At 38.4% G+C, this 288,358-nt stretch overlaps 7 protein-coding genes and 1 non-coding gene across 13 annotated transcripts in view; 4 read left to right on the plus strand and 4 right to left on the minus strand.

Annotated features, from left to right (window-relative positions):
- The first annotated feature begins 36,657 nt into the window (after window positions 1–36,657).
- Window positions 36,658–110,756, plus strand: LOC128534421 (xylosyl- and glucuronyltransferase LARGE1). The gene is made up of 15 exons (XM_053508846.1): window positions 36,658–36,841; window positions 44,392–44,597; window positions 65,830–66,116; window positions 70,135–70,217; window positions 75,900–76,023; window positions 76,148–76,319; window positions 86,806–86,910; window positions 89,611–89,723; window positions 93,879–94,004; window positions 95,189–95,344; window positions 100,485–100,648; window positions 106,172–106,450; window positions 107,397–107,543; window positions 107,660–107,855; window positions 108,708–110,756. The coding sequence occupies exons 2-15, from the start codon at window positions 44,492–44,494 to the stop codon at window positions 108,903–108,905; spliced, it is 2,256 nt and encodes a 751-aa protein (XP_053364821.1). The 5' UTR covers window positions 36,658–36,841; window positions 44,392–44,491; the 3' UTR covers window positions 108,906–110,756.
- Window positions 110,757–111,023: 267 nt separating this feature from the next.
- On the minus strand, window positions 111,024–124,044 carry LOC128534422 (stimulated by retinoic acid gene 8 protein-like). Of its 2 annotated transcripts, none has more exons than XM_053508847.1 (8): window positions 123,832–124,044; window positions 123,629–123,704; window positions 123,461–123,542; window positions 122,153–122,314; window positions 119,032–119,281; window positions 118,266–118,327; window positions 113,903–114,023; window positions 111,024–111,532 (listed from the first exon to the last, which is right to left on the minus strand). In XM_053508847.1, the coding sequence occupies exons 1-8, from the start codon at window positions 124,015–124,017 to the stop codon at window positions 111,461–111,463; spliced, it is 1,011 nt and encodes a 336-aa protein (XP_053364822.1). In that variant the 5' UTR covers window positions 124,018–124,044; the 3' UTR covers window positions 111,024–111,460. The 2 variants fall into 2 exon arrangements, with proteins under 2 accessions (XP_053364822.1, XP_053364823.1); XM_053508848.1 differs by having other exon boundaries at window positions 111,027–111,532; window positions 113,918–114,023.
- A 3,350-nt stretch (window positions 124,045–127,394) lies between these two features.
- On the plus strand, window positions 127,395–127,467 carry trnar-ccg (transfer RNA arginine (anticodon CCG)). Its single transcript has one exon. It is a non-coding gene; the product is annotated as a tRNA-Arg (tRNA).
- Window positions 127,468–129,839: 2,372 nt separating this feature from the next.
- Window positions 129,840–167,404, plus strand: kiaa0930. Of its 2 annotated transcripts, XM_053508440.1 has the most exons (10): window positions 129,840–130,205; window positions 148,036–148,184; window positions 156,839–156,943; window positions 158,391–158,468; window positions 160,130–160,231; window positions 163,050–163,190; window positions 163,276–163,464; window positions 163,634–163,793; window positions 164,321–164,476; window positions 164,575–167,404. In XM_053508440.1, the coding sequence occupies exons 1-10, from the start codon at window positions 130,061–130,063 to the stop codon at window positions 164,613–164,615; spliced, it is 1,266 nt and encodes a 421-aa protein (XP_053364415.1). In that variant the 5' UTR covers window positions 129,840–130,060; the 3' UTR covers window positions 164,616–167,404. The 2 variants fall into 2 exon arrangements, with proteins under 2 accessions (XP_053364415.1, XP_053364416.1); XM_053508441.1 differs by lacking the exon at window positions 164,575–167,404 and having other exon boundaries at window positions 163,634–163,817; window positions 164,321–164,459.
- LOC128534144 (microfibril-associated glycoprotein 4-like) lies at window positions 148,195–153,383 on the minus strand. Its single transcript, XM_053508442.1, has 5 exons — window positions 151,225–153,383; window positions 150,885–151,073; window positions 150,026–150,122; window positions 149,714–149,896; window positions 148,195–149,604 (listed from the first exon to the last, which is right to left on the minus strand). Exons 1-5 carry the CDS (start codon window positions 151,228–151,230, stop codon window positions 149,357–149,359), a joined length of 723 nt encoding a protein of 240 aa, XP_053364417.1. The 5' UTR covers window positions 151,231–153,383; the 3' UTR covers window positions 148,195–149,356.
- Window positions 167,405–175,480: 8,076 nt separating the features above from the next.
- nup50 (nucleoporin 50) lies at window positions 175,481–185,319 on the minus strand. Its single transcript, XM_053508949.1, has 8 exons — window positions 185,187–185,319; window positions 184,288–184,365; window positions 182,250–182,333; window positions 181,623–181,821; window positions 180,224–180,856; window positions 178,732–178,819; window positions 178,503–178,621; window positions 175,481–176,405 (listed from the first exon to the last, which is right to left on the minus strand). The coding sequence occupies exons 2-8, from the start codon at window positions 184,354–184,356 to the stop codon at window positions 176,206–176,208; spliced, it is 1,392 nt and encodes a 463-aa protein (XP_053364924.1). The 5' UTR covers window positions 184,357–184,365; window positions 185,187–185,319; the 3' UTR covers window positions 175,481–176,205.
- Window positions 185,320–199,539: 14,220 nt separating this feature from the next.
- On the plus strand, window positions 199,540–277,843 carry phf21b (PHD finger protein 21B). Of its 4 annotated transcripts, XM_053508129.1 has the most exons (14): window positions 199,540–200,017; window positions 200,822–200,887; window positions 252,220–252,453; window positions 263,212–263,304; window positions 265,556–265,882; window positions 266,830–266,964; window positions 267,296–267,347; window positions 267,441–267,514; window positions 268,990–269,044; window positions 271,210–271,232; window positions 273,065–273,223; window positions 273,363–273,429; window positions 273,519–273,622; window positions 274,906–277,843. In XM_053508129.1, the coding sequence occupies exons 1-14, from the start codon at window positions 199,964–199,966 to the stop codon at window positions 275,179–275,181; spliced, it is 1,719 nt and encodes a 572-aa protein (XP_053364104.1). In that variant the 5' UTR covers window positions 199,540–199,963; the 3' UTR covers window positions 275,182–277,843. The 4 variants fall into 4 exon arrangements, with proteins under 4 accessions (XP_053364104.1, XP_053364105.1, XP_053364106.1 ...); XM_053508130.1 differs by lacking the exon at window positions 200,822–200,887; XM_053508131.1 differs by lacking the exon at window positions 200,822–200,887 and having other exon boundaries at window positions 252,223–252,453.
- Window positions 277,844–277,938: 95 nt separating this feature from the next.
- LOC128533906 (rho GTPase-activating protein 8-like) overlaps window positions 277,939–288,358 on the minus strand; it is a 19,376-nt gene continuing 8,956 nt past the window's right edge. The window contains exons 4-13 of the mRNA XM_053508136.1: window positions 287,688–287,775; window positions 287,448–287,579; window positions 287,122–287,208; window positions 286,937–287,035; window positions 285,184–285,294; window positions 284,893–284,966; window positions 284,579–284,656; window positions 282,147–282,275; window positions 281,788–281,891; window positions 277,939–279,274 (exon numbers count right to left, since the gene is read on the minus strand). Of these exons, the coding sequence (XP_053364111.1) occupies window positions 279,077–279,274; window positions 281,788–281,891; window positions 282,147–282,275; window positions 284,579–284,656; window positions 284,893–284,966; window positions 285,184–285,294; window positions 286,937–287,035; window positions 287,122–287,208; window positions 287,448–287,579; window positions 287,688–287,775 (1,100 nt within the window). The 3' untranslated portion in view covers window positions 277,939–279,076. The remainder of the gene's footprint in view (window positions 279,275–281,787; window positions 281,892–282,146; window positions 282,276–284,578; window positions 284,657–284,892; window positions 284,967–285,183; window positions 285,295–286,936; window positions 287,036–287,121; window positions 287,209–287,447; window positions 287,580–287,687; window positions 287,776–288,358) is intronic.

A 288,358-nucleotide genomic window follows, 5' to 3' on the forward strand; every position in this document is an offset into this window, starting at 1 on the left:
AAATGTAATACTCAGTTGAACTTGATTTTTTGAAAAAGTTAAACATTTTAAACTAAAACACCAACATTTTCATTCCTAAAATACCCTACATACACACATTCTCAAATATTTCATTTAATATTGTTTGATTACTTTCTGTAGCAAACATTTTCTGTACCATTAATGTATTAGGACTGTCACTCTAATGTTAGACAAAAACACAATTAAAGAGTACCATTTTAAATTAAATCTATTATATATGCACATTTCATGCATTTATTTCATAATACAACTTCAGACAAACAACAAGACATAACGTTGTTGTTGTTGTTGTTGTTTTTTTACCGTGCCATTATTTATTTAACAAAAAGCAGAAGTTTTGGCAGTTTGCTGGTCTAGAGCATTCAGGTGTGTGTTATCACAATGCCAAGAGGGAAGGACAAAAGCAATAGTTTCAAAAGAGCAATTGTTGCTCTACAGCAATCTGGAAATGGTTATAAAACTATTTCCAAATAATTTGGAGTTCAACATGCTACAGTAAGAAATATTATACCAAGGTCAGACAATACAATGCTCAGAGCAATATGAAAAACACAAGAGTTACATCTTAGACTCTACAGCCTTCACTGAGCATTTTAGAGACTGAAAAGAGAAAGAGACTTTCAGTGAAGACTGAAGAAGTGCAGTTTGTTTGGAAGGGTGCCAGAAAAAAGCCTCTTCTGTCTATAACAGAGGTTCGAAAAAACTGTATCTGATATGCTTTGGAGATATCCTGAGCCCCTAGTCAGTACAGTACAGTCAGTACAGTATGTATCCATCTATCTATCTATCTATCTATCTATTTATCTATCTATTTATCTATCTATCTATATAGATGGATGGATGGATGGATGGATGGATGGATGGATGGATAGATAGATAGATAGATAGATAGATAGATAGATAGATAGATAGATAGATAGATAGATAGATAGAGTAGATATAAAACGCTTTATATTGATATATATATAAAACAGTTGATATTGGCATGTGTCTGCCACTTATGATCTGGAAAGCCTTCATAGCGGCTTTAATCTGAAGTCCTGTTAATTTGTGAGGCTGGTGACTCTAAATTAACTTCTTCTCTGCGTCAGAGGTAACAGTAAGGTCTTGTGTTCCTGGGAAGGTCTTCATAAGAGCCAGTTTCATTATGGTGCATGATGGGTTTTGCAAATACACTTGACAATATGCTTGGAGGGTTTCCTCCAGGGTACTCCGGTTTCCTCCCACCGTCCAAAGATGTGCAGTTTAGGCAAATTATCATTCCCAAATTGCCCTTAGTGTGTAAGTGTGTGTACTGTATAAGTGTGTGTGTCCTGTGATGATCAGCACCCTGTCCAGGGTGTACCCAAGTCTCTTGGGATAGGCTCCAGGCCCCGCGACCCTGTTTACAGAATTAAGCGGTATAGACAATGAGTGAGCGAGTGCGCAAGTGTTGTTGTTGTTGTATGCTAATGTTATGCAGCATGTGTTATTTAATTTTTTTTTTAATCTTGCCTTGTTTTAGAGTGTAGAAAATAAATCCAACCTTTTTATTTTGGAATTCAAACAAAGTTTTTGTCCAAACTTTTACCTAGTACTTTATAAATACTTGATATTTTCTACTCTACCCTCAAGGCCATTGTTATTTGTTCTTTTTAGCTGCAATGGCATTTATTTTATCTTCGGTTGTTACTGTAAGATGACTAACCTTATCTTTGGTATTTTCTTTCATCACTCTGTATGGCAACCAAGGTGTATTTTTACCATGGTGAGTAATTTTAACGCTGCTCAATGGTTTTTCTTTATCCAAAGGCCAGATTTTTTTTTTTTATTTACATAAAAATAAATCTTGCTTTCTTATCATATTGTTTAACTTAATGCCAATACACTCTACAAAGGGCATTCTGCTCACTGTTGATTATCCTATATCTTTTCTTTTTTTTCTAATTCCGTGTTATCTCTGGTAGTGAGTGGATGCTTGCAGCTTTTGCCTTCTAATTAACATTAGAGTCACCAATTGACGAATTCCCCAGTTAAACAGCCATAAAATTTGGACTGGTATTGCAGGTGACCATTTTTAATTTTAGAACATGGCCAGGCTGAATGGTGTTATCTAATCTTATTTCAGGTGACTTTTGAAATATATTACGTTCACTATAATTGGTATCAAGTCATTAAATGCACAACACTACATTTCCCTTTACTTCTCAGAGACTCATCCCATTGATGCTTTGCTTCCATTTATCTGCAGTGAGGTCTGTGACTATTTACTTTCAGCTATTCAATACTATGCCGTTCTAAAGATGAATATGGAGAGAAAAATAAATTTTTAGGTGATGATTAAATATCTATATAAATAAAATAAAAGGTTTTGTCTGTATTCGCTCTTTCAATGAAATCTTTACGTTTCATACATTAGAGCACCCGAAACCACTCTCAGAAAAATTTCTGTCTGTATCTCTATCTGTCTGTATATCTGTATGTCTGTCCAGCCAGATTATATTACAGTATCTAGCGTTTTTTTTTAACTGCATTTGCCTTGAGATGGGCGTGGCTACAGTATATGCATCGCTCAACAGAGCCAGTCAACACAATAGTTTACTGTATATACACAAATTATGCAAACCACACCGGAAAGATGATAATGCACCTACAAGGCGGCAAAATCCTTCATACGCACACAATAGTGTGACTCATCACGGCTTACTCCAAATTAAAATGTTGAGTAGCAGGTATGTACAGTATGTTATAAGCAGTTTTGTGCCAGATTATAAACCCCAACTATTAGCGGTGTACTGCACACTGCGTCACACTGGGTGGGTGCATCTTAAATCGACTGCTGAACAGAATTTAATCTCCTGTAACTTGGGCAGTACTTAGATATCTGCATGAAATTAAAATTAAAATGGTCAGCAAAAGTCGTGTTATCAAAAGTTATGTGTTGGATTTAATGATCTACTTTGAAGTAAGCTACTAATAAGCTACTCGCTTAAAGTAAACAAACACCTGCACCAATAGATATTAATTAGACAAGCTAAAATTAATATTTTTAATGGGGTAAATTTATATTTTTACCACTGAAATAGCAGCGCTGAAGTGGTGAATTTTAACGCACTGGAGTCGTTTTATTTTTATCTGATATACTTTTTTCAATTTCTCATCTGTGATTTACTCTCCAATTACTCAACAGGGAGGGGATTTGGCTGACCATGAAAGAAGTACAATTTAGCATAAATAAGTCGTAAGATACTCAACTACAAAATTGTATTTCTTTGCATTAATGAGTGAGGCAGAGAGTTTTACCGTACAGAAAGACAGGCAGACATGTACGTGGGCTTCAACCTGACCTTTTTCTCTTTTCCTGTCAACGCTAGTGATAAATAAAATTAAAGCCTGATCTGTAAAGTTGTTGTATATTTATAAAAGCGATACACTCGTGTACATGACCATGTACAGTAGAGGTCCATTTCTGTCAAGCAAGAATAGAAAGCTGAGATGGCTGTGGACACAGGCTCACCATAACTGGACAGGTGGAGGCACCCGTGAGGCACACAGATGGTAAGGTTAGGATTTGTCACCAACAGCATGACTCCATGGACCCAACCTGCCTTGTGTCAATCCGGGATGGGGAAGGTGGTGTAATGGTGTGGTTTTCTTGGCCCATTTCTGGTCTACTAATGTACAATGAATCATACTGTAGATTAAGCTTTATAAGCTATGTGACTTTCGCTTTTCACCATTGTTGAATTTTCATGGTGGAAGGTTGAAGCAACTGGCTATTTCAGGCATGAAAATGCACCGTGCCACAAAGCAAAAGTCGAAACTAATTTCATGAACATGACAATGAGTTCATTGTTCTTGAGGGGCCTGAAAAAGATCTGAATAGAATAGAACACATATGGGATGTGGCAGAACAGGAGAGTCACAGCATAAAAGTGCCCTTGAAAAATCTGCAGGAATTGTCTGATGCAATCACGTCAACATCGACCCTAATCCCAAAGGAATGTTTCCAACATTTTTGGCTGTTTCAAAAGCTAAAGGAAGCCTCTCTGCTCAGTGTTTGATAAATGTATAATAGTCAAATGTTAAAGCAAGCACATTATGTTCTCTTTTTACCAGGTAAAGTGATCTTGGCTGAAGAATAAGTTTGGAAAATTGGTTTTGGAGTGGAATGAAATAACAGGGCTCCGTATTCATCCAGTGTTTACAGTACCACTGAACTGAGTTTATCTGGTTTCAATACTCACACTGTGTACGGAGGAAAGTAATGTGTGGGGCTTCACCAACACTATGGACGTTATGTGGCAGCCTTTCTCTTTTGCAGACTCCTTCTAAAGGGCTACAACAATGCATTTTATCTACATAAAAGGAAAGAAAACCAGTCCAAATGAGTATCAGCTTAGAGAAAGAATATTTCCATTTCACAGATAATTTATAGCACTATTTCCCAAAAGCATAACAAACTTAAAAGAGCATATTTATCCATCACTGGGAGCTATGCACTCTGTTCTTGAGAGATTTTTTTTTTTTTTTGCACAGCTGCTGTCTGTCTATTTCTGATGATGCGCGGTTTGTTGGGGACCTCCTCTTCCTCCTCCTCGTCTTCCTCCTCCTCCTCGTCTTCCTCCTGCTCCTCGTCTTCCTCCTCCTCGTCTTCCTCCTCCTCGTCTTCCTCCTCCTCCTCCTCGTCTTCCTCCTCCTCCTCGTCTTCCTCCTCCTCCTCCTCCATAGCTAAATGTGAAGACTGAGCCAGTCCATTAGAGCTATGCAGACCCAATCTGCTCATAAAGACAACCATTTAATTAGAGCTTTTGTCTCAGCCATGTTGGACAGAGTTGGGCATCAGGGAATCCAGGCACCTGAGGCATGCATCGTAGCACTTTTAGCACTTTTATTTCTGTGAGACAGACACAATGAAATTGGCTGGATTGAGAACCCGTTTTTGTTTTTTTGAAATTGTATCTATGTACGTATATAACATAACCATATTTCCTGCTAAGAATTTTTTATCTAGTTATGTCTGTGTTCCAGGTCGTAATGTGCAAATGATTTTACTTCGAACACTATTTTTGTGTGCATATGTTCAGAAGTACACAAACACGCAAGAATTAAATAGACACCCATAGTTTTATGGGAAAAAATGCACCATTTAACAAGTAGGCTTTAACTGTTTATATATTATTAATACTTTCCCTTTTCTTCAGTGACTTTAAGAGAAACAACCCATCTGCTGTAGTTATAGAATAAGAGGATTGGTCTGTACAGGTCTTAAAAACATCACAAAGACATCTTTCAGAAACAGCATGTCGACCTGGTCATGACTCTTCTGATATTTCGCCCTTTTCTTTAAACCCACCTTTAATTCTGTTAACAGTAGATATATGTATTTTAAGATTCCTACTGTAGCTACTTGTCTCTGGGATGTTGCACCTCTAGACTTTACAACAAGCCGGCCATAGCCATAGCCTTAATTTATGATTCAATTATTTTTAATTAGTAAAGATAAAAAATAATAAATTAATATTTAAATATGTTAAAATGAAATGTTACACATTGCCATTTAATATGCTTGTCTCTGAAAGTTGATATACAGTTTTGGAATAAAAAGTTAAGACAAATTAATTAAGTACATTTCAATTAGAATGTTGTAAAGGTGGAAAGGCTGCAACTGCAAATAGCTGTGAGGGTGAAAAAAATCATTCTATAATACTGTCTAATATCCTTGGGTCTTAAAGCCAAAACTAAAGAAAAATTAAAAGCAATCCATCCATACAGTTTGCAAATCCATTTAAAGTTCTGCAAATGCACGTGCAAAAGACCCATGACCTCAAGTACAGTATGTAGTCCAGTTTTGTAAGGACAAAATAAACTTCAGCTAAACAAAGTGAAGTCTGCACTTTGTGTCTTACCTACACATGAGCATTAAAAACTGTTATTTAACTTATTCTATTCATGTCCTAGTTTGTATAAAAATCACAGATTAGTTTTTATTATTTTATTTATAAATAAGCAAAATATGAAGAAATGAGGGGTGGCTCAAGACTGCTCAATACTGTATACATGTTTGAAGCATTTGATCATTAATAAATTGTTAATAACTAATAGTGAAGTAGGCGGAGAGATAAAAGATTCTCTTTGAACCCTTTTTCACTGAATTCCTAAAGCTTTTAAAGCGTCTGTTCGATGTCAATAGATGCAGAATGCAAGACCTGCATCCTAATTGTGCAATTCAATAAACTGATATTTCATGTGCAGACAAATACTTAATAAAAACCTATTATTTATATATATTATTATCTTTTTAAATATTCTTTACTCACCTCTGATTAACGTTTACCCACTTCTGACTAACGTTGATGCAGCTCTAAAATTTGTTAAAGTTTCCAGAACAGCCCCTCAACAGCGTCGGTTATTTATATTGTTTTGACAGATCAAACCGTACTGTATTCTATATTACCTTGCTAAATCAGCATTTATGATACATCAGCTGTCTGCTGTGACCAATCACATTGTCTCTTGCATCAGCTAGATAATCAGTTAAAGTTCAAAAATATATACAGTATGACAAATATACCACAATAATCTGAAAGCAACCCTCGTTCTGCCAATTCAGGCAAAAGACCTCAACAAAGTGAACTGTGTGGTAAATATTCTTTAAACTGTGATTTATATTATTTAGCTTTTTTTTGCATTAAAATGCATGATGGGTTGTTCAGTTCTGTTGCTGATATAAAAAAATGTTTATGGTATTCAGCTGGTATGTTTATTTCTTTCATTATTTTGTTTCGCAATAAATCTTAGCTTCAATCCATTTTTTTTTTTAAATAAATATTCTAATAAAAATATTAGGTTTTATTTTACCAGTATGTTGTCATCTGCCTTACCTTGGGAAGTTTATCATTTACAGTACCTATCATTTTATTTACTTGAACACTACAACTGTGCAATAAATCATATACTATATCAGACTAAACTGTACTGTACTTTACTGTACTATATAGTGTAGTATACTATAATAAATGCATTAAAGTTGCAAACAAAAAGTGTAATCTCTGGGACACTCAGCTACTGCGAACATTTAGTACACAAAAAAAAACGTCTCTCTACTTTGCATGTAATGTGATTTTTTATATTTTTTTAAGTAACACAAGGTTCCTTAGTAGTCCAGTAATTATGCAAGACATAACCATGAACATGAAGCCTAATTAAAAGAATGTGTTCTGCTTCAGTAATAATGAATGAACACACACACAAAAAAAAAATTGGTTTCCACAGTTTAATTGTATAATTCGATGTAATTACATCATGGGGCACCGAAGTAAGGTGCAAACTGAGGCACACAATGCTACTTGTACTTGGTTCATACAGAAAAGAACAGGCACTGAAACATTGTGAATGTCAATAACTGATTGTTTAGTTTAAAGTATTCAGACCTAAGCCAAGATTTCATAAAAGTTTGCAAGTAAACTGATAATGCTTTTTATTAGCATACTGTATTGTGCTGTATTGTGTTACAACTACTTAGCATTTAACATCACCAGCATTCTAACTACCAGCCTGTCATCATTTCCATCTGTTTCTTACTGGTTTGTGCCTTAATAATAAGTTGTTGTTGTTTTTTAAGTTTAAATAATTTATAAGTCACTGTGGTTTAACAAGCCAAACATTTATCTAAAACTTCCAAGGAATAGCCTGAAAATGAGAGCCAAAAACTTGCCAAAATACTAGAGCCAGTAAAGTCCTTTAAGATGCCTGCAGAATTATTTCTTAAAACTTCATTTAAAAAATCAGGAAGTTTTGGCCTTTTGGAAGTGTAGGAAGAAACAAGGGAAGGCTCAAGCCTATTGCATGGTACTATACATATAGATACAATATTTTTCGTAAATACAGTTGTATTTATTACAAACATTTTATAATCTACAACTACACACAAAAGCCAAAAAAATCCTTCGAAAAGCCTGGAGAGCTATTACTCAAGACTATATTAAAATACAAAAAAAGGAAGCAAAATATAAGGAAATGAGGGGTGGTTCAAGACTGCACAATACTGTATACATGGTTTCTAACTGATACTAAGGTAGGCGGCATGGTGGTGTAGTGGTTAGCACTGTCGCCTTGCACCTCCAGGGTCCGAGTTCGATTCCCAGCCAGGCTTGATTCCCGTCTCTGCATGGAGTTTGCATGTTCTCCCCGTGCTTGGTGGGTTTCCTCCTGGTACTCTGGTTTCCTCCCACAGTCCAAAGATATGCAGGTTAGGCTAATTGGTGTTCCCAAATTGCCTGTAGTGTGTGAGTGTGTGTATGTGTGTGTGCCCTGCGATGGATTGGCCCCCTGTCCAGGGTGTTTCCTGGCTTGTGCCCTAAGCCTCCTGGGATATGCTCCAGGTCCCTGTGACCCTGAAAACAGGATAAAGTGGTATAGAAGATGAGTGAGTGAGTGAGTTAGTAAGTGAGTAATACTGTACTGTCATTCATGTGATTGTTGATGCATGTATTGACTGTAAACCACTATTTGACAGCCTATTTATGCATAAGCATAAATCTAAGCATATTTATGAGCTTTTCAAAATTTGTTAATGTTTGTTATTTAATATTTGTTATTAAATTAAATAGCCTTTTTTTTAAGTTTTACAAATTTCAAGTCACCCCTATTTTTTTTTTGTTTACTTCCTTGAAAAGCAGAAAATAAAGATGTACAGTATATACAGTATAATTAAGATTTTGGTTGGGATTTTTAGATTTTCTCAAACAGGGCCAACATTTTTATTCTGTCCAGTAAATTTTCCTATTTAAAGGGTTGAAGGCTTTAGTCTTGCCTCGGGGGAAGACACATATAATGTTTGGTGTTGCACTAGAAATCCATGAAGGGAAATGATGCTGAATCATTAACACCTCCATTACTGTGAAAATGATATTTTTTTTTTAAATGACTGCAGTATATTTTTTCAGTCCTTCCTGAATGCCTACTCAATCTCATGAAAGCAGGATGAATTATGCATCAAATAAATGAGATGAATGATTGTTGTTTGAAAATGTATGTAAGGTCTTACAAAAACAATGGCTGTCTCTGAAAATCATGACTTACCTGACTTGGTATTGTTGCTTAATTACATGGTTCAGTGAAGTATGCTTTTAATCAATGCATTTTTCACCTTCATACAGTACAGTACAATTTAATAATAGGAATAGAAAATTTGAGCAGCGTCATTCAGCTAAAATCTGTCCTATGAGCAGGCCATTATAGACATGCCACAAGCTCCAATTTCTGAGATCTCCAATTTCTCCTGCCCACTTCAAAGAGGTTCATGGGAATAGGCAAAAGGTCTTTAGAAGCAGCATCAAGAGCAAAACAGAGAGAGAGAGAGAGAGAGAGAGAGAGAGAGATAAAAGACATACATATTCAGAAAGATGTTGCCCAAAGAGAGGGAGATATGAGAGATAAAAGATTCTCTTTGAACCCTTTTTCACTGAATTCCTACAGCTTTTAAAGCGTCTGTTCGATGTCAATAGATGCAGAATGCAAGACCTGCAGCCTAATAGTGCAATTCAATAAACTGATATTTCATGTGCAGACAAATACATGACCATGCTTAGATATGAATATTTGTGTTTATACACTTTTTTCCAGGTAGCCTTTAGGCAATTTAATTTACTAGACCAGTAGATGTAGGTTTGCAAAGGTGAAGATGAACTGAAAAATTAGCAAATGTTTAAATATAATAAAGACTTGATTTTACTGATTATATCGCATGTATTATAACATACAAGATGTAACTGGGTTAGGTGGTATATAAATTTGGTCTTAAAAGCAGGTGTACGACCTTAAAGTGTTACTCACAAACATTAAATGAGACAATTTAAAAATCATTATTTAGAAATAATTTTGTATTTTTTGTATTTTACTGTTTAGAAAATAAAATACCAGCTAAAACTGCTTTATAATTGTATTTCTTAAACACACAGGCTGTTTATTTTGTTCAAGTTTTTTTTTTCTTCAAAATTGTAATGTACAAGAGTTGTTCTTGAGTTCTTGAGCCACTGATTGTGTGGAATAACAGAACACAGTTATGAAAGGAAAAACTCTTCTATATAATCCCCTGCTACACTAATGCACTTATCCCAGTGTTTAACCAGTGCTTGGATACATCAAGGAGAAACCAAAGTTTGCTTAGTAGAGCTATGATCAGACTGCTTGCTTCTTGTTTGAAATGCTGGCCTCCCGGGAACTCCTTTAATGCCTCAAACTGGGGAAATCACTTGTAGTGAGGTCAGGGTTGTATGAAAAGCAAGTGGTGTTCATGAATGATTGTGTGTACAGTTCCCACAGACAGATGCATCTCTTCCACAAGTTGGCGACAAGATATCCGTCACTTTTCAAGGGGTTCCACTTGCTGACTGTTCACCAGATTGACTGCACTGGGCTCTGGGCCACCTCAGCCAGGATCGTCATTCACGGATGTACAGCCTTCTTTAAAATGTTTGCACCATTCAAATCTTTCGTTTGTGGCTAAGAGTCTCATTACCATACTTTTGCTTAAAGTCCTCTGCCTGTCTCCTGTTGGCTTAACTTCATTCAGGAGAAATTTCATCACAAGTCAAGTCATCATTTAGAAAGTGACATACAGAACTAGCTAAAACTCCCCAAACTCCTTAACTCCTTGAACACACATACTTATTGGGTGGACTTTGATATACTGTACTCTGATTGTTGTAGGCATGGGCAACTGGGCCTCTTCATTTTCGTTACCATATACCCTGCTGGCTCCCCAACTGTCTGGCAGATGCCTCTTTCTGCTTTTAACAGCAACAGCAGCAGCACTTAAATGGCCCAGTCACACACTTCATCTTGCCTGCACTCTGCTGATAAGTTTTCTAAATCCATCCATTACTCCATCAAATGACACTGTCCCAGATGGCTTGTGAGAAAAGATATTACTTATTGTTTACCATGTGGTGGGCTGCAGGGAAGCCATTTTTCACTTGCATTAAAATGAAAGCTGCTAATAGCAGCATGTTATAGCGTTAGCATCGGGGTTTTAGCAGATGAGCTTTGCTATGCTAGTTTAAATCCTTAGAGTCAGTATGAGAATGAGCTGCACTTTTCTGTAAAGCATGTTTTATGGGTCAGTAAATACACAAAATGAACACCATCTTCCTTTCAGAAAAATAAAACTCAGAAAACTCTTTTAATGATGATGGTAATATTGCTAAGTAGCAAGACATTAATGGAAGGTAACTGCATTTTTATGTCCTTTGAATGTTTTAGTCCGGAACTATAAAAGGTATTTTGTTTTCTGTGTCTGTGCCAAACACTAATAAGAAAATCAATACCTCAAGGTTTTAAAACACCCCTGCTTTGATACACTCTTTGCCTGGCTATTGTTGCCAACGTGAGTGAACCAGGTGGCTCTGTTGGCCTTACACTTGGTCATAGGACATATGTAACCACTGTTCTATCACTACGTCTGAGACTACAAATGTTTAGTTTTTTTTGTTTGTTTTTTTGGCTAAAAAAATGCTCCCTCTATGCCTAACATCACATCTCCATCTGGCCATGCTCGTCAACGAAACCAACCCAGATGACCGTTCTACGTTCTTTTGTTCAGTTCTGTAGGGATGCTTTCTTTAGAACTAGTAAGGGCAATATATCAAAGTAGGATCTATAACATCCTAATGCCATGGTTTGTCTAACAATGACAGGTATTGTGCATATTAAGTTAAAGTTCCATATTATTATAAATTTTCCTATTGAAGAGGAGAATAAGACCATTAATTAAATCACCGACAGAGACCATAAAGTTTCCAAGGCATCCTAAAAATATTGAGGAACGCCGAACATCAATCATGCTGTCACGGATTTCCTATCACACGCTTACCAGCTCCAATAAGATTGAACCAAGTTATTTCTATGACCAATCAGATCGTACGATGCACTTACAAGATGCTTATCATGCACTTAATATGTTGTCAATAGTCCAGCAGGTTGGTATTAATACCACAACCCTTACAATTATTGTAATCAGAATATAATGGTATGATGGATTCTAAACAGCATTTATATTAAATTCTCTGAACATGACAGAGACATGCTAATAATCTGCTGCATGCTTGCCATAAACATGGTAAGCAAAAAAAGAATGGACCTACCATAGTCATAGCAAAGGCCTGAAGAGGTCGTCATTAATGAAGCAAAAAATGCAATGACATCTCAACAAAAATATCAGTCAGAACACCATGCAATCTTTCCTGTCTGTGTTATGCTCGTAGTACGTTTAGAAAGTAGGTGTTACTTACATTGTTATCTGGTCAATAGATTTACATTACAGTACATTAAAATTTTGGCATTTGGCAGACGCTCTTATAAAGAGCGACTTACATTTTTATCTCATTACACATCTGAGCAGTTGAGGGTTAAGGGCCTTGCTCAAGGGCCCAACAGTGGCAACTTGGTGGTTGTGGGGTTTGAACCTGGGATCTTTCGAACCGTAGTACATCTGTATTAGGTTTGTGTGGTGTCACATTTTGACCATGTCCTCACCAGGCGTTTTTTGAATATGTCCAAAAACGTGTGGCAGGTCCCCGTTAAGGGAGACAATACTATATTCTTAGCAGTTTATTCCGCATTCCTGCCAAGTTGTACAAGTTTTTACTGCGTTCCCCCAATTTTTTGTGCAAGTAGTGGCGATGTGGCTTTTTGTGACTTGGGTAACATTGTAAAGCCAAGCCTTGTTTTTTTCATATGTCTCCACACTTGCTGCGAGGTATGTTTCATTAGATTAATATTTTTTGCAAGGGAAAAAAGAAAACTGAACTAGCGCTTCAGGGTGCACTTCAGGGCCTAGTTTGTTTTGGACAGAACATGGCGATGATCTAGAGGCTCATAAACCTGTGCACCAGAGACCTGCCAGATAATAGCAGCAGGTGGTATAGTCTGTTTGGATCAGGCTTCTGGCAATGGCATCTGAGCCAGCAAGTCTTCCTTCTTATCTTGCTTCCTTATTGCATATCTCCCAGCAAGAAATTATCATCTGGTAGCAGAGTATCTCAAGAGAGCTAAACATAATACGAGATTAAGTCATTAAGTCTATGGGCAAACAAAACAGTTTCCTCCTCGGTTGCTCTGAGGTCAGCTGCAAACTAACCATGCTGAAATTAGTAGTATGTGGGATCTTCTACATTCTGCCACTAAATTGTAAAGGTGTTGCTACATTGAATTTAACAATAGAAGAGACAATATGATTTGTACCAGTGCTTATACATACATAAGATAATTGGTAGGCATAGAGGACCATACTGAAATAGTTATGATTGAGAGTGGATTATATTTTAATTGTTCAGTTGAATTATTGAAGTCGCAACAAATATTTAAAAAATAATAATAAATAAAAGCGAGCATATTGAGTAGAAATCTATTCAATTATTCAATGCATACTTGTGATTCAAGTGGAGTGCATGTTCAGAAAATACAGTGATTTTCTTTTGTATGCCCTAACCTGTTAGATAAATGAAAAGATAACTGTTTTTATTTGAAGTAGTCCACTAAAGCCATGGAATCAAGACATGGAAGCTCTAAGTGACACTCACAGTGTGTCATAAGAACCACTTTTGATGGCCGGCGATTACAAGGCATGAAGCAAAAAGTGCAATTAGAGAGGATAATACATAATCTCTTTCCAAATCGGGAAGCATTTACACAATTAGCCCACTGACCCAGCCAATTCCTTATTTACAGTCTTTCTGTAATGCAAATTCCTATTAACACAGAAACAAGAACTCCAGTCCCTGAGCACAGAGGGGAAAAATAGAGAATGAGATCCTTAATTTTTATATAGTACTGTAAGTATACAGATAAGAGAATATTTGTTTGGATCCAGGCAGTCGTGTATTCTAAAAAATGTGTGGGATTATATTGATTGTGATTTCAGTCCAACATAAAAGGGAATTGCTTGGACAGGTAGAGAAACATTAAACTGCCTTCTAAAAAAATCGAAATCCAAGGTAAGCTTACTGTGGTCAGAGGGACTCTCCTGCTGCTCTTATGTCTTTGAGAGTTGTCTTCCAGCTTCAGGATGTGCTTTCTATTGAGTCTGGTTGCACTTAATGTGTACTAAAATTTTACAGAATAGCAAAACTAGAATTACGAAGTATAATATACATAAAAAGTGATCTGGACAAGAAATAAAAGCTTCAGCTTTGTTACTGTGTGTAATGTCATAAGAAATCCATTGCAATGTGGTGAGAAAATATTTATAGATGGGATATCCTGGACATTTTATTGCTCATTGCCCATCTACCTCCTTGTTCTCAAGAGGCTAAGACAAAATAAGAATTTCATTGTGCTTAGGTATATACTGTATGACAATGAACATCTTGAATCTTAAATATCTTGAATTCAGTATATTAAGGTACCCAGATGACAGACTTTTTGTTGCCAGGGTGACAATTTATGTAACTGATCCTACAGAGGTAAGGGTAAGGGTGCTCGGGGGTGCTATTGCAGGACACAAATACTATTACATTCTTGTTCTCAATATACATGCTTCCCTTGGGTAACATCATTAGAAAACATGAGATTAGTTTTCATTGTTATGCTGATGATACCCAATTATATATCTCAACAAAACCAAACGAAATACCCAAGTTGTCTAGACTAGCTGAGTGTGTCCAGGATATAAAAGATTGGATGACCGATAACTTTCTTTTACTAAATTCAAATAAAACTTATTGGCCCAAAACCCAGAACACAACAGCTCTCACAATTCAGTCTGCGTTTAGAAGGATGTACTGTTACTACCAGCTCGTCAGTAAAAGACCTGGGCGTAAAATTAGACAGTAACTTGTCCTTTGAAAACCATATCTCCAATATCACAAAAACAGCCTTTTTCTATGTACCTTAGAAATATTGCCAAACTTAGGAGCATCTTATCCGTATCTGACGCAGAAAAGCTAGTTCATGCATTTATGACCTACAGACTGGACTATTGTAATGCATTACTAGGTGGTTGTCCTGCATCCTCAATAAACAAGCTACAGTTAGTCCAAAATGCAGCCGCCAGGGTTCTCACTAGATCACGAAAATATGATCATATAACACCTATATTATCATCCCTGCACTGGCTACCTGTTCAGTTTAGAATTAATTACCAGTCTTCTGATACGCTACAATCCACCACGTTCCATAAGATCACAAAATTCTGGACTTCTAGTACTTCCCAAAATTTCAAAATCTACAAAAGGGGGTAGGGCTTCTTCATATTTAGCTCCAAAGCTTTGGAATAGCCTTCCAGAAGTGTTCGCAGTTTCCCAGTTTAAAAGTAGACTCAAGGCGCATCTTTTTAATCTGGCATACGCGTAACTCATCTCATAACCTCATACTCCAGTACATCTACTGTATCCTGAATGGCAACTACGCTAATTCTCTCCATCTGTTCTGTACTTTTCTACCCATCCCGAGGCATCTGAAGATTGTACCAGCTTCAGTAGACAAAGGCTAACCCTGCAAGGATCCTGAGGCATCCAGAGAAGAACCAGCTGAATTCTGCTTTATGATGGTTGGAGCTACACATGCTGCTCCTGAGCTCCCAGTGATCCAGACCCCATCTGCCCTCTGCACCTACTGACTCCCTGTGCTGAACTGGACTTCGTGTTCATTTAAATAACTTCGGTTATATTAAACTTTCACCTGCACAACACACATGATGTTATTTTTATTCGTTTTCACCCTAATGAGGATGGGTTCCTGATTGAGTCTGGTTCCTCTCAAGGTTTCTTCCTATTGCCATCTCAGGGAGTTTTTCCTTGCCACTGTTGCCTTCACCCTTGGCTTGCTCATCAGAGACAATCTCATTATTATCTGGACACATTTTTCTCCCACATACACACTTCTGTAAATTTTATTTTTTAAATTTTCCTTACATTTTAGTAAAGCTGCTTTGAGACAATGGGCATTGTTAAAGCGCTATATAAATAAAATTTAATTTAATTTTATTCACCCACCCAGTCATACACTCAGGGCAATTTGGAAACACCAGTCGGCCAACAAAGCATTTCTTTGGACTGTGGGGGGAAACCAAGTTATCTGAAAGAAACCACAAAAGTACAATTAGAACTTGTAAACCCAACGCACACAGGTATATATTTTTAAATGTACAGTTAATTTATTTAGGTTGAATAGTTTAAACTCAAAAGTCAAGTTGCAATTCACACTACCCTCACACACAGTACCCTTTTAACTTGGACAAAAAAGTTTACCAGAGGAGTAGATGGAAGTGACTTATCCATGATTGTTTTTATTGAATATTCTACCCAGTGTGAGAGCTGGGCATAAGAGCTGGTATCAAGTTCATTCTGCATGCTGAGACAAGGAAATAAACAGCAAATAGATTTGGCCTAAAGTGCACATCAATGTAGTCATTTATCATGGGCAGTGTTTATTCGTTTATAGCATATTGCCCTGGGTCTCTCATCTCTGGTGCCTCCAAAATAATTGGAGAACTCTATTAATCTTTTTTTTTTTTTTGGGCTGATATAAGAGGAGCTAAACATTTCCCCATCTTCTGAATTTGACCTCCTGTCAGGCTAACATGTAGATAAATTACCTAGCACACAATTAAATTAGTAATTAGCCATAAATCAATGTCAATTTGTTTATCTGTACTTTTACAACATTTATTGATAAATTTAAAAGAAAATGTTTAAACAGACTTAGCCTATATTTCATAAAAGTACCAAAACTTACTCAAACTAGTTCAGAAGTAATATTTGCTTTATAGGAAATATAATAAACCCTCAAATTAAAATGAACAAACATCTATTTCTCTATACAAAACAATACAATACAATATGATACAAAACAATACAATACAATATGATACAATACAATACAAAACAATACAATACGATACAATACAATACAATACAATACAATACAAAACAATACAATACGATACAATACGATACAATACGGTACAATACAATACGATACAATACAATACAATACAATACAATACAATACAATACAATACAATACAATACAATACAAAACAATACAATACGATACAATACGATACAATACGGTACAATACAATACGATACAATACAATACAATACAATACAATACAATACAGTACAATTTTGGGTTGTTTGATGCCTGCGTGTGTTCATGGACATTCCTAAATGCAGACTTCCACAAGCTCCTCCACATGATTTGTCTCCTTCCTGCCTAAGTTAATTAGTTCACTAAACATTTGGAAAATTACCAGTTACACGTACATATTATTCTGGAATTAAGCATCTGCTGCGTAGGTAGGTGTTCTTATTCATTTTCTAATCTTGTCATGCTATTAATAAAAAATAAATTAATTAAACCTGATTGAAACTCATTTAAAAGAATCGAATGGCATAAAATCATTCCACAGGACTGTCCATCTCCATCAGAGCAAAATGCAATGCAACAAAAATGCAAATATTCTCACATCGATGCAGGTAATAAATGATTAATTAATTGATGCATTCCTTTTTAGTATGTGGTATGTCAAGTAAGAGTAATGTACATCCGTCTCTACACACCCTCATCACTCTGCCTCCCTGGAGTTCTGAATCCATGTTCCTCTTTTTCATTTTGTTTCTGCTCCACTTCCATTGTATCCTTATCATCTATGTCTAGTGATTGCTTGTGTTATTATTCATGCTTTTCATCAAATTTATTTGGCTTGCTTTCTCTTTTTTTGTCTCGTCTCTTTCTGTCATTTTAATCCTTTGTGTGCCTGTACTGTATATGTTGTATTCTGTCTTCTGATGTTTCATTCGTGAAATCTTGACATATCTGTATTGTCTGTTGTTTCCCCCTTTGGTTTATTGATCCAGTTAAAATAGAAGCCACTTATGCTGACAAGCGTCAGGACTCATTCTTCACAAAATCCTGCACCTACTAAACAGAGTCAATTGATCTGTTATTGTCCAACTTTCATTAACATGCTGTGGGAGAGTTCAGCCATTTGACACATCCTGCTCCCAAAGTGGACTTAAAGGAGTTGCTGATTGAACTGTTTTAAAATGCACTTGTGTAATACATTATAGAGATTGACACATCATTGTAATGAGCAATTACTTGGGTAGAGTGATGAATTAGCAGGGCAACAATAGTCTAAACAGTGACTGAGGGGGCCTACTGTATGGACATGACTGACTAGTCCAGCTGTGGAGGTAAAGTGAATGCATTGTGATTATTCTGATAATTACAAATAGAGTGCATAAAGGGTCAAAATTAGGAGTTAAATCTAAAAAGAGAAGCAGGTAGGGCAAACTTGATAGAGGAATAGCCGTTATAATATAGACATCTGACCACTGATGTGTTTTCTGCTGCTCATCTCAGTACCTGGTTTCTCGGCGTGTTTTATTCTGCCTGTCACATATAATAATGCTTTAATAATTACCTTGTTTAAAGCCTTACAGTGACAGATAGCGTACCTGTACATTTCATGTCTGTGTGAAAGCAAGACCTGCTGCCTTACTTTGTCTTGTTCTTTTTTTTTTTTTTTTTTTTTAAATAAACCAAGAAACATTTATATTCACAAGGCTGGCTTCTTCTGGAACACAGTGGAAGCCTGAAGAGAAAACATGGTATTCGTCTGGCTGATCATTCCATGGTGGTGGAAAAATAGTACAAATGTGAAACTCCAAGATAAGTGATTCACAGGCTGATGTTCCAGCATAAATGTGACACTGGGATAATGTGAAAGCCGTATGAGAAATGAGGTGACGCAGACGCCCGAGCTACCTCATCTATCTTTATTAGCTACGTACTTATCACACAGATACGTGATAAGCAACACCGGAGCTCTTCTTCGTGCACACAAACAGATCATGAAAACAAATTCCATGTAAGATATTTAATGTATATTAAAGATGCTGAAATGTGCTGTGAAATGATGTTGATTTCTTAGGGGTATTACATCATTTTTAAACTAACACATTCCAAGGGCGTGCTTGGGATGCTGGGATGTCTGCCACTGCTGTTGGTGTGCTACCCACACAAGTAAGTGTTGTGTTGTGCTTAGTGTTACTAGTGTTCTCTTAATCCAAAAGTGTTTGTTGGAGTTTAAATGTTAGAATCTGGCGAAAAATGTTCCAAGGCAGAGATTTGCTGCAGATACCGGCGGTTATTACCGTTCAATTTACTACACGATTATACACTAGATGACTAAAACTGTCATCAAATGTTAAAAGTTATGTTAAAAGTATAAAAAGGAAATGGCATCAGTATCATATTTAATTAATCTGGTTGGGTTAAAAGATTATCATTGCATAGTTTCAAATAATGAAATAACAACAAATGGTGATACATGCACAGGAAGAACACGCAAACTCCACACACACACAGTGCACACACACACAGTGCACACACACGTGGTCACAGTGCTAACTACTGATTATAAGTATAATTATTATTCTATATTATATATTGTATAGTAACAATAATTATAATAATAAAAATAATTTTAAAAAGTATAATAATTATTATTTATTTATTTATTTATTTATTTATTTATTTTTAAGACTGGTCATTTTAACAGATTTCCCCAATTTTTTTCACCTGATCAAAATCACCTGTAATGATAATAATATTAATAAGAAGAAGAAGAAGAACCAAAAATTGCTTTCATCTTCCCTTAGTAAATCTTTCAAACATTTTCATTACATTTTAAGATCACTTCTTGCTAAACGCACACACACACACACACACACACACACACACACACACACACACACACACACACACACACACACACACAGAATGTGGGTTGAATTTGTTTAATTAACTCCAGTGAAATGATGTTTTTGTCTGTCATACTGTCGCTGTTGAGCACAATGGAACCAGACATCTATGCTTTCTCTATTGTCCCCGCTTGTCTTTCAGCAGTCATTCAAAGTAAGACTAGATAAAGCGTGTAAATATCCAAGGAGTTTATCTTCCATTATAATACAAACCAGTAGGAAAAAACGTCTCTTTTCAGGAACACACATAGTATTTACACATTTACACCTCAAGTAGTTACACTCCTATTGCACCCTATACAGCCAGGCATTCAGCTTTGGGGGGGAAATAAAATAATACAACCATCCCACCCCTCACCAACCCAACCCCTCAGGGGAAGTATTGGATTATTTAATATCTTGAAAGCACTACACAATAGTCAGTCAGTGGTGGTGGGATGAAGGAGTGAGTTGATGAAACCCATTCTTTGCAGTGTATGTTAATACATACTGTACTGTATCTACTAATTCTTTTAGATTCATTAGCTCTTTTCTCCTCTTTTAAATATATTAATAAGAATAGTATTAAGGAATAACTAATCTGAATTAGTTATGAAAAATAACAGGACAAATAGACGAAACAAAACTGGGAAAATAACTGGGCTTTACATTAGAAAAAAAATAAAGTTGTTAAATTAAAGATGGCATTCAAATAGCTTTTATTTTCATTTTATGCACAAACTGTACAGCTGGTACGGTAAATGGTGAAGCAAAACAACCTTCCCACAGGAACATAGTACAACAGAAACTACACAGAATTAGAGTAAAATAGACCACAGCACAGGACTATATAAAGCGCAAGACAATACATCTATATAAATAAAGCTAAGGTTAGGTAGCCAGGCTTTTTTGTTAAGATGCTACACCCGGTGAACAACAAGTAATTGGGTACTCTTAATGATCTTCAGAAATGAAAGGATTTAGAAAGCAAATATAGCTAATTATAGCAAGTAGTGTATTTAGGAAACAAATAATCACAAGGTCATATGCTCTGGCTCCAGCTTCATAGAACAACACATCTATCCTCATTTAGAATGAGATTGAACACAACACACACACACACACACACACACACACACACATGAGAGGGAATGAATTTTCAGTTCAAATGAGTGCCGCTATTCCTGGTTGTTTTCCCCAGTACAGCATATTCCCTAGGAGGAGGTCATGTTGAATGCTTTCCACACTCGGATCTGGAGCAGAGATCCAAAAGCACAACAAAATTGTCTCATTCTATGGTTACATCCAGACTGCATTATAAACAAAAGAAAACCTTTTTAATACTGTATGGAGAACGAGAACTAAAACAGAACAAATATTTATACTTTCATCCAAAGTTTTTTTCTTAACATTCTTCCAACTACTGTATATGTCCCTGGAAATATACAATTTAATAACACTGGAGTCTGCAAAGTCACATAGAGCGCCGACAAGGTTTTGGAGCAAAAGATAAAGGGTAAAAATACGGGGCCATGAATTTTTGTGTGATGCAGAGGTCTCTGAACTCTATTACTCTTAGACAGCATTCCAATTATAGTATCCTACTGTATATGGAGGAACCTTACATTATTTCTTCATATCATGGTTTCTCTGTATTCTCTATACTAGTTGGTTTGTTGATTAAAATTTTTAATTGAAGCCACATAGGACCTGAAGGTTGTTGTTATTCATGTTTCATGAGAAATGTGTATGATTTAAATTGAGTGAGAGTGTGTGTTATTAGTGTGAGTATATATATATATTGCCAGAGGTATTCAACCACCCATTCAAATCATTAAATTCAGAGGTGGTTACAGGTGTATAAAATCAAGCACTACTTCTGCAAACATTTGGGAAAAAAATGGGTCGCTCTTAGGAGCTCAGTAAATTCCAGTGTGAAGTTAGTGGTATTATAACAAAGTGGAAGCGATTGGGAATGACAGCAACTCCGCCTCGAAGTTGTAGGCCATGTAAAATCACATAGCGGGGTCAGCGGATGCTAACATCCATAGTGCACAGAGGTCACATACTTTCTGCAGCGTCAATAGCTATAGACCTTGAAACTTTATGTGGCTTCAGATCCAGATGATCAAGAACAGTCCGTAGAGAGCTTCATGAAATGGGTTTCCATGGCTGAACAGCTGCATTCAAGCCATACATCAGCAAGTGTAATGCAAAGCATCAATGCAGTGATGTAAAGCCGCCACTGGACCCTAGAGCAGTAAAGACGTGTTCTCTGTGGGGTGAGGAATACTGGTCTGTCTGGTAATCCCATGGACAAGTCTGGGTTTGGCGGTTGCCAGGAGAGCGATACAGTACTTGTCTGACTGCATTGTGCCAAGTGTGAAATTTGGTGGAGGGGTGATTATGATGTGGGCTTGTTTTTCAGCAGTTTGGCTCGGCCACCTACTGTAGTTTCAGTAAAAAACACTCTTAATGCTTCAGCATAGCAAGTCATTTAAGATGATTTCATGCTCCCAAAGACATGAATGAGTGAGTTTGGTGTGGAACAACTTGACTGGGCTGCACAGAGTCCTGACCCTAAACCCATAATTTGGGATCATTTAGAGTGGAGACAGCGAGCCAGGCCTTCTCATCCAACATCAGTGTCTAATTTTCCAAAAACACACTTTAAAACCCTGTGAAAAGCCTTTCGAGAAGAGGCCAACACACACACACACACACACACACACACACACACACACACACACACACATACACACACATATATACTGTATATAAACTAATGATTTTCTAATTATTTTGTCATTAGTAAAGTACACATAATTTATCAGTTTACATAAATCTGCAAAGATGCAGATGGCATAGGTTTAACAATCTGTTTTAATGCATGAAATTGCAATAAAAAGCATACTCATTATAGAAAATATGATATTTAGAGGAGTACAAATAGTCAATCCCTTGGGTCAAATATAGGCTTGTATGACATTAGCTTAAATTAGAGTGCAAGCTTGTTTGAAATGAGATCAGACACATTAAAAATAATAATAAGTTTTACACACATGGGATTTTGGAAATTTTACATTGTTCAGTGTAAATGTCTTTAAATGCAGATGTTTTTTTGTCACATGACTTAAACATGATTTAATGTTTCACACATGTCATCTATTAGTCATATATATTTTTAACCCTGTAAGACCCAAATATAGAAAAACACGAGCAAAATTTTTTTTGACCTCTCAGATATTGTTTTAGGAGGCCTCTGATGTAGGAATTAAAGATTTTTTTTTTACATTTTTTACATTTTAGTAAGTTTTTAAGGGAATGTTGTAATATTGCAACGTTGGGCCTAGTAGTAAACAGAGTTTCTGTATTTGTTCTCTAAACAGCTACTGTATACAGAACATTTAGGCATTCATTTGCAGGTGACATTTGCATTAGGCTCATGTTCAGGTACATGCCAAGCATCTTCAATTTCCTTATTATTGGTGTTTACAGATGTTTAATTACTTTCGGAAGTACGCCAGTGGGGTGAGAAGGGAGGTAGCATCACTGGTGATTTCTGAACCAGAAAAGTCAGAAACCTGTCACAGGCCACGGTGTGTTTTTTTTTTTTTTTGGTTGGGGCTTGATGTCCACATCATCATTGGTTGAGCAGTCAGTGGGTTGGTGGTTTTGTTTGACCATTTGATCTTTTTTTGACCATTACCAGACCTATAAACACTTTTTCTATCCAGTAAGCATCGTGAGGACAAACAATAAGACCCATTTAATATGTATTATTTGCCGGCCTTTTTTTAGAATTATTAAAAGTGATGTTGTAATTCTGCAACAGTGGCCGTCACAGGGTTAAATGTGGTTACATTTACATACACATATGATTTTTGTTTAGGCCTGTATTTTACACATAATGAACGGATTTGCAAATGCAATTTATTCCTTTTTACCTGTGATTTCTTACACATTTCATTTACACACATGAGAAAAATTACACAGGACATAAACTCCATATACACATAATATAAAAAAAGCATGTGTTTCATCAGACAGGTCAATACTTTCTCGATTATCCTTAGAAGCACTATAAACATCGGTAAATAACTTCAGCTCAACAAATACCTGGATCTCTCAGCAGATGGGCTTGTGTATAAAGGAATTAGTGTGTAATTGGGAAGAAACGTGTTGTGCAGACAGATGCATTCAGCAGAGGAAAGAAGTGAAGGATGCAGTGAGGACAGATGTGTGTGGTTTATTGCCATTAATGGTGTTTCACAGACCATTTGCGTGGTGCATAGTAACATGAAAAGGTGTCTAAAATTCCCAAACTTTCAGCTCATTATGCAGTTTGCCAGTGTAATTACGGTGCCTATCAGACTCTGTTAGGGCTTTATTTGCCTTTGAGTGTAGTGGATTTCTGCGCTAAAAAATAGTGTGAACAATTTGGTCACTTAGACTCATTATACCAAATGTCTTATGGAGATTAGCTGAGTTTTGAAGACCCTACCTTCAGTGAAGATATGCAGCTTACTTACTATAATCCCTCGCACAGGGTTGGAAAACCGGCTTGTGCGAGAAAATGTCAGTTGTTTAACAGGAGAAAGTCTTTTTTTAATGCATACCTATAATACAGTATATATTTAATATAATAATCAGGAACTTACTGCTTAAGAGCATGTACTGTAAATAAACCCATCCTGGTGCAGGTTCTAATAATATGTGGATGTGTATTCGTTCCAAGCACTCCAAGCTAGAGTTCCACTGACCTGGTGTGGGTTTTTGTTCTTGTTGGTTCAGTTATCACAGACAAAGTTAATAAAACTCAAGCGACAAAGATCTGTGCCAGCAACACATAATACTGTAGGTTAACGGCGATTAAAAAAATACAAAACCTCAACCAGATAAAACACCTTCATTTAACATCAGTCATGTCTGACCTCACAAATGCGTTTCTGGAAGAATGGTAAAAAAAAAATTCCTTGACCTTGTGGAAAGCTCTCCAAGAAAAGTTGAAGCTGTTACAGCTACAAAGGGTGAACAAACATCATATTAAACCCTACGGATTAAGAATGGCATCTTAATCAATATATATTACTATATATTACAGTATATACACTATAGAGTTTTTATGCAACTGTTTTAAACAAGTGAGGAGCTCTAGATAGACTGCAGAAGATCTTTTAAAAGAGCTTAAATAAATTGAATGTAGATCTGAAATACCTATATTAACTCTTACTGTCCTTTCCCTGCTATCATTAAGATGTTCAAGCTCAGACACAAAGAGGGCAAGTGTTATTTATTTTGCAGTTATTGGTCATTTTACTATAGAATCTATACCGACATTTTAGGAACACAATTGTCTAGAAATCTTTGCTGAAGCATTAAGATTTGGCCTTTACAGGGAAAAGGGATCAATGGCAAACATGTTGCAGCACACCAGTGCCCCTGTGCACGAAGCAAGGCCCATAAAGATATGGTCATAAAGACCTCAACCCCACTGATGAATTGGAACGCTTACTGCATGCTTGCCCTCCCCATCCATCATCAGTGCCTGACCTCAATAACGCTTTTGTGGCTGAGTAGACACAAGTGCCCATAGTTTCTTCTAGTGGAATTTTTTTTTCTTCCCAAAATTGGACTAGAATTAGTGCAAAAAGGGTGACATTGTTTGATACTGTTTTAACATAACCACTGACGTCACACCTGCTCATATAATAATATATACTGTAATAGTCTATATATTATTAGTATACTGTAAATAGTCCCCATTGTTTTAGAATTACAGATATTACAAATATGAAGTCATACCTGCTCAAGCAATAGATACACAAGAAAGATAGATACACAAGTGAAATCATTGTTGAACTAGATATTTTTTGCATGTCAGTACAAAGTGTCTCCCACTGACAGGTTAGCCTTTGTTTTAGGCCTGACACATTATGTAAACCTGTAGTGGCTTTTTCTAAAGCTGCATATAGTGGGTACATGTAATAAAAAATAGTAACACTACAATGGTGATAAAAAAAAAAAAATGCAGCTGAACTTTTCGAAGTTGCTTACATGTCACCCACAGCACCATATTACGCAACATCAACCTTTTTGTTCTTTTTCCTGTTCTGAATTTTGTGGCTCTAATACTAACCCCCAAAACCTTCCATATTTCCATATTTAAGTTGATGAGGGCACATGACCTACTGAGTCAAATAATTGCCTTGCATCCATTTGCCTGTATCTAAAGCACCAGAATCCTTTGAAACATGACCTCAGGGCCAAACTTGAGCTTTAATCATAATCAACAAAGTAGCTGCTAAAGAATTTCAATCTTCATAGAGTAGTTAAAGACTTCAATTAAAACCATTGAACTAAATCATCTTGAGGAAGTAATCAGCTTCTGATAGACCTGTGTACCTAATTAACACAGTGACACGCAGAGGAGAAAATCTTTTGGATTTCAGACATGAGCGATCCCTTTGTTGCAGATGCTGAATTCTCTTTCTACTTTGTCTTTCAACTGGCCTTCAGTGTCTCTGTTAAAATATTACAAATATGAGTGGATAAACTATTGGGACAAGGGGAAATCGACAGTATTGACCTTGGTACTTGTCTACTATTGAATCATGAGCACCTGAAGTGAGACCAGGACCAACTGAAGACCAGCTGATGTGATGTTCAGACTCGGGGTACACCATAGTCCATTTCACTTCCACAGTCTTTGCAATATATTTTATAATAAAAAAGGCTTAATACCTCATAGACAAAATGTTGGCACTTATACTTTGTCTTTGTTTGGGTCAGTGTAATTTTTTTTATTTAGATCTCAGTATGACCTCTCCATGAAGCCACTAATAAAGTGACAGTATGGTGGACGTACAGTACTGTATGTAAATCTCACATAACATGCTAATGAACAAAAAGTATTTTTCAAGCATGTTACTGCAACCATATCTTCTGTACGAGCCAAAGTTGCAAACAAGTATTTAAAAGCTAAACCAAAAGTTGATACATTTACAAAAGTTCAAGGTACATGTGTTTGTGAACCTTACAGTACAGTATGTCTATCTTGAGGTCAGAAGCTTCTAGCTTTTTCCCCCCAAACCATTCCCTGAATCATTTTGTGCTGTTGTTAGAAATTATGGTTAGCCCAAAAGAAACTTTACCCACTGAGTCACAAGAATATCAGCAGCAAGGCTAGAAAAAAGGGCATAAATGCATCTTATTGCCCCTTTCACAGAAACCTGTGATTACTGGATTATTATTATGCAAGTTTAAGGTTCCACATTTTTCTAGCCTGCTTTCTAAACTGAAATAGGCAGCACTTAACCAATGAAGCTGTATTGATCTCTGTGTGTTTTTGTTTTCTAATCAAGGTATAGGGATGTAAATCAGCTACAAAAGCCACAAGAACAAAGATAGACATTCCCTTTCAAATGATTTGTAGGGTTTTCTAAAGTAATCCCGGATTTTTTATATTCATTGTCCAACCTCAGCAGGTTTTCTATAAACAACGGGATAAAAGACCTCATCCATTAATCATTTTTATTCATCAGCATGTTCTTCAAAGCTTTAACACGAGGTACATAAACTTAGCAAAGAGTAAGATGACAGATGGACATTTTATTAAGATTCTTCATGAAAGTCGTAGATCTTTAATAAGCCTAATCTTCTATAAAAGGTTATAATATACTACAAGTACAAAAGAACTTTTATCAAAATTTAATTACATCAAAAGAGAAATAAATGCATATAATTATATTTGGCATTATTATATTTGTTTTTAAGTTATTAAGCCGTTCATGATTTCAATTACAATTGTAGTGACTTTTATAGTAGTTACAGATGATCAACATCAACACAATGTTGCATTTTTTAAATAATAATAAAAATAATATTGTAATAATAATACTATTAAGAATCCATGATTTCATTATTATAATAATGTTTTCTAAATAAAAATAATAATAATAATAATAAATAATAATAAATTATTATTATTATTATTATTATTATTATTATTATTATTATTATTATTATTATTATCTGATAGGATTTAGGATGTGCTTATAGCATCAGGATTTCTGGTTCAGTCTTTGGTTATTGAGAGAATTCTGGAGGTTTTGTGAATGTAGTTTTCATGTCCTCATAAATTTCCTTCAGGTTTTCCTATTCTCCCAAGAACATTACTTTAAGTGGATTGTTTACATTAAATAGCACCTTGATGAGCATAAGTGTATGAATGTGTGTATGTACTTGCTGCTTCGCAACAGTCTGCCTCCTATCCAGGGTGTATTTTTGTCTCGTACACAGTGTTCTTGGGATTGGCTTTAGATCCATCACAATACTCAGCAATATAAAGCACTTAATGAAGATGAATGAGCGTATCTACAGAGAATCATTTTGTTCTTTGCTATTTTTTAAATAGGGTTCATGTTTTTAAGGGCGATGCATATACAGCATAGTGATGTGTTTGATTTCAGTTTATTATTTCCTATGACAAGCCAGAATTTTAAATATTGTGAGGTTGCATCTGGTTTATAAATTTGTCTTCCTTTATTATACCATGTCTACAGTGTAACACACTACATTAAACCAAACTGCACAAACCTTTTCCTGCAAAGCACAGGCCATATAAAACAAATGAATTGCAAGTGAGGACCTTTGTGCGTTTATTGAAGTGGCTGTAAAGATGGTGCATTGATTTGCTGTAATAAATAGATGTGCAGGAACTGGCACTCAAGCTGAGCTAAGGTGAAGAAATAAAAAAAACATGCATTTCTATAGCACTTATGATGACTTCTTGTCGGGCAATGATATTCTTAAGGGAAATTTTGTTTACAGAAATATGAGTATTACATCACTGAATGAAAATGAGGGAAACAAAATACAGTAGTAGATACAATTAATAACAGATGCAGTAAAATCTTTTACATTTAAAGAACAAAAAAATATACATAATTTTATTTGTAATTAAATATTTCGGTTTAATTAGGACTAGCTTATTTTTAAAACAGCTTATTTTTATAGTCCAAATAAAAAATATAATATCCCCAAGAATAACCGAAACATTAGTCCTGAGATCTTTCTGTGGCTTTGTACTGTGTGAGTAGACGTTTTGGTTATATATATATTTTTTTTTATTTCTTTAATATTTTTAGCTCTCCTAAACATCTAAAACATTTTTGTTAGCACGGATTGTGATTTTATTATTGATTCTACTTATTATTGATTTTATTGATTTTATTAACAGAAATGTTTTATAATGGTTCTAAAATGTCTTATGTATCTTGTTTGTTTTATTTGTCATGAGGAAATTTTACATGTGCACAGCCTCCCTTTTTATGTAAAGCAAACAGTAGCACTTCTGCCAACTGCTAGTAATGTTTTTTAAGCATAACAATTTATTGATTTACCTAAAATGTCAGTAAGAATGATTTTTAGCTTGCTGATTTCAAAATTATACTTTACAACAGCCAACCACACATCAAATGTTAGCAAAATGCCAGGTATAAACAGTACCCATATACTTTTTTAAGTTATTCATCAAGTGATCTTTTATATTATTTACTTGCTATATTAATATCGCTGGACTATCTATTTCGATTTCAGAAAAATGCATTGTGAGAACATAACATATAAGGGGTTAGATCAAAACTTGGGTTTCTACAAAAACAAAACGTTGAGAAGAACCAATAGCTTCATTTTATTCTATATTATATTCAATTCAATTCAATTCAATTTTATTTGTATAGCGCTTTTAGCAATTTTCATTGCCGCAAAGCAGCTTTACATAGTCAAAAGAATTATGAAATGTGAATTTGTATGAATCAAAATGGTCAGTTTGTCCCTGGTGAGCAAGCCGAGGGCGACAGTGGCAAGGAAAAACTCCCTGAGATGGTAAGAGGAAGAAACCTTGAGAGGAACCAGACTCAACAGGGAACCCATCCTCATTTGGGTGAAACAAAAAGCAGTAAATGATCTGCATTTATACAGTGTGTAGGGTGGGAGGCAGTTCAGCTATAATAGCTGATGTTAATTGATGTTAATATGGAGTCCAGGTAGTTATTGAAGACCCAGGTAGACTTGTAAGAAGTTCCAGTCATGAACTATCGAACTGTCAAGTCCCCAGAGAAACAGTTGCCAACACCAGTCAAGGCCAGAACCATTTTCTAGGTAGAGAGAATCATTCCCAGACACTAGACGCATCCCAGAGAGACACACGGGGCATCCATGTGACGAGATCTTCAGCCAGAAGCGGGGCACCAGGATGGGTCAGACAGGTCCGGAGGGCAGAGGGAGTCTGGATCACTGCCAGCTCAGGAACGACATGTGTAGCTCGACAGAGAGAGAGAGAAAGAGTGAAAAGGGGGGGGACAGGAGGAGAGAGGAAAAAGAAAGAGGGGGGGAAAGAGAAGAAGAGGAGAGATGGCAGTTAGGTATGGTGAGTGAGGAAGACAGCATCCAAACATACCAGTTTACCATAATACTCTACGTCCATGAGTCCCCCAGATCTGCTCCTTTACCTATGGCAAATCTATTTATAAAAATGCTCGGCTAAATAAATAGGTTTTTAGCCTGGACTTAAACACTGAGACTGTGTCTGAGTCCCGAACACTATTTGGAAGACTATTCCATAACTTTGGGGCTTTGTAAGAAAAAGCTCTGCCCCCAGCTGTATTTTTCATAATACGCGGTACTGACAAGCAGCCTGCATCCTTTGATCGAAGTAGGCGTGGCGGATCGTAAGACACTAGCAGTTCGCTCAGGTACTGCGGCGCGAGACCATTTAATGCTTTATATGTCAAGAGTAGTATTTTAAAATCAATGCGAAATTTCACAGGGAGCCAATGGAGTGAAGATAAGATAGGGGTGATGTGCTCATATCTTCTGGTTCTGGTGAGGACTCTCGCTGCTGCGTTTTGGACTAGCTGAAGCTTATTTATGCATCTAGCTGAACAACCAGACAGTAAGGCATTACAATAGTCCAACCTAGAGGTGATAAAAGCATGAACTAGTTTTTCTGCGTCGTTTAGCGACAATAAATTTCTTATTCTGGCAATATTTCTGAGGTGAAAGAATGCTATCCTGGTAATATTATCTACATGTGCTTCAAATGAAAGGCTGGAATCAATAATCACACCAAGGTCTTTCACTGTTGCATTTGATGGAACAGAAAGGCCATCTAAAGTTACGGTATGATCTAAAATTTTACTCCTAGCTGTATGCGGTCCTATGACTAGAACTTCTGTCTTATCCGGATTTAGCAGAAGGAAGTTAGTTAGCATCCAATTTCTTATGTCCTGCACACATTGCTCAATTTTAGTAAGCTGTTTTTTCTCATCAGGTTTTGCTGAGACATATAACTGTGTATCATCAGCATAACAGTGAAAACTAATACCATGCTTACGGATTATGTTGCCCAGAGGAAGCATGTAAAGGGAAAAAAGCAGTGGACCTAAAACTGAACCCTGCGGAACGCCAAACTCCACTAGAGAACATGCAGAATAATCACCATTTAAGTCTACATACTGATAACGATGGGTCAGATAGGATCTGAGCCAGGAGAGGGCTGTACCCTTAATTCCCACTACATTTTCTAATCTGTGAAGAAGAATAGCGTGATCAACAGTGTCAAAAGCTGCACTGAGGTCAAGTAATACAAGCATAGTTACACAACCCTGATCAGAGGCCAATAGAATATCATTTACTACTTTAACGAGCGCCGTCTCTGTACTGTGATGAGGCCTAAATCCTGACTGATACAGTTCATGTATGCCATTCCTATGTATATATGAGCATAGCTGCTCCGCTACTATCTTTTCCAGGATCTTAGAGATAAAGGGGAGGTTTGATATTGGTCTGTAACTGGACAGCTGACAGGGGTCGAGGTCAGGTTTCTTAATTATTGGTTTGATAACTGCTAATTTAAAAGATTTTGGAACATATCCAATGCTGAGTGAAGAATTAATTATTCTCAACAGGGGTTCTATTATTGCTGGTACTATCTGTTTAAGAAAATGTGTCGGTACAGGATCTAATATACAGGTTGATGAATTTGAAGAAGAGATGAGTGAAATTAGTTCATTCTCTTCAAGGGGAGTAAAGTATTCTAGGTTCTGGTCTGACATGGCTAGATTAACATCTGCATCAATTACATTGTTCGGTTTCAAAACCTCAATTTTATGCCTAATATTTACAATTTTATTATTAAAAAAGTTCATGAAGTCCTCACTATTGCATGATGTTGTTGTGGAGATTTCTGCAGTGGTCTTATTTCTGGTTAATTTGGCTACAGCATTAAATAAGAATCTAGGATTATTTTTATTTTCTTCTATAAGAGTGGAGAGATATGTTGATCTAGCTATACTAAGAGCTTTTCTATAGTTCAGGATGCTCTCCTTCCATGCTATTCGAAATACTAGTAATTTAGTTTGACGCCATTTACGTTCTAACTTCCGAGCGGTCTGTTTTAAAGTGCGCGTGTGATCGTTATACCAGGGAGCAAGTTTTTTATCTCTAATAATTTTTCTTTTGACTGGAGCTACATTATCTAGGGTATAGCGAAATGTCGACTCTAAATATTCAGTCGCCTGATCGAGTTCTGTGGGGTCAGACGGTGATCTAATCGAAGTTGGGAACTCTGGGAGATTACTGATAAAGCTCTGTTTGGTAGTTGATGTGAATGTACGTTTCATACGGTAGCGCGGCGCTGTGTGTACATTATTATTGTGACACACTCGCAATGAGACAAGATAGTGATCTGAGATAACTTCAGATAGTGGTATTGTGAATAAATTTCTTATACTTAATCCAAATAATATTATTAAATCTAAAGTGTGACCTGCTTTTATATTATATAACACCTTATTAAATATGTATAGAAACATTTCTTTTTTTTTTCTTTCATTTCATTTTTTTTTGGTTTAGTTTAGTTTTTAGTTAAGTTTAGTGCAGTAAGTTTGTTTTTGGTAATTTACTACCAACGTTTTTACAATGCCTTGCACAGTGTTGTTATTATTATTATTATTATTATTATTATTATTATTATATTGTTTTATATATATAATAAATATTATATTAGGTTAAGGCTTATAAATTCTTTTATACATCAATAAGCATCACTTTCACATGCTACAGGAACAGATACAGTAGTTCTTAAATTCCTGACTAAATGTTTGCAGTCAGTGGCATTCAAAGGAGTCAACATAGTGAATATTAGTAAGGCTGTTTGTATACCTTTGAAACAGTTATTAAAATGTCATTATTTAAAGCGGATCATGCAGAAATAGAGAGATTATGTGTGTACAGGATGTTTCTGTTGTAGATAGGAGTTTAAATAAAAGCCTACAGATGGTGAGGCATCTGTGATACCTATTACACTAAACTCTGTGAAGGGTTTTAAATTATGCCCATGTTATGTTTATAGAAAGTAGGTGTGCAAACCTAACCTGCATTATTATTTTTTTTAATGTAATAAAATGGTATCCAGGGGCAAGGCCTAATCACTGGGACGCTTTAACAAAATGATGTTTGACAGTGAGTGCTGGGATGAAAAGCCAACAAATAGAAATCAATAATCATAAATCCAAAAGAGAGTCTGGGATTATAACAAGTAATGACTACAGTGGATCCACATGAAGTATTGAGACACTAAAGGGAAAACAAGAGAGAAAAAATGAGAAGCCACAGTCAGAACAATCAGAAACAACAGCGAACAGGATTATAAATGTACAGGCTAATAAGACAAAATAAGGCTAATGATGACGAACGGGTACAAGCCCAAATCAGTTAGTATGTGCTTAGAGCAGAGCTGGGCTATCACTCAGTGTCAAAGATGAATTTTGTATCATTATATTTTACAACATCCAGTACTGTATACATGAAGTGCAGAAATGCAGGGGACAAGAAAAAAAATCATCTGATCATTGTGGGTCTTAGTGCAAATGCAACTGCACACAAAAAACATGCAAACATAAAAAACTTTTTTTTTTTACCATGCAATTATTTATTTAACAAATAAAAAATGGTCAATGCAAAAATACCCGCATAATTCAATAGCTTGATCCATCTTTAGCAGCAATATCTCAAAGTAATTATTTCCTGGCCCTCTCCAATCACTGGCTCATTCTTCTTTACAACATTGCTTCAGTTCATTAAGGGTTTTGCGCATTCGCTAATGCACAGCCCTCTCTTAAGGTCCCACCACAGCATTTCAGTTGGTTTGAGGTCCTGTAGATTTCCTGGTGTGCCTCGGTTCAATGTCCTGTTGCATGACCCAATTGTGAGCAATATTTAGCTGTGGGACAGATGGCCACTCATTTGTCTCTAGAATATTCTGGTATACATAGAAGTTCATGGTTAATTCAATGACTGCAGGATGCCCAGGTCCTATGGCTGTAAAACAAGCCCAAACCATCACTTCTCCACCACTATGCTTGACACTGGGTATCAGGTGTTTCTGCTTACATACTATTTGTTTTTTTCCAAACATGGTGCTGGGCATTAAGGCCAAATAACTCCATTTTGATCTCACCTGTCCATAGAAAATTTATTCAGATGCAGTTTAACCTCTTCTGTATAAAAAAAACACAAAACCTTAATCATGCTTTCTTCTAGCAACCCCTTCTTCTCTGTAACTCATACACACATGTACGTGGATTTTCACTGACTGTAACAAAACAGGACATTAATACTTATCTGTATTAATAATATGATAAGTGCAATACTACTTCCTAATAAAATATGTAATACAAGATTACATATGATTTGGGTTTTTTTATGTAATTCTCTGAGCATTAGATTGATGTGCAGCAACAGTTGCTTTTCTAAGACCATTGCTTATGTCTTCTCTATGTCTATCTCTTGGCATTGTGTAACATACATCCGAATGCTCCAGCAGAGGTCTACACACCTGCTGATGATCAATTAATCAAGGCCTGATTAGCAGCATCTGGCTGCAACTTGTCTTCTTAAATCCTGTGTAAGCAGTAAGGTGTACTTACTACATTCAACATTTTCATTATGACTTTCATCATGCACAGTTTCTGCTTTGGTATTTCTTATAACCAAGAGGCTAGGATCTGCCACTCACTGATGTCACACACTGATGTCACACACTGTTGCATGCCCTCATGCTGCTGAGGACAAGGCTGATAAGGAGATTTTATACATCAGAAGCATTAGTGCTGTCTACCCAACCTGGCCAACTGTTGTTAAGTGTTAATAGTCAGACACTGACAGTCAGACATTGAGACAAAACTCCTTTATAACAGCAGACTGATAACATTAGATTTGGGTGCACTACTGCGAAAGCATTTAAAAGTCATGTTACAGGAGAGGTCTGTAAATCTTTTTATTATAAATGACTGCCAGCAGGACCATGTTTTTGATTAAGCTGTAGAAGAGGATTTTGAGTAAGATGCTCCTTATATTGCTCAATCTGTACATTTAAAATGCCTTCAGATTTAGTTGTTCTGTCTTGCACTAGGTAGCACAGTGGTGCAATGGTCGGGTTTATTCTAGCTATGGAGTCCTCAGTTTGATCCTCCACTTCAGTTAGTGTCTGTATGATTTTTTTACAGCCTCTCCCCCTGTCCACATGGGTGTTCTTGAGATTGGTTCAGATAAATTGCCCCTAGCTGGGATCCACCCTCTGTGATCCTGCCCAAGATGAAGTGGTGACAATCAGTGCGTAAGTAAAGGTGTTTGAGCACTTTCTGACTTTTTTTTTGTTGCTGAAACTGCATTGCTCTGACATTTTTAGATAAAAAAAAAAGCCTGTTGTTATCAATGTAAATGAATCCACTAAAAAATATAGGAGTTTGTTAAAGTGCAATTTTTAGACTTTAATGGAGGATGTGCTCCAGTAAAAGGGATCTAGCAGTACCCATGTCAGGGGGCATCTTATTTTAGATATATGCTACTGAAAAAAAAAGTTACTTTTTTTAGCAGTAGTAGGCAAAAGTGTTGATTAATTATTTACAAATATATATCTATCGATATACTCTCAAAATTTTAATTTGTAATTACAGTCTTATGGCAAGCTTGTACTGCTGCTGTCATACCTACATGCCATATCTTGAAAGTGATTTAACCACAATTCCAATAATAAAAAAAAAGAGATAAAAAAAAGTGTCGCCTTGCACCTACAGGGTCTGAATTTGATTCCCGCCTCGGGACTGTGTGCATGGAGTTTGCATGTTCTCCCCGTGCTTGGTGGGTTTCCTTCTGGTACTCCGGTTTCCTCCCACAGCCGAAAGACATGCAGAATAGACTAATTAGCATTCCCAAATTGCACATAGTGTGTGAATGAGCGTTTGTGTGTGTCTCTGTCTGTGTTTGTGCCTTGAGATGGATTGGCACACTGTCCGGGGTGTCTTAACCTCCTGGGATAGGCGCTAGGGTCCCCCGTGACTCTGTATAAAAGATAAAGCAGTGTAGACAATGAGTGAGTAAGTGTAACTTTATATTTTAAGATTTTACATTCTTTTTCTATTGCAATTTGTCTTTTCTTGCCTTTTTATTCTATTTAATATTTTTCTTTTAATGTTACAAAAAGTCATAAAATGTATAGTTGTATATGTGACAAATAAAACTTGAATTTGAAATCAATTTTTAATTTGAGATTTGAGTCAAATTAGATACACTGAGCATTAAAATAGTGTGAATCCGAAAGGCCTGAATGATGAGATATTAAAAAAAGAAAGAAAGAAAGAAAGAAAGAAACCCACATAAAATGTCTAATTTTGTGCCAGGTGCAGATGGGCTTCCTCAGAGAACAGTAAGTGTGTATGAGGACACAGGGATGTGCATGTGCAGAGCCTGATCCCAGTGTTTTTCCAGGTTTTGGAGGAAGCAGCCTGGAGGGAGGGGAAGGGGGAGAAGGGATGCGGATTGTGATGTGGCTATTGGACAGTTCAGTTAGCAGAATTGGACCAATCTACCTAGTAGTAAAGGATCTGTGGAAGTACAACGCAAAATTACCGCAATCGAGGATTTTATTATTTGTTTTGCACGCGGATCGTGGATGATGAGCGCTGCTCTTCCCCAAGGCTGCGTTTTATACCAAACTCGAAGGTAGCGCAGTGTTTACAACGGTAAGCAAAACATTAGAGCAGACAATGGCTCTGATAGCTTTTGACAGCTGAGCAAAACACATTTCAGAAATTGTCCTGATGGGTTTTCTTTTTCCCGCTCTGTGTAGCGATCAGAGGAGTCACACATGCCGGAAGCATGAGATACCATCAAATCCTTTCTTTATTCTGTTAGCTTGTTATGCTAGCTGAGCAAGGCAACAGTAACACGCTGTCGTGGTGTTGCACAAAGAATATCGCATTTGTTTAATTGGTCGGTTTGCTTTAATAATACGCGTGGAAAGGTAAAATATGGAAAGCTAATAGTGTCAAAAGAGTCAGAACGAAACACAGTGACTGCAAATGAAGCGTGGGATTTTTTGACTATGCGCTCAACGACGTCACTTCCGGTCGCGTTAAAAACTGCAGCGCGTGAACGAGGAAGGTTCATGGTTTACTCCAACAACATACATCTTGTTTATTGTCACATTTCTTATTCTATTCTTTTTTTTTCTGGGATAATGACTTCAAATAGGCATTATGTATTGATTTATTTTATTGTTTTTGTGAGCCTTGCCCATTTGTGTAGAATAAGTGACAACAAATCTTTACCAGTTTAGTGAAAAGAGTGAGCCTTTATTTCCTGACAGGACGTACAGTGTATAGACACAAGTATTTGGCAAAACCTGCATTGACATTGTATCCAAATTCCCATACTCCATCAACATGGAGTTGGTCCCTCTTTTGCAGCTATAACAGCTTCCACTCTTCCACAAGAAGTGTTTCTGTAGGAACTCGTGCTCATTCACTCTGTAGAGCATTTATGAGGTCAGGCGCTGATGTTGGACGAGAAGGCCTGGCATCATCCAACTCTGTCCCAGTTCACCCCAAAGGTGATTAATGAGGTTAAGGTCAGAGATCCGTGCCACACCAAACTCATTAAACTATGTCTTTAGTCCTTGCTTTGTGCACTGGGGCACAGTCATGTTGGAATAGAAAAGGCATTCCCCAAACTGTTGCCACAAAGTTGGAAGCATAGCATTGTCCAAGATGTCTTGTTAGGCTGAAGCATTAAGATTGCCCTTCACTGGGGGTAAAGGGCCTGATTTGCAATTTCCAGTGCAAATCAGGCCCTTTGAATTATTCAAAGATTTAAAGCAAGCAAAATGCTTCAAGCATCCTGCTTGACTTCTGTTCTTCTTTTGTAAATGACTAAATAAAAAGAGGATATGTGGCATCCTCTTATGTCCCCACTAAAAATAAGTTGACTATAAACATAATATTGTATCTGGAGCTGCCATGTTGGCTTATTCAGCCTGTTACTTTGATATACAGTACATATATCCATCTATCTAGGAACCTCTGTAATCCAATTATGGACCGTGGAGGCCAATGATGATTACCGTTGTATTTATTTCCATGTTTACAACCGTGGTAAGACCTACAGTATGGTCAAAATTCACACACTACGGGAAATTTGGGAACGGCAATTAGCCTAATCTGCATGTCTTGGGTCTGTGAGAGGAAACCAGAGGTTTGGAGAAAACCCACCAAACTCCAGAGGACATGCGACCCACATAGACCCCAAGAAGGGGAAGGGCAAGGCCACAGTGATAACCATTAAGCCACTGTTCTGCCGATATACATTATGTGTATACATGTCTGTAATATTGGCACTGGCATGATGGCTTTTAATCAAATATGAGTTAACAGTCCTAAATAATATTATATAATTTCAAGGTTACCTATTCTAAAAAAGTAGATTTTTAGTCATTTTCAGATATACAATGTGGTGAAAAAGTGAGAAAAAAAACATTCCCTGCTTCTTTTTCTTTTTTTTCTCTGTTTGTATTGGTAAGGGCTTAAACAACCCAATTAGATTTTTTTTCTCTAATGTGACCTCATATCAGGGAACCCCCCCCCCCCCCCCCCCCAGCTTGCATCTCATGTCTGCTGCTCTCTGGCTGAGAGTGGCTCTGCAATAGCTAATTTTACTTAGACACTAAAATATCACACTCAGAGGAGGAGTGAAACTCAAATAAAGAAACTCAAATATAGTAAGGTGTAACATGAGTACTGTATATAGATTTTTTTGACCATTAAGATTGTATAAAAGTTGTATAAAACCTGCAGCTTCCATATTTACTCCTTACGGTTTACAGGCCAGTCTTACAATTACCAATACATTGGCAAAGTTGATGTATTGTCCAGAGGCCAGTGTGGCATCTACATACAGTACCAGTTACTATCTAAGTTTGGACCCACCTTCTAATTCAATGTTTTTGTTTAGTGATTCATTCAATACATTTTCGAACAATACTGGAGATTACAAAGTTATGTGCTGTTTTTAAGACACGAAAGTCAGTTGTTCTGGAAAAGTTCTTGCAAGAACAATATTGCCAAGAGCATTTGCAAAACCCATCAAGGACCATGATGAAACTGGCTCTCGTAAACAAATTTTCAGGAAAACAAGACCAAAACTTACCTCTGCTACAGAAAAGAAGTTCATTTAGAGTAACCAGCCTCAGAAATCACCTATTAACAAACAGCACCTTGGATCAGAGCAGTTATGAAGTCTTTACAGAGCATGAGTAGCGGGCAAATCTCAACATTAACTGTTCAAAAGAAATTATTGCATATTTTGGACGCCTTAAGCCATACTAGGTAAGACCATTGAATCTAACAGTGTGTCTAAACTTTTAAGTGGCAGTGTATATAGTCTATGGAAATGATGCCTCACAGTGTTATGACCCGTAAATTCTGAACCCCAGCTTTAATGTATCTGGATCCATGGAGACTGAAGTATGTTTATATGAAAATTTTTATAACTTATCTCCTTATGGGTCATTGATGGATAAGACTTTTTAATAGGCCAATTTTAAAATACTAAAAATATGGATATGTTTGGCCATTTTCTAAACATTTGGAATGTAGTGTACACATGCCTTTATAAAGAAAAGTAAAAAAATTGTCATTTTAGTGTTTTTACACCTAAGTTAATAAAACAAAGCCTTAAAAAAGTCATCTGGGGCGACCGTAATATATCTCAGAATTCACATTTTTATGTATCATTAAGACTAGTTGAACTCATATCAGTAAGTAGATAAACTGATGAAGAAAGATAAACTTTAGTGCCCTTTCATTTTATGAAAACATTATTTCACAAGTTTATTCTATAATATCAGAGTCTCCTTCATTATCCAGTTAAAATAAATGTTTATCCCTATAAAAGGAATGGAAAATGGCTGAATTTAGAAAAAAAAAGATAAAATATACAAATAATTATACTTAAACAATTAACTCTATATATATAATTGATGTATAGAATATAAAAACTACAAATAAAGGACATATATCTATCATTTAAAACATTTAGCAGTGGTCGCCCCACATGATACTCGGTCGCCCCATATGATGTTTTCAAGTTTACTCAAGTATAACAGGCTAACAGTTAGCCTCAGAAACCAAACAAGCTTCTTCTAGTGACAAAGCACTATCAAATTAGTCATCAAAATATAGATTTGTGGAAAAAAATTATAATTTACAGTTTTGGGGTGGTCGCCCCACATGATGACCAAAAGTAACTACGACATCACAGCCGTTAAAAAACAGCTTTTTCTTACTATATGAGAGAGACTGATTTACCTTACAGTTGTTTCCAGGGGGTCTTCACTTGTGTCTGGCTGATGCAGTATCCCATCCTTGAGATGTTTTTTAAAATAAAGGTCCCAAAATTGTGGTTTGTTGATGGTCGCCCCGGATGAAATGGATAGAATCAACATAATTCGGACAACATTCGTTTGTATATCATGATAGAAATATATAAGCAAATGCTTTATAGTTTTGTCAATGGATATAAAACATGTTTAAAATTATGCCAACTAGGAAAAGAGATATATTTAAGTTCATTTAAAGTGTTTTTAAAACAGTTGTCCTAACTAAAGTCAAGGCCGGACGGTCGCCCCATATGGTGTTTTGGCACTTCGGATAGCAGAAAAATGATGAAAAACTTTAAAATTCGGAGAAGTTAGAGTGGTTTAGTAGGTAAAGAAGGTATAACAAGTAGATGAGAAATTTTTATGTATTATTTAGTTTTTTCTGCAAAATAAAATTAACCTGGACAGAAAAAGGGGGCGTCACGTTACTGACCCTTATACACCATCTAGGCATGTATCCTATGGCAAGACATATCAGGTCAGAACAGCAAAAGCTGAGGAGAATTACATAATTCCACAGGTGATATACCCAGTAGCAGTCTACTGCTTTGTGCTTTCGGAAGGATGTCTAACATCAAACATGTTTACAGTATTTATTCATACTATAATGCGCACAGCAGGCCTGATTTCAGGCACAAACAGAATCGAAGTTGCAAAGCTCTGTGTTCAGAATATTCCTATGTTCGTGTCAGTGTCTCTGTCTGTTTCCCAATTCTTTGTGAACAGCAGACATTTTTATCCAGATAGATTTAAATGTAAAGAAAAAGACCAGTGATCTGTAAAACAAACTGAGTTAATAATACAAGTACTGCAAGAAGCAAGAACGAGACAGTTGTTGGAAGAATTCTTACTATAGAAGGCTGACACCACACGCATGCAGAACACAACTTAATAAATAGTATGAATAAGTAGAAGTACCCAGACACTTGTTACAAAGTTGAACAAAGCTGAATACGAGTCAATTGAGACTGACTTAGACACTTCCACTCCGAGCAAGTGATCCAGAGAGATAAGAACCTGCATATTTACCAAGGTATTTCTTGAATGTAATAAAGGAATTTCTTTTGTATATAGCTCTGTCGTGGAATAACACAAGAGTGTTGACTGTATTACAAGGGAACTTTCCTAGGATTCATTTAATGTTTCAAAGTTCCTGCAACACAATGAGGTAGTGTCAGGTGAGCCCCAGCTGATGTGATACACGGGTCAGTGAACTCATAGTGCCAGTCCCAAGCCTGGATAAAATGGGGGGGGGGGGCGGTTCTGTTAGGAAGGGCACCTGGTGTATAAGTGAAAAACTGTGAATTAATATAATTAACATACAGACAATCCTTGAAAACACAATTGACAACTGAAATCATGTGGTCAAGTGCTAAAACCAAATAACTGGATTTTCCTAGGAGCCGTTTGATGACATTAGTCATTACATGCGTTAAGCTCCTATTTAGGCACGTTTGGCTCAGTGCGTATACATTGTATACAGTACGATGTGTATTTAAAAAAGCTCATGCTTGCACTCATGTAGGAGGTCGCTGTTTCTGCTTGCAAAAGTTATAGATGCTATTATCTTTCCCAAGGCTTGCTTTAAACGATCCGAGATGTCGCCATAAACAAGCAGACTAATGTATTGATTTTCCTGTAGAAGTCATTTGATGTTATCAGTTTGCAATCTTGCAACAATAATCCAGGCATGATGTCTTTATTGCCAATGGATTTTTGTGTGAAATGGCACTTAATTGCCTGGTGCTCAATGATTGACTGTAAATGGAGACTGACTCCTGACCTTTGAGAGAGATTTTCTCAGATGAAAGCGGCACTTTAAAATAATCCTTTGACAATTTTGCTACCGGTGTATGCGGTGACGTGGCAGTAGAAGGATTGTTAGCAAAAGTGCTTCTTTATCAATATTGGACCAATATATGGGCGAGCATAACCATCAAAAACAGACGTTGAATTGCCTTGAAGATTTGCTTGACAGGCTTGATGTATTAAACTGCTCGTTTTTGCCTTAGTTCACATGGTGGCTTGGGTCCCTTTACCTAGTGCAAGTGAATATACACCTGTTGTTCAATGTTGTTCTAATTACAATGTAATTCCTGAGATCCTGTTTACCCATAAACCCTCCTTCTTTGTGCTACTATGCGGATACGCGACATGCATCTACTGTATGTAGTACTGTATAAACTAGCTTTATGCCATTTAGTAAATATGAGGTAAATAGGTAAGTTAGTTTAACTGTTTGTTCAAAATGGTGACTTTAAGATACAGAATAGTTATCTAGACCTATTGGTCCTGTAGCAGCACAGCAAGAAAGACAGAGCTGGTCACAGTTTCTCACTTACACTGACACTATTTTAGTTTGCCAAGCAGTAAGACTTTTCAGGTAAAATAAGGACTGGTGATGTTGCCATGGTGACAGACTGTCACACTATCTAAAAAGAATGTGACAGTTTTATAGATCTAAGGAACTTAGAATGTAGAATGCAAGGGTGAAGCAAAACTAAACGCATTCACAAATACACAGATTTATATTCAATATTTTCTATATAAGGTATTATATATTGCATAATGATATACTGTGATAAGCAAATATAAAATAGTTAGACCAACAGCTTTATCTAGGCTATTTTCACGCGTTTGTACTTTAAATGAAGTCACACTGAATATTCTGATTATATACAAGTGAGAATGATCACTATTCAGACAACATCTGATAGGAGTCTAGGGTACTGTCAGTATATTGCTGCGTAAACAGACTGTTGTACTGCTGCACTCAGCCTCTTTTGGAAGTCACAATTTACCAGTTCGAATTGCAACGTGGTTGAAGTCGCCGCTTCCGACAGAAGAAGAAAAATAAAAGAATGCCTTAGTGGAAATCTTTTGCCAGCAACAAGGAAGCCTGGTAGCTATGATGAGTGATGTATTGTATATTTCCCATATACACGTATATGTATGTTTCCATAGACAATAAACTTTTAAACATTTGTCTTTTGAACATTTGGTTAATCTAGTTTAGGCCATTGGCTGGTAAATTAACCCAGGCTTTTTGCATGGCAGGTGAGAAGCCTGCCCTAATAACATGAATATTATGAATAATACATTTTGATTAAATATAATGCATTTTAAAAGTCCAATTATAATTCACCTATAAGTCCCCCGAGTGGCGGAGTGGTAAAGTGCTCGCCCTATTATTTTCGGAGATCACTTCGATTCCCAGGTGATGCTGTAGCCTGTTGCAGCCGGAAGCCTAAAGAGAGCTGATTGGCCGAGCTTCCTCGGCCAATTAGTTTATTAAAAAAATAATAAACTAAAATCACATATATACAGTAATCATCACTCTAATAGCACACAGAATTTAAAAAAAGAAATAACCTTAGTATTGGTCCATTATTTACTCTCATTTCTTTCCCTCATTTCTTTCTTTCTTTTAAAGCCACACATTCATTTTCTTTAATTCCTTTTCTTCTCTTCCATCATTTCAATGGCCTTGGTGTTAGTCACCCTTCAAAACCAGAGTACAACACAGAAGACAGATTGTGCTTGTAAAGCCCGTTTACCTGCAGTTAAACTCAGCCAGGATATTGTACTCTGACAGTAATATGGATCACTTATTCGCATTGAAAGACCCATCTCACAGATGTATGGAACAGCTGAGTCAAGCCCCAAATAATTTCTTTTACCTTTATATGCTGCCTACACTCGTGCTTTCTGTGTTGTTCCCCACAAGTCAAATGAATTGCTCACAAAGAGAGAAAATTAGCGTATGTGCATCATATTCAAAAAGACATGCCTGTTGGCAAAAAATGTCAGATTGACATTCATCAGGTTTTTTTCTGTGTTTCCTTTATTTCTTTGTAGACAATGCAATGTGCAACCTGGTGAACATTTACGGCCTACACAGAGGTCTTTCAGCCTCCTGAACGCCCATCGACCCCCCCCCCCTTTCTGGCACCGGAGGATGCTGGGAATGTGTCGTGGGCGCAGGAAGTTCCTGGCTGCATCTGTCGCCTTGCTTTTTATTCCAGCGCTCACCTGGTTATATCTTTCTGCTGCAAACTTCACAGGTAGGAAACTAAACTAATACTAATACTAAGCATGGTTTTGCCACAAAAAAAATTTATTCCAACAAAGGAAGACTGCAGAGAATGTAGTCACTAGAAGGAAAATGAAATGGATGATTTAGTGGACGTTTGGTGTAATGGGTTTATCCTAGCAAAACTGGAGGGAATCGACAGAAATAGAGCAGTGTTTGAGATCATTATAAAGAAAATGACAAAATATGGCCATCCAAAAGTAAGAGCCAAGTAAGTTTAAGGAGGCAAAACGTAAGCAAGGACAAAGTGATATACTCAAGAGTGCAGTTTCAGAGGACAGACACGCCAGACATTAGAGTCAGATTAAAGTCAATTATTGTAATCATGAACGTGGACTGCCGTAACATGCGAATCCGATCTGAGCAAAAACATTGAAACTAAACAATGTGGCTTGTAATGTGAAGATGGCCTAATACTAATTCTCCTCAAATGCAAGGCAGGGGAAGTCGAGAGGGGGTCTCAGCATGACAACAGCAGAGAAGCAGCAGAAATCATTTTCATTCACTTTCATTAATTGCAATTTGCTTCGGAGTTAAATTTCTTTTAGAAAAATTTTACGTTGCGTCATTTGCTTCACAAGCCATTAATTAGGTATATAATTGGCTTTACCTGCTGCTAGGTAAAAGTAGCCCAGTATTGATTTACTCTCAGTACTGTCAATAAAAAGGCGTCCGAGAGAGGAAACATCGTTTTGAGTCATTTATTTTCCGGCCCACAGTGGTAATGAAACAACGGCTATCATGTTTTTTTTTTTTTTATATAAAATAAGTGTAACCATAGGATTGCATGACAATAATAATAGCAGAAAATTATGCAGAATGATGCATTTGAAGAATAATAGTTTAAAGGTTTTTAAAGCCTGGATTATTTTTGCCTCTGCCTAAAATGCAAAAATGTGCTTTTGTCATATTGATTGCTATAAACACAAGACGCCGCAGAAATAATCCAGTAAATCACATTATAGGGACGCTTCAGTTGTCTAAGCGATTTTTTTTCTCTTTTACTCGTGCACAAACTCTTCTGCGGTCCTTGAAACACCGCTGTGTCCTCTGTCTTAATGTAGCTCTTTCACCTCATTGGGAAAGGACATGAAAGTTCATCACAGACTCATTTCGGCTGTTTATTTTCCCGCTATGATGAATTGAGTCACTGCACCCTGGTTCAAATTGATTACTTCCTCCAAATGATTTAGTCCAGTAGGTTTTAATGACTTTGTGGCCCAAAGAGAAATTTCTCTGCCACTACATTATTAGTTATGTGAATTATTTATTAAGCACCTGATTTTGGTTCAGTGAACTTGAACGTCTTAAATAGTGCTCTGTGTAATGGCCACAACTTCAGACTTGTGAAATGACTTTCACAGCATCCCACTATTGGCGTGGGAGTTTTAAATGTCTTTAGAATTTATTTTAAGTGAAATGGACAATGATTTAAAGTTAAAATGCACTGAAACACTTTTAATTACTAGAATGATTCTCATCAGAGGTTCTATAAGTCTCTGGGATGACTTCTTAAAGATATTCCTTCAGGTGGTGTTTTGATGTTGGAGGTCAGGAGCAGGGTTTAATCCAAAGTGTTGATCTAAAGTCCAAAAATATCCCTTGTATAAGAAGTTTGAGCAATATCACACGGGAGCGAGTGCTGTTGTACCGAATATCAGCATAGCTTTGATGTGGTCGTAGGCGCTGCCTGAGTGATAAGGATTTCATAGCCGTGCTAATATTCAGCACAGCAGCACAACCTTGAGTGACATAATATTGCAACCGACAGTTAGCATATTTAGCGTAATGTTAGAACACCTGGCACATGGACTGATACATATGGTTAAATGTCCCAGTGGTGTTACTGTACACTCTATATCACCACTCGGAACGCCTCTCGCCTAATCAGATTACTCAGTGGAATCTAACTGTTGTGCGATAGAAGCATAATTTTATGTTCAACCAACAATTAGTTTATGTTGTTATGTATTGATTTAACCATTCAGTGAGCACTTGCGCCCTGTTTATGGGGCAGAGACATCCCTGAAAAGTCCACACTCATTAAGATAGAAATGTTTCATCATAGGACTAAGGGGATCAGTCAGAATACCTAAAGCAGCAAAAAAGCCAAGAGCACAACAAGGATATCACTGTCTAAAACGTGCAGCAATTTTGTGATTCTAATCATTAAACCAATTTTTTTTTTAATTACATCAAAACGTCAGTTAAAACAAGTTACAAGGTTTCCGAAAGTATATAGCATAATGAGAGAACATTCATTGGTCATTGCTAATATTTGACAAATTCCTTAGAAACTTTGTCATAAGAATTGGCATTGGGACTAAATTGATACACATCATCAGTGTAATGCTGCAGTAATTACACCATGTTCTGGATCAACTTCATGTCTGAGCTTATTAGTTTTCATAAAATCAAATGTTGAGGCACATTGCAGTAATTGTTTATTATCACAAACGTGTGTGTGCGTGTGTAAAGCAAAAGAAAGTCTTATTAGAGAGGTTAAAGATCTATTTTTTCTCTCCTTCTCTCACCTTCACACACACACACACACACACACTCTCTTTCTCTTTAATGGAAACACTGCTCTGTTGCGATTCTTTTCAAAGTGCAGATTAACTTGTTGTATTTTTACTTTACAGCAGTGATTCTGTTAGTGTGCGCTGACGCAAGTGTCATTAGAGATGTTCCTTGTTAATTTTTTTCAATAAAACAGTCTTTCTGTTAGTGTGTGTGTGTGTCTGTTGGAAGCCTCAAATAAGAGAGGAAGAAGCATTACTGTGTAAGACGAGAAGAGGAAGAGGGGAGGGTCTGATTCCTCCTCTTCTCTTACTTTAGCTTCACATACATACACACACACACAACACACACACACACGCACAGTGCCTGCGCGCATAAACGGAAAGACTTCTATCGGGATTTATTTTTACTTTTTTTATGTCTTTATTTAAATTTATTTTTATGTATTTATTTTTTGGTTTACGAGTGTTTTAAAATATGTGCTCACTTCTGGAACAAATTATGTTCATAATCCAAGGTTTTACTGTATGTAAGGATTTCTGGATCCACATTCAAAAGTGGCATAGGCAGTCATACAAGTTTTGGTTTCTGTAAGCTTTTCTTTTATCACAGCAACATTGTGTTCTTAAAAATGCATGTTTATAAATGAATGAACTCCCAGCAATCAATGTCTAAGAACAAAACATCACATAACCTGCCTTATTTCATAAATTCCTGTTATAATACCGTCTCAGTGCTTTCTAAATTATTTTCAGGTGATGGTGAGAAATCGAGTCTTTGTGAAACACACTGGAAATGCTCCATTTGCTCAGTCTAGTGTAAATGCATTCTCAATGACTCTTGACTACAGCTTTGCAAAGTTAATTGATGTCAAGTAAGACAAATGTAGTGTACTCCTATGCCATTCAAGCACACACATCTGCATTTGCAGGAAGCCTTTTTTTGTATGTAGATATCCTGCATATTTTTCAGAATCTTTTATCAGGCTTTTACTTTAAATGTTTTTTTTTTTTTTTTGTAATTTATTAAGTATCGGAAAGAACTCAAGAAGAACTCAATAGTGGAGGTAGAGCCGTCAATAGTCAGACCCTTAAACTACTGATAGTCAGACCGTTAAGCCACCACTAGTCAGACACTTAAACTACCACAAGTTAGACCCTTAAGCCACCGCTAATCAGACCCCTTAAACTACCGCTAGTCAGACCCTTAAACTAACGCTAGTCAGACCCTCAAGCCACCGCTAATCAGATCCTTAAGCCACCACTAGTCAGACCCATAAGCCACCAAAAGTCAGACCCTTAAGCCACCGTTAATCAGACCCTTAAGCTACCGCTGGCCAGCCCTTTAAGCTACCGCTAGTCAGACCCTTAAGCTACCGCTAGTCAGACCCTTAAGCTACCGCTAGTCAGACCCTTAAGCTACTGCTAGTCAGACCCTTAAGCTACTGCTAGTCAGCCCATTAAGCAACTGCTGGTCAGCTCCTTAAGCTTTTGCTAGTTAGACCCTTGAGTCATTGTTATTCAGTCCCTGAAGCCGCCACTAGACAGACCCTTAAGCAACCGTTAAGCCACCATTAATTAGACCCTTAAGCCGCCAATAGTAAGAGCCTTAAGCTACCAATAGTGAGACCATTGAGCCATCGTTATTCAGACCCTGTACTTTTTAGCCTAGTGCTATCACGGCACCATCAGCTATTTTTTTTTATTTTTTTATAGTTTTTGTCCTAAAAGCAAATTGCAGTTTGTCACATCACATGCTAAGGCTGGGCTACTTTTTCTTCCATGGCCAGGGACTTTTCTTATCTTTTCTTGTGTGACTCTATGATTATAGTGCAATTTTTATGCGCAACACAACAACCGATATGTATGTCTCAAATAAGTAACTCACAACCTAAAGCTTTACAGAAACACAGAGTAAGAAGCATTTCTGCCGTCTCCATCAAAACTACATGGTAGCTTAATACTGTAGTTATAATCAATTAAATACTTTTAATGTTATTATTTATAATCATTTGTAATTTTTTTTTTTTCATTTGCACATGCAAATTTCTATTGTTTACATGGTTTTCTATAATTAATTTTTTTTAAGAAGTAGTTGGAATATTTCAAACTTTGCAGCCTTAGCCATAATCTTGGATTATTTATTTTTTCCAAAGATAATAATAAGAGGAAAATTAAGCTATCTCATTTTGTTTTGCATTTTCATGAAGATTTGCCTGTTCCTAAACAACTTACATTAGCACTTTATTATGAAAACCATTTAGTGTTGTCTGTGTGCTTGTATCACTAAATTCCCTTTACAACTAAGATTTTTATGCTGATAGTACTCTTCATCCATGGCTTATTAAACCAGTATGAGGATGTAGTAATTGATTCAGACTTCAAGGGCACTTCTGTAAGTGGACGAGTACATTTGCCAAATTTTGTAAATTTCCTTTTCTAATGATATTCTGGTCTTAAATGATAAGGTCACTTTGAAATTTTAAATACAGGAACATTTTAAGTAATTAAATGAATACCCTGTTTGTCCTGATGCTGTTATTTTAGATTCTAGGTAAGCACAAATTGTTTCTATTTGTAAATAAAAATTCACACGCATGTAAAGTATTTTACATTACCCTGTTCCTCTTGTAAGAATATAATTCTCAAATTGCACAACCTTAGCTTGTTATCCCAGATTAAAAGAGTTTATTTGTAAATTGTTTAATTTGCAACAAAACCAATCATTTACGATATACATAGAGGAGACAGTGGTTATCACTGTCACAGTATATATACACAAAGTACCAATTTTGTTATATATGTTTATATATATATTATGTACAAAATCATTTAGTATTTTCATATATAATAAAAAATTAATAAATAAATATTACAGGAGAATATATGCATGGCTGTAAAGAAAAAAAAAAGTACAAGACAGACCAGTTTTCAGATGGAAACAAAAAACCTAATGTACACTCCTAGGATTTGCATAAAAATTGAAAGGAGCAAGTGTGACAAAGTGCTACCAAAGACTTTGACTACCTTTAAACGACGACTCAAGACGCATCTGTTTCTCCAGTACTTGGACTAACCCCCCCCCAAAAAAAAAAACACGTCCAAGTGCCATTGGACTAATGGCACTTAGTTATCAACCTAGTTAACCCAGTGTAAGTATGTATCCAATGATGTAAACATTAGAGCACTTTTTGTAAGTCGCTCTGGATAAGAGCGTCTGCCAAGAGCGTCTAGGTTTTTTGTTTCCATCTGAAAACTGGTCTGTCTTGTACTATATATTTTTTCTCTTTACAGCCATGCATATATTCACCTGTAATGTTATTTATTTATTAATTTTTAGGTTATATATAAAAATACTGAATGATTTCATATATATATATATATATATATATATATATATATATATATATAGTAGTGGAAGTGGAATTCAGCATTACTGTTCTAACTCATCTGCCTCAGGGTTTGATGTGCTCTTTGTCCTGATATGCCTTTCTCCTCAGCATCAGGCTATAAAGACAGGTCACTATTAGCTTCCTGTCAGCTCAAAGCAATCTGGCCAATCTCCATGACCATAATGACCATTCTGTCTCATCAACAAGGTGTTTCGATGAGTGGTTTTGATGCAGGTAAATTAAAATGTCAATCATAACAGCAGCTACGAAAAAGTGATAAGCGTGTTTATGCACTAATATTCAAGCACACTTTGAACAGTTGAGTCTTCCTGAAAGGCTACAGTTTTTACAAAAATATTTTTTTTTCTACTAGCTTACAGAAAAAAGATTAATTTATTTCCTCTGTGGGCACAGACAAAAACCTTTGACCTGTTTGAGTCAAATCAGCCTTATTATAGCCGACTGTGACAACAGAGAACTCTCCCCTCTCATTTGCATTCATCTCATGAATATGTACTACTTTGGCCAGAGGCAAATCAAGGCCGAATCTCTGCTTCCTTCGTTTGAGACTGTACTCTGTTTTGCTGTTTCCATAGCGATGCACTGTCGTTATATTTTTCCGTATCTTCGAATAGAGAGAACATGAAGGTGTTGGAGTGATTGATTGGACGTTGCAAACTGACACAGTAGGACCTTGGCTGATTCAATGGATCTGACTGTTCAAATGCGTTGCAGCAGTATCGTATGCTAATAGCTTACTCTTGGCTCCACGGCTGATCTCATTAATGCCGTGCATTCTTTTAGATATTCACTGCTGAGTCTGTCACGCTGCTCACTGACTGCTGGGCCACTAGCAATCGCAGACCCTGGAGAGGCCTTTCAAAATATGACTGACTAAAAACGTGCCTTACTTCTTTGTGAAATACCTGAGGATTTTTTTTTCCTTAACTTTTGAATTCAGAAGAGTGTACTTAAGAAGAATTAAAAATTTTAAAAAAATGTTGTTTTTAGACGAGTTCTTTATCTTTTTTTTTTTAAGTATTGTGAATGCTGACAATCTAAAGGTGTTTTGTAATTGATTGTAATGACAAGACTGATATGTGAGCATAAAGGATTCGTATGATGTCTGCAGGGCATTCAAGCTCATGCTTGCAGTTGTCTGGGATTTCAGTTAATATAGTAGCGACCATGTCCTATTTTAATGAATATTAATTTCTGGTCAATTACTTAACTGCTGGTAAGTGCAAAAGAGCCAGACATGCTCATGGTAATGTAAAAACATTATTGATCAGATATTCTGCATATTATAACAATTTACGAGTCGAAAAAATTATCTGCACTCATTACATTAAAATTTCTGTTGGCCACAGTGTCTTATCAGCACTTTCCGTTTAAAGCTACTCTCTGTCCAGTCACTGCTGTGCATGCTCTGCTAACTGCGGTGCGAGCAAAAATGGATGCCTTCTTGTGGTTTGCACGAAAGAAGAGCAGCGTGCTGTTGTTCGTTTTAGACTGAGGGTGTATGTGGTGCCGAAACAACTTACAGAAGAACAACAGAAGCGTTTGGATATCTGCAAACAAATTTGGAACAATACTCTAAGAAAACTGAAAGTTTTTATTTAAAGAGAATCATCACTGGTAACGAGATTTCGACGAAAGAGTATCAGCGGGAATGAAAGGAAAGGTGTCCAGGACAGAGGTGAGACCAGCGATGCTCTACGGCTTAGAGACAGTGGCGCTGGAGAACAGACAGGAGGTAGAGCTGAAGATGTTAAGGTTCTCTTTTAGGAGTGACAAGGTTAGATAGGATCAAGAACGAGTTCATCAGAGAGACAACCCATGTTAGATGTTTTGGAGATAAAGTCAGAGAGGCCAGATTGAGGTGGTTTGGACATGTTCAGAGGAGAGATTGTGAATATATCGGTAGAGGGATCCTGAGGTTGGAACTGCCAGGCAGGAGGACTAATATTAGTCTTATATCAAAAAAGCGTTCCTAAAGCTGTATTGCTCTTGCTCTTGAAACTGATGAAGATGCCTACAATCATATTTTGTCCACCTTCTTCCAACACTAAACTATTTCAGCTGACAGACAGAAACAGTACATCTGGCAGTAGGCTTTATCGTATATTTAAGATGATCCAGGGAGATTATTTTGAAAGTCTGCGTCGATGCACCAAGCACTCAGCTCTTGTAGATAAAATATACCACTTACATATGTGTGTGTGTGTGTGTATGTTTGTGAACATAACTGGCAATGAGCCAAAACTCAAATGCTTCAGTGCCCCTAAAATTCCAGTTTCATGGGTGTAATCAGACACAACAAGGACATATTTAACGCAGGTTCTGGTCCTACAGATTTGAAATAAATTGAGTTTTTCATACACCATTGATTACTGAGGCTGCTATCTGCTCTGTAGTGGAGCTATCTTCCTGCCTGTTTACATTCGGAAATTCGTGAAGAGATGAAGCATACGAAATCCCTAAGCACTATATTGTGACAAGACTATCATGTGTTGCCATAAGGCTGCCTTTACTAAACCTGCTCGAATGAATAAAATCTTTGGTTTGTATTTTAAATGTCTTAACCCTATAGTGAAGTGATTTTTGCAAAGGCTCCAGCCACTATGAAAATGTTTTACTGAACATGACGCCTGCCAGTTCCAGGTTTAAGCCCACAATCCCTTTGGCAGCTAAAGTAAAGCCGCTTTGTCATGCTCCACATTGTGTTTTAGACAACCGACAGCTTTGTCCTACCACCTGCTTTGATTTGTTATTTTAGAAATTGTCCATAAACCAACTGTCCTTGCAAATAATAATAAAGATCTTTTAGAACCTGTCCCGTAGTGTAATGGACACACATATAATTGCCACAGGCGGTATAAGAACTGGACAAACCCTCGGCTGGTTTTCTGGAGGACCGTTCTGTGGGAGATCTGCTCGTCGACCATCTTGGCAGTAGTTCACTTCACCTAATCCCAGTTAATCCATGGATGGGCAGAGCGAAAAGCACCTTGCTGTTGATTGGAACGTGCCTACAGTATGTACCTAAGTTACCACAATCTAGCTATCTTAGCTTTAGCTCAGCTAAAACGCTACAGTGGCTAATGTCAATTTTTGACCTTTGTTATTCATATCCAACATGTTTTCCTGTGTCAGCTCATACATTTCCTGTGGTAAATTACAGCCGGTTAGTTAAACTGATGCATAGCAGACAGCTAGTGGGTTGACACCTGCAATACAGCTGTGTGAGGAGAATAAATAATGAAGGTGGTGGACAGTCTTATAAATCACAAGTTTCTCTTTATATTTATACTTATTTTGCTTTAGAATATCAGCTACGTTGATTTTCTGTGTTTCAGAGTTAAATTTTACCTATCATTAAGTGCAAAGCTAGTACGCTAAACAGCGTCAGGAGAAAACAACCTTTTCAGCCTTAAATAAAAAAACGATGAGATTTAGAATGACTTGGAAGCAATTATTAAAGAGTCAATGTGTTTTTTAAGATGACATAACATTACCAGATGTATTTTCTTGTTGAAAGTGCTTCTGTGACTGGTTTTGAATGTTGGTTCTGGCAGAGTAGCTTCTCTCTCCTCAGCACTGCTGACCGTACCGACCTACATTCACCAATGCTGCAACTGACTGTTAGGGTAATTAATGGGTTATTAGAGGACCACTGGGACATGGTCAGATTCATATAGCTAAACGTCACAGTAGGGTTCATTGTCACCACTTGTGAAATATCTCTTATTCAGTCAGATTGCTTGCTCAGAACTGATTGTTGTTTGAAACTAACAATGTAAATTTAGCTTTGAAGACCAAAAACGGTTTTGTATCAAGCTGTAACCATGTTTATTTCAGTTATAAAGTTTTTAACATTTATCACAACATTTAGCATTTTAACATAGGGTTTACGGGGTTTTACTCACTTTTGGACTTAGTGGTCATTTGAGGAACTGCACGCTTTGGCACTTGCGCGTTGGACTCATTCCAGAACCGGAGTTGCCCCCTTGATGATTGCATACGTACCTGGAAAAAAATGGTTTGGTGGTAATCTTGTGTAAGTTTTATACTGTAGCTTGTTCTTCCGTAGAACCTTTCTTTCTAAACCGGATTTGTGTTTATATAATTAAATGCTCTCTAGAATGCAAATATCCTGCCTCAGGAGAGAGTATTCCTCTACTGCAGCAGCTCATTAGCAACAAATGTGGTTGATCGGTTCATTTTTAGTTATGCATCTTTGTACAAGTGTTTCCCCTTGCCAATCATCACTTTTTTAAAGAAAAATAAAACATTTATTTGGAAATGGTGGAAGGTTAAGGTCATGCGACAGGAGCGTTTACCAACTTGGGGTCCCTAAATGCCAGAATATCTTGCTATCTCAGTCTGATTGAGAACATAAGTCTGTTTTCTCAATGAAAAATATTTTATTTATTATTATTATTATTTTATTAATAATATTTTAAATGAATCATGAGCAATTAAATTGAGAAAATCACTGAATGATAAAGATATCATCATAAATCTTTTTACAATGGCACCATTCAGACCCAGGTGAGTCATAGAGGTGACCCTGTGGCACTCCCTCTCCATCTGTGCTAATAACGGTCAACCTCAACTCAAAGATGTACTCCATAAAACATGTTGTCTAGGACGTTATCTTCATTGGCAGGCATGAGTGCAGGCAACAATTTATAGTTAAAGAAAAGACTCAATGTTGGGTTTCAAATATAGTTAATTCACTAAACAACTCGGATTATTACAACTATATCTATTAATCTATTATTTAGTTAGGTGTGGCGTATCACATATGATACTGGCCTTTGAAATGCAATAGGGTTATCATGGGTTTTGTTGTATCGGCAACATGGGTTTTACGCTACACAAGAAATTTCACCCCCGGGTTTGACTTAAATGCCTCTCATACAAAAATTCGCCTTTGTTTTTCCTGATCCTATTGCACACAGAAGGGAGATAAGGATGCTGGGCTGTTCAGTCTGTCCAGTAGAATACATATGACACAGTTATGGCACTCACATGCAGTAGAGCTCCTCACTATCTTAGAGAGCTGTCTTTTTTTTGTCCACTTTTCTTATTTATTTATTTTTTCCTCTGGTCTTTATAGCTTGTTTTTTTTCCAGCAGTAAGGGAATAGCATTTGTGTTGCTCAAGGCAGGCAGTACATTACCACGCTGCCTTGACTGCTAATTGGAAATCCCACTACAGCCACGCTGCACTCTGCTAACTTTCAGCCTTGCACATTAGAAGGCGACCACTTGTTTATGTTGCCCCCAGCAGGCCACTTTGGCCACATGTGGGTATGAAGTGTCCAAGTTCCTAACAAAAATGTTTAATCTATTTTTATGTAGCTTATCCCAAACATGATTATGTTTAAGAGGAAAATATTAAACATATCTATCTACTAATTCTGAATCATATTTCATCTTGCTTGGCTTTTGCTGCGCTTTATCTGTACTGAACGAGCAGTATTTATTAGTCCTGCTCAATATGTGGTCCACTGGAATCAACTAGAGGTAGGGTGTAACACATGAAATTAGAAACTAGGGCTCTCACCTAATCTTTGTCACATTGCATTTGCACTGTTTTGCCTCTGACAGTTGGTGAACTTCAAGGCTTTAATGCTTGACCCTTTTGTTTCTATACTTAGATGTAACAATGTAATATTCAAAGATAACATCATGGGCTCCTGCACAGCACAGTGTTCTGATGATGTCACTGCTTATAAAATATAATAATATATATTATCTCACTCACTCTCATCGTCTAGACCGCTTTGTCCAGTATACAGAGTTGCGGGGGGCTGGGAGCCCATTCCAGGAGACTTGGGGCACGAGGTGGGGTCCACCCTGGACAGGGTGTCAATCCATCGCAAGGCAAATACATTTTATATTATAAAAATATAATAATATTATAAAATATAAAATATAATCTATAAGATAATATATGTAATAAAGCAGTATTGCAAACATAACATTTACTTGGAGATGCCTTTTTATTTAAAAGGTAAAGTAAAATATAAATAAATAATAAGCATGTTTCAAAATTTCTGGTAAGCAAAATACTTAAGTTAAAAATGAGAGAAAATCCAAACCACAAACACTGGTTACTTGGTGGTCTTTTGTTGCCGTCATTGAGACTCTATAAATGTAACGCATCCCAGAAGACCTTCAGAAGTGGTCTGAGTGATTGGATCACAGGATGCATGCGACACCGTTCACACTCATATCCACTTTGTGATCCGATCACCCGAGACAGATGTTAGTGCCAAGTCTAAGGAGGGCTTCGGGTATCCAGACTGCTGATTATATTCAGCGTGAATGGCTCATGTATCTTTAAAGTGCATGCTCATGCTCGTGTCTTGGCCTTATGGCTCCTTCGGGAGTTTGCTGCTTACTTGTGCACAAAATCACGATGTAGTGTTAAATGATGAGTTATCGTTCTTGGCACATGTTGCAAACCTACTCATCCGTGTCGGCTTCTCCGGTGCAACAGCAGGACAGTATAATTATTCACTACAGGGAGGCTGCACGGCCTTGTCATGTCTTGACCACTGTTGTCTAGCCAGCGAGTTTAGTAACACTGTGCTTGGCTGTGCTCATGAGCCTGCTCGTGCCTGCTGGGACCGAATCAATTGATAGCAATTATTCAGTATTAATTGTTGTTGGGACAAGCAGCGCGGCACGGTGGTGTAATGGTTAGCAGGCTAGTGGTCCCCGGCCAGGCTCGATTATACTCTGTGTGCATGGAGTTTGCATGTTCTCCCCGTGCTTGGTGGGTTTCCTCCAAGTACTCCAGTTTCCTCCCACAGTCCAAAGAAAAGCAGTTTAGGCTAATTGACATTTCCAAATTGCCCGTAGTGTGTGAATGAGTGTGAGAGTGTGTGTCTGTGTGTGTGTCATGTGATGGATTGGCACCCTGTCCAGGGTGTACCCTGCCTCGTGCCCTAAGCCTCCTGGGATAGGCTCCAGGCCCCCCATGACCCTGAATATAGGATAAAGCGGTATAGATGAGTGAGTGAGTGAGTGAGGGACAAGCAGCGAACTACCATGAAAGTATGTATTTTAATGAAATTTTTGAAATAGTAAGAAGAACAGGAGAGCCTTAGTATTCTGTTTGAATGTTTTATTACAGTAAATCATTATTGTTTATCATCGGAATACCAAATGCAAATTATTATATACTTAGCAAAAAAAGAAACGTCCTCTGACTTTCAACTGTTTTTACTTTCAGTAAACTTAATGTGTAAATATTTGTATGAACACTAAAAGAGTCAACACCATAAGACATAAACTAAAAATGTTTCACAATGTGTCCCTGAATGAAGGGAGGCTCAAAATCAAAAGTACCAGTCAGTATCTGGTGTGGCCACCAGCTGCTTGAAGTACTGCAGTGCATCTCCTCCTCATGGACTGCCTATTGCGGACAGTCTGAGCACTGATGGAGGGATTGTGTGTTCCTGGTGTGACTCGGGCAGTTGTTGTGGCCATCCTGTACCTGTCACGCAGGTGTGATATTCGGATGTACCCATCCTGTGCAGGTGTTGTTACACGTGGTCTTCCACTGCGAGGATGATAAGCTGTCCTTCCTGTCTCCCTGTAGCGCCGTCCTAGGCGTCTCACAGTGCGGACATGGCAATTTATTGCCCTAGCCACATCAGCAGTCCTCATGCCTCCCTGCAGCATGCCTAATGCACGTTCACGCAGATAAGCAGGGACCCTGGGCATCTTTCTTTGGGTGTTTTTCACAGTCGGTAGACAAGTCTCTTCAGTGTCCTGCGTTTTTAAAACTGTGACCTTAAATGCCTACTTTCTGTAAGCTGTTAAGGTCTTAACGACCATTCCACAGGTGCATGTTCATTAATTGATTATGGTTAATTGAACATGCATGGAAAACATTGTTTAAACCCTTTACAATGAAGATCTGTAAAGTTATTTGGATTTTTACAACATTATTGTTGAAATACACAGTCCTGAAAAAGGGACGTTTCTTTTTTTGCTGAGTGTATAATATACATTATATAATTGTGAGATTATTGCAACGTATTTCCACTAGAGAGGTCTCCAAATCCGCCTCTCTAGTGGAACAACATGTTGTTTCTTTAAGGTCATTTCTGTCTCCTTGTCCTCATCAGAGTCACTGACTGTGTCTCCACGGGAGTGCTGGTCCCCAACGCTGGCTCTGGAGCTCATAGCAGCCGGCATTCGTTTTAATATGCACCCTGTTTGTCTGTTTCCATGGTGATGCCCTATCGCCAAGCTAAGTCTTTGTTTGCTCCTCGTGTCATTGAGTAGAGAGAAGGTGAAGGTGTTGGAGTGATTGATTCGGATGTTGCGAACCGACGCAGTAGGACCTTGGCCGCTTCAATGGGCCTGACTGCTCACATGCGTGGCAGCAGTCTCGTATGCTAATGGCTGACTCTTTGCTCCACCGCTGATCTCATTAGTGCAGTGCGCTTTCTTACACATGCAGCGTCTTTCACGCTGCTCACACCTGAGGGAGGCGGTTGAAATATCACAAGGGTGTGAATGTAGTCCAGCTTTTCAATCAAGGAAAGTTGTCTTGAGGGGGGAAAAAAGGCACATTTTCTACTGCACAAGCTACATCTAATATAGCAGATTGCCTGGTCCCTTTTGTTTACTTCGTCTTTTTTTAGACGGATTACAGCATGTTTGTTTGTTTGTTTTTTTGCTTATTTAGTTTATTTAATTCTGGTGGCGAATCAGACTGCTTAGTGTGCGCGTGCACCATCCTTATAAATATATTTATTCTTAGTTCTATTTAGCCCAGGCTTCATTATAGTACTTACAAATAATTACAAAAAAATAGTTAAATCATTCTGAATTCGAATTGAATATAAAAAAAATGACAGACATAAAGCCAAAGCTCACATCTACTGTATTCAGACAGATTAAATGTGACCTTAAGATTAGTCAGGTTTGTTGCATACTAATTGATGGGTACAATCTCCCCTGAAACTTGTACCTGTACTTGTTGAAAACTTAAATGTTGTGCAGAAAAAATGTTGTTTGGTGTCTGCCTCACTCTTCATTCATACGCAGCCGTTTCAGATATCTCAAACCGTGCGCATGCTTGGAGGGATTTGGGATAAATCTGAAATATTAATTGTTGGGACGAGTTTTTCTAGCATATTAGGCTAGCTGACAGCGGCATGCAAATGGGTCTATAGAAAAAAGTTTTGATAATCTGAATCATTTAGTTGTGACAAATATGCCAAAAAAATAAAAATAAAAATCAGAAAGGGGGCAAATACTTGCATTTCTTTGGGGACCAAGGCCATCCCATCTGGTCCGATCGCACAGAGACGCTAATGTAGCACAAATTGCTGAAAAGTTCATTAAAAAGTTAATGTTAATAATAGAAAGGTATCAGAACACCTATCACGGCCTGCCGCGTATAAAGTGTTTAAGGCTGCTTATCCGGCCTTCAGATTTCTCAGATCTCAATCTGACCGACCATTTGGACAAAGAATTCTGATCCATGGAGGCCTGACCTTGCGTCTCACAGCACCGCTTTGAGGTCTTGTGGAGTCCATGCCTCCAGGGCTCAGAGTTGTTTTGGTGGCGCAAGAGAAACCAGTAAACCCAGGTGGTTTTAATGTTAATGGTTTTAATGTTATGGCTGGTTATCAGTGTACTGTATAAATGTGGGGTGATTAGAATAATCTTCAGTTCTTCCGTCCTCTATTAACGTCATGTTCTAGCTTTAAAAAAGACACAGTGACACAGAGACCCAACTGCTTTTGCGTCACTAACGTCGGGCAGAACTTGGCAGCTGAAAGCTGGCAGATAGTCATCTCATCAATCTCATTTAGAGAATATGAATATAAGATCAGTATCGGATGATGGTGGGCTCCGTGTATCCGTATTTTGCACACCATCCTCCATCACTGAAACATTTCCGATGACAGACAGAGCAATAGAGCTGTCAGCAGCCTTTGTCATATTTTAAGAAATTAAAGAGAGCTTTGTTTCGCGTGGATGATGTGCATAATGGAATTGTTCAGGTTCATGGGAGTTTGGGGTATAAAGAGAATAATCACGTGCTGCTTTGACGTGAGTGAAAGAATGTAAATGCACAAAGCACAATGACATATTTCACATGCGAGTGCGCTATAAATGTGAACGTCACGGATAGTGAGCTGAGAATCAAATGCTCCATGCCTCATGCAGGTTGTACAATAGTCTGGCACCCCTAAAAAATACAGTACATGGATGTACAGTACAGTAGCATGCTCTAGTCCAATACATCTTGTCATGCAGTACTATTTTAGTTTAGAGCAGGTCATCACTTTTACTTGGAAGGTGCAGCAGTTACGCCGTGGCAGTGTTGCTCAGTTTTTTGATAAATGCTTTTTCTATGCAGACAGGTTTTTAGGAGAGATTGCCTTGTAGTGATGCTAATATATTTGTTACCAGATTAACTTTACTCAGTAGATACGACAATAAATTGAAAATATAGGAGGTATGTTTAACGCACTTAATTGTGTATTGAAGTGATTTTTCACAGTTAGATTCAATGATTTGGCTTCGACTCAGGTGCAGATGTTGTCCAGCATCGTGTTTTTACCGATCTCAGCACCTGCGGGTTCAGTAGGATTAAACCCAAAATCCCTTTTACAAATAAAGCTGAGCCTGGGGTGGAGCAGAGGTGCTGGGTCATCTACACATGGCTTTATAGGACTGTTTCTCAGTCTGTGTGCCGAAGCGCTGCATTCTAGCACTTTTCTCTGCTTTTCCCTTCATTAACTTACCTAGTGCAACCAAGTCCAGGTTTTTCATGTGTTCCCTGATCCAGCACACCCCCCTAAAATCGTTTAAACAGGCTACGTTAACAAAGGAGACACGCTAATGTGTGCAAAGCAATGGTTCGGTGGACCAGAGCCAAGAAAATCGCACCAACTCAAGGCAGAAAGACACTTTCCACTGCTTTATTTCTTTTATTCTGAGCTAAGTTTAAAAAAAAAAAAATCAAGTAACCAGACTAAAGTATGATAGTACTCATTTTCATTATATTTACCAAGGGTGTTCACGTCAATACAGGACATTTGATTGCCCTAAGTAACAGAAAACAGTTATGAGAGTAAAATCTTCCTTTATTACTTTGTATAATCCCCTGCTACGGTAATGCACCTATCCTAAAATTTTACTAGGGCTTGGATTCCATCAGTGTTGGGGGACATTGGTTTTTAAAATAACAAATTACATTACAAATTAACTGTCTTTAAAAAGTAATCAGTTACATTACAGCGTTACTTTCTGATAAAAGTAACTAGTTCGAGTATTTTTCCATTGCAGAAAATGAAAACTCCTTTGTGATTTCTCATGCATGTTGTTTTAGTCAAGACCTTTATAATTATTCTACCATCATCACTCAGCAAGGTTTGGCCCATAATCTGTTAACTACTAATACCCCTATCTCATCTACACGGTTTCGCATGGAGGCTGTAAGTACGGTTCTTCATAATTCACCGCGAGTTTTGGCGCTGTGATTAGGTTTTCCGCGCGTCAGTCCTTGCATAGTCAAACTGCATAGATGAGATAGGGGTATAACAGCAGGAATAACGAAGGGAGGCGGGTTATCAGGGGCGTGGTTTGTAGGACGACTTTCACTTTCACAATGATTGCTGTCTGACTCACGGATTACATAAATTGTTGGAATGACGGATTACATTTTTGAAAATATAACTAAATAACTGAGTACTTAAATGGTGGACCTAATGCGTTAGATCACCCGTTACATCAAAAAGGTCATCCAAGTACTCTAATGCGTAACACCCAACACTGGATACCATCAAGGTAAAACGATACCTTGGCGTAAAACGTCCGCCAGCGCCATGATCAGACTTTCTCCTTCATGTCTCAAACTATAGCCCCAAAAACTCAGAGAATGTGCCAATAACTCCGGGCCAAGTTCCTCTAACGTGCAGGTGGTGTTCGTGAGTGATTGTGTGTACAGCTCCCTCAGACTGATGTGTTTCTTCCACAAGTTGGCAACAAAAGCTATTTGTCCATTTTCAGCTATCAGGTTTTCCATTTGCTGAATGTTTACTGAATGGACTGCATCATGCGGTTCATTCACAGACGTACAGCCTACTTTCAAACATTTACACCATTCGAATGTTCGTCTAATAACCGCACTGTGAAAATCGGTTTAACACCTTTACCCATAAGTAATTTCATCACGAGTCCCAGTTTGACTTGAACGCCCCTTTATAGAATTCACCACAGACCCATTGCATAGCAACTGACCATGTTCTGCATACACCACACGTCATCTCCCACCAGGGCCACCGAGTGACCCGACAGAAAAGAGTGTATTCCTCCCTTTTGTCTGGAGATCACAACTTCGAATCCTGCTGATGTCACAGCCATCCGTTGCCAAGGGAGCGGTGCTCTGTGGGTGGGAGAGATGGCATACTTTCTCACCCCTGTCAGTGCTGTGCCACGTTACGCTGTGACACAGCATGAGCAGCAGCTTGAAAAAGATGCTCTTTGCTGTCTTGATGGAAACACCTTGACCCTCCCTGGTTGGTAGCCCTCGTATTATAGAGGAGAACCAAGGGACGGGAAGGGTCAATAGTAATTGATTTTAAATCCGTTAGCAGGAAACTGTAACGCAACGTGGACATGGTAAATAAGCAAGACAAAGGATGGATGTTCTTAGCAGAGTGTGCATTTTTTAAAATTAATATATATATTTTTGTAACTTTACTTGGAAATCAGATATATAAAAATGAATATTAATCATTTAAATGCATTTTAGCACCAAGGCTTAATAGTGAATTCCTATTCCTTATTCCTTTTAATGTCTTATTCTACTCTTGCAGCAAATCTTATTGGTGTTAAATTATGAAATAAGATGACATAAGATAAGATATTCATCCCACAATGGGGAAATTTCTAATGCTGATATGTCCTACTTTACATTACATGCAGCAATCAGATTTGTCCTCCTGGAAGGCTAGATTTGCTTTATATTCTGCTGTCTGACAAAGTGAAAAGCGAGAACACAGAAAAACAGGTTGTTTTTACAACATGCAGATCAGCTCGGCTAATAACTACGGCACCCTACGCAGTGTGAATCAGTTATGCTAGTGCTAAACCATGTTTTTTTTTTTTTTTTTTTCCCTGGCACTGCGGGACTGAAACTGACCATGAAAGCTGTAGACATTAACTCACAGTTGCTTGCCGAGCGATGTAGAACATTTGTTGTTGTTCGAGTCAGCTTGATATAAAGACAGTAATTTCATGACTCAGATTCCCTCATCCCATCTCTGACAGAAGGGAAATGAGAAAGCTGTCTGACAAACACAATCACACAAAAGACCTTTTCCACAGATCTCTTACGTAACTGCTTTTTCTTCCCCCTCCGTTCTTCTATTCTCCGTTTCTGCACAATACTGTGATGTTTCAGATGACGTGTGTAAACTGGATCTCCTTCAGTCTGGTTGTTCTGTCAGAATTATTCGTCTCATCATTTGAAGGAAAATTGATGCCTGTGTTACTGAGGGCGTGCGGTACATCGGGGTTAATTGCAAATCCCACGTGAGCCACGCTGCACTCCGAAAAGTTTCTCAAATGAAGCTTTTAATTGGTTTTGCTCTGTTAGCTGTGCCCGGTTTACAGTACGTCTCTGAGTTAGCCAAGATCCCTCATTAGAGTGACATGTCAGTAATTTTGTATGCAGTTTGTCTGTTGTGGGTGTACATCAGATGATACTGGTGTTGGAATGATTCACGTGCCAAGATAAGTTCCGATGAGAAATGTTTTCTGTCAACATGTTTAGCCTGCCGTGTAATTTGTAAGGAATTAAACATGACACGGCTTGCTGTTATAATCAACTTTTGGCTGGGGTGATGCAACCTTTTTTATTATAACCGCTTGTCCTAAAGTGTTTGTGTGAGTTTTAGATGTGCGTGTGCAGATTTTAGACTCTTTTTTTTTTTTCAGTAGCTTTTACTGCACAAAATATATTTTTATTAGCTTAAATATTATTACTTTTATAAAGTTTCAATGACCTTAGCTGAGTGCATCCATACAATCCATCTCTGCAAACTTTAAAACTAAGGTAAAACTCCATTGTTTATGGAACTATGCATAAGTAACTGAATAAACTTAGATTTATTCTTGGGCGGTTGGTGCAATATCACCACCTGCTGGATTGGGGTGTGGCGCAAAAGAAAAAAAAAGATTACAGTGGAACCTCGGCATGTGAATGCCCTCCCTTAAAAATCCAAAACTAACTGCATCGCCGGCTACATTGTACATATGTTCGAGAGGCGTTTAAAACTTGTTTGCGTCAGTGGAAAGCCAGCAAAGCTAGTTTACGAATTTTATGATTTCTCTCATCAGTCGGCAACAGCTGTTTCAACCCACCATAGCAACCTTGCCTTCCGCTGGCGTTCAAAAGCTAATTGATTTTTTGCGTGTTTTTCGTAATATTGGTAATAAGTTAGGGTGGCTGGAATGGATTATCTATATTTACAGTATTTTAAGGGAATGCAATTGCGTTATGAATTTTTGCCTAAAGAACTCGCCTCCAGAACTAATTAAATCCATATGCCGAGGTTCCACTGTATCCCTTTTTACGAGACACAACATTTAAAACTAAATCAACAATAAAAGTTACACAGCACATTGCATATTATACTTTTAGTAGTTTTTATACATAAAAATCTGTAAGAAACATATCAGCTTGAGACACATTGGACAATACATTTTGATCTTTCTGAACTGATTTAAATTGTAAATTGCAATGGCTAAAGTTCAAATTGAATCAAATCAACAGTCTATCTACCTGTATGATTCACAGCTTTACTAGTTTTCCAATATCAACATTATCTTTTATTATATCCTATTATTAGTCTTAGGATATGTGGAGCTTTTATAATTGCTCTAAATGAGTTATTAATATAGAAATGATCCTTTATTATAAAACAAGTGCTTGCAAATCTGTGCTGGAAAAGAAATGCAGAGATGACATCATGTGTATCCATCCAAGTCCAGCTAAAAATAAAGTTTATTTCTACCCAAAACCTGCAGGCAAGAATGATCTAAAATATGTCTAAGCTAAATCCTAGAGGAGGTCTGACAATGCACACTACCCAACTGGTACAATAAATTTACCGGGTCTATTTAGGTTACATACGATCTCATTAAAAAAAAACGAATGACATATTCCTACATGGTGCTGTGATGCTTTTTCTAGTGTCGAATGTAGCTTAAGGCTGACTCTGTGTCCTGTTCCTTAGTGAAGCCACCCCTGTCCCCAGCGGAGCATCAATCCTCCACACTGGCCCTGGAGCTGCGGGTTCGAGAGGTAGAAGAGGAAAACCGAGCACTCAGAAAAGAGATTAGCCAGCTGCCAAGGAGTCCTACCCATGGCAACCAGCATTCCCATCACCGCAGCAGCCGACACCATGGCAACCAGTCCCAGGTTTCCACCGAAGAGGGTACTGGTGACAGTGAAGCTCAGAAAGCACTCTCTAAGGTCAACAGCTCCAGCTGTGTCCAGCAACCTGCTGTAGATAAATGTGAGGTAGGTACTGTATGATCCTTACTGCATCAGTAAGACTTTTGAATGATGTAATCACAGCTCAAGCTGTTTAATGAAGATATAGTTAGCCAGAAATTTGGTCAACACAACTCAAATTGACTAACTCATAATTATAAGAGAGTAGCATAATTATGAATATGAGTCGCATCCAAGTCAAACTAGGACTTTTGATGGAAAAGAATAGCAGAACATAGTTATGAGAGTAAAACCTACCTTTATTGGACATCCCCAGGGAATTTTGTACGTGGCCCCATATATAAAAAAAATATTATATATAAAAAAAATGTTTTTCCAGGTCTCCCAATGAAACGATCTCAATATTGGCGCAAAACACAAAATCTTCCATCTACGAGGATTCTTTTACTACCTTTCATGAACTCCTAGCTCGCTCGTCTTTGGTCTGATCGAAAAAAGATGATGTCATGTCAAAGGACTCCAAAAACCTCTCCTACTCTACAGTATGTTGGTACAATCATGTTGATCAAAAATAATTCACCCTTTTACAAATGGGGCTAAAATTACCATTAAAATCACCTATAATGGGGTGGACACACACTGAAAAATGCTTTTGTACCACTTTGGGAAAATTTGTACTCAATTTTTTAAATACACACATGAATCTTAATCTCAGCCAGTACACAAGCTTATATCGTAAGCGTATAAGATGGAAATTAGCCATTTCCAGCATTGTGCCAAGCACCATTGCAACCCTACTTCACATGTTCTCCACGGATTGTCTACTTTCTCCATACTGTACAATCTCCTGCTACGCTAATGCGCTTATCACTAGTGCTTGGATACCATCAAGGAAAAAAGTTTACTCAACCCGCTGGACAAAAAAAGTTTACTCAACCCGCCTTGACTCCTTTACGCCTAAAAGGCTGGCCTTCCAGGAACTCCTTTAAAACCACAAATATGTCTATATCACTTGCAGCCAGGTCAGGACTGTATGGCCATAACTCCCAGCGAAGTTTGTGTAATGTCCAAGTGGTGTTCGTGTATGATATTATGTATGTACGGTTCCCACAGACAGATGTGTCTCTTCCACATTGTGGTGGCAAGTTATCTGTTGATTTTCAAGAATCAAGAGCTGAACTTCAAATCTACAAATCTCATCACAAGTCCCGGTTTGACTTGAATATGCAATAATGTCTTTTTGAACGCTGACACAGTGCAGTGGCTAAACTGCATTACTGGATGTGTAGTGCATTCTGCAAGAAGCTGGCTATGCATACTGTATGCATCTCTCTGGGGTTTTTGGGGTATTCCTGGTGGGAATATCCAGGTCAGTTTGTGAACGCCAGTGATTGTTTCTCTTGTAGTGCACTTCATGTTTACAAGTGTTTCCAGACACCACTACGAAATGGCAGCCCCAGAAAATAGTGCACTATAAAGTGAATAGGGCTTATTGTTGGATATAGTAACAGATATTTGTTTTGCAGATTCTCTCTTTGTTTTAGTAATCAAAGCTGTCGAGTTGATGATTGTGTTGACATTTTTCTTTAAGTACTGTAGTCGCCTTTTTGTCAGGCATGTTAACAATTAATGACCCTGCCTGGCTATTAAATCGATAGAAGACGCACCTCCAAGTCTATTGCTCTTTGCAGATGTCACCTACAGGGTTGAATCTCTGGAGGCTGCTTATGTACCAAAGTCGAGCCAGTCATTGTCCAAATATTGAACCATCTGAGTAACAAATGTTGTGAGTTGGCTTTTGTAAATTATTGCTTGAGTGCAGTTTCTCGAGGCAGGAGACACAATGAGGATATAGGTTCAGACAAAGTCATAACGCGACTGACAGATGAAACAGAGAAACAAATAGAGAGTACAGAAGTGATAAGTGACTCCCTAGGTGTGAGTAAAACCTTTATCTCTAGGAAAAACCTGGAGAGAGAAAAAACAGACTTGAGCGGGACAAATGTACACTCAGGGGGAGAGCAGAAAGAGGAAACACACACACATACACACACACACACATACACACAGAGAGAGAGAGAAGAAGCATAAAGACATTAAACCAACAACCTATTTATACATTTATACATACAGCTAGAGAAAAACCTTTATGCATATCATAAAGTAAAACCCTACAGGTGAATACAATCTTTTAATAATCAGTATTACAGTTATTCTTTGCCAGTTTATTGCTAATATTTTTAGAAAAATTTGGGATTGGAACTATCTTGACACTTGACATTTATTCATGCAAATGCCTCCTTGGATAAATATATCCGCAATGTTAATAAAACCAAAAATGGTCTCATTCGAAATTAAAGTATTTATTTTACTGTGAAGATGCTCTCGAGAGACTTTCACAGAAATGTCTGATGAAAAAAATTTTTTTTTGATGCTTAAGAAAATATTCTACACTTGCATGAAAACAGTTTCAGTACAAAATCTAAAATCTAATCCAGGAATAATCAACATTGCAGGAAGTTCTTCTATAATATTCTTTTTATTATGGAAAGAAATTAACATAAAATTTTTTGAATAAAGTTCATCAAGAAACAGTCCTCAGTTTTGGTTCTGAATATAAAAAAAATACTGGATTCAGTTTCAGTTGAGTTAGTGAGCTTTTCAAGGTTTACTAAAGAGTATTTAATAATGAAAAATATTGACCCTGTGTATTATAACAGTTATATCATGTATATCATAAGTGATAATTGACATTGATAAACAAGCTTTATTTTAATAAATGTGTCAGTTGGACGGAATAAAAAAAATAGAAACATATGTGAAATAAATGTTTGTTTATTTTTACTTCGATAAACAGTAATAAAAAAGGTATATTATAGGTAGAATCTATTTAAATAAGGAAAGCCTATTATATGTTTAAAACTACATACTGTATGGTGTGTTGTTTTGATTTTGTTATCCTATAACGCACGGTGGCTTAGTGGTTATCACTGTCGCCTTGCACCTCCAGGTCCTGGGTTCGATTCCCGTATCGGCTCTCTGTGTGCATGGAGTTTGCATGTTCTCCCCGTGCTTGGTGGGTTTCCTTTAGGTTCTCCGGTTTCCCCCCCACAGTCCAAAGTCATGCAGATTAGGCTAATTGGGGTTCCCAAGTTGCCCATAGTGTGTGAATGTTGACTAGAGGTCCTCACCATTGGCCTGCACAGTCCCTGATTGGACTACAGTGGTTCCTAGATGGATGGATGGATGGATAGAAAGGACCATGACATTTAAATTTACTGTACATTGGTCAAATAATGACACATATTGTACAGTATCTGTCGCTTCCTGCTGTTTTAGGTGATTAGAGTAGAATTAATTTTACAGAAAATGTGAAAGTCATCTTAAGCTAGATTTCTTTTTCCCCTCTCACATAATTGCTTGGCATGCAGTGTTCCTCTAGGCCTTTTTTAGACTAAAAGCAGGTGTTAACCTCTAGAAAAGTGCTGAAACCAAACATTGCTTGCCCAGAGAGAAGATGTACTGAGCCGTTCTGGAGATGCTCTTTGTCTATACTTCTCATTTCCTCCACCCTCGAGCTTGTGGACGAGCTGATTGGATTATCTTGGTTACACTCACCCACTGGCTAAGAAGCTCTATGTTTCAAAAAGGAAGTCCAAATAGTCTTTACCTGTCAGTCAGGATGAATTCCAGCACATTGTCTACGCAGGGGGAGAGTGTAATACCTTCCTATGCATGCTTCAGCCATGGAAAAGGCTGGGTTGGGTGTGAGGGTGGTTTCATCACGATCCAGGCAGATTTCCAAATAGACCCATGTACAGTTTTCATGTTGATATCTGATGCTGCACCTGTGGCTCTGGGGCTAATGCCATAAACCTGCACATTCTAAGGCAGTAGCAAATATCTGGCGTGCTGAAAAAGTGCAATAAACCACTAATGATCCAAGCGCTGAGCTCCAAATGGCAAGCTCTAAATGTCAAGCTCCAATTATAGCAGGTTTTGCTGCAATATCCTCATCAGAGTCACCATTCATTAGGATTTTGGGCTGTGCTTGACCTCATTAGTGTTTTCTCTCATTTCGCAGACCATTCATGTTGCCATCGTGTGCGCGGGGTATAACGCGAGCCGGGATGTGGTGACGCTGGTCAAGTCTGTGCTTTTTCACCGGTAAGTAACGTCCATCATCCATTTGACAAAACAAAACGTATGACAGAACAGGTCATGGTATAGACTGTTATCTCCGCTCTGTTTGATGGCTTACTGATACAGTGTTCTTATGGGTAATCATCCTGGTTGTTACAGATCACATTATAACTATTTACACAATAGACATTTGATATGATAAAATGAACAATCGCTCGTGTGGAAAGAATCATCTAATGTGTTTGTCTGCTATTTACAGCTGTTACACTCGCAGCAATTAAACAATTACGAAGTGGAGCAGAGAAAATGTTAATGGTGTCTCTGAAGCATCTGCAGAGTTTAGATAATTTTGTCAAGTGTGTGTTTTCATTGCTATAGAAAAAAAATGCATATGCGTATTCTGTGCACGGCATATGGATAATTTGGCTAAAAAGTAGACTTGCGGGTCAGTTAATGCACAAATTTTACCTCATTTGAGAGAAACTGTCCTGCATTTCTGATGATTTATGTTAATTCAGTTTGATCGACTGAATTCTTCTTCAGGCTGAAAATTATGCTCTGCTTGATGCTCACAACTTGATTAATATGTGCAAAGAATATACAATCTTTTTTTATTTTTTTTTTGCTTGCGTTTTTGGATTTCGGATTGAAGATATAAATTAGTCGGGGCTGTTAAGTGTTTTAGCAAATACTGCCTAGTAACACTGAAACTCTGCCAGCACTGACCTTGGCAGGTTCATGCAGTAGATGTCTATAAATTTAGAAAGATTAGTCACTTTATGCACATCAAGGAAGGGAACGGAAAAGCTGAGAAAATGTTGAAAGACTAAATAATCTAATTAAAATGCATTGTTATGGCAGACATTTCTTAACTTAAATGCAGCCTTCTCTTCATGTACAGTGTCACTATAAGTATCTTCTTAGTGCTCCAAGTACGTGCCAGATTTAACTCTCCTGCAAACATTGCAGAACATTAAAAAAGAAAAAAGTGTGAGTTGCGTTGGCATGGTGTGTGAGCTCTGTTTGTGATAGTTCCTCCACCTCAGCTACTTCGCTTAAGTTCTAATAATTAATGTACTCCATTGTGTTTCCCAAAATATAAACAGCCTAGTAGTTTAACTTGAAGCAGCATGACCCTAAACAAGCAAATACTACTGATGAATGAACCAAGTTAGTAAAAGTGATGTTTCTTTGTCCGCTGAGCTGATCGCTCAATAAAAAGTGTATTTTATTTTTTTATTTTTTACATACAGTATGTACATATTTATCTGTGTTTTAGTTTTACGTCCTTTACCAGGCTGGTGGCCAATCTTCATTGATTGCACATTCCACCAGTAAGCGCAGAGTGCGGAGGTTTAAGTGGCAGAGTAATAGCACAATTTTGCTTAAAGTATTGTAATGCACAAAACATTATGTGTAACATATAAATAGGACAAATTGTTGGTGCGTGTCTCGCTGGTGCATCTGTGACCAAGACAGCAAGTCCTTGTAATATATCAAGAGTTACAGTATTCAGGGTAATGTCAGCATACCACCAAGAAGGACAAACCACATCCAACAGGAGTAACTGTGGACGCAAGAGGAAGCTGTCTGAAAGGGATGTCCGGGTGCTAACTCAGATTGTATCCAAAAAAGATGAAACCACAGCTGCCCAACTCACTGCAGAATTAAATGTGCACCTCATCTGTCCTGTTTCCACCAAAACTGTTCGTCGGGAGCCCTACAGGGTCAAAGTACATGGCCGCGCTGCTATAGCCAAACCTTTGGTCACTCGAACGGTTTTAATGCTGACTGTAGTGAAGATCTTGGGCTGTGGACAATGTGAAGCATGTATAGTATTGTTCTCTTATGAGTCCACCTTCACTGTCTTTCCCACATCCAGGAGAGTTACTGTGTGGAGAAGCCCCCAAAAAGTGTACCACCCAGACTGTTGCATGCCCAGAGTGAAGCATAGGGGTGGATCAGTGATGGTTTGAGTTGCAATATCATGGCATTCCCTAGACCCAATATTTGTGCTAGATGGGCGCGTCAGTGTCAATGAGCCAAGGAGCCGAACTATTCTGGAGGACCATGTGCACCCAGTGTTTCAAACATTGTATCCTGAAGGCGGTGCCGTGTATCAGGATGATAATGCATCAATAAACACGGCATCTCCCATGGCCTACACAGTCACCAGATCGAAACATTATTGAGCCACTTTGGGGTGTTTTGGAGGAGCGAGTCAGGAAACGTTTTCCTCCACCAGCATAAGCAGTGAACTGGCCACTATTCTGCAAGAAGAACGGCTCGAAATCCTCTGGCCCCTGTGCAGGACTTGTATTTGTCATTCCCAAGACAAATTGATGCTGTACTGGCCACAAAAGGAGGCCCTACACCATACTCAGGAATTATTGTGGTCTAAAACCAGGCGTTTCCGTTTTATTGTACAACCCCTGTATATATATTGACAAAATTGGCACAGCTGTCTTATATATATATATATATATATAGACTAACCGTGGACTTTTTTAAAGTGTACTTGGCTAAAAATATTTGCCATAAAATGTGTGCAGTATCCAAGCCAAGAGGAGATGATTGTCACCTAGTTAGAAGACAGCTGTGCCAATCTTGTCACATTTTTTTCAATTATTTATCTCATTATATTGTAGCAGGATATTTATGCCACATACACACATGCTGTACTGAAAACCGTGTGTCCTGGTAATGCCATACATTTTTCATACTGTCTCAGTCCTATTCGTACTGCAGAGGAAAAAAAGGTTTCTTTTTATTGCCCTGCTTATTGCTCTGGTGGAAACTGAGTGTTTGTGACAAAGCAGAATGACTTCTAGTCTAGTCTATCTTTGTTAAGGATCAGTCTGTGTGTGTTCAGATCTCAGACCTAAATAGTGTCCCCTCCTGCCTGGTGTGCCTGACTCTATTGAAACGAAATAATGGGCTGATTATCGTCATTAGTGCACCATGGACTGAACAGTGTAAAACTCGAGGGAAGCCTCGTGCCAGGTTTCAGGGAATTCTTGGTCGATCACACTGGCAATGGCAGTGCAAGTTTGTTTCCAGCCAGGATCTAGACTGTACTCTAAAGTGAATGATTAAATCCCTTTTACATGTAAAATGAATCAACAAACCAGTATTAAATCTTCCTTTCTATTATGCTGTGAAATTATGTGCCTGCTTGCTTTAGCCTTTGTGTCACATTGTGCTTGGCCCAGAAAAAAGGACAAGACATCTAAATAACATATTTTGACATGTTGACACCAGTTCAAGAGAACTGCTGCATCTGTTTGTTGACCTGACAGCTGCTACAATGCCTAGTTTATTCTGTCTAGAGCTTTTACTCATAGTGACAGTTGAGGGACGATGGGGGAGTACACTGAGTAAAAAAAAACATATGGAAGCATATATAAATGAAACCTTTCCTAAAGTCTGTTTTTTTTTTCTAGGTCAGCGGCTAATTAGGTTTAAACCGTGCAATGCTTTTAAAAGCATAAAAACAGACAAGGCCAAAACTGCTGTTCAAAACCCCTGTCTAATGGAAGTAACCCCAGAGTGCTGGGCAACAGGCCAAACCAGGACAGCTTTTTCGGGGACTAGAGTAAGCCATTTCACTTGTCTGGACAAGTTGTGTCCTTAGTACTCCTGGGACATTCAGAATTATCAAATTTTTGGGCGACAGCAAGCAAAGAACAACTAAGGATGTTTAAAATGACTGGAACTGGGTCATAAAACCGTTATGACATTATCAAAACCTGGAAGGATAGTGCTGAACCGTCAAGTTTGTGGAAGAAATGTGGTTGGAAAAATATGACGAATACAGCAAGTCGACTTACGATTAGATTTGGATGGACCGCAGATCTACAAGCATTCAAAGACGTAAACTAATCACGGAAGTAGCTCACATGTGTTATACAAGAAATATACACTGCAGTGCGAAGTTCCTTAAAAACACCCCCTGAGAAAAACTGTCCCTCCCTCCCGGGTTGTATTTGAATGAGGTCAACTGACTCGTTAGGCATGTTCAAAAAGGAGTATAAGTGGTTGCGGTTTTTGGTAGCCTGATGGCAGAGTGGGGAAATGGGGACAGAGGCACTCCTTAGATTTAGCCAAGTGGATTGGTATGCTTTACACTTTATATTCATGTCAAAGAGTAACTTTGTCAGACTTAACAACAAATCCAACTTACGAACGTGCTCCCAGAACGGAATCTTGTAAGTTGGGGACTTATTTTAGTGATCACTTTCCACTTTTCCAGCAAGTCCATATACAGACACACACACAAACACACACACACTATGTGATGAAAACTCATTGGATTAGGACAGCTGTAAGGCCATAAAAAAAGAAACTTGTTAATGAGCCTAACCAGACAAACAGGCTTCGGTTTGCTAAGGAGCATAAAGATTGGGTAAAAAGGTCAAGTGGTCTGATGAGTTTACATTAACCCTATTTCAGAGTGATGGTACATCTGGGTAAGGTATTCATCATGTATGTATCGTCATGCATAGTGGCCACTGTACAAGCCTCTGGAGGCAGTGTTATCATCTGAGGATGCTTCAGTTGGTCAGGTCTAGACTCAGGTATACAGACAGTATTTTAGATTAAGCAAATGAACGGGTCTGTATATTGATTAATCTAAAGCTAATACTTGTATACACAGTGTGACTCATGTAAAATTAAAACGATTTAGTCTGTTTATTTCTGATGCTGTGCACAGTCATGGGGATTTACATCATTCTTTAAATGTGGAATGAACTCTGTTCAGAATAGTACCCCAAGTTGACTTGTGATGGCATTCCGTGTTACAAAAACACAGTCCCCATGTACTCTATCAATAAAGCAAAAACTATAATATTGCCATCTAAAGTGAATTGTGCAAATGGTCTTTTTTAAGTATTCTTTAAAAGAACCATTGTTACAGTAGATATTGCTGTTACTATTTTTCCAAAGTCTATTATAATAAATAAATAAATAACAGTTAATACAGACAGACAGACAAAAAAAATTTTTTTATAAAGATAAAAAAAAATCAAGCTTTTTTTAGGCAATATTGCCCAGCCTGGCTGTTTGACACAATACAGTAATAACCTAAAGTACAGAAATTTACTTGGTAGAGACAAATGTTATTTAGCCGATTAAGAACGCATTGTGATTATATATGCTTTTTAATACCAACATATTTCTATTTTTACTTCGAAGAAATTTTTTCTTTTAGATTTTTCTTTAGTCTTTTTTCTTTGGTCAGACAGAAGGGTCAGCCATTATACATCCCCCAAAGAACCTTTATGGCATGGACAGGGTTAAGGGTATTTCTCAACAGTGCCAACTTAGTGAGTCTGGTCTTTTAATTAGTAACTCAGAGCCTTGAGTTACCTTATTTAACTCAGAACACACTGAGCTACCACTGCCACTAAAAGGCTGCTGTTTAATTATAAAATTTAAGAATAATAAATACGTTAAAACATATAATACATGTTTTTATGCAAACGGATGGATTTTTTTAATGTTCTTCCTGGATGATGATTGGCTGGCAGAGGGAACCTTTTCAACCCATATAAAATGTAACTTTTTCCCCCAATATATTACACTAAAAACTTTACAAAATAAAAGGAACGACTCCAAAGGGCATTGCCTGAGTATCCTTCAATTATAATTAATCCTGAAGCCATAAAGTGTGTAAAGTAATAATGGTGTTTTTATGTGTGGCAGACGGAACCCTCTTCACTTCCACTTCATCACCGACTCCATCGCCAAGCAGATCTTAGCCTCCCTCTTCCACACTTGGATGGTGCCAGCTGTTCGAGTGGACTTTTACGATGCAGACGAATTAAAGGTGAGTCTCTCTTTTTCATATTTTATGAGAGATTTAAAGTTTATATTTTATTTATTATGTGCACAGGTATGAATTTGATTTTAATTTCATTATTTGTTTGTACCATTGTGTTCATGTGTGTTAGTCTGAGGTGTCATGGATCCCCAACAAACATTACTCTGGGATTTATGGCCTGATGAAGCTGGTTCTGACTAAGACGCTGCCATCAGACCTGCAGAAAGTCATCGTTCTAGATACCGATATCACCTTCGCTACGGACATCGCTGAGCTGTGGGCCGTCTTTCACAAGTTCAAAGGTATTTATTGCACTTATTACAGTTACCATCATTCTAGCTGTAGATATTAAATGAAACTGCATTATCTAAATCACTAATTGAGTTCAAAATGACATGGTTAACTGTTTTGAGTTCAGTTCAGCTCTTTCTTTCACTGTAATATCATTGTTTATTGATCATTTAATCCTGCATTCATAGCTTAACATAACATAACTTGGACAGTGATTTTTTTCAATTTGTAGGAAAATTTTAATTATGCAATTTAGACCTGATTAAAGTCTAGTGTTGAAGTTCTGCACTAATTGTTGTGGACTTCCATAGCCTCTTGATTGAATTTGTTATTGGTAGCATATATATACTGTGTATATAAAGGACACTATGTGTGTGTGTGTGTGTGTGTGTGTGTGTGTGTGTGTGTGTATATATATATATATATATATATATATATATATATATATATATATATATATATATAACCTACAGTCCGCAGCCACCTTGTGTTGGAACATGTCAAAAGACAATAAATACAATAATCAGTCAAAGTACCAAAGAAACAGATACGTCTTGAGTCATTGTTTAAAGATCACCAAGGGCAGCTCATAGCCGAAACATTGCTGATTTTTTTACCCACAGCATGCTATGAGGAAGACTATAAAGAGAGTCTGTATTATTTAACAAGCTACCGAGTGGATACACAATATTGCACTTTATGCTAATACTTTGTAATCTGATCAGTGTGTTAAACACGTGAGTGGGCATCATTTAGTTTCCACATACCTAGTGGATTCTAACAAATGTACCATTTGCCACCCTGTATTCCACCGAACTGTATAAATGGGCCTAGCAGTTTTCTCTACTCATTATGTTCAAATATTTTGGTTTGTTCATTATTAATTTCAATCTACATCTGAATCTGGTTTTATTCGCCAAGTATCTTGAGACGCACACAAGGATTAGGGCTGTTTGTGTCCAGACCAACATAAATACAGTCCATTTGTTATAGACTAGGCACAACACACAATAAGTACACAACATTCATGACATAATGTATTCCTCTACAGAATAAATCAAGACTAGGGGGAATGAGTATGTAACGGGTGTACATAAAGTGTACATAAGGTGAGTATACAAGTACAAGTAACCGTAGTGTGCATCACATATAATAAGTAGCACAAATGTGCAGTAGGAGGTAAAAAGTTAAGGTAAAAAGCATAGTATAAGTAAGTTGGTGTCTGCGGTGTTGCATATCATTTAAAATAAATATAGTTATACAGATGCTTAGAGTATAAGCACTGTCTAGGGGGTCTGATGATAGTAATAGCACAGCTGCACGCGAGTGTCCAAAAAGTTTGCTTTCAAGCTCATTTCTGTTATTTAAATTTCTCTATCATAATATACTGTAATATATTTTGATATGATGATGATAATCCTCATCATTAATTTACTTTACAGACAAATTTAATTCTTTGTATAAGAAATGCTTCTAAAATACCTCCCTATGTAGAGATGTGTACAGAACAAAAAAAAAAAAAAAAAAAAAAATATATATATATATATATATATATATATATATATTTTTTTTTTTTCTTTTTTTTTTCCCCCCTCACTAGTGCCGGCACATTTGTGTCAAATAGATAAGCATGAGAACAAGGATAGCTTCATACATGACATCAGAGTCTTTGAGGAAGGCCCAACCCCTGACATTTTGTTAAATAATGGATGAATTCTTGTTTTTAACCTGAAACACAAAGAAAAAACAGAATACTGTTTATATGATTGCAAAGTCTTGCTGCTTTGCTGGATGATGTGTAACGTTACTACAGATTGCTACAGAAGATGTTTTTCATTCAGAGTGACCTACTGGGGAATAAGGGTCTCTCTGTGCTGTGGATATTGATCTAGGTTGGGTCGGAGGTAATGGTGAGTAGAAAGGAGAGCTGCCTTTAGAATCGCCTTCGCACGCACACACACACACACACACACACACACACACACACACACACACACACACTCCTAGAACATTTTGGCTCAGATTGTGGTGTTCTAATAAACTGGTGTGTTCCCTATAGCAAAAGTGTGGAATGTATTTTATGGTTTTACAGTACATTACAGAATATACGGGGTTTGCACTATGCTTTAATCCTTTTAAAAAATCATCATCCTATTTGCTATTATAATTGCTAAATAATTTCCAGTAGTGGAAATCCATAAAACAACAGCACCACAATGGTTATTTATAAAAAAGAAAAAAAAGTATGAAATCAAGCATCAGGCTAATCAAGATTAATTGACAGTATTTAAGCATCCACAACTCTTCATCAGCAGTGATTGGGAAGATGTCATTTCTTTATATTTTGCTTCTAAAGAACCAGATTTTCTTGCATTTTTTAATGGCCTTAAAGAATAGATCTTCAGGCTTCCTGAAGGACTTTTTGACTGTCATGTTTGTCAAGATTTGGCTCTCATTTTCAGTCCAGACCCTGACCAGTTTTAGAGAAGTGTTTTTTGTTTTTTAGGCTGCACAGTGACCTATGAGTCATTCAAGCATGAAAACCTAAGGCATTAACCAGATGATGACAGATGATCAGTATGCTGGTTATGCTGGGAATGCTGGGTGGTTAGAACAAAAGAGAGCGGAAATGAGGATGCTGCTAAGGTTGTTAAATAAACTACATATTTTTTTAATCGTATCCTTAGGCACTTTGTAGCCTGGCTCAGTAAAACAGTTGTTTCCATTAGTTTAATTGAATCAACATAATTTATTATTTAATAATAAGATATGAGGGGTGGCTCAAGACTATTACACAGTATTGTAGGTATTACTACTTTCTTTTCCTTTTTTTTCGGAAAGCATTTTAATAAGAAAATAAACAGAACAGGCAAATATCTTAAAATATTATACAAAAAATGACTAACAAGACTAACTTGTGTGTATCTTATTATACACCTGAGCAGTTGAGGGCTAAGGACTTTGCTTTACATTAAACTATGAGCGGTAGATTACAGATATAGTAGAGTAAGTATAGCCTGTTGTTATTAGATTGGTTCCTGAACTCTAATCTAATATCTGAACCTGCTATTGATGTGACATCGCATTTTCAACAAAACCTCATTGGACAGCATGCAGTATATAACCAGGTTACATACTTTGATTTGCAAAATGTTCGTTTTTTCATTCATAGATTTTATGCGATGAAGTGTTAAACTGATCACATCATGATGGCATAGAAGAAAAGCAGAGGTCTGCCTGAATTATAATCACTGTTTGTTCAGTCACCAGGCTTTCTCCACGAGCCCAGGCTGCGTATCAGCAGTGGCAGCAGTTAAATGATGTGTGGAAGTGCTGTGAGCGTGGCAGTCTGTCGAGTGCGAGCTCAGTGGGAGAGAAACCGGTTTGCCACACACACACACACACACACACTTGCACTAACACAGTGCCTTCATATCTTTCAGCTCCTCTCATGACTCTGAGGCACCCAGTAACGCAGCTCACTGCGTTTGTCTCTGGGAAACTGGCTGGGTTCCGAACCAACTCGCCTCATGAATAGGGTTTATCATGCAACGTCACGCTCATGCACTCTTTTTTTTTTTCTCTTCTTTGCTTTTTTTCTGCTGCTTACTTCCTCGGTTTTTATTTGATACATTCGCTCTGTCTCTTCCGTTCACTCCCATAATCATTTCTGCCTTCCTGTTGCTTAATTTCACTTCACTGTCTCTCTTTCTGGGCTTCGCTCAATTTTTCTGAAAGCATTCAAGGCAGTTCTGTAACATCCTGAAAGCTCACAGTCTGCGACTGTTAGTAGAAGCAATTTACCTCCTACAGTACTCGCTCCTACATTCCTCGTCTTTTAATTTCTGGGGTAAAAGTAACAGATTAGAAGCAGAGTCTGTGTTTTTAGAAAGATTTTATTAAGGCTTTACCACCAAAATAGTGACAACACTTGCTAAACTACAATTTCCTCCAATTTACAGTCGCTCTATTGCTAAACTCTGATTTAACCAAAGTGCATGAAGTGAATGAAACATGCAATGAGTGATGGGTTGCAAAGGCACCATAAAGTGCAAACCACCATATTGGGATTAAAAAAAAAAAAAAGAATTAAGCATACAGTTACTTGTTCTCGAAGTTATGTAGTTATTATTATTTTTATTTTTTTTACTTAAACGAACTCCCTATATTTCTTTGATTTCTCAGACCACTTTCAGTTTCTAAGTGCATTTAGAAACTGAGTCGAAACAAATGCTAAGGATACTAGTCGTAATTTCTTTCTAAATAAACAATGGCTCGCTTACTTGCATTTTTTTTATCATTATTATTTATTTTTTGTATCTCTCAATCCTTTTATTTCAGAACAGTGCGGTAGTGGAGAGAGAACAACAATGCCCGCTAATGTGTCAAATTTACACTCTGTTATTTGATATCTGATATCACCATGTGTCAGCCAAAAAGAAAACTGACCTTTTGGCTGATGATGAAAAATGAAGAAGAAACTAATCACGGTTGTTGGTGTACATCATGCGCTGTAGGATCCAGTACTAATAATATACACAAGACCAAACGTACTGTATGTGGACACCTGACCAAATACACTATGTAGGGAGCAACGAAGACACCGACAGTTGTATAAGATGTCTTAGCGTTACAGTTTCCCTTCACATGAGCTGATAGGACCAACCCTGTTCAAGCATGACAGTGCTCCTGTGCACAAAGCAAACTCCATAAAGACATTGTTTACCAAAGTTGCCAAGTGGAAGAACTCCATAGGTGTAATAGTCAAGTATCCACAAATATGTGGCCATGTAGTAAATATGGCACTCTTTCAGTATGTGCACAGGTCTGTTGGTGGATCACAACATTCTGTACATCAATATATTTAAAATTAAACAGACTTCCCTGTTTAAACACAACCAGAACAAATCAGCAGTGCATATTATGTGAAGACAAATACACTGCATGTGCTATTATACGAAAATGATCAACAAATCAGTTGTGGCATGTGCTGATGATGGTAATATTACCACCCCTTTACAGTATGTCTTATCCATTTTTTTCCTTGGGCTTTTTACACCACATGGAATTGTTTGATACGCAGGTTAATGGCACAGGTTTTATGCCGAATGTCTCCAGTCTTGGGACTGGCACTAGGGATCCACTGCCTCTCCAGTGACTGGGTATTTATATGGGCATAGGGTTAAGGGCCTTGCCAATAGGCCCAAAAGTGGTAACCTGACAGTGGTAGGCCTTAAACCCACACCCTCCAATCAGCAACCCAGAGATGAAGGTATAAGATTAACATATTATCCCTTGTGTCAAATATTACAAATTTGCTTTTTAAAGAGTGACACATCCTAGTTTGTGACAGTTTATATTTTTATATTTAATAAATGTCATGGATCGTCCATGAAAAAAAGTTAGGTATTGTACTTAGCATCTCATATTCCTTAATTATTTGTAGAATTTCATGATATCCCTCATCCTTAGACTTGTTTCTGATTTACACATCGTTCACATCTTTACCCCTGACTCTTACAAAGCCCTGACACTGTAGACTTCTTTTCAAAGTTTTAATAAATATCACCTCAATAAATCCTTCACCATATGCATTCTTCTATATTGTAGTCTAAGATTATATGAAGCCATAAAAGTCCCTGTGAATAATGACTTTTTTTATTTATTTTTTTTTTATAAAATCCCTTACAGCCTAGTAAGCGGGAAATGGCCTCTATATACAGCCAAAGTGTGTTTAAAAAAAAAAATGCAGGTGAGAAATATCTTGATATATTAAGCTGCATTTTTCCGTGCTGTTTTTTTAAAACCTTTTTTCCATATACAGTTTTTTTCACAGTTTAATATATTAAACTGCAGTATTGTTCTGCAGCAGGGAGCTTAATACCTTCCTGTTTGATCTGTGAGTATTCAGTGCTCAGAAATTTCCCAGACCTTTAAGTTCAGAGTACACTTGTCACATTATATTACATATGGCAAAATGGGAAGTAGCTTTGCACAGCACTGGGACTGTCTAGGCGCATGTACTCCATGTTCAGTGTCGTTTTTAGCATTTCGGGGACACTTACAGTATGCATGTCAATCAATAATGTAAAGTCGGCAGGAGGAGAGAGAACCCGAGGCTGAGGATCTCTCAGAGCGGTTCCTTCAACACAACAGATCAACAACGAGGCTCAAATGAAATCCAGGGTAGAAAACAGTGAAAAGAATCAGGGATTAATAACCTAATCTAAACTTTCCTCTAATCCTGCATGTACTTTATCTCCTTTGGGGTGGTCTGTCAGCATGTAATTGCATCTGCTTTGGTTTGACTTGGGAGGATACGGAGTCACTGCACAATCCTTCTCTAGGAGAGTATTGGCATTTCCATTTTCACAGAATCAGAGGTTCTTTTACTGGATACAGCCATGAAAACGTTTTAAATTGAAATTCCTTAGAGTTGTTGATATTCATTCTCTTATTGTTTTTTGTTTCAACGCATTTCTGTAGCAGACTTGAAGTTTTTCAAGCACATGTACAGTAGAAGCACCAGCAACATTAGATCATTGAATGCACTGTTTACATACTCGCCTCCATACTTTATGTACTGTACGTACCTCTGACTAATCAAAGCAACATCCATTAGGTAGACCTAGAAGGTCTCATCTTCCCTGCCAATCAGATTTCCAAGATAAATTGTCAATGGTTTAATGATTTTACGATGCTTAAATCACAGATAAGCAGGCTTCCCATAGAGTTCACCCTATAACCAGCTGTTAACAAATTTAGATCCTGATGATCTCACAGCCATCTGTAGCGTTAGATCCAATAGAGTAAAATTAGCCAGGTGGGAGAAATGGCATCTATATGACTCTATCCTGTCAGTCATGAGTATTTATGAGCTCATCTACACTGTCTGCCCCAAAATAAGTCACATACACTAATATTTTTTTACTAATATACTAATATATTTGTTGGATCGTCTTTAGCTTTGATTACGGTGCACATCTGGGACCAGACGCAAACATTTACTTTACTCCAAATTTTGGCTTAGATCTCATATTGATAATCACAGAGTTGGCCACTCGTCCACAGACCACTCGTTGCGTCCCCAGCACATCCCAGCTTATGGTCAGAGTTCTGTGGTGGCTAATTCATGTGTGAAAATGGTTCCTCTGCTTCCAGAAACACTCTTTCACATTTTGAGCCTGATGAATCTTGCCATTGTCGTCCTGGAATATGGTTGTGCCATCAGGAAGAAAAAAATCCATAGCTGTAATAACCAGGTCATTCAGTACATTCGCTAGTCAGCTGCCTTCATTTTATGGCTACATAAATATACAGAGCCTAATATTGTAGAGCAATAATTTGACCCTGCTGAAACACAGTTACATCTTTTTTTTTGACAGGGAGCATCATCTTATACTGCTTCTTAAAGAAATAAGAGTAATTATCTACGGTAGTCAAAGGTATTGCCTTATCTAAATCCAAATGAAGATTTTTTTTTACCAGTCGGTGTATATAGAGGAGGATAGATAACACTTTCCTCATTGTCTATTAACCTGTTCTGGGATGCAGCATGAACAGAAGTTTAAAAGATTAGTTCCTGGCTTCACATGTTTAGAATAATCAATAAGTATAGTATTTGAGACCAAGTGCATTGCTCCATGTGGATGCTGAGAACATTTCGTCAGTTTTCCCAGTCTTCAAATGTCCAGTTCATGAGAGTCTTAGCCCATCACTGACTGGCCAACAGGCGCCTCACAGCTCTCCTTAGGTTCCGCCACAGACAGGAGTCTATTGTGACGTCTGGCGGCGTTTCCTGCTGGGAATGGTGTCTTTAACAAGTAGCACGACGGCCTTTTCCTTCTCTGCAGCAGGATCATGAAGCCTGGCTCGAGAGTAAATGTGCCGCGGGAGTTTGTGCAGTCCTTTCGCAGCTGTGCTTAATGCAGCCATCAAGAGGCTCCATTCCATTCGCGCTTTTAAAGTCCCTGGAGGTTCGTGTGCCACTCCGTAGCTTGTAGCGTCCACCACGCGACTCTTGGCTTTGACCTCGGGACCCCGAGCTACACTTCCTGCCTTGTTTGTATAGCGCGGGGAAAGTCCAGAGAGCCATTAGTTAAGAGATCCATTAACGATAATAGTTCACTAGCCGCGGCTCCAGTCCTTCGGACACCTGCAGAAAGGGAGGCCGCCTACCTAGTGAGCGATAAAATATTTAGCATGCTGGCGCACGCAGTGAAAACCGCCTTGGTTCGAAATAATGCATCAAAAGTAGCTAGTGGTAAAGGGATTTAAATAAGGACACTTATCTAGAAATCTAATCTACATCCAAATCTTAATTTAAAAATTTCTCAGTTTATCTGGAAAATCATGATGGATTTAATTGAGTGCGAGTGTGTTTTTGTGTAGTGCCCTTGCTGCTGATTATTCATCTGCCCCAGCAGTAGAGATTTTGCAGTAAAGTCGATTAAGATCTCTTACTGCGTTTAATTACATGCATGTGTGATAAGTTTCCTTTTAATCTGACTTAACTGCATTTGTCCACGAATAAATCTGCTGCCCATTCCAGTGAAAATGAGCGTCGCACTGATAAGGATTAATAGAGTTCGTAGAAAATGCACCGCTAAAAACGGCCACGACAACAAGTGCTCGCACATCCTCATTCAGCCGGCTGTGTGTGTGTATACATTGTGTTAAGCCTCTTATTGTGTGCTTAAGATGCTATAAATGTCATTAAGATGAATGTAAAAGTAAATCCCTTGTTTATACTATACCAAGAATCCATTTTTGTGCTCAGTCATTGATGGTTCCTTTTCATTTTTATATTTATTTTGAGACATTCTCTCAGTTTGTCTCTCTTTTCTGTCAGTAAGATGAACATTTTACTGTAGACTTGGGGTTCTGCATATTGTACATGAGAGCTATAAAATAATGGAGTGCGATGGCATCCGAGTGGCTTGTTTGTTTAAATAAGCAGAAAGTAATGTGAAAAGATTCTTCTTCTTTTTTTTTTGTCTCTATTGTGTGTGTGTGTGTGTGTGTGTGTGTGTGTGTGTGTGTGTGTGTGTGTGTGTGTGTGTGTTTTATGGATGGGCGTTCATTAATCTAGCTCATGGCCTTCATTAAACTTGCACTGTGGGTGTTGCTGTTATGGGGGGATTGAAATACACACACACACACACACACACACACACAATTACTGCTCTCCTGTCCTTTCAGGGCAATTATTTCTTAATTTCTAACAGTATCACACACACACACACACACACACACACACACTAGCATTATTACTCTCCATAGTCATCCCCCCAAAGGCAAATGTGTTCCCTTTGCCTCATTTCCTGCTAAGTCACCGTCTGTGTTATCTGATCTGTGGCAAAAAGGTCCATAACATTGCATTTTTGTAAATGCATTTAAATTAGAGATACACTGATTGCAGCTTTCTTAGTCGATACCGGGTTGTGTTTTTTTGTTGTTGTTGTTGTGTTTGTTTTTTAATCTACTTATATAGATTTTCTTTTCCTTATTTTCTACAAACTATAATCGACAGCATAGAAAAACATTTTTGAATTGAAACTTTTAATGAACAGTTCAATTATATGTATATAATAAAGCACAGACGATTATGTCTTCATTTTTTCCCAAACTGCACAGCACTTTCTCCAGGCTGCTGCTCTGAGCTTTTCGCTACAAATAAAATCTAAGGGAAAAAATTAAATTCAACCGGGACGGTGAAGGATATCATATGCTTCCTCTGAGACACAAGCTTCCTGAACTGCTGCACAGCCACCGGTACGAATAAAGTGTAGAAGCGCATGATTGGCCTGTGCCACTATGAGAGTTCAACCCCTTTCCCCATGAGAGCTTCCAGTTAAAGATGGCTATATCGTCGCCATCTCCAGACGAGCTAACGCTTCTCGTGTTGTGACTCTCGGCCATGTGTGCAGAATCAGCACAGAATCGTTGGATGATGGCTGACCAAGCTGAAAACCAGCCAATTCCACTAATGGGCAATTAATCAGTGCTGCTCTGGTTTAAATAATTATCCCATCTAATTTAAATTCAATTTTAAAGTTCTATTCATCATGTACATGACCATACACAGGGCATTGGTTGCTCAGTGGTAGGTTTACACGGGTTCAATTTCCGCCCAAGCCCTCGATAACTGGAGGCATCTGGATCTTCTGATTAGTCTGATCTTTATCAGGTCAACATCGACTCTTGACCTTGCAGATCTACAAGGGAAAGTCTCTCTCTCTCTCTAAAACGAAAAATTTGAGAAGCTCAAGTTTTTTGCAAATGAGCACGCTCACCTTATTTCATTTGGCAAGTAAGACAAGAGCATCATGAAGGTCAAGATTTTCAGTTAATCATAACCAGAATAATGAAGATGTCGTGAAATTGACTGGCAGTAATAATTCCAAAAGTCTCCATCTGCATATGTGTGTGTGTGTGTGTCTCTTTCTCAATGTTTCTCTTATTCACCTTCACCTGCTCTCCCTGTCTCTGTCTCAGGTCAGCAGGTGCTTGGGCTGGTGGAGAATCAGAGTGACTGGTATTTGGGGAACCTATGGAAGAACCATCGACCGTGGCCTGCTCTCGGCCGAGGCTTCAACACTGGTTAGTCAGATTATAATTGCAGTAGAGGTTTAACAATGCATGAAAATCTAATTTGCTACAGTATGTTTTGAAGATGGTGGTACTGTATTTCAGTGAGATACTTCCGATACAGCAAAATGAAGATTGAAGGAATAGGTGTCTCAGATTTCCATTTTCAGGATAAGTTTAATAATTAAAACCTGTAATAGTTGACACAATGTATTTGTCATGTCTATGATTCGAGTGTTCATGTCTAGTGTTCGAATAGTGTTTGCACATATACAGTATACAGTATATTGTATGATATGCAGATGTATCAAATCAAGAGCTTCATATTGATCTATATGTGATATATTGTTTCACCCCTGGATTTAACCTGTAGCGTGAAACAACAATAACTTTGCATTGTTAATAAGCTAAGCTGCATTCATGAAGGTTTGTCATGTAATTCCTTTGTGGCACGAATTGATTTCATGCTGCGGTGCTTTTCTTCTAAGGTATTGAGGTAAAACATGGAGAATGGACTCGTGTTACTATGTGAAAGGAATTCCCTCCACACAAAAGGAGCATGATGAAAAGTCTGCTTGATCGAGTGCCTAAAGAATTAGATTAGATTCGATCTCCAGAATAGGTTTCTTTGCTTCCGTTACATTTTTCCCCCAAGTCCTTTTCCTCTGCAGGCTCGAAGAGGCTTTAACCATGTTGCTATTAGAGGTGTAGAGCATTTCATTCACTTTATATTGACTCTGGTACTGAAGACAAGCAACACAAGTCTTTTGGGTTTATAGATATAAACTATAAATTATAAATGATTCAGCATTTCCTTAGAACTCAGAAAATAATGTATAGAAGATGCAAAGTTTACCGGCTACCTCGCCTGCAGCCTTGCTTCGGTAATTGTTCTCTAGTTCCTAAGCAGATGGTGTTAAAGTCAGTTAAGCGTAAGATGTTAGTGTGTTAAGCTCTCTCCTTGGGGGATAAAACTAACAGAACTCATAAGTGTTTTTGGAAATTCTGTAGTTGTCAGAGGTGGGCAAAGTTTGCGAATCCTTAAGTAAAAGTAGAAATACCTTAGGTAAAATATAACTCAAGTACAAGTCCTTCATTTACATTTGTGCATAAGGAAAAATAGAAAAGTACTTGCCTTTAAATGTATACAACTCCAACCAATTAATGTCGTCTAAGCTCACGCAAGTGGAAGGAGCGGATAGCGCTATCGTCCAAGTGTGTTGAGCAACTGTTGCAAAAAAGATGCTCAGTATTTTTGTATTTTCGATTCTCTCTCTCTCTCCGCTACCTGAGTGTGGACATGTCGTTGTTTTGTCCTTATCTGCAGCCATCTCCACTTCTGATTTCGAACACCTGCTTTGTGATAAGGGAAGGCAAATTATGCATAATAGCCACAAGTTAGCGATATTTCTGCTTCAAATACTACGCACCACACTGGTCATGTAACGCAGCGTCTTGTGGAAATGTACCTGGAGTAAAAGTAGAATGTATCCAATAAAAAATATTCAAGTAAAGTACAGATACGTAAGTATAGTAACAAAGTAAATGTATTTAGTTACATTCCACGTCTGGTGGCAGTCCTGTAAAACACTGCTGAGAAATCAAATTGAATGTCTTTTTGCATTAAATCAAAGAGCTTTACAGGAAAACTTCACCTTGGATTTACTTATCAATCCTGATACTTCTTTGTCATTCAAGATTTAGTTTAAGTGACAAAATTCCAAATGTTTGTTGTTAACGCTGTATATATTTTCAATTTAAGATTCTTTCATCGACATTTTGGTCTGTTTTCAATTTGATTACAGATTTCTCACTTTACCCACAATGCCATCTGATTACCTGCTGATTGTGTTAACAGTGGGATTTCCCCATTGCTTCTTCTTTATCATAAGCAGCGTTTTAGTCATTTAATCTGTCGTCAACACCATCTCATAGACCGATCGCTAGCTCAGATCACTAGTCTCTGCAGTCATATACAGTACAGTAGCTGCAATGTATTCTAGAGTCACAGTTACTTCTCAACTAATGCTATGCTGAATTTCCTGTTAATATGATGTTTAACATCGCTGGAAGATGTAGAATGAGTAAAGAACCTCATATTCTTTTGTTTCATGGGTTATATACAGTATATATGAGATTGTTGTTATTTTCCTGCTGTTAAACACCTCTGTACTGTAGGTGTGCTGGCAACGTCCCCAGAATCACTTAACACAGAAATATTTTAAATCTAAAAATGTTCCAAGGTAGACCTTTTTGTCAACGTTAAGAGTAGACATCACTCGACGAAGCATTCTTTTCTGGTATGTTGTGGACACCGGTATCCCCTGTGCACTTGCAGTTGGTTAACCATGAAATGATTCCATGATTCATTCGATCCAGCGCGATCGCTGCCACTCCAGAGAAATGGCATAACCCTCATTACTCTTCCGTCGCATTATTCACTCGACTGTCACACCGTGTTCAGCAACACATCCATTCTGCTTAAAGTAATCAGACACTCATCAGCGCATGATAAGGGCCTCCTAATGTGACTTTTTACTCTAATCATGTGGCTGGCAGCTGACTGATGGCACATGAGTGCTAAGCTTTATGGGGTGATGGCATTATCAAGGTCATAATTATTGAATGGGTACTGTTTGTTTCTCATCATAGTAATGTATACTGTATGGCCTCGCCAGTAAACGCGTGTTTTACGGGGTATGTGTGTTACAGGTGTGATTCTCCTGCTGTTAGATCGTTTGAGGAAGCTCAGATGGGAGCAAATGTGGAGACTGACGGCAGAGAGAGAGCTGATGAGCATGCTGTCTACATCACTAGCAGATCAGGTACACAAACTCACTGTGCATAGAGTACCTTATTCTAGTAGAAAGTTGCAATGATTGGTTAGGTACCATTACACCCTAATATGCATGATTATTATTTAAAACAGCAGGCAAAGGCTTTAGAGCCCTCTGCTGCTTGTAATGCAAACTACAATGACAACAAAAACATAACAAGCAGTCTCTTCCTGCTCTAACACATCTGCTTAGTTGAAACCGCATATGCTGTGTGGGTTACAATTAAATATAAAGGGTGAGAACTTTCAGTTTCATTCATTTCAGTAAAGAAACATAAAGCCTCAGCACTCCTCATCTCTCTGAGAGCTAGTACATCACATGCTAATACTGTACTACAAAGAACGTTTCATAAAAGGTATTTATTTGATGATGATATGATTTTTACTTTTAGAAACACTTGAAAACATAACATGTCGACTAATATCATGGCTCTGAGATTTAAATGAAATTTATATTGTTGATGTTTATATTAATGCATTTGTTCTAATACGTGATTATTTCTATAGAGTCAGCTCTTTCACAATTACACAGGTTAGGATACTTCATATAATCAGCAGTGGTTCTGGGGTGTACAGTATGGGCGAACTCTCCTTTAGTGATTAGTATCCTGGTGATGCTGAATGCTGAGTGGTTGGAACAGATGAGGGAGGAAATGAGGCTGCTGCTGAGGCTGTTACATAAACAAACAATTTTCAAATCGTATCTTTAGGCATTTTGCGACCTCTCACAGTAAAACATTTGTTTCCATTTCTTTAATCTATACAATTGAATTTAATACCAGATGTGCCCGTGACTTCATTCGCATGGAATTTAATTGCAAACTTATAAGTGCGTATTAAAAATTTATTGTATAACGCTATCTATTAAATTTTGGAATGAACAAAATATTTTGTTCAGTGCTTGAAATAGAGGTGCGAGATGGCGTTTATTAAGTAGATTTCAAATGCACACTCATAAGTGTGTGTTAAGAAATGTTCAGTGCCATCTGTTGAATTTTGAATTAAATTAATGATTTTTTTCTAGTTTGATTTTTTGTTATAATTATGAGAACGCTTTCCATTTAAATTTCAAAGTAGCATATCATCTTATCCCGTAGGTTGATTGCGATAAAACAAGTAAGGCCTATACTGTACGTCACCTCGACCAAATACACCTCAACCAAATACACTTGTGAAAACTACAAATGATTTTAAAATGTGCCTTTTAAAGTGTAGTTGATTACGGTATAAGGTTCTGATTAAATTACTTACTCTAAAGTTACACTTTTAATTAAAAACACTACTTATTAATAGAAGTTAACCTTATAAGACCCCATATACTGTATGAGGACAATGCATTTTTTTCTGTTACATCGTGTGTATATCCTTGTAGCCTCATATAAGGAGGACTTAGTATTTCTTACTCACCCACTCACCCATCGACTATACCGCTTTATCTTGTGTATAGGGTCACGGGGGCTCATCCCAAAAGACTTATCGCACGAGGCGGGGTACACACACTCATGCGCTCTTTCACACACTACAGGCAATTTGGAAACGTTTATTAACATAATCCGCATGTCTTTGGATTGTGGGAGGAAACTGGAGTAGCCAGCGGAAACCCACCAAGCACGGGGAGAACATGCAAACTCCATGGACACAGAACCCGCGGTGGAAATCGAACCCAGACCCTGGAGGTGCGAGGCCACAGTGCTAACGACTCAGTCACCATGGCGCCACTTAGTATTCCTTTTTGCCCAACTTCGTCCTGTTTTGATCAAGTTCAATTTGTGTGCCTATACAGTAATTTCAAAAGAAATTACAAGGCAGACGACATTTGGATCTGAACAATAATTATCTGACAAAGATAGGCTGGGGCATATGATATTTCACTTCTCCATAAAAGAAAACTATGCAGTTTTCTTTTCACTGCACCTTGTTGTACCTACAGACTGAGGCTGAGTGCTACTTGCCCTACTGCGTGTTTATCTTCAACAGAACTGTTTCCATGTTTTCAGTACCATCCATTCAAATCTTCCTTCAAGTATCCCACTCTTGACAGGGTTAGCTTTAAAGTATCTCTCTGCCACTATTTTCCCCTGTAGAATCAATGGCCAGGCTTAAGGGTTTGTTTTTTTTCTTTTATTATCCATGCTTAGGGTAAGATCATTCTTGTTCTCCTTAAAGCTTCTTGCCTCTTCTTTCTCTTTCTGTCTGAAATGCCATCTTTAAGCACCTCAGTGAGGGCTTTTAAGAACATGAGTGGCTTAAGGACTTGCAGAGAGATAAACTATCCATGTCCTTCAGCCATTAATATTCTCTCTTCCAGTACTCATTATCTTCTCTTACGCCATTCTTCTTCATTCTCTAATGCCAATTTCTGATGATTCTGCCACCATTGACCTCAGCACAGCGTGAAAGTCCTTACTGAGTTCCTACTTCTGCAGACTAAGAAGATATTCAAAAACATTGTGGCCATAATGTTCATAATAATGTTTGATTCTATATATTTGTTTTCATGAAGTGCCTTTTATAAAAATTACTGGAATAGTTTATCGAAGAAATAGAACAAGTGAGGCACAGTAAAAAAAATAATAATAATCTTGTGTAATAAATATACACCATTATTTTGGTATAACAGCACAGTCCAAAGAATGTTACTGTATTCATACTTCCAGCATCTCATAATTTGCCAGCAATTATAATTTTTTGCATTGATTAATAAATATCGCCTTCAGCTTTTTAATTGTATAAAGTTAAATTTAATGTTGTTTTCATTATCATTGGCTTTATAGTAGGTATAAACATTGTCAACTTGTCATGTGACCGAGAAAATGCCCTAAAGGTTAAGCTATGGTGTAAAACCTACTGAGCATTGCAAAGCACCGACACCTTAGTCACTTTCCATAAATGTTAAATAACACTATGTTTTTCATCCATTTTTTTCCAGATATTATCCATATGAGCTAGTTGTTACTACAGAAATATTAGAATAAGAGCGTGCGGCACGGTAGTGTCTTGCACCTCCAGGGTCCGGGTTCGATTCCCGTCTCTGTGTGCATGTGGAGTTTGGTGGGGTTCCTCCGGGTACCCCGGTTTCCTCCCGCAGTCCAAAGACATGCAGGTTAGGCTAACTGGGGTTCCCCGCCCCCAACCCCCGAGACCCTGAATACAGGATTAAGTGGTATAGACGATGAGTGAGTAAGTAGAATAAGAGCATTCTGGTAAACCTATTGTTTTATGTTGCAGTCAAAGCTGCTGTTATAAAATGAATGCACTTTTTCTGATTTGAGAATTCAACATGCTGTGTTATAATAATACTTAAGTATTGAAATTAGCCAAAAAAAAGATTCTGAAAGCTAAAAATCAATTAGAAATGTAAAAATGCACATTTCACACATGGACTGTTGATGCTACGATTCGTCATAGTTTTAGTGTGTGTGAAGTAAGTGGCTATGTAATTATTTCCAATTTAAATTTGGCATCAGTAACATAATTAAATTTACTTTACATTTAAAACACTTTTTCTTTTACTTAGGCAATGCACAAAAGTGCTTTGTAGTCTCCACAGAACAACTCATCCTCACTCTAGTACATGCAAGCTAGAGCCCAGAACCAGCTATAAGCTAAAACCCTGTTAGAGAGGGGAATTTAATTGGTTTTTACTGTAGCCGTACATGGTTTTGATCCATTGAGTTCTGGACAGCGGGCCTAGGCCGATTGTGCTTTGCCACTCTGCTTACCAAGGCGTAAAGCAGAAATATGCCTAAAACTACAGTAATTACGGAGGTCTTTTAGGAGTGTGTTCAATGCATTATGATATTTCTTAAATAAGCCTGAATGTCAGTTAGTGTATTGAATTGTTCATATGAAGACAAATTGAAAACCAGGCAATCGTGAATTGGAATAATTTACTGTCACGTCTCTAACTGATAATTTCACAGTAATAGTTTTTACAAACAAACTAACACTTACCTGACTGGAATTTTACCTTCTTTTCATAGAAAATGTAAAAATGTAATGTCTTTGCAAAAACACGATGTTGCAGTTAATCCTATAAACCCACTCTTTATATTTAAGCAAGTACTGTAGGAGGCAGGAGAGCTGCAAGGTCTGTTTGTAGCTGATGTAATGGAATGCGAGATGTGGGTCTTGTGCTTCGCAGGACATCTTTAACGCCGTGATCAAACAGAACCCCTTCCTGGTGCACCAGCTGCCCTGCTTCTGGAACGTCCAGCTGTCTGATCACACGCGCTCGGAGAAGTGCTACAGAGATGTGTCCGACCTCAAGGTAAGGGAGAAGGGAAGGCAAGACGGTAAACATGGAGAGACTTTAGACCTGATACATATGTTCCAAAGAAAATGAAAGTTCACGTCAAGCTGATAGGGGAGGGGCAGTTACGAAGAGTCAGTGCTGGTGTATGTAGGATTCTTCTCCTGCTGACTGCGACCATCTGCTCTCATAGTCCGCGTGGGTGGTCCGTGTGTGGGTGTGACTCGAATGACATTACAGGAATGGCTGCCTGGTATCTTCCGCTCCGTCCTAACCGCTGCTGCTTTAGTTCAACTTTTTATTTCTCACATAGTGATTAACTCCTTATGACTCGGAGGAAGAGCACACTTTCTTTTTGATGACTGAACTAATCCTGGTTTCTGGTTGGTGCAACGGTATAAAGCCCTTGCACCAGAAACAAAGGGCCAAACCTGGATGATGCCACAGACATCCACAACCACAATCCACAAATCCAAGACGGAATAATTGTCCCTGCTGTCTGAGTAAGAGGAATGGTCTTCCTTTCTCTGCTGTCACTCACAGTCACACTAGCCCTTGGCAGGTGGGATCCAGGTTTATTCTCTGAAGATATTTTGGTGAGCATAAGATAAATGTCTCAGTAAAGGGGTTCCCTGGTGGAAAAGGTTCAATTCCCAGGTTCCTGGTTCAATTCCTGGTGAGGGAACCATTCTCAGCCACTGGGGCTTGCACAAGTTAGTGCACTCTCAGCCCAGATAAATTGGAGAAAGTGCATCAGCAATGGCACCCAGTATAAAAACCTGTGCCAGATTAAATATGCTGACTCAGTGACCTGCCGTGACACCTAATTAGAGCAGACGAAAGACTAGTAGCAAGAAAAACGCCCAAAATGGCAGCTACAGTGCAAAACATTTACATTACGTTTGGCAGACATCCTTTTCCAGAGCATTTTATCTCATTATACGTCTGAGCAGCTGACAGTTAGTGGCCTTGGTGGTGCTGGGGTTTGAACCTGGGACCTTCCGATCAGTAGTTTAGTACATTAACCACTGAGCCACTCCTCCCCCGAGACTTAGCTAGTGGATGGAAGCATTGGAATAAAATAATGTGTATAGTATATGTGCAGACAGAAACGTTATGTGGCACAGTGGGGCTTGTTAAATTTTTCTGTAGTATTTTTGATTTGAACTTTTCTGCTCTTCTTTATCGTTATATTTGTCCAGGTGATCCACTGGAACTCGCCTAAAAAGCTGCGGGTGAAGAACAAGCATGTGGAGTTTTTCAGGAACCTTTATCTGACCTTCCTGGAGTATGATGGCAACCTGCTGAGGAGGGAGCTCTTCGGCTGTCCGAGTGAAACTGACCACAATAGTGAGAATGTGGGTACCAAAAAAGAATAAAAGAGATTAAGACACTAAACTTACAAAACACTTTAAGTTGGATCTAAATTACAGGATTGGCAAAACATCGACATCAACATTTTCACCCATAGAACAGCCGCTAACTTTACTTAAATTGAACACATTGAAATGTAATTTATCATTAGTAGTGGGAAATGAACACTATGTGACTTCAGCTAATCATGCAGTTAATCTAATCTCAAACTTTTGGAGAATTTGTACCTTGCGGTTCAACACTGATATGCAGGAGAGGATTACCAGAGTGTTTCAAAATCGAAAAAATCAGGCATCAAAATAAAATGTTGAGATTTAGGTCTCATGAGAGTCAGCGTAAAGAATGATGGTGCTACAGTATCCAGACCATTCTGTTTTCCCTCCTTTGAGGATGAGTATGTTATCCAGCTATCCATCCTGCACCACTCCACTCCTGCGCACTGAGTTCATGTGTTTAAGTTGACTGATTCTATAGACTGCAGAGAAAGAAAACAAATTATAGGATACATTGAGAGGTGAGATGATGGAGTGACTTGCTCTCTCTCTCTCTTTCTCTCTCTCTGTTTTTGTGAGATGACAGATTCCTCTGTGGGTGAGGAACACAGATGGGTCTTTCATATGACTCTCTGTGTGGGTGTGTGCTCATTCTGGGTCATTCTCTTTCCTCATAGCAAGAACAGCAGGTGCTCTTTATAATGAGACACTGTTTGTAAGACACATTGAGAGGACGTGTAGAAGGATCACAGGAGTATGATACATATTATGCTGTTGCATTACATCACAAACACCCCTGTTTACGTTCACTGGAAAGGAAAGGTCCTTCAAGGCAGTCAGAGAAGGCTGTAGAAGTTCTTAGACCTAAAGCTATTTTAAAAAGGATGCTTTTGTGGAATACAAAGCTACTGGAAGACAAGTTTAGATTAAGCTTAACCATTACCTGGGCTTGTTTTACCCGGTGTCAACATGCCGGATTTCAATGCATCAGACATATGATCAGCAATGAACATTAGCCACGTCATTGTGTGTACATTAAACTGAATTTACTTTTACCTTTGCCAGCTATGAAGGTAAATTAGACTTTTTGGAACAGCTATTGGAGGAGCATTGACTCATTAGCAAAAGTGAAGCATGGGGTAGGCGTTACAGTACTATCAGTTTCTTCCCTGTTTACAGAGTGCCATCAGATCAACAAGGCCATTTACAGTGTGAATAATACTTTTTCTACTTCGAAATTTATTAATAGCAGTATTGGCTTTAGATCAGTTAGTACACAAGTACAGAACTTGGTTAAATCCATAACATTGACCATACTAATTGCTGTTTTTAGAAGGTAATCCTCAACATTAGAGGTATCACTAACAAACCAGGGGTTTATAAGGTTTTTTTATTGTTGGTCACACAACAACCGATTAGCTGTTGTTCGGTCGGAATTTTGGGAAAGAGAGTGAATCAAAAATGATATGCAATTAGAGTTTATTTTAAATAACTTTTAAAAAAAGACAAAATTTTCAACATAATCTCCTTGCTTTTCAATGCACTTTGTCTATCTGTCAACAAGCTTTCGTATTCCTTCATTACAAAAAAAAAAATTTAGGCCGAGCTGCGATCCACGAATGCACCGCTGTCTTCACTTCTTCATCAGAATTGTCATGCAAGATTACAACGTCCGTGGAGAGGAGTCCTCTGCGTTTAGGCTTTAGCTCACTGTAACGAGTGCAGTTGATTGTTGAACCTTTTTTCTGAGAATGTTTCAATACTGGCCCTTGAGAATTACAGAAAAATGTAAACATGAATTTTCCAACTAATGGGTTACTTTTGAACATTTTCTTGGTCGGCGATTAAGGATGTTTCTGCTCCACACTCGGGCTCATGGTGATGAATCCATGTCTCCTCACCAGCGATGATTTTTTTTAAGAAAGAGCATCGGCCAAAGTGGAGCTTGCACTGATGTGGCCAACAGAAGTTTTAATATAACTCGAGTGCAGATAATATTTGACTCCCGCTCGTATTATTAAATCATGTCACAATTTTAAATGGTCATGGAATCCCTGACCAAATGTTTAAAAATGACTCTCTACATTTTTTTTTTTTTTGAGTTGAGGGAGATGTGACAATAAAAACAATTTAAATTAAATCACTGTTTATAATATACATACCATATTAATATGAGCACAGAATGACTAATTTAACGTGTCAGTCTATAGCTTTCGCACATTTAAATTCTCTGGACGTATGACTCTTCGTATCTGCTGCAGCTCATCAGTGTGGTTTTACATTCCCACACTGTGTTACAGTTTTATTTATCGAGCATGGCACTCATCACTGGTTTTACCTAACCTGATTTAACATAAGAAAATCAGCCATCTGGTGTGGTGCTGGTTTAGTCCACCATCTGGCTGGGATTTCCTAACGGATGTAATATATTATTTTCATTAAATAAGGGCTCTGTCATGTGTGAATTTAAAACATTGAAAAATATTAATGTTGATTAATTAAACGATTTGTTTTATTTTATTTTAAACATGAAAAAAATAATCTGTATATACAGTTTGAGATCATTCTATGCCCTGACAAACCAGCAGATATACTCTGTTGAAGTAGACATAAAATCATATTTGCCATATTTTAATTTTTCGTGTCATTTTCTAAATCATGGACTTTCAACCCAAGCACCATTCTGTTCTGTTTACCGATTAAACATCCAAATATTAAATTCAATTTGCATACAGTATTGCTGCCCTGTGAGGCAACATGAGGTGCATTTTGAAAATGTCCAGTTGGCTGGCTTCACATGTCTCAGAGGATACATGTGTGGGACTTTATCTATCCTCTCTGGTTGTTAGCCGTCACGTGATAGGCCAGGTCTGGATAGTGAGTGGGAATTGTCAGGTGACCAAAAAAAAAAGGATCAAACCGGAGCTCCTGGATCTGTGAGCGCTACTCACTTTGCTGCTCTGTATTATTATTTGACATCTTTGTAATAGCGTGAAGTTTTACTTTGCCAAGTTTTGTGGTTCTACAGCCTGATTAGCCCTTTAGAGCCACAGTGCACAGCGAATGCCATACATCTCCAGTGTCCTCTATTAATCAAATCACTCTCAGCTTGACATCCCCCAAGAAGGTTTTGGTGCAGCATTTGTTGCACTAATCAATTTCATGGGTCCGTCTTAACTCCAGACGCATGCTGTTCAGTCTATTTTGCTGAGTTTGAGAAGCTATTTAAATCACATTAATGGGATACTTGGACTAATGAAGTCATTCAGGAATTAGCTGGCCAAGCGTTCCTCAGCGCCACATGAGGTTTTGGATTAAAGCCTTTAAGCAGATAAAATGCAAATGTTTCAAGTGTACTTTTTTAAATATTTACCTATTGTAACACCTATACGGTGGAGTTTATAGCTCTAAATTACAGATATCTTTGTCTTTCGGCTGTTCCTTTTCAGGGGTCGCCACAGCGAATCATCCATCTTTCCCTATCTTCTGCATCCTCTTCTCTCACACCAACTAACTTCATGTCCTCTCTAACTGCATCCATATATCTCCTCTTTGGTTTTCCTCTAGACCTCCTGCCTGGCAGTTTCAACCTCAGCATCCTTCTACCGATATATTCACAATCTCTCCTCTGAACATGTCCAAACCATCTCAGTCTGGCCTCTCTGACTTTATCTCCAAAACATCTAACATGGGTTGTCCCTCTGATGAACTCATTCTTGATCCTATCCATCCTTGTCACTCCCAAGGAGAACCTCAACATCTTCAGCTCTGCTACCTCCAACTCTGCCTCCTGTCCTTTCTTCAGTGCCACTGTCTCCAAGCTGTAGAGCATCACTGGTCTCACCATTGTCCTGTACACCTTTCCTTTCATTCTCGCTGATATTCTTTTATCGCACAGCACACCTGACACTTTTTTCCACCCATTCCAACCTGCCTGTACCCGCCTCTTCACCTCCTTTCCACACTCTCTATTTCTCTAAATTACAGATATCATTGATAAAATAAAATAAAACAGATTTGAGTATGTAAACCTACACTCGGAAACAGGAGCTTAATAAGTACACTCTATAATTCAATAACATCTGCAAATTACAAATTACCCAGATCCTGTGGCTGCAAAAGAAGCTCAGATCATCATCCTCTTGACATCGGGCTTGTCATATGCTGTGTTTGGTTTCCTTTAAATATGATGCTGTGCATGATAACCAAACATCTTTACCTTGCTTTCATCAATTTAGAGACAAGTGCTCCAGAACATTTGTGGTTTGTTCAGAATAAATTTTACCAGCCTAAGTCAATATTCTTTTTTTGGAGATAATTGATTTTTTCGTAGCTGCTCTCCAATGAAAGCCATAGCTGTTCAGTTTTCCAGACCGATCTATCATGAACAAAAAGCTTTAAAGTGCTTGCAGAGTCTTTGGTTTTCCTTTATTACTCTAGGCATTAAACAGTCTGAGTGACTTGCACCGAATTTGCTCGGATGCCCACTTCTGGGAAGATTGGTATTGGTCTTAAAGGCTCTCCATTTGTGAACACCATCAGTTTGTTGGTGATGGCCTTATAACCCTTCTCAGATTGTGGAATAGCAACAATTGCTACTCTGGGGTCATGGCCTATCTCCTTTCTTCTTGGAAAGATGTAGACACATGCTTGACTGGTCACATTTTGTTTGTTTTAAAGGTAGTCACACTCCTTTATGGTTAACTAATCTTGTGCATTTGATTAGGAACACCTAGCTGCTAATTACTCTGTTAATGATGTGGAAATAGGAAGGGTATACTTATTTTTTTCCCATCTGGGTTCTAAATGCTGGTTTCATTGGGGAGGGCTAATTACGGATTTAAATATTAAAATGCGAACTACTGTACACAACACACAGTTTCTTCTTCGTTTTTTTTCAAATTTATCTATGGTGTGTGTGATGCATTAATATGTAATGGCAGTTTTTAGCTCACATGATTTTAATAACTGTTCACATATTATTGAAAGTATGCTAAAAATCCGTGTAGTATTACTGTTAGTGTTGAACCTAGTGTTGCGGCTAATGCTCTGGTTGTCTTAGAGAAGGACAGATGTGCTCCTGTTACAGATGTCACTAAAGCTGACCGTTGTGTTTGTGTTGGTGTTTCAGCTTCAGAAGACTCTACTGGAGCTTGATGAAGACGATCCGTGTTATGAGTTCAGACGAGAGCGTTTCACTGTGCATCGCACACACCTCTACTTCTTGCACTACGAGTACGAGCCTAGCGCAGATCAGACTGATGTTACGCTCGTGGCCCAGCTCTCCATGGATAGGTGAATATATAAAATATATTATATGCAAAATTTAGCTTATACTTTATTTTCTTTTATTTTATTACAGATTTGAATTAAGGTCCTATATAATTTTGGACAATTTGTAATGATTTGGCAAACCTATACTGTATTTAACTATAAAGGGGTGTTTTAGCATAGAAAGATTTTAACGTGACTAAATGCAACTTTACAACTATCAAAATGTCTTTTTTTTGTCCATTTTTATCCACAGCCTAAAGCAGTTTAGCTTCTGATCCACCGAAATTCTTCTTCTTCAGATTGTTCTATCATGAACAGAAAGCTTTGTGCTTACAGAGTCTTGTGTTTTTCTTTATTCCTCTATAGAAAGTCATTTTTGTGGAATGTCCATACTAGTGTAGAAAACAAGTACATTATTTTGGAGAAGGTGGCATGGTGGTGTAGTGGTTAGCACTGTGGCCTTACACCACTAGGAAGTTTGCATGTTCTCCCCCTGTATGATGGTTTCCTCCGAGTACCCCGGTTTTCTCACACAGCTCAAAGACATGCAAATTAGAGTTTGCCTGAAGTGTATGTGTAAGTGTGCACTTGTGCCCTATCATGAACTCTGGCGCATTTTGGGAATGTTTAAATGTTTATGGGAGTTATATTAAATCATTATTGCAGCCAACAAATGAACCGTTTAGATTTTTTCCATATATTTGCTACAAACATTTCCAAAGATTTGGATCAATTCCAATCATCAAGGGCACAGTAAGGTTCAATGTCTGAAATAGTCTTTCTTCAGTAGCTATTTTAAGGGTATTTGAGGCATACAGATTAGTACACTTAGTAACAAGAAGAGATTGCCAGGGGGGGCAGCCCCATCAGTGTAGCTCGTAATGAGTTGATACTTGTTTGTCAGTGAAATCTGATGTGTTTTCCCAGACCACCACATACATACATAATAATAATATTTATAATTAAACTTCTATTTTAGTTGCTTCGATTTTTAAAAATCATTCAACCCTATTGAGGAATATTTTTTGTCTTTATTAATCTCTATAATGAATAGGAATGTATACAAAATAACATTGTTTAGTTTCTTCTTGGTTTATTAATGTTGTTCTAATTCTTAATGAGTTGAACCTCTGAACCATGTGACGCCGCCTCTTTATCCAACTGCGAGCTGACGCACCTTTAAGAGCGACAGCGTAACACACCTTAAGGACAGCGCTATCAGTTCCTTCCGCTTGTGTGAGCTCACAGATGCCCAATTGACGAAACAACACAAAGTGCCTCCCATTCCCCCTCCCTCTGAGAGAGCTCAGCCAATCAGCTCTCTCTAGGCCCCCAGCTGCAGGAGGCGACAGCATCACCCGGGGTTCAGACTTCCGATCTCCAGATTACTTTACAGTTTTACATCAAGGAGCATTTCCACCGCGCCACTCATTACCGACATTTCTAACATGAAACAAAGTCAAATCTCAATTAGCTGATTTCTGTTTTAACAGCAGAACCGGTAGCCAGCGTGTGGTATCCAACGCATTCAGGCTTGTAAATAACTCTGACTGCTGCACAAGCTGGAGTTTGACCGAAGCCTCATTAGATCAGCTGACCACAATGCACTGCAGTGGTGTAGCACTGGTACAACTAGTAAACAAATTCATCAGAGCTCCCTATCAGTCCTCTTTGAATTATGATTTATCTGCTCTTAGAACAGAAACCGTGTCTTAAATTTGTGTGACAGGACAGATTAATGTGTCTAGCACCTTTACTCAATACATCAATAGCAGTGAATGGAAAGAGAAAATACAAACTTGTTCTCCTTTCACAGGAAGGATAATGTGCAGCTTTCACCCTTTCCACTTGTTTTTTGTTGCAAATTGCATTTGATCTGTTGATTGGCAGATTGTCGATGAGAGTTTTTTTGTTTCCCCCTTATCAGCCTCCAACATGTTTTTTTTTTCGATCATGTTTTTGAAAACTTTAAAAATGGAGTGCACGTACTGGATTTGTGGGTAGTCTCCACTTTGCCGACTGCTCTTTCTGATTATTCTGTGGTTAGGGGGCAGAAGGAGCACTGAAGGGCCTCTCGGTAATTTAACACAGTGGGTGTGTGAGAAAAGACTGGTGAGTGTTGTGTGCTCTCAGTAAACAAGGCATTTGCTGTTCTAACCACAGCCTGAGGAAAGATTGTTTTTACTCATTTATTACAGGCTTCAGTTGAACAAATACAGCCTCTAAAGCCTCCAGATATTTGAGACTGATTTTAAATATCCATGTTTCATGAACACTACTTTTTTTTATTATATCTTTCAGCTTCACTTCACTTTAGTAATGAGAAAGTGCTCAGTTTGCTCTGGTCCACAACAACATAAGTGACAGAGTTGTAAGCACTTATACAGCATGCTTTCATGTTACCATGCTGTTATCTAATATCCACCAGCCTTTGCTCACTCTGTTGGGACAGAACAGCTTCAGACTATGTCTATTTCATCTAAAAAGGTCATGCCTCCAGCACACACCCCTTATTCATTCATCTTCTATACCACTTATCCTGTGTACAGGGTCTCAGGGCCTGGAGCCTATCTCAGGGGACTTGGGGGGCACAAGACGGGGCACACACTGAAAAAGGGTGCCAATCCATCGCAGTAGGCAAATTGGGAACGCCAATTAACCTAATCTACGTGACTGTGAGAGGAAACCCAAGTTTCCCGCAAGAAACCCACCAAGCCTCGACCCTGGAGGTGCAAGGCCACAGTGCTACCCACTACGCCAACATGCTGCCTCGCCCATATTTAAAGCTACTTAATTCAGTTTGATTTTTGATCAGTTGTAAAACATTTTGACCACTGCTAATGTTATGTAAAGGACATTCTGGCCAACTTGTAAGGTAGTCAAAAGCGCTATTGGAGAATTGTTCTCTTTATTGGGTAAAGGTGCATAAGAAATTTCCCCACTGTGGGATGAATAAAGGTCTTATTTTATAAGAAGCTGGATTTTACCAAATATTTAAATAGTTGGGTTGCTAGATAAAAAGAAAAAGTCATCTTGTCATGTTTTTTCACATATCCCAGCTTGTTAGGACATTGAGGGTCAGAGCTCAGGATCAGCCATGATACTGTGACCCTGGGCACAAAAAGCATTTAGGGGCTCCAGGGCACAACAGTGGCAGCTTGGTAGGGCTGGGTCTTGAAACTAGAACCCTTAACTTTAACTGTTTAAATGCTGCCATAGTGTTAAGGAAACTGGCAACAAAGTTGGGAAGTACAGTATGCACCAAAATATACAGTACTGAAATAAGAAGATGAACAGTATTACCTTGTTGTCATCTGTGAGTTTATTTCTAAACTTACAGATGACAACACCCTAGACAAGATAAATCCACAATCTCCAGCTCCAGAGGCTGATGCCTTATCCATTAAGCCATGTTTTTTTATGTGAACATATTCATTACTTTTATCAATAGAAGTGACATGGCCGTGATTAACAGAGAAGAGTACATTTAATAGATGGTAGTCTTCTCTGATATAATCTAACTCCAATTTGAATCACAGCGAGTGGCTTCAAAAGAGATATGGTGAATGAATCATCAGCCCTTTTGCTCAGCCAGAACCTTATTATTTCGATTCAAACCATAATCTGTCTGTCTCTCTAATACATTATTAGGAACATTAGGTCTCCACATTAGAGCAGACTTCTAAATGTAATCAATTTATTTTAAGCATTTACACTCAAGTGAGGGGTCACGATGAACAAGTCTTTTTTTTGTTCGTTGTTCCGTCTAACTTTTTTTTAATAATCACTAAGTTCTTTAGTATTCAGAGTCTTTACACAGAGTCCTTCAGCCCGTTACTCAGATACATTCATGAAGTCCATGAATACTGAAGAAGCCATTGCTTTCTGATGTCAAGCGTTAGAACCTGTTTTAGATTTGCTGCATGTCAGCTGTGACTGGAGGTAGGAAATGAAGTAGTTGACAGGTTATGCAGGCACTTATAGTGACTGTTGTGTTGAGAGGACAAGGAGAGGACTGTAGAGGTTTTTGTATTCCGAAGGTTACGAAATGGATGCTGTCAGAATTTGAAACGTCTGTCCGTCTCTTGTTGACAAGCTGTGCTGTTTAGGGGTGTTTGAAAGTTTCACTGTATAATAAATTGTGGATGATGCACTTAGGAACTTGCTAGAAGTAGCAGCAGGGATACCAGTGTAATGTGTTTACAGCCGAAGCGGATTACATAGCTGAAGTGTTACGGGTTCATATTTGACCTCAAAGTCTGGTTCATTTTGATCAGTGAGAACACAATCGTTCCATGCTCGGGAACTGTGCCCAAACCCACTGGAAAACGTGGTCTCGAGAACGATAAAGCGTCCTCAGGTACGAATGAGATATTGAAGCCAATTATATCTGAGCAAGGAAGTAGTTTTCTGTTTACAGCCATGTCCTGCAGACAGAAACATAGAGGTTGGTGTAGTATTATTTTAAGGTGTTTTTTTGTTTGTTTGTTTGTTTGTTTGTTTTTTGTTTGTTTGTTTTTTACAAATGAACAGATGGTTATATATGGAAATGAATTTTAATTGTTTGTTAAATCAACAATGACATAATGTCTGATCATACACTAGGATTTAGGGTGTTTTCACACTAGGCACGTGTAATTAGTACCCCCTCCCCTTGGCCACTATTCACAATGTTTTTTTTAATCTCCATTCCTGGGCACACTTGCGCATTTACTCTACACTCTCAGATTGGTTTGTTATCCGCCATTAAACACAAGAGAAGAAAATAAAAAGGGCGTAAACTTTCACGCTATGCCTCATATTACTGAAATTTCCTAAAAAAAAATGTCAATCAATGGTCTCACGTGCCTTCCTCCTTTTTTTAAAAAGTCAGAGGATGAAATTTATGCGTGCACACTTAGATTTTTTTAAGGACACAGTCTGCACTGATGACGTCGTGTATAAACAGAAATCTTCTTCCGTGCTCAGATACGATTGGCTTCAATATCTGATTCGATTCTTACCTGAGGACACATTATTGTTCTCAAAACCACCTTTTTCAGAGAACTCGGGCACAGTTCCTGAGCACGGAACAATTGTGTTCCCACTGATCAAAATGTACCAGACTTTGGGGTCATGTGTCCTCGGAAACGATCCCGGGGCCCTAATGTGAAAACGTCCTTAATATGTAACCGTGACACTAGAACAACCCTAGTCCTCATACACTGCCTAAGGTTCTGAATGGTGAAAAGGAGAAGAGGGTATAACCTTCACTTTCCACTTGAGGGAAGGAATCTAATCTAATGTCACTTGTCCATAAATAACCAGCCTGACAATCACAGACAGAAGTATAACCTTTCTCAGATGAGTCAAAATGGGCTGCAAACCAAAATGACTAACGATGTGGTCTGGCCTTAGTAATATGGATGTCCATGCCAGAAGCCTCTGGTCAATACCTTGTGAAAGCCTGTTAGTAGATCTGATGAAAGGAGGGTTATGTGTGTGTGTGTGTGTGTGTGTGTGTGTGTGTGTGTGTGTGTGTGTGTGTGTGTGTGTGTGTGTCAGGCTGCAGATGCTAGAGGCCATCTGTAAACACTGGGAAGGACCGATCAGTCTGGCTCTCTACCTGTCGGATGCTGAGGCGCAGCAATTCCTGCGCTATGCTCAGGGTTCCGAGGTGCTCATGAGCAGAAGCAATGTGGGATACCATATCGTCTATAAAGAGGGCCAGTTCTACCCCGTCAACCTCCTGCGCAATGTCGCTATGAAACAAGTCAACACACCCTACATGTTCCTGTCTGACATTGACTTCCTGCCTATGTATGGACTCTACGAATACCTCAGGTTAGTCAAGTCAGCTTTTATTGTATTTCTACTCTAAACACACCTCAGCAGGGTAATCCAGATCTGCTAACCTTTATGTATTTGACTTAAACACATTTTAACATAAGAGTACACTATTATAAGCTATAATAATCTGACCAAAAGGCAAAAAAATTGTCTTTCTTTTTTTTTTTTTTTTTTTAAACTATAATAAGCCCATCGATGTATGACTCTAGAATGATGGATAAGTCTATAGGTCTTTCGGGTATTAACTGCTCATCTCTGGACGCCTCATCTTACATTATTACTCATATGACTGATTTTGTTGTCCATATATATTGTCGATATTCCTGTTTTGAGGGAGCTGATACTGTATAACACCACCCTCAATTTCTAACACGGTAAATGGAGAATGTTTTGCATTCCTTAATGGAAAATAAAATCTTTATTTTTTTTTTTTATAAATTTGAGCTAATATTAGACACATAGCTAACAATTAATTTTGGTTATTAGGAATTAGCCACTGAAATTTCAGCCACAAGAAAGTTAAGTTAAAATAATCAAAACGACACATTCATTTTTCTGACAAAAACAAATAAATAAAAAATACACCCTAAAGCCAAAATAGTCGTATAAAGTGGTAAATATATTTAACATCTAAGCATTGTTTGGATGGTAGCCTAAACAAAATTGTAAACTGATTGCGAGCTTTGACCTCTTTAGCCCGACTGTACTGTACATGGTTATATGACCTTGTTTGCTCAAAACTACGACCACTGTTTTAGTACTGCCCTTAGCCGCTTAGCAGGAGTAATGATAGTTTACAGCAGTAGTTGTCCCTAAAAAACTGGTAGGCTTTTAATCAATGACGAAATCAACAAAAAAATATTGTTTACTATTTCCATTTTTTCTTATTTATTAAAAGCCAAACTATGACTCACTTTACTGTATAACGTCTTTCCTGCAGGAAATCTGTAGTACAGCTGGACATGGCACACACTAAAAAGGCTCTGGTGGTGCCTGCGTTTGAGACGCTGCGATACCGGCTGTCATTTCCCAAATCCAAGGCTGAGCTTCTGTCCCAGCTGGACATGGGCACACTCTTCACCTTCAGGTTTCCCTCTGTTTATCTCTAAAATATGTCACAATTGTTACAGAGACATCATGCAGACAATAGAGTTCCTGCCAAAAAAAATCTTTATTTGATATTGAGATCTTTGGGTTTCTTAGGTATCATGTATGGACAAAAGGTCACGCTCCGACCAACTTTGCGAAATGGCGGACGGCCACGACGCCGTACAGAGTGCAGTGGGAGGCCGACTTTGAGCCTTACGTGATGGTGAGGAGGGAGAGTCCAGAATATGACCGCAGGTTTGTGGGATTCGGCTGGAACAAAGTGGCTCACATTATGGAGCTGGATGCACAGGTAAAGCTACAAACATTAGGCTAAGAATCGCCTTTCTCTCTAATCTCAAAAGGCTTTATTTTGAGTACCGTGTCGTTTTTTTTTTGTTTGTTTGTTTTTGGCAATACCATCTTTATGTATTCTGCTTGGTTTAAGAAAGTAATTAGAAATGTTCATAAATTTTTACTGAGGAAATAGAAAGAAAGTAAGCTTTTAATTTCTACACTTGTCATATTTTTAAGTAATATGTTTTAGACATAATTCATGTTTAATAAGAGTATAGAGTGGTTCCTTCACCATTTTTATTCATTGTTTTTTTTTCCTATACACCGATCAGACATACTAATACAAAACATTCTGCTCAGTCTTGTGTATGTTTCCCTCGCCCAATGGGGCATGTCTTTACAATATCTCTGGAGATGTGCTGTAGTGTCCAGGGCAACATTAGCCCACCTTAATTTTAGTTGTATTTATACACTGCATCATTTAAAAAATGTCCTTTTATCACAAACCTTGTATCAAATGATAATATTTTATAAAATAAGAGATTGTAAATCTTCTTTAACATAAGTATAAATTGATTTCATTCTAATCACATTTAAAATACTGATGTGACATTGACAGTACATTAGGAGCATTTAGGAAGTGCCTTATGAAGTGATTTACAGAAGTACTCGGTCTGCATCATTGGCATTCTTTAGTAATGCGTCTGTATTTCTGTCCTCTCATTAATTAATATATGCATAAGGGAAACACGATTAAGCAGAGCCTTAGTTATATTTTATTGAGCATACAACGGATAAAAATAGTTAGATAAAGTAGCAGTGTCTCCTGAAATACTTAAGTTAATCATTTTATCGGTCTTTCCAACAGGAATACGAGTTTGTGGTTCTACCCAACGCCTATATGATCCACATGCCTCATGCGCCGAGCTTTGACATCACCAAGTTTCGCTCCAATAAACAATACCGCGTTTGCCTCAAGACTCTTAAAGAGGAGTTTCAGCAGAACATGTCACGACGTTATGGATTTGCTGCCCTTAAATACATGACAGCAGACAACAACAGCTAGCAATGTCATCTTCATCTTTTACATTTTTCAGGCGGAACCATTAGGTATCACACAGAAAACCAGTGCAATGGGTCTGTAATGGACCAAAATGGACGTTTGGTGTAAGTCAGAGGAATGTGTTGTTCCTTCATATCATCCAGGAATCTGCAGTGATGACCGTTTTGTCACTGCTTTGGAAACGGCACAAAATGCAGTCTGTCATCTTTGGATGTCTTGGCGCCGTCCTGGGCAAATCCGCTTTCCAGATGGAGCTGCTCCATGAAAAGGAATTAAGACATTATTAACCACTGGGAAAGCAAAAAATTTTATAAGGAATGATCCGTGTTCCAGTTAGCTGGACATGAGTGAATTTGAGCTGAAGAAATGCCACTGCAGAGACTGACCTGTGGTTTGTTGGACATCAGCTATTGCCTATAAGCCGAAACTAGCATGTTTGTATGTGCTTTTGTTTAGCAGCACTGGATCTCAGACCAAGGACACATTAGTTCTATAAGCAACACAGGAAGGGATTTCGTCAGGAGGACAAATAAGGTTGTTTGAGACTTGATAACATGTTTACAGAATATAACAAGTGTTGTAAAAAAAAAAAAAATGTCTTAGATTTTATAGCACCTTTGTGGAATCACTTTTCTTATCAGAGCTCAATAAGAGCCCAAGCGGACCTATGATTGCATCCAATACATACTGTAGTAACTGTTGTGTTTATGGACAACGTCAGGCTCTCGGCATTGACAATCCAGACACAGATGAAAGCCCCAAATCATGTACGTGTACATCTGGATAACATTTTTTTTTTCAGCATTTTATTTTAGTAGTTCAATGTTTTGGTGTCATTGTTCTATGTAGGTATTATGTTTTGTTTTCCGGCTAACAGAAATGCACTAACGCCAAGGTTAAAAAGAGAACGTTTAGAAGCGTGTGTGTCTGGGTGTCATTTAGGACACAAGGTAACTGCCAGTGCCAATACAATGGTGTACAGTTGTACACCATTTATTAGGGTTAGTTTGCACTTTTTTCTTTCTAAGCCTAAAATTAATGTCTGCGTATCTCATGATGTGATGTGAAAGATCATTTCGTGTTGTTTGAATGAAAGAACACACAGTTCCCTCTACCACCAATCTAATAAACCAAGAATAATGATGAATTAACCATAAAGCCAGACATTTGAACTAAGAGTTCAAATGAATCTTCAAAAAACGAATCCTGGTTTTGACCAAATCCGGCATGACATCTGTTACCAGCTGTTAAGCAATCTTATTGGTCTCTTGCAGATCTCTTTTATATATATATATATATATATACACAGTTCCTGTATCTTGTAGAAACAGTAAAATGGTTTCACGGCTAATTTTTATTTATTTTACTGTTGATCTGCTGCTCAAAGTTTTATAAGCAACTGCCAACTGGTGCAGGAGACAGAAAAAAAGGAAACAAACTGCATATTTAATTTCTTTATAATCACCAATAGAATTTGTACATCGTTAGCTTTGATACTTCATTGTAGACCTGTTTATTCTCTTTTGTTGTAGGTCAACGCTTTCAGCCTTTTTTCTCTGTTTGTTTTTTTGGTCAAAGGATTTTTTTAGGCAAAACAATTTCCTAAAAAAAGTTTTTTCTTAACTATTTTTGCCTGATTTTTATCATCCAAAATTTTCCAGTGCATCATTAATACATACAGTTAGCTGAAAGTTAACTAATAAGCTTGTGTCAGGTTTGCTAAATAAGATTGCACTTTTTACGCCATGTCACTTGACTTGAGATCAAATGACCGAAATCATCTGCCTCCTACACAAAATGTGAAAACTAATTATACATGCTGTATGTTTACTTCAGCTTTCAAGTGTGTGCAGACAGGGTTTGTGTGTAAATGAGTGTGTGAATGCAGCTAAACAGATGTGTCTAAGACTGAGAATCTCTTCTACCTGAATTAAAAAATGTAAAAAAGAAAAATTTTAAAAAATTTCTTTTGCTTTGTGTGTGCAGTAACTGCCATTTTGTGAAAAGCACACTTCAGCATAACGACACACATAAAACAGGATGAACAATGAAGCATACACACACACATGCACAAAAAAACAAACAAAATGGTTGTAATTTTGAACACTGCCCACACTCGGCAGATAAATCACCTTGTGTGAGATGTTTATTCACAGGCAGGTGTATTAATAACAGAGGCGAGGTTTCAGTCACAGGGAGACAGCCAATATCTAATCTAGCAGCTACGTTGGATTTAACGTTTAACGTTCACAGCAGGGCAGACGCTGACTGATGAGAGACCATGCAGAGCAATCAAAGTACAGGTGACTACTAGCACTGCAAACACAATTTGTAACTGCTTACCTTGCCTGGACAATTTTTTTATAACATAATAAGAACAGAACCCTGGAACTCCCACAGCGTACAGAAATGGCATTAAACATATTACAATTAGCGAGAACTGAACTGTTTCTATAGTTTTCCTTCACATTTCATATGAACCTACTGAGAAAGCAACACCTCAGAACTCGCTTTCCGATCGAATGGAACACATCCGCTATGACGGCAGGTGGAACCGGCTAGAAATCTTCATCGAAAATTTCCGAACACCTCAGGAGATGCTCTTCATACTCAGCCGCTTGGGGAAGATCCTGAAACGTGTTGAATAAAGGATAAAGGTGCAAAAAAAAAAAACACGTTTTTAATCATTAATCAAATAATGAAACATGACCGGGCATACATTTTAAAGTATTTTGTGATACAATACTGTGGGTTATTACCACCACAAAGGTGATTGTTTTTTTTGTTGATTGTTGCCTTCTGTTTTTTCTCTCTCAAAGGTATTAAGACTAAATAAAAATTAAGCTTGTTATGGTTACTAAGTATCCGGGGAGTCTTACATGACAGGAAAACTGCTCCCAAAATCCCTTGGACTCTGTGGTGTGTTACATGTTAAACATCTTACACATGATGTAGCTCTATTAACATGCGTTGCTTGGAAAAACAAAAAGTCTTCATTTAGTCAACTTTAGCTCTTGCTTGATTTTAGCACAAAATGTAGTGGCCAGTTTATGTGTGAATATGATTCCTCACGATCCCACAAACACTTTTGCACAATTTGAGTTCTGGAATATGCCTGTGCCATCAGGGACGAAAACGTCATTGATGTGATACCCTGGTCATCGAGTACATTTAGATCCTCATCTGATTTGATTTTATTGCCTTATAACATTGCTGAGTCTAGACCTGACCAATTAATGCAACCTTATATCATAACACTGCCTCCAGAGGATTGTACAGTGGCCACTTTGCATGACCGGTAGATCACTTCATGTGCTTTCCTTCTTACTCTGATGCACCATCACTCTGGACTATGGTCAGTCTGAACTAATCGGGCCATATGACCTTTTTCTATTGCTTCAAAGTCCAATTCTCCAAAGTCTAGTTTTTGTTTTTTAGTAACGTTTATTGGACTTTATGCCTTTTATCAGATTTAAAAGATTGGACTTGGAAGCAATGGAAAAAGGTCTATCAGATTTATTGGACTTTATGCCTTCGATCATATTTAAGCATTTTTTCTAATTACTCTCACCAAGAGGTTTTCTTTTGGACAGACAACTGTTTAATCCCTATCCTGTGAGTTGACATTGTGTGTTGTTTGGTACCATGCACCAAGTGTTTAAGTTATATCCATTTATGATATTTTCAAACTATATTTCTTTCAGCTTTTGTTACTTAATGCAGCCCAATAAATTGACTCTTATTTTCAGGAAGTGTATTTAACATTACATGCTAATTGTAAGCAGTTTGCTATTATTAGCCTTATATAGCATGTCTGCCGCACAAGAGAAAGATTAGAAAGAGATTATTAACCTTGCACAAAACAACTTTGATTTGCCTTGAAGCTGAACTGCTGTTATGGAAAAATTAACATGTCTTGAAAAATCCCATTTAAGGATCTAACAGCACTGTGGTATAATGAGAAAACAACGTGTCAATTTTCACTGTGGTAAATTGACTTGTGAGCCCAAATCCCAGCACTGTCAAACTGCCACTGTTGGGCCCTTAACCCTCTGTTCTCCAGGGGCTTCATGTCCTGGATTCCTAACGAGCTGGGATATACAAAGAAAACTCTACTGTACTTGAATATATTACTGTAAAGGCTGCCTTTGTGAACTGGATAAGTGTTCCATACATTATTTAGTGCCATACTGTCTTGTTGATTCACAGTGCTTACATTTCAATTAGCTGGACAGTCCACTGAGGAAAGCATATTTATTTCTCCTTGCTCAACATAAGGTTATGAAATATTATGCATGCTGATGCTCTATCACCCCTCATTTGCAACAAAGGGCCCTACTTATATTAAAGTACCAATAATAGCCTCCCTAAGACTCCTTTTAATGTTTAATATGACTAACTCTTGATAAAACAATAACTACCACACATCTTAAATTAGTTTTAACAGTTAAAAACAGGTTGACCAGCTAAAGGATGGCTAGTTTTTGTTTGTTAGTTACGTTTTTTTGGAGAGATACTTGATTGACTATGCGGTCAGAGGAAAGTTTTCATAAACATCAAACCATCACTGTCGGATATGTATGCATCCTTAAACAGGCAGCTTTTGTTTGTACTGCTGATTATGCTCATGGCGGTAAAATGTAATCAATCAGTGTTAGCAGCGAATAAGCAACTATTTGTTCTCTTTGTACTAATTAATTCAGTGAGCTGTGCACTGTTGTCTATATTCTTTACGGTGATGTATTTTTATTAGTTACTTTACACATTTTAGACTTTGCTATTAATTCATATATACTGTATAAATGCTGTTTTTTTCTGTTTTGATGTACATGCTGAGGTGAAGACTTTAAGACTTTGGCAGCTAACTATTTCAAAAGTCCTGACCAAATTGTGGGAAAAGCACAGCTATCAAGGAAACATCATATTAGATGTAGGCAAATAATTCAGCAAATAAACCAACCTGCACTGTAAAACCATACACTTGTACTGAGTGTGCTCACCTCAGCCTTTCCTACCTGCGGAAGCTCCTGATCCTCAGCCATGTGGTTTTTAATGAAGCCTGAGATGTCCTGGTAGATTTGCCTCAGCCTCTCGTAGTCACAGCTCTGCAGTACTGCAGGCCTGTGAGATTGACAGCGGCAGAGGGAAATGTTATTCTAACTACTGTTTGCAATGACATTTGCTCCAAATAAGAAATCGCACATCTCAGCCCAAACTTACAAAGATTGCTTTGACAAGAAGGAAGTAAAAAGAGCAATACTTTCAAAAAAGCATGATACTGTGGTGCAACTGCAAATATCAGCACACTGAAGATGCAGAAATGTTAATGTACAGACATTAGACGTATCCTTAATAAAGTACAAATATATATACATATCGGTGATATAATTTAAGCAATATCACTTGAGAGGGAGTGAGGTTGTGATGGATATCAGCACAGTTGTGATGCGGTCATAGGCACAAAAGCACAGCTGATATTCAGGACAACTTCACAACTCTCAATTGTCATATTTCTCTTCAACAAACACCATTTATTATCAACAGATTATGGTTTGTTTTTCAATTTAACTAGTTATTTTGCCACCAACACATCTCCTTCCAAGACTGGCGGAACTACTGTAACTAACTAACTACCACTGGCAGAACCGGAAGCGGACACACGGTGTATTACTGTAATTAGTGAACATAGTTCTAAATCTTTACTGGTACTATGTAACCAAAAGGTGAGGAGAATAAACTATGGAGGTAGTAAACAGTCCTGTTTCTCTTTATATTTCAACTTATTCTGCTTTAGAATATTAGCTGTCCATAGAGAAGAGGAATTTGGAATTCAGCCTCATGTTTAGAGCTAGTTAGCTTTGTAAATAAATAAAAGAAATTTAAAAAAGAAATATGGATGGTTTGGAGGCGATTAGGAACAATGGATTATTAAGGAGTTTTTTAGGATGACATCGTTATCAGATAAAAAACTTTTTTGGACATGTCTCTTCGAGTGATTTTGAATGTGGGTTTTGGCAGGCAGTTGCGCTCTTCTCATTATGGTGGACGGTGCTGACCCACTTTAACCCGTGTTGGCGACTGACAGTTAGTGTAATTAACGATTATTAGAACACCTTGGACACGGAGTGATACATATAGTTAAACGTCCCAGTGATGTTACAGTTTATTATCAGCACTAGTGAAAAGCCTCTCGTTCAGTAAGATGGCTCAGGTGGAACTATTTATAACTTGTAAAGGACCACATCACATTTCATGCTGGGGGATGGCTTAGTATAAGTGTGTGTGTGTCCTGCGATCGACTGGCATCTTATCCAGGATGTACATTGGCTAGCATCCTGAGAGTCTTGAGATTCTTCTTTTTTTTTGTTTTGGCTTGTAAATATTATAATAAGACAACATCTAGGAAACATTTTTTTTGGATTAAAACTAATTACTTTATTGCACATTTTTAATCTCTAATATGAACTGGTTGTTGTTTTCGTGACATAATGATCCTTAGATAAACTCCAGAGGAAAATCTCCGCTGACTATTAATAATAAGGTAAAAAATAAAAATGAATCTCACAATTTTGAATTACATTTAATATTTTGAAAGAGAAATAGCAATACAAAAAAAAAAAAATTCTTATTTATAAATCACAGTTAAGCTGATTAATCCATCAATGGTCCTGTCGTTGTGATGAATATATTTCATTTCGCACTCTGTGACCATTTCCTGTGATTAGATTTCCGAACATTTACATACCTACGTGTCCATATCAACAGAACCATTATATTGTGTGAAGGCTTGTCTGTATGCTAAAGTCTATTCCTCTGTGTTTCAAGTCTAATCCTGTGTGTGTGTATGCCCAATGCCTGTTCTACAGGGAGCGCCCCCTGACTGTGATTGATTGCTTCAATCGAGATGCAGCAGACATCCTGGATTAGGATGCTACGTGAGGAGACTATTCTCCCCCTGCCAATCCACTCATCTACCTGCCTCTGTCATCTCCCCCTCCCTCTATGTCCTCTCTGGAGATGCTACTCTGGCAATATTTTCTCTTTTCAATCTAGACAACAATTTAAGTCCCACCCTCAATGAGTATTACTGTATCTCTCCTTTTGGTTCTTCTGCCCCTAAACACTATATATTCAGGGCAACGACATTGCTTTCCTAAGCTCATTGTTATCAACTAGTTATGAGCACATTATCCATGTCCTTCTGATCTACTAGCGGACATACCATGCATGTAATGAAGCTTGTACTGTAATATACCATACATTTGTAATGGCCAGTATTCTTTAGACACCACTTGCTTCGTTTCAATTCAGCGCACCATGATGTGATTATTAAAAGTGCATTTAGATTTCTTCACACATTTACAGGCAGCATTTTTCCCATATAAGCGCTTGCTGCTTTTAAGACATTATCTTTTCACTTTCATCTATTATGGAAAAAAAACAAAAAACGCGGGAGTCTTAATGCATTTCCATTAGGGCAGCCAGAACAAATTCCAATGTTCAAGTAATATTTTACATTTTCATAATATTTGCATAATCACTGGCAAAGAAAAAATGCACATTTCAGTGTTTACTTCCATATTCTACTTTCAATGGCCTCAATTAAGTGTGCTGAAACATTTTAACCTTTTGGCTAAGTGCAGTGAGCTTACACAGTGCAGAATAATAAGCTGTTTAGGATTCAGTCTGTGTGCATGATTTTTAAATGAGGACTAGTTCAACATGGTACATCATATGTGGATCTCAGGTGGCCTAAGAGATGTAAAAGCATACTTAGCACCAGTAAGCAAAAGAAACCATTAGGTGTGGGTGATTAAACAAATTAATGTACAACACTGATAGACACATGCATGTCACCTTCATGCACAGTTAAACCCCCAGTGTTGATTTAACACTCTAGTCTGACAGTATAAACACTTGTAGGGTATTCATTCAACAGGGTGTTCATTCAACACTGGGAATTTTGTTGGTGCACTTAGCCCTACTGATCTTTTTATTTTTTTTGTCTGTGACAGATAACAAGGAATCAAAAAACGATTTATTATTAAATGGATATAGCTCGGATATGATTTAATACATTTGTCTCATATTAGCGAGTGGAACGCCTGATCCTTAAAAAATGGATAGACAACCTGTCGCCGACATGCAGAAGAGATCTGTCTGTGGGAACCATACACACAACCATTCATTAACAAAACTGTCACTGTAAAAGAGTCATATACAATCAAATAAAAAAATAAAACAGCTTACAGCAGCTGGTATTCCCAGAAGTTTTCCCATCCAAGCACTAACCAGGCCCGAGTCTGTTTAGCTTCCGAAATCAAATGAGATCAGGCACTCTCAGACTGGTATGTTTTACTCACTCACTCACTTATCGTCGATGGCGCTTTGTCCTGTATTCAGGGCACAAGTTGAGGTACACCCTGAACAGGATGCCAATCCAACGCATGCCATACACATACAGACACTCCAGGCAATTTGGGAACGCCAATTAGCCTAACCTGTATATCTTTGAATTGTGGGAGGAAACCCACAAATGCAAACTCCATGCACACAGAGTTGGGAATCGAACCTGGACCCTGAAGGTGCAAGGCGACAGTGCTAAGCACTACACCACTGTACCGCCTGGTGTGGTTTAGTCAGTCTATTTTTACAAGTGTTTAATAATTTCAAGCTATTTTATAATCATACATTTGGTTTGTTGTACAATAATAGGGAAACTGTATTGTAAATACGTTTTTTTTTCTCTCTTAAACAAGGGACGTTCAAGTCAAAGTATGACTTATGCTTGCGCAGAATAACAGAACACATTTAGAAGAGTAAAAGCTACCTTTATTTCTCTATATAATCCCCTGCTACCCGGATTGACTGCTTCACATTCTAAACGCTGGCCTCCCAGGAACACCTTTAATAGCCCAAATATGTGGAAACGAATTAAAAGTGAGGTCGGGACTATATGGGGATGTGGTCCCTGTAATGCGCAAGTAGTGTTGGTAAATGATTGTGTTTACAGTTCCTACAGACAGATGCTTCTCTTCCTCAAGTTGGCGAGAATTTATCTGTTTATCTTTTCAGGTATAAAGCACTCCACTCACTGAATGTTCACGGGAATGACCGCAGTTAACTTAGAGCCACCTTGGCTGGGATCATCATTCACAATTCAATATTTTACTGTGGCAAAAAGTCTCATCACCGTACTTCAAGTCTTCTGTAAATGTCTATCAGTTTTACATTTTCATTCACCAGAAACTCCCTCATGCTCATATTTTAAATACTCATATTTAAAAGTAATTACACTGTCCTATACCAAGCCAAAACTCTTGTTTAGCCAGGAATGTGTAGTAGCTGTGTATGATGTATTACCTGTTTGCTGAAGCAGCATCCATATCCCTCTGCACCACATCATAGGCATCCTGTAGTAGATCCTACAAGTAATAACATCAACAACACAAAAGAGGGAAATATCAAAACCTGGTGCTGTTATAAATCCTGAAGAGACACTCAGAGCTTTGCGGGCACTGAATTAGGATTTCATTCCTTTCGGTCTCTGAACAAGCTATTGACAGCGTTAGTACTGAGGAGCTGCTGGGGAAAAAAGAAATCACAAATGCATCTGTTTGGGATGTTAGGCTATCATAAATCAAAAATGTCTTTGTGTTTTTCAGGAGTGGACAAATTTCTCCTGTGGCATTATCAGAGTGCTGAAGACACAATTCCGCAGCCCAGAGTGTGGGAATAGAGTGATACTCCAATATAGACATTTTTCCGAGAAAGAGGGATGAAACGCTGGTCACAGTCACAAGTTCATGCTTCATAGCTAGCTGGAAATCACACATGCTTTTGACTTCCTGTTGTGCAGTTGTGTCAAATGTCCTCTAGACAGTGATAAACAACTTTCATATCGGATGAAGCCTTGGAGGAAGGATTCGGTTTATGTAGCCAGCAGACCCTGCTACTGACACATTAACAAAATGAATGGTGCTAAAGCAGGCCAGCGCTCAGGGGTTTAAAAGAATGGAGAAAAAAAAATTAAACACTGGGCCATCAATAGCCATTTGTAACTAAGGAAGGAAATAAGAAATGTAATTAGCATTCTAAACAAACCCAAATTATGAACTTCAGGGCTTACCTCCTCAAAAACATGAGATGCAGACTGATTTAAGCAGGTCAGAACTGAGGCAGTGATCCCAGTTTGGCCTTCCCATGAGACAGAGTTCTGGTCTAGAACGTGTTGTTGTGCTTCTGCCCTTCGCTCTGGAGGTAGAGAGCGCCAAAGGTCTGAGATGGCCTCGGACACTACAGACAGGCCCATCTGATCTGGAGTAAGCACTCCACTGCGCAAAAGGAGCTCAAGAGTCTCGCTGTAGAAAAAGAGATATCTGCACAAGGAGTGTGTCTCTCAGTTAAAAGGTTCATGGGTTTTATTTTGTTGTTTATCAACTGTTGCATTCTGTTGCATCTGAGAACACTTTCCAAAAAAAAAATTAAATAGGAAAAGTTTTTGCTAGATACTGTAGCTGTGACATAATGAAACAGTTTTACAGTAAGCCTGATCAGTTCAGTTTATAATCAGATACCAGCTTTTAAATTGTGTTCGTTGCATATCATCATCAAAACACAGATATGCATGTATATTCTCTGTACTGATGCTTTTTTCAAAACAACCTAATAAAAAAAACATTTAACCAACAGAACAGAACCAACTGAATTAATCATTAATTACTTCACCAGTGCTGTACAGTAAGAGCAGGCAGTGACCGGTGGAGTGAAAAAACAAGGATTAGGCTTGCATATAAATGTGACAAGCGAGTCATCTCAAATCTCGCTCAATCTCATCTCAATCTTCCGTTGTAAATGTATAATTACTTAAAACACAATCTTTTTTTTTTTCAAAGGTAAATTAGGTTATAATTTCAGAGATAGGCAGGGCATTTGCATGCCAAGAATCATATTAAATCGGGCTTAAATCATTCCAACTGTTATAATATAAATCAAATAATGAATATTAAGGACTCTTTAAATAGTTCATGGTTTAAATATAATGTTTTCTAATAATAAGAGTAGGTATGGAAATCACCATGAACCACCCAATACAATATCATTCCAATACTTACAGTAGGTGCCAATTCGAATGTCTATTCTGTATGTTCCACAATTTTCTAAATATCCTGATTTAATATTGAAAATTTTTAGATTTTGTTACAATTCTACACAAATTTAGCAAATCATTTGCACCTACCAAACAAGATGCTGCGCTGCCTGACAATGTGTGAATAGTTTAAAGCACACCCCCACCTGTAGGTTCATAGGGGAACTGCAACATTTTACCCAAAATGTAGACATACAGTACACCCACTCACAAAAGTTAGTACACCCCTCTAATTTCAGCACCTACTTCAGTATATCTTCTTTAAGGACAATACAATAGAAAGGAAACTTGGATATATTTTATAGTAGTCAATGTGCAGCTTGTATAACAGCATAGCTTTACTGTCCTCTAAAAATAACTCAACATACAGCCAAAATATTGTCAAAATAGCTGGCAACAAAAGTGAGTACACCCTAAGTGATTAAACCTGTACATCTTTAACCATGCAAAGTCACATGTCCTATTCATCATGTTCATGTGTTTGTCAGTGGCCAAGGATGTCTTCGGATCTGAACCCTATTGAGTACCTGTGGGACGTCCTCAAGCGGAAAGTGCTTCTAACATCCAGCAGCTCTGTGATACAGAAATGTTTTTGGAGTCAGCATGGCGATACAGGTATTGCTCTTGTGCAGGTCCCTTGTTTGACCAAAACAACTCTGAAACATAAGGCATGGACTCCACAAGGCCTCTGGTGGTTTGCCATGGTATCTGGCATCAAGGTGTTGGCACCAGATCCTGTAAATCCAAAATTGCAAGGTGGGGCGTCAGATTGCTCAGATGCTCAGTCAGATTAAGATCTGGGGAATTTAGAAGCCAAGTCAACACCTTGAACCTTTTCAACACCTTGAACCCATTTTTAATCGATTCTGCAGTGTGATAGAGCACATTATTTTGCAAAAAGAGGCTACTGACATCAGGAAATGTTTGATCTGCACCAATTAATGTTGGGTGTTACGTGTCATTGTATTATCCATATGCAGGCATGCCAGGACCCTGGGTTTTTTAGTGGAACATCTTCTCCGGCATGCGTCCTTCTCATTGTGCACCTGGTTCCATCTATTCATGCTATCTTTATCCTTCAAACTAGGCATCCTTCTTCCATTTCTCCATGGTCCTTTATAGGAGCTTTCAGCAGGGGACTTGGGTCAGCACAGGCAGTCTAACCAGTCTATGGCTATACAACCCATACACTAGCGATGCATTGTGGATTCTGACACCTTCCTTACACAGCCAGAAATAATTTTTTTAGCAAATTGTGCTGAAGTAGCTCTTCTGCGCGATTGGCCCAACCAGACTAGCCTTTGCTTCCCATGCAGATTAAAGTGCCTTGGACACTCATCACTTACCAGTTCCCCGGTCGTCCTTTCATGGACTACTTTTGGTAGGTACAGTACTAACTAGAGTACAAACAAAGGTACTAGCTGCATACCAGAATACATCAAAAGTGTATTTCACAATGTGGCTCTTGTTAAAGACTCCTAAACCTAATGTTTGCCTATTTTTCTCCTCCTTTACAGATGTCACTAAAAGGAGATAATTAATGTTGTTCACTTTATCTGTCAGGTTTTTTTACTCCTATGGCTGATTAGGGTACATCAAATGAGATATACAGAATTATTGTAATTTTAATAAAAATTAAATTACTACTGGGAAGATGGAGGAAATCTTGCCAAAATCATATGAGGAGATCAATTAAAAGCCTAGTAAAGATACATGGCTAAAAACTGACAGTAGAAATTACAGCTATGTTTAACTTTCTTTAATTGTTGAAGTCAAATCCATGGATTCAAATTAAAAAGTGTGGTTCTGGGAGCATGAGGAAACGCCATCACAATGTGCACTGTAATCAAAGCAAAAGAAGGTCAATACAATATTGGATTGTGCAAAAAAAAAATGGAACACTTACGTAATGTACATAATTTTCTCTCTCCATCTTTCTCCTCCTTCCCTTTTATCTTGTGTCTTATATACACAGTACACATAGTGTGTGTGGTGCACAACTGCAGAGTACTTGTGTCACAAAAAGCATTTCAATTGACAACTCAATTAACAAACATTTTGTGCACATCACACATAACCTTGATTAATCTATTCAACTCACCCCTCAAACTCCTGGATGTTGGGGACAGATGACTGGGACTGAGGCAGCTCATCTGTTTCCTCCTCACTTGAGTCTACCTCACTGCTCTTGTGGCCCTCAACCATATCAGGTACACAATTTGTACAGCTATGTCCACCGATGTGTAGACTGTTTAATGGGGACCTATTATGCAAAATGTAAATATTTTTAGTAATTTTTAGACATGTGACCTAGAGCTTTTTTCTCAGCTCTGCTGTTCTCTGTTTGGCCTTGTACCCTTAGTCTCCTGGGACCGACTCCAGGCCCCTGCGACCCTGTATACAAGATAAAAGGTATAGAAGATAAGCGAGTGAGTGAGTAAATTTGGTGTGAAAACATTGGAGGTTTTACTGAGTGTGCTGAAAAATACAGTATGTCAGTTCTTGTGGCAAACTTGTCACATTCACTCCTTTCAAATTTTTATGCAAAACCCAGAAGCCTACAATAGGTATTTAGTTTCCATCTAAAAACTGGTCTGTTTTGCTTTCTTTACAGGCATGCAAATATTCTTTTGTAATGTAATTTATTCGGTAATTTTTAAGTTACGTTTGAAAATAGTGAATGGTTTTGTATATAATAATAATGCAGACATGATAAATACATCTTGCTCACTCGCTCATAATCATCATTATCCTGTATACAGGGTTGCGGGGTGCCTGGAGCCTATCCCAGGAGACTTAGGGCATGAGTCGGGATACACCCTGGATGGAGGGCATACACACATACAGTACACACACACACACAAACGCTCATTTACACACTATGGGCAATTTGGAAATGCCAATTAGCCTAATCTGCATGTTTTATTTTTCAACCCACCAGGCACGTGGAGAACATGCAAACTCCATGCACACAGAGGTGGGAATTGAACGGGAACCCTCGAGACGCACGGCAACAGTGCTAAGCACTAAGCCACCATTCCACCCATGATATTCTCATATAACAAAATTAGTACTAGATAATATAGTGCCTAGGCCTTTTGCACAGTACTTAGTAACATATGTTGGTAATATGATAAAATATGGGCCCTTTACGGGACATAGTAACAGCTGCATTCAATAACAATAAATAATCACTGAAAAAATGGATACAATCTTTAATTATGCAGCAACCGCACCAAATTTAGATAACAAAAACAGACAGCTGAATCGATAACGAATATTACAGAATGTTTTCTAGACTATAATGACAAAGTCTAACAAGAAACAGGTTTAGGACTGTACACTGCTCTTGTTCGTAAATGTTTGCTGCCATCTAGTGGTATTTAATTACAATAACAGGTGGTCTTACAAGTGTTCAGAATAGAGCCTCCTATACTGCTCTTGTACGTCTTCCAAACTCCTCGGTCCTCCATCTTCCTCAAGGTAAAGTTCTAAGATGAACATCCAAAAATATAACATGTTCGTCTTTGATTATTGAGGTTTGGCGTAGAATTAATCAGCTGCATGTGTGTGTTACCTTTCAGAGCAAGAAGTTTGCTGAGGTATGCCTCCTTCTCCAGAAGGAATCCCATTGCATGATCAAGTATTTTCCACTGTGAAAAACACAATGCTTGCAAACTATGACTGTTCATTATGCCAATACTAATGAATGTCCTTAGTAAATTATGATCTACATGTAGTCTTTAATAACCTTCTTTTAACTCTCTATGTTTTCCTCACCTTGGCAGGACTTCTTTGATCAGAAGAAGCCTCACAGTTGTGAGCAGACTGACTGGATGGACACACCTTGTTTTTCAGTGCTTCGAAAAGAGCTGTAAGTGTGACTCGATGATGGGTATGCAGCGATCTCCTCACCTTTTGCTGCTCACCGTCACCCCTCTCCTTCTCTTGCCCAACAAACGACATACTGTACAGGCTCTCTGTCTGTATGTCCTGTGTAAACACAACTGGGGACTTTAAAACTGTACATTACATATTGATAAGATGTCAATGTACAGATTTAGAGACTGCACTGCAAGGCTAAACTTCCACTTAAATTTGTGATTGGCTCAGATTAGTGATGAGACGTCAAACACTTTTTAATGAGTCAAATCCTGTGTCCTCAAATGGCTGTGTTTATCATTAAGAGACGTATAAGAGACAATTATGTTAGCTCCCATACATCTTATTACCATTTACCTTATTATATAATTATTATTTATTCTGGTACACATGCCTTGCATTCCTTGCGAGGCTCTAGTGACTTCCTGTGCAGTAGTTTCTGCCTTTTGAGATTTTCACCTGTGTCAGCATTTGTTTGTTTGGTTGTTGTTGTTTTTTTTTTTTTAATTTTCTGTTTGTTTGTGTTTTTTATTTATTTAATTACATTAATTTATGTATTATTTCCATTTGCATCTGCTCTACAGGTTCTAACTACTAAAACCATTACTTTTTTTTTATTTTTGTGAGCGCTTGCAAATAAATTTATAAATTTATTTTTAAATCAATCAACCAAATAATCACATGAAGCCCAGTATGTAAAATACACACTTTGTTATATTATGTCTTAGTCACATACTTGCATTCTTTTCGTAATTTCCTTTTTGTGTAAAACTCACAGGTTTGTTTTTGTTGTGTTACCTATTGAATCATTTTATCAGTGTATTTACATACTGAAAATGTCTAATAATCACTTACCACACCTTTTAAATGAAACAAATCACTTCATGTTAAGGGTGGGTGTTATGCAAAAAAAATCATGCCATGATAGATGAAGGCATTTCTCCACTACACATGCAACATGATATTAAGCTTTGGTAATAAACTGCCAACAGTAAGGTAGTATTTATTCATTCATTTTTATTCAGTATTGCTGATCCTGTGTACAGGGTCGTGGGCCGTCTGAAGCCTATCCCAGGAGTCTTTGGGCATGAGGTAGGGTAAGAAAATTTGGGAAAGCCTAATCTGCATGTCTTAGGACTGTGGGAGAAAAGTAGAGTACCTGGAGGAACCCATGAAGCATGAGGAGAAGATGTAAACTCCACAGACACAGACCTGAGGCGGGAATCGATCCCCAACCCAGAGGGAGCCAGAATATTCTCCTCATAGTATATATTTAAAAAATATTTCTATACCATAAAGAGAATATTCTTCATTAAGCAATAATGGTAATGCAGGAATCCTTGTGTGTTTGTTATAACACGTGCAATTTCAAGAAAATATGTTTAGCATGAATTAATCCATCCATCCATGAACCTGGTCAGATGCAGAGTCTGTCCAAGGAACACTTGTTGTTCATTTATTTGATATGAAATCAAATAAAATTTTATTTTAACTCAATATTAATTTTATTTGAACACAGTATTAAAAAACCGACTCTTTCATAAACTTCTCATTACTCTCCATCAAATACTTTTTAAACTTAAAACGCTATATTAGTCAGAGATAGACATATCTAATAAATATTTTATATTAAAAGTACAATATATATGTTTTTCAGCATGAAACCGAACGCAAAATGTTTTGTGAGAAAGTAAAAGTTAGCTTAACATTAGCTTGGTAAGAGCCTGTTAGCTCAGTTAGCTCAACAATTCCACAGTCATGAGACAGAACAAAATAAACAGAATTAGGATTATACTGGCAAGACGTTTATTCGTTCATTAAAACCACTGTGTGTAGTAATATTTTTGTATTTTTCATGCTAGTTGTATTCTTATTAATTAAATCAACTATCTAACCAGGTGTAATAGCTAATCAGGCGAGCTAGCCAAACATCCATCACACTAATGAGGTCAAACTCAGCTAAGCTAACTGTGTTGTGTGAGATTACAGGTACAGGATAAATTTACCTTTGTGTGATTCTTTGGAGACCTCAATTTCCACCTAGCTGCTGTTTTTTTGTTGTTGTTGTTGTTGCACAGAATAGCAAAATCCCATCTGTACAAATTTCTGCTCATTAAATAAAATAAGTATTGTGTTGTCCAAACTCCTCCTGGTCCAAAGTCAAGACACATTGATGGGTCTGTGCTGAATGTGTTACCCAGCTCTTAATTTGGTCTGTGTTTCAAACCTATTTTATTATTAGTATTATTAATATTATTATTACATATATATTTTTGGATTATAATATATATTTTTAACCTTACTGACAAATTATAGAAAATAAAAGAATGTATGAATATATATATATATATATATATATATATATATATATATATATATATATATAAAATATATATATATATATATATATATATATAAACTAATAAAAGAATAGTAAAAAAAAATTAAAAGCTTGGGAAATGGATAACCGCCTTTTATTAGCATTATCAACAGCCTTCTGAAATACAAGGTGGCATCAAAAAGGTGGTTTTGAGACTAGTTTTGTCTAACAGTCCAACAGTTGACAGAACAAGACTGCACGCACAGTCACAAAGAGCACCGACCTTCATAAGTCAGTGTTCAAAAGTTTGTTTCACTGTGCAAAAGTATTGGGCGCATACATCTTTTGCCATAATCAATGGTGCTTTTAAAAACATTTCAACAAAAAAGAAAATGATATAAAGAGCACTAAAGAGTAATAAAAGTAGTAAACAGGCAGTAGTTGGTGTGAAAACTCTTTGCTTGAAAATAATCAAAGGTATTAAATACATATTTGGGCACACTGTAAACCCTAATGCTCAAATTAATTAAACATATTGAGTACTCGCAATGCTGGTTCCAAGCCCAGAAAAAAATGGGGGTTGTGTCAGGAAAGGCATCCAGCATAAAACTTGTACCAAAAGTTGGTCTGCTGTGGCAACCCCTTGACAGAGCAACTGAAAGAAAGTTTTATGTTGTTATATACAGTAGACTTATCCAATTGCAGGCAGGTGTAATGTGGTCCAAAAGTTCATTATACTGTATTTCAATGAAACCAAGTTCTGAAATGTTTTATATCTATTACACCACAGCAAAGATTGTACTTTAGTTTTAAGTTAAATTTGTTGCTAAGAAATGTTAAAATCTCTGTTTGTTTGTTTTTTAAGTTACATGATACAATTTTTTGGAAGGATAAAAATTCTGTAAATGAGCCTAGGGTTTTATTCCCTCATTCTTTCTTTTCTGATATTGGGGTGATTTATGGGGATTGTCTCATGTATATTTAATTATAAACATAATATTTATTACATAATATAATCCCAAGCCTAGTGTTAATAAATGTTTTGAAAATGCAAATCTTTGTCTGTGCCACGCGGTTTCCCACTTACTTTCATTATAATATAAAAGCCAGTATGAGTAAGCAGTTTACATTAAATAACCAAGACCCAGTGGCCTAATGGATAAGGCATCAGCCTCCGGAGCTGGGGATTGTGGGTTCAAGTCCCACCTGGGTTGAGTAGTTTATTTAGAAATACTTTGTATTCCAGAAATGTTACGAGTACTGTTAATGTTAGATGGTAATACAGTGGAATTCCAGAGAAATGTTACTGGGCCATTAAACATGTTCTGTGAATAATTGGTTACTTTACAATAGACTCACCAAATATATTTCAATAGTACAAAATGTACAGCAATTAATATACTATAAATAAATAAAAAAATCACAAAAGAAACCAACTATTGATTAGCACACCCTAGACAGTGCAGTGAAGTTAATACTAGTTAGGATTTTCTTTTTAATGGTCACCCACCAGGAGGCAGTGAAACTCCCGTAATATCGAATGGTTGTTTTCAAGGACTGGGTAACTCTTAAACAGTACATAGAGGAATAGTTACTTTAGCCAATATGTGGGCATGACTATTTTACAGCAATTTTAATTATATATGCCAGATTAGGTGATGCGGTGGCGTTGTAGTATGCACCATGGCCTCGCACCTCAAGGGTTTGAATCCCGCCTCGGGGATGTGTGTGTGTGGAGTTTACATGTTCTCCCTGTGCTTGGTGGAATTCCTCTGGGTACTTCCACAACCCAAATACGAGCAGATTAGGCTAATTGGCATCCTTAAAAAAATGCCTGTAGTGGGTACCCAGTGATGCATTGACACCCAAAGTCCCCTTGCATAGGCCCTAGACCCCCATGACCCTGTATCAGGATAAGCAGTAGAGAAGATGAATACGCCAGATTAATTGATCAATTTGTTTATGTTATTTATGTTGATGAGAATCCAACCAAGATGGTCCTTGATATTCTACCATGCTAACGAATCAAAGGTAGATTATATAACTTTTTTTGTCCTTATCTTGCTTCATTGCTTTAGCTATCTGATCCACATGCACTCTGTGTCATCATTTATCATCGTGAAGGACCTCAGCCATCCCAACAATGGACTGTTCTCTCTGTTGCGGTCTAGGAAGCGATTCCGCTCTCTAAAGGCCAACACAGAGAGAGTGAGGAGGAGCTTCTTCCCGCAGGCGATAAGGTCTCTCAATCAAACCACCACACAGGAGTAATATCTTTTTAAACAATGACTGGACAATCATGGACACATTCATGCACTACATATTTATATATCTGACCATTGCACATGACACTTTCCTACAGCCATTGCCACTTTAAAATTTCTATATATACTTTTTTCCCCTATATTCCTATATTTCTATATTTTGTAATATTTTGATTATGCCCTTATTTGTACAGTTTATTTTACTAGTTAAATGTATTTTCTTTCGTATTTCTTTTTATTAATATTTATTCCTTACACAGTATATAGCTTTTATTTTCTTTTTAAGGTCACTGTCGGCCGTACAAGTATTTCACTGCATATCGTACTGTGTATGACTGTGTATGTGACAAATAAAATTTTTATTTGAATTTGAAAGCTAAATTAGTGAAGACAGCGATTTAGTACTGTAAATATTTGAAGAGGTGTTGCCTTTAACCTTGCCTTTCTCTCAACAAACCCATTCTCTGTGACTCTTCTTTACAAAGTAGCACAGAGGGCTTTTGGGTAAAGACCACTACAGAGTCCACTTTGCTGGAGGGCTGGGTGAATTGAAGTCTAAAATGAGAGATAATAGTCCACTTAAAAAAACAAAACAAACAAAAAAACACTTGCCTATGGTTACCTCACCACAATAGTCTATCATTATAATTGCCCACTTTTGTCAAAACCCTTTCTAATCTAAATATATTCAAGATAAGAAATAGGAAATAATAATAATAATAATAATAATAATAATAATAATAATAATAATAATAATTTGCATAATAAATAAAAGCCAATGTACATATAAACTTTAATAGCATTTAATAAACAAATTAATTCAATAATAAATTAATAAATCCATTAATTAATTGAGAAAAAAAACTAAACTTATCCGGGGTCCTCATACAAAATGAAGTACCTGTGTATCATCCTATATCAATCAATCAATCTATATGCATAAAATGACCTGTGTAAATACAGTATAATTGCTTGTATAACTAAAGAATAAAAACAATATTTATTATTTTATCTGCATCTGAATGGAACACGTCCCCTTTAAATGTCCTTCCGTTGCCCCGTGTTACAGGAAGTCGGGTGTTTCCCAGTCGTTTGTGCTTTTGTTTCCTACCAGCATCTTGTTAGGCACCGCCCATGCAGGGTGATTGGCTAGCGGGTTAACCCTCTTCAGCAGCTTTCTCATTGGTCATGGCTGTTGTTTATCATGGATTTTGGCAAACCAAGCGCACGAGTTTGGATGGAACTAGCCAATCGTTACAAAGGAGGCGGGTTTATCGCAATACGGATGGGAAAAACAAGCCGTCAGCTGAGCTTTTGTGTTGAAGAAGTCGGAAGTGTTAAGAGGACGCTGTGGTTAACAGGACTGTGTAAAACTGAAGTTTCATCCCACATCCGTGACGTGACAGCAGCAGTGTGGCGTCCCTCTCCCAGCTAAATGCACGGATGATCCGTCCTGAGTAATCCTGATCGGCGTGGTTGTGTTTCCTCCCTCCAAAGCGCGGTATTCTCTGGCCGTGTAGACTGTCATGAGATCAGTTTGGGCATGGCGTCCCTCCCGAGTTACGGTAAGACGGCGGGAGCAGCGGAGGATGAGAACGGAGAACCGGACCGGTCCCTGCAGCACATGCTGAAGGCCATCGCAGATGAACGAAACCGACTGAATATTCGGCAGGAGATTAGCGGCATCGGTGAGTCCGTTATGTTAGATGATATAAATTCACATCATATCTTTCATCATAATTAATTATAAAATACACGCACACATTTATACATTATACTGCTCTGTCATATCTCATACTCCTGTATAACACCAGGCAATTAGATATCATACATCATATCTCATACTGATCAATAATAATCATGTACAAATACAGTACATCATACTGCCCTATCATACATCATATCTCATACTGCTCTATAATAATCATACAGTACATCATACTGCTCTGTAAAAATCATATACAGTATATCATACTGCTCTATAATAATCATATACAGTACATCATACTGCTCTATAATAATCATACAGTACATCATACTGCTCTGTAAAAATCATATACAGTATATCATACTGCTCTATAATAATCATATACAGTACATCATACTGCTCTATAATAATCATATACAGTACATCATACTGCTCTATAATAATCATATACAGTATATCATACTGCTCTATAATAATCATATACAGTACATCATACTGCTCTATAATAATCATATACAGTATATCCTACCGCTCTATAATAATCATATACAGTACATCATACCGCTTTATAATAATCATATACAGTACATCATACCGCTCTATAATAATCATATACAGTATATCCTACCGCTCTATAATAATCATATACAGTACATCATACCGCTTTATAATAATCATATACAGTACATCCTACCGCTCTATAATAATCATATACAGTATATCATACTGCTCTATAATAATCATATACAGTATATCCTACCGCTCTATAATAATCATATACAGTACATCATACCGCTTTATAATAATCATATACAGTACATCCTACCGCTCTATAATAATCATATACAGTACATCATACTGCTCTATAATAATCATATACAGTATATCCTACCGCTCTATAATAATCATATACAGTACATCATACCGCTTTATAATAATCATATACAGTACATCCTACCGCTCTATAATAATCATATACAGTACATCATACTGCTCTATAATAATCATATACAGTATATCCTACCGCTCTATAATAATCATATACAGTATATCATACTGCTCTATAATAATCATATACAGTACATCATACTGCTCTATAATAATCATATACAGTACATCATACTGCTCTATAATAATCATATACAGTACATCATACTGCTTTATAATAATCATACAGTATATCCTACCGCTCTATAATAATCATATACAGTACATCATACTGCTCTATAATAATCATATATAGTACATCATACTGCTCTATAATAATCATACAGTATATTATACTGCTCTATAATAATCATATCATGACATATCTCATATGATATGAGATGATGTGATATATATGATATATAAGATGTGATATATGAAATATCATACCATATCTCATACTGCTCCATATCAAATATATCTTTTATACAGCGTCTCTTACTCCCCCAAGATCATATGGTTGTTGATGCATCTATAATAAGCTTTCCTTAGCCATGTCAAATCTTTAGGCTTTTTCATATTAAAGATATAATCATATTAGTCTTCTCATTCAGTCAGACTATATAGCTGATCCAGTCTCTCGAAGATGTTCTTCAATTCCTCATATTATTGTCCTAGCAACTTGCATCACATCATGGCCGTGTCATAACGCTCAAACCTGCAGATCAGATCCATCCTCAGTTGTGTCACTTTATCGTACTACTGATGCATCATAAGAACTGTTATTTCTTATGATACATCTTCCATTCAGTTTACACCTCGCATGGTTCCTGAATTCAAATCAAGCTGATCGTTATAAATATTTGACTGTCAGTCAGAACGCACAGCTCAATCTTGTAATGCTGATGATGTGAGCAATGTGTTGTGCCACACATCTGACGCCTCTTCGTCACAATCCTGTCATACCACTGATGCCGCTATGTCACTTTATAATAATAAGCCTCAATCACATGATCGGAGAGTGCCTCCCTAAAGATATCTTACTGCTGATATTTCAGTACCGTCCAGCAAACTCTCTGTTTGATACAAAAGGAATAAGATTGACTTATTCCTGATTAAAAAAGTTAAATTAATTCAAGGAAAAAATTAAGTAATAATTCAAGCAAGCCTTGTCACACTTAATTTCATCACATGCCACCAGACACACAAGTCTCTGTTTTCAGTAACTGAGACCATCAGCTATGACATGTGACTTTTGCATCACTGCTCTGAACTTCATTCATGGCATTGCTCTTACAGTGATGGTGTAAGAGGTTATGCCAGAGATTGGACAAGGCAAGAACTATAAGGGAAGCAATTAAGCATTATTAGTATGAATAAATTTTATTGTCTATAGTTTTGGAATTACAATATTGTCTCAAAGCTTATTGATACAACAAAGACGGCTCTGAATTTTAAATGATCTGTAATTACGAGGTCTGGGATCCAACCTGCACGCCTGTTTACCATTTTCATTGTATTTGCACCCCACTTAACCAACCAGCTGAACAATATGACATTAAAGGATAAATTATCATAAGAAGTGAGCATTTAAACTGAAGTATTTTTCATTGTTGTAAGGCACAAGGCTTATGAAAATACCTTTAAAAAATAGACTCTCCTCAGCGTGCGTCCCAGTGGACTGCTGCTGGTTTGCAGAGGTGTTGTATGAGGCCAAATATTGTCTCATCTCGTAGATAAGGTGTAAGCACTTCTACATTTTTACACCAAGAAAGGTCTGAGAGGCATGCTGTTTAAATTGCACTGACTGCTCACTTGCGTATTTGATCACAGAGTTACTGATCAGAAGGTCAGCAGTTCAAGCCCCAGCTTCACCAGCTTTGCCCTTGAGCAAGTCCTTTCATAACCCTAATGTAATGTACGTAAACAATAAAAAATTAAAAATAAAAGTAAAAAAAATGTATTTTTGTGACAAATAAAAAAAAACTTAATCTGAAATTTTAACATCATAAATTAGATTTTTTTTAACATACTGTAATATAAGCAAGCTCTTGTGTTCAGCTTGTTTCATTATAAAGCGTCTTGTCACACAGAGTTGGTTATACTTGGCTTTTTTTTGATCTGTGCATTCTCAAGGAAACATCGCAGTCTCTTCAGAAGGCTGTTCTGAGAGAGCGGATCTGTCTCTTCAGTTACTCGCTTAAGTGACTAAAAAGCGATATTGTGCAGACCCAGGTTAAAGAACTTATTTATAAGCTTACAAGATTCTCACCAGTCAAATTGATTGAGAGTGCTGTGATTTCCATAAAGTGAATACGGGATGTTTTTTTGTTTTTTCCTTTAGGGTTAAATGTTAGCATGATAAAATACTCCAGCAGTTTTATTTATCGGTGCAGAGAAGCGTGGTACATACATGACCCCAGTTTGACATCATGGTTTCCAACACCATTCCTTCCCCATATACATTACCAGTCAGAAGTTTGGACACACCTTCTAAGGCTATGATCTTTCCTGTTTTTTATTTCTATGTTCAATTGTAAAACAATGCTGAACAAGTCCAAAATGTACAGTAACCTCGTTTGAACCATTGATATTGAGATGTATCTGCTACGTTTGTACTGTAAAGCCTTCATAACGGCTCTAATCTGAGGCTCAGTTTGTTAATCTGTGATTTCTGAGGTAACGAGTAACCCTAAATGAACTTCTCCTCTGCAGCAGAGGTAGGTTTTCTTCTTGTTTTTCTGCGATGATCTTCATTAGAGCCAGATTCATCATGGTGCTTTATGGGTCTTGCAAGAACCCGTTCCATAACAACTGACTGTTGTTGTTGTTGTTGTTGTTGTTGTTACCTAATTACCTAATACAATATGTTATTTCATAATTTTGAAATCTTATGTATTGTTATAGAATTTAGAAAATAAATCACAAAACCAAAAAAAAAAACATAATTAGAAGGCGTGTCCAAACCTTTGACTGGTACTGTAAGTATAGTAGAATTGTATACAGTACAGTATGAACAAAAAAGTATGATAAATGACAGGCGGGGCTCAAGCTCCATCACCACTGGGTCACCACTGTTTGACCCTTGAGCACCAACAGAAACTTCTGAAATGTGTTCCCAGGTAGAGAGAATCAGTGCTGGTCCAAAGTCTGGAGAAATTTAGTGGGTTGTAAATGGGAGGGCATCCGGCCAGATCTTGTGGATCAAATGAGACAGTGTGGTGACTCCTAAAATAGGGACAAACAAACAAAAACAACAACAAAAAAAACTTTCCAGATTTTAATTAAGGGTAGAATATGTCTTGGTGCAGAATGGCAAAATGGAAACACAAGGCTTCACAGCATGATCATGTGTTCTATACAGCAGAGCAGTTTGAATGAACACAAAAAGCACTACTTTCTCAACATAAAAGCTGATTTAAGTTAGTAACTCTGAAAAGCAAGTATATTTTTTAGTCACAATGCATTTCTCGGATGTGTCTGACTTTTTCAAATGTTTCGTTTAAGCTCTGCATATAAGAAGTCTTTGCCTGTAGTGAAGACTGTCATTGAGGCTGAACCATTTCTGGCAGTGTTTTGGCTGAGAACGCCATATGGTTTTACAGGACTGGGGCCCTTCTCCCCCACTGAGAGGTCCTTCTGGCTTTGGACACATGAAGTCATTTACCAGCCAGACTGTACTTTATCCTGCACAAAAAAAGAAAATGAGTCGTAGAAGGATTTTAGCATGAACATATCTCTATATTATAATGTACAGTATGAATGATTGGGAGAGAAGTTACATTTTGCTTACTATTGTGATGTATGCTTTTAGTTTAGTGCAGTGCACATAACACTTAAATAAAAACGTATAAATAAATAATATCACCCTTTTGTGTCATGCTGTTATCATTGTGTACAACCTGACATGGTTTGTACCTGTTGGTTTTGTTCTTTAATAAAGCACACAGTGCATGTTTGGTCATGGTGTAACTGAAGTTTTAGAAGATTATAATGTTTTGGAAGCTGAAATAATAATTTTTATCATTAAAGACATGAAGACCAAAGTCTGGGAAGGGGCTGATGGCAGGTGCTTGGGAGGTTAAATGATTACTCTGAAGTGCAAAACTTATTATCGAAACAAAAACATGACAAGCATCATGCTAGTTGGATTGGCTGTATGTCTTTGACCATCACAAGGCAAACGAATTTAACTAGTTATTTTAGCAAAACAATGTTGTAATGTTTTTTGGGGGATTTTTCCCAAATTTTCTTGCTAATTTAGTCGTGTCCAATTCCTCCCAGTCACTAGGGGGCTCCCACAATTAAGCTTCTACTACCACTCAGTCGGGAGAGCCGCAGACTATCACATGTTTCCTTCGACCCACGTGACATCACCGACCACATCTTTTCGAACTGCTTGCTCACGCTCTATTAGGGGCGGCGTAACACACTCGGAGGACAGCGCTATCCGCTCCTTCTGCTCGCGTGAGCTCACAGACGCCCCGATTGGCTGTAGAGCCGTGATTAATGTGAGAGCACAAAGTACCTCTCATCCCTCCCCTGTGGGAGAGCTCGGCCAATCAGTTCTGTCTAGGCTTCCGGCTGCGAGAGGTTACAGCATCACCCAGGGATCAAACTCGCGATCTCTGGATGATAGGGTGAGCACTTTACCACTGCGCCACTCGGAGGCACAATATTGTAATGTTTATGCACTTTCATGTTGGAAGTTGGAACACGTTCAACCCATGCCGTGGATCTCTGTATTTAATAATATAGGACTAGCATTAATGATAAAGATAAAGGTAAGATAAAGGTCTGTGTATATTTCCTTCATTGTGTGTTAGGTTTCTCAGGCTGAAGCAACATGTTGTCCCTGTTGACCCGTTGTATAATACATATACAGTATGTCTAAAATGCAAAAATATATTTATAAAAAAGTATTTGCATATTTGTCACACCTGTGTATATTTGTATACTACACAAAGTAAATACAAAATGCAGCTTTTAAATGTTAATTTTATTTATTAAGGGAAATAATACAATAACTGGTTGTGCCATCCTTGCCTTTCACATCACTGTGGAGGAATTTTGGCCCACTCTTTTTTGCAGAATTTTTTTAATTTAGCCACATAAGTCTGTAAGCCTGTTCTTTGACTAGGCCACTCCAAAACCTTAACTTTCATTTTGTTAAGACATTCAGAGGAAGAGTTGCTGGTGTGTTTCTGATCATTGTCCTGCTGTCTGTGCCCAAGTCTGCTTAAGCTGGAGGTCATGAACTGATGCCCCGGACGTTCTGCTTTAGTATTAGTGCAGTATTCATGATACCATCAATTATGGCAAGTCGTACAGGTCCTGAAGCTGCAAAGCCCCAGACCATCACACTTTCCACCATCATGTTTGACTGTTGGTGTGATAAACCTTCCAAAAACATTCCAGTAATGTTTATGTAATAAAGTTTTGAAGTGTTACAAAATGCAAATATTTTGTAAAAATATGCAAAAAAAAAAAATCTGGAAGGGGCAGATACTTTTACATAGCATTGTACTTGTTCCTTAATGGTCCTCATTTGCTCAAGGCCCAAAAAGTAAGAAAAATGAAACAAATTTGGTGGCAAAAGACATTACATCACCAGCTCTGCTGTCTCTGATAGCTATGGAAATGAGTTTTAAGCCCTGACTTGACAAATGAGGTTTAGGTCTCTCAGAGGCCCCAAAAAAACAGAGCATGGGTGTATTTTAAATGAGGATCTGAGCTATTATTAGACCTGTGCTTCTGTCAGTGTGTCTGCCCGGTGTGCTACATCATTACTGTCTTCTGGCTTTGGTCTTTTTTTGCGTCTGCTTCCATATTTATTTCATTATTGAACGACAAAGTAAAGAAAATAATAATAATTTTATATATATAAATAATTGCATGGCTTATAATCACACTTTTGCTTCTCCTGTCACAAGTTCCTTGTTTGACATTAAAGTCATGATGTTTATCACACATGATCCTGTGTGCTGTTTATGTGTGAATACTCTCACATCATCATGAGAAGCTTAGGCTTTTTTTTCTGTTTTGTAGCATGCGTCATACGGCCCACAGAACAGGCTGTATTAAATAGTACTGAATGCAGTCCTGCAAAAAAACCAAACAAAAAAAAAATCAATCATTGACCAAAGTGTTAACTTGTTTGCTGTCTCAGGCTAAACCTATCAGTCAGATTTAAATTACTCAGTTTGTTGTGTTCTGTGCTTAAACCCCATGGTCCATGGTTGGTTAGAAACTGCAACAACAGCTAATCTCCACGATTAAGCTAGATTGTTTACGTGTTACTTAGCAAGTCGGCTAAAGCTAATACGTTATTATCTTTCTACAGAGAGTGGCTCATACAGTAATCAGTGGTGCTGGATTATGATGACCCTTGTTTTCGCCACTTTGGTTACTTATGGTTATTCCAATGGCTTGTAGCTAAATTTTGCTATGATCTTCACATTGGACCTTAAGAAAATGAATTTATTCATTTATCCCATCAAACCTAATTAAAAAAAATTAAGTAAAAAAATATTTTTATACCATGTTTGGCAAAAAATGTTTCACAATATGATTCTAAGCCAAAGATGTATCACACTTCTCTTCTTAACTTGATGGGCCCATCAATCTGGAATCGGGTCAGTCTGTACTCTTTAGACCACATGACTTTTTTTCCCATTGCTCCAAAGTTCACTCGTTTTTTTTTTTAAGTCTCACTAACAAGTGGTTTTCATATGACCTCACAGTTGTTTAGTCCCAATCCTGTCAGATCTTACACATACTGCTTGAGTTGCTCTTACTTTTGCTTTTAAAGTTAGCTATAAAGTCTATTTTTTAAGTTTTATTATTATTATTATTTATTTTTGTTACCTGAGATTTTTTGACGAAGTTGCCGTTTCAGCACTATCCTTTCATAATGTGTTGGATGGTTTCCTAACCTAACCTCCCAGCAGTTTTAACAATCTCCTTAGTTGTTGTCTTTGCCTGATGCAGACTCTTTAAGTGTATATAAGAAGACTCGTCAATGCTAACCTCATTTGTTAGGCTTTAAATTTAAAATGTTTTATGTATTTTAACTTCACACAGAAATATAGTGAAATTTTGTGATATTTTTATTATTTTTTTTGTGAAAAAGTTTTTTTGTTATTAATGATACAGGGGGGTCCAAATCAGATCCATAAATAAGCATTAAAAGGCTAGGTCAAATATTGCAAAAGAAGCACTGCTGCATGACAGTACAGTAGTAAGAGTTACTAAATCATTTGTACAAGGTTACACATGCTAGATTTTATGTTAACTTTGTACTCTATATGGAGAACTATTAATCTTTTCAGATGCAGGTTACAGATTTATGAATTATTATTTTAGCTCACTCTTTAAAGATAGAGTTTAAATCTGGGAGTTTTTTAAAAAGTTTTTTTAAGTTGAAATAAACAGATATGCACTGACCACTGAACAAAAGGTTCGATTTCCTTATGTCTTATTCCGTCTGTTGAAGATCATCCTCGGCTTGAGTTTAAATGTACACTTTGATTAGAGTAAAAACAGGGATGTAGCAAATCCTACGAAACTCATAAAATCATGTATATATTTTACAGATACAGTGGAACCTTGGATTACGAGCATAATTCGTTCCGGAAGCGGGCTCGTATTTCAAAACATTCGTAAACCAAAGTGAATTTTCCTAAAAAAAATAATGCAAACTCAAATTATTCGTTCCACACCCCATGAAAATAAATACATAAAAATTTACAAAAAAAAAAAAAAAATTATACAAAAAATATAAAAATAAAACAAATTAACCTGCATTTTACCTTTAAAAGAAAGTGTGTTTGTGTGTGTGTGTTTGTGAGAGAGAGAGAGAAGGGGCACGTTGTCCAATGACACGCGGGCACACAGACACAAACTGCAGGCTGATACAGCGAGAGAAAATGAATCTTTAACCTCTCTAAAGAGACTTTCTTTTGCTTTACACACATGTGCACACATGATGTACAGACACACATACAGACACAAAATAGAAGATGTTCTACACACACACGTGGTCACAGTGTTCTAGTAAACAGAACATGCATACACGGATGTTGATTATACCAGTGAGAGACGCGCACTAAGACCCAGCAGGGGAGACGGTTACTTACAATTCTGCAGTGCAAGAGAGAGAAAAACTGTTAGCTCAGTTGTGATCACGTGATAGTCGGCGTCAAAACAAGAAGCGCATGTGTGATACATGTTACTCGATGCTTGTAAACCAAGACTTGCTTGTTTTTCAAGTCAAAATTTATTTAAAATCTTTGCTCGTCCACTGTACTACTTTTCACTCGAGCTGTTATCAGTTATATAATTTGCAGGACTGCAGAGGAAACTCACTAGCCTTTATTTCGACAGAGCTGTCTGACCTCAGCGGCTCACTACAGCACACGTTCTGGGAATATAGGACAATGATGGGGACGAGATTAAGAGGCTCTTTTTTCTTTTTAAGTACAGAGTGGCCTCGAATCACCCTGTCACATTCTGACCTGCTAATGTTAAAGGATCGATTTCAAGGCGAGGGAAAATAGCATACGTAGAGTTTACTGTATTGTTTTAGTTCCTCATGCTAAAAGAACCACAGTAAAGTCACAGGTTTCGAATGTCTGTTGGGGTTTGCATCTTCTCCCTATAATTGTTGGGTTTCAGAATTATTTCATTTGTGGTAAAGTAATGGTATTTAGTTTAAATTTAATATAACATGCAAGCTTTTCCGGCATTTTACACACACACACACACACACACACACACACACACACACACACACTCAGCAAAAAAAGAAACGTCCTCTGACTTTCAACTGTTTTTACTTTCAGTAAACTTAATGTGTAAATATTTGTATTTACACTAAAAGAGTCAACACCATAAGACATAAACTAAAAATGTTTCACAATGTGTCCCTGAATGAAGGGAGGCTCAAAATCAAAAGTACCAGTCAGTATCTGGTGTGGCCACCAGCTGCTTGAAGTACTGAAGTGCATCTCCTCCTCATGGACTGCCTATTGCGGACAGTCTGAGCACTGATGGAGGGATTGTGTGTTCCTGGTGTGACTCGGGCAGTTGTTGTGGCCATCCTGTACCTGTCACGCAGGTGTAATATTCGGATGTACCGATCCTGTGCAGGTGTTGTTACACGTGGTCTTCCACTGCGAGGATGATCAGCTGTCCTTCCTGTCTCCCTGTAGCGCCGTCTTAGGCGTCTCACAGTGCGGACATGGCGATTTATTGCCCTAGCCACATCAGCAGTCCTCATGCCTCCCTGCAGCATGCCTAATGCACGTTCACGCAGATGAGCAGGGACCCTGGGCATCTGTCTTTGGGTGTTTTTCACAGTCGGTATACAAGTCTCTTTAGTGTCCTGCGTTTTTAAAACTGTGACCTTAAATGCCTACTTTCTGTAGCCTGTTAAGGTCTTAACGACTATTCCACAGGTGCATGTTAATTAATTGATTATGGTTAATTGAACATGCATGGAAAACATTGTTAAAACCCTTTACAATGAAGATCTGTAAAGTTATTTGGATTTTTACAACATTATTGTTGAAATACACAGTCCTGAAAAAGGGACGTTCCTTTTTTTTTGCTCAGTGTGTGTATATATATATATATATAAATATGGTCATAAAATTCTGCTTTTTTAAATATATAATTTTCCGTGCTCCGACACAGATAAACACACTGTCTATATTTAAACTCTTCGGTCATTTGCCATGTAAGACAAAACACCTACTTGTCCTGAGTGGAGAGGTTAATTGTTGCCAGGTCGTCTTATTTATTTTTAATCTGATCAGTTGGGAGGCTTTTTTTCCGTCTGGGCAGAATATTTTCCAGCCGTCATGAAGCGATGCAAACGTCACTAAACTGTACAAAATTTCTCCCTATCTTTTCACCCTGGGCTTTACAGTAGCTTACTGTCTCCAACTCCCCAAAACATGCTTAATCACCTTTAGGTGTGAATGAGTGTGTATGTGTGTGTTGCACACAATCTGGACTAATCCGAAATGCATTTCTGAGACACACAGAGCGTGAGGCGGGAATACACTCTGGATGGTGAGAGTTTAGCAATAAACCGAGAAAGAAAAAATATAGCAGCAATAAATACACTTGACATTAAAAAAAATAAGGTTTGGAAGTGTCTCTCATTGTCTCTCACATGCTGCACTGACAGTTCTCTGTGCTCGTTCTGTTCTTCTGAGTAGTTTCTCATTGTTGGTAGGAGTGTAGACTCTCTCTCTCTCCCTCTCTCCATGTGTGTGGGACTCAAGTAAAAGGCCTCTGTTATAATCTCATTACTGTGAGTGTCATGGTGCCCTGCAGTGATGTCCTCTTTGTTCTCCTAGCACGCTGTCTGAGTCCAGTCTTCATTTTTATCTCCTTTTGCATCTTCTCCTCTTTTCTCTTTTTTCCCGTTCTCTGCAGAATTGATGGGTGATAGTTACCGCAGTTTGATATTGTATCTGTATCTGTGCTGGAACGACAGCAGTGTCCTCAGTCACACTGGATTACGAAGCTTATAAGACTTACAGTACATGATGTCACTCTTATTGCCTCAATAAATAACCGAGACAGCTGTATTCCAGCATTACAACCACAAACACAAGTATCGGTGATTTTACATCACTTTATTTTTAGAACAGTCTAATATGTACCTTTTTAGTCCTTTTATTAGGAGTCTTTATATCTATTACAGTTTGCCCGTTGTGACCCTGAATGTGGAACGGTCATGAACACAGCGGTGTGTGCCAAGCGTCCACTCATATTAACTCAAATCAAGGTCACCCCATCCATCCTAGCTGCATCTCATCCGGAGGTCATCTCATCTCAACATTTACACCACCACGGCAACAGAACTCCTCTTTTAATGAGACGTGAAAAACTATCGATTTTTCCTTCTCTCGCCCTCACGCTCTCTCTGTCTCTCGCTCTTAGTCCTGGCAGAATATGGAGAACTGAATCTTCCGTCTTTATCCTATTTTATCCATATTTTTTGGATGTGATTTTTATTTTTTTTTATTTTGCTGATCTCATTCAGATCAATCGTTTAGACTGTATGAGTGAGGCACTGTGTGTGCGTGCATGTGTGATTGTATTCGTGCTTGCGTGTTTGAGTGTGTGTGTGTGTGTGTGTTCATGCATTATGTTGTAACCAACTCGGAGCTCCTGGATGCTACTCCTGTTTAAAACGCGGCATCGATTTGTTGGCTTTGTACCCAGGATGCCTTTTTTTTTTCAGTAGAACAGGACGTTCCAGCATCCTGAAATAAACTCCTTCTCCAAAGGAAGTTTGATGTTGTACTGAAAACTCTATTCCCTTGGATCTCTGTTATCACCTTCAGCTGAACTCTGTAACATTACGCATCACCCAAGTGAACATAAAGTAACTTATCTTGGTAACACATTTTTCTTATTTTGACAGATAAAAGGTGTATATCAATGTCATAACAATATTTTCCCCTTCCTGATTTTTTTGCATATTTGTCACACTTAAATGATTAAGATCATCAAAAAATATATATTAAACAAAGATAACCGATTTTAAATGATGATTTTATTTATTAAGGAAGAAACGCCATCCGAACCTACCTGGGCCCAAATCAAAAAGTTATCCCCCGTTCCCAAGTGCAAAGTTATGAATTAACTGTGATTTTTGGATAGCTGAGTAAATTCCCACTTGCCACACCCAGACCTGATTACTGCCAGACCTGTTGAATCAAGAAATTTACTCAGTTAGAATCTGTTCAGCTTAGACAGCTTTTTTTATTATAATAAATGTGTAAGATGTGCGTGTGTGTGTATGTGTAATAAATATATAAAATCAATAAGGTTGCATTTTTAGTGGAGAGACTAGTACAAAATCGAAATGTGGAACTGAACTGAGATGTAGCAACAAATAGTGACAGCAGTGCAAAAAGTTAGGTCTAAAGGTCAGTGCAGATTGAGATACCTGATTAGGAGATGAATATGTGAGTTTGTTATGAAGGAGAGCTACAAACAGTACATGTAGCACTGAGAATGTGTAGTATCAGAGGCACCATTATGACCAAGAATCCCAATTACGTCCCCTGACACTGTAAAGAGGTGTTAAAGCAGCGTCTGGCCCCGGGGACAAAGGATTTTCTGAGTCTGTCAGTGGAGCAGCTCTGTGATAGAAGTCTGCCATTGAACATGCTCTTCTGCTTGGCAGAATCACTCATCCAGACAGTGGGAAATTGCTGTTGGAAATTATGGACAGCTTAGTTACTGTTTAAGTGGATTATATAAGGCCTCGACAATTTGTCAGAAAGTCCCTGGTGTGGTTGATGTTTTAACATTAGCCTACATTAACATTTCCCTAATAATCTATACAGGGAACAGCATTAATGGTTAGATTTTTAATTTAAAATGTTTGATTTTTTTAAATTAAACATTTTACATTAAAAAAATTTAATTACACTTAAAAATTATTAATTTTACATTTACAAAATTTAAATTACATTTCAATTTTACATCTAAAATGTTGGATTTTTTTGAATCATATTAATATTAATAATAATGTAAATTTGTCTTTTAATAGATTAAAAAGTGTAATGTCTAAACTGTACAGATTATAATTGAATAATTTTCTTGATTCAACAGGTCTGGCAGTAATCAGGTCTGGGTGTGGCAAGTGGGAATTTATTCAGCTATCCAAAAATCACAGTTAATTCATAATTTAGCACTGGGGAACGGGTGATAACTTTTTGTAGTATAAAATGTTAATATATTGTTGTATTACACAAATCAGTTTGCTCTCAACAGTCCACATTTTTTTTAAGTGATTACTGCGTTGTTGTTGTTGTTGTTTTTTTCGGTGAATTCCAAAGAATCAGGATTTCAGTTCCTTATCTAGTTAACATTTTTGCTTCCTCTTTTCTCAGAAAGAGTTTTAGGACAGCTCCCAATGCTCTTTCTTTGATGGTGGACTGTGAACATTTCCTCATTTCCTCTCTTAAATAATGACGCTGTAAAGTGAGACACTTAAATACCGAAAGATTTTTTTCCCCATTTTATAAAGAGCCTGGATCACTTGGTGTGCAGACCCTGAGGCAGCGTTCTTTAAAGAACTGTAGTTTATTTAGCTCAGCATCCGTTGAAATCTGTGTGAATCATCAGGCGTAAACTTCGATTAGACAAGATGGGACAGTATTTATTAAGATCGAGCCTTAGCGATAATGCTCTCGGTTTTTCACGAGGGTCATGAAAGGGCTGTTCATAAAACGGTGTGAGATTATTCATTGAAATCGTTGCGTGAAGCAGTCAGTTCGCTTGCGTAAGAGATGTTTTTTAAGGGTAAGGTCAGAGATTCAATTGTGTAGGCGGATCTGACACAAAAAACAACCTTTTTCCCAGAATCTCAGTTATTGTTATTATTTTAATGTCATCTAGATTCTGAGGTTTTTGTAATGAGGGTTAATTTTTCTAATAACCCACACGGCTGTAGCTTGACATTTGTCAACTTTGAGCGACTTTTACGTTTTTTCCATTGTTCACTCAAAAATCAAGAACTGTCTTAAATTATAAAAGGAACTTGAGGCTTTAGGTACTTCCACCTAATTTGGATGTGACTGCAAAAGTTATAGTGATGACAATAAATGTTCCGTCTTCATTACTGCACACAACAGTGTCACCATACCTTTGTTTGTTTGACATAAATTTGTTGCATCGTGGGATGATTAACTAGTTGCTAGTTTACTGGTTTAATTTATTCATTTTTTTCTCAGTTCAGCTTTGAAAGGGGTAATGGTTCTATCTTTAAATTTTATTTCATACCAGCTTCTACTGCTGGAAAAAAAAAGAAAAACTAAAGCACGGTTATATAAGGATATTCTGTATAAGGTTGGTATGAGTCATGGGAGATTATAAACCAAAATTTTTTCTCTAAATGTTTCGGCTTAATACTGATACAATACAGACCACAGGATTTTGTACGAAGTGTGCAGAGTGTTCAGTTGTACATCAAAGTCACATGTGAGATTCCAAAAGCAGTTTTATTAAAACAGATCGTGATCAAAATAAAAGTCAAGACACACATGTGGTCACAGTGTTATAGTAAACAGTACACACGTGCACAGATGTTGATTATACCAGTACGAGACGTGCACTAAGACCCAGCAGGGGAAACGATTACCCACAATTCTTTAGCGCAAGAGAGAAAAACCATTGGCTCAAGAAGCGCGTGCGTGATACATGATACTCGGTACTCGTAAACCAAGACTTGTTCGTTTTCCAAGTCAAAATTAATTAAAAATCTTTGCTCATCTTGCGGAACACTCGCAAATCCGCGTTTCTCGCAATCCGAGGTTTCACTGCATGTGTATATGTGTGTATATATACTGTGTATTAAAAAAAAAAAGCCTGTCTCTAAGAAAACTCTTTACAGACTTAACAGCAGTAACCGATTGATTAAAATAGAGTTTAATACAACAGTAGAAATGTAAACAGAACAAAAAACTAACAGGCCTATTTCCTCTGAAAAAGTGGGCAAGTTGTCTCCTGAGGTAGAAATGAATACACATTTAGGGCATATTGAATGTGCTTTCTTTTTTCTGGCAGTGAAGGCTTCTTTGCAAAAAAAATACAACACTGCAACGCCATGCTGAAGAATATTTTATGTCATTTTCCATCATGACTTTTTTCACTTTTAAATGTAATGCTGCCTGTTCACATTAGCGTGCTGGCAAATTAAACACAGGGTTTATACAAGGGCACGGTGGGTAGAATAGGGGCTGGCTGCGCAGAGACCTGGGGCAAGAGAGGAATTGGGGCTGAAAAACTGGCACAGCTTCACAGATAAAACAGGTCATGTAACGCAACATCAAAGTACAAAGTACAACATCAGACAGAGACTTGTGATAAAATTTCTCCTGAATAAATTGTTCCGGTGAGCATTCAGCTCCAAGAAATCGACAGATAAATTGTGTTCACTCCTGAACACCACTTGTACGTTACAGTTAATGTGCACCAACTCATCTGGGACTTATTGCCACATCTCCCGTACAGTTCTGCCCTCAACTCAGGCCATTTCCATATGTTTGGGCCATTTAAAGGAGTTCCTGGGAGGCCAGCGTTTCAGACGTGAAGCAGGCAGTCTAATCATGGCGCTGGTGTACTGAAAATACCTTGACTGTATCCAAGCACTAGTGAAACACTGAGATTGCAATTTTTCATGCATTTTCGAACTGTTTTACATCTAGACTATATGAAAACATTTTCTTATTGCTTGCTTAAATGTGAGGCCTGTCTGTGTTGTGCAAGGAAAAAAAATAAATGAATAAAATTGTATTTCTTGTTTCTAGATTGGTTTGATAATGGATGCCAGCAGTAAAAATTCCAATTCAAAAAAATTCCAATTCCAACATGTGGAAGGATGAATGATATTTAACAATCCTTTGGATTTTCAGTTTTAAGTACAGTTATCATTTCAGCTTTACTTGATATTAAACATTCTCTATTCTCTATCCTGCTTATGTTCAGGTCTCAGGTGAGGCTGGAGCCTATCCCAGGAGACTCTGGGCACAAGGTGTGGTCCATCGCCGGACACACACACCCACACTCACAATGGCAGATTTTTATTAGCCTAATCTGCCTGTTTGTGGACTGTGGGAGGAAACCAGATTACCCAGAGGAAAACCTCCAAGCATAGGGGTCACAGTGCTAAGCACCACGCCACTGTGTCGCCCCTGGGTGAAAAAATAATGCTTGTAATAGAATAATATCTTTGATTATAACTAAAGTGATCCAAATAATACACAATACAGCTGAAAACTGAAGTTCGGTTGGCTGGAGCTGCTCATAAGAAAGTTCACCATAGTGTGAGTGTGAGATGGTTTTGAAGGTTTCATGAAAATTATGCAAAAAAATAAATAAATAAATTGCAAACAGAAATGTCACCCAGACCTCTGTCACTAGTTTGGTGTAAGGAGGAAGACTTCTCCAGGAATCTGTGTGCAGGAAGGAAAAGGGAAGGGAGTAAAAATATTCAAGCTATAAGACTGACGAGAGGTTTTTAGGAACATGAATTTTTTATCACGTCAGTAAAAGCACTGCGTCTGACCTTGTTTCTGAGTGCAGTCCTTGTTGAAATGTACTGTGCGGACCTAAAAATAAAATCTTCTTAATGCTATACAACTGCAATTTTATAAGCTTTACTACAGTGCTTACTATAGATTCCCCGCTTTGTGTCCCTATACTGCTTAGAAACATAACTTCTGATAGATCAACATCACCCATATCCAGCATGCTTTAAATGCTAGCAGTCTCAATGTCGGCTGCACTGTCCTCTGTAGAGGTCAGAAAATGATGCTGTCTTGAGATGCAAGACTTTATTTGGGGTTTTTCTGTCTTTTTCTTTATAATATAATTTGTTGAATTTATGCTATACGATTCATAATAATGATAACCGTTATTCATCATTATCATCATCATCGTTATGCGATTTTATGTGAAATGTTGCTGCTGGCTTGTGAGGAAATGCACCGAAACCTAAATTCTTACATTGACTGATGTTCAAACAGCACCTTATTCCATCTAACAATTTAACATGTAGTTGCAAGATAATGTAAAAATATACATTATAGTAGTATATAGTATATAGTAGTTCTATTATGTTGAATCATAACATACTGCACAAAAAGGAAAAAAAAAACAGTCATCCACATCATGTGCTATGTAAGACACGGATCATTGTATGTTGTTTTGTTTATTTGTATTAAGTTGTGATAAAATTACACTCAGTTGCTCTGATCTTTCAGCCGTAATGAGCCAATTTGAACTGTAGCAATTAAGAAATCAAATCATTTCTCATTACATACTTTAGCATTGCTTTCTTTTCTCCCCAGGGTGTTTTAAAGATGACCGAATTGTCTTCTGGACATGGATGTTCTCCACATACTTCATGGAGAAGTGGTCACCACGTCAGGACGACATGCTGTTCTATGTGCGTCGCAAGCTCGCTTACGTCAGCACCGATAACACAGAAGGGAAGAAGGTAAGAAAAAGCTTTACACTTCCTTTTACTTGCTCTGTAATTAAAGGATTGTAATTGTAATAGTGATGTGCATATATGATTTTTCTCATAATTCAAATTTATTTTTATTTATGATAAAAAATTATATACTGTACAAATATAAACTTAAAAAAAAGCATATAGCATTTTAAAAAATGCAAAAAATGCTGAAAATATTATTACAAACAAGAAGTCAGTCTTGGTCGTTCTTTAAATCATACAGTCCTGTGCAAAGCACTTTAGCCGCTCCTCATTTTGATGTCGATTTTATTAAAGAAATTAGAACAGTTTAAAGATTGGGTGTTTATGTAACAACCTCAACAGCAACCTCATTTCCCCTCTCGTCTGTTCCAACCACTCAGCATTCAACATCAGCAGTAAAATCACCCACCTGATCATCTGCACCTGGTGCTCACTGGGTCACACCTAAAGTTCAGGTCACTGCGTGGCTTAGCCAAAAAAACAAACCAATAAAAAAAAAAAAAACACATCCCTCTGAAACTATAACTGGTTGGGTACAGGGACTGGACTGAAAATGAGAATCAAAACCTGAGAGCCAAAAAAGCTTGGAGACTACATTAGAAATACAAGAAAGTCAGGCTCTTTGGAAGCAAAAAATGAAGAAACGATGCATGCTTCAACATTATTGCGCACAGTAGTGAACACTGATTGTTGGGATGAGAGATGCACCCATACTGATACTGGTATTAGGTATCTGTCCACGGTAGTAAAAACTGCTTCCAATCCAACACCCAGTGTAGAATAAACAGACAACACAAAATAAAACTGATTTAGATTTGTTTAGATGTTGTCTTGTATGTTGTCTTTATAATAAACCATGGTTGGTCTTGATAAGGAATCATGACACAATGAAAAACAGAAATAAACATGGCTTGATTTACTTATAGCTGTACAGAAGCTTGTGTGCAAAGTGAAACGAAACTCTCTTCTAAAATCCAACGCATCTCTATCCAGCTAGCTAATGTACTTCATTTAAAAGTACTCTAACAAAAATACACTAATGCTTAAATATACTGTAGGAATCGACAAGTCCCAAAAATCCATACTCTTATTCCTGCTTGTGCGCCTTTTTGCCCTGTTAAAATGTTCTTGATGGATTTCTTTTTCTTTTTATCGTCGACCTATTTCGCAGCTTATTCCAGATCCACTGGTCTCATCATCATTGTGACGCTTTTCACCGAGAAAAAGCCTTTCCAAGCCCTCCAGTTGAGTCCGATTTGCAATTCCCCTCCCCATGTGTAGAGTCCATTCAGGTTGGAGTGGTAGCAGGAGTTGTACCAGTAAGCTCCTCCATAGGAAACTGCACAATTTCCTTCAAATGAATCCTGGTCTTTGTCAAACGTTGAGAACTTTGATCCACTGTGGTATGACAAGGAATCCCCTACAAAGCACAAGGATGATGCAATGCAGACATTGTTGATATCTGTTGATAATTTATCAGTATCACAAAAGACTATGTTCCACAATTAACTAATCATCTCACATCTTACCTGCACCACCGTCTTCAAAATCAGATACGTGCAATTTGTAGCCATCCAGTTCTGCATTAATAGCCATTGGAGAAATACCAAAGGACTTGTATTTGGCATAAACCTGCTTTCCTTCGAAGTCTTCGAAATTAATTCGTAGCTCATAATTCTTCTTTAATGTGAGTAGATGAATTGTTTCTAGTCCTGTAAGTCAACAACAAATAAAGAGAGACACTGTAAATTTGACTGAAGCTACAAGTCAATAGTTAAAGCTTTATAATGCAATTACAGAGGATAAAATGCTTAATAAATCCAGTTAATTTAGCTCCTTACCCAGCCAGTATTCGCCAGCTGCATGTCCAAAGCCGTTCTTGTACTGATCCCATCCTCTGTAGAAGTTCACACTACCATCTATTCTTCTCTGCAACACCTGGGGGAATAAACACCTCTACATCAGACATCGATATTGATAGTAATAATTGAGGAAATGGCGGGACCACTCACATACACAAACACAACATACTGTACAGTAGACTTAGTGCAAGTACTTATTTAAAGTTAGATGTCAGGATTTGTTTTTTCATCCAAGTTATTTGCATAGAATTGGATAAGTTTGTCATGTGTATTTGTCTCTTGCCAGTGTAATTGTGTATATCAAATGGATCAAATAAATTGCATTTGTACCAAGAAGACGTTTTTGATTAGCTGCTACAGTTCACGCACCTTTCTGACGAGATATGAGTCATTTAAAATCAGAATACATTCTGTTAATAAGTGTGTTTCAATCTTCTCTCTGAACCTTTCTGCCCATCTTTTAACATCATATGTCCTCCCTAACATTTTCCTATTCATGGATCAATGTTTAGAATTCATTCATTTGAAATATTCTGCCTCTTAGATATTTCTGACGAACAGAATCTGTTTCCCGTCATCCAGATACTGTATCATATCTTGCCTTTGTCTAGTCAGGTCTGGAAATCAAGAGGATCTTTTGTTACTCATCATGTTGTTTTAGAGTTTTCATGTAAGCTTTTGCACTCTCGCTATAAATATTTCAGTTATTTTTTCTTATCATAAACTCTTTGGTTCAGATTGCAATAAACAAAATTGAGAAGCCACGTTTCTGTTCATCCCACAACATTTACACTAAAGTATGGTTATGAAACGATGAATAGCCAATAGTTACACTCACGGTCCATTTTCCTCCGTCAGTGGACATGTCACAGTACGCATAGCGACCGGAGTTTGGACCCGCAGGGTAGATCATGTATACTCCATTTGTCCAAGAACTGTCGTTATAAATATCTGCACAGTCCAGAGGCTGGAACATCAGGCTTTTAGACTGAACCCCCATACACATCCAGAAAAACACTAATAGCAACTGTTTAAAAAAAATAAAAAAATAAAAACTGAAGCAAGTGCTAGTGTTCTTCAATACAATCAGTTAAAACTCAAACTGACAACAGAATCTTTGTGCATTTTTAGTAGTTCACACTGTTCATTCCTTACAGTATAATGTGAAAAACTTCTACCATCATTGTTCTCGCTGATCTCAAAGCAATCTGTAAAAAAGTAACAAGTTTGCATTGTTCATCTGAGGCTTTTTGAAGCAGTTTATAGTGACACGACCTTAGCTCAATCAATATTTACTTATCATTGTTGTGCAACTTGTGCTTTTCCACCTTAACAAGACTTTCTAATACACTGCTCATTCTGCTCGTTGATGTATGAAATGATCTAATCCTAGGAAATCCATGATTTGTTCAAAATATACAAGTGACGGTTAACTGAGTCACCATGGTAACGTCCCCAGTACCGGGAAAAACATGTCACTTGGCACTGTCCCCGTGTACCTCCAGGGTTCAGGCTTGATTCCTGCTTCCGGTCTGGTTGCACGGAGTTCACATGTTCTCCCCGTGCTTGGTGGGTTTCCTTCAGGTATTCTGGTTTCCTGACATGTGGGAGCAATTAAGTTCTGTGAGCACTGAGATACAGGCTCGTCTTTTCCCCCCTCGCTCACCTGGGGCTATGCTTTGCTCATGAGTCAAGTTAATTAAAGTAAAGCAATCTATAGACCAAATTATTTAGAATCTTTCATTATTATTTTTAGCAAATATGTATCGTCAGCACACGCCTAAATATTTTTTTTTAAATGAATGATTAAGAAACATTTTTGCATTTTAGATCTTTTATTAAGCTTATGAATTGATGTATTCATAACCTGACTGATAAGTGGACAATCTGCTATGTCTTATGCACCATATGATATCTAGTGTGTGTGAATACACATGCTCTGTGTCTGCAATCACCATAAAGAATTTATCTGATTAAAATGTAGTAACCCATAATGTTTGTTTTGAACGATGTGTCTCCATAGCTCACATATCTATTAACTTACAAACCACAAGCACTATCAGTAAAGTCAGCTTGCAACATATTGTAATTTTAGCAGCAATGTTTTTACATGAGGACAGGAGCAGTATTTTTTTATGGCTTTTTAATATAAATATTATGGCACGGTGGTGTAGTGGTTAGCACTGTCGCCGTGCACCTCCAGGGTCTGGGTTTGATTCCCGGCCAGGCTCGATTCCCGTCTCTGAGTTCAGGATGCGGCTGGTAATTAATGGCTGACTGGATTTTATGAACATGTATATAAAACCAATCAGCATTTATAAAACTTTTTTGCAAATTTGCAAATATTTTTTTTGCTTTATTCATTTCAAACAGTTCAGTAAATGAAGCCCAGTATCTGTTCTAACTCTAGTCCAGTATTAGCTTCAATGTGCAAACGGCTACAGTTTATAAAATACATACCTGTGTGAATCCTGTATCTTTTCTGTGCTGCTGGAGCAATAGTTCTCTAACAGTTCCATTTTCCCAACACCTTTGCTTAAAATGGCTGATGTATCCTAATGCTGAGTCGCTTCTCTTATCTTGTATCATGTAGATCAATCACCGAGAAAGTGATGTCATTCCTATGGCCAGCCTTAGAAAGTTAGTTTTTTTCTTCTGCTTCAAGAGCAGACATTAATTCAATTACATGAAATACAACACTTTTGCTTTGTCACTCTCTCACACTTTACCCTCACACTCGCTCTGCCCTTTCTTCCTCCTGCTTTCATCCTTTGTATCACCAGTGCACTCGCTCTTGTTCTGTCCCTCTGTACCCGAATTTGCATTTAAATTAAACGCCGCGCACAGGTGCATTAATGAAGTTCTTCCTGTCGGTCTGTTTTTGTTTCTTTAATGCTAGAATTCAAAGGACCTCTTTTATAGTCTTTCATTTACAAATAGGGTTTTTAGGCAGCCAGGTGCATTTACTAATGAAGCACATGCATTCATTATTGATCTGATTTTGTGTTGCAGAGAAAACGTCCCTGTCAAATTTGCCTCATCGTAGTTAGCAGAGGATTTAAACGCTGATGATACAGAAATGTTGCCTGCATGAACATGAGGCCACACCTACTTTACTAGGAAGGAGAGGCACAGATAAGGCCAGCAGTTCTGGTAATGACGAGCTCAGCGACCACGCGTCTTCCACTGGAAATGACGAGCGAGGGGCCGTGTCTCCTCCACTGGGGCTGATGAGCAATGATGATTTGGGCAGCAAATAAAGAGAACATGGAAATATATGCTGAAGGAAATGCATTCGTTAATATTATTAAATTTGCAATATAAAGATACAACGTTAACAAATCAAATACACACTAGCAAAATAATATTTTGTGAAACAAGTTTGCCTCGATGTTAAGAAGAACTTCTTCTTTGCTAAAGAAACTCAAGGCTCGTTTCTCGAGGCTTAGTAGCTAACGGGTAATACAAGTGCAAATCTTTTTCCAGGTCATAGTTGTTGATCAGACACAGAGTACGACTATCAGCATGAGCTATGCAGGTTCTGTTTCCAGTAATGTTGCTGATATGTATTTTTGGTTTTGCTGTTGAGTCAACATGTTTTCCATTTACAAGCCACTTTAGAGAAGACGTCCATTCAAAGATATGCCGAGTCATCAAAATTCTATCTGAACAACTGAAAATGAGGGGAACTGAAAGCAGAAGTGCCGTGTTTTGAGTATTATTCAAATAGACATGAGCTAAAAGGCACCCACCCGGTCCATGCAGCATTTCCTACTTGGTTTTTGTAACAGGGTCTCCGGCTGTGGATAGGGAAAAGCTTTGAGGCCCGGCTCATCTGAAATGCCAGCTTCTCAGCATGGCCCACTACTTCATTGCTCTATATTAAGGGCATGGCAATCATCACAGTGTGAAATAGGTGCTCAGAGCCTTTCCCAACAATCAGCACACATTAGTCCAGCGTTCTCAAAATCTGCCTGGGTTTCTCTGAACATCAGTCTGAGACATAAAATGTTAGAATGTTCGAGTTTAGGTTTTCGTTTCTCATCAACAGACTAGTTTGTGGTCAAGTTGACTTTTATTTTTTTATTTAGCTGTTTACTTCCATCTGCCTCAGTTGGGTCTTTATACACCTTGAAGGTCAGCAACAGTTCGAGGCGGGATTCGAACCCTAACCCTGGAGGTGCAAGGCTAACTAGCCTACTAGCCTTATGGCAGCTATAAACTGTCTTTCCCTCCCCAGATTTTCTTCTTCCCTCTATCTTATAAAAAATTATAAATGAGAATCCGAAAGAGAGATCCAGTATAAATTACATTAGAAATGTATAATTAAATTTATATGGTTGCTTTTTATCTTTGGGCACCAGTGAGGCTTTCCATTTTCTCAAGAAAAAAAGGGTCATGCCATGAATACAGTATGCAGCATTTGGTGAGGTGGATATAAAAAAAAAAAAGAAATTTGTGGATAAGCTCCAGATCCACAGAGATCCTGACCAGAATTTTAACTGTTCATTTCCTTCTGAGAAACGGATTGAAAGAAGTTAGTTAATGTGATCACTGCCATTTTTTTTCTTCTTTTTTTCTGTTGGCTATTTTGGCCTGTCCACCTTGAAGATACTGTATATCTGTTGTTTCTATGGCAGCTACATATCAGGTCGGGTTGCCAGCTCAACACCCAGTTTTCATTCACACAGTACAGCCAATTCACACGTAGACTCGCGGAGGGATTCGATCCCTGACCCTGGAGGTGCAAGGCGACAATGCTAACCACTAACTTAATATAAACTATATATAAGCTGTCTTTCCCTCTTCAGACTCTCTTTTTCTCTCTCTTATAAGTAATCTTATAAATAATTATAAATGCTGCTTGACATGTTACTAAGATAATTGAAAGTACAAAATCCTGTCCTGACGACTTTTTACAGAGCAACGCCTACCATAAATGTTTTAATAAATGTTTTCTAAGCCTTGTCATATAAAATTTTTGTTTTTACGTATTAAATAACAGCTTTATGAATTGTTAATTATACAGTTGAGGTCATGTGGCATGTTCAACATACATAATCCCTATTGGTTAGCTGTTACTATAGAAACAATAATGGATTAGACCCCTGGGATAGGCTCCAGGCCCCCCGTGACCCTAAATACAGGATATGATATGTGAGTATAGATGGTGAGTGTTATATATATATAAGGAGTGTAAAAATTCAAACAAGGACTTGTGAGCAGAAGAATGAAATTGATTTGACATTTACAGAAGAATTCGAGCACGGTGATGAGACTCTTAGCTACAGTAAAACATTTGAATGGAGCAAACGTTTTAAAGAAGCCTATATAACCCTGAATGACGATCCCAGCAAAGGTGACTCACAGTGAATATTCAGCGAGTGGAATGCTTGATCCAACCTAAAACTTGTCCCCAACTTGTCAAAGAGACACATCTGTCTGTTGGAAGTGTACACACAATCATTTACCACTTACACATTACAGGAACTTGGCTGAGAGTTATTACCTCATTCCCTGTACAGACCTCGCTCCAAGCTATTTCCACTTGTTTTGGGCTATTAAAGGAATTCCTGGGAGGCCAGCATTTCCGACGTGAACAGGCAGTCCGAGAAAAGTTTCCAAGCACTACTGAAATGCTGGGATGAGTGCATCAGTGTAGCTGGCGGATTATATAACGAGATAAAGCTATAACTTGCGTTCTGTTATTCTACACTAACCATAGTCTCAGTTTGACTTGAACAGTCAACGTATATTGTTATATCCTTTTCCTATATCTAATGTATATTATAGTCCAAAACCAAACCTTTTATATAAAAAATGCTTATGTGTATAAATACAGATTGTTTTATTTTGTTTTATCTATTTGTTTTATCTAATTGTCTATTAAGGAGCAGTCTGTAGTTTTTGCATGCTGAAAATTTTTTTATGCAATTTCATGTTCAGATTTCCCTTTATAGGGAAACAAATACTAACTCAGTTGAATAATTATAGTCAGGCCAACTGAAGAACAGCACCAGTGCCCCTCACCTACACTGTGTACTGTACATTTACTCCTCTTACCCCTGGCCCTGTCTTTATAACCAGCCATAAAGGATAAAGTTTCCCCAAGTTACCCATTTGTTCTACACCGTATGTCCTCGCTCACCACTCTTTTATTACCATAACGTCCATCAAGATCCCAGATGCCCTTCACTTTCATGTCCCCCCTGTGTGTTTCCAGCACACTGACTGTACAGGTAGACAGAAGACCCAAAATATATGCTCAAGGTCAGACTGAGAATGAACACAGCCTTTATTTCTGACCGGATGGACTGTATTAAGTCTACAAAAGGACGGTCTGTCCTGGCACTGATGAGACAGATGGCTCAGACCCAGTCTGTGTTTGCAGTGCCAGGTAAATTAGATGATGGCATCTGAAGCTCATAAATAACACTTTGTTTAGCTTTCAGCTTGAGCACTTGGTCTGTCTGTGTTGCATTAGAGCCCACATGCTTAAGTGAATCAACGTCACCCCCTCAGTCAAGGGGAACAAAGGCCTGAGCTGAATACAGACGACGACGGGACCGCATAATTGCCAGCTGTATTGCTCTATTTAAAAAAAAAAAAAAAAACTTTTTTTTTTTTGATGGCCATTATCCTCACCTTCAATAATCCAGCATATGATTGAGGTGTTACAGGCGTAGAAGTGGTTCGAATCATGTAGCATATTGCACAGCATCTTAATATGATCGAATCTAGATGCTACAGTCTATGAATTTAAATGAGTATAAATCTCTTTCTGGTTCTCAGGTGGAGGTCGAGGTATACAGAAGGGACTCAAAAAAGCTGCCTGGATTGGGGGATCCAGACATAGACTGGGAGGAGAGTGTATACCTGAACCTCATCCTACAAAAGGTAAGGTGCATTAGCAAATAGTAAACCAGGAGACCAGCCGCATGAGGTGAACCAGTGCTTTTTAGATTAGAGTGAGGCTGGTTGATGACCGTGTAATTTTGATAGTCTACCACTATATGCTTTCTGATGTGTTGTGGATATCTTAAGTAGCATGTGATACCTTCGTATATTAGTATTAGTAGTAATAATAATAATAATAATAATTTATATCATAATAATAATAATAATAATAATAATGAATGTATAAATAAAATAATAACAATAATAATACAGAATATTTATGATAAAATAATCATCATCTATTTATTATTTTGTATAATAATAATAATTATTATTATTATGATTATTATTATTATGATTATTATTATAAATAATAATAATAACAGATGATTTTGATAATAATAATGATAATAATAATCATAATTATCAATCATCTGTTTATTAGTATGTATAATAATATTAATATTATTATAAATAATAACAGATGATTGATGATGATGATTATTATTGTCATCATTAGCATAATCATCATCAATAATGTTTATTTTATTATTATTAGCTTATTTATTTATTTTCATATGTATGTGTATATATATATATATATATATATATATATATATATATATATATATATATATATGTGTGTGTGTGTGTGTGTGTGTGTGTGTGTGTGAAAATAAATAAATAATATTTAAAGAAATTTAAAGAAAATAAATAATAATATATTGTAAAAGTATATTCAGGTCATCAGCTATCCTTATTTTTTGGGGTACATAACGTTGCTGAACCTAGACTTATCAAAACATATATTTAATATTAAAATTGCAATGTTTTTTCATTGATATTATATAAGTAAGCAGCACCAGTATACTACAGTTGACAGTTCATGACCAATCCTATATATATTGTATAGGAATAGGCTTAGAAAAATATAATGGGAAAATTTTTGTCACAAGACAAAACTTGTCTAGACAAGTTTAAGTTGTAATCTGGATTGCGTAAAATAACAACTTGTATCTGTCCTTATAATGAAATGTTTGCTATTAATAAAACATCCGTGGCTTTCGAATATGAGTGACAGGAAAATGCAACATTAATAGTGCAATATTATAACAAGGCCAGCTAAGAAAGATTCATTTTGACATCTGTTGTTTTACAAATAATAACCTGATTCGTACCCGAGTCCTTTCAGTTCCTTTATCATAGTGTTGGTATACGCTAGTCCTGTGGGAATATGACAGGTCAGATATGAATGAGGGTATCGTCTGTATCGTCGATTTTTCTTCTCCTGTTATAGTGTGGCTCTTGTATAGGAGGTTGTTTAAGGATCAGTATTTAATAAAGCAGGTTGTTGAGGCTTATTTCTGATTGTCAGGCAGCCATACTTACTCAGAGTGCTTCATTATGGAGCAACACTATTAATGTTTCACAATATTTTCTCCACCAGCTGGACTACGTGGTCACATGTGCAGTGTGTACACGCTCAGATGCGGGAGACATCCACATCCACAAAAAGAAGTCGCAGGTAATGCAAGCAGATGTGCTACTACCCCTGGACAAATCAGCCAGCAGTTCTTGTAATGTGCAGATCTCTGCAGCACTATAAATCATCACAGATGTATTTCTACATACAGTCATTGTTATGTGCATTATTTTGTACACATGAATGAATGATTGCCGTTGGGATAAGTGAACTGGTGTTAGACCACAACCAATCCTATACTGAGGATCTTCATTTTAATCCCCTGCTTGTCTGAGCATGTGAGACCTTTTGGTGATTTGTTTTCAGATAATTACCGCACTGGCCTTCTCAGTGGCCACTAACCAACAATGTTCTGGGTAATGAGAAGCTCTAAGTCAGCATTGCTTCTTCAACTCCCAGCACAGCAGACAAAATCGATAGAAATGAAAGAATTCAACAGAAAACAATCAACAAACAATAAAAATAGAATGATGTGGTCATCTTATTCGTAATAAAAAGGAGCTATAGAAAATCAATAAACTAAATAAAAATCAGCTACAAGTTATGTATTTGTTATTTTATACAACAGCACATGATCCAATCTAATTGGTCAGAAGGTTCTCTCATCCGCCCTGACAGTAGTTTTTATCTGAAATTTATATATAAGGTTTATATTCGATTCCTTTATCTGACATACAGTACATAACAGTAGAGTGAAACTATTTTCTTCACATATCCTCATATATCATATTAAGGGCCCAACAATGGCAGCTTGGTGGGTTTGAACCGCCGACCTGCTGATCAGTAACACAGAGCCTTAATCCGCTGAGCTGCCCATGCCTTTAATGTACTCACAGTAATAGGTTTACACTTTGTCCTGAAGCAACACAGTTACTGGGACCTACAGCAGACATTGCACATAATCTGAAAATTATATATATATATATATATAATATATGTGTGTGCGTATTACATGTTATAACATGCTATTTAATATTATAAAATGTATAATATTACAGTATTATAACATGCTTTTATTATTATTATTATTATTATTATTATTAAATAATATAACTAATAGTATATAGGTGATAATACTGTATGACCTAACACAGTACAGAAATTTTAAACAACATTAAATGGGACAATGCAATTTATTTTAGTAATACATTAAAGAAAAAAGTTAAATTGCAAATAACTTATATAATAATTTTAAACTTAAATAATTCTTTTGATTGTATAAAGCTGCTTTGCGACAATGTTAATTGTTAAAAGCGCTATATAAATAAAATTGAATTGAACTGAATTGCTGTGATGCAGTGATATAGAAATATTTAAACACTTTGTGATGTCGTAAAAAAAAAAGGAAAGAAAAAGCATAATCGATTTTGGCGGATGGTAACAATGACTCCGCTCCATGCTAAACCATGGTGGTGATTATTTTCCTAAAACATCACTTCCTGTTTTGTTTTATTTCTTATTTATCACCTGCTTCATCTTTTGTGTATTTAATTAGTTGCTTCTTTTTTGTATTTATTACCCGTGCAATTAAAAAAAAATATTTTAAAAATATCGGTTATGTACTTTTGAACTCAAACTCATTAGTAATTACAGATGCAACTGACAGCTTAGCCTTCCCCCTTGTATTATGTCCTGATGATGGGTTTGTGTTGTTATCCACATCAGTGTTTGCTCAAATCTCTGTATCACTCTTTACCCCACAGCAAGTGTTTGCTTCTCCCAGCAAGCACCCGATGGACAGCAAGGGTGAGGAGTCCAAGATGAGCTACCCGAACATCTTCTTCATGATCGACAACTTTGAGGAGGTAAACAGCACATCTGTCTGGGTTCCATTCATACCTAGAGAGAGCTTGATTCTGTGCTGTAGGTTTTAATCCACCTTCATCCATTATAATTACTCTTAGTCTTCCTTTCAGGGGAAAAAAATAATGAAACAATGCAGTGAGAAGGTGTTGTTCCTATGAAATAGGATGTTAGTGAGTCAATGTGCTGAATTTTAAGTATTAGGATCATGCCAGAGAGCATCGAGCAAACATGCGACTGTTCGAACGTCATTTCTGTTGACACGGTTAGTTTTTGGCCCTATTACTTGTATAAGCACAATAATAACAATTTATTTGAACTATACAAGTTTATATTTCTAAACTTTACATTTTAATAAATTATTGGGTCCATTAATAATTTATTTATTATTCCTAACAAGGAACACCTTTTAATGTTTTCTTTAATCATAGCAAACAGAAGGCATAAATTAAATTCAGTAAATAAATAAATAAATTAATTAAATAATAATAATAATAATAATAATAAAATAAATAAATTAAAACATCATAAACCAATTATCACAAATCCGGGTCATATAGAGACGCACACACACATACACTTTAGAGCCAAAAGTAAGTGGACACCTACTGTATATGTGACTCTTTCCCAAAATTTGCAAGCACACGATTATGTGTCTCAGTATGCTGCAGTTTACTCTGTATACTTTGTGTTCGGTGGAATTTATTGGTACAGATTGACCTACCCCTCAAAAATTCACAGAAACGTATCGGCTGTTATTGCTGCAAAGGGTGTGATAGTTACTGTCCACATAGCCGTGTACATGTAGAATTGCCATTTTGTAAGCCATACCTCCATACTCTTTCTGCTCAGTAGATATTCTAAATCCACCATATAGAGTGGTACCTTATAGAGTGACTCACCAGGCTGTTTGAGGGGCTGACTCACTGTGCCTAAGAACTACCTTAATAACCCTATATGTACAGTACAACATGTACCTACGATGAATGGCCAAAAATAATTTAAAAAATCACTCCTTCAGGAGGATCATATTATTGGCCTCCATTAACAAAATGAAAGATTTGAAATGACTGGAATTAACATCATAAAAGAATGACAGAGTTACGTTTAACAGGGGAAGTGAAATCAATCATTTCAGCATGTGATTAATCCTCGCATGATTGGGACTAAACAGCTGTGTGTTCATAAGAAAATCGCTTATTAGGTTTCAGAGCGCATCAGAGTAAGAAGGAACGTATACGATGTGATGTAATCACCTTGCAAGCCTCTGGAGGCAGTGTTGTGATCTGGGGTTACTTCAGTTGGTCAGGGCAAGACTCAGCAATGCTATGTGGCAATAAAATGAAGTCAGCTGACGACCTGAATGTGCTGAATGACCAGCGTATCACATCATTGAATCGTTTTTTTTCCGATATAGCATGCTCAAACAAGATCTTAGAAGTTTTTTTTTTTCCTGGTGAGGCAGTATCCATGTACAGGGAGTTGGACAATGAAAGTGATATGCCTGGTTTTAGACCACAATAATTCCTGAGTATGGTGTAGGGCCTCCTTTTGCGGCCAGTACAGCATCAATTCATCTTGGGAATGACGGATACAAGTCCTGCACAGTGGCTAGAGGGATTTCGAGCCGTTCTTCTTGCAGAATAGTGGCGAGTTCACTACTTATGCTGGTGAAGGAAAACGTTTCCTGACTCGCTCTTCCAAATCACCCTAAAGTGGCTCAATAATATTTAGATCTGGTGACTGTGCAGGCCATGGGCGATGTTCAATTACACTTTCATGTTCATTAAACCACTCTGTCACCAGTCTTACTGTGTGTATTGATGCATTATCATCCTGATACACCTGCCTTCAGGATACAATGTTTAAACCATTGGGTGCACATGGTCCTCCAGGATGGTTCGGCTCCTTGGCTCCTTGGCAGTGACGCACCCATCTAGCACAAGTATTGGGTCTAGGGAATGCCATGATATTGCAGCCCAAACCATCACTGATCCACCCCCATGCTTCACTCTGGACATGCATGTCTGGGTGATATGTTTTTTGGGGCATCTCCATACGGTAACTCTCCCAGATGTGGGAAAGACAGTGAAGGTGGACTCATCAGAGAACAATACATGCTTCACATTGTCCCCAGCCCAAGATCTTCACTGTTGGCACCATTAAAACCAACATTTGGCATTGGCACAAGTGACCAAAGCCCGGCCATGTACATTGACCCTGTGGAGCTCCAGACGAACAGTTTTGGTGGAAACAGGACAGTTGAGGTGCATATTTAATCCTACAGTGAGTTGGGCAGCTGTGGTTTTATGTTTTTTTTGGATATAATCCGGTTACCACCCGGACATCCCTTTTAGACAGCTTCCTCTTGCGTCCACAGTTACTCCTGTTGGATGTGTTTTGTCCTTCTTGCTGACATTACCCTGGATACGGTGGCTCCTGATACACCACAAAGACTTGCTGTCTTGGTCACACATGCGCCCGCGAGATGCGCACCAACAATTTGTCCTCTTTTGAACTCCGATGTATCACTCATAATGTTGTGTGCATTGCAATATTTTAAGCGAAACTGTGCTATCACTCTGCTAATTAAACCTCCACACTCTGCACATTCCACCAATAGGAACAATCAATGAATATTGGCAACTAGGCTGGTCAAATTTAGCCTTGAAACCTCCAACACTAAATTGGCCAGTGTTTCTGTTTCATTGTCCAACCCCTGTATGTACTTAATAAAATGGACACATTATGGAGTTTACTTACAGGCAGTGAAACTTCAAAACTCACAAAAACAACACTGTTACTGTTAATGTTGCACAGGTGTTCAGCGATATGACTGTTGGAGAAGGAGAAATGGTGTGTGTGGAGCTGGTGGCCAGCGACAAGACCACCACTTTCCAGGGAGTTATCTTCCAGGGCTCCATCCGCTACGAAGCCCTGAAAAAGGTTTATGACAACCGGGTAGGTCTTTTTCTTATTATTATTTTACATTTATTTATTTATTTTTTAATTGACATGTGTTTTTGTTTTGCTTTGCATATGTAAGGTGAGTGTGGCTGCTAAAATGGCCCAACGGATGTCATTCGGCTTCTACAAATACAACAACATGGAGTTTGTGCGGATGAAGGGCCCTCAGGGGAAAGGACATGCCGAGATGGCTGTGAGTCGAGTGCCGACTGGAGACACATCACCCTGCGGTACAGAGGAGGACCAGGACTCGCCTCTGCACGAGAGGGTCGGTACAACACACATGAGTTTACACCAGTTAAAAACAGTCAATGGCATCATTTAAGTAGCTTTAAAAACATTTTATATTCATTATATCTTTAATTTTATGGTAGAAAATTGCAGATTTAGGCACTTTCCCAAATTTTCATTAAAAATGATTAATGTTGGTTGTGTAGGTCACATCGTTCAGCACTCCCCCGACCCCTGAGAGAAACAGACCGTCCTTCTTCTCTCCCTCACTGCGCCGCAAAGTGCCCCGCAACCGCATAGCCGAGATGAAGAAATCCCACTCCGCCAACGACAGCGAGGAGTTCTTCAGGGACGAGGATGAAGAAGGTGAGGCCTAACCCCACTCTTCAGGTCTGTATGCCGGGCTGAATGGGATGGGATCTAATCTTTCTAAACACACACATAAGAGAATGACGAGCTTGTAATGCTGATTTAGAGGTGTGATGAAGACTGCACTATTGTTGATATGTGTTTATTTAAACGTGAAGAAGGAGGAGTAAATTCATACCGCTACATTTATTCATCTTTAGGCATTTCATCAGCGCAAAGATGGTCAAAAAGGCCGAATGATAGTCTGAGTAATTAAATAAGGATTAATACTAGTCCAAATACAAATCCAAACCTGTGTCCAAACATTTGACTGGTAATGAAGCTCAAGCTTTGTAGCTAGACTTTGGTTGAGAAATTATAACTGCATATGCATATACAAATAAAAAACTTTGATTACATTCTTTGTTATCGTGAACAAAAACAATTAAAGATGAACGATAAAGTCGTTGACTAACAAGCATCGTGCGTGTGTGTGTGTGTGTGTGTGTGTGTGTGTGTGTGTGTGTGTGTGTGTGTGTGTGTAGACCTGTGTAACACCACAAACCTTCGCTCACGCTCTCTTTCGGGAACTGGCCGCTCACTCGTGGGCTCCTGGCTGAAGCTGAACAGGACAGAGGACTACTTCCTGCTCTACTCACATCTTACCTACATCACTCTTCCTTTACACCGGATAACTACAGGTACAACACGACAGCCTGTACTTACACACATTCTAGATATTCTGGGCCATTTGAAACAAATCATTGTTTGAAAATAACTCTTTGTATTGTTTATGCAGATATTCTGGAGGTGAGACAAAAGCCTATTCTGATGATGTAGTGGCTGCTGACTTCCTTAGAACTTGTGACTAAGTGCCTCTCCACATCAGGCCCCTCAGACAACAGCGCCATCTCACATCCATACAGAGAACCAAAAAAAACAAAAAAAAAAACCCATCACTGACTAAAGGAGAGGAGAAGAAACGTGAGAAATAAGGACTTATTAAAAACAAACCAGCCAATCAAGAAGTGCCTCTTCCACCTGTTTTCTGTGACAGTCTGTATGTGGACACGAGCGCAACAGCCCGAGTGACTGAACACCCGCCGTCTGACATGCCTCGTTCCATCTGATCAGCTCAGGCTCGGATGGCAGGACTGGCTAACGTCCCACCTGCGAGCGAAAGGGAAACGCATCAAAGAGAAGAAAAGAAAAAAAAAAACATGCAAAAGAATGTTTCCTTGTAAATATACTGCTGCTTAGAATACTCAGTGAATCTACCAACCATGACCCTCTCAGTCTCGTGTAAACAGACTCTGCTGGGTCTTTCAATGTTGTTGATTTGTGCGTAGTGCTTTTTTCCAAAGGCAACCCAAATCCCCCCCCTTTTTGCCCCCACCTCACTCTCTTACCCCACCTCATCCCCAAACCCCACCTCATCCTTAGGCCTTAACACGTCCTAACCAGCTAATGTGACATCTAGATTCTGTTTCATGGCGTACTCCTTACTCAAGAGTCTGGAATTGAAAATGCTGGATGTGTCTTAAGTTCAACCTACACACAAAAAAAAAACGTGCGGGAAAAATAGCTGCACAGGTAGATTTTTTTTTTGTTAAAAAGGCCTGATTCATTTGTATGTTTGGAGATCTTTGTATTCATTGTGATATTTATTAATGAGTTTCAAGTGCAACTGAATGATGATGAAACTGAAAGGGTTTGAAGAGCAGGTTTCCCTGAGAATGATGTAATCGATTTCTTGTGTAATTCACCATCTGTAGCTGTTAGATCTCATCAACACACCTGTCCTACAGAAGCCCTGAAACACAACATTTAGCTTTCGTTGTTATTTTGATTTAATTACTCGCGACATCGACCTGATAGCTCTCTTGTATTTTGTTATTATTTAGACGTCTTTTCATTCATTAGCTTGTGAAGCGTTAAATTAATTAGCAATCATTAGCCATTATGTCTGAATGGCGTACTAACTGCGGACATCATTGAATTATTCCTATTGATCAATTGTACGGTGTTATATATTCTCTATATAACAACACCGGTGGCACGGTGGCTTAGTGGTTAACGCTGTCGCCTCGCTGTCCCTAGTTGGACTACAGAGGTTCCTAGATGGATGGATATTACACCACCATGTTAAAATAATTAAAAAAGAATCATATGTTGGAATTATTATTATTATTATTATAACTGCAACATCCTAAAAAAAGTTGATATAACAATATAATATCATGAATAATACAGCTTTAAGTTGAAATAATGGCATCCCTTCAAGTTATTTTTTTTTGCATTTCAGGACATTCACACATTTTGTTCTGTCTTGTCTGTTGGATCTGAACCCATAAATGTTTGAGGGTTTTAGGAATTCTTTAAACCCGAGCAGGAACTCTCTCTCTCTCTGCACCTTTCTGTTGCTCCAGTCCTGTATTCTCTTGTAAAGTGTTTACTTCCGATTGCTGTTGTGTTTCAACTCATTTCTGTCAGTTGATCGGCCTTGAACATGAAGTGTTTTTGAAGAAAGCGAGGAACAAACCTGATTTGTCAGTATTATGTTGGATGTCGTGAGCTGAATGTATTCCTAGTGACTGCTTTGAAGGCGGCTTTAGTAACCTTTTGATAGTTGAAAGGCTGCCTGCTTGGTCTGCAACATTTTTCTTTCGATGCTTCAATACACTTTCGTTGTATTTATTTTCCTTCTTCTTCCTTTATTATTCTGTTGAAGCCCATGTCAACCAAATCAAAAGCTCTTTGCAAGAAAAGTCTTGTGGTACATAAACTGTTCTTTAACCGCTTTAAAACCACATTTTTGTTTGTATTAGTTTTTTTTTTCTTTTCTTTTTAAGAGAAAACATGCATGTTTATCCTATATTTATGTTACTCCATAAATAATTGTACATTTTCTGTACCTCTTATTGAAATACAAATTATCAAAGAAAAAGAAATGAATTCATGAACTATTTACAAGTGGAAAGGACATTAAAAATATTGCGGAGAAATGCAGGCTACACAAATGGATCATGCAGTCAACCATATTAATGCCTTATAGTGAGAGGTATCTGGTACATCCAATAGCCTTTAATTAGTGAATCATTACTGCAGTGATGAATAATTGTCCCCTGCAATAATTCCTTAAACCCTATCTGAGGCAGTAAGTAGCTTTTTATTTTTAATATCAGAAAAAATATCAGAAAATATCAAAATTTCAGAAATTATCAAAATATTGGCCTGCATCAAGTAAAGAAAACAACTAAGGAATTAACTGGAAGGATAGGGTTCAGCCATCAACTATGAGAAGGATTTGGGAATGACTGTTCCAACACATAGTGAGATTGCATCGTAAAAAGAATCACTTTTTGCATATGTGGTGTGATGAGTCCAGTTGACCCTATTACAGAGTGATGCATACGTCAGGGTAAGAAGGGAAGCGCATGAAATGATGTGCCCATCATGCATAGTGGCTACTGTACAAGCATCTAGAGGCAGTGTTATAATCTGAGGTTGCTTCAGTTAGTCAGGTCCAGGCTCAGCAACATTATGCTGCAATAAAATAGTCAGCTGACGGCCTGAATGTACTGAATGACCAGAGTATTACGTCAATGTTTTTTCCTGATTGCATGGTCATATTTCATGACGACAAAGCCAAATTTTTTGGCCTCAAATTATGAAACGAGTCCTAATCTTAACCATATTAAAAGTCAAAACAGTGCTACAGCGTGCCGTAATCGACGCTGAAGGCGATCCAACAGATTATTAGTGTGCTACATTCTTTTGGCCGGGCAGCGTATCCTGTTCTACATTTGTTTTTGTTTTTTCAATCACACATGATACGATCACATGTCTTTAATAAGGCCTACATTAAACTATAATATTGTTTCATATCTTAATACAGAGCACAATCTTGGCTGTAGCTGTAATTATAATGTCACATTTATTTATAGATTTAAAAAATAAAAAAAAAAACCACACAAAAAGGTCTTCCACTGACTGACGTTAAGCCACTGGTTGGGGGATTGTGTACAAATCCCAAAGCTGCCAAGCTGCCGCTGTCACACTATTAATCCCCAGCTGCTCAGTTGTATGTTGTTTTAAATAAAAATGTCACGCAAGTGACGTAAATTCCTTTCATGTATGATGTGATTAAGGAAACTTATCGTTAGAGCGAGGTCTTACATCAAATATACACCAGGTGAATTGTGTCCACCGCTTTCTTTACTTTCCCATAATCAGTTAATCAGTGCCTTTATTTACTGTACATTAGACACACAAGCACCAAAGCTAGGAGCTGAAAATGTTTTATGCTTTATTATGTTCACACACTGGTTCACACACATCATTCTGCATCCTCATGCAAACGTCATAGCAATAGTCATATAGTGTGACCCATTTTTTTTACTTATGTTTTATGGTTTTCCTGCAGGATGGTCCTTTTGGGGTACAACAGTTATAATTTTAAGCACTAAATAGCAGTGTCTGCCGTTTACTGTACAAACTCAAAACTATTTAGCAATCCTGTGAATCACTAAACTAATATTAAGTTGTATGACCACAGGTTTTTACTGTTTTTATGTGTGGCAAGGAGTCATTGTCTTGTTGAAACACCCATTTCAAGGGCATGTCCTCTACGGCATAAGGCAACATGACCTCTACAAGTATTTTGACATATGTAAACTGATCCATGATTCCTGGTATGCGATAAATAGGCCCAACACCAGAGTAGGAGAAACATGCCCATATCATGATGCTTGCACCACCATGCTTCACTGTCTTCACTGTGTACTGTGGCTTGAATTCAGAGTTTGGAGGTCGTCTCACAAACTGTCTGTGGCCCTTGGACCCTAAAAGAACAATTTTACTCTCATCAGTCCACACAATGTTCTTCCATTTCTCTTTAGGCCAGTTGATGTGTTCCTTGGCAAACTGTAACCTCTTCTGCACATGCCTTTTTTTAACTGAGGGACTTTGCGGGGGCTTCTTGAAAATAGATTACAGTAGGTTCAGACAGCCGTCTTCTAATAGTAACAGTAAACAGCCCATAGTTTTTTGCACCTCTTTATAGGTTATCAACTTTTTAATTAAAGTACGCCGTTCTTCTGAACGACCCATTTTCCTTGGGCTTTCTTTTTTTTTTTTCCTCAGGCTTTCAAATGCATGTTCAACAAGTGCTGGCTTTATCCTTAAATAGGGGCCACCTGATTTACAACTGTTTTTTCACAAAATTGATGACCTCACTGATTGAATGCCAGACTGCTATTTTTTTGAACACACCCCTTTCAACTAATTGCTCAACTGCATAGCCTTCAGAGCGTGCATATCATATTACAGAATAATAGGTCTTGTTTGTTTTCTGAGAATCTACTGCAACTACTGGTAACTTGGTTGCCATGTAGCAATAAAAATATACTAAAAACCTGGATTATTCTGTGTCACATTCGTTAGTCACATTGTACTGCTATTATTTTGATACTAACTAATACTAACAATCTTGCGGTGAATACTAACAATTGATAAGTTAGTACGAAAACAGATTGCTTTGTGGTTAGCACTGTCGCCTTGCACCTCCAGGTTCCCGGTTCAATTCCCAGCCAGGTTTGATTTCTGCCTCTGTGTGCATGGAGTTTGCATGTTCTTCTGTGCATGATGGGTTTCTGCCGGGTACTCCTATTTCCTCCCACAGTCCAAAGACATGCAGATTAGGCTAATTGCCCGTTTCCAATTTGCCCGTAGTGTGTCTGTGTACCCCCACCCCTCATGCCCTGAGTCTCCTGGGATACGTTCCAGGTCCTCTGTAACCTTTTATACAGGATTAAGTGGTATAGAGGATGAGATGAGACAATGTTTGGGGTAATTTATATTTTAAAAATATACAACAAATTTGTTTGTCTTGTTTCTGAATGCAATCGTACTTATTCTTCAGCTTCATCTACTTGAGTGTAGTAAGACAGGTGTTTGTTGGACAGCTGTTTGGCTCCACCTTGTGTCTCAGTGTCAGAGTTAGAGGCAGGTATAAGAGATGTACTGTTAGTTCCAAGCACATTAGATTATCCATTTTAACAATATTTATTTAACAATGATGCACAGTATTGTGCTCTTTGCATCTTTTTTTTTTTTGCTCATTCAGCAAAAAAACACTGATTTTACATGATTTATTATTATTATTATTATTATTATTATTATTATTAAGCATTTAAAAGGATGACACTGATAATAATATTTGCACATTACTGTATATTGTCTTAACTATGCAAGCAAGTACAAAAATAATCTTTCCTTGCTGTGCTGTTAATTTTTTTTAATTGCTAGAGCTGATTAAACGCCGCCTGATACTAAATTAAACAGGTTTTGTTGCTTTTAAAGAGAAAAAGGTAATCCATGTAAACGTATTTACAATCAAGAAGTTTAATGGGTAGACTGTCATTACACGGTGAGTGCTATTTATAGTATAGTAAATACATGGACACTGATAATGTTTCACAACAGGAAATGAAAAATGAAACAGTACAAATAAATAAATAAATAAAAAGAGGTTGGTGATTTGAAGTAATGACCAAAAAGTTCAGATCATTTAGGCTGATATTGGTGTGTTTAGTGTTCATGTACCAGATCATAAAAACTATCCTGAGTTTATTCCAGGACTCTTATTCACCATATGCTCATACTGATTGTTTAAATCACTTTTTCACACAGGGCCATGTAGATTTGGAGTTTTTTTTTCTCCCTTTATAACGTAAACCTTCATTTAAAAACTGCATTTTGTGTTTACTTGTGTTATCTTTGACTAATAGTTAACGGTTTTTGATGAGCAGAAACATTTAAGTGTGACAAACATGCAAAAGAAAAAGAAATCAGGAAGGGGGCAAATAGTTTTTCACACCACTGTATGAGTTATATGTGAATGAGTAATGATTTGTAATCAATGGCTTTCCTTCTCAAGGTTTCTTCCTGCTCAAGGTTTCATCCCAGAGTGTTTTTCCTCGCCACCGTCACCTCTGGTTTAAATCTACACCAGGAATTCTTTAACACTTTGTCTGTTAAAAGCACAAAACAAATCAAATAAATGGTATGGGTCTTTCTGCTACCATACTTACTGGGGAAACACTAATACTGAAAACCATCTATCTCAAGCTGGACTGTTACTGTGTGACTGAGCTCATAATGCCATCATAACTAATGAATCTTGAGATCTTACACTTCCCGTAAAGTAAACTGGAGTCCAGCGTGAAGAAGAAAACTGTTTAAGTCAGGCTAGATCTTGATTAGATTTTAACTTGTATACAGAGAATTTAAATGAAGAAAGGGTTTTCAGACAGTATGTAAATATGTACAGTAAGTGCAGCACCAGTGGTCGCAGGGACACAGGTTTAGTTGATGCAGTGTAGTGCTGTTTTTTCTACCATGATACATTTGAGTTTTAGCTAGTGTTTAAACAGATTTATCACACCCTTGGGCTTACCAGCTCTGATGCAAGATTTAGCTTATGTGCAGCCCAATAATAATTTGATTGCATAGAATGAAATGGCGTGGCATGGTGGCTTAGTGGTTAGCACTGTGGCGTTGCACCTCCCGGGTCCGGGTTCTGTGATGGATTGGCACCCTGTCCCGTCACGTGCCCTACGTGTCCTGGGATAGGCTCCAGGCCCCTGTATACAGGATAAAGGGGTATGGAAAATGAGTGACGACAATAAGAAAAAAAATGGTCTATGAACCCTGGCTGTAAGCTATATCTGAGTGTGATGGGTTTATGTGTCCCTGACTGATGACACTAAACCCACTTGCCTTATATTGTATGATGCAGGTCCCCGTTGGGCTGCCTAAAGGAGCTCTGACACTACTGAGACATTCAGCAAGACCTCTGAAGGTGAGATCTTTTATCTGGCAGCAGATCATTTAGGCCATGTCTTTAAGTGGGCTCTCCATACCACAGCTTCTAGGTCATTTTTTTGCCTAACACACTAATCAGCCGTAACATTAAAACAGTTTAATATGCTGTAGGTTTTCCTTGTGCCACCAAAGCAGCTCTGGTCAATCGGGCATGACCCCCACACGACCTCTGGCAGTGTGCCGTGGTGTCTTTCACTGGGATGTTAGGGGGATTCCTTAGGGTGCTGTGGGTTGTGGGGAGAAGCCTCCATGTATCTGTCTTGTTTGTCCAGCGCATCCCACGGATGTTCGATTGGATTAAAATCTGGTTTTTAACCAGCAGTGACTTTTTTTTCCCAGTAATTTGTGCTACATTGTCTTTTCTGTGCGATCGGACTGGACGGTCTGGCCTTTGCTCCCAACAGGCATGTATGAGCCTTGGGTGCCCATGATCCTGTCACCTGTTTACTGGTATCTAATTGACAAGTAATAATGGTTGACGATAATTGTTGCTGAAGAAAAATATTAGTCTGTTCAAAAAAATAGCAGTCATCATTCATCTTTACAAAGTGCTGAATTTACTGTTTAAACAAAAAAGTTTGAAGTTGAATCTTACTTGTGCATCTCTGAACTAATATTTAGTTGTATAACCCCATGCTTTCTGACAACTGCTTCACATCTGTGATAATTGTACCACACGCCACAATTCCTGTGCATTTCTTGGTTTTGCCTCAGAAACAGCATTTTTAATGTCAGCCCACATGTTTTCTATTGTATTTAGGTCTGGGGATTGGGCTGGCCACTCCATAACGTTAATCTACCAAGAGTAGATTAAAAAAGTCTACCAAGATGCTGTTCGCTTACTGTTGTGTTTGGGGTCGTTGCCTTGTTGAAACACCCATTTCAAGGGCATTTCCTCTTCGGTATAAGGCACGCATAACACGCCCCTTTTCAATTAATGATTCAATTACACAGACTCAGGTGCATGCAAGTCATGACTGTTGGGTCTGTTGGTTTTCTATTACTCCACTACACCTACATGCAAAATATTTACCCTGAAGAAATATAATTTCTCCCAAAAACAATTATTGGTCTGGTTACTGATGTTGAACTGCTATTATTTTGAACACTACTGTATCTGGACTGGGTAGCTCTTTTTTTTAATGCATGAACTAACAGGCAACACCCAAATTAGTTTTTCAATTGCATCTTTTATTGGAGATCTACATCCAAAAGTGAACTGTTTTAATTATGAATGTTTGGTTTATACAAGGAATCTTCAGTGGCTGTGTCTAGAAGTCCCATACATATGCAAATGAGCAAAGATTAAAAAACAGCAGCCTCCTTATGCTTTTTAAATATTGTATTTTAAAAACTTATGAGAATACATAAGTTACACAATATTATCTCACAATGAGTTAATGAATGAAAGAAGCCAAGAATATGATTCCTTTAAATTTCATAGTCATTATTAAGTCCTGCCAGTCGTCATGATCATTCATCAGATCCAACTTTTCTTGCCTATGCTTAAAACTCACTTTAATTCATCAGTAATAACAATAATTAAATCAAATCATTGTGCATTATAATTTACGCACATACAATATACCAAGTACTCATGAATAGCCATCTGAGTCATACGACTTAAAATGTCATTGCTTAGCCCAGGTTGCATTTTTTCTTTTTCAATAGAACTTGGAGAAAAAGTTGTATTGCATTTTGCTGCTCAAGGCATTTAGTGGTTAGTTCTGGCATATGAAAAATAATAATAATATTGTGAACACAGAGCCAGGTATAAAAGTAAGCAAGCAAACATTAGCATACACAAATGTAACTAATACAGTACTAGTTGTTAAAACACATTGCAGTTACTGAAACGGCTTCTATCTCAGAGGGTGTTATGAGTTTTGTATCATACCACATTTATAAAATGGTAGCAACAAGCGATTAGTGCACAGCAACACAACCTTATGTGACAACGAAAGCTTTAAGTATTTTTCACTTTGATTTATTTGCGAGTTAACAAAGCTGCAATATGTATTTGGTGCTACTGAATGCATGCCTCGTATTCTAAGGCGTTACAAAGGTCACTTTAGAAAAACAACAAATTAAAACCAAATACAGTTGTGTTTAAAATAATAGCAGTGTGTTGAATAAAGTGAGTAAAGGTGTATATCGATATATTGATTTTTAATTTAAATCACATAATGCATTGGACACCCTGCACATTCTATTCTGAATCACAACATAAAGAAAAATGTGCAATTTTTTTTATTTTACAAAACAAATATTAGTCTGTTAAAAAAAATAGCAGTGTCATCATTCATCTTTACAAAGTGCTGAATTTACCGTTTAAACAAACATGCTTGAAGTTTAATCTTTCTTGTGCATCTCTGAACCAATATTTAGTTGTATAACCATGTTTTCTGAGAACTGCTTAACATCTGTGACAACAATCACGCCACAATTCCTTTGCATTTCTTGGTTTTGCCTCAGAAACAGCATTTTTAATGTCAGCCCACATGTTTTCTATTTGATTAAGGGGGATTTGGCTGCCACTCCATAGCGTCAATCTCGTTGGTCTGGAACCAAAATGCTGCTCGCTTACTGGTGTGTCGTTGTCTGGTTAAAACACCCATTTCAAGGGCATTTCTTCTTCGCCATAAGGCAACATGACCTCTTTAACTATTCTGATGTACTCAAATTAAGCCATGATCCCTGAAATGTGATAAATAGGCCCAACACCATAGTATGAGAAGCATCCACATATCATGATGCTTGTGCCTCCATACTTCAGTCTTCACAGTGTATTGTGGCTTAAATTGTGTTTGGGGGTCACCTGACGAACCGTCTGCGGCCTCTACACCCAAAAAGAACAATCTTGCTTTCATCAGTTGACAAAATATTGCGCCATTTCTCTTTAGGCCTTTCAATGTGTTCTTTGGCAAACTGTAACCTCTTCAGCACATGTCTTTTTTTCAACAATGGGACTTTGCGGTGGCTTCTTGCTGATAGCTTGGCTTCACATAGCCGCCTTCTAATAGTAACAGTACTCACAGGTAACTTTAGATCTTTTTTGATCATGCTGGAACTGATCATTGGCTGAGTCTTTGCCAATTTTGTTATTCTTCGATCCATTCGAATGGTAGTTTTCCGTTTTCTTCCACGTCTTTCTGGTTTTGGTCTCCATTTTAAAGCATTTGATATCATTTTAGCAGAGCAGCCTATCATTTTCTGCACTTCTTTGTATGTTTTCCCATCTCTAATTAACTTTTGAATCAAAGTACGCTGTTCTTCTGAGCAATGTCTGGAACGACCCATTTTACTCAGATTTTTAGAGAGAAATGCACAGGACAAACTTTTCTGTATTTACCTCTATTTTTTTCTGTATTTAAATAATTTACCTCTCCAATTGAACTCCACACTGCTATTATTTTGAACACGCCCCTTTTCAATTAATGATTTAATTACACAGAATCAGGTGCATCCATTCATGACTGTTGGGTCTGTTGATTTTCTATTACTCCACTACACTCACAAGTAAAATATTTACCATGGAGAAATATAATTTCTCCCAAAAACAATTATTGATCTGGTAACTGATGTTGGACTGCTATTGTTTTGAACACAACTGTATAAACAACTGTTTTTTTTACAAAGATTCACTTAAGACAGTTACACTAGGAAGCTCATTTACTTGCAGTCTTGATAATGCCGTAGATGATGTTTTGTTGTTTATGGATGGAAGTTTACAGAACTCATTTACACCAAGCACTCTATAGGACCAGAGAACTCGTTCAAAATAAATATTAATAACAGCAAACACCTTGAGCAACACATAAAAACAAATACTTTATTCAGGCCTCGTACAAGTTAAAACATTAATATCTATCTGCCTGCATGCCTCCAATCAAATAATTAGCAAAAAAAAAAAAAAAACTTAAAAATTTAAGAAAATAAAGGATTCTTTGTGAGTTATAAATGTCCCATACACGTTTATGTTTTTGGGAAGAGGAGGGCATTAAGCCAGTTGAATACTTTTAATTCCTCCCTAAATTAATTCTTTTATCAGGAAGGTCCAAGTATAAAGCAGAACTCTAATTTTAAATCTAATTTATTTAATCTGCACAAAATCCTAGATTAATAAAAAGAGTTCCTCAGCTTCACCCTTATCTGTTTAATTATAGCAGCGAAAAAAAAAAAAAACCTGATGGAATGTTCAGAATGCAGGCTTTTACACCCTGTAGCCTCACTTTAGTTTACTTTAGGGTGTAAGCAGCATGTACTGTTTGATTTCAAACGCAACCATCAAACTCAACCAGCATTTTTACGCAAAGGATTTCACAGTATCTGAATCGATTTGTTGCCAATGCTCACAAAGGATGTGTGCTGGCATGCAGGTCAAGACTGCTCAAATGGACAAGGATAAGCATGAGTCAGGTGTATGTGTGTGTGTGTGTGTGTGTTGTCATACAGCCGTGCAAACCACATTCAGGCAATACGTGACATGTACGTTACAGGGGTGGGAGGGGGGTTAAGGAGTCTGTGACAGGGAGGAGGACGCTCACGCTTTCTTCTCCTGCAGAAGTTTGTGCAGTTCGTCAGCGTCCTCTGCTGTTTTAACGCGGATCAGCATTGGTACGGGGGTGCTGGCGTTCTTGTCGTCCACAGGGGGATTTGGCACACACACCACCATGACGTTGTTTTTCCCTGTCCGTGTGCATGGCATGGAAGAGTGAACCATGATATTTAACAGAATGTTACCTGGAGAAAAGAAACAAATTTTTGGTCAATTTGACATAGTCACAACAATTTATTAGATAACTCCCGTTTTATATATTCAATAACTTTTTGTCAGTATTTTAACTGGAACTGTCATCTGTGTGTAGAACAAGTAACTTTCTTGTTATTTAAAGCATTAAAAACTTATTAAACAATGTACCGCTTATGAGATTCAGCTAGGTTTGATAGTTTCTTTAAATGTGGGAAGTCTAAATATAAAAAAATATAGGTACATTAAAGGTAAATATATAGATAAATTTACATTCCCAAATTTTACATGAAACCCTGGGCTCTAAATTCTAATTAAACTGGTAAAATAAGCCTTTTTTTGTCACATATACATTACTGCGCAGTGAAATTCTTTTTTCGCATATCCTAGCGTACCTGGGGGCAGAGTGCAAGCTCAGCCATGATACAACGCCCCTGGAGCAGACAGGGTTAAGGGGCTTGCCAGCACCCCCGTCCCGATGCTGCCCAACAATGGCAACCAGCTGGGGACTTGAGGCACTGACCTCCCGATCAGTAACTTAGTGCCTTAGCCCTCTGAGCTACCACTGCCCAAATATTTAGCTGCATTCGCCAGGAATCGTTTGAGCATTTGGCAGAGCGACTTAAATTTTTTTATCGCTCTTTTTTTTTTAAATTTTATTTATTTATTTTTTTTAACATCTGAGCAATCAATGATTAAGTGGCAACTTGGTGATGCTGGGGGTTTAAACCAGTGACCTTCCGGTCAGTAGCCCAACGCCTATTGTATTGCCTTACTTGTACTTACTAGTAATGTTTTTTATAGTTACTCTGTGTTTTTAGACTTACTTTTTTCTAATTATTAATTAACTACCACCACAAGATTTAAAGAAGAAAACAGCACTTTCTCCATATTTGCACTGTGTCAGAAAAAGTCTTATGAAAATGCTTTCGGAGCCAACGGCATTTTTATCTTCAAAGCCTACGACCTGTCAGACATAAAAGGCAAAAATATGGAATGGCAAACAGAATGTGGGTGTTTTTATATTTGGATTATTTATTTATTTATTGATTGATTTTTTTAAGATACATGGCAACTGCAGCTATGGCATCAATTGGAATACCTATTTCCATGGGAGCCACAGCTCTCAGTCTACCAATTACAATATTGGTGTCAATGCCATAAAAACCAGAGGATTCTGCTACTCTTTCCAGTAAAACTTTACACTGATCACACGTAAATGCTGCGAATTATGCCAATCAGCTCTACAGCAGCAGCTGTCCAAAAATAAATAAACCACATTGTTTAGCATACCATTGTTCCACCCTGATTCATGACAGGCTTTAAAAATAAAACTACAAATGGCTCAGAAAGTATTTTCAATTCAGACACAGTTAGCATATGTTATTGCAGTTAGCATATGTTATTGCAAAAGTGAGCAGGTGCCATTTTCTCCTTTTAATTTTTTTTGACAGGACAATTAAAAACCAGGTCCATATAAGATGAACAAGATTTCACCCGGCATTTATAGCCAAAATAATTGCATAACCACCCAACACTGTACATTTTATTTTAACTAATGGTATTCATGAAGCATGCAAAATGCCTGTGTAAATTAAATCTCAGTAGTCCTACATCAGTGTGCAAATGCAAATTGGTTAAAATGTGGACGAAAATATTTGTGTAATATAAATCTCTAAACAATAAATATGAATAATAAATTTATTACATATAATTTTTTTTTTTGCTCAAACAAAACGTGAGACTTGTGGTCCAAAAGTGGCTGCATTGCTTTAAATGTCCACCAGGGGGAAATGACATTCTCTTACTGTGGTTGAACACAGGTTGAACACCCACCACACTTTCAATTCCACACACTGTGCCGCACTGCGCCCAGTTATAATATTCGGCTGCCTTCTTAAGTTATGTTGTTTTCTGCATTTCTGCATCACGCATCCTTTTTAAGGGCGGTCTCATGCCTTGCATCACTTATTTCATGACTTTCAGTCTGACTGGGGGGGGGGGGGGGGGGGGGGCTTTTTTTATCACCACTGTTTTAGTGCTTAAATCATAAAAAATTTCATATTTATTTGATCAGTAGAGCGTTTTACCCAGGTTTGTGTCTGCCCGCACTAGGAGCTGCAGCTTGTCCTCAGAGACCAGTTTCAAATGCAGTGTACCAACTCCTTTCTCCTTGAACTCGTTTTCCTTTTTATAGAACAGTTTGCACCTGTAATATGTAGAGAAAAATGAATATTACAGTAATAGAATGTGTAATCAATGACCAAATCCATTCTGAATGATGCATTTAAAAAAAAGGGGAAGTAAATTATAGGGTACTTTTTAGAGTAGAAAGCATCCTTCTCCTTGATTTCTCTAACTACGGGCACTGGAGGCTCTTCTGATTCTTCATCAGCTCCATTCTCATCTGCAGAGAAAAAGGACAAGCAATCAAACACCACAAAATAAAAAGTATTCATTCTTTCCTTGATATGCCTGCATTCATTTAACAAAACCAAATACTGGGCTAGAAGATCATAATTATTTTAAGATCAAAGCTGATCCTCAAGAGAAGAACTTATGTTCTTATATATAATTTGTCTTTGATGAAATGCCTATTATTATTAAAGCCTCGTTTATTGCCATAGGGGGCACTGAAAGCCATCTCAGAAGAAAGAGAATTAATGACTAATAAGATGATCATATTAACTTAAATCTTAAATTGTACATAAGCTCAGTTGATTAATAAAATCTTTCAGCTCTCTTTTTATATTAGTGCTGGAACATAATTTTTCAATAATCGATGAAATGTCCTTTTCGATGAAGGGGTCCTTTTTTTTCGTTACATCACCATATCTGTCTAACGCGCACACAACACAAACCTGCATGCTTTATGACTATTTGTGACTCATCTGTGAAAACCCTGGTACCAGCTAAAGTTTTTTTTTTTTTTTAAGATTCATTGTTTTCTACATAAAATAAAATATGATTTGATGTAGAATTCAATAAATCACACTATACGACTTTAGCCAGATTTTTACAGACTGGGTCACAGCTAAGTGACACATTAAAGGAAAAACCATCAGTTCCTGTCTCACACAAGCTTTGGTATAGATTTTACAGTTTACCCTGGTGCTGGAGAAAACACCATTCTTTCAAAATAATATTCTCAATTGATGTATTTGTCTAAAATTACCAGACGAGGGTCTCCCACAGGATCTCAACCTGGCTGTTTCTGGATGAGCTCTGGTGATGAACTACATTACTCCAAAATACCACTCCCTTTAGAATTAACATATATATTTTTTTCCGTCTAAAGGAACCATACCAACCATTGGTAGAATTCATGTGCAATAATCCTAATCCTATAAGGTGTGCAATCGTTATATTAAACTGACACTTAAGTTTGTCCTCTTCAACTGGTCTGCAGGTTGGTCTGGTTATTTAAACAATATGTAAATATAAACATAAGCATTTATAATGTAAAATGAAAATTTAGAATTAGAATTTAAAATGCCAATATTTTCATATTTGTTTGTTTTTATTTAAGATAAAATTCTCTTAATGTTGACCAAGAACAGATGAACATGGTGCACATTCACTGCACTTATTGGCACTTGCAAATTATATATTTTATATAAAGAATCTGCTGCAAAAAGCGTGTTACGTGTGTAAAAAATCTTCATACAGCTTCAATATAAAATTCTACTGTAAAATCAAGCCTCAGTCAGGGATTTGTCAGACAAGCACGGCATGGTTCTCTCCGCTAAGAGCTGGCGATGTACAGGTTTGCCTTAAGTATCTGAAGGACCGCATCTGTCAAAGTGTTTACCTGCTGCCTGGCTGTTACTGGCTGCCTCAGTCTTGGCTGCAGTAAAAGAGAAGGTGCCTGCAGAAGAGCCTGTGCTTGCTGCACCAAACAGAGACGCGGTGGTGGAGGAGTTGGTGGTGCTAGAAAACGAAAACCCGGAAGCTCCTGCAGACTTGATTGAGCTCAGCACGGAGCTGTCCAGCTTCTGGCCAAAGTTGAATGTAACGCCAGGAGGAACAGAGTTTTTCTCAGGAGTAGCACTGTCCTTGTTCTTACTGAATGAGAACAAAGCAGGAGCAGCCGGTGTAACGTTACTGCTGGAGGAGGACGATGGTGTGTTTGTGGTGGTCTTTTTCCCTGGCTGCTGCTCCTCCCCTGCTGCACCACTGCCGTACTTGCTCTCGATGGTACTCAGGTGCCGCTCATAGTCGCGAAAGATGGGGTTGAGGTCGCACAGCGGGTTGTCATTCACATGCTTGGTGATCCAGTCTCGCACAGAGCAATTGAGGGCTGTGAGCTGCCGTTTGTACTCCTTACTGCTGCTGCTGCTGCTGCTTCCTCCAGAGAACACAGGCAGGCTGGGGGAGGAGCCGTTGGCCATGATGTCACCTCTGTCTAAGGAGGAGGAGGCTGGGCCATTGGATGATGAGGTGCCTGAGGGAAGAGGAGGAACAATGAGCATGACTGCACTGAATAGTATAGTGATGCATTTACACACACAAGAGAATGAGAAGGGGAGAGTGAATAGGAGCAAATGCTTGTCCTATCCTTCTCACTGTCTCTGATAGACATGTCAAGTTATTTACCCAGCAACAAAAAGGCTATTTAAAAAAAATAAATCAGCCTATTGTAATCCATTCAACAAAACAGCAACACACACATACACACTCCACCTGCTTATTCAACTCCATTAGCCATAAATTTACTTTGTATATATAAAAAAAGAACAAAAGGTGTTATTCAGCTTTGTTGTATTTTATTTTAAAAAATCTTCAGAGGTTTTTTTCATGTTATTTATTCTTATTTATTTACCAACCTACAACTCTTTTGGGAAAATATACTGGAACATACAGAACCTGCATTTTAATTAAACCCGGATACAGTTAAGTTATTTAAGTAATTCATGAAATTCACCAGATTTTCTCTCTATCTCTCAAATATTGTTGCAATAAAAAATAAAAAACACTTTGCAGTAAGCATATGTAATGGACAGGAAAGTTTCAGATTCACTGTAACTGTACTCAAGGGTAAGGTTTGACAATGCGCTGTGATTATTCATCATATTAATGATGATATCTATATGATGTGATACGATATACACAACTCAATGTACTCAACTTAATAAATAATAAGAGACTTTTCTCTAGTTAAACTCTCAATAACTTTCCCCTTAACAAAATGCACAACATGGCTCACCCACCAGTGTTTGCCTTGGCAGTGGAAGGGGAGTTGAAACCACCAAAAGTTGGGGTGACAGATGCAGCACTGCCGTTGGTCAGTGAAGACAGGGGTTTAAATCCATCCCCATTCCCAAATGCAGAGAACGATCCTCCAGACACTGGAGCTGATGGGGTCAGAGCGAAACCCTTAAAGCTTTTAAAAGCTCCTCCACTCTCTCCCTAAGGCAAAAATACAGAATTCATTTATAATTAATATTCCAGCCCCATGGTCTGAATGAACTAAATCACACACTTCGGCTCTAAGCACATCATATACACTATATACTAACACAGGCTTCAGCATGTATATGATGTTTCTTAAATGTTTAAATAAAAACTATTATTTATACTTAAAATGAACGTATTATTACTGAATACAAATAAGAGAGTAAATAATAATGTGTGCGGTATAAAAAAAGAAAGCTTAAGGGGTTTGTGTTTGACCCACTTTTAGTGTACAAAACGACTATCTTTTGATAGTCTGTCTATATAGATAACTAACACTACACCGTTATATTTAACTAACATCTAGATAATAAAGCAGAAAATAAAGATATATAATAGACACAAACTCTGAGAAAGTCTCAAAAACACAGCATCTTGATTACCTCTGAGGAAAGATTTCGACGCTTTGCTTTCTTAATGGCTCGGTTTTTCATCACTTCCTCACTTGCAGTTGAAAACGTTCCTGCCTAATAGAGAGAATTCGAGAGAATTACAGAGTTAAGTGTGGATACTGCAAAAACAGTTTGCATCTCATAGAGCTGGGTAATATGGGAGAAAAAATATTATAATTCAAGGAAAAAAAGCTAATGAACTGGCAATATTACCAAAAAAATCTTTTTTAAACACATTAGAGGATTTTTTTGCTGGTAAGTGCTTGTGTGTTAAACATATTATATTCAAGTATGCAGTAGGCTGTTAAGTTATTGCTGGATGCATCTGGTTTCAGTTTTGTTCTGTATCCAGCACTAGTCTAGACCTACTGAAGATCGAGTAAGCTCCACATCCTCCCTGTTTTCACTGGAAGCAACCATCATTTCTGGGTGTGCATCCTGGGGATTGCTCGGGTTTTAAAGTATGACCCAACTGTCTAAACAGGGGTTTTAAACCTGTATTCTGTTAACAAGTGATAGTAAATATTTGTAGGCAGCAACTTGATTATGAAAATGATAAAAAGGTCTTCTGAAATGCTTGCACTGACATATCACAACGGCAAGGAAGGCTGCAAGCATAAAATGTGCCTGCAAAGATAGTTTTTTTAAAACAAAATCATTTTGTTTTTTAACAAAGCATCACATAGCAAAGCATAATGGCAACCACCACAAACTCATTCCACTCCTTATTTTTGCTCTGCTGCAGCAATTTGGCTGTGTGCTGAAATTATAATGGTCACAAAATTTGCATAACTTCTGGTGTTTGCATAATGATCATGGTCTCTGTTAAGCAGTGAAAATTCAAAAGAGAAACTCTCATGAACCATGTGTTTCTCATTCAGAATGTTATTATACAAATAATTAGCTGCAAGCAACCTTAGAGAGAGATGCTCCATGTTATTTACTTGTTGCTACAAGCTATACAGACTTTTTCCTTTTCTATTTTCACACAGAATAAATACCCAACAGACAAAAAGAGCAAGCTGTGCTGAACTCAAAGAGATTTAACAAAAGAACTGTCTTGGTTGTTCTACAACGCCGTCTGTGTTTTTGTTCCTTCTAAGTGTTTTCTCTGCACATGTACCCTTGTTTCATTAGGCATTAATAGGGAGAAAAATGTCATTTGGTTACTTCCGTGGAAGTCTTTTTTTTATTGCATTTTTGCACACTTTATGTTTACAAAATAAATGTGCCTTTATAAATATTTTTAAAATAGTCTTATTTTTTAAAATAGTCTTATTTTTTAAATATTACCGTTGATGGCCGATTAATCATATTTCTTTATAGTGCACCATCATCAAAATACTTGTAAATTCAAAGTTTCAAGCGGCAACAAGTTATTCTTTTTATAACTGAATAATTTGTTGACTTTTTAAAAATATGCAATACAGGGTTCTTTTTTCATTCCCATTACAAATTAACTTGGATTGCAAAACAAGGAAGGGATCTTGGTTTTTCCCCCTTCTCTTATTGACACTGCACTGAATCAGTAGTGAAAATAAATTTAGAGAAATGTCCCTAAAACATGAGTGATTTTGTCACCCATCTGCATAAATTTTTTTTACAAATCCAATTCTGACAAGACTGTAACAAAGCAAACCTTACAACTATGAGATAAGAAAATACACAAGTAATGTTAAGACTCTCCACATGTGCAGCTGCTTTACAAATAAATAAAAATAATAATAATAAAAAAATGGGAAGGTCATCCTCCCTGATCTCCAGAACTGTTTTTTTTTTTTTTTTTTTACGAGGCTATGATTTACTCCGACCTCTCAATAGCTCAAGAAGATTAACTTTGATTTATTATTCAAGCTGGTTTGAGTCAGACAGGCCCGCCCAAAAAAAAAAAAAAAAAAAATCTACAGCATGGCAACAAGACAGACGTCACATTTGAAGACTAGTGTTTTTTTTTTTTTGTTTCGCTTCTCATGATACACCACAGAGAATTAGAAGCTTCCATATACATCTCACGTTTTCATCCTCTTACCTCTTCTCCTTCATCTTCCTGATCCCAGTTCCTGTCTGTCAGCTCTTTCTCAGCAATCCGCTTTGCCATCACAGATCTTCTCAAAGATTAAAATTTAAACATAGTCATGCAATCATTTAGAAACCAACAACATATTTTTAAGCAACACTGAAAAACAATGTTTTAAGTAATAGTAAACATTGAACCTATGAAATTTTATAAGTTTGTCGAGTGATTTTATGGTAAAGGAAACAGTGTTGACACTGAGATCAGTCTTAGAGTATCTAGTTTTAGTTCAGATTGCTCTAACTTCAAGACCAAAACAAAATATATTTTTAAACTTGACTGAAACTTATTTAACGTCTGACTAAACTTAAAAAACTTGACTTCAGTTTATGGTTTAATTAGTTCCTGCATACAAAGCCTCAGGCTAGGCAAAATAATGACCATCTTGGGCATAAAATTTCCTCCATCATCACATATTTATTAGAAATATGTTTGTTTCATGACCTAATAATGAAACTCCGGCACATTGTCTCTGATTAGTGACGTCATTAACTTCCCGCGAGCTCGACTTTTCAGCTATCCACAGCGTTACAGTTCTCTCACCGACACTTAGCATGCATGCTAACTACGCTAGCCTGTCCGGCTTACAAGCCTGCTTCTCTGTCAGGTTTATTCTTTACTCCTGCGCAATGAAATCTAACTCTCCCGTGCCGCGTTTAACATCTACACGTTCTGCTGTAATTAAAAGGCAAATATCAAATTAAATGCCCCGGTCATTTAGTTCCATCTCTCTCTCTCTCTCTCTGACTAGCGTGTTAGCTCTTAGCTAGCGACAGACTACCAAAAACAGTTACCTCGATAAGTAATAAAATATATTTTATATGTAAACACGAAAATATATTTAAATACACACCTTTTTTGACAATTCGCAAAAAACGTTAATAAAAATCCCTTTAGTTTATAAACCGGAGACTAGTTTGTAATATTACAGGGTTTAAAACAACAACCGGCAGTTTTCACAACCACACGCCACCATTTTAGAAAAACGGGATATTCGCGCGTTGTGCAGGAAATGTACGCATGCGCAAAGAATGCGAGCTCACCCTGGGAAATGTAGTTGTTTAAACTACATTAATGGACGCTTGGGAATTCCTTCAATTAACGTCGCTTGAAATGTATTTATATTTTTACTAATGAAATTGATTTCATGCTATAGTATCTGGAAAATTAAATACCTTTGCTTTAAACAAGAAAAACGATCAGTTTCTAATTATTTTTATCTACATAACAATCGATAAATGTGTTTTAAAATAATTAAATAAAAATGGAAACATTGATTGTTTCATATTAGGCCTGGTGGAAATGCAGGTTACTGTAGATCAGCTGTTGGAAAATATTTTTAATATGCATATTATGATACTCGGTTTTATTTGGATTACGCAAATTTATAAAAATGTCTTTTTGTGTGTTTTAAAAATCAGTAGTGTATTTCAGGTAGAATGAGACCACAGGGCCATTCCACTAAAATAGTGGAAAGAGCTGTCCCTTTTTTGCTGAAGCTATTGTATATATTTTTGTGTAGCATATTCAAAAAAAAAAATATTATGTACTTTCGTTTAGAAAATACATTTTCTTACTTTAATGTTCAATATTTAATTCTTTGAAGGTCAAATTCAAAGAAATGTCTTGTCACTATGATCATACATGGAAGTGGAACTATTCACTTTTCATTTGATATGATTTTTTAATATAAATCTGATTCACAAAAAGATCAACACCTTATAATATAAGTTAAACACTCATGGGCAAATGCAAAAGGTATGTCAGATGTCTTTCTTATTTGTTTAAGAATTTAATTATTCATTTTGCCATTGTATGCAAAGCTTATAAGTCTGTCATTGGCGTTACTCATTTTTATTATTTTTTTTTGTAAATATTTAACATTTTTCTATAAATAGTCATAGGTGTTATAGTCATTAGTGTTACCAGGAAGAGGACTAACACCAGTTATTAAATGTTTAAAATGTTGTAAAGTGTAAAAAAAAAAAATGTAAAAAAATGTAAATGTAAAAAAAAAGATTTTTTTTTTAAATGACTTACGGTCTACTTTTTGTGGATTAAGTTCCATGATTACAAAAAGAAATACATTTCAGGAGAATTTTGTGACTCGAATTCCACCCTACAGGTATGGGGTACAGGTACAGGACTTTTTTTGTTTTTGTTTTTAATTTATATTTAATTTTACACTAGCCAAAGATGTCACGACTCTATAGACGATTCTATAGACGATTCTATCTGTCACGACGATAGAAAAATATTTATGTAAACATCCTTGTCCACCTGGGACTGCTTCCATCTGTTCGATTTATGTTATACCCTGACTTTTCCATGTCGCTCAGGTGCTAATAATACAAATTTTATGTTTCTAGTATGTGTATTTGACCTGGGTATGTCCATGTAATGTACCTTTAGTAAGATTGTACAATAGTGGTTCTGGTATTTTTTCCTACCCTTTTGGTCTGTCCACATGCCATCTGTCATTTCTGTGGCAGTTACTTAAGGGGTCAGGTTGCCAGCTTGATGCCTGATTGTCATTTTCACACTGCAGGCAATTTGGGAATGTCAGTTAGCCTTACCTGCATGTCTTTGGACTGTGGAGGGAAAACGGAGTACCCAGAGGAAACCCACCAAGCAAACTCCATGCAGACCCGAGGTGGGAATCGAACCCAGATACCGGAAGTGCAAAGCCCTAAGCCACCTTAGACTTTACCATTTTACAAGCTGAGATTGTCTACAATTTTTCCAGGCCACTGGATGAATAAAATGAAACCCATGCTTTTGGTCTGTGCAGTGTGAACATAGGCAGCAGAAGTAGATTTTTTTCCCAGTCTGTTTGTGGGACTTTTGGAGATCTCATGGAAAATGCTACAGAACACAGATGGCTGTGTTCCAAATACTCAGGATTCCTCACTGCTGTTTCAACTCAGAAACAGGTGCGGTAGAAAGTACGAAGTGAGGTCCAGCCCATGGGCAACCACAGCAGACGTCTGACCAGCTGGCCACTAATATACCCAAATAAAAAGTAAGACTAGGATCAAGGCTTCCATAAGAGACGAGTATATAAGTGTACTACTTTCCATTAGCACCATGATCACTGATGTGGAAATCACAACACAAAGAGTGATTAATAACAAAAACAAGGAGTATGTACAGTATGTGTGATGTGGTTTTTTCAGAAGAGAGGAAATATAAAGGTGCACTCTGACTAAACTGTAATTCTAATCTAAATGTTTTAGTTTTTTCCATTAGTCAAACCTAGTAAAATGTTCATGAACCAGTGGCGGCTGGTGCAAAATTTTTTTTGGGCGGGGCTCAAACAAAATTCAAATTAAACTTTTAATAATCGCCTATAAATAGCCATAAGAAGTGCTGGAAAAGCACAGAGTGTAAGCTCGGCCGCGATCACTTAACTGCTGCTTAATTAGAAGATCAGGTCGATCTGGTCCAAGCTCTTTAACTTTTTTCTTTCTCCATCGATCGCCTTATGAAGGGGTATTTTAGCAAAGAAATTACAGTATTTTCTCTCATATTTAGCTGGCTTCCACATCAATCACTATTCAATACATTAACTAACAATCTTCTGACCGTTAATAAGACTAGTTGAAAATGGTCCAATCACATGAGCCCAAATATTTAAAAACAACATTGATTCGCTAAGAACAAAAGTGGAAGGGTTCGGGGCGCACAGTGCTGCGGTTTAAGGATGATTTGAAAAAATCCAATTAGAGCTCAGCCTCAAATCACATGCTTGTGATGTACGTGCCTACATAAACACTCGTTTGTCCGGCGCCCCGCATACACGAACATGCCATGAACTATACTATTTCTTGTCTAGCTAGTGTTCATACTAATGCTTTACATTACATCCAAATTTATAACTTAATACATAAAAAATGAAATATATTTGCTGTGATGAAGTTATTACTTATGTTCCTTTCTGTGAAAAGTCACATAAACTTTATATATAAATTAGCAGATGTTTTTTGACTCTTCACATTTTTGGTATACATATTTTCCATAGACATAGCATTTTTTTTTCCCATGTAAGAGTTTGCATGTTTTCCCTGTGCTTGGTTGGTTCCCTCTGAGTACTCCGGTTTCCTCTCAAAGTCCAAAGACATGCAGATTAGGCCAATTGAAGTCCCAAATTGGTCCTACCATGGTTGTAAAAATGGAAAATAAATACGATGGCCACTATTGGCCTCCACTGTACACATGTATATATATGGAACACACTTTCAATATTTCATTATGTCTCAACCACATTTTAATGTTTCTGTTACAAACTATCAATTGTAAATGTCCCATTTTGCTGATTATGGTGATACTCGCCCGCCCTATAGTGAGTTTTTCCATTGTGTATATTGATCACTATTCTTTACAACAGTGATTACACGTACTTAGTTTATTTCAAGCCAGTCAACTACACCAGCTCATCTTGGAATCATTTGGACCTCCTCTGTAGCTGTGGTAGCTAAAGGTTCTTTTTTTTCTCAGCACCATTCCCGCTTTCAATAGAAATTGGAGGAACATCTTTATCCTTCATAGTTTTTTTTCCAATTAAATCATGGAGCCATGATTATAATTTTTCCGCATGCATTTCTAATTGCAGATCTGCTCACAAGACATGCTTAAATGTCAATCAGGCACCACCGATAAGTGATACCCTAATTATGCACAATTAGTTAACTGTCATATGGAGTAATTACAGGAGTGAATGGACAAATTAAGAGGAAATTTAATTGGCTGCTCTTAATGGAGTCAAATGTACGTTATCTGTCTGTGTGTACTTTGGCACGGCACCGAAAAACGTTTCAGTTGGTATCAATATCAAAAACTTTATATAAATATGTCCATTTTCTTCTATTAATATTTAAATGAGTGAAATGTGTAGATTAGCCTCTGTGATTATGTTCCTAATCATTTAAGCTCTTTTATAAGGCATCTACTAATTTGGATGAAAATTAAATGATCTAGGGGCGCAATGTAACTCTGCAGTCAGTGTGTATACCCTTTCCAGGGTTGGGGATTTAAATCTCAACACCCGCCTGTGTTCATGGAGTTTATGTTCTCCCCATGCTTTGTGGAGGATTCTTCTGGGTACTTTTTCTCCTGCAGTCTAAAGACAAACACTGTTCAATGATAGTGTATGATTGTGTGTTTGAGTCAACGCCCTGTATTGGGTCGGCATTCCATGCAGGGTTTACTTTAAATTAATTAACTAGTTAATTGATAAATAAAATTATCAGTTATAATGTGGTGTATAAAATACAGGATTGGAGAAGTTTGTGTAGCCGTCTAGACAAATTCTTTCTAAAAACAGTTTGTTTTTCTTTCTTTTTTTCGGGTGGATGAAAAGGTCATCAATTCAATCAACTAATTTACAAACTGCTTTCAAGGTTATCTGTGTTTACTGGATGACAATGAAGCTGTGATTTTGTGCTATTTTATTTAAAAGGCTAATATCCCCTACACATAAGTACATTTATGGAGAGACTTCTCAGTTTAGTAAAGATCAGGTTGAATCTGGATTCTCTTCCAAATGCACAAATACTGTCAAAAATCAGTCGAGTGCCTTCTAGTGGCTGCCTCTGGTACTAGAAGGGCTAGATTAAGATCAGCCTATTCATCTAGGCTTCAGCTGAGCATGCGTGGTCACTGCACTGGTCTGAAATGTCTCAAAAAGTTGTTAGATATCAGCTTAAGGAAAAAAAAGTGTTTGGATCAAATTCAGTTTAAGTCTATAGGTTGTAGTCTAAAATGATTGAATTATGTTTAGGAATAATAATTTGTATAATAAAATCTTTATGGCAACCTTCATGGCCCATTCTGTATTAAAGCTATCACAGAGACCAGTGCATGTGTTAGATTTAAATATTTGTTTTAAATTTGATAAAATTTTAATTTGATTTCAATTTGATCATTTCTTATTTTTAATTAAATATTTGATTGTTAATACTGATATGGAGACTAAAACCTAGCATCTAATGGTACATTTACAATATCATTGGTATAACAAGCAGTGCTTTTAAATCTTGAAGGAACTATTTGTCATTTTTTAGGGCCCTAAAAGAGAACTGTGAAAATTGAGGAAAATTCTAGGCAGTTGTCTGTGTTCTCACTCACTCACTTTCTCCTCGTCTATACCGCTTAGTCCTGTATGCAGGGGCACAAGGTCAGGGCAAAAGGTCGGGGCACACATACACACGTTCATTCACACACTACTGGCAATTTGGGAACACCAATTAGCCTAATCTGCATGTCTGGGGAAACTGTGTTATGTACTGTATGATATGTTTAGTGGTGTAAGTAAGCATTATGGAATGCTAACATTTAGCCATTTAACATTTTGGCTAAGCAAGCTGGCTAGCTAAATTACATGACTAATGTTAGTTATAAAGTAGACATGACAATGCGAATCTAGATTCCAGCACTGAAATCCATCTCTATGCAAAGTAGACAGCAGCCATACACAAAATGTCAACAATTGACAACAATTTTTTGAGTCACTATAAATTTAATTGTTTTGAATATACAGTTGTTATTATATATATATATATATATATATATATATATATATAATTTTTTTTTATTAAAGAATATCTCATATATATGACATCTTATATATACACATATATATGTTATACGTTTTAATCCATTCATATTTTGTATATCGATGTTGTGGAGCATCTGTGACAGAAACTAGTTCTTGTTTTTACTTGCTTTACAACACCTAATGTTTTTTTAAATCTTTATTATTCTATGCCAATGACTACCCTCTAAGATCTGACACACCTGAGACTCTCTCACTCGCAGTCACTCATTCTCTTTTCTGCTTATCCTTTACAGGGTCATGGATGTCCTGGAGCCTATCCCAGGGGACTTAGGGCAGTAGGCAGGGTACACCCTGGACAGGGTGCCAATCCATCACAGGACACAAGTACAAAGACTCGCATACTTACTCACACAATAATGGCAATTTGAAAACACCAATTTGTCTAATCTGCATGTCTTTGGACTTTGGGAGGAAACCGTATTACACGGACGAGACCCACCAAGTACGGGGAGAACATGCAAAATCCATACACACAGTCCCCGAGGTGGGAGTCGAACCCGAACCCTGGAGGTGCGAGGCTTTCTGAGATTCTGTCTGTATAAACAGAGACCATTACTAAATCCATGATCATTTACATTTTGCAATCCATTTACGTGAAGGTTCTACCATACAGTATGTTTCCCTGTATAAGTTTCAAGCACATTAATATAAACCTTGCAGTAGGAATCACCAGGCATTCATCAGCACTGTAGTGAAATAGCAATTATCTAGTGTTAGCTAGAGATATTAGACTGTTAGGGATAGTGTGTATCAGAATTATATATTAATGGAGTCGTTACATAAATACACACAGAATTTTGTCCAATGTGAATAAAATACTAGATTTCTTTAAAGCCAACTTCCTGGCCAATATAACTTTCACATGTTCCGAGCATTTGTTATATGGCATTAGGGAAGGCATTCTGGTGAATTTAATGTTTAATTCTCATTAGTAATTTACTTGCTTGTTTGTGTCTGTAATTAAACTTGTTTTTATACTTGTAGCAAAATGCACGACCCACTTACTGGACTTGTTTTTACTTTTATGACTGCATTCATTACAGTTATGCCAAGGTTAATATTTTAATAATTAGACATAAAAGCACGATTCTGTCCAATGTACAGTTTTAGGATGAGTTAAAAAACAAAACAAAATTATTACATAAATATTTGACCCAGTATAATCCACCAACCCTGATCCCAGATCTTGATTTGACAGCAGTCCCTAGAGCGTTGCCTGTTCCCTGAACATCCTCCTCATCTACTGATGACTAATGCCTCACGAGCCTGATGGCCTATAAACGAGTGTTTGTTTGTTCTTCCACTTGAGTAGGCAAAATGGTAATCATGTAACTGTGCCGCACAGAGAGTTCATCTTCATGATAAGGAATTAATTCATCCTTTGTGTGTGTGTGCGTGTGTGGGATAAAGACGTGGCAGCTAAGTAAAAGCTGAAACGAACGGAAGCGTGAACGGCAACAGCATTCAGATTCACATTCACTTTGTTGGGAAATAGTCTGTGAATTAGTCTAATGATTTGATTGATCTGAACCAAGATAAATATGCAGGGCTCCTGAAGGGTGTAATAGCAAAAGCTTTCAGTCTATCATAAGGTACTATGCAAGTTCGAATAATGACAGAAGCCCAAGAGAGCAAAATTGGCCATGCTCTCAGGATGAGAAGAATGGGGTTATTCTCTTTCTTTTCAGTCGCAGTGACACCGGCCGCTTATTGCACTGTATGTTGTCTGCACTTATTGTGCAGGTGTCAGCTATCATCTTAGTGTGTTGCAATACTGTGCGACACGCAGCTTGGAAAAAAAAATGCAATGTGTCAGAAAGGAAGCATGTTCGGTCCTGGTCTCCCTGGTTGGGAACCAAAACATTATTTTTTTTGTCACTGTGTCAGTTCTGGCGGTACGGTTGCGTACTGATTAGCACTGTGACCTCAGTTTGATTCTCGTGTCAGGTCTGTTCTTCCCAGGAGGGTTTCATCCAGATGCTTTGATTTCCATCCACAGTGAATAAAAGCATTTGCATGGAAAATCAGGGTACATTAGCCAAGCAAGGTTTACTTTAGCGAATGCTGCTTTTATTAGCAGTAAGACACTCAGATCTGACTGTAAACATTACTTATATGAACATACCACTGAAAGGTCATGTGCTGTACAGTATGAGCTCGAGATTTCTTTACTTCAATTACAAGGCATTCAGAAGGATGCTCTTGCTCTTCGTACAGTAGTAGCCAGAAAGATGTTTTAAAGTACAGAAATCTCCAGCTCACTCGGCGCATGACCTTTCATTATGACACACAGCGCTACTGACTTTACATGTTCATGTGAGTAATGTTTACAGTCAGGTCTGAGTGCCTACTGATATTAAAAGCAGCGTAATGTATTTTCATTAACGCAAAGTGGCCCTCCCTCGGCTCATGTACCTCGGGCTTTGCGCGATATTCCATGCCAGTGCTTTTATTCACTGAGGCAACTAAAAAATGACAGAGCACCACTTTAGTGATTGAGCACCTCTACAGTAGTTATAGGATACGAGGCGGCGCATTACTATGTGAAGCGATGTCATTTCGACCTGCACACAGGGTTAATCCGCGGCAGGTATTTACTGCACCTTTTACAGAAAACAGGGACACTTCTTCTTCCTTATTTACTTATTTATTGTATGCATGCATTTATCGAACGACTGGACCAGTGAAACATTGTCCTGCTGCAAATTTTCACTTGAGCCCAGATTACTACTGAGGCCACATTTCATAATCATTTGTCTCTGAGGTTTAGTACTCACTTATCTCTATTTATTACAGTAAGTGCATGACTGTAAACACTGCTAGACAAACGGAATGACAGAAGCTTGGCTCATATTCTAAAGACAGTCAAAAAAAAATACTTTTGATTCAGTTTTTGAATCAATTTGTATTGTAGGGGTCAGGAGCTTATCTCAGGAGACTTAGGGCACGAGGTGGGGTACACCCTGGACAGGGTCCCAATCTACACATTCACACACTACGGGCAATTTAGGAACACCAATTAGTTTAATCTGCATGTCTTTGGACTGTGGGAGGAAACCGGAGTACCCCGTGGAAACCCACCGAGCACGGGGAGAACATGCAAACTCCATGCGGAATCGAACATGGCCAGGAACTGACCCCGGACCCTGGAGGAACAAGGTGACAGTGCTAAGCCACCGTGCTGCCCTTGGGTTTGATTTTTTTGTTTTAACTCTTAAGAATAGACAATAAAAGTTGTGTTTTACATTGTTTTATACATTATTTTACCTTTATAATAGGGGAAGATCGTCATCAGCGGCAGCAACAATAATGTTCATCATCATGAGGCAGAGAAACAAAATGAATATAAGTATATTGTTACACACACAATTTACTTTCTGTGCCATGAATGCAGGCTTGCCATTTTTAAAGTGAGAACACATTTTACTAAATTCAGTGACATTTTCCTTTTTTAACAATATTAAAAATTACTTAGTATGCACAAATAATAAATCAATAGCTAAACACTGAGCAAGTTAATATTCTGTGTATAAAAATGCCAATTAAAAAATGTTATTGCAATTTGTTCTCCTGTTATGATGGTCTACTTATCTGTTCTAATCTATTAAAACAGATTATGTGAATAATCAGATTCCTCAGGTAGGAGGCTTCTGTGTAACACATTATTTGCTGCGCATGCCATTATCTGCTTGTTGGTGATTCATTAAAAACTATCAGTGTCCAGAATGCATCATTAACTGATATATGAGGTGTACTAGCTGAAAGCAGTGTATGGTAGTATGACTATATAACCATGTATAGTATAATACTGTATAATATATCATTGAACATGATCCAACATACTGTACATATCTAAAAAAAAAAAAAGGGCGTTGTAAAAGTTAATAGTTCTTTTTTTTCTTGGTTGACTGAAGAAAAGATTCTGGTAACCACTTTTTCAAAATCCTGCCATCTACAGTAGTCATCATTAAACCTGCTAAATAGGATACAACATTTTCTCAAATATACTGGAACTTTTTTCACTAAATTTCAATCATAAATGCTTCTGTAGATGTTTTTTTTAGATCAATTAGTTTGTATCCAAAACAAATCAGTTGGTTTGTTAGTTTCAAAACTAAACTTCAGCGCAATCACTTATTACCTTTATATGTGATCCTTACACAATCCTTAGCTCTGGTGAGCTTGTAGATCTAGTGATAACTGTGTTCTCTTTTTTTGGTAATCCAGCATGTTCAGGACATCTAAAAGGCTGATACAAATAGTGTCTGGTAAGAAGGGTGCCTGCTTTTAACACTTTACCACAGCACTATTTATAAAAGCAGGGTTTATGCCAAAATTTGAAGAAGTTAACGAAAGGCAGGGTTTAGAGTGTGTCCCAATACCTCTTTTTCTCACACCTCCCTTCATCTTTCTCTTTCTTTTTTTGTCTCTGCTGTTTTCCACTTGGCTAGCTGACATGCTTACTCATCCAGCAGCCTGGAGGAAGCAGAAAGCTTGGCAGATTATAATGTAAGCTAAGCACAGCCCAGGGCGCCTCAGCCACGCTCACCATGCATGATGTGTACAGTAACAGCAAAGCACAAGTGACAGAGACTGCTCTATTCCAGGAAGCAGTGTTATTCACTTAATCAACCATTAGACTCATATAGGAAAGGCCTCTACAAAGAATCAGCAGCATTAGCATGTTATACTATAAGTCTACTACAGGGAAATATACTGTATGTACTAATATTTAGGTAATATATTTATTAATAGTGCAATCAGAATATTTTGTGTATAAGAGTGGATGTAGGTTGGTTAAGAAAGACTTATTTGCCAGTCATATATTTTACATTTTAAATGTCAGATGTAATTGGTACATTTAAGAATGTCCTGACTTACAAGGCCAGTCAGAGAAAAGACATTTGAAGGTCACTGTGTCCCTGAGGTAATAGACCTACATACTGCTACTCCTGCATGGTATATTCATTGTATAAATTTGAGTGAAGACTTGGGCGATACAGTATACATATATTTCTTAATTGGTTTGTTATTAGATCATTTGTATAATAATAAGATAATTTGTGAGTTCTTCTCAACACATTTCTTGCACCACACATTCTTTTATGGTTATGATTTTTTGGACTTTTGAATTATATAAAAAAAAATAGTTATTTGATAAAAATGTCTAAAAAGTTCAGCTTACTTATTTATATTTATCATTATAAACATTGCTGATGTAAAAATGAAAGTCAGAAAGAGTTATAATTTCATGACTAAACTAGGAAGCAAATTAATTTGATTTATGGCCATATCAGGACTTACCCCACACAGAATGGCTGATTAAATTCCTGCTTAATTTATCATCCTGGGTTTAAACAATGACCCACCATGATATAAGTCACCTGATTCCAGTTATGTCCCTTTTGCAACCCAGAAATAAAATTCCATAAATATTCCTTTTGACCAAAGGTATGATTTAATATAGTAGGTTGAAATAAATCTTTTGTCATTATCCCACATAAAATATTCCCCTTACTGTAAATAGTGAGAAAATATAGCAGAAGGAAGTCAACTTTTTGCTGTGATCCTGCAGGAGATAATAGCCTTACAGTTGGCATGTTGAAAAAAAAAGCTGCTCATCTGCTGAGAGGAGATCGAGAGTTTCACTGCTGAGCCGTGAAATGAAAGTAGCAGCTGATGTAGCAGCAAAGCAGCAACAGAGAAACAGGCCTCCCTGTGCAGGATGGGGGAGGAAGTCTGCCTGACACAGTGAATCATGACTTCCTTTCCAAAACCTCTTTCAATACTATGCCTGGGGACATTTAGCATGAATGCATGTATAGCATGGACTTATATATATTAAGCATGGGTGTATGTATATATATTACACACTGCTCAGGCATAACATCAGGAAATTGTGCTACATTGATGTTTATGTTCGATTGGACCAGATTGGACTGGCCTTTGGTCCTTGTGGGCAGAAATGAGTCTTGAGTGCCAATGACCCTGTCTATCTATCTATCCACCTATCTATCTATCTATCTATCTATTACTCAAACCTGTTTTAGATGTTTCTACAGTAACCTCAGTAAAAACGGAAAGCGGTTTTAGGAGCTGTCCATGGTGCTGGAGCTTGTTCAATAATATAATGGCTTGGTTCTTAAAGTTGGCTTCATGAAGCATAGCCAAAATGTCTGTGGATCTTTTATACTAGCAAAAACACATGTATATAGTTATATAACTTATAAATGATATAAACTTGAATATAATGATAATATCAATAAAAATAGATGCCATGTCTGGGAAGTTCAAGTACAAAAAAATTATGAAAAATTAGGACAAATATTATTGTACACATTTTTTTTAAAGACATACCTGTATTGAGGTTCCAGTGCATCTAAGACATACAGCTCTAACATCATGGTTCTCAAACGCCTCCCAGGGGTCTATGATGTACAGCCAGGGGGTGACCCACTAACCAAACTCATCTGCCAAGTTGTTATATTTATTATGTATATTGTATGTAGTGTATTTAATAATCACACTGCCGATATTAATTCATAAAACACAAGGAATTGGATAAAGTAATGCAAATCAATTCAAGATAATTCTTATGTACGTGTAAATAATCAGGTTAGATTTCAACGTGAAATAAATCTGTACTGATAGGGTAAGTTTTTGCACAGTAAACTCCTGTGTGTTACAGCTCGTCTATTCTAGATTACTCGTTCATTGTTTACTTTTCCACACAGAGGTCGTGTAATCATCCTAGCGAACAGCATCGTTGAATGAAGACATACAGTTCTGAATAAACTCTTCCGGTGTTTATTTGTGTCATTGAAACGTGCTTTGTTACAGCAGGTGGCTTTTCAACACAGGGGGCTTTTGTTAAAAAAAAACAAAAAAAACCCGAAACAAACAAGTGCTGAGGTTATATCGGCTCCGTATCAAGTTCCTGTTTGTCCAGCCCGTTCCTGAGGAGCTGATTGGTTCTCTTCAGCTCCTGTCTGTAGACGTCATGCCCCCACCGCAACTCCTGATTGGCTGGGGAACTCGACCACGCCGTCTGGAGGCGGGCGAAAGGCGGAAGTGGGAGGGGCGAGACAATGACGTGCAAAACCGCATACTACTGTATGTACTACAGAGTGTGCCAGAATAGTGAAGATTAACTTATAGTGGCAAAATATAGAGCCAGATACAGACCATGCTGCTTGTCATGGGATATTTAAGACAAGGAAAAGAGACACTTAGGACTAGAAAAAATCAGAAGAAGAGTACATGATATGGGGCTTGCTTTGGCATGTTTTACTCTGTTTATTATTATTATTGTTGTTGTTTATGTTGTTGTGGTAATTCGACTCTTCTTTGTTCTTTGTCATAACATCATAAGTTGTATATGTCACTCAAATTGACTCATTAATATAAACATTATAACTCTAACACCGTATTATATACTGTACGTATATGATTGATGTATCCTACACAGGCAGTATAGTAAAATAACTTGTTGTAGAGTCTCACGTTCCCAATTAAAAAAACTGATCCCCAAAAAAACGAAAGACACCAGAAACATGCCTTAATGTTAAAACAATAAGTTGTACCAACACCGAAGTAACACGAAAGTAAAAAAAAAAAATAGTTTTTATAAATACATATAGTTGTAGTATATAATATAAATATTAGTGTTTGACCCCCAGATTTATCATGTACCTGAGTGCTAGTAAAGTTAAAGCACAGTGGTGCATATATTTGCATCTTAATCACTGAAGAAGGAGGAGGGGGGGGGGGGGTGTTAATTTAGGTTGGAGGTGGGGAACACTGAGGACAAAAGTGATGAACAGCCCCAAGGACAGTGGGCTATAGCGAGGAGGGGGGGGAGGTCCTCCCTGCAAACCTAATCCAGCTCAGAAAGGCCATTGTGTGTCACTTACTGCCCATATTAATGCCTGATGCCTTGCTTATTCACTCAGACCACTTTTGCTGGTGGAATAACAATGCTACTTAAGCAGATGGGACTAAATCCGAATCAAAATGCACAAAACGATAATGTGGCGTATATTTATATTTATGTTAGGTCAGTGCATAAACTACGTTAAATAAAACTGAAGGGGATAATACACCGGTGCTTAAAAGACACAAGAAAAACAAACTTTAATTACAGACCGCAGTGTAAACACAACATGAACAATGAAAGAGATTCTTTCGTGTTGTCATTGTAACATTATTCATTTTCCATGGTTTACCTGAACATTGGACATGTACACTGGAATGTATGCTTGTATGTTTGTGTGTGTGTGTGTGTGTGTGTACATGTGTATGCATTTAGGTTGGGTGGGGTGTATGTTTTGTATGTCCTCTCAAAGATTTGACAGTTTTGACCTTGTGGGAACATTTAGGTGGTGTAAACTTATAAAAATTAAGGAAAAGCAGAGAAAGATAAAGAAACGAGATAAAAGATCAAACAAGTACTTGGTGGTTATTAGCTGTAGTAAAAAATGTTTGTAAAACAAACGTGTGTGTGTGAGAGAGAGAGAGAGAGAGAGAGAGATGAGGAGGAGGAGAAGGAGGAGGGGGGAGTTCCGCTCTTCTTTCACCGCTCCATCCGGGAACTTCCGAATTAGCATTGACAACCGAAGCGCAACTTTTTTTCCTCAGGCAAAGTGAAATCCAGCCGCGGACTTGGACAAAAATCTAGTCCCTCCGATTTCAGTTCTAAATTAGCGAAAGAAATAAAAACAAATCGACAAAAGGTATCTCAGGCGCGGGTAAGTTGTGTCGGTGGGAGTGTTTGTGTCGGAGCGGCGAGGTGTTTCCGCGGTGTTTCGAGCACTTTGTGTACAGGCTGAACTGAGCGATGAGTCTTGTTGCCCAGTAAAGAAGCGAGAACTTGCTTTTGGCAGCGCGAGGAGTTTCTTCTTTCCTACTGTTCGTGTGGCTTTTTTAAACACCAACAAAAAAACACATCTCAAGCTCGGTGTACGGAAACTTCTCGACGCATCGAAAGTGGACGAAAAGTGATTTTGAAGTCGGAACATGGAACTACAAGGCCTTCCAGAGGCGTTGAAAGTGGAAATCCAATGTCATCAGGTACTGAAACATCGCCGTGTGTCTGTGTGTGTGTATATGTGTGTGTTAGTTCTTCCACCCTCACTGGCTTTTCTAACCGAGTGTACAGATGAATTCATCGAGGTGACATTTTGTGAAAATGACAAAACAAGTGGTGCTAACGTCTCCACTACATTAGATTGTTAATGTACTTTTAGCACACTTATTTTTAGGGTCGTGTTTTTTTTTCTTCTTCAAAGCAACAGCAGTGTATGTGTGTGTGTGTGTGTGTGTAAGAGCTAGCTTTCATGCTCTCAGGCTAGCTGTTAGTCTAATAATGCGGTGTTTTGTGTATGTGTATATGTGTGTGTAGCCAGAACAGCACGAGACTTGAATATTTATGAGCGCGAGAGTCGCTGTGTGAGCCGCGGCTAACGGCTTTGTTCCTCCCTGATACGTTGTAACTTCAACACTTTCCAGTTTATTCCGGTTTCGACCCTTTCTTTTCTCCTGTTTTGTTTTTGTGCAGACTAGTTGCACAGATGAAGCGAGAGCCGCAGGAAAAGCGAAAAAAACCGAGTCGTTGTGTGTATAAAAAGCAGGCAGGGAAGTGTGTGTGTGTGAGAGAGTTAAACTTTATCGCCGTTAAAATCTCGCCATGTTCGCGTTAGCAGTTAGCTCGTGTGGAGTTTGTTGGGATTTTCACGTCCTTGCAGCGTGACTTTGCTTATAGTAATACCAGTTCAACTTAAAATCAATACAAAATAAATAAACAATATATATTTTATCCATTTTATACAATTTACATATAAAAAATATATATATTGTCATTGTGTTCAATTGTAGGACGGAGAGCTTAAGAAACAGCTACACGAAAGGCAGAGCAGAGTAACAGCCCTAAGCGAAAAACAAGTAAGAAACATTATTCCTCTTATTTACTCCTCCATAGTTTGCACTGATGCTCTTCTCTTCATGTCGCGACCTCGCTCACTCACTCACTCACTCACTCTCTCCCTCACTCACTCACTCACTCACAACACACCCGATATGAATAAAAAAGTCTAGGTTTAGGAGAGAAGACACGCTTGTGTGGGACGCGCTACTTTAAGTGCGTGAAATGTGAATATTAGCGTCCATTTTGCGCAGGTCGACATGTCTCTGGTTTCTTCCATAGTAGTTTGCTTGAAATGAAAGGGCGCTTTTTAAGTGTTGACTTCAACTCCCCCCCTACATACACATAGACACATTTCTGCAGAAAGTATTTCGAATGATTATTGAAATGTGTCCAATATGAAGTATAGACAAGCACTTCCCCCCCTAATTAGTCACTTCTTTTCTTTCTATGGCCGGTTGTGAGCTTATTGCTGTTATTTCTCCTCCTGGGTCACATGACGACGTGGCTGCGTTTGATTCGAGCTTTCACTTTTTTTTTTTTTTTTTTTTAAATCCCGCACAGTTAGTTATGGGATTAACTAAGAATTAACAACGGCAGATTTCGTTATTTTTCCGTTTTTTCCGTTTGCTTTTGCACTCGGAGTTGTTTTTAGTGCCGTGTGGAGAGAAGCTGCTCGGCTCTGTTTCAGCACCACGAACAGATCCCAGTGTTCTCTGTCCTTCGTCCTGGTTATAAAGTTAACCTCGTCATTTATTATTTATTTTAAATCAAGCTGATAAAAGTTTAACACAAATCTCTAATCGCGTTCGTTCAATGCTGTGTGTGTGTGTGTGTGTGTGTGTGTGTGAAGCGTTTTCTGTCCCACTAAGTTTAATCGATCGCGTTTCCTCCGGAATGCAGTTTTTCAGCACTTGGAACAGCGCCTCGGTTCTCTCTCTCTCTCTCTCTCTCCTTTCCGTGTCCTCTGCAACATCACACCGTGTCTCACACACAGCACCGAACTCCAAAAAAACCTCATTAATGAAACCCTGTGTGTGATAACGCGCGTGTGTGTTTAGAGTTTATAGAGGCGTGTGAAGTGTTTGTTTGTTTGTTTATTTATTTATTTTTTAGAAAAGGGGGTGTGTGGTGGGGGGTGTTGGTTGGTTGTTCGCCTGTCCTGTTTGTCTCGAGCGTTTTCAGTTTGATAGTGGAAGCTTCCATTTTGTGAGAGCAGGGGGGGGGGGAGGAGGTGGCGGTGTTGGTTTTCTTCCTAACATGGAGCAAAAAAAAAAAAAAAAAGTCTGCAGTAGCAGAGAGTTTGGCGGTGGTGGGTGGGGGATGGGGGTCTCATTCATACCCAACATTACCATTTTGATGGCTTTGATGCTGTTTTTGGAGGAGGAGGAGGAGAAGAAGAAGGGGGAGGGGGAAGGGAGCTAAAGGAAAAAGAAGGGAGAGGGATGGATGGAGAGAAAATGCGAGTCAGCACAGAGCGAGAGCTTTTATCGGCTCTCCCATTTTTTTTTACAACACAGGAAGGAAGTTGTTTTTTCGACTATGGAGTGTTACTATGACTACGTGCCCACTACCGCCCTAAGTAGTGTGTCTGTGTTTTGACACCCTGTTTAGTACGCTAGCCTGGATGCACTCATTATTCCCTACCTTCATTTTTTTATTCCTGTCATTTCTAAAAACACTTATAAAGCCCGAAGAGTAAACATCGAACCTCCATGAGTGTACTTTTTTTTTTTTTTCTTTCAAGGTCATGGATCATTTTACAACTCAGTGATAGGGTTTATTCTTCACACTAGGTGATTTTTTTTTATTTGCCGTATAAGTATTTACATGACTATGACTATACTGTATATACATCTGGGTATTGTATATAAATTTTATACCAATATACAGTACCGATGCTTGTCCGAAACATCAGGAACCGATGAGAACATGTTGAGTAAAATGTGCAAATAGCATTATAGAGCAGTGGAGAATATAAGGTCCAGGATAAAGGTGAATATGTAGTAAATCAAAAATACAAAAGAGAGTGCAGTGTTTCGTTTTGAAACTGAGAAATAAATTCAGAAACATCTGTGATGCTCATATTCAGAAGCTGCTCATTTATTACTAGTTACACAGTTGCACTTTTTGACTACACATGAAACAGTTATTTAAGGGAATTATTAATAATTTCCTTTTGAGTCTGGTTTCTCTCAAGGTTTCTACCTGATGTCTGTCAGATTACGACACACCCTTGCCTCTGACCTTCTCATAAGGAATACATTTACATCAGGAATTTACTTATTTCTGTAAATCTACCTAGGATGGAATTTTACTCTAATTGGTTTTTTACTTTTTTTTTTTAGATACCATTTAAGTTATTCTCTCTCTCTCTCTCTCTCTCTCTCTCTCTATACCACGGTGTTCATGGTTTTTTCCTGATACATGTTTTTTCTTTTTCAATTGAAAACAATGCTGTAGGCATTCAAAATATGCAATACTCTTAATTTGAACAGTTGATGTTATTTCTGCTACTTCTGCTCTGTAAAGCCTTCATAATGGCTATAATCTGAGGTGCTGCTAACTGGTGACTCTAAATAAAGTGAAGTTTTGGTTTTGCTTGGCTGAGATTAACTTCATGAGCACCTGATTTACCATGGTGCTTGATTTTCTTTTCTTTCTTTTCTCAATACTGTCTGTGAAAGAGATCTTCTAGAAAAGCTGACCTCTGTGTCTTACAATAACAACTGACTAACAATTGTTATTGCTCAATCAAAATGGCATATGTGTTATTTTATAGTTTTGAAAAAAGTATCCAGTATTGTTCTAGAATATGGAATATAAATACAAACTTTTGACTCCTATAGTATGTGTGTGTGTGTATGTGTGTATCAAAGCTTGACTTAATTATACTTATATGTATTAGATCCTTAAACTGTTTTTCTCTCCACTTATAAATCTTTTGTATTTCTTATATACATTATAGTCATTATCTAACTATTAAGCAGGTTTTTATTTTATGTATCGGCTTTTTTGATACAGCGTTTTTGTTAACAAAGTTGTTAATAAGTTTTACTGTATAAAAAGATTTGACATGTTTTAATACAGTGACATCGTGTCTCTGAGCATTGTAGACATTAACAGCGAAGTAGCAATGAGTCAGAATGAACATGAAATACACATGACAACTAGTAAACAATATACTTGTGTATTTATTATAGCATGATAAACAGTAACCCTGACTACTGTTTGTACACTGTTACTACTTAATACTTACCTATGAAATACTTCACCTTGAAACATTTAGATCAGTGCTGCTTACCTAAACAGTTTTAGAGCATAACCATTTTCCGTACAGCAGGTAGCCTTTAATTTCAGATTCGCTTCCAAAATGAAATGCAGTCAGCAGAAAAAACGGCTGAGTACACGAGCATGCAAATGTTCCAGTCTGTTAACTGAAGGAAAAGCACTGCTAGAGCTGGAGTAATGTAGTTGTAGCAATACTTTTTTAGAATATTAAAGCCTGCAAATCATTTGCTGATTTAGTAGTAATTCATACATGTTAGTTTTTGGACACCGTGACCCTGACCAGGAATAAGCAGTTAGTGAAGATGAATAAATGACCTGTTTTCATGCTTTTTTTCCCCCCTCTCTCTGTTTCAAGAGTATAATTTAGCAAGCTAGCAAAGAATCTAGCTGCATTACGTTTTTTCTTCCATGGAGATGTAAACGCCAGGCACAGTTACTTAAATAAGTATACACACACACACACAAAATCAGATTTATACCACAGATTATTATATTGTCGTTATAGGTGAGAGACAAGGTTCTGCTTTCATTTTGTCCATCTCAGCTCGAAAGTCATTTGTTTGCAATACCCGACCCGAAAAGATCCCATTCCCCTTTATCTCTCAGTTATACTTACACCTGTGCAAACACACACACCAGCTATCCTATCAGGATTATATATACTGTTCAAAAGTGAGATGAAGATAAGATTAAATAAATGTTACAGTTCTTTTGCACTAAGACTTAAGGAGAAGGCGGCCTGGAGCAACGGTACACAGCGAGATTAAACATCGAACAGCACGTGAAGGTTAAATTATGGAGTTCTTGCAGTTTGTTGCATCAGAGAAATAAAGTTCCCGACAGTGGTAACCACACTTCAGGTTTTTTTTTCTTCTTCTTCTTTTTTGGGCTACAAGAGTTTGACTGTGATGCTGCATTTGTGTTTTAATTTGATGTTACTTGGGTTAATAAGAGGTGTTGGTTTATATAAAATAAGTCTTTACTTTACTGCAGCTCAACATACTCATCAAGTTTTTTTGCTTTTAAAGTCTCTGCTTGAGTTTAAGGAACGTGTCTGAGGACATGAATGGAAGGTGTTGTATGAAAGTAAAACTGGACAAAGAGAAAAGTTTACAGGTTTAATGTAATAATGAAAATAACACAATACAACACAACTTTGTATTTAAAGTATAGAGTTGTAGAAGAGGATAAATTTGTCGTCGCACAACCTAGTGTCACACAGAAGACAACAATTTTACTTTTGAGTCTTAAAGTAAAATTTCTAAACATGTGTACACAAGGGAATGCAGAAAATCACAGCAGTTGGTGTACATATTTTTGCATAAAAGCAATACAGGATTCTGTCAGAAGTCATTTGTGTGGACCATCTGATCTAAGATGTGCCCTGACACCCGCGAGCATGCGACTGGCTGATCAGATCTGATTTGGTCAGATTCGGGTTTAGGGGTGAGCATGTCTGAATCCTAGTGACTGTCGTTCTTCTTTTCGTTTGTCAAGGAAAGCAATGGCTGATTGTGGCCTTTTTACACAACACCATGTTAAGTCATGAGCATGTGCCCGAGGGCTTCAGCCTCTAAAGCAATGCAGTGAGAATTTTCATGGTGTTTAGACATGCACAGTCACCATATAATTGTTTGAACGAATTGTTCAGTATTTTGTTTTTCTTCTTGCTCCGTAAAGGCGTCAGTCACCATAGATCTCAGAATAAGATAACGATTAAATGTTCACCTCCCGTTCACCTCGAATAAAAGCAGTGGCTTTTGGAAGGCCGTTCCTAGGTTAGTAGTTTGGGGAGGGGCGGATTGGAGCGAGCGCGGTGAATAATATGCTCCCTGGTCCTGAGGGAGCTGAGAGTCCCTTCCAGATGCTGTGTGTGAGTGGCAGCTTGGGCTGGGTGAAAGGTTACAGAAATCAGGCAGCGTCGAACACCGCCACGTCTCTCTCAGTTTTCAGTGGGTGTGTGTGTATCTGAGATAAAGTTTACTATACGGGCTGTTTGAACAGTGACCTTTTTAAATAATGTTATTAGGACAGAATTACGTTTATAATAATGAGAATGAGAAGCAAAAACAATTCATTGTACATCCTGGGCATTTTTAAGGTATTGTTAAGAATTGTTTTCTGGCAGTATACTGGGATGTTTTGTCAGTGTAACTTTGCCTAGATTTTTGGATTGACTTTACAAGTCAGAGAGACTTGCAGCAACAACAAGAAGAAAAAGTGTCTTTTTAAACACATCGTTGTGTGTCTGCATCTGCTGTAATGGAATTATGGATGGAAGTGGTCCACTTAACGTAGAGTAGTGTGTAATAAAATGTCAGTTTGCGCCCGGTGGCGTAGTGGTTAGCACTGTCGCCTTGTACCTCCAGGGTCCGGGTTTGAATCCTGCTTCTATGTGTGCATGGAGTTTGCATGTTCTCTCTCGTGCTTGGTGGGTTTCCTCCGGTTTCCTCCCACAGTCCAAAGACATGCAGATTTAGGCTAATTTGTTGTTCCGAAATTGCCCACAGTGTTTAAATGAGTGTGTGTGAGTGTGTGTCCTGCGATGGATTGGCACCCTGTCCAGAGCATCTCCTAGAATAGGCTCCAGGCCCCCCCGCAACCCTGTATACAGGATAAAACGGTATAGAAGACGACAAACTTTCTACACTTTTTGCTTTCAAACCCTGAAACACACCTTATTAGAAGGCATTTATGATTTTCTTCACGTTATAGCCGTGTCAGAACTTTTTTTTTTCTTTTTCTGGAGCACAGCTTTAAAAAAAAACATGAGGCTGAGAGATTGACGCTGTGTCCTTCACACAAACGCAGAGAATCTGCATCTACTGTACATCCGATGCTCTCCATACCTACTGTGAACTGTAGTTTAATTATTAACGGCTTAGATACACATGTTTTTCCCTTCGTGTTTTGGACTGTGAAGCAAAAGAAAGCTGACGCAATGCATGATTCATCATAAGAGTGCGTGTACGCTAGAAAACTCCAAAGCAAGTAAACACACCTGTAAAGGAGAGTTGCTGTCCATTCCTGCAGCTTTTAAAGGTTAGTAAGGTGCCGTCAGAGTGTCACCATTACACAGGCAAGGCGTTGTATGGCATGCATACTCGGGCCTGGTTTCATCTCAGACGTATGCGTCTGTGTTAGACTTAAGGGATTTAGATACGAGTTTAAGCCCGTGCCGAGGGAGGCATGAACCAGTAAAGGGCATCCAAATGTCATCCCGAGAGATGTAGTCTGGTGGATGGATGGTGGAAGGCTCCCCCCCCCCGAGCTCTCGCAGGTCTATAAATCTGAGTGCTCAGTACTCCTGGCCATGCCAATCCCATCTTTGTCTGCCATTTCCTTTAATCACTGTACAGGGAAGGCCATGTGAAACAGTTCCTGAGCTTAATTAAGAGATCATTGTGAGAGCTTCGCCCTTACTTCTTTAGGGAAAAAAAAGGATGCTGGATGGAAGGGGCGGTGTTATTTTTCCAACATTGTCCTGTACTTTCTCCACACACCGTGGATACAAATCTGTCCATATCAATACATTAAAGGCGGCCGTCTCCAGCAGGGCTCGTAACATAGAGACACCTTCAGGACGTCTTCAGTGCCACGGAAAGGTCACAAAAACTAAAAAGACGTCTGGCAGAGCCTAATGTGTTGGACAGCTTTGTTTTTCTCAGTTTTAAGGAGCTAATTATGGCCCAGTGTTGTAAACACATTGCGCGGCACCTGTCCTTAGCACGGTGTTCTTTTTCTAACGACGACAAATCCTGCTCTCTTCTCTTTCTCCCTCCGAGCTGCCAAGCGGCTGGTTATTATCGTGCAGCAGGCATTTCCAAAGAGTCATATTAAAAGTGCTGATGTGGCTCCACTGCCGAGCCAATAGAGGGAGAGAAAGGCTACAGTGAATTAACCCACGGCTACTGCCATGCCAGGATAACCTCTCTCTCCCTGCCTTTCTCTTCTCCTTTCCAGATAAGCAAAGGAGTTTATATCTGTTATCATAGCATTTAAAAAGCATTCGCAGCAGTGTGAGTTTTTAAATTTAGTTTTAGGTTCTTTCATAACCAGGAAATGAAATAAGGCATAGTAACAGAGGCTGATGATAGGCCTAATCCTGACTCTATAATCAGTACTTGTTTTTCCATCATAGTGTGTGACTAGGCCCCGGGCAACACCACTCTTTATTACTACCAGAACTGTGTGTGTTACTTGTGTGTAACCTTGTGTGTTACGCTCTTTTTCTCCGCAGCTTAAAGTCCAATATTAATTATCATCATTACCTGAGGACAGGGCTTTAAGAGGAACATAGATGACAACAGTTTAAACAGCTTAAAGCTATCAACTGGTGGAAATAAACAGAAAACAAATTAAAGTGTAGCGTTCATAGTGATTGCCAGCGCTACTCATCAGCTCAGTTCCACCCGATAACTTGTCATAACTTCTCCTCGTAATTCCCAATGTGAGGATTTGTTAAAAAGAAAAAAACAAAAGTTAAACTTTCTATAACATACTTAGTTATAAGTATGTTCTATAGTAGTTAACTTACCTAAAATAGAAAAACAAGTTAGAAGATAATCGTGTGTGTGTGTTCTAGTTCTAGTTTTAAACGTAAACACTACCTGCGCACTTTTTCCCTTTGTGGTACCACTACGTCAAGCTTACGCCAAAATACTTTATTATTTACTACTAAAAAATAGGCACCAATAGTAGAAATCGATTCAGTAATAGGGCACCGCAAGTGGCGCAGTGTTAAAGTGCTCGCTCTATGATCTGGAGATCGCTAGTTTGATTCTCAGGTGATGCTGTAGCCTCCCGCAGGCGGGGACCTGAAGAGAGCTGATTGGCCGTGCTCTCACATCAATCAGGGCTCTTTGATAGCGCGGATAGTGGTGTCCTCCGATTGTGTTCCGCCCCCAACGGTGTGTGAGCGAGCAGTTGGAAAAGATGCGGCCGGCTGGCGTCATGTGGTTCAGAAAAAACATGTGATAGTCTTCTGTTCTTCCTGTTCTTCCGCTTAATGTGGGAGCCCCCTAGTGATGAGGAGGGGCAATAAGATACGACTAAATTAGGGAGAAGATCCGGTAAATCCCCCCCGCCCCCCTAAAATAATTATTTTCAGTCATGATATTAACAAAACAGCGATGCAGATCGAATCATTACCTATCGTGCTGATGTCGTATCATCATGTCCTCTGCGATTCCCTTCCCTAATTATCAGTGATATCAGTGTTTAGCTGGCAAAGCTAATGTTTATTTCCCGAGCATCCAGTCTTGCTAATACGACGGCAAAAGCATTAGTCTTTATAGCTCATTTGGAAAGTTTTAATAGTCACACAAATTCATGCACGGAGAATATCAGCGCACAAGAGGACTTTAACTAATGTTTAGTGTCACGCTGTGATCACATTAACATTACAATATGTAATTTAGAAAACATTCTCTTAAGCAAAAACACACTTTGATGGATCCCGAGCCGAAACGCCTGGTCGGTGTGGGTCGGGACTGCGAGGACATTTTAAAACCGAGAGGACATTTCTGCAGTTTTGACTTCTGACATTCGTTCTCTCAAAGGGACGCACGTAACACACATGCACACACAAGCAAAGCGATGTGCAGTTCATGTCACAGAACAGCAAGACGGCGAGGATAGCGTCCCTAATATCAGGACGATCTTGACCTCGGCCTGATCTTGGCTTTTTATGTCTCTTCTGTGATTTCGGAAATAAAAGAGCAAAGTCATAAAGGAGTGTGTTTATCAGTAAACAAGCAGAGAGAGAGAGAGAGAAAGAGAGAAGTATTAAAAACCGACTAAAACTGAGTGTTAGTGCAAAACAAACCATGTAGAAAGAACAGCTGTTGCTGGCAGTGACGAGACATCTGAGGTTTGGTTGTTTTTTATATATATATATATATATAAAATCATTACAGCCGAATCTAATACGATTTTAAATAGCTTGGGAGAAAAGAAATCAACAATAATTAGAATTAATTAATGACATTTGCATGGACATATTAATGTGTAACAGTGGTGTGTGAGTGAGAGCAACAGTATGATCACGATAAAAAAGCTGAATGTTTCCGACTGCACACAATAAAGCGTATCAGCTGTATAGAGGCCTGTTCCATTAGCATAATCTTTTTAAAATATTTCCCTTTTCTGCCTGACGTTATTAAGCAAGCGAGGGGAGCACAACCTTCAAGCAATTCAGATATTCCTGCACTTACTTTAGACTAGAAACTATCCTCTAGAGGGACAAATAGGGCTTTGATTTTCATATTCATATTCAAAAGGCTTTGTAAAATTGCCATAATAATTTCATATTTGCCTTTCATTTGAAGCCGAGCATCGAAGCATGAGTAGACACTCCAAAGTAGGCTGCAAATATAATGTTTTTTTTTTTTCATTCATCAGAGGGAGACTGTAACAACTGCACCTAGTTTTAAGTTGACATTTTAAAACTTATTAAAAAAAGAATGATCAAAATACACCAAAGATATTCACTCGCATGCGTTTTTTTTTTTAGCATGTACGATCAATTATATTGGCAAAGGTGATATTTGCAAGAGATCCTCCACGTTTAATTAAGTAGCAGTATCCTATGGCAACAGCGGCCGATACGAAGCTTAAAGTTCACGCGTTTCCCCCGCGACGGATTCACCAGAGAGTTCCTGTAAACCGGAGCTGCTCGGTGTGGAGCATCACCCGAACGATAAGACCAAATCTGAAATGCTGATTCGGTGTAAGCGTAGAGCAGTAAAGAATCCCTGGACTGAAGTCAGCCGCTTCTGAGTGTGTTAAGGTGTTATGGTTGAACGGGTTAACATATTATAGTAATTACCGAGGCTGACGGGAACAAAAGATTGGTGACCAGGGACTCCATGGAGAACAGGCTCATTCAGAAGCCTGGTTTTAATGAACTTCTTACTCGAGCCTCCTTTTTTTTTTCTTACCTTGAGTCTCGTAGCAACGAATTCTCTCACAGCGGCTGCCGCGCGCACACACACACACACACACACACACACACACACACACACAAAGCAAGTCAGTCACTCTTTTAGTTATTTTCAACAGCATAAAACTCTGTTCTGCCTTTTTCTCTCTGCCAATTTACCATGCCATCAGCAGAATGACTGAGTTCAGCTGAATCGATGAATACCATTTTTCTTTTTCAGGGCTTTATGTAGTATTAGCACTTTTTTTTTTCTTTTTTTGCCAGCACAGACATCTTCTGTGTGCACATATGGTCAGGAGTAAAGGAGGTATACAGACCAGGAGCTTGCATAACAGTAGCATAACAAGCCCTGGTGTAAATCTTAAACTTTGCAATAAAAAAACAAGCAAGCAAACACAGACACAAACACACAAAGAAAAAAAACAAGGCTCGTTTTCCGGACAGTTACCGACTGAAGCAGAGCATGAGCATTTCATTTGGCGTTGTTATTGTTCAGATGAGAATCATCAGCTGCTCTGATCACGCGGCAGTGAAGGCCACAGCAGTGGGATTACGGCGACCATATTGACGTCTCCTTGATCGTATTTCGGCGCCCGATAACCCATCGCTCCTGCAGCCCACTGACCGGGAGAGACCAACAGGATGCCTGCGGTCAGCAGATTAGCCCCTGACACGAGCACCGAGCGCTCCTGCACCGTCAGCACGCCAACACATCTTATCATCAAACACAGCGCTCTGTGCATCACTTCCACATCTCATTCTCTCACTCTGCAATTCTCTGCAAGTCTTTGTGCTCCTGAGATTATGTTGACAGTAATGAAGGCAACATCATTCAAGTTCTTAAAAAAGCAACACTAAATGAATAAAATGAAGACTTTCAGACCTTCATCACAAGAATACTTTTTTTTCTCCAATGATTAGCTATTCATTTTTTTCTCTCCCCTTCTCTCACCAGACTTCCATTTAAATTCCTCCTTAATGGAATGGAAGGAGCTCGAACAAAAGTCATATTTCCGTCACAGCGAGAGAACGGCTGTCCCGTACGCCGCAGTGTTTCCGTGCGCGAGACATGTTTAATTAAAGGGTGCTGTTAGAAGCACTACACATCTGATTGAATTAGACTGGATCTCAAGGCAAAGCCTGCTGTGCTGGTACCCTACTTCACCTGCTGATGTAGGACAGAAGCTACACTGAGCTCAGCAGATCGTATCCTGTAATGGACACGCACATAGCGTAACACTGCGATAAGAGCAAACACGACATAATTATAGGGAAAAAAAGGAACGTTCCGAATACATGCATGTTCATTCTTTAAACACCACACAGATGATTTTTATGGACGCTAATTAGATCAGTGCCTTTTTTTCCGTCCGAGAGATGGTAGCGGAGTTCACCTTCCTTAATTTAGGCGACGTAGAGAAACACAAAAGCTTCCATCAGAGTGAAAACGGAGTAATTTGGTAGCTCTGTGAAGCATCTCGAAATTGATTTAAGGCCAACGCCTGAATCAACTGCATTGTTTGAGGCCTTGTATGACGGTGGCTTTCTTCGCTGGGCGGAGAGTAACGAGGTAACGAGATTAGATCACGTTAGTTGACCTATAGGATTACTTTATTAGAGCAGGCCAACACTTTCAAAGATGACTTCATCTGTCTGTCAGCTATTCGCTTACTCTTTTTCTTTCACCTCACTCCCCAAAAGGGAGTCTCTCTCTCTCTCTCTCTCTCTCTTTTCTTTTTTCCTCTTCACTTTATTCTCCCTTCCCTTTTATTCTCTCTGAGGAAATGAAGACTAGGAATCCATTTCTCGAACAATCGAATTGAGAAATAATCACGAGCAGAACGGCCACACTTATATATTGTGATCTGCAGAGAGTTTAGCGACCAGACAGAAAAAAAAAAGAAAAAAAGAAACAATTACTGAAGAGACCCTGACGCTGTAATTAAAAGAAGCGCTGCCTGTCTGCCCTCCAAGTGAAGGCTTAATATCTTCCGGCTCAAACTAAGTAATGACTGTCAGGATCCGGCCCGACTGGTACTCTGGGAAATTTCCAAACCGGCGCTTTTGATGTATCCCGACCCTTGAGATCTTGACCCGTCCCGGTGTTAATGGAATATGAAGTAAGCTATTACGCTTCCAAAATGTCCACTTTGTCACGAGTTATGGCTGTCCGAAAGGCAGATCTGGTGCCGTCAGATACACTCCCTGCATTTCAGTCAATGATTTGGTCGGCCGTTGCCTCTGCGAAGTAAATTAGGTGTACTTTAACCAACAAGTGAGAGAGTGGAGTGCTTTAATGCCATTCAAGTGTACTTTTATTTACTGTCAGTCTCTTAGCTGGGATTGTTTGTTACACTCTTTCTCTCTCTCTCTCTCTCTCTCTCTCTCTCTCTCAGTACTTCCTCCCTTTCGGAGTGTGTGGGTGAGGAAGTGGTTGTCAAGGATTTTTTTTCTCAGCCACAAACAATAGATTTGCTCTGCTATACAGAAATCATCAGAAGGAAGGAAATGTGGAATTCATTTTGTTCCAAAAAAAAAAAAAAAGAGTTTTCTCTCTCAGGTTTACTCCCATTGCAAGCTTTCTCAATTAAGGTCTAAATTTGGGCCGTTTTTTTTAACATTCTTTCAACAGAAACTCAATCGCTTCATCTTTGATGTTTTTAATCTGCTTAGATTTAAGCTTTGTAGCGATTCTAGCCTGGAATGATGTCAGCTAAGTGAGAGAGAAAGAGAGAGATGGTGGGTTTGGCGCACATCTCATTTGCATGAACTTCTAAGACTTTATTTTACTTGTCTTACAAAGGCTGAGAACAGAAAGTAGCATCCTGTATGTGCTTAACTGGAGGGTGACTTCAAAGCCCGTTTAAAAATTTATTGGACCCACTTGTGCCTTTTTGGCAAAGTGTTTTTTTTTTCAGACACAAATGCAGAGTTTGTGCATCACACAATCACAGCATGTACCGCTCGTCTCATCTCTGAGAGGATACGAAAAACGTGCACAAGCAGATACGAAAAACGTGCAAAAGGTGTAAGGAATGAAACACTGCGTTTCCTGCAAAAACAGCATTATAGTGCTGTAATAACACACTTGTGCCAGCATTTAACCACTGCATAGAGTCCCTTAAAGCTACATAATACCTCCTGCTTTGTTCCCTGAAGTCTTCTTTCTCCAAAACAGCTGATTCAGCCTCTACCCTCCACACACACGCACACACGCAAACACACACAGACACATGTGATAGGAAAACTATTGCTGAGAAAGTTTATTAGGTAGCACTGTGATAAGCTCGGGGGTATCATCTCAGCATCTTTCCTTAGATTCAAGTCCCTCTTCCTGTGATCGTTTAGTTCAACCTCCAAGTCACTCATCATTTAATCTTCCTCAGTCTCTGCACTGCAGTTTGGCTAAATTCTGGCTTCAGTGGTCTAGTTTGTATAATGAGCTTTTGAAGCATTAGCTCTTCAAAGTTATCTTATCGTTTTTTTTTTTTTTTTTAACTGTATGAATATTAACCAGAACTATTACTAGAGGTGGGTAGTAACGAGGTACATTTACTCCATTACATTTACTTAAGTAACTTTTTGAAAATTTTTTACTTCTATGAGTAGTTTTACTGATTTTACTTTAGTTTTTACTTTTACTTGAGTAAGAAATGCTACTCTTACTCTGCTACATTCGGCTACACTCGACTCGTTACTTTTCTAACCATTTATTCGAAACTTTTTTATTCTATATTTTTTGTTTTTGCCAGAGAAATGCAGCCGATGGATCTACCACGTGACTCTGTTTCACCAATCAAATGTAGCAACAATAATTACATGACTCTGTTTAACCATTCAGCATGGGGGAAAAGGTTGTCTTCAGCAATGGTAAACAGTAAAGCAAACATGTCGCGGTTAGTTTAGCTGTTGTATTTAATGTTGCAGTCTTAACATATATATAATTAGCAAATAAACTAGAGGCTAAAATATATATAAGTGTCTTACATTTCTTTTGCTCGACACAGTTTATGGTAAAGTGAGACCTCTTGTACATGTTCCAATGTTATTTTCTGCTGCATCATTTGCAGGGCAACTGATTATACAGTACCGTATATCTTACATAGGAAATAGTTTACACTTCTCAAACATACATATGTTACCTACAGTAGGTATTTGTTTCAAAACCTTTATATTGTGGAAAAAGGGAGATTAGGAAATTTGTGTTTCTTATTTTTTTTATTTGCTTTTTTGTTATTAAGATATTTAGTTTTATTAATTTATTCTATTACATTTATTTCAGTAATTTTATTATTTGGAAATGTCGCAATTTGTAAATTATTCTATTATTTTGTCCGACTGCTTACATAATTTCTAAAAAAATAAAATCAGACATTACGGTTGAAACAGTTACTCAGTACTCTAACATCCTTTCACATAATACTTTTTTACTCTTAATCCCTATTCGGACAGGACTAGTTTTTCAAACAACGTTTGAGTTTTTATGTATGCATTCGGAGGTGACTAACATCTCCGTGTTTATTACGGAGGTAGGAGTGTCTGTGTTTTAGATGTGAGCATGGCACAAGACCACATGTCCAGGATCTACATTCATTATTGTGCAAACTTGAATACCGGCGCACTAGAGATATTACGGTAGTTCACGTTGACCAAAACTCAAAAGAAAACGCGTTTTGGAAAAAAACTTTTTCGGCAATCACAGACATCCGCATTCGGACGGGATTAGATTTCTCAGAGGACCGCCGAGTTTGCTGAACAACAGTAGGTAATTTGTTCTAGAATTTTTACAGAGGTCATGTGAGAGAGACAGACATGGCAGATTTGGACGGGATTAAAATCACAAAGTACGTCTGTGAAACAGAAATTTCTCTAACCACCCCCTGTAAAACTGTACTTGAGTACATTTGGCTACTCTATCCACCTCTGACTATGACAGAAATATTTAAATGGAACTAGAGATTTCTATTAAACTTAGGAAAGTTTTATAGGGATACAAATAAATCTTCCAACGCTACATATTGTATGAAACATAAGCATAATGAATATTGACATTAGAAGACATTGCAAAATGATTGGATACTAAAAGGCAAGGTAAAGTCATACTAGAAAACAATAATAATCAGCATCAGTGCTACAGTGAGCCCGTTTAGAAGAATCGGTCTCGATTTGCCAAGTGCTCTGAATGAGACGCGCACCACCACCAAATCGAGACCATGACGAAACGGAACACGGGAGGACGCGCGCTTCCCATGATGCTCTGATTATTTATATCCTGAGGTATAACATCTCGGAGACAAAGAGTTCCTGGTTGTGGCCAAAACAACATCCTGTCTTGCCAGGCTGTTACATCACAGCAGCCGTTGCCAAATGAAGCCGCCTCCCATAGAGCCCGGGCTCAGGAAGCATGCAGCACAACGTTTGGTCAAATGGAAAAAAGTGGCAACAGGTTGTCAGGTGGTGAAGAGCAGCCAGATTTAAACCGACGATTGCTCTCATGAACAGACGTAGTTAAAGTTGCAACATTAAGGTGGATGTTTGTACTTTTAGAAAAACATTTAGCTTTGGTGTATTACTGAGTCCTGCCATTCAGGGCTGTTTTCATCAGTCTAATGATTTTTTGATTTGGGATCTATGGTATTTGTGGCCTGAAGGAGGTGTCGGTGGGGATCAGGTCTCTCCGTTAAGCCCAGACGAGCTGTCAGGCTTGCACCTCTGTTCATCTAATCCCAGCATCCCTCTGCCATCTGATTTCCCTCCCATCGCTCAAGGCATCGCTGCTTTAATACAGATAATGCTTTTTCTAGTTTTTGCGCCAAAATATAATCTTTTAAAATCCTCCTTCTTAATCAGAGCTACAGTGACATAAACAGCTCTTGAAAAAAACAGCCTAGGAAAATACTACTTAAGGGTTGAGAATAAAGTGGAAAGGAATTAAGTTTGTGTATAGCAACATTTATTTTTCCCCATACCCTTGATACACTTTCACAATGCTGTGGCAAGACGAGATACAATCATCACTGTCTGTGACACCTCTATCAGGATAGGACATCTGTACAGCTGTTAGAGGGCACACAGCAAACCAGTGTAGGGAAATATTTCTCTTATCCTTCAAATAATGTCTGGTACTCGAACAGAATTGAGTGTCTTCGACTTGCCGGAGTATTGTGTTTTAGTCTCTGGTCTGTGAAATTCAATAATTAAAAAAATAGCCAGCAAAAGAATTTAAATGTGGATTTAGTTGGTCTATATTATGAAGCATGCTGTGGCACACGCTACACCGCTTCATTCAGAACACGTTCAATAAAGCTGTTAATTTAAAATTACATACTTATATAACGTCTAACGTCTTTTCAAGTCACCACAATACCTTCATCTCAGAAATGCGTCTGGAGTTGAATAAAAAAAATAGAGTTGATTCTCTGAAGCCAAGCTTTGAAACGAAGCTTTGGAATCACATGAGAATGATTCACCTTAGTAAGTAAGATGAATTTCATATGCCAGTGCTTCAGTGAATGGATATTGAGCTGCATGTGTCAGAATTGGGCTGGAACTGCAGATCCAAGGGATGGAAATCATTGATCTATTGGTCACACTGAGATACATTTGCAAAAATAGTGCGTGAAGGCAGTGAAAGTGACTTGTTTTTTAATTATGTGTAGTTAAGGTTAAAGGGTTCTGTAGAAAAAGTTCACCAGAATGCTTAAATGAATTAATATTTTTTGGTATTTTGTACATTTTTCGAATTATCTGCCATCTAGTCAATCTAAAAAAAGAATCGTTTTAACTCATGACAAAAATTTTGCTAACGAGACCCAGTCAAATCAGCCGCTCCCGTTCCTAAAACAATCAGCAGTAGGCAGAAATCTCCTGGCCGGCATGAAGGCGGTATTCCTTTGATGTAGATTTCATAGCAAGATGGAGAAGCCTCCAGAAAGATTGGACCACACCCACCATCAGCCAGCACTACTGTTGACTTCACAGGGGAACATCAAAGGCACAAACATCTTTGTCCGCATGCATAAATCGGAACTTTGATGTTCAGGATGGATACGCAGTTCTTCACCATAGGAAACCACACGATTGGATGGAAATGTAAACTTCCGTAATGCATTAGTAATTTTTTGGGAGATTTATGCTCGGTCACCTGGCGTCCATTCATTCTCTGGGATGAAGTAATGAGGCGTGATAATAACAGAGTGCGCAGAAACTCTCAGACTGAAGGTCTTGCCCTTTCCACAAAGCTACACACGGATACATAAATGAAGAGCCAAAACAACATGAAAAAAAAAAAAATGCTGTCCTTCAAACAGATAAGATTGAGTCAGAGGAGCCAATAAGATGGCATGAAAGCCCAGGAAGATTGTTTGAAAAAAACAACAGAAAAACACACAAGAAAAACAGAAAAACACACAAGGTTGATTATTACTTTGAGGACTGGTTTGATTCGCACATAGCATTTGCCATTTTAAAATGTCACTAGGTAAAAGTTTAATGGCCAGGAGGGCTTCAGCTTATTAGCATGCTCTTTCTCTAATTCTACAAGGATAATCGAATTTCAGCTTAATTCTTTAGAAGTGCTCAAACACGATTAGTTTTACGACACTGCTCTTGAACAGTGCGGTACTTTAGCGGTAAACACACTTTTGATTGCTCAAGTGAGGCTTTAAGAAATTTACCTCATTTCTTTTCTCAATATGACTCATTAACAGCATGTTCGATGTGAACATAATCACATAAGTCACTATTCTCAGAACGTCTGCTTCTTTCTTCGTATTCCTCATTGTTAACTTCAGAGTTAATGTGAACCCACTGGGTTACTTTAAAGTCAAGAAGAGCAGGAAGTATAAAAAATAGAAGGAATGCACTGATTGTAAATAGGTTGGCTTTTAAATAGGACACGTAAGCGAGGTGGTGAGAGATTTAACTGCGCAGGAGAAACGGTAGAAAGATGCAGGCGGGGCAGTCGATGCAATTTCATTTTGGACTTTCCAAGGAATCTCCCCATGCTGCCGGAACGGAAATAACTGACAATCTGACAAAACACCTGATACTCCCACGGCTTTCAGCGCACCCCAACAAATCTCATAATGTTCCGTTATAAATACTTTAGTTTCTACAGCTGGAATGATTTAGGCCTCTAGCACATTAAACATTGTGTTTGAGAACACACTACTTGCAGATGTTGCATCAGTGCCAAAAGGAAATAACATCTGTATGACACGCCGAAGTGAAGCCACGCAGGTGTGAGTCGGAGCCGAGTTTAGAGCTCGTGGACGTGGCGCTATAGAGCGCTCTCATCCTGCTGGACCACCAAAACCTGCTTCCTCTTTCCACGCTGCAGCTTAACAGCCAGAAGATGGCATGGTTCGTATGCAGTCTCCTAGAACGGAAGAGGAGGCAGCCCGTGCTATTAATAGGCATGCTATGGTTCAGCTTTAACCTCAGACAGAAAGAGAGAGAGAGTAACTGTAAATAAACTGCCACTAAAATGTGCACTTTCTGAGCTTTAACATCCCTGCTGATCAGAGAGAATAAAATGGATTATGTAATTTTTACGCCTAACGAGACCGTCCATATTATGAAAGAGACCTTTGTGCTTAAAATTAGCATTCATTTAGACACACCCATGGGCCTTAACCGACGAACCCCTTAAATAAATCTGATCAGCACAATGTATCGTACACAGCACCATTACAGGAAAAACAGATAATCACTCTTAATTTAGTGATACAAGGCTGGTGTAGCCTTAGCTTGTTTTTTTTTTTTTTTTTGACGGGTTTCAGACTGCCCATGACTCTTGTCAGCGACGTTTTTTCTACATAAGAGGAGGTTTTGTGTGAGTGCACTTGGGTGTTTAGCTTAGTTTTGCTCCTCGATGAGAATGTGACCTCATGTGGAGGGGCGGGATGAAGAGAGTCACAGGAGACAAGCTTGAGAAAAAGAATAATTGAAATAGTTATTTAAAACCTATTGAATTCTCGCCGCCACACGTTCAAGTCCGGGATCTCGCTAGCTTTAGAGAACTTGACAAGTACATTGCAAGGCCTGACAGCAATTCATAAAACAGTGCACGCTCACCGAGCTCAATTTCGCCGTACGTTCACATTGTAATTATGGCAGCAGACATCATTTTGTATTTTGAAATATTGTGAATTATAAAATAAAGCGTGAGTAGATCATATAGTCGCACATTTACATTTATATTCGTAACACAGCGGACAGATTCGGGCAAAAATCTTCAAATGAAAAAAAAAAACACACCTTCTGAACTAAACACACACTTAAATCAACCACCAGCACTGAATACATTTTTTATTTATTTACATTTATAAAAAATTCATGAGAGATGACCATCTTGAGTTATTCATCTCTATATTGCAATAATGCTTCATCGAGATTTATAGGAAGGGAGCAAAGGGGTGTGTGTGTAGTTGTTTGAAACTGAAAGGCGAAGTGATAGTTTTCATTAATGCCGGCTCCGTTGCTCTCAGTGGACCTTAGCTTTTCCCCTCTCCTGTTTATTTCTCATGTGCAGCCAAGTGCACGGGTGCTCAGGATTTCCCAACAAAGGTTAGACTTCTGCTTAGTTCTAAAAAGCTTCATAATTAGACACATTTTTTTCACTCACTCACTCACTCACTCACCCACCCACCAGATGCTGCAGTGATCAATAGTCGACACTACAGCGGCATTCCTGGTGTGTGTGATAAATTTTTCATTATCACACATAAGCAAAGTGTTTAGGAGGTTACTAATATGTGTTTTTTATATACTAGATGTTGAAATTGGGTCTATAAACAAAGTTTTGAGACTAGGAATGATGATAGTAAACTCTTTTTATCCAGAGCCAAGTTGATTTTTTCTTTACTTAAGGACAGCAGCTGTTTTTCATTTGGCCATATACATGTCATAATGAGGTGTGATGATAGTAACAAGTAGCACATTGTAAATTACTTTATTGTTTAATAAATTACATCTCCACAGATGATCACCCCCCCCCCTCCCCCAATTTGTTCACTTGCTCATTTTCCATCACACAGGGAGACACAGGGCCAGCCAACGACATCTTTACACCTGCTGCTATAGACTTCTGCCCTTTTCGGCATACCTGAGCCCATGGAGAACAATATAACACTTTCATATTTCTGCAAATAAAAACAAGAAGGTGGCTCCCGTTTGTTTTTGCCGACGTGCTTCATAATATTTTTCGGGACTTGCGGTGCTATGTCTTCATCATGCTTTTAGGTTGTGTGCATACTACTGCTAGATTTAGTTGAGAAAATCCTTTTAAATTTCATGTGTATACTCTTTGACCTTCCACCTAATATACCTAAAGCACGATGGAAGGATTCAACTTAACCCAGAGAAAGATGGATATAAAGAGGACGTCCTTGTTCTGTCACTCACTAACAAAACGTCCCACTTCATAATGAATGGCCCTTTAATTTGTGTTTTTTTTTTTTTTTTTTTTCTTACACAAGGTCACTGTGAGTGATGGGTGAAAGGTATTTACTTTGCCAAGACTGACAGAGAGCGAGAGAGACAGAGAAGTAAAACATGAAAGAATAAAAAGAAAAAAATTAACAGAACAAAAAGTAAAAGCGAATATTCATGCCCTCGTCTTCACTTTCGGTGTGGAATTGTGCTGACGTACTTGTCCTGGTCAACTCCGACGTTTAAAACATGGGCTTTATAAAGCAAGGCCGCTTTTGTGGTGTTGTGTTTCGAGCCAGGTTTAGGTTAACAGCCTGGCAGTTAAGCATTTCAGCAGATCAGTCAAATAGTCAAATTATTATTAATATACTGTATATCATACATGGACTGTATAATATTAGTCACAGTTATCAGTATGCTATATTGTATTGAGGTCTCATTCAGGTCGACTATAATATTTAAAATTAGTTTCTCTGGATTTTCTCAGGATTTTGATTAAGGGTACAGGAAGTATTTTCATGCATGATTTAGGGCGGTGGGTTGGTGCAGGTTCTAGTGTTGCTGTCTTCAAGTTCCAAGGTCCCTGAAAGTCAGGGTACTGTCCTCATTTCCATGGTGTGTTCCCAGTTTACATCCTAGTATTCCCAGGGCATGCTCCAGATCCTGACTTGGAAAAATCAGGTACTGAAGAACAATCAGTTGATAAATAAATTTCTTTTTTTTCCAGTTTGATCACTTGATGCTTGAAGGAAAACAATGTTTTCAGATTATGCTTAACTTTTCATGACATTTAAACATTTAAACATAAAACTTCAAAGTTTAATATTTAAGAAAATACATTCTCTGTTCCAACTGATTCTATCAAATCCTGTTTCTAGGCATGCTTAAAAAAAAAGAGATTTGGAATAAATGTTTGGCTGCGGATGTCTTAAATAAACTAATCAATGTCTGAGTGCAAGTTTGGCAAGATTCTGCCGTCCCTAACACCAAAAAAAGGTTTGGTAATGTTGGTCTGAATTTCTTATTCACAAGAAAGATTGATTAAGAATGAAGTAAATGAGAATAGTCCAAGAAAGAATTGCAGTGGACCCGCTGTAGGTATTAATCAATTTTATCACTGATCCCAGATGTATGACAGCAACTCTGGTTTTATTCTCTCTTCTTTTCTAATCATAAAGTAATCCTAATACATTATACATGTGCGTTAAGGTCAGACCTGAATAATATACAGTCATGTGAAAAAATTAGGACACCCTTTGAAAGCATGTGGTTTTTTGTAACATTTTTAATAAATGGTTATTTCATCTCCGTTTCAACAATACAGATAGATTAAAGTAATCCAACTAAACAAAGAAAACTGAAGAAAAGTCTTTTCAAGATCTTCTGTAAATGTCATTCTACAAAAATGCCTATTCTAACTGAGGAAAAAGATAGGACACCCTTGCCCCTAATAGCGAGTGTTACCTCCTTTGGCTGAAATAACTGCAGTGAGACGGTTCTTGTAGCCATCTACCAGTCTTCGACATCGGTCTGAGGAAATTTTACCCCACTCCTCAATGCAGAACTTTTTCAGCTGTGAGATGTTTGAGGGGTTTCTTGCGCGTACAGCCCTTTTCAAGTCACCCCACAGCATCTCAATGGGATTCAAATCTGGACTTTGACTTGGCCATTCCAGGACTCTCCATTTCTTCTTTTTCAGCCAATCTTTGGTTGATTTACTAGTATGTTTTGGGTCATTGTCATGTTGCATGGTCCAGTTCCGCTTCAGCTTTAATTTTCTAACTGATGGTCTCACATGTTCTTCAAGCACCTTCTGATACACAGTAGAATTCATCGTGGATTCTATGATGGTGAGCTGACCAGGTCCTGCTGCAGCAAAGCAGCCCCAAACCATGACACTTCCACCTCCATGCTTCACAGTTGGTATGAGGTTCTTTTCTTGGAATGCTGTGTTTGGTTTACGCCAAACATGTCCTCTGCTGTTGTGTCCAAATAATTCAATTTTGGACTCATCTGTCCAAAGAACATTATTCCAGAAGTCCTGGTCTTTGTCAACTTTATCTCTGGCAAATGTCAGTCTGGCCTCGATGTTTCTCTTGGAAAGCAAAGGTTTCCTCCTTGCACACCTCCCATGCAAGTTAAACTTGTACAGTCTCTTTCTGATTGTAGAGGCATGTACTTCTACATCAACAGTAGTCAGAGCCTGCTGTAGTTCTCGAGATGACACTTTAGGGTTTTTGGAGACCTCTTTTAGCATCTTGCGGTCTGCTCTTGGGGTGAACTTGCTGGGGCGACCAGTCCTGGGCATGTTGGCAGTTGTTTTGAAAGCCCTCCACTTGTAGACTATCTTCCGGACAGTGGAATGGCTGATTTCAAAATCTTTTGAGATCTTTTTAAATCCCTTCCCAGACTCATAGGCTGCTACAATCTTTTTTCTGAAGTCCTCTGACAGCTCTTTTGTTCTCACCATGGTGCTCACTCTCACTTCAACAGTCAGGAGCACACCAAACTAAATGTCTGAGGTTTAAATAGGGCAAGCCTCATTCAACATGCAGAGTAACGATCTACTAATTATGTGCACCTGGTGTGATATACCTGTGTGAGATCTGAGCCAATTTAAGAGGGAATACATGTGAGGGTGTCCTATCTTTTTCCTCAGTTAGAATAGGCATTTTTGTAGAATGACATTTACAGAAGATCTTGAAAAGACTTTTCTTCAGTTTTCTTTGTTTAGTTGGATTACTTTAATCTCTCTGTATTGTTGAAACGGAGATGAAATAACCATTTATTAAAAATGTTACAAAAAACCACATGCTTTCAAAGGGTGTCCTAATTTTTTCACATGACTGTAAGTCTCAGAACCTGCTGGTGGACAGAAGGCATTTTCCAGGGGAGCACATAGAGATGTTGTATTCCTTGACAGAGCTGACTAGCAGATTATGACTACAAACAATTCGGAGATGGAGGTCAAATTCAAAACAGTGTCCAAAATTATGCAGAGCCGCTCTCTTTCTCTCTCTCTCTCTCTCTCTCTCTCTCTCTCTCTTTCTCTCTCTCTCTCTCTCCCTCTCTTTCTTTCTTTCATGCAAGGAACAGGATAACTGGTCTAAAAAAACCTGGACCTCATGGGCTGGAACGAAGAGATTTGCTTCTCCTGATGGTCGCCTTAGCATAGCAGTGGCAGGCTGCAGGTGTCTAGTGCCTGGCATTAGCATTCATTTGAATTACATACTTGTAAAAACAAGTAACTGGCAAGGAGCAGTGTGCGTTAGTCCAAAAGCTGCAGCTTACTGAGTAAGCTCCTGACTCGTGCCACTGTGTTACACATGGACTCCAAGCATACACAAAAGCGAGAAAGAACGCTGTTAGCCTCTATATTCTGTTCATTACTTAGTTAATTTTTTTTTTTTACTAAATGCATACACAGCACTCTGGCGTAGTGATTAGCAGTGTGGCCTCGCACCTGATGCTTCACCTCTAGTTCTACTCGCGCCTCAGGTCTGTGAGCGTGGAGTTTGCATGTTCTCCCCATGCTGCATTTTCAGACTCTTTAACATTCTGTTATGGTCTCACACTCATCCCAAAATGGATCCAGTTTTGTTTTTTCCTCTCATCGTTCTACACACACTGCTCCACAACAACCAAGTAAAAACAGGTGTTTGGAGTGTTTTCTAAAGACTGCAATGTCCCCATTCATCACTTAGTACTTGGTTAAAGCAGCCTCAAGTCTGATTGTGAATGGTGCTACAAGCCTTGGCACACCTTTCTTTTTCCCATTATTCTTGGCAGAATTGCTCAAGCTCAACCAGGTTGGATGAGAACAGGCTTTTTCAGGTCTCTCCACTGCTGCTCTATTGGGTTCAGGACCAGAGTTTCACTGAGTTGTACTGAAGTTACTCCTTGGTGTTATGCTTAGGCTATTTGTCTCGTTGAGATGTGAAATATCGCTCCAGCCTGAGATCTTGAGCACTCTAGAGAAAAGATGTCTCTCAGGATATCTTTTTATTTTTCTGCATCTATATTTTCCCTCTATACTGTCACAGAATAAAACACCCACAGCATGATATTTGACTGTAGGGATGATTTTAATAAGGTGAGGTACCATGTCTGGTTCTCTGATTCCAAATAGTTCAGTCTTGGTATCATCAGACCAGAGATGATTTTGTTTCTCATAGTCTGAGAGTCCTACGGGTGTTTTTTGTAAAGCTCCCAGCCGACTGTCTTTAAGTGAGGAATGGCTTCTGTCTGGACGCTGTAACACATAGGCCTGATTGGTGGAGTGCCTCAGTGATGACTGTCCCTCTGATCTCATTTATAGTGACCCTTAGGTTCTTGACTTCCTCTCTGACCCTTCAAGGCCCTTCATCTACGATTACTCGTTTTGGCTGGGTGGCCAGATCCAGGAAGAGACTGTTGTTTTTTGAATATCTCTGCGATTTGAGAGTGGCGCTGCTTCACATTTTCTTCCATTCCTCCACAGATCTGTGTCTTGTCTTGCAGGTCTATAGATAATTCTCTCAACCTTTCATGGCTTTGTTTTTTCACTCTCACATACATCATCTTCTGTGAGACCTTATATAGACCGGTGTGTGCCTTTCCTTATTACGTCTAATAAATTCAGGTAGGGACAGATAGACGCCAGTCAAGTTGTAGAAGCATCTCAGGGACCATTGATGGGAATAGGATGGACCAAAGCTCAACTGCAAGTGTCATAACAAAGGGTCTGAATTCTGATTTAAGTAGGATATTTACGCACTCTCGGACAGGACAGCGTGTTGTGATGGGGTCATAGACACGAGGGTGCAGCCTAAGCATCGGAAATATCATGTATGTGTTGATATTTAGCACAACATCACTACTTCGAGTGTGAGATTGCTTTTATAGAACAGTTCTATAAACAGCATTTATTATAAACAGTTGTTAATTTGTAGATTCATTTAACCGGGTATTTTGCTCCAGAAACATATTCTAACATGCATCCGGAACTAACTAACTAAAACTCACTGGTGGACCAACAATTAGTGACAGAAGTCAGTCTCATTAACGGGCAAAGTATTTTTTTTTTTTATTATTATTATTACAGATACTTTGTAGTTAAGAGGTAAGGAGAATAAAACATTTGTAGTCAAGTCTTCTGAGATAGGCCCCAGGCTGCCGTGACCATGTACACAGAATTATATAAAGGTATAGACGATTAGTGAGTGAGTGAGAATATCAGCTAGAATTTCACCTTCTTGTTTTAGGGTTTAATCCCATATAGCAATAACTAGAAAGCTAGTGCACTAGGGTATACAGTCCCTTGTTCCACACACCAAGTAGTTAGCCCTTGATCAGGGCTTAGAGAGGGATTTCAGCCTTGTGTTAGGAGCTAGTTAGCTTTGTAGCTCGCGTTACCCATGATAAGACTAACATGGATGGTACAGAACAATTTAAAAGCGCTTACTAAGTAGACTAAGTGTTGTTTAAGATGGTGTAACATTATCAGATGTGTTTTCTTGTTCAAAGTGCTTACATCACTGGTTTTCAATGTGGGTTTGGCAGGAAGCTGCAATCTTTTCTTTCCAGTACTGGGAACCATACAGACCTATCAACTAATGTATAATTCAGTCTTTATGTTCTTATTAATTAATGTAAAAGATTTATGATGTATAATGTATAAAATGTAAAAAACTAGAAAGGGTCTAAAAACTTTGCGTCAGCACTACATAACCAGATAATCTGATAAATCCGGAAATGCTGATAATGACGCGCTTCTAGATTTATCGATTGAAAAATAATTTAAATAATTTAACCGCCGAAATCAATTGTTGCTGCTGTAGCAGCAAATCTGGCACAAACGTCCCCATGCCTCCTGATTGTGTATGTTCACCCTTGGAGTTGTGACGTCTTGTTGATCTTCTCAGTAAGAAACAATGGAAAGTTTTAAATCTGAATAAATAGAGAAGTATTTAAAAGATTTCCACTGCTTCATGTAAGCCTTCAATGCAGTATATAAGCAGAATTAATTCATCCCTTCATCTACAGTAAATCACTTGTGAATGTGGATCCTCGTGTATAAACAAGAGATATACTAGAAGTACAAGCATCAGATGTTCATAATATATCTGAATGTATTCCTATAATATATCTATCTTCTGACCTTTTTTTTTTTTTTTTTTTGAATGTCTTGAATATCATAAGGCTGCATTTATCATTTCTTTTCCTCTTTCTTCCTTTCGTTATTTATTCAGGGCAATTTTATTTGTTTTTTTGCAATGAGAACTTTTCAGACTCTGACATTTTACCACAGTAAATGTACTCAAATTAAACATATTGCTTCACTTATCAAAGGCACCAGGAATGTAAACAAAGATGGAAAGAGACGGGAAAAAAAGCAATTAAAAAAAATAAATGGGCTTCCAGTATCGCTTTGAAGAAAGAGATAAAGTGCTGCTTCACACTTCTGTAGGCAGGTGGTGCGTTCCTGTTTGTGTGTGTGTGTGTGTGTGTGTGTGTATATACTGCAGGTGTCTGTTCCAGCTCTGAGCAAAGGTGCGGTACGCAGAGATCCATTTTGATTGAGGTTTGATTTCGCAACAGGCGGCTGTGCAGGATTTCTGTGCCGGTCTATCCTGAATACCTGAATGTGGTCCGCATAGGATAGTGTAATGTATTTAAAAATGCGACGTTTGTGATGAGGAAGGAGTAAGAGGAAATGTACGAAAGTGGTTTCTGGTTCATCAAGATTTTGACTTCTCCAGAATTATTGGCACTTTTAAGTAAAATAACTGATTACTTACTGATTACTTTTAACCATGTCCTCCTTTTGCCATGGTATTTATACCAGTCTACAGTCATTCTTGTCTCTTTTGTCATATTTTATAATAAAGTGTACTAGGGATGCACCGAAATTTCGGCCGCCGAAAATTTTCGGCCGAAATAGCATTATCGGTTTCGGCCGAAACGTAAGAAAGCGCCGAAAATAAAAGCCGAAATTGTCGCCACGCCTCTCCCATCCTCCCGTCTCGTTCGCGCTGTCATTACGCATCAAACACGGAGTATGTCGGCGGTTTGGAAGCACTTCAAAGTTTCAGATGAGGACAGCAAAGTTGCAATATGCAACATTTTTTTAATGCAAACAAAAAGAAAATATTTTAAACATGTTTTTTAATTAAGCCATTTTCGGTTTCGGTATCGGTTTTCGGCCAAGTGCATCCAAAAATTTCGGTTTCGTTTTCGGCCCAGAATTTTCATTTAGGTGCATCCCTAAAGTGTACTACTATAATACTGGTGGATTCTTGATGCTTACTGTTTTTTGCTGGTGGTTTAGTGTGTCTCGGATTGATGGCATCATAAAGTACCAGGACTTTTCGGTCCAAAACATGGTTGCCAGGATGTCAGTTCTGTCAATTGGCCATAGATTGAATTTTCAACAAGTACATGAACAAACCTTTACAGACACACAAATTCAGTGCTTGATTGTGATCGAGTCTTACTGTGAATCCAAGAGCTGAACTGAATGGAAGTCAGTACATTTCCACAAACCTTAGCATATACAGGAACTTACAAAGTGTGGAGAACCACGGAGGACTTCGAAGCTTTTGTTAGATGCTTGTTAGAGTTGAGATGACTTGCAAATTTCTTTGTTTCTTTAATGCTTTTTCTACATTCTACAACAGTACTGGAGATTTCAAAACTCTGAAGTAACACATATGGAATGAGGTAATTATGTAACAACAACAACAGTCAGTTAGTTGTTATTTTAAGACACTGAGGTCGGCCTTTCTGGAATAGTTCTTGCAAGAACAGTATTGTCAAGTGCATTTGTAAAACCCATCATGCACCATAATGAAACTGGCTCTCATGAAGACCATCCCAGGAACACAAGACCAAAACTTACCTCTCCTGCAGAGGAGAAGTTCCTTTAGAGTTACCAGCCTCAGAAATCACCAATTAACGGCCAATTAACAAACAGCACCACAGATTAGTGTTGTTATGAAGGCTTTACAGATCACGCGTAGCAGATACATCTCAATATCAACTGTTCATTGGTTTACAATGTAGAAAGAAATAAAAATCAGGAATGGCCATGGAGTTAGAAAGTAATTGGTTTGCTTAAGCCAAAACAATTTGCTGGTCAATACCAACATTACACTCAGTAATTATTTTTCTTATTTTTAAAATGTCTAAAACTGGCGAAACATTGCTTTTTACACAATAAAAACCTTAAAAGGTATTAGTTAAAGCATGTGTCTTTAAGCTTTATATACGATTTATTATTGTTTGCATTCTTCCTTTTTGTCTTTTTATCTTTTGCTCATTTTCATGATGGGTGCCAGTGTTTCTGGAGGACACTCTGTGCATCTGCAGAAAGTAAAAGTTGACTCAAAGTAGCCTTGTCCATTTTAATCCAAACAGACTTTAATTGGTTCATTAAAAAAATGAAGCCAGTGTGGATAAATATAGTGCTTATGGAAAAATCTTCGCTTGTGGCTAATGTTCTAATTTAGTTAATATATCCTTAAGAGCATGCACTAGTAGAGCATACTAAAACCATTAGGCACTGATGGTACTTCGCATATTTCCTATAATAATTTTGACTTTAATTGGGTCTTATTAAACAGAGCTACACTGTATTTTGATCAGACCTTTGTTTTAAACACGCATTAGCTATAGTAGTATCTCTAATCTTGATGATCCATTTGTCTGGCTTTGCTCTCTGGCCATTGTTTCCACCTTGCTTAGCTCCCATCTAATGAAAAGTGCCATATCATTTTAATTGCCCATTGTTTTTCATCGTCTGACCCAGCTGAGCAGACGAGAAAAGAAAAAAAAACAGGAGGCAGTCTCTTTTTCGTCCAAACATGTCCAAATAAAGTTAAAAGCATTTATCACGCGAATGAACTCGCTACATTGCGCGGCAGAGATGGAGACCCTCTGTATTTGTCACTTTGACAGAGCCGAGGCTAGCAGCGCCTGCGTGGTAATGATATGTACCTCACCGTCACCAGATGGATTTGTTTTTAATGTATGTTTTCACAAGCCACGAGCAGCGAGCACTTCATAACCTGGTTACGAGTAGACAAGTATGGATGAAATTTCATTTCACAATTTTAATAAAGGAGTTTATGTGTAACTGTTCTTATTGATCAGGATTTCAGCTGCAACATTAAACTCGCACAGAGTATTGAAAATTCAGGTTTTATTGTATTCGACTGGACACAGGACATTTGTATACTCACTACTGCTTAGATAAAAAGATCAACAGTTTCAATAGCTTTAGCTAAATAAAATTTATAATTTAGCTTGTCCACTAGGAAAATAAAATGTCATATGTATTTGCCCCTTTTGATTTTTCTGGTTGCCCAGGAATGTGATTATCTAGGCTAAGTGTTTTAGCTACTATAATTTAACCTCACACATTTGGCAAGCTAATCAAGGGATTAAATAAAGTCTAAGGAAAAATTTGTGTTTATTTGAAAGGAATGATTTTCTGATTATGCGTGTATGTAAAAATTATTTGCTTTGTCAGTGCTATTGTGTGTAGTGCAGCAGGTTGGTATTAGCACAAAGAGACCGAATTATGTTACCCTAAAGCGTGTTAAACATATAAGAAATAAAGACATATTTTGTCTTTATTTTCTCCAATATAGGTCGTCCTTGACTTACAAACAAGTTCAGTTCCAGGTGGTAAATGTTCGTAAGTCTGATTTGTTTCCAGAGTAAGACAGAGTGAGACTTTGACGCGAATATATAATGTAACGTGACTAAATCTGTGCCCCTTTCCCCACACTTCCATCATGTGACCAAAAAAAAAACGCCTAAGAAAATCTCACAGTGAAATGTAAGTGTGTTGTATCTGTGCCTTTACATCGCGAGGACGCCATTTTATCTCAGAGCTGTTTTCCACTGTTTGGGATTGTGGACTCTGTTTGTTGAAGTTTTCCCCGAAATTAGGATTATTCATCATCAGGACAGCATTACAGGACAGAAATTTTCTATCATTGCGCCCACGGACTGATTTATTGAAACCAGTAAAGCCGACTAATTTCTCCCACAGGCACACAAATACAATATACTGGACTTTGGACATTGTATACATTGACTTACACACTGAAAATACTGTATATAATATAATATTGTAAAAACTGGTATCTGGTGCACTCTAGTTTTCTGTGCAGTACATGTGAGCTACTTTCGTGATTAAACCCGGAAGTAGTATTGCGGCCTATTCTTATCGCCGGAATTTCGTATCTCAGATGTTTGTAAGTCGGGGAATGAATATAAAAAAAATAGAAAAACACTTGTGTCAGACGCCCGTCTCACAACATGTGCTTTAGGTGAAAAGAGAATACAGTATTTCTATTATATTCACTCAATTATTATCAATATTTCTGTTTCAAAGGACAGCATGACCTCAGTTTCCTTTTAAATGTCAACTAGATTAAAAGCAATACATTATTATAGCAAGTCTCTTTCAAGCTTTTTTTTCCCCGGCAGAATAAAAAACTTTTTTGGAGATAAATGAAAGTGATTAATCGTCTGTATTCTAGAACGCTTACTCCAAGCAGAAGGCGTTATCAAACAAAACTTGTTAAACACAAATTATAAACACGCCACCTTCCCCGCACAAACTTTACAGCAGCACAGAACAAGCTAGGCGGCGTAACTGGGAGCAGAAATGGATGTTAGTCCCCATGCTGGGAGTGGAGTTGAAAATCAGGGTTCCCTTTTACCCTGGAGGAGCCAGGCAGCTCTCTGTGACCGAGATGAAATGAGATTGAACGAGAAGGTACAGCAAGTGACGTGCGTCACGAAGGCTGTCTGTAATATACAATCGCAAGGCAAGTATTCCCAAAAAGAAGGAACACTTAAGCTTCAAGTTCTTACAAAGAAAGTAGTGAAAGGAGGAATTGAAGTCTGTGGAAAATGTTTTGATCTCACATTTACAGCGATTATGTGAAAAAGAAAAAGTGTATTTTATAAAAGAACGAAAGAAAAGAACAATTCATATTTCTTATCGCCATGACAGATTGAAGGTGTTCGAGATGTTAAAACTCTACTCCTGCGCTGTGAATTTATTTCTCATTTGCAGTGACACATGGCATTGAGAGGACGCTTTCAGAAAACCCTAAAATGACTCTCTCAAAAAAATCAACCACAATGCGAGAATAAAAATTGTCATTCTGCTGGAAATGATGTTAGCGAAGAAAATTGGAGGAGCATGGTATGTTTTTCTTCCCCGGATTAATTTTTTTTTTTTTACCGAAAATGATGAAAGACTACAGGAGGCACTCGCATTTAAAATTTAAAAAACCAGTCAAAAAAGCGCGCTTTTAATCCCGGCCTCTACTGACAGTGTGCCATATCGCAGCGACGGTGCGGGTCGTCACACTATTTTAATAGACGTCAGTCCTCAGAGAAAGGTTTCTTCATCTCTCCACATTGATTACACAGACAGTATTCGAGCGGACAGTAGACGACGAGCAGATATTGCTTTTGTGATTTGTTATCCAGGCCGTCATAACAAGCAAAACCTTACACGCGCGCACACGCGCACACACACACACACACACACACACACACACACACACACACCAAAAAGGAAAAAAAAAAGAAAAGATTTCATTTGCTCTTCCCTAATGAAATGGCAATTTAGGCCTTGTGCAAATGGCTAGAGATGAAGTGGGATGCATGAACCTGGAGACAGGCGTCTCGTCTCGTCTGCTCCCACGGGAAGATGAAAATAGAGGTGCTCAGAATATGCACAGTCACCCAGAGGCCGAACATCAAAGAGTGACAGGACCGCGATAGTTCATCCGGAAAACAAAGCGTCTGATAATGAATTTTCTCGGAAAAGGAATTAAAAGGTTTTTATATAGAATGAATAAAAGGATGAAAAAAAAACAGCACTGTATAAATAGACAGGCTGAGGTTCCTATGCTAAGTGAACATTAGAACAGTGATATAAGGCACCTATGGTTTGGGTTTCCACAGTTTCCTGCTCTTACTAATTGGAGAGGAGCATGTCGGGGCATGCTGGAGGCTGCGGCTGCATCCGCTAGCATGCTGTACGTCTGTCACAGGGGGACAACTCTAAGCTTCCCGGTGCCTTTTTATATATTTTACCTGTATCGCATCAAGCCTACAGTTTTTCTAATAACGCCTCACACGAGGGAGCTCTGCTCGCCTAGCTGACACGATTTACGCCGAAGCAAGGAGATATACTCTTTTTTTTTTTTTTTCTCTCCTTATGACACTCTGGAAAAGTTTCGTAAGCAGAAAGATGGGGGATCCCCTGAGACATGTGCCGAGTTTCATCAGAAAAACGCCCCGGCACATTTTACCAAACGTTACAAACATATTCCCCCCCCCCTCCCCCGCAGAGAGCGGCCCATGCGATCGCTTTAAGAGCACAGACGAAACAGCGGAGCTTTACAGTGCAGACGAGTTGAAGGTTTCGAGACGTGATAAGAAGGAAAAGAAAAAAAGAAAACGAAGAAACAGTCTGCGTGTTTGTTTTTTTCCAGGGCCTTGAGGGAGCACAAGTCTGTCTGCAGAGGTGAGAGGAGAAATTAATGTTTGCTTAACCCATTAGATCTTTAGTCTGTAGGAATATTATAAAGGGACCACTGTGGGCTGTTTGAACAAGAAATAAGAAGCACATCACGTTCGTGTCCTCGACCAACGAGAGACGAGACGGCATTCTCGAATCTCACAAATGATGGGATGTGAGCACCTGTGCGTGACTCATCCAATCAGATCACAAGTTACTGGTTAAAAATCCCTCCGCCATCAAGAACGACATAAACGTCATGAAGTATAATCATACGCACCAAACAGTAACAATGATAAAGCAATAAATAATAGGATAAACATAAATTGTGAAAAACAGATCGTAGCCAGATCGATCAAAAGGTTTAAGGGATTGCCCGACTGAAACCCAACCTTACGCTTATTAATTTCGGATTTTAGTGCCGCTCATTTTTAAAAGTACATCCTCAAGTTTTTAACACAGAAGGTCTCCTGCGGTTTCTTGTCTGTTTGGCGTGTTAGACTTGATCTGAGTCAGAGCGGAATGTGATGAGACAACAGAATGAATAAGTGCAGCGAGCGAGCGATTGAGCAAGTGCCCAATAGAGCGTACGTCCTCGGCGACCGCTCCGGCTCCGTGTAATTGCGTAATCCTGGCCCACCAGTAAAGTCGAAAGCGACTGCAGCGATCATCCTGCGCTAATGCAGGGAGAAATAAACACACGTGAAAGTGAACTCTGAGGTGCCGCACGTTTAAAACGATGTAGACGGCATAGGCGCTGAAAGACGCCACAGCTTTAGAGGGAAAGTGATCTCTCTGATGCTGCAGGTCTCTGTTTCCAATCTGACTGATTTGAAAACTATCAGCATTTCAGCTTCTAAATTTCCCTAGTGAGGGAAGCAATGCATACAGAATGAAGCCTGTCTTATTTATCCGTCTTCTTTTTTTCCTCCTCCTCCTCTGCTTTCTCTCTCTCACACACACAATGAATATACACACATTCCATTAGGCTCGAGTCAAGTGACAATATATTCGTTTTCCAATTTTTTCTCACATCACTCCCAGGATACTGCCATGTGTATACAGGCATGAGATTACACACCTGCAACAGGTATAAATATCGGCGTAAAAGACAAGCGTGTCAGAGAAAGCGCAGTCCTTCAGGCAGGTATATTTTAAACATGACAAACGTCAGTCTGTAACGATATCCGTGAACCAGGAAGAGGAAGAGTGAGAGAGAGATGAGCGTAAAATGAGTAGCAAGGGTGAACAACCTTCTCTGTTTTTGCCAAGAATTTTCTAAAAGCAAAGCTGATGTTTTTGACGATTATCCCGCAAGGTTAAAAAAAAAAAAAACAACAACGCCCGATGCTGCCAGTCCGTCTTCGTCGGATTCTGACGTGACGGGAAAATGTCACGCATGTAAATGTCTCCTGCACCGCTTCCACAAGGTGTGACAAAAGGGATGGTGAAAAAAGCCAATTCATTAGGTCTTCGATTCATTATATATCAGGGTAATTTCAGCAGCAGCTACAATTCATTATGTGCCGCGAGTCAATGTCCACTCTTGTTTAGCAGCAGGTTTATAACAATTTTTTCAACTAGAAAGAAAGGAAAAAAGAAAGATGCTAATTAAAACAAACACGTGCGTCATAACAGGTGCCGAATCGTCGCAGTAAATAAGTGTGTGTCGGGTATGAGATTGTATACGTGGATGTATTTGCATTCCGTGACGTCGTCTATGGAGCGCCGTGCTGACAGTACGGTGTCAGGTAGAATCCCTTTGTAAGATTCATTTCACCATCGCTGTGTGACAACCTTTTAACAACATGATGGCATAATGAGGTTTTTGTGGAGCTTAATAGCGTTGTCTGCTCCGCGGATAGTAACGGGAAGCGACTGAATGTTGATCTGTGCGTGTAAGATCGGAGGCTTATCAGTTAGCACTGTCGCCTTGCAGTTCCAGGGTGGGGGTTTGAATCTTATGTCCCAAGTCTGTGTGTGTGTGTGTGTGTGTCCTCATGCTTGATGGATTTCCTTCCAAAGTCCGAAGAGGCTTTTTCTAATTGTTTGATGTTTTGAATCCCAGATTTCCTGAAACACGCTCCAGACCCACTGACCCTACAACAGTTCGGACAATGAATTATTAATGGATGGATTTAAGATACATGTATTTTCGCTGCATTTCTGAAAAAAACTAACCAAAAAACAAAACAACAGAGGTTAAACATCAAGGTGCTCCTGAACGTCCTCCTCTGAAATCTAAGCACGCTTGTAAGCCGAGATCTTGCCGCTTAAGCGATTTGGCTTATAATTGTTGCCGTGAGCTTCAGCTTTAAGTCTAATGTTCTTATGTAGGCTTTGAGCTCGTCACCGACTAAAGCGCTCTAGGTAGCATGAATCGCGCTATCCTTTAACGCTGCGAATCGCGTCCTCGCGCCTGCTAATTAACAGCGACTGCAAAATGACTAAACGAGTCATCGGCTTGCTTTTAGAAGCCTCACACAGAGTTTTGTCAGTCCAAACTCGGATGTGCGAGAAGGCTTTTGCCCGTTGCATTATTGAGATCCTTTGTGAGCAGCATAATGACCGTCTGAAGTGTGAAACACCTTTCTTTGTTTCCTCCCAAAGGCATCATTAGGCACGGCTAAGGAGGGACGATAAATAGCGAGAGTCATCCGAAGGCACAAAGTGAAGTTGTTAAACGATTCTCTGGAGCGTGCTAGTGCATGCAGAGAAGTGCGATGGCTCTAGTTCACTGAAGCTCAGGGCCTGTCTCATCTCTTGTACCATCTACGAGTTCCTCTTCTCGCTTTCTCTCTGTGTCTCTCTCTTTCTCTCTCTCTTTTTCACCCCTCCCGTCCTTCGCCATGTCGATTTCCTCTGTTCCTGTTGTCTGACAACAATTAATGGCCTTTGTGGGAGCTTCTCTGGCCCCCTCGGTTTGTATTGAGTGTCCGTTCACCTTGTCCCGGGCAGGCTGAAACACGAAGGCTCTTGTTCTTCAGTGTGCTTGATTGTCACTGAGGAAGAAGTTGGCCATGCCTGGCACTAAATCGCCACCTGCTATGAGCAAATTAAATATTGAATCTTGCTATCGACTCGGAGATCTAATTCGAAGCGATTGCGGATGAGCAATAACGCCGCACCAAAAGAGACCCGGGGTTTTCATCTAGGGCCTAATGTTAGGGGAGAGAAGAGCAGCTAGGTGAGGAACTGCCAAGTGGGTTCGGGAGTGCAGGCTGGTCTACGTTACGTTATATGGATCAGTGTTTGCAAAAAAATGGCGCCAGTTTGTTTATAGCCGCTTTGATGGTCTGACTAAGTTATCCGCCATGGAGTGTCCACAGTGCGGCTAGTTATACATAAGGAAAGTGGCGTGTAGGTATCAGCATTGGTGTGTTGCTCTTTCACCCGCTAAACTGGATCGGATTGAACCACCGCTGAAGGACAGGTTTCAACATGAGCGACTGAGACAACAAAGTAATGATTTTTCTTGAGTGAGTGCATGAGGTTGGGGCGGGGGTGGGGTGGCGGTAGGTGGGGTGTATCCCTCCTGCAGTCACACAGCGCGATACCAATAACCTGTCCGTGCTCCCGGCAAGCCCCTGCAAGACCAACGAGAACCAGGCACACCATCCCCTCAAAATCTGAAGCGTGCCGCCTCCCCGGCAGATCCCAGCACATGCCGTCCGCTCTGGCAGGAATGAAATGAACATTCAAATCCTCAGTGTCAATATTTGCCGACGGGCTCTGTTTAATGCCCCGATATTGAAAGCCGCCGTCACGCTCCAGAGGGCCGAGCAACTGCACGGCAACTCGCCATCAGACATTAATAACGGGAAGACTACAGACAAGACAAGGCAGCAAGACTGTTTCACCTTCTCCGTGCCAGCATCCCAAATGTGGTGCACTGAGAGCTATTGGCAGCATCCAAACTAAATTTGCAGGTGTTGTTAAAAAGAGTCCAGCACAAACATGGAAGAAAATCAGCTAGCTCAGGTGTGCTTCGGAGATTCAGAGCAAAAGTGAAGGCTATGATAATAAAAAAAAAAGAACAAGCATCTGCTACGGGAGCCATTAAACGTCTTTATTGATAGAACGGAGCGAGAGAGAAGCAGAAGAGAAAGAAAGGTCATAACGTAGGCCTGAAGAGGGGACTTGTGGTTAATTAAGACAGAGAATCCAATTGGAGCAGCATGTTGTATAGTCTTAGCTCAGATCTCCCAGGTTCACTGAGTCAAGGCCCAGGTTTCCATCTGCCACATTTCTTCTCCAGCTCCTTTTCAGACTCGAACTCCCAACTAATTAAATGCCGAATGCACAAAAGGAGCTGCACATTCTCGTGTGTGTGTGTGTGTATATATATATATATATATATATATATATATCCACTCAGGTGCCTTTCACATATGCCGTGTTGAATGGAACCCTGGTGTGCTTTTCTCTCTGGTGTGATTTGTTTCACCAGGTAAGAACATACCAAGCTTACTCGGGTCCGTGATGGATTAACCTCCATTAACAGATCGGTTTTTAGTCCGGTTCCGAGAAGATTTGATTTTGAATCGACGTCCTGCATGAAGTGAATCAAACATGCTGTGTTTTTAGGATTGGCAGCATTTCCTATAGATGTGAGACAGAAATTCTCTAAGTTGTGTAATTAAAAACAAATTTGATTGTAATTTATTGAGCTCTGTTTTGTTTTTTATTTTGTGTGCATTGAGTTTGCGTGTTTGCTTGGTGGGTTTCCTCCGGGTACTCCGGTTTCCTCCCACAAATCCAAAGACATGCAGATTAGGTTAATTGGCGTTCCCCAAAGTGTATGTGTGCGTGTGTGTGCTTTGTGATGGATTGGCACCCTGTCCAGGTTGTACCCCGCCTCGTGCCCCAAGTCTCCTGGGATAGGCTCCAGGCCCCCCTGCGACCCTGAATACAGGATAAAGTGGTAAAGAAGATGATGTTGTATTTCTGACCAATGAATACAAATGAATGTTTTATATACTGTACATTTGTTGGTTTGTTTTTAAACGGTGAGGATTCATTTAGCTTTGACTTCGACTGATCAAACAGACCGGTGTTGAGAAAAGTGCAGCAAGTCTTAACTGGATGGTGTTGTTTCAGAGGAGTTTGTTACGTGGCAAGAAGTTATTTTATTTTGATCCAGTATTGATTGTCAAGATGTTTATTAGTGAATATGACAGTGAAACGCGTATTGTTGTATTAAGATATATCTGTCAGAAACTTTACTCATCTTTAAGTAGTTTTCTCGATGAGCTGCATTATTATTATTATCAAGTACAGTTTCAACACTAACAGACAGTTTAACTTCAGTGGAAGCTTTTTTTTTTAAATACCCAGCTTCAGTCACATTCAGTCAGACACGTCATTTAATGGTTGCCCCCCTCCTCACCAGACCTGTCCTATTACAATGAAAGGAGGCACCGACTGACTCACCGCCTCAGGCAGTGGGATCCTTTTGTCTTTACTACACAGGAAGTTTCAAAATGTATATATTTAAAAAAAAAGGCCTTTATGACTCCAATGTGGGAGATGTTTATGGCTGTAACCCAAACAGAGAAACATCTATTTCATCATTTCCACTCTCGTTATTGAGACATGGATAAAAACAAACAGACAGACAAACACATTAACCCCTTCAGAGGATCTAGGTAGATTGATCACGTGCTGCAGTAATGGTGAACCTGCCTGATGCTTAGACGTAACTCCAACTGCCTCTGCTGATCTGGTTGTTTATTCATGACAGATGATGGCTGGAGCTCGGGATTAAGAGCTAGTCTGGGATTTACCGGCTGTCCGTTGGGCTTTGTTAATAAATGAGGGCTCTAGGGGTGGCATAAGAAAGTTACAACCCATGCTCTTTTGTTTGTCTCTTTGTGATGCCCTGTTGCATAGTAGCTCCTCCTCCTCGCCTCTCTTAAAGGAACAATGCGTCTCTCGGAGAAAGAGTGGCCGTCTGTGTGGCGTCCTAGCACCACCACCATCATCATCATCATGTCCTGCTGGGTGCTGGTACACCCGAGTACAAGGGCAGCACTCGCCTCTGTGTGGCTGCATCTTTGTAGCTGCATCTGTCCCTGCTCTATTGTTTAGAGGAGTCCATCTGCTGGCCTCTCTCCACCACAAAAAAAGTGATGTCTCCCTCCCTCCCTCCCTCTCTCCCTCATGTCCCAAAGCCTGCTGCTTGCACAGGCAACCCCCTCAACTCCCCTCCCCCTCCTATCAGAGTGTGCCAGCTGTCCCATTTCTCTCTCGTCCCCTCCCTCCCTCCCTCCCTCCCTCTCTCTCTCTCTCTCTCTCTCTCTCCTTCTGCACTACCTCTCCTGTCCTTCCAGTCCTCCCCAACCATGCCTTGGAGGCCCTGCTCCCACAAGAGCCATAACACAGCGATCTAGAGTGGATAGAGGCAGACGATCCGTGCGGTACAACACAGCAATAAAAGACTCTGGCAGAACTCTTTTAACTGCTACCGACAAAATCACGCTCTCCTGACGTTTTCCTTTTTTTTTCGAAACATCGCAGAAGTTACATGGTTCAGCAGCAGAATCACAATCAGAATCAGAATCGGGTTTTATTCGCAAGTATGTTGAGACAAACAAGAAATTTGGTTCCGGCTGTTTGCAGCTTTTAGAGTACAGACAAACATAAAACACTGTGCAAAAAAAAAAAAAAAACTTTGTACACAGTAATTACACAACATTTTGCCTGTGATTAAATAAGTGCAGTATAGATTTACCAGGGGATTGTACATAAAGGGATTGTAAAGTAGGGCAAGTAGCCCTGTGTGCATCATATGTACTATACTAGGTAGTGCAAAAACATAGTATAGTAGTAGTGAAGTAATGTGCATGTAGGGAGTTGGATAGAGGCATGGTGGTGCTTTTACACAATATACAGTACGGTACTGGATGTTCGATTTGTGCAAATTACCATTATTTAAAGACGGGTGTAAGACGGTTGAGCAAATAATGATGATAATTAGCAGATAAAAGTCTTAACCCAAACCCTATGTACATCGAAACAAAAAAAATATATTTTTTTGTTTCTTTCAATCACCGCTACTATAAGAGCCTCATCTCGTTCCGTATCAATATGTGGAGATGTCAGTCGCGAGTATCAATCACCGGTATCCCGAGGGCGCTGTAAAATCACATGTATGTAATCAGCTACTATGAGTCTACGAGATGAATTCAGACCATAATAAAAGCTTTCGCCACGAGTCCTCATTTCAATGGCGATGGCAAAGACAGAGTTAGAGTTTGAGCTACTGTAATTCTCAGCAGATGCCCTTCTTCTTTGCAGAACAAACAAGTTAATAGTGGCATTTGCCTGAACCACGCCGGGGGATTATTACAGTGCTCCGGGCCTGCAGATTCGTCCCCGAAGCCTCAGGCCTCGCGGCACGGAGTAAAAAAAACACTGCTGATCTGCAATCACACTTAAACCAACAGATCAGGCATTTTGTTTTGAAAAAAGAGCACTAATGCGACACACGAGTACAGAAAGAGAGAGAGAGAGTGTGATGGAACTTTAGTGAAGCAGTAATGATAGACAATCAACAGTAATTAATACCACATATAATGAGCCGTGGCACAGAGCCTCTGGCATTTCTCTCCTTATTCCTGCCTCCCCTTTAGGAGGCAACACTGAGAATGATCAGTGTCTCTCTCTCTATACAGCTCCGCTCATTCCCTTTACTTCATCTAGAAAATTTGACTTTTCTGTGGTCGCTGATTGTTGCCATGGTGAGTCAATAGGCTCCAGAGGGCTGCAGTCTAGTCTCTCCTGGCCGGGCCGGGCCGAGGACGGAGGTGAGCAAATAAATGTCCTCATTATGTCAGAGGCTGCAGATTCCATATCGCTCCCTTCAGAGTCACTCCTACTGCAGCGTGATAGTAAAAGCCCCTGTGCAACACAACCATTCCTGTTTGGATTTTTTACACATTAGCTGTGCTGATAACCAGTGTTGGGTGTAACAAGTTACAAAGTAACTAACACGTTAGAGTACTTGGATTACTTTTTTGATGTAACGAGTAATCTAACGCGTAAGGTCCGCTATTTAAGTACTCGGTTATTTAGTTATATTTTTCAAAAATGTAGTTTATTATTTAGACAATTTATGTAATCCGTGAGCCAGACAGCAGTCATTCCCAATCCGTTAATGTGTGTGTGTGTGTGTGTGTGTGTGTGTGTGTGTGTGTGTGTGTGTGTGTGTGTGTGTGAAAGTCGTCTCATAAGCTCACCTGATAAACCGCCCCCCTCTATGATTCCTGCTGTTAAAGGAAACCTAACCAAAACTCGATGAACCGTACTTACAGCCACCGTGCAAAACCGCGTAGGTGAGATAGGGGTATAAGTAGTTAACAGATTATGGGCTAAACTTGATAGTAGAATAATTATAAAAGGTCTTGACTAAAACAACATGCATGAGGAATCACAAAGGAGTTTTCATTTTCTGCAATGAAAAAGTACTTTAACTAGTTACTTTTATCAGAAAGTAACGCTGTAATGTAACTGATTACTTTTTAAAGACAGTAATTTTGTCATTAGTTATGACAAATGTTATTAGTTACTTTAAAAAGTAACGTCCCCCACCACTGCTGATAACAGATGCAGAAATGTGTTTCTGCTGCAATGATGATGATACACCGTTGAGGTTTTTAAATAAGGAGAAAAACTTTTATTTTTCTTCTCCAGCAATGGCCTCCTTAATTTCTTAATATAATTTCTTATTGGAAAATAACTTTGCCGGTCGTACTAACTCAGATTGTACGTTAAATAGCATGAGATAAATTTTACATAAATCCAGTCAGACTCCTTCTATACAGTATATGTGCATAAAGGCTACATTTAATGCATTGGGAAGGAAAAAAGGAAGAGCGAAGAGAGGTTGAGAGGTGGATAAGAACGAACGAGCAGGAGCCGTGTGCTCGGGGAAATATGACTTGAGTGTGGGCCGCCTGCTAGAACCTTAAGTCGATTTTGGTAGTCACATGCAGTGCTCAAAGTACAGCAGCAGAACAATCCTGCTGTCAATCATTAACGTGACAAAGCTTCCAAATACCTCTCCTCCGATTTCCCTTTTGTTTCCAGGGCCCCCGATGAGCAGTCGGAGGATGGAGTGAAAAAGTGTAGAGTAGTGAGAGAGAGAGAAATGTAAAATGCATCACGTCGAGCTGTTGAATGTTTGATGGCACAACCGAGGGCCCTTCAGACCTGGTTTGCATGCATTAGCGAATGTCTGTGGACCCGGATGCAATTTCCAACGCCACAGAGGGCACTGACCTCCGACGAGCTGCTATGAGGCTAAGCTAAGCGCGCCCCTGATTATGTTTTCATAGACACGAGTCCATCATTTAAAGGCTCCTCACATCCGCTGCAGGCCCGCGGGGACCGGCTCAGTTCATTCGGACCGGTCCGCCCTTCAGTGCAGATACAGTACAGATTCAGTGCAGGATCGCTGACGTCTTTATTGAGCTCATTCAGATTTCAACATACCCTGAGCTTTAGGTCACGGGCACCATGCCCGACTTTCTGTTGTGCACACATACGAATCATCATTTTTTTTTTTTTTTGGAAAGCGTTTTTTAACTGAACATCTGTGATACCACATTTTACTGTTGGTAGGCATAAGAACCAAACTGGAACCAAACAGGAAGATCTGGGCAGAGCAGCGTGAACTGCAGATTTATTAAGTAACTTTTTGTCAAGGGGTTGCCATCTGAACCCGGCACAGGTTTTACACTGGACGCCCTTCCTGATGCATTCTTCCCAGGCTTGTATGGAATCATGTGATTTATCACTTTTGTTGCCATTATAAAAGGAACACTAGCAAAATAGGTTCGCTCCTCTACCAGACACAACACCTTTTGAGTTTAAGCGCCTTGTGTGCACTTGGAATTTGTTATATGTTTCACTATAATATATCATTTTGATTCATTACTGCTGCATGCCAACATTCTCCCTGCTTAACATCATAGTAATAATAGTTCACCATGTGAGAGAGACGAGTAACGCCACCACACATACCTTAATGTTAAATACGCCACTGCCATGTTAGTTTTATTTTATGACACAAAAAAATGCTGAATATGAGTAGTTTTGCTGCCCACGCCAGTCACTCGTCACCATCCCACACTGAGCGTCTGAGGTACTGTAATGTGATATAAAACCAGAGGTGGGTAAAGTAGCCAAAAAAATGTACTCAAGTAAAAGTAGCTCTACTTGAAAACAATATTACTGAAGTAGAAGTAAAGAAGTATTCTGGGAAAAGACTACTCAAGTACTGAGTAACTGTTTTGTCCGATTTATTTTTTTAAGAAATGATAATAATTATATATTATATATGTTGATATTGCAACATTTAGTGAAACAGCTAAACTTACCAGGACATGTTTCCTCAGGTTAGAAGTTGAGTTTTTATATGCTTTATATGCTGAAACATACTTTTTACATGATGGCAGTCAGGGCTGTTTGTCCTCTTCTGTTGTAACAGTGGAGACAGATGCCTCTGACATTATTTATATTTTCATTTCCTGTCCACCACGGCTAAAGATTTATTTTTGTGGGGTCATGTGACTACATGTGGTTATTTTATTGCGGCTGATTGGTCAAGTGATTATTGTTGGTAAAACACAGGTCATGTGGCAAATCCACCGGCTGCACATGTAGAATAAATGGTAAGAAAGGTAAGGAGTGAATGTAGCGGAGTAAGAGTAGCACCTCTTCTTCACAAATCTACAATCAAGTAAAAAGTAAAAATATATGGTGCAGTAAAACTACTCAGTTTTTTTCATAGTGTTTTAACAAGCACTTATACAAATCTTAGGCATTCTTAATAATATTCTATATTGTGTCTGTTTTAAACGCACAACGGCGTCGAGGATTAATTTAATAGTAGTTAATGTAATCTTATTGCAGCGAGCCCTCTCCGAGTGTGTCATGGGACTTGCAGCACCTGGTGCACTGTGTGGTACTTCCTGGTTTTGTGGACTCTCCTCTGCTTGAGGATGATGGGAGATGACAGGAAGCAGGCAGGGTCTCTTGTAATGAAGCTCAGACTAAGCGGGAGGAAAAGGCTTCACGGTGACTACACCGGTTAGTCCTATACCGGAGACACATTAAGTGCAGCGGTTAAGCTAACGATAGTATTATAACAGTTCTGATCTCCACCAGTTTAAAAACAAGGCGCAGTCGTGTTGCTTATTAGTCGCTTGCTAAAATCCACGAAGGCTTAATGGACTGTTGAAATTTTAATTTAGACCCATTGACATTTGTTATTTATATTTCAAATGCTCTAGTAATGGTTTGCATTTTGTACACATGCCCACACACACTCACACTCACACACACGCGCACACACTTGATGGACGCTCCCGTGCCCGACAGATACGAGATGTGACAATTTGACTGCAATAAGCTGAGGGTGGTATCTCACTCTGAGAAGCGGAGGAGAATTAAAGGCATGAGATTGAATCATTCTAGTCTGAGGAAACTAGTGTCTGTGATGAGAGTACTGTATCACAACACTGTACATGTCTACTCTCTCTGTCTCTGTCTCTCGCACACACAGTGATCTGTAGGGTTATAAAGAGTTCAGAAAGACGTATTTGCTAAATGCTAATTATTGCTAATGATGCTGGAATACGAGTAGAAGTCAGCTAGCGTTCTGTAATACGAATCTTGTGAATATTCCTCACGCTTCCTGTGGCATTGCAAAAAAACATGTTTAAAAAAAAAAACCACACACAATAGGAAAAAATTAATTATCCGCTCAGTGTTAAATAACGCCCAAAATAATGATTGTTTCCATTTCCAGCATGTTTTTTCCCCATGATTCGCTTAGCTTTGGAACATAATGAACTTTTGCATGGAAATTAATGGGACAAGAAGCAAGTAATCTCATTTAATAACTCCCTGCAGATTTCCTGAAAATAACTAGAAACTGTTCATCCTTAAATGTGAAGATTACTCCATTACGCCTATTAGAATATTCCTGCTTTACTCTGGGCTACGGTTTATGTTTTCGTATATACGCACGCTGCTTCTGAGCAGGACACGTTCACTTACAGCCCAATGAACTCTTCTGGCTCGGTGCCAGACAGCGAAAAAGCATTTCTTTCTATTTTTTGTATCACTTTTAAGGAATTAACTCTTACTAAAATGCTGAAAAACTCTCAATGAAACAAAAGCGCACATTAGTTTCGACTGTTCAGGGAAAGTTCTGCGTGTGTGGCGAACAACAAAACGCCTCTTTTTCATAGAATGTTGTGCATTCCAACGAGTTCATAGACAGAGGAACGGAAAATTAGACCTCCGGCATGTATAATTTGCATTTAAATGGATTTATTGTCTACAGATGGCGTGACGGGCAGCGGCCACACTATCAAATTGTTTTTCTGTAGAAAGAAATCAGCAGTCGGGATTTAATTTAGCTTTCGCCATAGATGGTCACGTCAGAAGCCTGATAGCGGACAACGCTGGCATTTGCTAGACCTGAAGTGCCGTAATGAACGATCTGTGCGATGCGTATCTCGAGAACGCCAAAGAACCGATATTAATTAGAATGGCTCTTCTGTTGACTTATAATGCTCGAGATATGCTCTTATTTTCAGGGCCAGTGCAGCTTTTTATGCATGTGGATTGATTCAGGACGGGTACCGATTGTTGCCATAGCAGCAGCAGCAGCAGCAGCCGTGATGATGATGATGATGATAATAAGAATATAAAAACACTCTACGCCAGCGTTAACACTTCTGAAGCGGCGAAGTAAACATTACTGCAAACTCTCGCAGTCGTTTTTGAATATTCATGATAGACGGATAGTCTGATTAAAGATGTATTATTACTCGTGTAGAATAAGATGTCAGCTCAGCAAACAGCTTTCGCGATACAAGGTTGCTCGTCAGGTTTTCCTCCTGCACCAGATGGGCACACTCGTTGTTACGCACGCAGCTTCAGCTGCACCCTACTCGGGACAAGGTTTCCTGGAAATATGGCGTCTGTCAAATGCCAGCTCTAAATACATCAACCTGCTTTTGTTTTGGTTTTTGGCTCCATTCACAGAGGGAGAGAGAGAGAAAAAAAAGCACTCTCTTAATGTCAGACTCCTTTTTTCTTTTTTTTTTCCTTTTTTTTTCTTTTTGCTCTTTTGCTTATGGCTACATTATATCATGTGTTGATTGATTTCCACCATAAGATACCCTGGCATCAGACACCGTGGTGCATGGGAGGTTGGCCTAAAGCCCAGAGTCTGGCATAAGGACCTCGGTACCCGTTCAAAAGGCTGTGCCAAAACACACACACCCACATACACACAAACACCCCTGGATTATCTCCCTCCCTTATGGAAGCACCTTTATTCAAGGCCTTGCTTTAGAAAAGTGCCTTCTGTACGCTGAAGCAAGCAGCTTTTTTTTGATTGACATGTTGAGGCCATGCTGATATCCATGACAGTTGTTGATTCGTGTCATGTAAGACAGGGATGATGGGTGCTTCGTCTTCCCCAGGACCAAGATTTTCCTGCAAGTTTAATTTCAGCCACAGTACCAATATATGAGAGTGCTTCGTCTCATTCAGTGTTTTACTGTCCAGTCCTGAAAAAGCAAATGTTTTACTCCACATTTACTCCATTACATTTATTTAAAGAGCTGAATAACTGAGCTTGTAGGAGTAGTACATTCGATTCAGTTTGGTATACTGAGATGATGGATGCAGGGTTAGAGTTTAATTACCCACAAACAACACAGCTGATCCATAACACATTTCAGTTTAATTTTATATTATTCAGAGTAATATGTTTTTATTATTATTATTATTATTATTATTATTAAGCTTTTTTACTATTTATTTTATTGCCTCATTTTTTTTTCCTCAATAAAAAAAAATAGTCTTTTTATCTTGCTGTTTTAGTTATTCCACACACACCCTCCTGCTCAAGACCCCGTGAACTGCCTCACTGAGCTGTCGCTCATCACACACGCCGCCAGCATCATCGCTAACTTTTTGAGCATCAACTAACATTTCAGTCCAGATCTCCGAGTTTAATGGCAAGCTAACGCTGCTGATATTCAGGCCTTCTGATCGGAGTCGGGATTTTTACACGAATGAATCATCAGAAGTCGAGCACTTTCGGAAGAACCGGCCCAGCGCCGGAGAGAGACGACAGCGTCGTTGACGAAAGAAGATAGAGAGGACGATCGATTCATGTTTAGAATCCTAAAAAAAAGGCGGCTGGGAAAAAAATAATAAAATAAGCATTTCTTAAGGCGGCACTCCCAACCGTTGTTATACTGGATTTAGCCTAATGCAACTAATAAGAGGCATCCATCATCGCTCGTCTCAGTTCCCAGGTATCCTGCAAGTACACACAGCAGTGACAGGGTTATGAGACAAACTGACAGTCAACCTTTCTTTCCCTTTTCACACACACACACACACACACACACACACACACACTGCCTGTTCTTCACAGTGATCACCATAACAACACCTGCCTGCGGTGTGCATTTTGATTGGGTCCAACTGCCACATTCATGCTGGGAAGTCGTCCTTTTATGTAGTGGGTTTGTCAAGAAGTGTTATACCGGCGCGCGCACACACACACTACAGGAAAGAAAATGGATTTTTCTTCCTTTTTTGTTCCATGTTATTGTCGTTGATGTGAACATGTATCTTATATCTTATTCTCGAAGGAACGCCGGACTGTATCGCACAATTATTTTTAAGCATAAACGATCGATTAATTCCTTGGACCACGTCCGCGCAAATAACGGCGCGAGTCAGGAATCTACCCTTTTGACATTTGTTTTCACAAAAGACAGCAATCTAGTTGTTATTTGCATCAACGTTAAAGCTGACAGCCCTGCGGGGCAATTATAGCCTCAGAGGCAGTGTTGTTATCGCCTGGTGTCGCACTTCACACTCTGTATACATTAACAGAGTCTTTCAGCTTTAGAATCCACGCTGAAGGGCTCCTAATGGCAGGAAAAGGACCAATTAAGTCTTTCTTAAGTAAACACGCTTCTGATCCCAGATAAAGTGGAGTCGGTGCAGCCTGGCGGCCCGTCTGCAGCCGCAGAGCAGCAGGGCGGTGAGATGCACGTCGTGCGAAAGGTAATCAGTCAAAAGATGGCCTCCTTCATGAAGCTTGCCTCAGGTCACCTCACAATAAGACAAAAAAAGCAGCTCTGTTAAAAGAAGCACAGCATTGTGAAGGACGTACAAGAGGGTGCTGAAATGCGTGACCTTTGAGACAGTCAGTGATGTGCTGGGATGGACAAATGGGGACGTTGAGTCAGATGCAGGCCGGTGCTGAGGTTGCCTGTGGATATCATTGATTCCCCCGAAACAATGGCGACTACCACACGCATTGTTGGGGTATTAATAAATAACACCAAGTAAAGAGGCTTCTTATTCACAACGCAACTCAACAAAACAGCAGGTCCTTGTGGGTTTATAGGGCAGACCGGGACTTTAAGTGTTTTTAATAGACCCTGGTCAGAACTTTCTTTTTCCATCTACATTTGTATGTGCCGTGAATCCAGGTTAATATACTTCTTGTGGTTTAGCCGTTGTTAAACCCCTCCACAGATTGACAAGCGGCCCGCATGGAAATCACGACGCTAGCATCTCATCTGCGCTCATCAAGGCGAAGAAGGAAACAGGAACAGAAAAAATGATCATAAAGCAAAGAGTCGTAGAAGAATCGTATTATTCATTCAGCGAAAGGATTATAATCTACTTCAGCGCACAGACTTGTAGAGTCTGTGTAAATCGAGCTCACAGCTGGGTACTGTATTATAGAGAAGAACGAGAACGACTGCTCATGTCTGTCAAGGAGTTTATGGATTCTTTCTTGATTCAGTGATGGGCTGGGTGATGGGTAGCGTAAATACCATAAATAAAACACAAATCATATCTTTATACGTAAATTGCAGTCTCTCAATTCTCTAAGGGTTTCTTTTTAATTTAATTAATTTATTTATTTATCTCATCTAAAAAAAAAAACAAAGAATCTTCAACACACAAAAGACAGGTGGTCGTCGATCTGCATGAATCAGATAACGCTGTAGCGTTAGTAGTATTAGTACGTGTCTGAACCAGAAGCAGGAGGTGGAACGAGCTGGAGAGAAGAGAGGGAAAAGAGGAAACCGACCTGGTGTGTTAATTCAAAATACATTTCTTTTTTTCTTGTAGGTCATGCTGATTAGTGCAGATTCTGGCACAAAGCATGAACTTAGTTCCCTTTAAAATCCGAAGCTGTGTCTGTCTCTGTACAATAAACCCCAGCACCATCACTACCACCATCACTTTCACGTGTCGCCTTCAGGATCTCACCCCCCCACCACACACTCAGACCCCCCCCAAACCCACTTCCCTTTTCTACAGCCTGAGTTTCCCTGATCCCATAAATTCCCGAGTGCACCGGGCCGCCCTGACTGCCTGATCCCCCACTATAAGACACAACAGAAGCTGCTTTCCTGATTAGGCATGCAGGGGGGAAAGCAGAGGCTTCTAAATGAATCTCAAGCATTCTGCTATTTTCTTTCACTGAATGGGGCTGTCAGTGTGTGTGCGTGTGTGTGTGTGTGTGTATACAAGACCCTCTGCACTCAGCCTAGGTAATTGTGAGTCCACCAAGCTGTGAAGGCATTGAGCATCGCCTCCCCGCTGCACAGACACTGCAGAAAGAAAAAAAAAAACCTCCTAGAAAATGCAAGCTGAATCTAATCAATTTGGTTTTATTTGTTTATTTATTTTTTGCTTGGCTTCAATGCAAACAGAGTATTTTCTTTTCCCTTCATTTCCCTTCCCAGCCCAGCCTGATGTAACATGGTGCAGAGTGCAGTGCATGTAGAAACATGATTTATCTTTAAAGGAGCGACACATTTAAAATAACACGGAGAGTCTATCAGATTGCTTGCGAATGTAGCAAAGGAATATCATTACACCTAACGTGACTCGCTCATCATTACCGAAGCTCTGTTTTATTTCCTAACTCAGCCAGTGAGTATTATTAGCAACAGAACGAGAGGCAGCACTTGAAGGGCATACAAAACATGTTCATTTACTTTAAGGGTTTTTCTTTTTTTTTTTTTTTTTTCTTCAAGGCTGACCAAGTGAAAGGGGCATAGACGAGTGAGTGAAATGGCCTCCCATGCTGGAATGGCTAAATATGAAAGCCCCGTCTCTCTCCCTCTCTCCACCCCTCACGTCCACACAGTTCATAGAAAACGATAAAAGGCAAAGAGAGAAAGACATGGGCAGTGGAATGGAATATAAAATATTTAGTGTTCGCCGTCTTTCAGTGGTAGGAGTGTGAACTGTACTTATCTTTGCTTTGGATTGTTGTTTTTTTTGTTCTTTTAGAGTAGTGGGTGGAGTGAAAGACAGAGTGAGCAAGAAAGAGATACGGAGGAGAGAAGGACACGATTAGGACAGATCTGTAGCTTGTGAGATATGTGAGCTCTCTCAGGGAAAGCCATAGACTATACACATGTAGTTTGTGCCGGTTTTTGTTTTCAAGGACGAAGCAAAGGGCAGAACGTACCGTTTCATTTCCGAACAGAGAAAAGTAGCTGAATAAATGAGTAAACTAATAATAATAAAAAAGAAAAGAGGGCAGAATTTAAATTTCAAATGTTTGAAGTTTCCATAATAATCTCAGCTGGTAAATGCATGAAGTATTCCATGCAGCGCATTAAATTTGCTATTAAATATTCACACCTCATATGTATTCATTAAAAAAAAAAAAAAACTTATGGTATTGCTGAATGTGCTGGATGATTTTTCATCACTCAGTTTATGAAATGTTAATATTTTAAATGTTATTTCGTTGACTCACAGAAATCCATTGTAAAGGCTACAGTGAATGTAAACTGATGCACTAGATAAGAAGTAAAGCAGCAGATTAACTCAAAAGTCTTTCGGGGACTTTCTGCTCCTCTGAAGATTGGGGAAACTGTTTTTTTTATTTTTTTATTATTTATATAATTTCTTTTATTAATCTCTAACATTTGCCCCTCTATATGTACCTTTGGTCGCGCTGCAGATATGAGACTCATGGGGGGGTGTTACTTTTTTTCTTTTCTTCCATAACCTTTCTCACTCTCTTCCCCCCATCCCCCCCGCCCGCTTTTTGTGTGTGACAGAAGCTAGCTGTAAGAAGTTGTCCTGTGGGGACGCCGGCCAAGCCGATCTCCCTCATCAAGCCTCCCAGCCAGAGCATCGCCATCTCCGTGGTGCCAGCTAAGGCACCTGTTTCCATGGTGACCGCGCACATTAACGGACAAAAAGCAGTGAACTCTGACGCGCTGCAGACGTCCCCCATCAACCTGCAAACGGCCAACCGAGCGCACAGACCGGGGGAGTTGTGCCACTCGCAGGTATCTCCCCACACACACACACACACACACACACACACACACACACACACACACACACACACACACACACACACATACATATACACATACATAAATACCACAAAACACACTGGTGTACAGGTTGCAGTTAACAATTATTTCTGTAATCGAATCATTTCAAATTAAGTATCAGGAAATTAATTGATGGCTCATGTTTAGGTCTCGTGCTTTTAAATTTAGCTTAAAGGTTGTTTTAAGCACGCGTTACTAACAGTAATAAGCACACAAAAGATGTCTTTCCTGCTTCTACAAAAGATTCTCTGTTTTTTTTTTTTTTCTTTCAAAATCTGAAACCAGGAGTAAACAAAGCAGAAGCAATAAAACATATAAATATTTAAAGATCAACATTAACAGATGGCACTTATGGCAGCTAAGTTGATATGTTTAGAAAGCTTTTCTTGATGCTTGTAGCCGTAACGCGTTTACCTGTTTGAGAGGAGCGCTGCCACACGAAAACACAGCCCCTGATTCGTCAATGGATTAAAATCACAGAAAGCCTTTTTAACATGAAAAAATGGACAAAGGTTATCACATTAAGTTTTTGCAAGTTTACCGGGTTTGATTCCCAGCTACTGGATGCATTGCTGGTCCCAAAAGTCCGGATCAAATGGGCGTGTTGAGGTAGAAAGTGCGTTCGGTGTAAAACCTGTGACAAGCAGATTGAATGGCGACCCCTCAGCGTGAGGCAGCCGAAAGACTGACAACAACTTTTTAACAAACAGACATGGGTTAATGTTGAGCGCTGGCTCACTAACTCACCGAGATGAGACTTCATAATGCACATGCCTATTGTGTTCTCTTTCTAGTATAACTGATGTGTACCAATGCAGGTCGGATCAGCCTGCCAACATTTTCAGGTTAAGAGTTATGATATACATATATATACATACACTAATTTTCATTTCAGTACACGTCATAGCAATCCGAGTTCGTCGTTGGTCAATGATTTAAGTCCATCGATTATTTCTTGGTCTTATTTCTAGATGGGTGCTAGAACAGGGTAGAGAGGAGTTCAGAGTTGATCAGGGGAGGCTGAATGATGAAGTAGACTTTGAGTGATGTAACTGAGGTGAGAGAAAAATCTTTAAACTCTAACACACTTGCTCCCATCTGCAAGTCCAAATGTTTTCAACAAGCAACAGCTCATTTCAGGACACGCAATCTTCATCGAAGTGCAGAAGAGCTACGTGAAAGAGTACGGACGAGAAAACTATATAAGTAACTAAATGCTCTGAAGCTTTGAGAACATTTTTGCACACTCTTGATATCTGAGCCCTGCATATTGGCCGATACCCGATGCTGATTCACAGCCACCGTCCTCATCAGTAATCTGGCCAAATCTCTGCAAGATTTTCCTGCCAAGTTATCAGAGATATTACAGGCATTATGGTGTTTTATATTTAATGAACTATATTGTGCTGATAAAACATGAGGAGCATTAGTGACATAAAAAAACTTCATTAGATAGGATCCTAAAGAACGTAAAATCCAGAGATTTAGGGTTTCAGGATGAAATCTACACGCACTATTAGCTTGTTGCATCTCTATTGTGTTATTTTATCCAAGATAAACTTTTAACAATGCTACAACAATGTGTTGCAAGACTTTTTAAAAGCTAAAAGCATTTTCATGTTGGCTTAACTTAATAAAGGCTTAACTTAAGATCCTGTATAATTTCACATCTGTATAATAAATCTATACATTAAGTTTAAGCAAACCTTGGGACAATTCAAGACTCAGCAGGGGAAGCCTATTCCCTGTACACAAGCACGTATCAATGATGAGATGTGCAAGATTGAATTCCACACTCATGAGCGCATAAAAAAAAAATATATATATATTGTTTATTATTTAAAATTTAAAGTAGCGTATTTTCTCTCCCCATGTGCTGATTGTGATGAAACAAAGTCTATGTTACCTCAAGCTCGGTCAAATATACCAATGTAAACCCAATTAAAATCCGTTCAGTAGTTTTAACATGATGCGTGCACAAACAAACAGACAAAAATTCCAAAAACTATCTTGATGTGTTCTACGACTCATCTTCTGTCCCTCCAAATTATTTTTCCGCAAATATCTTTAATGTACAGACACGCCAATTGTACGGATTAATCATATGTATAGATTATAACAATATGTACCAATATAAAAATTATTTTTTTATATAAAAAAAACATTGATTATAGTCAAAACGAAACACCATTGATTATATTCATGGATTGTAACTTCATCAATTATATAGCTGGCTTTTACTTCCATAGCACTGCCCTTAGACCGTAGGAACTTGCAGGGACGGTCTGTCAATTGATTTTTGAAATACTAGGAGCTGTCTCATCTCTAGTCCTTTAAAGAGTAAGTGTTTTATGAGCACAATTTAAAACTGTACTCAACCACAGCACCTTAGCAGAATCGCACATTGCTCTGTGTTAACAGTTTCTTATCTTTATTTTTCAACCTAACCCTCTGCAAAGCTATTTCAAGGCATGTATAGAAGCCTCGTGTTCCCATCACATGGGTATGTGTAAGTAAGTTCATTCTGATTTCTCTTGACCCTTAAGGAAGACTCATTCAGCTGAAGATTATAATAATTGAAGATGCTCACAAAGGGAGCAGACGCACATGGCCAGTCTGTGATGGGTTCTGAAATAAATGCATATACGTGTGTACACTTTCCCCCCCAATTATCCAGCAGAGATTCCTTGCATTTAGTGCAGGGCTTGCTTGTGGCATCTCTTCTCTCCTTGGGGGTATTCATCTGAATAATCACCCCCTCAACTACCCTGTCTGTCCACTTCTCCCTGTCCAAGTCACTTGCCCTTTCCCTTCCCCCCTCAGATCTGTCACACTGAGTGAAAGGGAACAGGAACCAATGTCAGGTAGAAGGATGGGTTTTACAGCTCTTAGTTTAGCAGCCACCCTGTAGCTTTTAACTTTTCCCACTGGCCAGGGTTTAGAGCTAGTTAGGAAACCTGGATCAAGCCCAAGCAATTCCACCTCAAAACACACGTTTTTTTTTTAAAGCATCAGAGCCAATTTATTTTAGTTGGGGGGGAGTGGTGATGGGTGATGGTTGATGATTTGGGTCCAGGCCACCTGGCTTTTAATTTGGAGATCAATAATGAGTTGCAAGTGGATAGAGTGAGACACTGCATGAATGCCCACGTTAGGAGCTTTGTTTCTGTGCACAAGTGTTTAAGGGAATTCGTGTGGGACTCACGAGCTGCTTTGTGGTGACAGCAGGCTGATTCAGGTCAACAATGAAACAAGAAGACGCACAGCAACATCTGCCAAAACAGCAGACTGTAAACAAACTCTCAACAGTTCTGTGAAAATCTTGTCAATAATATCCTAGTGTTTTAATCCGTCTTTCTCTTTTAACGTTTGATGGATTGTGAGGAAGTTATATAATAAAAAAAAGATATTTATTTTTAAATAAGGAAATAAGAAGCACTTGGATTACGAATAAAGTTACAAATAATATAACCTGTAACCTGTATGATTCTACATATCGCTAAATATGTTCCTTCTTTCAAATGATGTATAGTTTGTTGCTATATATAGCATAATTCCGCAGAACTAAATATTGCCTTTAAGGTTGACACCAAATAAAGTAGAACAATACCAGCGGATTTCCTACATTACATTATTAGAGCACTGGAAATGTATTTTTATAGTTATATTTAAAATATTAAATAGACATCCGTTTCAGGCAGACTTTATTCTGTAAATGAATAAACATGCAGAGGAATCTAAAAACATTTTGGGATAGAGCAATAATAATAATAATAATAATAATAAAACATTATTTTGTATTTGTTAAATGTCAGCAGTTTAAAACAGCACGGAGTAATGTGACCTAGATGTTGCTTAGCAACCTGTGCTCAGTGCATAATACAGATCTGATGAAAAATAAGCTTTTATGATAAATAACACAGGACGGTTTTTAACCCAATCAGACTGAATGCTCTTAACTAACTGTTATATATAAATAGAAGTGAAAAGGCAAGCAGAATAACTTTGGTTAAAATTATGTTTTCTTTTATGGAATGGTTGTTTTCGCACTGCACGGAAGATTAAATATTGTGTGTACTGTAATACGTGACAAAACCTAGTCAGAAATAATTTTGTAGCTAATATTTATTAGGTAAAAGCATGTGACCTAGAACTGGCAGTAAGCAGTAAGATAGTAATAATAAGCAATGCAAGTTATGAACATAACCAGACACCAATCACATTCACATGTTTCACATCTTCATCATGCTAATAATTTTTTTTTTGAAAGTTTTGGCGTAAAGACTGTAAGTGAAGATGCTTATTTTATTTTTTGTCTGTTGTGCTTTGCTGACGACCTTAAGGTTTGTACGTAGATTTAGAAGATTTTTAATATGACGGATATTATGTCCATCTGGAGGTTTAAAACTTGATGTTGTGATCTGTCATGTGTGCAACAAATTTCTTACCTGGACACATGTTTAGTAATCTATAAAAAATCAGGAAGTTCTGCTTTAGACAGCTGCTTGCATGTGTTTCTCAGATTAAAGAAAGGATCAGAAATTGAATAAAAAATGCTAAGGATTTTTTTTCCCCCCCCCAGGAGGATTAAAAATTAGCGGTCTACACATCTACAGACTTACTTCTGAAATTAATGATCAGCACAAACATCTAATAAATTGCAGAATCATGCAGTAGAAATCAACGAGACCCTCAGTGTCAGGTGTCAAGGAAAACTAAATCTGCAGTGAGATCCTGTGTGCTATGCTTCTGAACAGCCTGACCAACTCTTAATACTGAAGGGAAGAGAGTACGCCCTCGTAACTCTTAGTAAAGCAGACAAGTACCGGTAGTCGGTGGTAAAATTCTCTGCGATAAATAAAATGGTTTAGCCTCTGAAGTAGAGCTTTTGAATACTAACGCAAGCCTACAGTAGTGCTGGCCAGCTTTGTCAGAGACACACACACACGCGCGCATGGCACATGGCATCTAAATTGGATGCCACCGGCACTGCCTTTCCTGCACTTCGCTGAATAGTTTTAATTACACTGACAGTAAAAGTAACACACTGCCGCTCAATTAGTCCCCTTTCACATCGGAGTACAGTCCGTGCGTTTGTGCTTACATGTACGCATGCTCGTTCAGCAGACTGGCTTTCGTGTTATTTCTCTTGGGATGCGTGTAAACACAGCTGGGAGGTAGCGATACCTGAGATTTCCTACAGGAGGTACCGAGCATGCAGCGACGGCTAAAGGCTCCTTTGGGTGCCACTTCAAACTGCTGGTCTTGCACTAACTCAAGGAGATGGGCTCCATGTCGGTGTTTGTGTGTGTGTGTGTGTGTGTGTGTGTGTGTGTGTGTGTGTGTATGTGATTGCTCCACTAGTAGGCACTCGTTCCCATATGCTCTCTCATGTATAAGTGGATCAGGCAGTGCTAGTGGAATAGTCCTCTGACTACATGGAAAAAAAGATGACGTACTTTCTTTGTACTAGCTGCCATGCTCACTGTAGTTTTGTGCATTGTGATCGAGCCATGAGCTATTACCTCCCCCCCCCACACTTCATTTGGTGCATTTCATTTTGATCATGGCCACCTCATACATCTCTCTATTCAAGGTACACTGAATGAATCATTTACTCAGAAAAGCAGGCTGTACAGTGTGTCCTGACTTCAGTTAAGGCAACTTCCATCCTTCAATGTAATTACTATCGAAACCCACCTCCTGAAGCTAGGGAGGAGGGTGTAAGCATGCAGGCTTCTCATCAGCGAAGAATCGTGTTTCGGTCGTTCACATCTCCCCCAAGTGGCCGTCAGCGCCGTTGTACACACCAGAGCTGAACTGCCTCTGAGAGAAAGATGACTGTAGAAGGTTTATTTGCCTTCCTAATGCTGAAAAAAAGTTAGTTCATGTAGAGAACCACGTAGGCGTGAGATGCGATTTAGCCGAGTGAGGTTCTGAGATGATGGATTTTTCTACCGTAGCTTACTGTGGATTATGGGTATTTTTTTCACACCGCATGCAAACTAAAGATCCAGCCCGAGCAGGATCCGACAGAACGTGGGCTGCGAGTACTATTTCAATTTTACGCTAATCGCCTAAGGGAGGTCGTATCCACTGTGCTCAAAACTTTAGTACCTTCATTTGTCTTATTGTCAGAAATGTTTGATATTTCAGTTTGTATTTTACACAACTTGATTTTTTTTTTAAGTCAGTTTCTCACTTCATCGCTCTAAAATGATCCCAGTGAATCAGAACAATGGGTTTGTGGTGAGATAGCGATAGTGTCAAGAGAGGCTTTTTATCCTGAAAAACGAGAGACTGCTTGGTCACAAGTGAAACGTGTCTGTTAAAGCGCGCACTCCGATCCCTCTCACTCGCTCTCGGATTTCTTCTCCTTTCCGATTCCCTGCTGCGTCCATATTTCTTCGAGCCCGTGATGAAAACACGAGACAACATGGCAGAGATACAGGAGACAAACAGGTGTCCTTGACTCACGAGTTTTCCATTTCTTATTTTCGTGTCTAAACAAACCAGCGTCCTCGGGTTCAACCTCAATATTTCCACAGCTCATAAATCAGCACCGGCTGACCCAGTCATGTAAAATTCAACGTGGAACCTAAAGATGCCCCTGCTGCTGCTTGACCTATGCTGTGTAGAAACAAAGCTAATGCATTTACGCTGTATCTAACCATAAAAACATAACGACCATGTACATCTCTGACCGAACATTTGAAGAGCGTTCTACACCAGAAAGGCTAAAGCTACACGGTATATTTTGGGCTAAGTAAGGAAACACCGAAGGCCAGACTAAAATGTCAGCGTCTGAAAGCCTAATGCATGCCTACTGAAAAGGTTTCTCGATTCAGCACGGAATGGGGAGAAAAAAATAAATAAATAAAATAAAGCTAAACGTTTCTCTTGACAGCCAAGTAAGGAGGAGACAAGGGACAGGGAGAGCTGAAAGAAACACTTAAACTCTCCTTCTCATGCTGTCTTTTTCCTCATCTCTCTTCTTCAAAACAGCCAGCAAACTGTGGTCCAGAGGATGAACCGTCAGGGCATCAGAGCTGGACAGGTTTCACATAAAAATCACATACCAGCATGGAACCGATCCAGACATATATTTCATGCCCCGTCTGGTTATCACACACAAACATCTTCACTCAGATTGAAGACAGTTTAGAGAGGGGCATGGAAGGCTGGGGGTGGGGAACACTTTCACTCTCTCTCATACACACTCAAACACACACACACACACAGCTCCCAGGACTCACTCAGCAGCCCCACTGCTTTTTCACTCATTACTATTCAGAGAAATAAAAGGAATAAAAAGCAACTTCAAGGTTATGATATTCTCACTCAAGAGGAGCCCTAAGAAAAGGATGCCTAGGTTTTTTTGGGGGGGAAAGCATGGGGGCAACAATTACGGAAATGAACGCCCTCACCAAGGGAGAATTTTTATCCAGGATGTTACCATGGGAACAGGCCTTTAACCCCCCCCCCTCCCCCCAACTTTCTCTAGGCTTTCTCTTACACAATGGAGCGCAGGGATTTATTTATTTATTTTTTTACAGCAAGGGAGTGAATGTTTTGTGTTTTAAAAAAGGAGGGGCGCTCCAACTTTTGCTGATTCGTTCAACAGAAAGTGCGAAGCTCCCTGTGCTTCAAGCAGAACACGAGGCACGCCGTTAAACCATTTTCAAGCCAAAACATTCAGAGAGTAACTTCTGGTTTCATATCTAAACACAGTATGTTAGGGATGTTGTAGTGTGCTGAGCCGCGAAAGCCGTATTTCTACCCCGCACATAAAAGGCGGGCAGAAGGGCAGATTTACTGGTCAAACATAATTCTGCTTCTAATTTCTCATTGTGATGGTCCTGTCAAAGAGCCAGTTGTATATCATTTCAACAGAACTGAACATGTAGTTTCAGATTAGCCAGCTCACCCTAACCAAATGCAGTTGTGTAGTATTTCATATAGTGTGTGTTTAGAAATTTATACCGTTCCTCCGCTCGCGAAAGCATGTTCGCGCCGCGTTTTCTCCCTTGGCTAAGCATCTTAAGACCCACCGCAGTGTCATGTTTCACAGCTCGCACTGGCAGTTTGTTGTCTCCACTAATCCGCTAATCAGCTCCTGTCCACCAGCATTGTTTAAACTGGCAGCGCTGGAAAAACACAAACACCGAGCAGGCTTTACTGCTGAAATGTGACGCTGAACATGTTGTGCCACCGTCTCCATAAGAGCGTCCTCCGTGAAGAAACGTTTGTAGATACTGTATATATATTTTTTACTATAGCGCATTGTAATCTTAGTCTGTATAGATGTGACACGCTGTGGCAGCATGTTTGGAACATTTGCTTCAAATATGACAGTAAAGATCCCTATGCTGTCCTCGTGTGAAGGAAAATGGACCGAAGTGTTGTGAGCGTCAGTCCTAAAATTATGCGAGGCGTCAGCTGTGAAATGTCAAGAAAAAGCAAGGCAGGTTGCTTTATTCACTACACCATGGTGTATTCATTTAAAAATGTGATTATTACTCTAAGAGTTGGGGCTGTTTGTGCAACCCCCATCCTCTCTCTCTGTCTCTCGCTCTGTGCTGCAATCTCATTTCCCTCACTGGAGATCATTAGTCACCAAGCAAAGGAAATCTCCAGTGAGAGAATGCCGTGTCAGCACTAATGAAATCTTTCACACACACTGTGAAACATATACGATTTCGATGTAAAAAATGTGTGAAACATTCTTTGAGAAATCAATACAGATAATCATCGGCTAAACATTTCTTCCACGTCATGACAGTCCAGTGAGCGATCCACAAACGTGTCATTTACTCAGAGATCTCACAGAAAGCCCACCACCGAGTGTTGATTGGATTTATACTTTCCTCCTGTGTTAGGCCATCCAACTGTCATGCTTTTATGCCTGTTTGGTGTGGAGGATCGTGGCTACGAAACGTACAAACTTTGTGTTTTGTGGATGAAATGTTCGAGGCAGACACAAGCATAGGCTAGTTGTTTTTTCTTCTTGTTTTTTTTATTTTTTAGTCCATTACTTCTGTGTTGCCTAGGCTGAAACACAAACTTTAAATTGACAAGCAGCATGCTCAACAGGCAGGTGGAAATGATTTTCTTTTCCTGACTCGATGGATGCTGGTTCATGTCATCTTTTTCTTTTTTCCCCTTTTTATTCACTGAGCCTGAATTGCAGCATAGACCAGAGTTATATCTCTGAGCAGTTTATTTTATTGACAGGTTAGACAAACTTCGCCAAGCATTACAGAAAGTTTTAAATTCCTCGTTATCTTACGTACAGAACGGGTTATGGATAACCAGTGTACTTTTTTTTCTTTTAGTTCCAATGGATGGTAAAGCTAGGCATAACTATTACACTCACTCATCGTCTATGCTGTCTATACTGCTTATACTGGCGGTGGCTGTAGGGGAGAGTCTGGAGCCTGTTGTCGAAGACTTAGGGCACAGGGCAGGGTACACCCTGGACAGGGTGCCAGTCTATCGCAGGAAACACACACTACGTGAGCAATTTGGGAATGCCAGTTAGCCTATGTGGCATGTATATGTACTAAGGGAGAAATCGGAGAAAATCCGACCAAACACAGGGAGAACATGCAAACCCCGGAGGTGCTAGCGACAGTGCTAAAGGCTATAGCACTTTTATAGTCATTGTCGCAGAGAAGAAAATTATGGAAATTTGTATGAAATGTAAAAAATGCGTATGAATCAAAACGATCAGATTGTCCCTGATGATCAAGTTGAGGGTGAAGGTGACGAGGAAAAAACTCCTTGAGATGGTGATAGAAGAAAACCTTTAGAGGAACCGGACTCAACAGGGAACCCATTCTCATTTGGGTAATAACGTATAGCAGGTGTTGATCTGCATCATACTGTGTGTTAGGCATCTGAAGGTTTAATATAACAGATGATATCTTTAAGTTAATATGGAGTCCAGTTCGTTAATGGAGGCTCAGGTACAAAACTGTAGGAAAATTCAGTCCTGAGAGTCTTCAGAGGACAGGACCATCTTCATGGTAAAATGGCCCCGTCCCCAGTTACCACACGCATCCCAAGCAGACTACACGGAGCATCCAAGTGGCGACATCTCCTCTAAGCCACAATGCCGCCTGGCATGACTATTATGTTTCTCTTATTATACTCGGTTACATACTTCAATCTGTAATAAGAATCCATAATCAGCAGAAGATAACATTCAGCTTCCCTCTGAACAGAAAAGTCCTTGAGAGTTGCGCCAGTGTGTACAGGCTTTTGAATACAGCGGAATAATGAGCTAGACTCCGTGTCGTGTGCCACATTCATCGCAGTCGAGTTTCTCTGGGGGGAGAGCACTTCCTGAAGCAAGGAACACAAGTGGGCGTGAGCATCCTTCATGGCAGAGAGTTTAAAGAATGCATGAACGTTTCCTGCTCTTATTCTTTTACTTATTAGCATTGACCCGGTCCCTCGACCTCTCTGGAGGAGCCTGATGAGCAAAACGAACACAAATTAAGGGAATGTGATTCTGAGCCTGTACTTGGGGAGGGGGGTTAATTAATTTTGATAGACAGTCAGGAGGAAATAGAAAAATGTGTTTACAATGGTCAGTCACATTCTGTCAACCTTCAACACAAGTACCCTCGGCATCATCCTTTTTTTTTTAAAATAGAAACCACAGAAATTTTGATCACAGCACATCTCTCTCCTCTGTTTCAGATGCTGGGAACACTCACGGCAGTGCCCATCAAGGTGCCTCAGGTCAGCTCTCTGCATCGGCTGGCAGGGCAGTCGCCCACTGTGCTACCTCAGGTAACACCCTACTCCAGAAATCACAAAGTAATCCTCAGACAAAACAAACAAACATGCAAATTCTTGTTTTCTGAACAAAGGAAAAAACAAATTGTTCATGTCAGTTCTTTTTTTCTTGATGATGTTGCTTTGATCTAACAAACTGATCAGTCTGCTTTACTGGTAGGGCCTTATAAGAAACTTTTTACTTATTTTTACACAAACTTTTTATTTATTTACCCACATTATGTGTGTTAACATACTTGGCAAATAAATCTTGATTTTGATTCCTTTTAATGTTTTTGATATTCAACTATATTTTTGGTTTACTTTACAATATAAAACTATTTAAGATTTATTGACAGAAATAATTACTGAAACTCCTAGTGAAAGATGATGTAATTACAAATAGCATGATATTATTTAAAAAAGGTGAACAAATTATGATATGCACCATGAGCAGTCTTTTTGCTACATTAAATGGTGACGGGTATTTAGCTAGAAAGTTTAGAAACCATGAGTAGATTTTTACGTTGATTTTTATATTTTTTTTTGCCATAGAATGAATAAATATTAGGGAAATTCTGTAAATAGTAACATTTATTTTTACAATCCGGATTGAAATTTACTACCGCTCAATCTATAGTATACTAGTAATACTATAGTATTCTACAACAGTACTGGGGATTTCAAAAATATAAAACAACACTCATGGAATCAGGTAATTATGTAACAAAAACAACAGTCAGTTGTTATTTTAAGACACAAAGATCGGCCTCTCTGGAAAAGTTCTTGCAAGAACAGTATTGTGTCAAGTGCATTTGCAAAACCCATCAAGCTCCATGATGAAACTGACTCTCATGAAGACCTTCCCAGGAACACAAGACCAAAACTTACCTCTGATGCAGAGAAGTTTATTTAGAGTTACCAGCCTCAGAAATCACCAATTAACAAACAGAACCTCAGATTAGAGCTGTTATGAAGGATTTACAGATCACGAGTAGCAAATACATTTCTGAAAAGACGGATGGAGTGGAATTAAAAAGTAATCCCACACTTTTGAGTGGTAGTGTATATTAAGCCTAGGTGATAGGGGATGAAGATCATGTTCGACTAAATGCAGTAAGACTAGAAAAAACGACAGTGTTGGTTATAAATATAAAAAGGATGCACAAAGAAGCGATGTGAAATTACTCTTTAGCATTTTAATCAGACTGTATTTTTGTTTGTATGTGACCCATATTTGTCATTAATATCAACACACCTTAGCCATAAAATCTCAGGATTATCAATGCAAGGGTCATCAAATATTAAAAGAAAAAAAGGTTAGATAATTAAAATCCATCAGAAGCTTTTTTTTTAACAATGATTTGTTCCTGAAGTCAGCCAACAACTTGTCAGCTGTTAATGATCAGAGAAAGAAGGCGAAAAAAAAAGCCAGATGCAGAGCTTTTGCATTTTTTTTGCAGCTATTACTGGCACTTCTGTGCTGAGAAATGTGTGGGCGCGGGAGTGAAGCCAGCACTGATCTGTGTATGCACTGTGAAATATGAGCTCAGATCTGACCACGTTCTTATTACAGTCCCATGGTTTTGTATCAAGGCAAACGTAATTCAGTCTACGGCCACGTGCTGAAATATTATTCAAAATGTGATGATATATTTCAGCGGAAGATTTGTCCCCGTCATGTGAGCACTGGCAGAATGAATTGCTGTATCTAAAAAAGATAAACAGTCACACCAGGTCAGCAACGTGGTGTAACACACATGCTCATGCTTCAAATACAGATTAGTGTCCATTAAAGTACAGGACAAAATGTTGGAGATTATCCGATGAATCGCGGTGCTAATAAATCTTTAAGACTTAAGCCTTCCATCCGTGCTTAACTTTCCGTTCAGACTTTGGACACAGTTAATCCCTGCTCAAGTTGAGCTTATTTGTTTCCACCGGTCTTCTTAGTAGATCAATGGAGATAATGATGTTTGATAAGGACGCAAATAAAGGCTTGTTTATGCATGTAGCAGGAATTCCACAAGGGGGCAGCACTGGTCCAAAATAAGGCATAGTTGACTGAACTATGATTTAGAAGTGAACAAATGTTCTATACACATGGCTTCAGATTTCTGTTTCATTTTTGCTTTTGTATTTGTTTTTGTCACTGATCTGTGTTAATACATCATCAACTACTGTATAATCCCTACCTCCAACGTTGTTGTCCAAATAAATGATGAAAGAGGACAGTGAATAACTCTTAAATCCCTGCCGTACACAGGTTAGGCCAAAGACCCTGATCCCAGACAGCCTTCCCCATAGCCCTTGCCAGGAGCAGCAGTCCAGCCAGCCACTGAGCCTTGCACGTGGTACTGCTGTGGTCAGCCCCAAAAGCCAGGGACTCGCTACCACTCGCCCAGAGAGGATGTCCAGCGGCCAGGGGGAGATCACATCCCCTCCCCTACCCATATCCAGTGTCTCCACAGCCACAGCCAGCCCCGGCGTCGCGTACGCCATCATCTCCGCCACCGCACCCGCAGCCAACGGAGCGGCAGCCATGAGCGAGGCAGTGAAAGTGCAACCGCTGATCTTCAGCCCAGACAGCAAGGTCAGAAAGTGGCCCGATCAGCTATCAGCACAGCTTACACTTCCTGTGAACGCTATCAGATATTTAATCCAAAAAATGGATGGAATGGGTCGTCTTTTCAAATGACTGAAAAAAAGTTGAATCAAACTGTATGAGTAAATCATCTAATTTATATATACTTATTTTTCTTTAACATATCTTTTTTTTTAATTATTATTATATGTTGTATAAATGTATATTTCAATAACCTACCAGGTGCTTTATATCCTGCAATCAATCAGTTAGAGTTGACAAGATTAAGACTGATATTATTATTATGATCCTATTTCTGAGCCCTGATCGATACAGTTTAGAAATGCAGCTTCGTACAAACACTATTAAGGTAAAATGTCGGCGCGTGGAAACGATTTCTAACACTTTTGATCTTTACAATGTAATACACTTTTGGGAAATCGTTCCCTCATTGTGCAACTTAACCTTCCCGAGCACTTGTGCGTGACAAGTAATTTTTTAGAATCCTGAAGCGTCTCAGAGTAGGGTCTCTTCCCTGCATACAAGTTTTGCAGCAGTAATTAATCTCGGGCTGGGATGAAAAATGGTCTGTGGCTGACACAGGCAAGATTTGTGAGGCTCATTATGCTGTTGTTAAGAGAGAGTGGTGGTCCTCATAACCAGTGGTCACATTCAACTCACAGGATGCATTTTTCTCTTCTTCGTAATCATTCACTGATCCTGTAGTAAATATTAGCATGACTTAATAACAGATTTTTGACTTATAGATCCACAGCTTTAAATCATCTCCGCGAATGAAATTTTATATAGATTAAAAGGCGTAAAAACTACTTTAACTCTACTGTAGTATGATGACGGAATGATTCTTTACATAAAATTTCTCATTGATGTTATTTTATCGTCAAACATTCTTGATTGATGCTGAAACTATTTGAATTTGTGTGTTTTTCCCCCAGGTGATTATCATTCAGCCACAGATCCCTAGCAGCTCTCAGGGTTCTCCAGGCCCCCAGGCTGAGATCCCCTCTCAGGAGCCCAGTCCTGCCCCCTCCCCTCCACGCAAGCCCAACAAAAAGGAGGAAGACCCTGAGGTATGCTCACTATGCTCATATAGTCTGCTACATCGATAACAAGGATTGACAGACAAATAGAAATATTTGGTGTCAAGAAATAACCGTAGATACCTCCAGGAAATTTGTGTCTGAAATCATATTTACACAATCTGATTCTCGGTGTGTCCTGGGAAGCCTTGCAGGAGTGCGCTGTTTTATGTTGTAACACACCTCAGCGGATCATCTGTATGTTTTTGGACACGAATCCAAAATGTATGAAAGGAATCCAGGCTTACACACTGTGTTAGCGATGAGTCTTTGTAGCCATGATTTACAGTTTCCTCACTGTTCCTGTCTTTCCACCTTACAGAAAATTGCCTTCATGGTGGCTCTTGGCCTCGTAACTACAGACCACCTGGAAGGTGAGTTTCTGCTCGAGGGATCACGGTTCCTGACTGTAATTGATTCCCGTTAGAAGCTTCAACTATAACTAATATATTTCTTTGTTATGGCAGAAATCCAGACCAAACGACAGGAGAGGAAGAGAAGAAGTACGGCTAACCCTGCGTACAGCCTGTTTGATCCAGAGGTAGCTCATCACAACTGCACCACATAATACATGTTTAAAAACAAACAAAAAAAATTGCCAAATAGTTAAAGTTCAAAAAGAGCTATATTTTAATTGATAACATCTTAACAAGTGTAAATGTGATAATCTAAGTCAAATTTATTTACATTTTTTTAATATAAAATTATTAAACCTATTTTGGGGGCTTAGTGGTTAGCACTGTTGCCCTGCACCTCCAGGATCCGGGTTCGAGTCCCCCAACTCGGGGTCTGTGTACCCCTGTGCTTGGTGGGTTTCCTTTAGGTACTCCGGTTTCCTCCCATAGTCCAAAAACATGCAGGTTAGGTTAATTGCCGTTCCCAAATTGCCCATAGTGTGTGAACGAGTGTGAGAGTGTTTGTGTGTGTGCCCTGTGATGGATAGGGACCCCCTCCAGGGGTGTACCCCGCTTCGCGTCCTAAGTCTACTGGGATAGGCTTCAGGCCCCCCGCAACCCTGTACACAGGATAACGTGGTATAAATGATGATAAACCTATTCGTATAAATCTTTTACTAATGTTTTATATTATAAATAGAAAATATATAAATAAAAATATAGATTCCTTATGTCTTTAAAGAAGCAAGCTTTCCTCCCAGTAGAATAAGATTTAGTTTTTTTTCCAGCAGACAGAATTACTATACAAGATTTTCTGCCTACAATAGATTTTGACATCTTAATTTTAATCATAAACATGTTATGCTTAATTGATGTGGGCGTGTACTATAATGAGGCCTGTATATTGGGTCTTGTAGGGGTAACCAAACTAGATATAAACTGGTTATGAGTGAATGAAAAAGATACGGTGGTATTGCGGCATACAAACGCCTCAGGCTTCTCACGTATTTCCGGCATACAAGTGAGAGAACCGAGTCGAACTGAATTTCGTGTAAGTTCGGGAGCCCGTTCAAAACATGTTTGCGAAGCGAAGGGTTTTTATTTTCATTTTCTGCAAGATTTACTAAAGATAAATATACAGTGTGTATGTATATGATGCTGCACTTTTCTATATCTTTAATTCCTGTTAGAACTAACTAACTAACTATGACAAGCGGCTAACAAAAACAACTCGAACCACAATGTTTCAGTGGGAAAAATTGGCGTAATTTGTGTCGTCACTTTAAGCTCGGGCAACAAGGAAAAATAAGCCAAAACACATGCTAATGGCTAATAAAAATAGAGGCTAGTAGGGCAAAGAATACATCAGCATATAAACATCAGCCTGGGATTTAAGGCCATGCGCTCCTGTTTGCTGCTAGACATATTACTGTTTTTCTTGTAAACGTCCTTCTGTGTGTCCTTTACTAAAATGCACAGCGTGAATGTCCTTAATGTTCACAAATGTATCATTTATAATATAAAAAAGGCAGGCCCTGTTTTCTACAAATGCATTAGATTTTTATATACATTTTCTCCTTATGATCTCGATGAAAATGTTTCTCTGTCAATTGCTTTCCAGCGCAAAAGGCTTGCTTCAAATTACCTGAACAACCCCCTCTTCCTATCAGCCAGAGGTAAAACTCATCTCTCTTCTCATCAACACAACAGCTGGGGTAGAGCTCACAAAATTACATTTGAAGAGGCATGCTCATGCCCTGTGTTACACCTCCCCCCAAATACACACACACACACACACACACACACTCACACAGAGAAAAACATGTTCCTAAGCTAGACAAATAGGTTTCGAGTTCATGCTCATGTAATGCAGAGTGAATATCAAAGACTCTAAACATGTTCGTGCAGGTCTGCAGTGCCATTTCGGACTTCTATCAAATGAAATGTTCAAATGCTCTTAATGGAGCACCTAGTGTAGTACAGATCACAACTGATGTACACACACACACACACACACACACACACAACTGTCCCCTTTTGCCATGCACTGTTCACTTACGTGTTTTACACCCAAGTCATGAATACCTAATTATCAAAGCCTTCATTAAACACCAAGCTGTTCCTGAATCTTAAAGAGCATGAAGGTGTTTATATCGCCCCAGACAGCACAAATAAAAGACATTATAATTACTAGGGATGGGACTCGCCAGGATCACTTGATACCGTATCATCACTACACCCATGTGCCGATTCCATTCGTATTGTGATCCTGTTAATATCATGATTTTATGAATATCTCGATCCGATATAATTTTTTTTGTTACAATTCTAAACAAAAAACTAATAAATCGCTCCTACCACATGTTGTGCTGCCTGCCAACGTGTGAATAGTTTAGAGTGCGCCCCTGTAGGATTATAGAGGAATGGCAACATTTTACCACATTCACAAATGTATACACTTCAGGAAAACAAAAACTTGTTTCAATATTTTAATACTAAATTTATTTTGTTTTGGCTGACTCTATATAAGTAAAAGAAAAAAAATCAATTTTGGAGTCACTGTGGTAATACATGAATTGCCACACCAAAGAACTGTAATCCTGAGTTGATGTTTTTTGCCACCCATGTCTAATAAGTATATATCTTTATACTATGCATTAGATCAGGATGGCCTCTGAGTGGTGCAGTGTTAAACCACTCGCAGCCGGAGGTCTAGAGAGAGCTGATTGGCCGAGCTCTCTCAGAGGGGAGGGATGAGAGATACTTGGTGCTCCCACATTAATTAGGGTTCTACAATCAGGGGAGTCTGTAAGCTCACGCAAGCGAAAGGAGTGGATAGCGCCGTCCTCCGAGTGTGTTACGCCACCAACAGCGGTGCGTGAGTGAGTAGTTCGAAAAGATGCGGTCGGCTGGCGTCACGTGGTTCGGAGGAAATACGTGATAGTCTTCGGCCCTCCAGACTGAGTGGTGGTAGTAGCTTCATATGGGAGCCCCCCAGTGACGGGGAGGAATTGGACACAACTAAACAATTAGGGAGAAAATCTGGGGGAAAAGTAATAAAAATCTGTTACCAGGGGTGTTCAAGTCAAACTGGGACTTGTGATAAAATGATATGCAAATGAAGGCATAAAACGGGTGGAGCCCGCTGCAGTCATTCCCGTGAACGTTCAACAAGTGGAACGCCTGATCTTTGAAAGACAACCGATAACTTATCCCCACTTGCAAAATAGATACGTCTGTGGGAGCTGTATACACAACCATTCATAAACACCACTTGCACATTACAGGAACTTGGCTAGCAGTTATCGCTGCATCTTCCGCCAATGACCACACTCCAAAATATTTCCACATGCTTGAACCATTAAAGGAGTTCCTGGGGGGCCAGGGTTTCAAGCGTAAAAAGGCAGTATTATCATGGCTCTGGCATACTGAGTAAACTTTTTACCGTCCTGGTATTCAAGCAGTAAAAAAACGCTGGTATAAGTGCATTACTGTAGCAGGGGATTATATAGAGACATAAAAGTACTTTTTACTGTATTCTGTCAAAAGTCCTGGTTTGACTTGAACACCCCTAGTACTATAGGTCTAACTTTAAAACTGCACCTTATTGCATGTAACTGAAGGTTCTCCACTGAAAGCTCTTTTGAGCAGGAGAACAGGCTTCTGTTTCTCTGTTCTTAAAAGCCATTAGAGACAGTGCTATTAAAAGAAGCGCCTCAAGCTATATTTCTATGTGCTCAGCTTTGTTGCATGGCTATAACTGTAATCTAACCCATGAATAACCCTGTCTCTTCACTCTGCAAGCTACTAACGTATTCTCTGCTTCCCATTCGCATGCCAGACTCTGAGGATCTGTGTTGGAAGGTATGTAGCTACTCTTCAGATTCTCTGTATGTGGAGGAGAAAGGGTGTTTTTTTTGTCATGACCTGTAGCCAGTTGTTCATTGTTCATTGAAGAAGTTTTAAATAAGTAATGCTGTACTGTAGGCGTTCAGGGTAGATTATACAAACACACACAAAAAAAAGCATTTAAATTTTAAATCACTTACAGATGTTAAGTATTTAAAGGCATTCAAATGATAACCAAGGAAGTTTAGATTGACAGATAGAAAGAGCAATAACATTATGCTAAGTAACATTATGCTAATTTATGCAATTATTCAAGTAGCAGCAGCGCAGTGTGTAAAACCACATACTGTAGATACAGATTGGTGGTGGTGTTACTGATTTGAGTGGTTCTCAACCCTTCTTCTGCCCCCCCTCATAGTTTATGGAATTATCAAAATAAAATTTGAGTATAAATATAATTTCTACTCATTTTTTCATGTTATTGATGTTTGCCTTATGGTTTTACACCAGCCTAAATAATATATAACCCTTCATCTTCACCGTCCTTACAGAAACTTATCTTTTCAGTACTGATGTAGTACAGTACACATATATCACTGCTTTTAGCAACATAGGATCTTAAAAATTAGCATTTAAACTAATAATGAATTTGATGAGATGGTGTGGTGGCATACAGTAGTAGTTAACAATGAGGCCTCTTACCTGCAGGGGTGGGTCGTTCATGAACGATTTGTTCTTTTTGAACGAATCTTTAACGTGACTCAAAAGAACGAGTAGGCTCAGAGAGTAATTTGTTCATTTTCTACTGGGTGCGCATGCGCAAATCATCACAAAACCTTCGTAGATTATGTACAGGAAACAGGAATGAGTAGTTACCTTTGAGTCTTTTGGTCCGCGTGCAGTAGATTCAAAAGAATGAACGACTCAGACTAGAAGATATGATGGTGAGCTGCTCATTCTGTTTATCATAGTATGTCCTTAGCTGCATTGTAATATTTTTATTACTGGAACTATAGCCAAAATTTGTGTATGTGGACGTGTTGGGGGTCTGTTTATTAAAAATGTAATATTTTATTTTATTTCTGATCAAAAGAACCAAAGGAACTAAATGACTTAAAAAAATGATTTATTCATTTTGATGAACGAGATTTAAAGAACCGAGTCACTAAAATGATTCAAACTTCACTAGTGGACATGGCCCTATGCTTGGTGGCTTTTCTTTCTGGCTGCCTCGGTTTTTTCCCCACAGTCCAATAGGCTAATTCGTGTTTTCAAATCCCATGTGGTATTGACTGTCACCCCAGTCTATTGAAATAAAGTCCACACTGTACCTTGCCTCGTACCCTGATCCTGGGATAGGCTCCAGGTCCCCCACAACCTTGTACATCAATGGTACAGAGATTGAGAGCGTGAGTGAGTACGTGAGAATTTAAATATCATTGAAACGATGAAACTAATTTATGTACATTATTCACCAGTTATACTATGGGCCGTTTCAAAAATATCACAGCCAGCACATTTTTATTTAACATGTAGTTTAATTTCTTTCTTCTTTCTTTCTTTCTTTCTTTCAAATCTAAGTAAAGTTTTTTTTTTTTAATGAGGAAGCCTGTCTATCTGACAGATCTGTTGGATTTGATGTGCTGCAACATTCCCTATCTAGAGACCAGATTAAAACAATCAATCAAAGTACCATGTCAGGGTAATACAGTGCCTCACTTATCTTTAAAATCAGCCCTCAGTGCTGTTACTGTTCTGCCAGTAGACAGAAGTAATAGAGATGTACAGAGCAGGATGGTGACGATAGGGCTGTAATGTGTGACTTGATTTGTGCTTGATTGTTACAGGAAGAGCTTGAGCATGACGACCACTGTGCTGTGTGCAAAGAGGAAGGGAACCTACAGCAGTGCCATAGCTGCACCCGCGCTTACCACCTGGACTGCTTACATCCCCCGCTCAAATCCCCACCCAAGGGCATGTGGTTGTGCCCTAAGTGCCAGAAGAAGGTCAGACCATTTAACACATGAATATGAGTTTTTAAAACGACTAGTGATGTTTAGAAGCAGTGTTTATGAATTTAAAGGGTTTTTTTTCTTCTCTCTCTCGCTCTCTCTCTCTCTCTCTCTCTCTCTTTCTCATCTAAAGGTTCTGAACAAAGAAAACTTGTCTTGGCCACATAATTTTGTTCAGTCTTACGTTACACACAAAACAGGTACAGTCTACAGTACATACATCAGTAATCCATGCCGTCTGGTTGCAGCTGAGGATGTGTAATGCACGTCTATATCTGTATATGTATAGTGAGAGAGGAGGAGAAGAGAAGACTGGTAAGGAGGAACAGTGAGCTGAAGAAGGAGTGTGCACACCTGAAAGAAGAGGACCAGAGACTCAACAAATCACTCTTGGTACAGTTCATGTTACTCTAATTAAACTCTGCCGAGGCACAGAAGCCATGCAACCTTTACTGGGACACACAGACACACAGAAATAAATGTTTATAACTGTTATAATATTCATGGTAAGAGGAGCTATCTTGTCTTGCAGAGACTCCATGACATTAAATGTAACTAGAAATACATACATAATTATTTTTGGCAAATAATTAAAATGAAACTTGACACTTTCGGTCAACTTTGGACTGGTACTGACATCACAACATCCTGTTGGGTGAGTGAGTGATTTTATAGCTATAACAATAAACAACATCATGTTTAATTTGTACGTCTTATGCCTGTGTAGATGACTTGTCAGACCAACAAGTGGTGGCAGTGATTTAATAATGCCATTCCAAAGTCCTTATGTGAGTTCTTTGGATCAGACTGAAAAAGCATTTAAATAAGTATAAAGCAGGGTGCAAAAAGGCTTAACTGATTCCCTTATATACAGGGACGTACAAAACGTCGTAATAAAGCTATAATAACCTACAGTATTGGTTCCCAACTGTTTTTTTCTTGGATGAAAAAATGAGCCCCCCACAGCAACCCACCCCAACCAAGCAGAGTCCATCGTTTTTAAAAATAATTTTCAAATAATTTGCAGACTTTTAATTATACTGCAAGTGTGTAATTATGATCTTATTTAATGTGCAAATCTAATTCCAACAATCTCACAGCCTCAGAGCAGACAAAGGCTTGCACATCCCCTGTGATCTTTGGCGCCCACTTGAGGGGGGTGTGGACCACAATTTGGGAACCATGAACCTACAGCATGCTATTACAGTGTTGGTCCTAGCGAGCATAGGTTTTAATATTGACAACAGGTCCAAATGATTTGTTAGAGTTAAAGAATGTGGAAAAAGGCACTTTACTGTGCAAAGTAATATATATAAACTGTTAAAATGTAATCAGTCTATCATTAGAACTATTTCTTGTTAATAACTTGTTTACGCAGTATAAGATGATATAAATAGTATAGGATTCAATGGAATCTGTACAGTTGGTTTTACTAAGTAATGATTTAAATGATCTGTGAAAATGCATGAATGTGTTTGGAAACAAATCTTCCAAACACACTTCAAACACAAGATGGTAGCGGATACACCTTACCAATCAGATCTTGGGCGGAGTTAACCTGAGATTGCATGTATTAATAGAAAATGTTGTGCAGCCACATCTTAAATAAGTTTAGAATATTCTGTGAAGTTTATCATCAAGTGCTGAAAGATTAACCTGCGTGTGTTTCTCCACAGAAATGCAGAGACATGAAGGAGCGTCTGCTGAGTCAGCAGAGGGAGACTCAGGCGTCTCTGGAGCGTCTCCGAGCCCTAATCCGCCTCATCCAGCGCGATCACATGATCCAAGTCACCATGACGGCCACCACCACCACCTCAGGGGGAGCAGCACTGCTCTCTCTGCCCTGGATCAAACCAAGCTCCACCAGCAGCACGAGCAGCTCCACAGCACCCCCTGCAGGTCCCTCCACACTGCTGCACAAGAGTGTGCTGCACTCCCAGGGCAACAACTGAGCCCCATCACAGGCAAAAAAACAAAAAAAACAAAAAACAAACACTTTATTCATAACAAAGTACGTGCATTTCTTTTACCACACAGCTCTTCCTGAGCTTCATGAGAGATACTCACAATGGAAGCTGGAGAGTAAATTCTGGCCAGTGTGGGTCCCCCCTCCCCTCCCCAAGAGCTGTATTGTCTTAAGGAAAAAAAAATAAAATCAAAAATATAAAGAAAAAAAAAAAATCAATACTAACTACAGTATATTCTTAAGTATTTTTTAAACCCAACACCTACAGTGCTTAAGAGATTTTTTTTAACTTATCGTTTTTAATTTACTAAATGTCCTTGGCCTTAATGTATTTATGACAAACGAGCAGATAACTGTGCCGTCATGAATTACGGAAATTAGGTATTTTATGCGGCTAAAGCCTTTTTTATTTAAAATTATTATTAAGATTTTCTTTTTACAAGGGGGGGATTACTTGTTCTACATATAGCGAGAGAGAACATTAGAGTAGCGTTAGTTAAATGAGACATATGAGACAGAGAGGACTGTACAGTGAACTATTTGAGTAGGAAAATTAATCCTTCTCATTCTCCTAAGAACAACAATCGCCGTAATAATTCAGGTGAAAAGGAGGTGAGAAAGCGGTTTTCATCATGTATGTACTTGCGAGCATACGAGCCTTCAAACAAACAAAAACGGGAAAAAAAAAGAGAATAACTTTTTTTCAGTATTAATAGAGTTGAGATAAAGGAACAAAGTATTTAAGATGACTACAAAATTTAGCATTTCTAGTGAAGAATTTAGTATTTTCATGCGGATGCCTGTTGATAATTGTGAATCGAAGTATTGGAGAGAGGGGATTGATGTACATATGTTGTATTGTTATAACAGGTCCTTCTGTTTTTTTGTTTCTTCTGTATTGTTACTCCAATCAGAGCCTCATCAGTGACGTTTCTTTCCGTTTCTGTTGCACTGACAACAAAAGTGGACGTTAAGAAGGACATTTCAAATTTCAATGCGTGTGTGCACCTATTGTCAAACACTTTCTTTTTTTTTCTCCAGTATATAAGATATGCCAAAAAAAACACCCTTATATTTTGAAACTGGGAGCTTTCCCATATTTCAGCATCGTCTTTTGTTATCCGTCTTTGTCTGTATCTCTATCTGTAGTTTTTGCTTTAATGATGCCTTATTTCCTAATCACCACATTGACATTATGTAGAATTTAACATATTATTGCAAAGGACACATCTGACTGGAGTTGTGTCTGTTTGGTTATCAAATTTTTTCTTCATTTGTGAGATGATCTAAATGAACACTGCCTCAAGAACAAGATTAGATAATGCCAGGGTTTATTAAATATATCACATTGAGATCAGAAAACGTACCTGGAAATAATTTGTTTTTTTGAAAGGACAATTTTGTGCGTCACCTTTGCTAGTTTGTCTTCCTGTTCTTCTTAAGGATTTCTCAAGGTGCGCAGTTCTGACCTGGCCTGTGAGGCAGGGCTGCTTCTCAACCTGGGCAGCAGGAAAGCTGATCTGCCTTTGCTTTTATGTCCCTAGCTACTGATCAGCGTTCAGCCCAAGTCAGCAGGGTCTGAGCCTGATCACGATCCAGTGGAGCAGAGGACTATGTTTCCAGAAATAAAACAGTGCAGGTCACTTGGTCCAAAACTGCGTTCAGCTCTGCTGGGATCATCCTGATCAGAGAGTCCTACATAACCATGGCAGATTTTTAATTTTTCCAACATCATATCTATCATGATCACACAAGGGCTTTGACAGGTTCGGGGTTCTTTGGTTGTGAAAAGTTCATATCAGAGTTCTGACATGGTCTATTAGATTATTGTAAATTTCACAAATTAAGCCAGACCAGCGAGCACCATCCAGATCTGAATGTAAGGAATTACATGCATATCACTCACTGGCTCATAACAACACCCACATCATAGAGACAAGCCTGACCCTAAAGGATTAGCTCACAGGAAACCACACAGACTAGAGCATTGAGATTAGAATCTAACCGTACTGCAAACAGGAACATCAACGGAGAAAAGCAAATTCGTGCATATCCGAGCTCTGTTCATAGTGAGAGTGTTCTTCTGCCCTTCATGCATCATACAAGACATGTCCCCACCTCCTCCGCAGTCCACCCTCCCCTCCCCCATATTCCAGAACCTTCTCCGGGACAAACTGTGCCGTGCTTATACAGATCTATTTTAATATACACTCGACACTACGTTGAACAAGATGAAACTTTTTTATATTCTTTTATCAATGAACGTAAGAAAGAAAAGAGACAAAAAGAACATGATGATTTTTTATTGTTTGCCAATTATGCATTTAGCTTGCGATGTGTGATGTGTCCGTACGCTACGAGGAAAAAAGGTAGCAAAAAAAATCCAAGTGAACTCGAAAAAGGCAACAAGGCAACTGTTAGATGGATGTCTTCAGAGTGTTCTTTCTGTGTCATTATGGAAGGGGACTGTCCAGTGGATAGGATGTATAGGAAAGTGTTTGTCTTACATATGCCAATGTAGTTTTTTTCTTCTTTATGATGCATTCAAACTTGATTGATGGAAGTTGGTAAATGGTAAAGAGTAGTCACACTTTTTTGTACCAAGTTCTTATTGAAAACTGAATCAATAATAAACATGGAAAATTGGAGTCTTGTTAAGTGTGCTGTATGTCGTGCGAGTGTGTGCAATGCATTAGTTGTAGATAACTTTCATACAAAATGTATGGTCTGTAAAAAATGTATCAAGTATTCCTTGACTTGAGCTATTAATAACTTTACATTAGTACAGTATTAGGAAGGAATCCACTTTATCAGAAACACAGTTCAGAGAATAATACAGGGCTACAAATTTGGTATAGAAACCAGACAAATGTGACAGAAATCCGCACATGCTACATTTTGAATTCAGTTAGCACTTTCATTGCTAATTGGTCTTGTAACAAACTCCACAGGAAAACAGTCTTTCATCGTCAATACACAAACATTACTCTTAGCATCAAGTTCTGGCTGAGAGCTGATAACAACACTCCTAGGGAAGGTTTTAAAGAATCTTTGTCCTCGGTACAGACATAATTGTACTTTCACCCTGAATCTGCGAGTATAATCAAGTAAATGGTGAAGGATGAGAAGAATATAAATTTTTACTGCGCACCCAGCTATCTTACAGTGAGCATATGTTAGTTCAGTGAGGTCTCACTAATCAGGCCTAAATTATTATTAGTGCAATGCAAAATGTAATAATAATAATAATGAAAAAAAGGACCAGTGATGCATAAAAATGGAATATTGTTATTTGATTACAGCTCAATTCTGTTACCATTCACGCCTTCAAGATGATCCTTGCTGCCTCAGACGAATGGTTGCCATGGCAATCGAGAGTGGAGTTGTAATTTAGGGGAAATTTGCTTTGATTTGTGTGTACACACATTCAACTGCGTTCGTGGCTGAGGATGCGTTTGTGCACGCATGTTAGAAGGATGCATACTGTAGCAAGAACTGTATGGTTAATATTTACTATTTAGAAGTAATATACATACAGTACATAAGATTAATGTATATGACGTTACGATGGTGTATTAACATGCATTTACTATTATTAAATCCAAAGAAATCTGTGGTAACAATGCTCAGTGTGTTTGCTCATCCAAACTTATGACACACGCATAAGAAAACACATGACATCATGACAAAATACCTTCTGTGTCTTTTAGTGTTAAAATGGTATCTACAATGTGGAGTTTTAGTGTTTTGGTCCGTAGTACAATAAGCTTTTTGCCCCATGAGACTCCACAGGTCACTGAGAGTCGATGCAACACATCGGTGGCACATACAATAATAACAAGGCTTCCTGCTGTCAGCTGTTATGGGAGTGTGTCGGGCACTCAGGGCAGTACCTGCTGTGGAGGGCAGTGGGAGCTAAAGATGGCATCGTAGTGCTCGATGAGCAGCTCTGTGAATATGTTGAGCGGAGTGATAGCGCTCAGAGAGACCCCGCCGTGACGGGGCCACACCAGGTTCACCCCAAACACGCACGCCAGGTTGGAGGAGCTCATCTTATTGAAGATGCTCTCCTTTGAGACCTGCAGAGATCAAAGATCAGAGAGAGAGAGAAGCAGTGACAATAGATACACACTGAGGATCTAGTTTATTAGGTACCTTGGTACAGTAGCTACAGTATTTTCAATGCGCAGTTATTCAAGTGCACACAGTTACATTTAAATAGTATTTGAAATACAAAGTAAATTCATTCTAAACTGATGCTAGATGACTAAGTTGATCCTAACAAAACGTGCATAGCTTTTAATTATAAAAAATGGTGATCTTCAATGCATGTCATGCTGCGTGTTACAGTAGATTTGCATGTTCTCTAGCTAATTATCTCAATTATAGGTTGTGCACGATTATGAAATTACATACTGCATGCAGCTTATTAGAAAATTACATACAGACTTGGGATTGTGTACGATAAAATCTTTAAACAGGCGCTTGCAGTAAAAGACTTTAGACTACACAGTGTGTAAAATGAACATCTTTTAATGCAGAGTTTGGATGGTTTGTATGTTAAAGGTCCTGAGATGTTCAGCCGATTTGGCGTACATAATTACACTTCGTTCCCCCTGATTAAACATTTGCATGTTAGGGTAAGTAACGATGCCCCTGGGAGTGTCTGCAAGAAGACTGTGTGGTTTCGCGGTACAGAGGGTCATGCTGCTTCACATTAACAGGAAGACACTGAAATTGTGAATGTCATTTTCAGTGAACTACAAATCTGCCTGGTGGATTTACGCCTGATGATGACTTGTGCATGAGTGCAGAGGAATATGGGGGAATGAAAAATATTTATTTATATATCTATATCCAGAATGGTTAAATTATTGGGATGTATTAAGCAGAGAAAACAACTACGGAGATTTAAAATTACTGGGTGAAATGGCGATGTAGACACCTGGTGAAGGTACATGGTAAAAAAACAACAACAACAAAAACAGTAATAACCAAAGCTATGCTTAATAGTAAAAGTAAGAGCATTTCCATGCACACACCATGAAACCTCAGAATAGAGACTAAACAACTGTGTGGCCATAAGAAAACCACTTGTTAGTGAGACTAATCAGATAAGACTTTAGTTTAGTATAATAAAGATTAGATTTTGGAGCAATGGAAAAGGATCATGTGGTCGAAAAAGTCCAGTTTGAGTGATGGGTGCGTCAGTGTAAGAAAGGAAGTGCATAAATCACGTAAAGTGCCAGGGGTAGCTTAGTGGTTAAGGCATTGGACTACGGTTCGGAAGATCCCAGGTTCAAACCCCACTGTTGGGCCCTTGAGCAAGGCCCTTAACCCTCAACTGCTCAGATGTGTGATGAGATAAAAATGTAAGTCGCTCTGGATAAGAGAATCTGCCAAATGCCTAAATGTAAATGTAGTGTAAACTGTACAAGCCTTTGGATGCAGTGTTATGATATGTGGATGCTTCAGTTGGTCTGGTCTAGGTTTAGCAATGTTATGTAGCAACAAAAAATGAAGTCAGCTGATGACTTGAATGTACTGAATGCCCTGGTTATCACATCAATCAATCCATCCATCCTTTATTAAAGGTTGTGAAATCTAAGGAATAGATTCCCAAGCTTGGTGCTTTGGAAGACCCCGGTCTTACACATATTAGATTTTCACTGGTCTAAAACTTTAGCATTTTAAAGAAGGACCAGCCCTAACTGAGCAGGTGTTATCCACGACCAGTGTTGGGACCCTGTGTCTCAAAGGAAGCAGTTAAACAGTCTCACCCACGAATATATCATTTTCGGATTTTTCCATACTTACTACACAGTGTAACATTTAATTCATTCAAAGTTCGTACAGCAGTTAACAGGCAGAGATTAACACCCAGATACATGCATTTATTCCAATTGTAGATTCCAAATAAACTGTTTAGATTTCGTATAAACTGGACACAGTGCAGATAATCTTCATTTGCTGTGCTGTTCTTTATATGTAAGTTATAAGCAAGGTTTATAGGTGCAAGGTTTAGCATAAAACATGCGAGTTGTTTTATTGAGTTTTTTTTATCCCGGTGGCATGCCTAATAATGTGTTTTATATTATTTCTGTCTCGCCAAAATGCCATCAGTCAGCAAGAAGATTGTGACCGGAGACCAGAGAATATTACAGTAAATGCTGAATGTAATCCTGAGGTCAGTCCACGACCTGTATCTTTACCCATTCAGCATCACACCAGTTTAAAGCGGATAAACTCTGTAACATAGTCTATGTTTTTTTACAAAACAGTTTTATCACAGAAGTGTTTATCATTGTATCAGAACTACATTTACTAAATCTGATCATCAAATCTGAATCCGATAATCATACTAAAACAGTGTACATAGTTATTATTCTTTTATTCATTTTTTGCTATAAACACTAGCTATTCACTGTGATGCACTTGCCTGAACTTTTTTTTTGTATGTAAGGTAAAGGAATATAATTTATTATAGTGCAATAAAATGTTGCGGTACCCACATAAGCATGGAAGAGCGGAACCAAAAACAATTTGTTCATGAGTCACTAGATGTAGCCAGAGCTGCAGTGTTTCCTCTTACCATATGCAGGAAACAGATGAGGTACTTGACCACAATGAAGTTGTACTCTGGAAGCGACTCAACAATCCTTTTGCACCTCGAAACCCGCAAGCTGCTCTCCACCACTGTGGGGGAGAAAAATAAAAAAATAAAATAAAATAAAAATACAACACGCTAGATTATTTCACAAAAGCCAGACTTTCCCCTGAAAAATCTATGAATTGTTTTACTATTAACAATCATTTTCCTATTACACCAAAGACTTCTAGCAGTCTCTGCTGTTTGTTACATTTCTTACTTAGGATTCCTGTGAAATCTTTAAATTTTTAGTTTAAATGTGGTTCAGCCTTCTAGATTAAGGCCTGGATTTAAATACTCACGGGTAAGCTCTTGTATCTGGTTATATAACGTGAAGGTGAGTAGAGGCTCAGGCAGCTCCCTGAGAAACGTCTTCAAGATCACAGCAGGAACATGAACATCAGAGTACTGCTCAAAGCTAACCGGCTTGCCTGAGGCCAAACAGAGAAAAAAGAAGGAAGAGAGGAGCAAGGGAGAGAATTCATAAAATGTACTTATTATTCTATGGACTTATTCTGTTAAAAAATAGTGAGATGGTTTTGTCATCCTCCTTTTTTTGCCACAATATCTGTAATTATTCTGTGAGGCAACAATAATGTATTGAAGAAAACTAGGGTCCGTATTCACAAGGTTCTTTAGCCTAAAAGTTGCTCCTAGTGCTGAAATCTTAAGAAAATTCTTAGTATTATGACATTTTCTTAGGACATATGACATTTCCGCCTAAATTTAGGATAAATCTTAGTAAAGACAAAAATGATTTACTAAACATCTTAGCCCTAAAAACAGCTCCTAAGGTAAAAATTGTTAATAGTAGAGAGAAGGACTTTTAAAAGGCTTAAGAGTTTCTATAGCAGAGGATGGCGGAAAGAACAAATATTTTCCAAATACTAATAAACGTAAAAGTAAACACTGCTCTTCTGTCCAGTTTGGATTTCTTGTTGTTTTACTTCCTTCCATCTCTCCTGGATTGTTGGCTACATACCACCAAAAAAGTGCAACTTAAACCTGCAATCATGTAAATTGGTAAAAGGTGAGTCATTTTAATTACATCAATCTAAAATGGATGAGTAATAAAATCACAATGGTTAATACATGTAAGAAGTTAAATATAGTAACTACTGTATGGAAATTGGTTGCTTCAAAAGTAGACACATTTTCAACATTTGGCTGTTTTAAATAACTAAGATATTTAGTCTATAACAGAAACTTTGCATAACGTAGCTTGTATTTATTATTATACAATTTCTTCATATACAAACATTATGATTTCACTGTCTATTCTATTATGGTGTATTATATTTTTACAAAGAGCACATTTCAAAACCTTTGCAGAGGTCAGATGTTATTTTTTTAACCAATCACAGTCCTTGAATTGCTGCATCATCCCTAGCAACGGGGTCAACCGCACCTCCTCACTAAGATAAAGGATTTTATACTTTCCTTACTTAGAGTTGCTCTGAGAAGTTTCCTAAATCACTTCTAGTCTAGGACTCCCAGCTAGGACTTTTTAGGCTAAGATAGGAGCTCTCTGAGAGAATTCTAAGAACCTTTGAGAGTACGGGCCCAGATGTTTATCTTGTTCAGTAAACATCAAAAACAGAAAACTGTACTCGGATATATTACACTTATCCAGTAATGCTATTACTGTAAAAGCAAGAGTTGCAACGGTTTATTTTGTCCAACAAATCATCCCCCAAAGTTACACTTTCTTCAGTGCGATCATGTTTTTATCTCTAAATAAACCGCCTTTGCATAACTTTAAGAAAAGATTCACTGCATCTTTTCTGTCTGCACTGTTTTTAGTTTGAATTTCTCATTACTATGGGCATGAACAAGGAAAATGGTGTGTAAGTAAAGAGCCTTTTTTTGTTTTTAACAGTAAAACCTGACTGTTATTAATTATGGTTGAGATAATTTAATTTTTTTCTCCCAGCGCGGCACACCAGCAAATTAGCACCACAACCCCTGAGCACATAACAAATATTTTAATCCAATTACATTTAATGGGCTTCAATAAAGTATCAAAGTTAAACAAACTAAAATTACTGAACTGCTGCTCCAACAATATACAGCACTTCCTTTTTCTTCTTTATTAAATAGAAGACCATCGTTGCTTGGCCCAATAAAGAATTAACTCCTTTCTTCTTTTCTTTCCCTAAAATAGGACTACAGGTTACAGACACTTCATTAAGGCAGAAATATATTGTGCTAAGCAACCTTTTTGTAAAGCGATATGCTCCAACAAACGCATTGTTTAAAAGGACAAAGGCGGCAGAATGAAAGCACAGAACGAGAATGAGTAAGCGCAAACATGAGAAACGACACCGCCGACTGATACAGCTCTTCTTTACGACTGGACTCTTTTACACATTATCGGAAGGAGTCAGAACATGATTATTTAGTTAAAAAGGCACTCACTATTGTCTTCTTTCTGTATTCAACACAATCAAAAAGTGTCTCAATAAAAAATAAGATGTATAATCACAACCTTAAAGCTGAGAAGGGTTAGGAATGGAATTTTGCATTAGGTCTCCACAGGTAATTGGAGGAGTTAATGAAGTGGAAAGTCGAAACGGACACTATCTTAATGGGGAGTTCTGCAGGCGACGCGCTGCCTGTGATGCTATCGAGGATTGGCGGCGGAGACTGAGCCCTATTGATCTCCTTTTCTTGGCTGTGGGAGAGGAAAGGAAAGAGAGAGAGAGAGTAAGAGAGAAAGAGATGAAGAGCTCACCCTGGTTATAGAGTTTCTGTATGTCCTTGATGAGCTGCACTCTGACTGACCTTCGGAAGATCCCTTCTGTTTTCAGCCCTGGAGGATGGAGAGACGGAGAGTGGGGGTAGGGGTGGTGGTGGAGTGGGAAAGAGGACACTGAGTGAGACTGTGTTTTGAAGTACGCCCTTAGTGAGGTTCATTGTGAGCAGTGTTATGTGAAGTACAGCTGTGAGCATGCAAACGGTAACTGAAAAAGTCATAACAGTCACAGCCTATATCTAATATACTGTACAGCAACCATGTATCCAACCGCTACTTTTTTTCCTTCTTACCTTTCTGCTTGAGGTAGGACACGGTTTCGGACATGACAGGAGGAATCAACGCACCATTGTTTCTCTCTCGAATGCTGAAAAGTATACATTTAATATTAAATGTTCGACTGTAACCCAGCACAGACGCAGCAAATTATATTGTTTGAAATAACAGATTTAAATGGTTAGACAGTAAATGGTTTAAAACAAAAACATTCACCCTTTTTAACAACAATCATCCAGTTGATATCACTTTACAGGAATGACGTTTTCATGTTCGCTTCACCACAATTCACTATTGAATCTACTCACTATTGTAAGCTCACGCCAAATTGCTGTGTGGGGAGGGGAGGTCTGGGTGGTGGAGCCTTCGCTGAAGGGGCTGGTCCTCCTTTCTGAGCAGCACAGAGTTCTTCATCATGCCTGATCACAACAGGTAATGGAAAGTGAATTCTCAAACCTCTTGTATACTGTACTTGAGCTTACAAGAATAATGTGCATTGGAAACCAATTCATTCATTTATATTCTAGACTGATTATCCTGTATACAGGTTAGTGTGGGCCTGGAGCCTATCACAGGAGACTTTGGGCATGAAGCAAGGTACTCCCTGGGCAAGGTGGCAGTCCATTGCAGGACACACACACTACAGGCATTTCTCTGCATGTCTTTGGACTGTGGGAGAAAACCGGAGTACCCAGAAGAAACCCACCAAGCACAGGGAGAACATGCAAACTCCATGCACACAGACCCCGAGTTGGGACTCAAACCCTTGACCTTGAGGTGCGAGGCCCAGTGCTAACCACTATGCCGCCATTTAAAGCCAATATTTTCTTAAATTCTTTAAACTAAACATAGCATCTCTACACCTGGACAGATGTTTTCTGTCACATTTCTGTTATTCTGATATGGGATCCAAGCTGATGCAAGCCCGTCGAAACTAAACAACACTGGCACAATTTAACACAAATCTTCTACGTTCATGTGCATTTGGAGCTGTGCCAGGGAACGTATTTCTTTCATCAAGTAACAGATAACATTAAAGAACACCTGAGGTTCATAAGCTCACATAACCTCTGCAGTCGGCATCCTCACCTGGTGCGCTGCAGTCTGAGAATTCGACAAGGTTTTTTTTATTGGCCTGAACTGAGCACTCACACAGCAAAACGCAGGAAAGGAAATGATTAATTAATAAAGCTCAAAGACATAAACCAGCTCTGCTTCTGTAGCAGCTTCTCTATTGCTTTTTACATCAGCTCATTAGATCAGACATTTGCTATACGGTTTAAGACTTTAGGTCATTAAGTAGTGTGTTTTATATGCTGCACTTCATTTACAAGCTCTGATCTGATCAAGACTTGAGAATGTTCATCCGCAGTATATCATAAACACTTTAAATGTATTCATTTATACAAAATAAATTGTATTATTAATGTATAATTGTGACAAATCATTAAAACAATCTCCCCAATTTGGTCACACACTAATTTCCAGCCTCTAACCAGCTCACCGCAATCATACAGCTACAGTATCCACTGAGGAAGGTGAAGACTACAAGACATGAACCCAGCCATTTGCACTCATCAGGGAGATCATCTTTTTGATCTCCGGCTAATGTTATGTCACAGAGCTTCACAACACCACTGTAGCACCATCTACCCTGATCTCACACACACAAACTCACTGACATGCACGACTGGCCAGCGTGAATTTTATCAGGGTCAGGAACCATACCAACCATTAAAACATGCATACAAATATGAGTCAACTTATGTTTTTGCTGCAGAGGCACAGCAGGATCCCTTCTCTGAGATTCTGATTCATGGACATGTATGAATATTCATAATACTCACAGGTCTGGACTCTGCTTGTTCTTTCCCTTGCCAGGCTGAGCCAATATAAACGGTACCATAAAAACCCTAATCAGCTTTGTGTGCGTGTGTGTGTGCTCTAAGTTTGCAACAAAATGAGTTTTAACAATGATGATGTTTAAAGAAAAAGGCATTTAAGATAAATACTTTTAAATCTACTTTTGATTAACATTTTGCATTAGATTGTACATCAGACCTTAAAACAGCAGGTGGGATAATGAGCTGCTCGTAGTTGACGTGTTCTGTCAGCTCTGCCAGATAGTTCACGTAGGTAAGCTTCTTTCCAAACTTGTGGCTAGATGTAAGGAGATAAAGATATGTAAATACCACAGATGCACACATTGGACACAGAGCCTGATGGATATCGTGACGTGTGTCTACCTTATAAGAGGTTTGAACACGTTCCATAGGATCCGAATAAAATTTGTGGGGTGGACAACATAGAGGGCTTTAAGATTCTTCTTATACCTGCACAGGAATATAAAGAAAAACATTTTAGCAATAGAAATTACTTATACCCTATGGGTAAGACGGAAAACACTTAAAACATTAAGTTATGGTTTATTACAAGCACAGAAATGTACTTTCATTTGTCTCATTATTGAAACTAAGTTATTAACCCGAGGCTTAGACACAGTCAACTGCTACCTCTGAGATAAAAGACCACTAGGGACTTGTTCGTCAGACAGGCCGGTGAAGTTACTCACTTTCTGTCGAATTCCCGGTAGGCGTTTCTCAGCCAGCTCAGGGAGGGCTTGTTCATGCTGCGTAAGCCGTAGTGGAAGTAAACAACTGTGTAGTCACTCTCAACATACTGATCCAGTGTATACTTCATATACCTGTAAACCAGCCCAAATATCACCTTACACATCTACTGCATGATTTTAACCAGAGAAGAGAGAACTAGAATTTAAAATGTGGTTAAACTGAACTGAAACCATACTCACTCGAGTAGTCGATGGTGATTGAGCTGATGTGACGGGGGCAAACAGCAACTGCTAAAAATGATCAGCTTTCTGCCATAATTGTCATCACCTACAGTACAACACAGTATTATTCCAGAGGTTCCATCAGATAAAGTTGAATACTTTCAAGAATCCTCACCAGACACAAGTTAACTCACTCACTCACTTTATCCTGTATTTAGAGTCGCAGGGGGCCTAAAGCCTATCCCAGGAGACTTGGGGCACAAGGTGGGGTACATCTGGGTAAGGGCGCAAATCCATTGCAGAGCACACACAAATACACTCACTCACACACTACGGGCAATTTGGGAACCCCAATTAGCCTAATCTGCAGATCCTTGGATTGTGGGAGGAAACCGGAGTACCTGAAGGAAACCCACCAAGCACAAGGAGAACACACAAACTCCATGCACACAGAGACGTGAATCGAGCTTGGCCGGGAACCGAACCTGGACCCTGGAGGTGCAAGGTGACAGTGCTAACCACTACACCACCGTGCCACCAAATTCAAACCGACGCACTTTACTAAATGCATGTCATTAAGATCTCATCAAAACATAATCGGAACATGAAAGGCATGAAAATACCAGGTGTAAACTGCATTCAATTCAAATTGGCCACAACCTTTTGTGAGAGATAGAGAATTATCCTGG

The sequence above is a fragment of the Clarias gariepinus genome, chromosome 12 (assembly GCF_024256425.1).
Source record: "Clarias gariepinus isolate MV-2021 ecotype Netherlands chromosome 12, CGAR_prim_01v2, whole genome shotgun sequence".
In the NCBI taxonomy this organism is placed as follows: domain Eukaryota; kingdom Metazoa; phylum Chordata; class Actinopteri; order Siluriformes; family Clariidae; genus Clarias; species Clarias gariepinus.

What these genes read in the sequence shown, in the direction of transcription:
- LOC128534421 (XM_053508846.1), top strand. Translation starts at nt 44,492, where the DNA reads ATGCTGGGAATGTGTCGTGGGCGCAGGAAGTTCCTGGCTGCATCTGTC. An exon ending in ACGATGCAGACGAATTAAAG is followed by an intron (nt 76,024 to 76,147) that starts GTGAGTCTCTCT and finishes CATGTGTGTTAG; the next exon opens with TCTGAGGTGTCATGGATCCC. An exon ending in GCCCAGCTCTCCATGGATAG is followed by an intron (nt 100,649 to 106,171) that starts GTGAATATATAA and finishes TGTGTGTGTCAG; the next exon opens with GCTGCAGATGCTAGAGGCCA.
- LOC128534422 (XM_053508847.1), bottom strand. Translation starts at nt 124,017, where the DNA reads ATGTCGTTTGTTGGGCAAGAGAAGGAGAGGGGTGACGGTGAGCAGCAA. An exon ending in CAAACTTCTTGCTCTGAAAG is followed by an intron (nt 123,543 to 123,628) that starts GTAACACACACA and finishes TGTTCATCTTAG; the next exon opens with AACTTTACCTTGAGGAAGAT. An exon ending in GATGCTGCTTCAGCAAACAG is followed by an intron (nt 114,024 to 118,265) that starts GTAATACATCAT and finishes TCAATCTCACAG; the next exon opens with GCCTGCAGTACTGCAGAGCT.
- kiaa0930 (XM_053508440.1), top strand. Translation starts at nt 130,061, where the DNA reads ATGGCGTCCCTCCCGAGTTACGGTAAGACGGCGGGAGCAGCGGAGGAT. An exon ending in GCAGGAGATTAGCGGCATCG is followed by an intron (nt 130,206 to 148,035) that starts GTGAGTCCGTTA and finishes TTTTCTCCCCAG; the next exon opens with GGTGTTTTAAAGATGACCGA. An exon ending in TTTACACCGGATAACTACAG is followed by an intron (nt 164,477 to 164,574) that starts GTACAACACGAC and finishes TTGTTTATGCAG; the next exon opens with ATATTCTGGAGGTGAGACAA.
- LOC128534144 (XM_053508442.1), bottom strand. An exon ending in AGCTGGCGAATACTGGCTGG is followed by an intron (nt 149,897 to 150,025) that starts GTAAGGAGCTAA and finishes GTTGACTTACAG; the next exon opens with GACTAGAAACAATTCATCTA. An exon ending in TTTTGAAGACGGTGGTGCAG is followed by an intron (nt 149,605 to 149,713) that starts GTAAGATGTGAG and finishes TGTGCTTTGTAG; the next exon opens with GGGATTCCTTGTCATACCAC.
- nup50 (XM_053508949.1), bottom strand. Translation starts at nt 184,356, where the DNA reads ATGGCAAAGCGGATTGCTGAGAAAGAGCTGACAGACAGGAACTGGGAT. An exon ending in CACTGCCAAGGCAAACACTG is followed by an intron (nt 180,857 to 181,622) that starts GTGGGTGAGCCA and finishes CTCTTCCCTCAG; the next exon opens with GCACCTCATCATCCAATGGC. An exon ending in CAGTAACAGCCAGGCAGCAG is followed by an intron (nt 178,820 to 180,223) that starts GTAAACACTTTG and finishes TTTTCTCTGCAG; the next exon opens with ATGAGAATGGAGCTGATGAA.
- phf21b (XM_053508129.1), top strand. Translation starts at nt 199,964, where the DNA reads ATGGAACTACAAGGCCTTCCAGAGGCGTTGAAAGTGGAAATCCAATGT. An exon ending in TCTTCAGCCCAGACAGCAAG is followed by an intron (nt 265,883 to 266,829) that starts GTCAGAAAGTGG and finishes TTTTTCCCCCAG; the next exon opens with GTGATTATCATTCAGCCACA. An exon ending in GCCCTAAGTGCCAGAAGAAG is followed by an intron (nt 273,224 to 273,362) that starts GTCAGACCATTT and finishes TCTCATCTAAAG; the next exon opens with GTTCTGAACAAAGAAAACTT.